Source organism: Netta rufina (genome assembly GCF_964035555.1).
Source record: "Netta rufina genome assembly, chromosome: 20".
In the NCBI taxonomy this organism is placed as follows: domain Eukaryota; kingdom Metazoa; phylum Chordata; class Aves; order Anseriformes; family Anatidae; genus Netta; species Netta rufina.
Genome location: NC_140144.1, coordinates 2,188,327 through 2,432,382, shown reverse-complemented (window position 1 = coordinate 2,432,382; position 244,056 = coordinate 2,188,327). Strand labels below are relative to the sequence as shown.

General features: G+C 51.0%; 13 protein-coding genes across 24 annotated transcripts; 5 read left to right on the top strand and 8 right to left on the bottom strand.

The window, feature by feature from the left end:
- Positions 1 to 2,945: 2,945 nt before the first annotated feature.
- Positions 2,946 to 12,733, bottom strand: ZMYND19 (zinc finger MYND-type containing 19). Its single transcript, XM_084298778.1, has 6 exons — positions 12,584 to 12,733; positions 12,287 to 12,346; positions 11,352 to 11,458; positions 6,456 to 6,596; positions 5,304 to 5,484; positions 2,946 to 4,504 (listed from the first exon to the last, which is right to left on the bottom strand). Exons 1-6 carry the CDS (start codon positions 12,632 to 12,634, stop codon positions 4,361 to 4,363), a joined length of 684 nt encoding a protein of 227 aa, XP_084154904.1. The 5' UTR covers positions 12,635 to 12,733; the 3' UTR covers positions 2,946 to 4,360.
- A 6,552-nt stretch (positions 12,734 to 19,285) lies between these two features.
- Positions 19,286 to 21,911, bottom strand: RPL12 (ribosomal protein L12; the record flags this gene model as incomplete). Of its 2 annotated transcripts, XM_084298977.1 has the most annotated exons (7): positions 21,754 to 21,911; positions 21,589 to 21,662; positions 21,371 to 21,469; positions 20,648 to 20,729; positions 20,113 to 20,199; positions 19,472 to 19,584; positions 19,286 to 19,382 (listed from the first exon to the last, which is right to left on the bottom strand). In XM_084298977.1, exons 1-7 carry the CDS (start codon positions 21,788 to 21,790, stop codon positions 19,377 to 19,379), a joined length of 498 nt encoding a protein of 165 aa, XP_084155103.1. In that variant the 5' UTR covers positions 21,791 to 21,911. The 2 variants fall into 2 exon arrangements, with proteins under 2 accessions (XP_084155103.1, XP_084155102.1); XM_084298976.1 differs by lacking the exon at positions 19,286 to 19,382 and having other exon boundaries at positions 19,454 to 19,584.
- Positions 21,912 to 21,978: 67 nt separating this feature from the next.
- Positions 21,979 to 50,451, top strand: LRSAM1 (leucine rich repeat and sterile alpha motif containing 1). The gene is made up of 25 exons (XM_084299190.1): positions 21,979 to 21,992; positions 25,452 to 25,634; positions 27,471 to 27,527; positions 29,144 to 29,188; positions 29,684 to 29,761; positions 30,681 to 30,749; positions 31,592 to 31,676; positions 32,820 to 32,941; positions 34,402 to 34,492; positions 35,578 to 35,708; positions 36,295 to 36,324; positions 36,883 to 37,005; positions 37,517 to 37,656; positions 38,507 to 38,551; positions 39,614 to 39,684; positions 40,468 to 40,567; positions 42,059 to 42,146; positions 42,897 to 42,971; positions 44,485 to 44,565; positions 46,849 to 46,944; positions 47,541 to 47,639; positions 48,208 to 48,339; positions 48,687 to 48,768; positions 49,054 to 49,199; positions 49,527 to 50,451. The coding sequence occupies exons 2-25, from the start codon at positions 25,563 to 25,565 to the stop codon at positions 49,650 to 49,652; spliced, it is 2,184 nt and encodes a 727-aa protein (XP_084155316.1). The 5' UTR covers positions 21,979 to 21,992; positions 25,452 to 25,562; the 3' UTR covers positions 49,653 to 50,451.
- A 4,043-nt stretch (positions 50,452 to 54,494) lies between these two features.
- Positions 54,495 to 80,966, bottom strand: FKBP15 (FKBP prolyl isomerase family member 15). 7 transcript variants are annotated; one of them, XM_084299141.1, is made up of 30 exons: positions 80,894 to 80,966; positions 80,339 to 80,448; positions 79,940 to 80,030; positions 79,252 to 79,321; positions 77,952 to 78,026; positions 76,763 to 76,861; positions 76,134 to 76,283; positions 75,075 to 75,143; positions 73,614 to 73,757; positions 73,026 to 73,171; positions 72,204 to 72,252; positions 71,365 to 71,484; positions 71,032 to 71,131; positions 70,171 to 70,274; positions 68,603 to 68,696; positions 67,983 to 68,092; positions 67,465 to 67,575; positions 66,637 to 66,731; positions 65,879 to 65,981; positions 63,769 to 63,801; positions 62,014 to 62,185; positions 61,381 to 61,517; positions 60,904 to 61,059; positions 60,059 to 60,211; positions 59,593 to 59,685; positions 59,007 to 59,117; positions 58,339 to 58,446; positions 57,386 to 58,146; positions 56,830 to 56,920; positions 54,495 to 56,399 (listed from the first exon to the last, which is right to left on the bottom strand). In XM_084299141.1, exons 1-30 carry the CDS (start codon positions 80,944 to 80,946, stop codon positions 56,325 to 56,327), a joined length of 3,783 nt encoding a protein of 1,260 aa, XP_084155267.1. In that variant the 5' UTR covers positions 80,947 to 80,966; the 3' UTR covers positions 54,495 to 56,324. The 7 variants fall into 7 exon arrangements, with proteins under 7 accessions (XP_084155267.1, XP_084155270.1, XP_084155269.1 ...); XM_084299144.1 differs by having other exon boundaries at positions 60,059 to 60,196; XM_084299143.1 differs by having other exon boundaries at positions 73,026 to 73,165.
- Positions 80,967 to 81,068: 102 nt separating this feature from the next.
- On the top strand, positions 81,069 to 107,904 carry SLC31A1 (solute carrier family 31 member 1). 2 transcript variants are annotated; one of them, XM_084298943.1, is made up of 6 exons: positions 81,069 to 81,126; positions 95,858 to 95,918; positions 100,440 to 100,555; positions 102,725 to 102,797; positions 103,189 to 103,357; positions 104,033 to 107,904. In XM_084298943.1, exons 3-6 carry the CDS (start codon positions 100,445 to 100,447, stop codon positions 104,232 to 104,234), a joined length of 555 nt encoding a protein of 184 aa, XP_084155069.1. In that variant the 5' UTR covers positions 81,069 to 81,126; positions 95,858 to 95,918; positions 100,440 to 100,444; the 3' UTR covers positions 104,235 to 107,904. The 2 variants fall into 2 exon arrangements, with proteins under 2 accessions (XP_084155069.1, XP_084155070.1); XM_084298944.1 differs by lacking the exon at positions 81,069 to 81,126 and adding an exon at positions 94,886 to 95,638.
- Positions 107,905 to 108,978: 1,074 nt separating this feature from the next.
- Positions 108,979 to 109,496, bottom strand: CDC26 (cell division cycle 26). Its single transcript, XM_084298995.1, has 2 exons — positions 109,361 to 109,496; positions 108,979 to 109,259 (listed from the first exon to the last, which is right to left on the bottom strand). Exons 1-2 carry the CDS (start codon positions 109,439 to 109,441, stop codon positions 109,068 to 109,070), a joined length of 273 nt encoding a protein of 90 aa, XP_084155121.1. The 5' UTR covers positions 109,442 to 109,496; the 3' UTR covers positions 108,979 to 109,067.
- Positions 109,497 to 109,526: 30 nt separating this feature from the next.
- PRPF4 (pre-mRNA splicing tri-snRNP complex factor PRPF4) lies at positions 109,527 to 117,041 on the top strand. The gene is made up of 14 exons (XM_084299072.1): positions 109,527 to 109,652; positions 109,903 to 110,080; positions 110,283 to 110,469; positions 110,696 to 110,783; positions 111,289 to 111,368; positions 111,616 to 111,709; positions 112,635 to 112,729; positions 113,038 to 113,096; positions 113,659 to 113,782; positions 114,944 to 115,033; positions 115,963 to 116,085; positions 116,236 to 116,343; positions 116,429 to 116,547; positions 116,725 to 117,041. The coding sequence occupies exons 1-14, from the start codon at positions 109,581 to 109,583 to the stop codon at positions 116,916 to 116,918; spliced, it is 1,611 nt and encodes a 536-aa protein (XP_084155198.1). The 5' UTR covers positions 109,527 to 109,580; the 3' UTR covers positions 116,919 to 117,041.
- A 2,080-nt stretch (positions 117,042 to 119,121) lies between these two features.
- WDR31 (WD repeat domain 31) lies at positions 119,122 to 127,515 on the bottom strand (the record flags this gene model as incomplete). The annotated part of the gene is made up of 9 exons (XM_084298798.1): positions 119,122 to 119,282; positions 120,713 to 120,875; positions 121,358 to 121,499; positions 121,963 to 122,030; positions 122,592 to 122,692; positions 122,780 to 122,924; positions 125,990 to 126,064; positions 126,542 to 126,668; positions 127,469 to 127,515. The coding sequence occupies 9 exons, from the start codon at positions 127,513 to 127,515 to the stop codon at positions 119,122 to 119,124; spliced, it is 1,029 nt and encodes a 342-aa protein (XP_084154924.1).
- A 1,987-nt stretch (positions 127,516 to 129,502) lies between these two features.
- BSPRY (B-box and SPRY domain containing) lies at positions 129,503 to 139,229 on the top strand. The gene is made up of 6 exons (XM_084299302.1): positions 129,503 to 129,579; positions 129,894 to 129,992; positions 130,888 to 131,118; positions 132,947 to 132,972; positions 133,970 to 134,094; positions 138,269 to 139,229. The coding sequence occupies exons 1-6, from the start codon at positions 129,529 to 129,531 to the stop codon at positions 138,793 to 138,795; spliced, it is 1,059 nt and encodes a 352-aa protein (XP_084155428.1). The 5' UTR covers positions 129,503 to 129,528; the 3' UTR covers positions 138,796 to 139,229.
- Positions 139,230 to 140,529: 1,300 nt separating this feature from the next.
- On the bottom strand, positions 140,530 to 141,396 carry HDHD3 (haloacid dehalogenase like hydrolase domain containing 3). The gene has a single exon (XM_084298942.1). It carries the CDS (start codon positions 141,389 to 141,391, stop codon positions 140,675 to 140,677), a length of 717 nt encoding a protein of 238 aa, XP_084155068.1. The 5' UTR covers positions 141,392 to 141,396; the 3' UTR covers positions 140,530 to 140,674.
- A 158-nt stretch (positions 141,397 to 141,554) lies between these two features.
- On the bottom strand, positions 141,555 to 151,541 carry ALAD (aminolevulinate dehydratase). The gene is made up of 12 exons (XM_084298941.1): positions 151,511 to 151,541; positions 147,575 to 147,720; positions 147,307 to 147,357; positions 145,397 to 145,493; positions 144,742 to 144,877; positions 144,161 to 144,244; positions 143,794 to 143,882; positions 143,435 to 143,490; positions 142,696 to 142,783; positions 142,111 to 142,197; positions 141,789 to 141,918; positions 141,555 to 141,691 (listed from the first exon to the last, which is right to left on the bottom strand). Exons 2-12 carry the CDS (start codon positions 147,685 to 147,687, stop codon positions 141,612 to 141,614), a joined length of 1,011 nt encoding a protein of 336 aa, XP_084155067.1. The 5' UTR covers positions 147,688 to 147,720; positions 151,511 to 151,541; the 3' UTR covers positions 141,555 to 141,611.
- A 172-nt stretch (positions 151,542 to 151,713) lies between these two features.
- Positions 151,714 to 155,479, bottom strand: POLE3 (DNA polymerase epsilon 3, accessory subunit). 2 transcript variants are annotated; one of them, XM_084299238.1, is made up of 5 exons: positions 155,461 to 155,479; positions 155,238 to 155,314; positions 154,693 to 154,778; positions 153,899 to 154,017; positions 151,714 to 153,419 (listed from the first exon to the last, which is right to left on the bottom strand). In XM_084299238.1, the coding sequence occupies exons 2-5, from the start codon at positions 155,301 to 155,303 to the stop codon at positions 153,259 to 153,261; spliced, it is 432 nt and encodes a 143-aa protein (XP_084155364.1). In that variant the 5' UTR covers positions 155,304 to 155,314; positions 155,461 to 155,479; the 3' UTR covers positions 151,714 to 153,258. The 2 variants fall into 2 exon arrangements, 1 of the variants encoding a protein (XP_084155364.1); XR_014619015.1 differs by lacking the exon at positions 155,461 to 155,479 and adding an exon at positions 153,544 to 153,785 and having other exon boundaries at positions 153,280 to 153,419; positions 155,238 to 155,449.
- An 11,828-nt stretch (positions 155,480 to 167,307) lies between these two features.
- On the top strand, positions 167,308 to 240,442 carry RGS3 (regulator of G protein signaling 3; the record flags this gene model as incomplete). Of its 3 annotated transcripts, XM_084298895.1 has the most annotated exons (23): positions 167,308 to 167,392; positions 173,273 to 173,323; positions 174,861 to 174,919; positions 175,581 to 175,675; positions 176,560 to 176,628; positions 177,236 to 177,296; positions 178,737 to 178,827; positions 179,141 to 179,208; positions 183,397 to 183,478; positions 184,349 to 184,454; positions 184,729 to 185,068; positions 185,507 to 185,546; positions 189,739 to 189,929; positions 191,449 to 191,532; positions 199,164 to 199,275; positions 205,087 to 205,127; positions 216,927 to 217,049; positions 230,666 to 231,298; positions 234,139 to 234,212; positions 237,459 to 237,560; positions 238,252 to 238,313; positions 238,926 to 239,092; positions 239,178 to 240,442. In XM_084298895.1, the coding sequence occupies 23 exons, from the start codon at positions 167,308 to 167,310 to the stop codon at positions 239,361 to 239,363; spliced, it is 2,922 nt and encodes a 973-aa protein (XP_084155021.1). In that variant the 3' UTR covers positions 239,364 to 240,442. The 3 variants fall into 3 exon arrangements, with proteins under 3 accessions (XP_084155021.1, XP_084155022.1, XP_084155023.1); XM_084298896.1 differs by lacking the exons at positions 167,308 to 167,392; positions 173,273 to 173,323; positions 174,861 to 174,919; ... (3 more) ...; positions 178,737 to 178,827; positions 179,141 to 179,208 and adding an exon at positions 180,860 to 180,972; XM_084298897.1 differs by lacking the exons at positions 167,308 to 167,392; positions 173,273 to 173,323; positions 174,861 to 174,919; ... (14 more) ...; positions 230,666 to 231,298; positions 234,139 to 234,212 and adding an exon at positions 237,202 to 237,356.
- Between the last annotated feature and the right edge of the window lie 3,614 nt (positions 240,443 to 244,056).

The window sequence follows — 244,056 nt, the reverse complement described above, 5'->3', positions numbered from 1 at the left end:
TCCCCTTTGCCCATCCCTGCTCGGCTGTCCCTCAGCTGCTGCAGGCCACGGCTGGATCCCCGTGTCCTCAGCCTCTCCCGTGTCCCTGTGGTCCTGAGACAATCGTGAGACCCCCACGGCCACACGCAGCCCCGCACACTGCCCCACACACGGTTTCTTTTCCCAACAGCCAGCCCCATGGGCCTGTTCCTGTTCTGAAGGACTCGCTCCCAAAGCACTCAGCACAGGGCTCATCCTGGGCTGCTTCCCAATAAGCAATGCTCATTTGTTGGTGCCAGGTTTTGTCTGTCTACCAGTTGGCCTCATAAGGTCTTTCCACAGTTGTTCACTCAGCCTCTATTATTGTTACCCTGAAGAACCTTGGGAGTAGATGTTATCACCTTCCTGACCCATTACTTTTTCATGATTATTTTTTAATATATTGGGCATACAACTATTGCCTTCAGAAAGGAAAAAAAAAAAAACCTTTAACTCTTTCTTTCCTGTCTTTTAACCTCATTTGCCCGCATGAGGATCCTCCCCCTTTCCCACAGCAGCTTTTCTTCCTTTAAGTGCGTTGAACAAGGCTGATGGTCAAGTGCAGCTGGGGAACCCAACCACGACAGCCAAATCCTCTTTATCCCCTTCTTGTTGATGTCATGAAAGTAACTCCAAGAGGCTTTTGGAGCAGGACTTGCCTGTACAAAGCTGTGCTCTTTCCTCCCCAATATTTAGCCATTGATGTGCTGCGTTGTAGCTAAGGGAAAGTGCTGCACTTACCCAGCTGTATGTTGCCTCACCTGCCCCAAAGCCCATTTCAGAAGCTGTTATCACACATGTGACTGGTACCACGGACAAGGCTGTACATACCAGCTTGTAGCTCAGCTTATTCATCCTTGAGTTCCCTTAGAGCTTGTAGGTGGCACCGTCTGGTCCTGGCAACTTGCTACTGCTCATTTCATCTGAACTTTAATCTCTCTGAAAAGCACTTCAGTTTTAAGCAGATTCTCTGATGAGCTCCCCATATGGAAGCATTCCTGTGTGAATTCCCTCAGCTCTTACACATGAACACACCTGTAAACAATTCACTTGTTTTTGTCCGCTGGATCTTCAGGCCAGGTTTTTCTTTTACTGTGCATCTTGACTCCTGCAGTCTCTCTGCTCTTGATGTTCAAATCATAAAACACACAATTTTGAAACATTCTTCAAATTCCATTTTCCTTTGCGCTGTTTTTTTCTCCACATTTAACCTACCAAATCTTATTCTTCCCATCTTCTGCACTTGGACACCAGTTTATAAAGGATTTCCTCTTGTTCTAAGAGCATCCCACACTCTGCTGTTTAATCACACCAGCCCCCTCTTGTCCTCTCTCAAGCCTGTTTTGATAGGTGGTAAACATTTGTTCCCAGCCCCAAGGCAATGTCTTACACCACTTGCATGCCACCTGTGAGTAGTTAATTCTTTGTGCTGCCCTTTTTCCTTCACCAGTTTCATTTAAAAATAGGTCATCACCACGGAGAAAACTTGAAAGTATAACCCCATGGGTGTATTAAAGGCTCAAATATCAGGAGGTGAATGCTGTGCCTGCAATATGTTATTTCAGACTCTGTTCTTTAAGCCAGCGTCATTTCTATCAATCTGAATTGTGACTTTTGAGTGTTTGGGATAGATAGGCAGTACCACCCTACCTAGATATGAAGAATACCTGGTGGGGGGAAAGTATCATTTCTTGGGTGTACTTACATGTGTGTACACTATTATGTTGCTGTTATCAGCAACTCTGCAGGCTCCTGACATGAGCTGGATTTGCCACTTTACAACTGTGACAAAAAAAAAATCTTTCTTTGGACTCTCTCAAAGGGCCCCAGAGCCCATGAGTCCTCCTGGAGCTGGCTGCCACCAGAGACACTCACCCTTCCCTGGGACTTGAGGGAGACCAGGGCGCCCCACCAGCAGACCTGCCAGCCATGGATGAGCTGCACGAGATGCCACGCGCATTCGCAAGGGCCTGACAGCTCTGGGGCAACACAGCTGGTGTCAAAGGACCACGTGCACCTGGACCACAGCCTTCTGTCTCCTGAAGACCACACCGATCATCAGATCCTCAAACAACTTGCCAGGCATCACAGCTTACAGATGTCAAAATCCCTGTAAGCCACTTCCATGCTCTGACACAAGGAGGGTTTGGAGTCCGTGGTTGCACTCAGGTTAGTACCTGTTACCTCATCCAGCCTTCCATGGTGCTCAGGCAGTACTTTCTCACCCAAGCGACTTGTTACCCGGTTGATGGTCTGACAGACCTAACCTGGTGACCACTCCCTCCCCCATTCACCAGGATCAGGATTGCCCCAAGCACCCACCCACCACCCAATTTTTGCGCTCTTTAGCACAAGTCTCACCCTTCCTTCATCTGCTGCTCAAGAGAAATTTACACTTTGCCTCATCTAGACTTCATCCACAGTCTTTGCCTTCCGTTTCTCCACACAGTAACATTATGACTAACCATGGCCATTTTCCCAGCTGCAGAAGTGTTTAAATGCTCCAAGACCGCACTTCATTTTGCTAATCATAATTACTGCCAGTACAATGAAAAACTGGCATGTCAAATACCAGCTCGTTAGAAAGGCAAGAGTCAACGCCCTTTTCATAGGATTACCCTGAATAAAAACAACCTATTCCTTTTGTCCCTTTTTATATTTAAAAACTGTACAGTTAATTTAACTAATTGAATGTTTCCTTAAAAAAAAAAAAATCATCTGCTATAGAAAAGTTTGCTTAGGTCCTGCTCCACTTCTTCATACTTTGGGGCATTTTAGGCTGCCTAAACAGAAAAGTTACGGTATAACCAGGAATCTAGAGTTGCAACCTTACAACGTATCTACCAAGTGAACTGCCAGCAAGGAACTTCAGAGGTTATTTACTAAGATGCTTAAAGGCAAAGTACAAAAACCCACCCAAATACTAATAATTAAGAGCTTCCTGTGCAGATATTAGAAACATAATAATGCAAGTCCACAGCAGTCTGGTTGTCTAACAAATGGCATACAAGCAAGACCAGCATTGCAACACGAAGTGGCAAAGTGAATCTCGATTGGAAAACAAATTTATCAGCTTTCACAAAAAAAAAAAAAATTGAACACTTATTTCAATAAGCATTCAGAGAAATGCTCTGCATTAAGAACTCAGCAGCTCACATTCTTCTAACTGCAAAGCAAGACTAACACCTGGCACTAACTTATCCACTTAGTTCTTCAGGAAAATCACTTGACACTCCTTAAAGAAAAATGAGAAAAAAAAAGATCAGTTTATACACAACAAAACATCTGGAAAGAAAACAGGCATGTACTCTGCAACTCAAATCCTCCTCCCATATTATTTTACTTATTACTTCATAAAAAAATCGAAGTGATTCTTGGTTTGATGGTATCTCTTTAAAAACAAATAAATAACTCAGATTACCAAATATTAGATCATTTAAGCATATCTGCACATCACTATTTGCTATGCTTACAGGGAAGCCACAAAGGCAACCACATCCACACACAGCTGATAACCTGAGCTCCCCTACAGCTACTTTATATACAAAGGTTTTGTAACAAGAAAGCTAATTCAGCTTTCTAAAAATTCCGGCCGCTTACAGCACGATCTGCAGCACCCTTCTCCGACGGGAGCGGCACACTACAGCTGGCCTGCACGCGGGATCCCAGATGGTCCCTACACCGTGTTCCAGTTTCTGGTGCGCTGGTTCCTACTGAGTAGGTATCTGCAACACCCAAGTGTGACTGTGCTCTGAAAGCAACTGGAAGGGAACAGGAGAAAACTAGAGAGTAGACAGTGATTCATTCCAACCTTTACTTTGTTTGCCTTTTTTTTTTTTTTTTTTAAATATAGCTTCCATGCAGAGTTCTCCAGAGCAAGTGCTGATGTTGGAGCCTGCCTCCTGGCCTTGGCACAGCCACAGATACTTCTAGCCACATGGGAGGAAAAGCTTTTGCTACATGACTTTTTTTTAAAACTTTTAGGCCAACAATGTGTTCTCATCTGCACATTACAGTTAATGAGTCCTATCAAGAATTTCTAACAAAAACTGTACATGAGTTTACAAACGTATTAACATATAAATAATGAGAAGCTTCCTGCCTGGAGCCTCCACAGTAGTCTTTTTGCTTGAGAATATAATACTGGAAGGGTAGACCCAATCCCTTTCCACAGCACCAGTCAGAGCCGGCTTAGTCCAGTCAGCTGTTCTGCTCAAGCATCACAGGGATTTTCTTCTTCAGTGCCTCTGGCTTCAATAAGCAGTCTGTCATTACTGTGCAAAAGCAAGAGTCCAATGCCTTTGAGAAGGAATCCTGCTGCTAAGAGGCCTGTGCCACCCGGTCATCGCTCTGGTCCGAGCTCTTGCTGGAAGGTCCGCTTCTTCTCCCGACAGTGTTTCTTGTGAGCAGGCCAGTCCTTCTGCTGGCATTGTGACCCACAGTACCTTGCTACCTGGCATCGGCCACAAATGTTGAATTCACGTAACTAGGAAAAACAACACAGTGTTAGTGAGCCTAACTGAGCACTTAACAAATGCTGCGCAGGCCGAAGTCGTTATCACAAAAGCAAAGCCCTTCTTATTCATAGATAGGGACGTGTCTGACAGAGGTACGGCTCTTGGACATCTCATTCTCTACCAGCCTTGATCAAGACCTTATGATGCTTCATCTCATCTACCTACAGGACAGTAGCAGAACTAGCTGTCTTCCCAGTTCTCCACTGAATAAATGCCATGCAACTTCATCCTCTTCTTAGGAAGGGCCAACCATGGGTGGTAGTTTTTTCCTTTCTCTCTCTCTTTTTTTTTGATTCTACTACTGCCCAAAGCCTTACAACGCTTTCTCCTCATAGGAGAAAGGAGCCTCATACAGCTCCTTCAAGTTCCAGGTCACTAGAGACCTGGAATGCTTCCACCTTTCTTTTCATACACATTGCAGCAATTACACTCCTCCCAGTAAACCGCTAGGTCATTTCTTGCTCCAGTTCCAAACAACGTTCTCTCAAACTGACAATTAAAGCCTCATGCTTCCCTCACGAAGCCTTGATAAAGTACTTCTTTATTGCATATTCATAAAGGACTATATTAAAGGGACTATATTAAAGAACTTCTAAGAACCTTAATCATACCAGAAAAGATTCATGCCAAAGAAAACCTGACCTAGAGAATTATTGCCTTTAGCAACTCAATGGACTACACAAAGCTTTATATTTTAAGGAACAAACCCCTGGATGCATGAGGTAGCCTGGGCCACTACACGCTTACTTCCAACATTTTTGCACACACCTGCTTTTCAATCATTGTGCACGGGGGGTAGTGACATTCATAGTATGTGCATGAGTTCTCTTCCTCCTCCACAACATCCCCATTAGCGTTGTAATATCGTGTTACATTCAGTACAGGAAATTGCTCTTCTATAGGATCTGTAGGAAGCTGTTGGATTGCCAGCCAATACAGACTTTGTTCCCTTTAAAAAAAAAATAAAATAAAAAAAAAGCCCACATTCAGTCCATACATTCATAATAAGCATATGAGGAAAATAATTCCAATTTCATTAACAGAGTAGGTAAGGTTAACACAAATCCTTTGAGGGTTACTCTAACCTAACAAAAATATTTGAAAGTATCTCATGAAACTTACACCAAGAAATTTATATTAAGCAACATTGTTTCTGGGTAAATGGCTCTAAGTCTGCTCCCTGCTCTTGGACACCCAGAACCACATGCAGATAGCACCACTGCTATTCAGTACCATCCACTACATATTATTGAAAGCATTGTAACAAGCTCTTGTGGGTGCTGCAGGTGTTTCAAGAGAAGCTTCTAGTACAGTACATAAGTTTCTAGTATGGTATGGGCCTCTCACCAAAAAAAGAACATAGCTGGGCTGTATCACCACAGGTGAAACAAACCCATCCTAACATTAGTTAGGCACACTGTGAGTAACATCAGTGCAACGCAACATGTAGGAAGTTCCCACAATCTACAGCGAAGTTTGACAGAAGCTGTTCCAAGGAACTCATTTTAGTTTCAACCTAACTAAACTATTCCAAGTATAAGCATTTTGCAGCTGCTGGTTTTTACAGGCTGCGTTAGAATGTCAATGCCTGAGGATGAGACACACAAGCCAGTAAAAACTGCAGACTGAATCCAGCATGCCCAAATGCCACCACTCAAGCAGAAGGGAATGCAGGTTTACTATTTTACTGCAGTGACATCTGGCAGAGCAGGACCTCCACAGAACACCATGGGGTTAGATCATCCCTTCATAGCTAGCGTGGTCAGCGTTAAATCTGGTCCCCAGTGAGAATGCTGAGACAGTGATGCATAAGCAGCCCAAGGTCAAACAAAGAGGCTCTGCCAAGATGAACACCGCTAAATGAAAGAGGCAAAATTATTTTTTTTTTTTATGGTATCCCTCTGCCAAATATTGACATACCTTTGTTTACTAGAGATATCTTCAGCTTTGGGTTTCCACCCCCAAGGAACTAGGCGCAGATTGTCTAGGCGGTTGTCCACGGTCACTGAATTCAGATGTACCACCTGAAATCCTGGAGCAATGCCTCCCCGGTGTCTCTCCCTGGATGAAACAAAACCAGCTTGAAGCTCAGTGATGAAAAAGACTCCACAACCAAAAGTGAAGAATGGCACCAATTCCAGAAGGCAGCTGCCTTCTAGTCTGCTGCCTGGTGTCACTGAAATAGGAACAGTAAAACTCAGGTTGTCAACAGACTGCAGTGGCTATTTCAAATCTATCAGCTCCCAGAAGAAAGAGATTTGTTCCAGGAGATTATTTCCATTACAAATGACTTGACTCTGTCAAGACAATTGTGGTATATTTTAATTGTAAGAATATTGCAATGCAAGTTCCAGAAACTACCATCCAAGTTTATGCAACAGCACCTACGTAATTATTTCAACAGTACAGACTTGAAAGGAGCTAATATTGTTTTATTATTTTAATAGGATTTTCTATCAGACATTTACATACGAGTTTGGCACTGGTGTGAGTCAGTTTTTCATTTACTAAGGATGTCTCTTAAGCAACAGGACAGGGGTTTCACCAGTGGGTAGGCAAACGTTCGTTCTTCAGACTAATTATTTATAACACACAGAAAGCCTGCAATGAATCCACAATTGACCAGGAGACTTCTACAGAAACCTGCCCAAGCCAAAGCAGGACAGCTGCAGATTAAGTCATACCAATTTTTCCCTATTGCCTTGTAACAGATCTCATTTCCCAATCCACCTACTTTTCAGCTCTCCTCTCCCTGTTTAAGTTTCAACTCCACTGTCAAATGCTCTTGTGCTTAGGCCAGCCTCTGTACGGCTTCTTGGGGGGATCCCCACCCCAAATACAATGTTTGGACAGGAATTGCACCCTGGTGTTTCTGCTATGCCACAACAAACTTTACAGCACAATGAGAACAGAACCAGTGGCAATCAGGAAGGGTGATGTCAAACTGACAGCGCTCTCTGAAGGTTACCCAGCATTTCCTTCGAGGAGACTGCTCCAACAGCCACTGACAACTTCACCCAAGCCTAATTTTGATGCTGCTTCCAGCTCAGTGCTGAACATTCCAGTTCAAAGGGCTTATTCAATTTTTAATAGATAAGGAATTTAACCTGGGCAAATTGTATATTTTTCCTCTACAAAGTTCTAGCATTAGACAGCAGAACAGGGAAAAACCACTCTAGCTTGTAGGCAAAACTGTTTTTCCTGTATTGGCAGCCCTGCATGAGGGCAGGGTGTGCAGCCTCCTGTCAGGGAGCATCTCAGGCCTCCATAAACAGGGAGGAGCTCTCCCATTTGAAGTTAAAAGGAATAAAATCCTTTATTTGGGAAAAAAAAGTGTGCACACTGTGGAAAGGAGTCCGCTGAAAGGCCCTAGAAGAGGGAGAGCTACTTTTGAGTTGCCGAATGCTACAGGAGGATCTGGCAAAGGAGATCAGAAGCCCCAAAAGCTCACAGTGAGAAGCACAAAAGCACACCAGCTCAGATGAAGGTAACCACTGATCAGACACAGAGATGGGGAAGGAGTTAACTTTCATTAGAACGAGACTAGGACAAGGTCCCGACAAGAGACGGGATAGATAGAAATGAGGAATCTGGGAAGAAGAGACAGGCACAGAGTGAGAGCAAACTGGAAGAGGGAAGACCAAGACCAAGTTCAGAAACTTTTTTGAAATGGAGTAGATAACCAGAGTTTAAGGAAGGTCCGAGTTGGGGAATGAGAGGATTACAAGATTGTCAGGGACACCAGTACACCACGTGCCTACCCCTGCTCCTCCAAAGCCTACATCTGAACCCATGACCCTTCCCACCCCCCAGGCAAATACCAGTAAGATCCACAAGCAGAGCCCATCTTCCTCTTTGTCCACATCTACACTGCTGTCAGTTCTTCTACTACCTCAAGTGGCAAAAGTCTCAAAGGGAAAGCAGAAATTGGCCTTGCTGATGACCAGGAGAAGTGTTAGCCCAACAGCACTTGACTGAGATGCCAGAATTAGCACCAGCAAACTCAGGACAGTCCCTGTTCTCTGTGCAGAACTGAGCAACCTCTGGACGCACAAGCATGTGTCATTCCACTCCCTCGAACTGTGCTTCACAAGCACGCAGCATGGGCTACCTCAGAAGGTAACCAGAAAAGTGCAGTGAAGGACAGGCCCATGGAAGAGCCCTGCCTTCTCCCTTGCGGATGGGAACAGAGAAGACAGGATCAGCAGGCAGCCACCTCTGCCAGGGCCACAGCTTCTGCCTCCCCCGCACACCCAAGTGCCTACGGGATATCAGAAAAGCCACTTAAAGCAAAACTTTTCAGAGAATTAACTGTACACTGCAGTTCTTCTTCCCCCATTAACTGGAGAGCTGAGGCCTGTAACAGAAGTGCCAAGCACAGGCAACAGCAACTCGAGTCAACGGGAGCCCTAACTGCGGAGGTTTCAGGCGCTATGACTGTAAGTACACTAAAAAAGTCTCTATATATATGGGCTTGGATTTTTTTGGACACGCAGCCAGCGATACGTCTGACTAATCTCCTAACACTTCATTCCCCAGGGAACATTACTACACCCAGCCAAAAGATGGCAAGCTAGGATCGCTAACCAGGGAGCAGGGCGAGAAGGCAACAGACTAACTCTGTGGGTACCCAGCCAGAGACATTCAAATCCTGCTTCAGAGGAGCTGAAAGCGCACCCTGAAAACAAAACAAGCACAAGAGAGGCTGCAGAAAGTTCTTCCTGAAAGAATATTTGTAGCAAGTATGGGTGTATTTCAGAGAGTGGCTCCCACTTCATACTGCAGGTCACTGCAGAGGTTGGCAGGAGAGCATTGAGGAAAGAGTGGGTAAAAGTCCACTCTCACCACTGCAGCTTTGGTAGCCACAAGCTTCCAAATGCGGAGGTCTTACTACATGAACAATATCAGCTGCTTAACTAAACTGAAATAAAGAAAACAGCTTTACTTGCAAAAGTATCCAACACATGCACACTCATTGTATCTTAAGCCAAAGGACAGAATCAGGTTTTCAGAGCAAGCACATTTTTTTGAGGGGGGGCAGGGAGGCAGTGAACACAGGAAACACAGGAAGGATTGGTGGGGGGGACAAGACACTTAAGTTACACATTTAAACTCCTCTACCTGCAGAAATTCAAGTTCTTTGTTTTTACTTTACCCAGAAAGCCAGGCTGGCACCAGCAGAGAGCTCCACTACTGCCCATCTCTCCTGCCTTTTGGAGGCCTCCGAAACCTTGATCACTGCTCCAGCTCACAAAGGGAAGGACCTTCTGCTAAAACACTTCAGGTTTGTTTTCAGAACAGCCCCCAGCACAGGTAAGTAAAACCAAACAGTGCATGTGTTCTGCTTAAGAGGGCTGGTAACTACACACAGCACCTGTAGCCAAAAGGCTTTCTAAGGGTACAAGGAACACTAAGCTGCCTTGTGTCAGCTTGTAATTAAAGATCACAGCAAAATGTACATCCTCAAAGGGATCAAACGGACTTTACAGAAACAGTTGAAATACTCGGTATTTCCCAGCGAATGAGTCTGACTTTGCAGCTTCAGACCTGCAGATCTGCTTGCATGACAGTTACACCCTGCCTCTGTGACTTACTAAAAATCCCTACTGCACAAAATCTGTTTTTTTTTTTTTTAAACACAAGTATATGCTGAAGCGTGCACATCATTTTAATTACCTAACCGAATATGTTAGGATTATTTCCTAATGTAAGTAAAACTAACCAGAAGAGGCAATGAGTAGGCTGTGTAATAAGCGAACTGCTGGACTGTCATCATCTACACAGCCTGCAACAGCCAGCTGGAATAATTTCCAGGTACTGTTAGTGCTACTTGCAGACTGCAATTATTACTGTATGAGGTTCACAGTTAGCAGAAGCAGGCTGTCTGATTTATCATGCATACTGTAGCCAACTTCCTAGTAATTTTCACCAAAGTTATGTGTACAACAAGATTAAACATTAACAGATACGGGTTAAAATCCTTATTTAATGAGCAGATTAAAAATAATAATAATAGTCCCCGACATTCTTCCCGACTTCCTCCCTCTTGTACAAGGACTAAGTCCGGGAAGAAGAAATAACCTGGAACAATGAAGAAAGCGCAGCAAGATCTTGGGCACTGTGACTTCTAGTTGTAGTTTACAGAACTTAATAGAAAAAATGCTTATTTTCTCATAAAAGACTTTTTAAGACAAATAACAGTTCTCTTCAGCATATCCCATCTTTCCTACAAACCCACGAAAAACACACTTAGGAAGTGCAACGTAACAGCTCATGGGATGAGCTGATCATTCTCTCACAACTGTGACAGTTGACCTCCAAATGTCAACCGCAGCTATGACGGATTTCAAGCAATGATTCCTGGAACATGGGAAACAAGACACAGCAGCTACCAGGAAATAGAAAAACTAACAAAAATCCCTAAAGTTTTAGTTTATCGGAGGTTCTCTCTCTCCAGTGGCCTGTCACTTCTCAAACTTACCTGCTTACCACAGGACAAAAGAAGCTCAGAAGACAGGTCTTGGTCTGTTAACTTAAATGAAGCCAGTCTCCTGCCCGCCTCCAAGTGAAGCATTTCTCAGGTCTAAACAAGGGTCTCTCTGAAAAATACTCACCTGTAATGGTTTTCCCTGGGAATACTGTTTTCACAGAGCCTCAACAACACTATATCAAGATCTAACGGCACCCACTGCACTTGGTTCTAACAGAGAGCAGCTGCAAGACTCCTGAGCAGACCTGAAATACCACAGAGAGACCCCACACACACGACGTGGGCAGCAAGCTGCACCCCTGATCGACTCTCCTCATGATACCCACCAAAGCAGCTCATGCAGCAGGCGGCCGGATCCCCTTCCACGGTTTTTGTCAAACGCATAAGCAAATATTTTAGCACCATTTCCATCAGCATCTACCTCCATGCGAGCCTAGAGAAAAGGAAAAGGCTGTGAGAACATCCAACACCGAGCAGAGGAGCACGGGCTCTTTGGGGACAGGGATAAGGGAAGGACCCAACATTTCACACTCATCTGCTACTTGACCACCATGGAATCCCAGCTGTTTGGGACCTCCGACAGGAACAAACCTCTGCTACTGTGGTTTGTGAAGATGCAAAGGGAAGGGGAGGATGGAGGCTCTGCACAGCAGGAGTCCCGCTTGGGAACTTAGTGGTGAGCCCGTGGGGCCATCATCTGCCCTCCACACCAGCAAACCACCACGGTGCTGCCCTGCACCAACCTAATTAGAGGGTGCTGGTGCAAGAAGTGGTCCTGCCCTTGTTCCTCACACTGGTGCCAATGCTCAAACCGAGCCGTGCTAAGGACCAGACCCCGCTAGCGCACTCGTGGTGGTGCACGCTGGCCGTTAATCACCCCCGGGGAGGACCAGGGGAGCTGGGTGGGTTCTGGCAGCACTCGGGCTGCTGAGCACCGGGCAGCGAGCACGGGGTGCGCCCTGCTCCCACAGGGCCGCGGCTTTGGGGGAGTTTCCAGCCGGGAGCCCTTTCCCTTGCTAAGTCCCGGCAGAGCGGCTCACCGATCTCCTACAGGGATCAGAAGCTCCCCGGTCCCACCGCGGCTCCCCCAGGAGTCCCCACGGCCGAGGGGAAACCTCCCGGCCCCAGGGAAGGGGCGCGGGGAGCGGGCTGGGGCCACAAAAGGCTGAGACCGGGCCCGGCCGGGAGGGCTCGGGGGGACACCGGGAGGGGGGGGGATACGGGTGGGGGTGTCCCGGGAGCCCCCCGTGCCGGCGCTCACCTCGAAGGAGTAGCTCTCCACCAGCGGGATGTCCTGCTCGTCGATCAGCGTGTACTTGGTCTGCAACACACAGCGCGCCCTCAGACAGGCGGCCGGGCCCGGCCTCCCCGCCCCTCCCGCCGCCACCACCGAGCCCGGGCCCTCCCGGTCCCTCCCCGGCCTCGCTCCCAGTGCTCGCCCCCCGCGGCCGGCCCCAGCCCCAGCCCCAGCCCCAGCCCCAGCCCCAGCCCCGCTCCCCGTCCCCGCGCCGCCCCCCCGCCCCCTCCCGGTGCCCTCAGGCCGCGGCCGTGCCCGCACCTTGCCGGCCACCCGGCCGAGCCGCACGATGCCCAGCTTGAAGTCGGTCATGGCCGGGCCGGGGCCGCCGCCGCCTCCCCCCAACCCCGCGCCCTCCGCCCGGAGCGGGCCCCGCCGCGCCGCTGCCACGCGCCGCCGCCTCGCGCACACCCGGGGGGGGCGGGGCGCGCGCGACCCCGCCCGCCGCCGCCGCGCGGCCAATAGGAGGCCGCGCCGCCGCCGCGTCGCTCTCGCGACGCCGTCGCCCCGGCCAATCGGCGGGCGGCGCGGCGCGGGATCGCGTGGGGAGGGGGAGGGAGGCGCGGGGAGCGCGCGGGAGAGGGAGAGGGGAGGGGGCGGGGGAAAGGGGACGCGGGCGCTGACGTCACGTTCGCGGGAAGCTTTGTGCCGCCAACGGTGGCGAGAGCGCCAGGCGGGGGGGGCCTTAAAGGGGCCGCGCGCTCCCGCCGGGGGGCCGGCGGCTGCTCCCCGCCGCTGACAGGCGGCGCCGGGCCCCTGGGGGCCGTTCCCTTATGTTAAAAAAAATATAACCCCGAAACACGCCCAAAATAAACCCAAACCGCCGTCACTCCGCGCTGCAGCGCGCTCACCGCCCGCGGGGCAGCTCCCAGGGACAGCTCCCCTCGGTCGGGGGCTCCCGGGGCCGCCTCCGCTCCCCGCGGGGCTCCTCGGCCGCCCCCGGCCGCCCCCGGCCGCCCCCGCCGCCACCCGCGGCCGGCAGCACGGGGCAGGGCCCAGAGCGGGTCCTGAGCTCACGGACCGGGGGAAGCCGCTGCGGGGCGCGTGCCCCAAAGATTCTGGGTCAAAATGCAAAAAAAACGCGAAAATCCACGCGGGGACGGGGACGGGGACGCGGGGCCGGGCCGGGCCGGGCCGTCTGCCACGCGGTCGCCGTAGGGCCGGGCAGGGCCGCACAGCCGCGCCCTGAGCACAGGAGCTGCAGGTGGGGACCCCGCCATCCCGAGGAGTCAAATGTTACATCTAAAGGCAAATCTGGGGGAAAAAAAACACGAATCCTTCATTCCTGTGGTGGAGCGGCCCCACAGATGCCTTAAGAGCGTAAGGATGGACCCAAGAGATCAGACAAACAGAGCTGTGAGGGGCAGTCCGGCATTAGACCCACAAGGTGCTGGGAGTACCCCAACCACCTTCATGGTGACAGCGAACCAGATGCACGAACCTTCAAAGTACAACGCACAAAAGTCTGTGTGGTTAATGAGAGAGCCAAGCAAGGCCTTGGGTTTGAAACCAAATGCATGGTGAAAATAACATTTTGCTTTTTAAAGAATCTGTAAGGGAGAAAAGTTAGTAACATCCATGATGAAGTACCCTGTTAGCTAGAAAGGGAAAGAACACACAGGTTGGTTTATCAGGGGGGTGACTTCACTATTGATGATTGTGAGTTTTGGTGATTGTGACCATGCTTCCGATGGCCACATGGGTTCTTATTCACCAGAAGGGGAGAAGAGATCGTGCCGGGAGATCAGAGTGGTGCTGCTGATGACAATTTCTCTGAGGTTTGCCAGGGGGTGGGTAATGAGATGAGGGCCCCTCACAGAACACGGCTGTGAGGTCGCCCACAGGCAAAGGGCTCCCCACGGGCAGCCTGGCGATGGAGAGCCACCAGCAAATGATCAGATACTTGGCCAGCTACCGCAGGGGTGAGTGGCAGCCGACGTTTCATGCCCAGCTCTGTGAGCAATTTTGGGTGCATGAGAGGGGGTCACAGCGGTTTGGGTTCATGACTTCAGCCTGGGGGTTGCTATGTGTCTTCCTCTCCCCCCAAAAAAAACACGGTGTTGGTAGGACTAGCTCCATTTTGGATGTTTGCTGTCAGTAGTGCTTGCATTTATCTTCTGTGTGGATGCCAGCCTGCCCGAGTCCTCAATGAAGCGCTGAGTGCTGCTGTGCTCAGAGGTGAGCTGTGGGCTCGAGCTGCCCAAGCCCCATTTCCATCCAGGGTTCTGTCTGCAGCTCCTTGAAAAGCAGGCTCCTCCTTTCCTTTGTGCTGGAAAAAGCTCCCTTTCTTTTTGTGGCTTTTTTTGCCCCTTTTGACACGTATACTTCCCACATCACCCCATTGGCAGTTCCTTGCCCTTGGGGACGTCGCAGAAGCACACGGTGTCCCCAAGGCCCCAGGAGGTGTGGCAGGAGGCAATGGATATAGACTACTCCTTGGTTTAGAAAAGGAAGAGCCACCAGGACACCGCTGTGCTGCTTGGATGGGACCTGCACACCCTGAGCACAGCACATGGCTCCTGTCCTCCCCACAGGTGATCCTGGATGTGGCCCTCCTCCGCCCCATGCCCACAGTAACGAGTTCTCACCTTCACCGTGCACACCAGTACAGCACATGCCATGGGCAGAAGCTGCCCCACAGGGCTTCAGCACCCCACACTGAGCCATAATGAAATTCAGATTTTCCGTCCTAACATTTTACGAAGCAGGAAGATGTGAATTCCCAAATTTGGCTCTTCTGGACCCATTTTGTCTCAGGGAAATAATACTCAATTCTCCTTAAAGTGCTCAAAGCTCTTGTGCCACCATAGTGAAGGTCTCCTGGGAAGGGCTCAGGGCTTCTCAACATCCCTCTCCCTCTTTTCTTGTGAAGGTGCAGATCGCTCCAGTGGGAAGAGACCCTGGCGTCAGAGCACAGATCCGGTTATTGGGAAAATGGATTTAAAATATGGAGCTAATGTAGGTTGTTACTATCTTTAACAAACCCTTTGCCTCCTTTCTAAGAAGCCTGGGTTGGGAAAAAATGAATTATTGGCAGGGTAGTGCCCTGCTTCCAAGTGCTGCGTGGCTTCTACCAGAGCACGTGCCCTAAGGTAGCATGGGAAAGGTTACACATCCTGCCCCCAAGAGAATTTCCCTTCAGCAAAAAAGTCCTTTTTCTAATCATTACCAGGACTGTCAAGTGGGGGAAAGCCAGTAGTGTGTGAGAGCTGGGACACTGGACAGGCCAGGGCACTCCTGAAGCTCTCAGGCTTCACACCAGTGGCAGCTCCACTAACACCAGGATCAGCAAATATTTCAAACCTGTTTAAACTAAAATTGCTCCTGAAAGGGGTGCTGCAGTCCTCTGCCAGGCTGTCCTCCTCTCCAGCAATGTGTTTGTGCAGCTTTGTCATGGAATTGCTACAAGCTGCAGCTGGAAAGGACCCAGCTGTCTGCTGAACGTGCAGCCAGCGCTGCAGCCAGCCTGCCCAGCACCGTGCCCAGCTGAGCTCCCCACATCGCCAAGGATGGAGACCCCACCACATCCCCGCTGCAGTCTGGGGCCACTCAGAGATCTTTTTCCTCATACCTAACTGGGATTTTTTGGAAGCTGTATCCCTAGAGAGGCGGGAAGCATGCTGGGTTACAGACTGTAAGGAAACACACCTCATTTCAGAGAGCACCAAGGCTTCTTGCTTGGAATCTCCAAGCCGAGAAATTAGATAGTGAGCGTCTGGGTTTTCAGCCTTGTTTCTGCTTTACTCCCTGGTTGCCTCAGAAAAAGGCCCCACAAACAGCTGGAGAAGGAGCAAAAGAAAGAGCAAAGGCAGAAGCTCTCCTGCTTTCTGCTTCTGTCAGCTAAAGAGGCTGCAAAAAATCCTGTACGCAGACAGCCATGGGTTGGGATGTACAGTCTAAGTTGATACCTGCCAGGAGTGTTTGACTTGACAGAAGTTATTTATTTATTTATTTATGTCGTGTCTTTCCCCATTTCACTACAGCGTGTCTGCAATATCTGCAGCCCCCAGCTCTCTGGAGCGATGTACCCACGTTTCATCAGGGAACAGCGGACAAAGCTGGATCTTCTCAGGAACCGTAAATACATCGGTCAGCCCAGATTCCTCACTTGCACATCCTCCCTCCAGCAACCACCTCCCCTCAGCTAAACTGCCAGCCCAGCCTTTCTCCAAAGGTCCTGCCACCTCCCTTGTTGCTGCTATCCACCCTACTTCTGCCCACAAGCATAATGTAAAATTACAGAGCTGTTGCTCCATTAAACGTTCCAGGCAGCAGAACTATGGTGGAAAATGGACATGATTAGCAGTTTCTTTTGGCTGGCCTTGATGCTGACCTGGCGTTCTAGACCTTGCAAGGATAGGCAGGCAGACTCCTCCTTTCCCAGGGTCCACTTGTGAAGCTTTACCTGCTTTGCTACCAGGTGCTCTAGCACAGAGGCAGAGCAGATAAGAAGTCTTGTCGAAGTAGCAGTTAATTTGTTGTTGAATGATGCACAAACGTGTGTTTTCTGAAGATCCCACTGCTAGCATTATGTTATGTATATACGCTATTATGTACATAAGCTAACATTTTATGCTGCACAAGCAGCACGAGATGCATTCCTAGGGCATGACTGCTGCATGCCAAGAGGCAGCGTGGCCAAGAAGCTGCATTTAAACCAGAGCAAACACAAAGGTTTAGTTTCTCCAAATCAGCTCACAGTTGCTCTGCACCCAAGTAACCTTAAACTACAGCTGCTTAGGAATTGTGCAATGCTTCCTACACTGGAAGGTAACACGTTGCTTGCACAGAGTTCAGAAACAAGCATTACAACAGCAGTAGCTTAGTGCACGCAGCACAGGAGTTTCCAAGAAGTCTCAGCTAGCTGCCACCACACACCTTCTCCCATCTGATTCAGGCTGGGATTTGTTTGGAAGCTTAAGTTTTCCTCCCTTTTTTTTTTTCAGAGGCTCCAGGTCTTTCAGCACCTGGTGCATGCTGTAGCTGCAGCCACTTCCCTGGTGCAGCTGATTTCTCTTTCCTGCAGCACTGGCTGTTCCCAAGGGTCCCGGACACCCCAAGAAGCCATCCCCTCCCACAGTTACAATAGCTTCATACAGCTCTGCTTGCCATAGCAGAGCTCCAGCCAGAAAGTTTTCTTCTTGTGCTTTAAGTGCTTTATAACTCAGAGTTATTTGCAGAAGTGAAGAGCCAGTGGCAGGAAAAAAGCTGATCAAGTATCAACACTGCTTTGTGGAGGAGAACGTACCTTCCAGAACACTTTCCTGCGAATGAGGCCTGCACCGTTCCAGCTCAGCACCCTGGGAAGAATTTGATTCCTTTTCTCTCCAGAAAAATGGATCTAAATTAACAGGACTCCCCTCCCCCCCAGTTCCCCAGGATGTTGTTAGGGCTGAAGTGAAGTGCAGTCATAACACCATTGTTAGCAGGGCTTTTAGCAATACCTCAGAGTCAGCTAAAGCATTATTACCAGGATGAATCCACTTCACTTCTAAAAGAGCCTTCTCCAGTCTGAAAGTTCATGCATCATCCCTTGTGCTGTGCCACTCCAAAGGAAAACCAGCCTTTGCTGGAAACAGAACAAGGATCTTCCCCGGGATCTTTGGAGAATTTTGGTTTCACCCACACCCTCCAGCAGTACCACAGTAACAGCACCACAGTTCTCAGGTGTGAGAGCCAAGTATCGAATTCTGCAAAGTACAATGACTTCTAGCATCAAGCCTGAAACACAGGAACCTCTCCAGAAAACCATGGTTAAATTACATTATAGCTGAGCTTGGAAGAGGTTCTTAACACCTCATCAGAAGGGGTGGTTTGGATTAGCCCCCCTTGGGGGTGTTTGCAGGGCCTTCCTCCATAGTTTTACCAAAAAGTACATCTCATTTTGAATATGCAAGGCTAAACCTTTCACTTTCCTCGTGTTTTATAGCATACCTCTCCCCCATCCCTGGTTTTCAGCCAGGTTTCAGGTTGTTCCTTGGCAGGCAGTAAACTGGATTTACAGAACACTCATACAAAGGGAAATACCAACGCACACTGCTTGTTTTTCTTTCAGAGACACCAGGACCTGGAGCATATGATGTAGACAGGGGCTATCGAGCTTGCTTACCCAGCTCCCCCAGCATCACCATTCAAGGAGTCAGGAGACCCAAGAGACATGAAACCGGTCCCTTTACAACTTTTTGAAATGGAGAGGACCACAGGATTCTACTCCTAATCAAAGGTCTTGCTCCTCTTCTTTAGTGAAGAATGCACAAAAGTTCATGTCGATCCTAGTGTGTACTTGTCCTGGTCACCAAAAAAATCCTGCCTCTGCTTCAAGGCACAATAAAAAGCTGAGCAAAGGACCCTATCTGTCTACAAGAGAAAAACTCACGAATTCACCTAAGCCAGATGTTCCTAGTGCTGGCTAATGCCAGGCCACGCTCCACACCATCAGGCACAAACACTGAGTGAAGAGCTATGGCCTTAACAAGGACAGGCCTGGACATACAGCCACACGTAGGGTTTTATTTCTAACAGGGACAGAATATTTTCATCCCACAAGCACACACAGCTACTCTTAACTCAGTTATGTAGATTGGCAACCTTAGGCACAGCAGCTCCAGCCGCTGAGGCACAGCAGCACACCGGGCTGTGCTGGCTCAGCAGAGGGGGACCTGTTACAATCCCACTCACCTGATGAAGGGCACTACCTGTAGCTGCTGGAGCTGTGCATCCAGCACTGCAAGGGCTCACACATCACACGGGACAAGTTAGCAGTGTTTGCCCTCTGCATCACATGGGAATATTTGCTCAAGGCAACTCTACTTTAAGTTCAAGGAAATGATCTCGGGGAAATGAGCATCCCACAGCTTCCAGTTTGTGTAAGAACCATCACCTTGATACCTCTGCACAGGGCAGGCAGACCCTGGGGAAGACCCACTACACACAGCATGGGACAAGAACAAATTAAGCCAGTCACACTGTTTACAGACAGCTTGGTGTTTTATTAAGCATTTAAGGTGTTACAAAAAACCTTAAGGAACCTTCATTTGGCAACTTTTCTGCACTCTTAGCTCTGTTGAGAAAAGCAAATACAGCTCATTAGTGAAGAGCCCTTTAGTAAGTAAATTAATACAGCAGTTTCAGCTAGAGATGGATACTTACAGCTGGGCACTCAATCACCCCATTATTGATGTCATCAATGATATCATGTGGGTGCCTGCCATCAATGCTACAGCCCACAGACTGGGCAGTTCCAAGAATCTCCTTAATTGTCCCTGTAGTTAGAAGAAAGCTCATCAGTGCTTTAACACAGGAAAAAAAAAGCCAGTAGAGAACTCTATTCTAACACCCTCAGCTGTCTCACACTCCATTCCCTTAGAGGTCTGCAGCTACAGGGTTCAGAATGGGACAGCAGGCAGTTGAAGCCAGTTCTGGTGTACTCATTTCCAGAAGCATCCAGAAAAGCCCTTTATGTCTGTTACAAGCAAGCTTGGCGCCCAGACGGTTGCTGCCTACTACTCAGCCTCACACAGTGATGAAAGCAGGTACTGTAGCCAGGTCAGGAATGCTGAGGTGAGTCCTGACACACACCCGTACCCTGCACTGCCTCCATCAGGAGGTAAGAGGCTGGCTGTGAGGTTGCTTGTGTACTAGAGCTGACAGTTCAGTGTCAGAGCAAACAATGTGTAGAAGGAGCTTCACCACCAGAGCCATGGGGCCACCCCAGGAATCAAACCAGAGCCTGAGACACTCAGATCAAGCAGCAGGAGGACTCAGCACAAACCCCTAAGACCAGTACTTACCTGACAGCTCTCGAGCCAGGGATCTGTGCCTCATCTGCCGAGCAATGTTCACTATCTCATCGAAGCTGACACTGCCATTGTGCTTTACTGTGAAGCAAAGCAATGACACAGTAAGCTCAATGAAGCACAGCACACTTCCAGCTCCCCACACTCTGGTAGAGAAGCACCATTCCAGCACTCAGACACACAGAGACCACAGGTTACGATCTACAGTGGCACCACCATAAAATCTCCTGTTCCCAGCCTTCGGCACAAAGTTACCCACAAGAATAACTCTGTTTCCTAGGTTGGCATTTACTGTCAGCTCACCTCTGGACTGTACTATCACTGCATTACAAGGCAGGTACAGTGGCGGGTGGCTATTCTAGTTGTCTTGAAGGTATACAAACTTGACTGTACGTGACAAGCATATCCTGCTGCCCAATATAGCCCCCTGGCACTGGTCTGCCAGTTTATGCCTAACAATCTAGAGGCAGGTATATGCTCCCTCTTAGCACCAAATGACATTCGGAACTAAAATGAGAAGAAAACTTACTGTTTTTCTGCTTCTTCCTGTCACGGGGAGGCTCCTTCAGAGCTTTGATAATCAAGGCAGAGGCAGAAGGAACAACTTCTATCTGAATGAAAAGAGATTAATTCTTTTTTCCCCTCATCTCGGCAGGTAAATAATGCAGATACTTGACCTAGCAGTCAGTGTCTGGGGAGCTGGCTGCCTAGAACACTGCATTTCAGTCAGCTCAGTGGTTAGCACGCAGCCAGGTGTACTGGGCAGCACGTGGCCTCCTCCCGTGAAGCAGAGGCTTGTTCCCAGCCTTTCGGCACAGGCCTCTCCACAACCAGAAGAGAACTGCTTCCTGGGCTGGGGCTTCCTCTCAGCTCACCACTGGAATATACCAGCCACTGAATTCAAGACAGGTATAGTGGCGGGTGGCTGCAGGATGAGTTTAGGATTATTTTTTTTTTAAATATTATTTTTGTGCTGCTTGACGCATTTTTCTAGGTCAAATGCTTTATGCACATACAGAATTACTGCGTCACTCATGCCAGGAGCACTCAGAAGGATCAGACAGCTTAGTTTTTGCCAAGGTCTTCCCTGAAGACCCCCACACGGCTCACTGTGTGGAACTCATTTTATCCACCTCGGAAGGATGAAGGGCTGAGTCGACCCTGCCGGGATTTACGCTTGTGGCTGGGGCAAGCAGAGCTCCTTCCTGCTCAGCGCTTGCACCACGAAGCCATCCCTCGTGGCATCGAGTACCTGAGCTTGCCTGTTCTGGATGGTGAGCTTCACCGTGATCCTCAGCCCCTTCCAGTCACCCGTGGCCTTGGCGATGTCATCGCCGACTTTTTTGGGGGACTGCGAAGAACGGAGACGTTAGAAACAAAAAAATAAAGCCCGGACAGCGGCGGGGGGCACCGCACCTCGCCCGGCCGCCATGCCCGCAGCTCCCCGCCCCTCACAGCCCCGTCACCTACCAGCCCGAGGGGTCCGATCTTGGGGGCCAGAGCGGAGGTGGCGCCGACCTCCCCGCCGGTGCAGCGCAGGTACACTGCGGGCACAGCAACATCTCGTCAGACCGGGACGCGCCTCCCCCCGCTCCCCCCTGCCCGCCCGCCGCCGCCCCCCGGCCCGGCACGTACCGACTTTCACCTCCGTGGGGTCGAATTTGGGCGGCATGGCGGCGGGGCGCGGATGGCGGCGGATGGAGCCTGGTCCTGACGGGGCGGAAAGGCAGCGGGCGGCGTGGCGGCGGTGGATATACCCGCCGGGATCTCGCGAGAGGCCCCGACCGCTCGCGACATGGCGGCGGGGGCGGTGTCATGGCGGGGAGGGGGCTGTCATGGCGGGGGGGCGGGGCGCGGCATGGCGGAGGGGAGCGGTGAGCGGGGCCGGGCCCGGGGCTGTGGGGAGGGGTGGGGATGTCGGGCCCCCGGGTGAGGGAGCCTCGGGGGTCTCAGGGCGGGTGCTTGAGGGGCTGCTGCTGCTGCTGCTGCTGCTGCCGCCCGCGGCTTGGGGCCGGCGCTGAGGAGCGAGGAGGAGGAGGATGAAGGGTGCGGGATGAAGGAGGCAGCGCAGCGGGGCCTGGCACTGGGGCGGGCGGCCCCACACAGCCCCGGCGGCTCTGCCCCCCAGGATGCCGTCTCCCTGCCTGCCCCCATCGCCGCCTCTGTGGGGCCCGGAGCGCTTTAAAAGTCGGGGTTCGGAGTGGAGCTTTTTGTAGGGCCGTGCTGCGATGTGATTACTTTTTTTTTTTTTTTTTTTTTTTTTTTTATAAATTACAGCTTTGTTGTCGTTTTGCTCTCGATGTCCAAGCAGCTGCGGGCTGTAAAACGCACGGGGGGCATTGCCCAGCCCGGTGTCCCCGCCCGTCCCCAGGCACCTGAGGGCTGCAGCTCGCGGGTGCTCGCACACGGCAGGGTGGGTGCCGGCCAGGCACCCGTGGGTAGTTCTCTCCGTGACTAAAATAAATAAAACTGCAGTGCATAAACTGTGGCCACATGCCAGCTTCTCTTCATTGACTGACGAGTGCTTGTCTCACCGCTCTGCAGAGCCAATGTCACAGGGAGGAACAGCTTTGCTGCCTGCAGATCTGGTGTGTCTTTCATTGAAGCAAGTTTTGACGTTTAATCTATCTAATAAGTCTCGGATCCTTCATCTTCTGCCCTAAAGCGGTTCTTTCCCTGTTCAACTGTCTATCCTTCAGCCTTCATATCTTTGTTTTCTTGGGTGAAAATTAAATGATGATTTTCTACTGCCCATATGATTAATAAACGGTGTCTAGCTGTAACAGAGAAAGGTAAGAAAGGACAAGGAGACGCATAAGTCCTCAGCAAAGTGTTCTTCAGCAATCTTATTGTTACCTTGCTGCATGTACCCTTGTCCTGGTTTCTCATGTTTAAATTTCCTTCTTTTGTTTCCATCTGTGATGTTGGACCTTTGTTTATGGCTCTTGATTGCATTCCTGGATTTCCTAACTGTATCTCCTGACAATTACCTTCCTTTCTTGCCTAATCTTCTGATTTTTTCCTCTTACCCATCCCTTCTGGCTTGCCTTGACTGGTGAGTCTGTTGACTTCATGGTGAGCAGAGACAGTGTGGGCGGTGAGGGGGCCGCAGTGAGCGCTCCACAGAATCGTAGCGTTGGAAGGGACCCACAAGGGTCATTGAGTCCAGCTCCTACTTTGGGCATTTCAGTAGTTTTAACTTATTGAAAAGGTAGCAAAGTGGGATGTCAGGGAAAGAATTGTGAAACTGCTGGATTCTGATTCTAGCACACTGAATTATTTTTTTTGTCACCTGCTGCTGCATCTCTTGGCTTGTTCTGGTAGATGAGTATGACAGCAGTACAGTGAAGCAGAGCAGATATTTGTCTCTGTTTCTGGAATGAAATAGTGGCCAGTTCCTTGAATCCATGTAGGCTAAAGTTGTATCTTGCTTTAACAGTAAGGATTTATCTACATAAAACTCTTCGTTTCTGGTAAGGCTCTCCTTGCATGAGGAACAGCTCTGACTCTCCTGTGGCTACATGCTTTTCAGTGTAGTTTGAGACCAATTTGTAGCTGCTGAGCTGGCAGAGAACAATCTTTTTTATGTGTAACACGAGCTTTAGTGAACACTAAACCAACTCCATTGTGAAGCTGTGCCATTTGCTGGTGACACATTTGTGGGACGTATTGGTGAAATATTGATTCTTTCGTATTGCTTTTTAAACGATGTTTGAAAAAGTTATTAAAAACAAACAAACAAAAAAACAAACAAATAAAACACCTTCCAGTGCAAGTTCCATAGAATGTGTCTCGACTTGGGCTTTTGGCAGCTGTAGCTGCTGCCTAGGCCATGCAGTGCTGATCCCCGCGTACCCCGGGGCTTCCTGCCCAGCCGGTAGCTCCCCCCTTCTGGGCTCACTGCTGCAGTTCTGCATTTCTCTGCTTTATCCCACTCTTACCCCCAAGCCGGATTCAGTCCCACCTGTGTCAGCTCTTTGTGAAGCCCTCATCCAGCAGCAATTCCAACTCTAACTTTCTGCATTGCTGGTTTCTGCCCAGTCTCCCCATTTTTTGTCCAGCCTTACTTTTCTGCCGTTCCTTCAGAATCTGCCAGCACACTCCCTATTTCTCCCCTGCTGAGTCAGAGCCTTCTTCCAGAATCAACTCTGGTTTCTGTTACCCCTTCATCCACCCCCAGGTGTGATTTCAGGAGGCATCTTAGCGCAATCTGTTCTTTCCTCTCCTGGTTCAATTTCTTTTTCCGTTACATTTGCATCAGCCCACATCTTTGCATACAGTCTGGTTGAATTGACAGAAAAACATTCTCCAGCTCTCAGTCCCACGGTGACCCATTTTGGGGAAGATCTGACTGCCCTGTAAGCCCTGGCTGGAGGCAGCAAACGTGTAGGGCTGCAAAGGGCAGGAGGAGCTCAGCTGGGTGCTGGAGACACACAGCCTGGGTGAAGCGCAGGAGTCCAGGGGAGGCAGATGGCTCACCCCAGCACATCTTGGGGACAGTGATAGGCTCTGGTTTGTAGTCAGTTTTTCTGAAGTTAGGTTATTTTGGCTTTGCAGGCAGCTATTAGACTATTGGAAATTAATTTTGCTTTATAGGCCTATTAAAAATGTGACTTGAAGTTATTGATATTTAAGCAGTGTCTCTTCATCTTGCTGGGTGACTTAAATAGAAAAACTATTGCTGCGCAACTGCTTCTGTGCAGAAAGCAAATGAACCAAGTGTTTTGTTAACTTGAGATAACCCCTGTCCTAAACTTTAAGGTCCTGGCCTCTTACAGTGGAGCTGAGAAGCAAAGCAAGCTTAGCTTGGGTGTCCCGACTCCTGCGTCTGTCCAGAGCCCCAGGGAACCAGTTGTTATGGGCTGTGATGTGCCAGAGGGGGCCCTGCTGTAGCCAGCAGTCATGAAGTCCCCTTCCAACAGCTGCCTGTATTCTGGTCTGCATTGGGGTCTTGCCTGGTCTTACCTGCACTGGAAGGTGTAGGCAGCGATGTTGCTCTCAGTTAGCAATTGTTCACGTTTCTAACCTAGCTTTATTCTATATTATTTTACAATTGCTTATTATTGTGCCAGAATTTGTCCTAGAGTGGACCCAGTGTTTTCCTGATCACTCAAACAGCCTTTGTCTGTATGCGTTTCATCTGGTCTTAGTTCATCTTGTGCAGGGATGACAAGACCCTCTGCCACTCTCAGAGGTACACCGGTGTTTTTGTGACTCACGTTAACACTTCTGCTGCAGAGGTGTGATGGCTCTGCCTGTTTGATCAGAACAAAGAAAGGCTTAAACAAAGATAACTGCTGAGATTTTTTTTTTTTTTTTTTCTCACTTCTTAGAGTGCAGTCCTGTAGTCCAGGTTCCCTGCAAACACGTGCTCCAGGAACCACCAGCCTTTATTTGTGCTGATAGTTTGTGCCATTGAGACGGAGCTATAATCACAGCTGAAGATGCCGCTCTTCTTCCGTAAGAAGAAACCCAGTGATGATGCTCGGAAGCGCCTTGAATACCAAATGTGCCTGGTAAGCAATGTTGACATCCCTTCTGTACCCTGCACCTAGTCCTGGACGCACAGTGACTCGGTAGGCCCCTTGCGTTCCCAGTAACTGTATTACTGATCCCACCAAGTCTGCAGGTTGTGTCCCTAGCATATGTCAGAGAATTCCTGCTTGCCTGGTCTGCCCTTTCCTTCCCCTCCACATGTCCCCACCGTGCTACTTCTTTCCCTCTCTGCCCCTGTGGTTCCATGTAATGTCCACCCCACCGCATGCCTCGTCCCCATCCAGGACCTCATCCATCCTTTCTCATCCACGCCACTTCACTATGACAGATCTCCCAGTTTGCCTTTCCTAGCAAGGATCCTGTGCCATCTGCTTTCCCACCATGCTTGGCTTTTCTCATGGCCCTCTTTTGCTTTTCATTATTATTTCTACGTGTCATTCAGAGGACTAACTTGTTAGACACAGCTGGGGCGAGGCTCAGCTCAAAGACAGTTTTGGTTATACAGACAGTTTTTGTTTGGTGTCATCAGTGAGTTCACTAACTGGAGGATTGTAGATGTACTTACTGATAAGGTACAAGTCTCTGTTCCCTGTTGCTCTTTCCTGCTTTTCTGGTGTCTCTGAATCCATAGAGATTTGTCCACCAATACATGAAATTTGGAGTGGTCCACATGTGGTCCACATCTAGTAAGAGAAGTTATGAATTCAATGTAAGGTTTCAAAGATAGACAAACACAAAGTTTTTTCCTGGACTAGCATTTGGCCAGGATTCTCTGGGGTGGAGCCTCAGCAGGTTGCTGTCATGCCAGTCAGGTCAGCAGAACTACCTGTCTGACAGCAGCCACGGATTTAAAGCAATCTTCTTTTGAATCATTTTACCTATTCTGCTGTAGGAACATTGCACAGACCAGTGCTGTGTTCTACCCCAGAGGCAGCTCTATTTTACGAACGACAGAATTATTCCTTGTTGGATGTCAGTAAGGCAGTTTGGAAAGGAAAGCTCTGTTACATACCAATAATTAAAACAGTTTTACTGTATTTATTCAGTTTGTAGGGTTTCTGTCCAGCTCCTGTGGGGATGGAGAGGCGTAACTTCATCAGTCTATTCTAGGATTCGTTCTGTATTGCATATACATAGTCTTGGGTCAGAATATCAAGTTCTGAAAACTTACTGGAGGCACTCCCACAAGCAGGTTTTGTTGCCTCATACAGCATCTTGTGAAATGACTCCAGAGACGTAATGCTGCTCACAGCTGTATTTGTCCAATTTCATCACTGTTAGCAGCTGCTTTGGGTCTGTCATGGAGAGCCACTTTTGTCCAGAAACAGTGAATCCTTGCTTCTTCTTGGACAGCAAAGTTGGCTCTGCAAGTTGACTGGAAGCAGAAAGGCAACAGCAGTTATTTTTGTTTCTCCATGCAGTGTGGAAGGTCCATCATCTGGGTGAGACACGCCAATGACACAAAAGGCTCTTCACAGGCTAGGAGGGCACTGCTGTGGCTCATAGCAAGTGCCTCACTGGTGCTTGAGAACCCATCGTTTCCATTCTGTATGCTTTCAGTTAAAATTGCAGAATTAGGATGTGATTTGTTTCTTCATGCACAAATTCATTCATAGCACCAAGATGCGTTTTTTTTTTTTTTTTCTGCAGTTTGGCTTCCTCGTTGCTTTTGATTACTGCAGTTATAGCAGCACCCCCGTTACTCCTGGTGGTTTCATCGAATTGCCTATTTGCAGCAGAGAACTGTAACTACATTTTGTAGAGAGGGGCCGGTTGAGTAGTTCTGTCAATATGCAGCAAGAAGCCATTTACGTCTGCGTGTTCTAACTCTCCGGATGCACATCTTCTCTTTTCAGGCAAAAGAGGCTGGTGCCGATGATGTTCTTGACATATCTAAATGTGAACTTTCAGAGGTATGTTCTCTACAACTTCTGATCTTAGCTGACAGGTCTGATTTCTCAGTCTACTCCTTGTTACCTTGTATTATGTCTACAAGATTCGAGACAGAAATGATCTTGGGCCTGCTTCACTTCTTACTATGTGTGTTGAGTTCTGTCTTTCAGGCATGGGCTTCCTTCTCTTTTTCATCCTGCCCTATTTGATGCTTCCACACTAATGCTGTATTGGGAATCCTTTTTCATTTGACAAAATGGGAAGGGCAGAGCAGTCTCAGACGCTCCCTGGTATGACAAATTATGGTAGTCACAAGGAACTTTTTTTGCAAAAAGCTAACTATTTCTAAGTTAGAGCTACAAAGTCTGCCACTTGCACTTATTTTCTCTGTAAGTGCAAATCCCTGGTTCCAGGTTGCTGGTTAAGGATCAAAATCTCACTTCCAGTTTGGCTTCTGGTATTGTAGCCAACTAAATTAGAAACGAGCTGGCTACTGGAGCGTGAGTGGTTAGTGACAGATTGTGAGGCCGTCAGTGGAGGTACAGGTTTGCATTCTGGCAGCTAGGCAACCCTGCTAAGCGGAAGCCCATTGCTATTTGACACCCAGTTTTATTTATTTATTTATTTATTTATTTATTTATTTATTTATTTATTGTTTCTAAAACATTTGTACCTGTGCAGCCTTTTGTCACAGGATGCCTTTACCAAGCAAGCTACTAGATATTGTATTGCTCTTTGAGGAGAGATTTGGGATCATCCAGGAGAGTATAGCTGTCTACTGTGCAGCATGAAATGGCTTTGCTGTCTTTGGGATGTTTTGTTCCAAGATCAGAAGCCAATGGCATCTTGTGTGTAGGTTTGTGAGCTGTGTGGGACAGTCTGTAAGCCAGTCTGGGTAAATGGGTGGCAGACAGAGGATGTGTACTGAATTAGTTCCGTTCATAGCTGCAGCTGGTCTTGGATTCCAAGCTGCTCCTTTTTGGATTGGTACCCTAAAACTCTGTCTTGCTGTTTCTTTTTAGCCTTAGTAGTTTAATAAATAATGCAAGCCATGAGTTTGGCCTTAAAATTAACTCTGAAATTAGAGACAAGGCAATGATTTAGCCAATAGCAGTTCATTCTGCAGAGCAGGTGACAATGCTCAGAGCTGGCATGGGCTGAATTTGCTGGAATATCTGATAATCATTTCTGATTGCCCCTCTCCTGCAGAGCCTAGCACACATGAAGAAACTCAGTCCTGATGTTGCTCACCTTTGTCACTTAGCCCACTGCAGCATTTGCCAAGGTTACAAAACCACAGAATACATTTATGTGATGACCAAGTGAAAATATGCCTGAACTCTTGAGTCATCGGTACATTGAATATTAAGTCACACAGGACCTGGACTCCTGCCTAAGCCTCAGTCTGTTCTGCGCTCTGCGCTGTGCTGTCATGTTGTGGAGAGCCACTACAAGATGCTTAAATGGAAGCTAACCAGAAAGTGCTGGCATCCTGGGCCAAAACAAGTGGCAAGAAATTTTGAGTATTATGTGCATTTTCATTAAAAATTATTCAGACTTTACCGGTGGATACCGTATGAGTGCTTAGAAATATAGTATCTTGTGAAGACTGATGGGACTATTTTTTAATTTTCAGGTTCCTTACGGGGCCTTTGCAACTTGCAAAGTCTTGCAAAAAAAGGTAATGTTACAACCCAGTATTGTTAGATAGTTCTGTTCTTATGCTTGAATATTACTGTTATATTTGAAATAACTACATTTGGTTATTTATGTGTTGTTTCAGAAGTTTGCTTGTGATGCATTTGGCCATTTGTACGATACGAAATTGAGAGCTATTTGGGCAGAACTAATCATTTGTGTGTGCTTTAGATATAATTTCTTTCATGAAAGATGAGATGATTAGTTCTATCTTAGCCTATCTAATGATTTAGATTTCTCATTAAAATAACTAAAACTTAAATAAAAATAACTAAAAATTAAACTCTTGTTTAGATCTCACATTAAATGTTTGACCTATGAAAATCCATTTGCTATTTTACTATTTTACTGTTTTGGGTGATACTGAATAAGATACTGAACTCTTACGCAACCTCTGCAATTAAGTCTTAACAAATGTGCTTGTTCTAGACTGTGGTGTCTCTTGTGCTCATGTGTCAATGGGATTTTTCCTCCTCAGGTGCTGATTATTCATACAAATAATCTTACATCTTTAGTTCCAAAGTCCTGTAGTCTTCTGAGTCTCATAACTGTGAAGGTAATTGTGACTCTTAACTGTTAATTTGCAACCTCATTTCCTTGCATTCTAGCTGCATTAACCCCCCAAAAAAAAGTAATCTTCCTGTCTGACTGTTGTTCCCAGAAATTGGTAACAAAATGTGAAACCTTCCATTCCTAGGATTACAGATCAGCCACCTCCAAAGTAAACAGACAGTGGTAGCTGAGTGCTTTGTCTAAAATCATAGGCAGTCCTAGGATTCAGTTATCCTCTGCACTACCTCACACTTCCCCCCTTAGCAGCCTCTCACAGCGATGGTCAGTCTCATTGGAAAAGCCAAGAGTGGAGCGTGTTGTGGGGTGGGTCCCTCTTTTTCTGTCACTGGTGGGTCACTTGAACGTGAACGAAACTGGTGAAGGGGGACAGTGTGTGACAGGGCAGTGTCGCTGTTCCTCTCATATAATTGGTGAGGGCTTTCAGCTCCACCACCCTTGTGCCGTGTTTCCACAAGAGCCAAGGTCATTCCAGCAGATCACTGCCCCCCAAGTACGATACCTCCAGGGGTAGTCCTGCTCTTTTGCTGTGCTGGTGCTGGTATTGGTCCTTCCATGGAGCAGTTCAGCTCACTGACCCTGCAGAAAACATTTTTTTTTCTGCCAGGCTGGTTTCTTGGGGATGATTTAGCCACTTGGCTCATCGAGTTTTGAGGAACGGTTCCCTTGGTGTCACTCCTGTCCCTAGTCATCTGTTTCTTTTTATCAGTGTATAGATGCTGGAGTTCTCATAAGATCTGCAAGAGTTAAGAGTTAAGTGCCTATGTCTCATTGAAAACTAAAGCCACTTTTTGAAGCTCTGTTGGAAGAAAATAATTTTAATTGCTTGATGATTCATGACCTATCATTCTAGCACCATAGCTTCTTTCCCCAACATTGTCTGGTGAAATCATCTTCTCTTCCAGGTTCTAGATCTGCATGATAACCAACTGGCATCACTTCCTATTGATATTGGTCAGCTAACATCTCTTCAGGTAAAAGATTTGCTCTATCCCAGGTGTCTGTAAAAGGCACATTAAGAGACAGCATGAATATGGGGTTCCACTGCTGTTTGTTTTATAGTTAGCTACAATTTAAATGGTGATCCTTAAAGCATCAGATCTGTGTCACTGGCTTTATTGTTGCTGTGTTGAACTGGCTTGTTGGAGAAGGAGACCAGGAGAAGAGCATGCTGAATTATATAGTCCCTGCTTAGTGCAAGGTCTGTTAGTCCAAATAGCTCACACTGTGCCAGGCAAGGGTTGTGAGCAAGTGGAGCTGGAGATTCCAATCCAGTTGGATTCCTAAAATATTCAGATTTTACCATTCTCCCTGGTGTGATTATGTTGATAACTCAGCGCAGTGTGTCACAGTGCACTTCTGAGGATCCCCTCTGTTTGGGGGCACACCTTTGGGTGCATGGCATTACTGTTCAGTCACTTGCTCTCCTGTGTGCACTGGGCTGGGGGAGTGTGGCCTGGGAGGAAGGGACACTCAGCCTTCCTGTTTCTGCATCTGCATTCAGCACCTACTTTGGCTGTTGGCTGTGAATACATGCAGTAGCTAGATGTATCAGTATCCAGGGTTCTAGAAAATGAACTCTCTGGGTTTTGAGCCTATGGATCTAAGCAGTATTAATAGGCATGCGTTTTTCCTTGTCAGATGATAAAGGGTTCATTCTAATAGCTTTTTCATTGTTATAACCTAGAAGGCAATATCTAAAATGACTTTCAAATTGGCCTTCTGGGCCTGAAGGTAGTCCCAACAGCATAGATGTATAGAAGACCTAGGAATTATATAAAGGATCTCTTGAATATCTTTTCTGTTAATACCTTAGGTCCTAAACCTTGAACGGAATCTCTTAAAATGTCTTCCACAATCTATAGGAGATCTTGCCCAGCTCCAGATCCTCAATGTGAAAGGTATGGCATGTTTCGTCATGGTGCTCTGGGCAAAGCACCATTTATTTTCTGGGTTGTATTGGGCTGCATTAGGAATTACACTTTTGAACCAAGGCAGGAACCAAATGGTTTACATTATGAATGTTAAAGAAGAACATGAGACAGATTTCAATTCAAAAATTTCTGTGAGTTATTGGTAATAACTATGGTTGTTTGACTGCTTCTTAACAAATAAACACACTATCTGCCTTGATCTCCTGGTGTATGGTTCAATCCATGGCTCTTGGGTCAGACAATTATCATCAGATGATAATTTCATTCATCCCACTTCCTTTTTTCAAAGGAGAGTTTGTTGGGTCATCATGCCTGATCTCAAGAGCCAAAAGCTTCTCTGTGTGCCTGCATGTTGCCAGCACTTTAATGCCCAAGCTGACTCATTTCTGCGATGAGGGCTGTGAAGAGGGCTCAAGGCACACATCTTCCTTCAGAAGCATGAGACCCATACAGAGCTGTGCACCCAGAGCTCAGTGCTGTCAGCCTGTGTAACCTTCCAGGTTTGCACAACCCTAAAACTAAGGTCACAATTGTATCTTTTTTTAAGACTCTTGGACATTTTCCCCATACACCATGCCATAAATCTGGGAGAAAAAGGAGCCTTTGTTACAGGGAGTTATTGCTGAAACAGGGAAGAAGGTGGAGGGCAAGGAACTCGGAGGTGTGGCTCAGCTTGTTGCTGTATCCATCTGCAACATCTGGCCTCTGACCTCTGGATTTGCAGTCTCAGATTCAGTTCCCTTTCTCTTGTCTCTGGGATTTACACTGAGGGAGGGAAGGCTCCATATTATGAATATTCTCCTAGTAAAGAGCACAGGTGGAGTCTGTCACAGTAACCTCAGCTGAGAAGGCTGTCTTGGCTTGTGGAAGCGCTGCTGGATCTGTGCAATTGGGCTGTGTACAAGTCAATCTTGATCCCCACTTGCCTTGGTTGGCAATAGCAGTATTTGGAGTCCTGGTGTGCCCCATGACAACCCCATCCCTGTACCAGAGTACAGAAAGTGGCTCACAGGTGTCTCTTACAAGTACAGTTTGATGTTCCAGTAGATGAACGTGCTGGGTGCAGCTTTGGCAAGGGTGCATGGCACTAAATGACTTTTCCCCCTGTAGGCAATAAGCTGAAGGAGCTGCCTGCCACTGTGAGTGGCTTGCGGAGTTTGCGCACTCTGGATATCAGCGAGAACCTCCTGCAAGAGCTGCCCCGGGTGCTGGCTCACATCCGCACACTGAAGGTATGCACCCAGCCAACTGTCTCTGTCTCTCCCCTGTTTGTTCTGCTGCAGGCTGCCTTCCTTCGTACTTGCTCTATACAACAATACATTTAGCATAGAGAATAAACTTTTAGTGCTTGGGCAGCACTTATTGTAGGGGATTGTAACTTGGTTATATGTGGTTCATGGTGTCCAAAGTTAGTCTTGCGTATTCTTCTTGCTTTGTTCTTTTCTGATCACTTTTTGCCATGGCTTAACTATGGCAAAAGTAATCCATAGGGACTAAGCCTCCAAGTATTTTCTACCACAGCTGCCTCCGAGAGCACAGACTGTGCCTGTGGACTCAGATTGACTCAGGCACTTTCCACTGAGGCTGATTCTGATTGAGCAGATTTTCTGAGATGTTTCTGATGAGGCTTTTGCCTCTGTTGCCATGATAGATCTCTGACTCACTGTCAGCCTCCGTAGGTTTCTGGATCCCTGGAGAGCACTTTCAAAATGATACAAGCATCAGGATTTTTATGGACATGTTGCCTTCTGGCTGCCAAACTTGTCAGCACTAAACTGTGCAAATGTCAGGCAACAGGGCTGACTCAGACACCAGCACCGAGGATAGGAATAAATGCTGTCCTGTCTTGAGCACACATTAGGCTTCACTTCTGCTGTAGGCAGTCTTTGAGATTAGGGATCTGTGCAGTTTGCTTCCCTGTGTTTCTTGATAAAGGATTTCTTTTTTGGGCCTTCTTGCTAAGCTCTGCTCGACAGGAGGCAACATTAGGGCCTTTTGTTAGCCATAGGAGAACAAAGCAGAAGGTGGTCCTTCCACTGGTTCTTAATGGTACCCCTCTTCTCCCAGTGCCCTTTGCATCACCATTCTTCCCGTGTGTCATGCTTAAAGGCTCCGGTGCACAGCAATGTAGTAGAAAATGCCTGTAATTGAGAAGTGCTGTGCTCTTTTGTGCTTAAAGACAAAATAGACATGTTTGCATGAGGGGGACGTTCCATTGAAGAACCAGCTGAGAATTTCCTAAATAAGGGACAGCAGAATTATCACTGCTCTGAGAGTTGTTAAACACCCAGCAAAAGTTCAATATAACCTTGCATTTATGTCAGATTTTAGGGTAATGTGAAATTATCACCTCATAAGTGAAATTCCATGGACCTGCAAGGCTAACTGGTTCTGCTACCAGCAGAAAATATGATCTGGCAGATTTCCTTTCCCTTTTAATAAATTTAGGAATTCATCCAGATATGACATTAAATATTCCATCCACCTCCCCACAGTCTTTGAGAAGTCTTAAAGCTTTGCGGAGGAAAACACTAGCACTGTTACCACCCTGAGACAAATGTTCTGTGGTTTGGTTGTTACTGGGTACAAGTCAAATCTTGCAGTTCACTTTCCTGGGTCCCCAGCCTTGAAGCAGTTGGATTCCGGCTGGGCTGTGAGAATAAACTGGAGCTCTGTGTGTTCTGTTTTGGAGATGCTGACCCTGGACGCTTCTTCCATGACCTACCCATCAGCTGATATTTGCAGTGCAGGTACAGAGTCCATTCAGCAGTTCCTCTGCAAAGGTAAGCAAGAAAAGTCTATGGATGCTGGTGAGAACTTGGGGGACTGTGCTGTGCTCTAATTAGGTGTTGTGGCACGTACAAAGATTGTATTTACAAAGGACAAATATCAGGTTAGCTCTGCCTCAGGTGTTTTCTGATGCTCTGCACATGGGGCAGGCAGGTCAAGGAGTTATGTGTAAGTTCTTGCTGGCAGACAGCAAAACAGGAGTCCTTCACTGAGGCTTACTTCTCACTTGCAAACTGAAATTTATGATGGTTTTGTTAAACATCAGAACAGTTGGGTCATGGACTTTCTGAGTGACCATAAGAAGTCATTGCCTCTCTGTGCTTTTGTTTTCTCATTTGTATTTTCTCCAGTGGGAGGGTTAGGCACTGTGCAGGCACAGCTGACCCTGCCTTGGGACTCAGCAGTCACTTGAGGTCCCTTGTAACCTTATTTTCTGTGAGAAAGGGTGTGAGGGCCTGTGAGGGCTGATGTGTTCCTAAAAGAAAGATGGAACCAGATGGAAAACTCTGAGGACAAAGACAATGTACTGTGAGTTTATAAAACACTGTATTTAATACAGACAGGAAGGTCTGGCAGAGATTCTGTGCAGGAGAAATGCTTTGTCAGACATTGTCCTAATCCTTGACATAAAAGGATGGTCAGAACTTATTTTAGTGTGGGCAGCAAACTCTTTTGCAGCACCACTAAAGTGAACATGCCTGTACCTGTGTAAAGGAAGCTTTTCTCTCTGAGTAGGTCAGCAGAGCACTGGCCCAGCTCCAAGTGCTCAGTCTGTTTCTGGAGGGAGTTCTGTCCTGTGATTTTAGAAGTGGGAACAGCACTCTCAGCTTCTGTGCTTCCCTTCTGCACAGCCTCCTGCCTGCTGTTGTTTAATTGCCTTCCCGGTGGGAATGGGATGGCACCATCTCCTCTCACAGCTTCTTGTTGCTAGACCCGAGCTGAAAGCTCTTGTAGCTACCCATCGATGCCTGGGGAGAGGGTAGCTGGAAGCTGTCTCACACACAGGCCAGCCCTCAGTTGTGCTGCCAAGGAGGTCTTTTGGCACCAAATGCCTTGTTTTGTGTCTGATCTCTTCCAGAGTGCGGAATTGCGTACTACCCTCCCTCACAGGATGCGCTCCCTGCGCTGGAGAGCGATGGAGGAGAAACGTCAGTGGATGGGGTGGACAGGACAGTGCAAAAGTACTTGGAGGAGGAGAACAAGTGGCAGGTGAGGCTCTCTGCAGAGAGCTGTCTCCATCCTTGGAGATATTCGTAACTTGTTAGGGCAAGGCCTGGAGCAATCTGCTCTGAGTTTAAATTCAATGCTGTTGTGAGCAGGTTGGAGTGCAGATCTCCGGAGATCTCTTCTGACCCATTTTTTTCTATGATTGTGCATATTTTCTGAGCTATGTCAGTTTTAATCATTATCTTGAAAATGATGCATCCAAGGGACAGTAATGACAGTGCGATACAGTGTGTGCAGCATGGTACCACGTTTTTAATAATGTCTTGGGGGACAGCAAACTGCAGAAGCACCTTGTGATTTGCAGCCAAGTGTTGGATATCGCCAGCCCTTCCTGGGAAAGATGAGGCTGGCCTGTAATTTTGACAAACTGTGTTAATTCCTGTGCTATTTGTCAACTACAGAGTAAATTTCTCTGCCCCTGAAGAAACATAAATGACTGGGCTTTGTGGATATGTTAATCTTCTTGTGCTTTTGGTTGATGTCTTTACTCAGGGGAAGATATAAAGTGGGCTAATAATGTCTACAAAAATTTGCTCCTGGGAGTAAATATTTGCTGTTTATTTTTCAGAACAAATTCTTGGACTATGAGAAGAGAAAGGTAAGGATGAACCCCTGCAAGCACTTTGTCTGCAGAGTAGGGCCACTTCTATTTCTTGTTTTCCATTTCTTTATTTGTTTTTTCAGCCAAAACAATGTTTTGAGAACTGAGATCTTGCAGAACTCCCCCCAGACCTGCTCATTCCTCACCGCAGAATGCAGGCAGTAGTGTGGGGAAATCTGTGACTGAGTTGTCTGACACATACAGCCCATGAGCTGCAGAGTCTCTCAGGAGTGAGCAGTTCCAGTTCTCTCCATTTTTGTTGTATGGGTTGGTGCCCTGGGATGTTGGCTTTGTGACTATCAAATGAGTTGTGGGGAGTTTGGAGACTGTCATAAAAAGAACAGCAGTCTCTGCTTCACAATTTTTGGGTTCCTGAGAACAGAATATTTCTATCACCTACTCAAGCCTCCTGTTTTGCCATTTGTCCTTCTCTCTTGTAGTTGAGAGGATTACTGTGTGTTGTTTTACATTGCCAGAATTTGCTCTTGTTTGAGAAGGAGCAGAGCCAGCAGTCTTCCAGTTTCTGGCATTCATTTTTCTTCTTATTCTTCTTAGGAAAAAAAAATGCAGGAGAAGCTGGAATTTGAGCGGCGCCTGAACATGGGGCAAAGAGAACATGCTCTGCTTGTTCAACAGATCAGCAGTCAAAAGGATGAGATACTGCAGACAGTGAGAGAGGTAGGTCTCTTCGGGGCAGGCACTCCGGCCCTGCCACTTGCTGAGGCAAGGCTGTGCTTGTTGCCATGGACAGACTCAAAGTGGAGTGGTGTTCCAAGTGTCAAAGTATGCAGAAACTTACCCTCTAGAGACAGCAGCTAATTCACTGCATTCAGTGTTTTTCTCCCACTTTCTCTCTCAGGTATTAGGGACGCTCTTACAGTTACTTGAGAGGTGGGAGCAGTGATGTTTGGCTGTACAGATTGGAGTACTTCCATTTTTCATCTTTCCCATCTATAGTTTTTTTGGCTTCACAGGTTCTCTGCATCTCCTTGAATAAACCTTGAAATGATTCCTCATTTCATTTGGGATTAGGCTGTCCCAGCTGATGAGAGTTTTCCTTTTCATAAGGTCTCCCAGGATCTGCCTGGGTCACTGCAACCAAGTTGTCCATTATCTGGCCTTGTACAAGACACTGCCTTTCCTAAACTGACCACATTCTCCTTTGCATTTTTTTTCTGCTTTGGCTTAGGATCAGATGAGGCTGGAGAAGGGTCTGACAAAGCACCAGCGCCATTTGGAGGAGGAGCGCCTGAAACTGCTGCAGCAGTTGAAACAAGCAGAGCAAGGCATTGCCAGCCGTATCCAGAAGCTGATAGAGGACAATCAGAGGTAAGGCGGCCCCAGGGTGTCCTGCAGTGAACTCTGTCCACTGGGGACTCATGTTATTTTGTCTCACTCAGAGCTGTTCATTTCAACCATTCTGAGTTTTAACAGAACTGATCGGTCCTGGTACTTGGGAGATCAGTGAAGTTTTGAGGGTAAATCCCTGATCCGGGATATGTGCTGCTTCTGCATTCACCATCCAGCCTGCAGCCTTTGGACAGACCTTCCCAAAGGGCCTGCAGGCTTGGCTACAGAGCCAGGCTGTCCCTGCAAGCCTGTGTCGGACAGACAAACCCAGTGAAGTTGTAGAGGCCTCTCTGGTGTCCTTGCTGTGGATACAGTTATGTTTCTTTCCTTTCTCAGATGGATTAGCTACACTGGTTTGGCTGTTTGCACTGGGGTCTGTACTCACAGGTTTGCAAATAAAAATACCAGGGTCCATATCTGTAGATGGTGTGTTGTTGAACTGACAAAATCCCATTTAAAGAAAGTGGAATTTGGTATCTCAAAAAAATGCGTCACACATACCTGACCTAGTGGGTGGCATCCCTGCCCATGGCAGGGGGGTTGGAGCTAGGTTATCTTTCAGGTTCTTTCCAACCTGAGCTGTTCCGTGCTTCTATGATATCTGTGCTGCTGAAGTTTTGCAGTGCTGTGGAAAAATTCCTCATGGAATGTACTTACTTGAATGCTGGTTCTTAGGTACCACTGACCTAGATACGCTGACACAAGGTTACCAGCCTGCTTAAGGCTGCTCTTCTGTGCAGGAGAAGCAAAGTTGTTCTCTGCCCCCTGGGGGAACAGGGTGTGCTGCTCACAGATGAAAATCTTTTGTTTTACCTTTTTTTTTTTTTAGGCAAAAACAAAGTTCAGACATTCTGAAATCATTGGAAAATGAGAGGTAAGTATCTCAAAATTTTCTAGAAAAGGGATGAGGAGCTAGGAAGAGGGTTGAGATTTAATTGCAGAGCCATCAGTATGAATTCACTTTAAGCTAGGGGAAGTTCATTTCAGACCTGCTATCTGAAAGGTTTCCTGCTGCTCTGGCTGAAGCAGCTGGGTCTGATCACTGTTGGAGGCAAGATATTGGACTAGATGTGCCTGGGTTTACCCAGTCTGGCAAACCCCATGGGATGGTGATTGCACCTTCTTTTCATCTCAGGTCCTAGCTAAGCAGTTTAGGAACAAACTCCTATATTGCACTATCACAGACCAACAGAAATCTTGTATCTGTTGGAAAGCAAAGCATCTACAAAGGTGGCACAATGATGTGTACAGGCTGGGAAGAATATACCAAAGCCAATGCTCCCATTCAGCCAACACCTTGAGCTAGCTTTGCCTCCAATACTGGTTTTCCCCAACTCTCCCCTGCCTATATGTTGTCCCCTCCCTTCAGCCAAGTGTTTGTGCTATGACACAGTGAACTGACCTGGCTGAAAAATAATCTCATTGTATGGCAGATAGTTTTTCAGTCAAACCAGTTCCTGATCTATTAAGTGGTGTTGTGTATAATTGTGCTGGAATAAGAATGAGGAGGTGGGGATGGAGGCCAGGCTTCTGCTTTCAGTGTCATTACTCAAGTCAGCTTTGAAGTGACCGTCAAGCCTCAAGGGAAAAGAAAGCCAAACAAGGGGCTGGCACTGTGCTTGGTGACGGTGTGTGCATGTCGCATTGATGTTCTTTTTCTTTTTGCTGACTTTCCAGACCCTTGCTAGGTCTTCTGGGATCAGTTTTCCAGCATAAAAAGCAATTGTTCCCATGGTTTTGAGCAAAATTTATGATTTCTCCCGTAGACTTAGAGGACCTTTACCAAGAACACTTTGAATCTCTGATGGGCATGTGGCTTTCCTGCACAGGTTTCTCAGTGAATCAGCCCAGCCTTTGGGCTCTGAGCTGGGTGGGCAGAGGAGTGAGATAGTGCTTGCTTGAAGGAGTGGCTGAATTGTTCTTGTTTATTTGCTAGAATAAGGATGGAGCAGCTGATGGCAATAACACAGGAGGAGACGGAGCAACTGCGCAGAAGGGAAGTGGCCTGTAAGTGTGGATAACTCCTTGGGGTGGTAAAGGGTACTAGAAAGACCCAGTTCCTTTGGAGGTGCACTGAACAGGTGGTAACCACAAGGGAAATGCTGACACACACACCCTTGCATGTTGCTTGGTGCAGTAGGGCAGAGTGGCAGGGGGCAGCACGTTTACCATAGCTGATCCAGTGCTTCCACCTGCAGCTCACTGCTGGGTCTCTGAGATGTGAGCTGTGCTCCTCGTGTAGCCAGAGCGTGTTGCACGAGTAGTCTGAGACTGAATGTAAGCCATCCTGTGTGCACACAAAACACTTGATATTTTAGAGCTACCAAACAGATGTTAACTGTTCAGGTTCATGAGGCAGGAGGTTTATTAGGAGGTAAGCAACAATGGAACAAGGAACCATTTCTGCTCTTTAGGAAGAAGAACAGATCTGGTGGGGTTACATGGGAAATGGTGTGTGTGTTTTCACCCCATGGGATGAATTGTTCACAGTGGGACAGGCAGGGCTGCAGCCCATCCAAGGGTCAGTGGCAGTGATTTGGCTCCTCCGAGCACTGAAGAGATGAAAGCACAGGCAGAGCGGAGTTCACTCATCTAATTTCCCAGTAAATAGCTACGATTCTTGTAGATGAATGAATCTGCTTGTAAATGAATGAAATGGAAAAAACTAGGACAGGTTGAAATGAGAGAGAAGGCACTGTTAATTGCAGGTTATTGTGGCAGCAGTGGCAGATTAGTGTCTGTTCTAGACACCAGCTCCTGTTTCAGACTGACAGCACTTCTGTCTCCCAGCTGCCATGCAACAAATGCTGGCCGAGAGCTACAAGAACAAGCTCATTCAAATGACCTACGAGTCTCGTCGGCAAGACCTTGTCAACCAGGCCTGCTCCAGGTACAGTGGCAGATCTCTGGGGCTGGAGGTAATGTTGTTGTAAAGTCCCTTTCTTGCCAACAGTCCCTGGTGTAATTCCCATATAAACAGCCAGGAATTCCTGCAGCTGCTGGAATGCAGCAGGACAGCTGTACACGAGCAGGTGACACTACAATTTAAAGAAACTGTCAAACTTGATTGAATGAACCACCTTTTAACCACAAGAAAATGCCTGTTAATCATACTTTGAATTAACTATCACATTTTTACACTGTTTATTTTACCTTATACATTCTGCTAAATATCAAGGTCTTTTTCCTGTTTTGTTAGCCATGTCAGTGTCAAACTGTGGTACAGAAATCCTTTTGTCACTTCCCAGGATTGTCTACAGGATAATGTTTCTGCTTTCATTGCATTTAATAACTTCTCATGGAGAAGATAAGAATTATGGTGCAGGACTTCTGTTAGCAGCAGCCAGAGCCTTTCATTTGTTGCACTTAGTGTGGCATTTTGATAGTTCTCCTGGACAAATTACAGAGAAAATTGGGATTGTCTTTTCTTCAGATCCAAGTCCAGTTCCTCTGAGACAAGAGAGCTAAGATTTTTCATGGTCAATTACACAGAGTCACCTTCTGTTTCTTAAAAACTAGACTCTGTTTTAAAATGTGGTGTTCCTTCCAGGGTCTTTGGGGAAGTGAAACAAATAAAGAATTGTTGGGGAAGAATTTTTGAACTAGTGGAGTTTATCACCCACAAAGCTATGAGACCTTGATCCACTGACACATGAAAGCTGAAACATGTAACTTCAGGAAATCACTGTATAAATGCCCTGATTTCCATTCCCATCAGCAGTGAGATGGCAGGTGGAATTGGGCAGTGTTACAACAGGATACCTAAAAATTTCACACTTTGCAATATGTGGAAAAGGCACAAAATATTAAAAAGTCCTCTTGACTTTAAGCATTACATGGAGTCTGTTTGTATATGTGTGGAAAACTTTTCATTGCTACAGATGCAGAGAGCATTCTGGCTCTTTTTGTTTGCAAGAATGTGAGAAATTTTTATCTGGCAGTTTCCAGCAAACACTGAACAGAAATAACCTCATACACACCAGCAGAGGGCAGTGGGCAGGCACAGTCCTGCATGCAAGTGCAGGAACACATGACCACATCGTCTGAGTCTCCCTCATCAGCACACCCTTCCCAGTGCAGAATGCTGATGTGCAAATTCACCATCTGAGCAGCTTGCTGGGGCAGCTACAGCCCCTGTTTGCACTTAGAGCTGTGCATATACAGGCAGTGGTGCTTCTGCTGTGGCTTAGGCTGTCGTGCAGATTTGCTCTGGTTGTAGAGAAGGTTTTATATCAGAGCATTCAGCCATGTCATGGCCGTTCACCCTTGTTCAGTAACAAATTTCTCCATTTCTATATTCTCTGTTACCCACTTTTCCTCTTGTTTGTACCAAGAGTCTCAGACCCGGCAGTAACTCCGTGACAAATACATCTTCTTGCAGCCTGGCTGAGATGGATCAGAAGTTCCAGCAAATCCTGGCTTGGCAACAGCTGGATCAGAACAAGGCTGTTAGTCAGATCTTGCAGCAGGTAGGTAAGAGAGCAAATTGTTTGCAGGGGGGCTCGAAGGAAAGCAACTGCACGCAAAAGCAGAATTGAGTGGCAGACATAGAAGCAATGGTGGCAGGACTGGGCTGCTTGCAGAAGTTGTTTTGTAGGACAGACACTATTTGCTAAACTTTGAGACTCTCTGGTATTCCAACAAACTGACTTTGTTGGTTGAGAGGAAAATGTATTTATTCTTAAACCACACAGCAACTTTCATAAAGGACAGCAGCACAAGTCATAGGAAACAAAGGTGGTCTGATGATTAATGCAGAGGATTTTGATACAGAAGTCCTGTCTTTATGGCAATTTCTTGTGTGACTTTGGACAAGCTTCCTATGCCTATTGAGGCATTTACAAAGCATTTGCTGCTTTTGAATACTTCCTTTTGAACATAAGACCTCTTCAGCTAATTTTTCAGAAGAGCTGGGAAGCCATGGCCTGTTACACAGACCTAGCAGCCTGGCTGCTGAGTGCTGCTGAAAATGAGAGGTGAGGTTCATGTGCAGCATTCAGCTTGTGCGTTTGAAGAACATGACTATGACTTCTTTGTCCAGCTGTAAAGAGGGTTTTACCTTTGGGGACTGTGAGGTCTGTCATGGTGTAATCTGGACCCTTAACGCAGAGTAAGTGCTATTTAGATGTATGTGAGCCACTGCAAGGTAGCAGAGTTTCTTAGCACATTTGCAACTGAATGAACAACCCTCACTAAGCAGGATGTTGTCTGTCCCTTAGAGTGAGATGCAGAAAGCTGCCTTTGAAGCTCTCCAACTGAAGAAGGATCTTATGCACAGACAGATCAGGAACCAGGTGAGTCGGCAACAGAAGGAAGAACAAACAACTACTCAGCTTATACCATCATTTGATGAAATCCTTCTGAGGAAGATCAAAGTGCTCTGAGCACAGAGAAGGGTCTGAAGGAAATGAGCTCTTGTATTTCTGAGAGCTCTGTAACAAAGCATTGGGCAGTGTTGGATAAACGACAGTCTCCCAGTTCCATAGGAGATAGTATAAAGGCAGATTTTACAGCTGGGGAGGTAGTGGAATCGCCATCGCTTCAATCATCTCAGCACTAATGCAGATGAAATGCTGGAGAGTGGTCACTAGAGGACAGACCTGTCTTGGCTCTGTAGGAATGGTCTGCAATTGCAATTACAATTTCCTTCAGGTTTCCTTAGCAGGGCTGCTGTCTCCACATGAGTCCACTGCATCTCCATCCAGCACATCGGAACTGCACCTTCAGCCATAAGTTCACCTTTTCTTTCCCATTCTCAGCCTGCCTTTCTGAGCTCCATTCTGCAGAAAGTGAAATGCAATAGACAGGGAGAAGAGCAAGAGCTGGTGGGGAAAGTAGCAGTGGTTGATGCATGGAGATGAGCAGCTGGTTTCTGACACAGTGCTCCAGGAGTCTTCCCTCTCTTGATCTGACACTAGGAGAAAAGTCTCAGGTCTGGAGTTGGTAGATAAGCTTAAGAACTTTGATATACTCAGTCACTCAGTGACTGATCTTTGCATTGTGCTAGAAGCCTGTGGACTGTGCACAGATGATCCAGGAAATGATTCTAACAACTCTCCATGGCTTGAGTTCCATAAGAGCCAGCAGTTTGCTTGCACTTGCTTGGAAACAAAGTGCATTTCTGCCTTGATATCACAGGGCAGGCCTTTTGCTATTGAAACACATCCCATCCCACCAACATCCTGCACAGCCGGGGAAAGGTTGGGAGCCTTGGGTGCTGCCTGCTGCAGAGCCCCAGTGTCAGCAGGAATTTTGTAGTAGGTGGTGCACATGAAGCAGCATGGCCTGGGGAGAGCAGATAGCCTGGCAGCTAGGTGAGCTGGGCTCTCTTCTTGGCTTTGCTGTGGGGTCTGGGGCAACTCACTTCACCTCTCTGTGTCTCAGTTGCCCTGACTGAAAGAGCAGGTATCATGATGGGATTTGCTGAAGCATCTAAAAACCAGGACCCTGCCCCCAGTCCATCTGCAGTTTGAACAGTAATGCTGTGAGGATTTTGATAACCAGTTGCTGCTTTCCAGAGTGGCTGCAAGGTTTGGCTGAACAAGCTGATTGCAGTGTGCTTCTAGACTTGAAGAGAAGGTGTTTTAGAGCAGAGAGGCAATTAGAGAATGGGGGACACAGCTCTTCAGGCACAGGATGAAGAGCAGCCCTAGAGCATGTGTCATGGAAGGGGACTAGCAGGTTTCCCAAACTTCTGGGCAGCTCTGCAGTGTTGTCCTTCCAAGGGCAGTAGTTAGACCTCATCTTGAAAGGGCATAAATTAAAGTCATTTCAAATGTCAGTAAAAATGTTTCATCTTCTGTTTAGATTAAATTAATAGAAACAGAGTTATTGCAGTTGACACAGCTGGAGTTAAAGAGGCAAGAACTGGACACAGAGACGCTGCAGGTATGTAGGGCTCTGGGGCTGCCCCACCACCCTCTCTCTCTGCTCTGGGATCGCAAAAGCTCCACTTGCTTCTCTTGCTCCTTGCAGTTTCCAGATGGTTTTATGCTTAGTCAGATGGGCACTTACCCACAGGATACCAAAAATCTCTCTTTGTCTTGGTAACATGGAAACATTGCTGCTGCTCTTAAACATCTTGGCAAATTTTCAGGGAACAGACAAATAACCTGCCCCGATAGAAGCAGACAGTTCTAGGTTTGCTGGGTGGGGAAGGATTTTGCGGTCCAGTTGTTGGCTTCCCCAGAAACACATGCCTGCTGAGCATCCCATGTCTTCTGACATAGCTGTGTTGTGTTTTGGTTTTAAATACCTGCCAATAATGGCTGTCAGCTCTTCCCCTTCATTTCTAAGCCATGCCTCTCAGGCTGTTCCACCTCACCATCCCACCGTTCAATGGGCTGACTTCATCAGCAGTCACACATGGAGAAATCTCAAGTTTGGCTTAAGAAGCTTGGCTTTAAATTTTGTTATTATGCCTTTGCATCAGTTTTTGTGTTGTGTGGACCTTTTGCCAGGTTAGGTCACCTTTTCGGTCAGCCCAAGAAAAGGAGGATCTGTCCCAGTACCCACATGCATGTCTGTTGGAAGGCAGCACAGTACTTTTGCAGCTTCAGCACCAGACACCAGGAAATTAGGCATGGGACAGCTTCATCTGTCTGCATCTCCTTTGCCATTTGGCAGTCTACAGCCCCAAAACTCCTGCTGTGATTGAACCCTTATTGCTCAGGCAGTGCCCACAAAGTGCTTCAGCAGCATTTCTGCAGTCACATTCGATACCTGCTGTGCAGCAGACTGTTGGTCCTCCTCTAAGATACAGGTGCTTTAGTAATGAGCTTGATAAATCATTGGAAAGCAGGAAGAACCAGAAACAACCTGAGAAAGGAAGGTGTTTGCACTGCTCTCTTGCAAGGTCAGTTTGGGGTGTCCACAGACGGGGTGGGAGGGAGAGTTATTATCAAGATTAGCTGAATCTGCCTGGGTTTTTCTTCTGGAGCAGCTCCCACTTGTCATTAGCCAGCTCCAGGGAAGAACATTTTGCTCCCTCCTCCTCCTGAGAAGTGAACTGCAGCGCTCAGCACGTGTCTGGGTTCCTGGGGAGGGCTGAGCAACTGCACTTGTCTCTGAAGGTGAAGCCCTGAAATAGTGCAGTGCTCTGCACTGCTGTATGTCTTACTGCTTTTGAAGCTAAACTACCACTTTGGGGTAAAAAAGTTGTTGCATCGAGAGCAGAGCTCTGGTGGGTTTCCACCAGTGCAGGTGAACTGGGCAGCTGCTGCTTCTGGCTGGGAGAGGTGAGCATGTGGTGAGCAGTGCTACCTGCTGCTGCTCCTGCTCCCAGCTCTGCAGAGGTCCTCACTCAGCAGAGCTTTCCTGCCTCTACCAGGGCAAAGCATCTCTGATCAGCTAACGGTGCCTTTTCCCATGAGAGGCAGGAGTCCGTGTCTCCTACTTAAACAGAGAGCCAGGCCCCTGTGGAGGGTATGGATAGAAATCTTATTTCAGTTGCCAATCAGCAAAGGTTTCCCCAGACCTCTCCTTCTGGAGGTCAGCCTTCTTAACAGCATCCTCGTCCCTTTGCCCATGGACTTCTGAAGTCCTTGTGGCTGATGACTTTTGGCCTCTGCTCAGTCAATGACCTTCAGAGCAGGTATGAGCTTACTTGGACTGAACCATGCGGAGATGCCCCATGGCCGTGAGGGTATGCCTGAGGTTCCTGAGGCAATTCCCCTCTCCTCGGGTCTCAGTAGCGTGGCGGCAGTGATGCCTTCCAGTGATGCCTTCCCCTTCCCTGGCACATGGAGAGGTTGCAGCCTCGCCTGTCCCGCTTACCTGCAGGCTCCTAGACCCAGTTTCAGGTGGTTCTTCTCAGTTGAGGAGGGGAACCACGAGCACTTGGGACGCCACTGAATGAACTTTTAGCGGAGCGATGAACTTCAGTGATGTGCTGCAGGCCAGCACGGTCCGGGGCTGCCCTGGGTGTGCTGAGGGTTGGCACCGCTGGCTGGTGGTCGGTGCAGGACCAGGAGAAATGTGTCTGCCACGCCAACCCCTAGCAGAGGATTGAGGCCATCTGCTCAGCTCTGCTGAGGGCCCACGGAGTGCAGGGCTTTAACATTTGCTGTGCCTGTTGTGGGCAGGGTGAGTGCTTTGCTGGCAGTCAGGGCCGGGAGGTTGCTCGCAGTGTTGTGGGCTGGAGGTGTGGATGCCAGAGTCCTTCTGTTGCAGGGGGTGATCATGGAGCAACGCCAAGCACTTGGTTACCTGCTGCAGCAGCTGCTCAAAGAAAAGAAGCAAAGGGAAGAAGAATTGCAACAAATACTGGTAACGAAGGCCCCTAATTATGTGCTGTAGGCAAGGAAGCACGTGGGCTGGCTGCAGGGAGAGAATCCTTGGGTCAGCATGGGGGAAAAGAAGATCAGGAGAGGGCTCCGAGGGGTCATGTTCAGATCCAGAGACCTCTTTTACTTCACAAAGTGATGATGTAGGCTCTTGGGGCACAGTTATCCCAGTCCCTGGTGCAGCATGAGGCACTGCCATCAGAAATCTACCCCATCTGGAAAGGAAATCACAGGGGAGGATGAGCACAATCCTACAAGGTCTTGCACATGGCCTTGTCATTCTGAGGACCTCCAGAGTCTCCTGAGCTTCAGGAGACCAGGACTAAGTTCTGCATCCCAAAGAGGGATGCAGAATGCTAGGCTGGATGTGGGATGTGGGGATCAAAGTGGGACCAGCCCGCAGAAGGCCCATCTGACCCTACTGGTGCCCATCTTACCCTACTGGTGCCCACAGCAGTGCTCCGAACCAGCTCTGCACAGCCCAGGCTGTTGCTTTCCCCACACACAGACAGGTCAGGCTGCTCTAAATCCTGCTTATTTCTTGTCTCAGGCTATTGAATGAACGAGTTTGTTTTTCAGCTGGAAATGGAGGCAAAGAGTGAGACCAAACAGGAGAACTACTGGCTGATCCAGTACCAGCGCCTGCTGAACCAGAAGCCACTCTCCCTGAAACTCCAGGTTGCTTTTGCATTTAATACTGCCACTGTAGCTGTGCACACCTAACGTGGTGCTCTGCTCAGCAGGGTGCAGAGCAAGTAAAGTTCTGTTTCAACTAAACCCCCAAATAGCTCCACTGGGCTCCCCAAACTCACATGCGAATCCATCTAAATGCAGCAGCTCCTTTTGGTTTCTGGTACTGAGCCGGGGACCTTGTGCTGTGGAAACAGCTGCAGGGGTGGCCCCAAAGGGGTCAATCTGAGCTCTGCCCATTGTGCAGATCACCTGGAGTAGGCAAAGCAGCTGCTGCTGCAGACGTCAGCTGGCGAAATGGTTGGTTCATTCTTCCTAAAACACAGTGTTTTGAGTTGTGCTCATAAAACATCTGGGGCCAGAGCTTCTCCAGCTGTTGGGTTTTTGAGCTTTAGAGTCTCTGGGGAAGCAAAATGCTTTGAGCAGGGCCTTGTTGCCGAGAGCAGGAACATGCACGTTGCCTGTCCTTGCTGCCAGCCTTGCGTGGTGACAGGCAGCAGTGTCCCCATGCCTTTTCTCCAGAGTGAAGTCTGGGAGCTTGCCTTGTGTTTTGCAGGAGGAGGGCTTGGAGAAGCAGCTGGTGAACCTTTTAATCGAGCTGTCAGCTGAACAGTACGTGCCTGTCTTTGCACACCATCGAATATCTTTGCAAGTGCTCAGCACCATGACTGCCAGTGACCTGGAAAAGGTACGAGACAGCAGATACACAGCACAGGGCAACACTGACTCTGCACTGGGACAGACCCTGCCTTTACTCCGAGCGTGGCTGTGCTCATGGCAGTGCCCACAGCAGGGAGTGTGAGCGCTCCTCGGGTGTCACGTCCGTGCAGGGGAGAGGTGCCAGTGCTGCCCTGTGCCCTGTTCAAGTAGGTGAAAGCTCTCCCAGAGCACTGGCAGGGTGAGCTGTGACTTAGCTTTGTCTTTTGATATATGTCCCTCAGAGTTTGCAGTGTCCTCTTGGGGACGTCTCCTTCCTTTCTCAGCCCGCTCCGTACTTTCCCGTCTGAGTGCTAACAGCCCTCCTCTTCCCTGCAGATGGGTGTTACAGAGGCTGGCCTGCAGCGTGCCATTCTCAGGCGAGCTCAGGAGATCCTGGCTGTGGCAAAGACAATCCCAGGTAACACCGGTTCTTTTCTGCCTGGTCCTGGGCGTGTTGTGTGGTAGCAGCAGGCACCTGAGCCTTGAACCTGGAGATGTGCAGGGCCAGGTGCCTGCCGTGGGGAGCAGAGCCCTGTGAGGCCTGCGTGCGAGCGGGAGAGGCAGGGAGCACAGCACCACCAAGCCCCTTGGCTCTCATACTCAGAGCCCTGAGCTCCCATCAGCTTGCAGCTGCCCCCTGAGTGCACAGTGGGTGGGAGGTGGAAGCGCTTCTGGTGCTCAGCCGTCCTGCTGGTGCTTGCAGAGCTGCTGAAGACGGTGGATGCCGAGGTGCCTGCAGCCCCAGAGCCCAGCGCCCCCGAGGAGGAGGCTCCAAGCACCGTGACCCCGACTGCTCCCCCGCTGTGCTGGGATGAGAAGTCCGAGTGCGTTGTCTGCATGGAGCGGGAGGTGAGAGCCCGGCACACGCGTGGTGCCAGAGCAGGGGTGGAGGGGGAGCTGGCCCAGATGTGGCTCTTGGTGGCATTCTTCCCTCTGGCCCATGTCACCGGAGCTTTCTCTGCACAGCGCAGGTGCTTGTGCACAAACTGTGCTGGGCTGTGCCCAGGGACGGAGCGCAGGGTGCTGGCTCTGGCTCCCACCGTGTAGCACCCGTGGGTGATGCCCAGCTCCTCCAGGACCATTTCCTCCTGTGCTTTGCTGGGGTGTGGTGGTACTGGGATGAGTGTTACAGGGCAGCAGCACTCTCTGTGTCCTTTCTGCTCTCTCTTCTCACAGGCCCAGACAGTTTTCCTACCTTGTGGCCATGTGTGCTGCTGCCAGACCTGCTGCGAGCAGCTGCGTGCTTGCCCCCTGTGCCGCAAGGACATCACACAGCACGTCCGCATCTTCTACAGCCGCTAGGCAGGACGGAGTAAGGCAAGGCTGCCCGGCACCACCTTCATCACCCCTTCTCAGGACCATGCTCCTCTGTATCAGTATTAAATACACTCGCACAGCATGGCCAGCACTGCCCTCTCCCTGCACGCAGCCCTGGGCTGGCTGTACCCAGGGCCTCAGCTGCTCTCCACATTCCCTGATGGTTCATCACCGGGTGATGAAACTGGGCAAAGCGGTGCCCCCTCTTCTCTGGCTCATACATTTGCCTTCAGAAACGCCTCTTGCTCGGCAGGGATGCAGTTAGTGCTGTCTCTGAAGCCACTGGGACTCTGCACTCTGCTGGGGCCATGGCACTGCTGTGCTCCTGCATCGAGCACTGTTGCCCAAAGGTGGGTGAATTCTCCTGCAGGAGGACTCGGCCAGGGGTCTGCAATGCTCTGGGATGCTGACAGTGCCTTGCACCTTTGTCATTGCCAAAGGCCTGGGGCTTCTGCACGGGCAACCTGTGGGAGTGTGTCTGGGGCAGCTGGTGGGCTGCAGCCACATGCAGCGGGTGACAGAGCAGCTCCCCATCCCCGGAGTCATGCTCCCATGGGAGGGGAGCCTGCAGCAGCCCCAGAACCAGGACTCAAGGGACCCACTCTGGCCAGAGGAGCCCAGTGGGATTCCCTGTTGAAAACACGCTGCGAGCAGGAAGCGTTCCTGCCACCTAAGAGCCAGCACAAGGCCGGGTGGGCTGGGGCTGGGCCTGGCAGAGCTCTGCCTCACGTCCGTGTTGGCATTCGGATAGTTCGCCATTGTCATTAATAAGTAACAGTCCCAGTAAGTCTTGTCTCTTGACCTTGAGGTATAAAATGCAGAGATAAGCCTGGTCCCACTGCAGCCCTTCCCCCAGAAGAAGCTATTAAAAGGCAGCTGGTTTCTGCTGGTTGTGTGTTCCCTTTTTCCCGTCACATGCCCGGCTGTCTCAGTGTCACCTCCTCCCATCCCACGTCAAATCGGGGAAGAATTTGAGGTTCTTGGAGCAGCTCTGGTGACTTCCAGGCAGCTGGAGACCTCGGTCACCTCTGCAGGGATCATGTTGTGTTTGCTGTGCTGGGGCAGACCGCCCGTGTGCAGCACCCACGGCATGTGTGTGGCCTGGCAGAGGGGCTGGGTGGCCACAGCCACGTGTGCCAGGATAGCTCAGCAGGGGCAGAGGTGTTGGGGCCGTGTGGCTCTCGCTGTCTGGGCACAGCCGTGTCCTTGCTGCAGCCTCCGTGCTCTTGTTGAGCTGTGGCCACACACCTGGCAGGTCCCTTTTAGGGGGAGCCCCTCTTTGGGCTTTTTGTAGCTGTGGTATTTGGGGCACAGTGAGCACAGAGGGACAGATGCAGGTGCTCAGCGTGTCCCAGGGGGAGTCAGGTGCCAGCCCACCTGGGTGAGGCTCAGCGAGGGAGCAGGAAGGCGGGCAGGTCCTGACTGTCCTCTCCAGCAGGCACAGCCCTACAGGGAGCCTCCCTCCTGCCCTGGTCCCTCAGGGTGGCCAGGACCACGCCAGGGCCCCGTGTTTGCCTGGAGAGGGGCGAGAGACCCAGCGCTGCATCCCGGCAGGGAGGGGAGGGCAGCAGCGATGCTGCATCCCCACCGTCCAGCTGGTCTCACAGAGGTGGACTCCCGTGTCCCCAAGGCAGCGGTAATCAGTGACAAGCTCTGGGGCAAGGTTCGCTGCCTGCCCATAAACAACCTGTGCTGGACGTGCCTGGGAAGCTGGGGGCAGGAGGAGCTGCCTGCCCTTGTGCCCTGATGCTGGCAGGATGCTGGGGCACCGTGGGGCTCAGCTGCCCTCCTCTGCCCACCTGCCTGGCCAATTCCCTGCTGGTGCTGCCAGAAAACCGCCTGGGCTCTGCTGGGCTGGGGCAGGGGCTGGGGCAGGCTGCAGCTGGAGGCGGTGGGCTTGGGCAGCACTGGAGCTCATGAGCTGGGTTCAGCCCCGTCCCCAGAACCAGCCCAGCCCTCCCCACCTACACCTTCATGGTGTGCCAGGCACGTGAGGCAGCGCAGGTCTGGGATCCGCTGACCTTTCTGGCTTTTATTTGCTGTGGGTCTTTCCCAGTGACTCCCAAGGCCACAAGAACCCCCCCAGGCTGCTTGTCCCTGGGGCACTGGCAGTGCCACGCTGCCCTTCGTCCCCAGGGCCACCCCACGCGGTGCAGCACCGACCCTGTTCAGCTGCATGCGGGGACACCGATGGCCGGGGCAGCCCCTGGCAAACGTGAGCAACTGCCCCAGGTGAGGCGTGAAACGAGGCTGAGCACAAACAGCTCCGGGCTGGGTGCGCAGGGGCTGCTTCCGCCTGGTGAGCTCAGCCTAAACCAAAACGATAGCAATAAAAAGACCAACACCTGGCGTTTAAGAAATAATTACAGAATTATGGCTCTGTAAAGGGAATTTAAAAACAGCGTTCTGTCTCATAAGTCTCAGGGTCATGGGCAGAGCATGCAGTCACCCCAAATGCTGCGTGGTCATGCGTTAGGGTTGGTAACCCACCCACTGCACGCAGCTGGTGGGACCTTCAGGGTCCAGCCCTGCTTTTGGAGCAGCCCCAGGCCCCGCCGATCCCCTTCCCCGGGGCAGCTGCTGGAGGAGGAGCGCGCCGCTCCAGTGCTGCCGGGCACCCCGGGGCCGGGCTGAAGTTCAGCCCCACTCAGCCCCCGCCTCGTGGGGCACGGCCCTCGCCCGCCTCCAGCCTTCAAAAGCAGGTGCGGCCGCGTCCACTGCCTGGGAGCGCCATGGCGGCGGGGACAGAGGCCAGCGGGGAGTGTGGGATCTGCTACGAGGCGTACCGGGGTGCCGGAGGGGCCCGGGCGCCCCAGCTGCTGTCCTGCCACCATTCCCTCTGCCAGAGCTGCCTGCGCAAGCTGGTGTGCCGCGCCGCCGCCGTCGCCTTCGTCAGCTGCCCCTTCTGCAGGATGGTGACGCTGGTGCCGGAGCTGGCCCTGGGTGGCTGTGGAGCGGCACCGGCCTTGGGGACCCCGCGTGGCGCCCAGCTGCTGCCCAGGGAGGAGGAGGAGGAGGAAGGCAGCAGTGCCCCTGCAGGTGCCCACCAGGCTCTGGGGCGCTCGGTGGCCGTGGAGGTGGCGTGCGCAGCCCACGCGCCCGTCTTCGCGGTGAGCAGCATGGTGTCCCCCTGCGGCTTCCGCCGCAGCCCCGAGGCACCGGGAGCCTTCGTGCTGGGGCTGCCGGGGCGGGGGCTGCTGCTGGACCCGCAGCCACCCCTGGCCTCCATGGAGAACCTGCGCCTTGGCTTCGCCGCCGGCATCCTCGTCCTCATCGTTGCCACTTTCTTCCTGCTTGTCTTCCTCAAGTAGGTCTGGAGGGGGAGGGGGGCTCTTGTCCAGCACCACAGCCCCTGCTGGGGTCCCACCTCGCCTCCAGGCAGCCAGGACAGACCCAGGTGGGTCAGGGGCTTCAGGCTCAGCCCCGTTGTGTGCTTTGGATCCCAGTGAGACAGGCAGGGAGAGGACAGAGGACGGGATCAGCTTCCCCCAGGATCCAGCCCAGCTGCCTGGGGGCTGCAGCGCACTCAGCCGTGGCCAGTAGCAGCACCAACGTGGGCCCCAAGGCATCGGCCTCTTTAAAAATTAACTTATTTCAGAGCTTGCCTTCACCCCCTGGGGTCTGGCCAAGCTTGCGTTGTGCTTATGACTCTCCTGGAGCCTCTGGACACACTGGTCACAGCTCGGCAGGAGTCGCCCCAGGACTGGAAAACGCCGGCTGCATCCACAGCGGGGACCTGAGGGAGGGCCCACGGCCCCGCTGCTGCCTGTGGGCAGGCGTCCCCATGGGGGGCTTCGTGTTTGTGCTCTGCCACGCGGTGAGGATGATCCATGGGCATCTGGTGGATACCTTGGTGTACTCCAGCTGTCAGAGCCAGCTGCCATCGATCCTGTCAGGACTTGAGGACACTATGCAAGGGGAGCGGAAAGGTCCTGCATTGTTTTCTGTTGGTAAAATGTTGTTAACAGCAACTTCCCACGGTGCACAGAGCGGAGCCACAAAGCCTGGTTGGTGCAGGTGCACGCAGAGAGAGGTGGCACCTGGGGAAGGGCACTGCCCAGGAGAGATGAGACATTAAAGATGTACCGAAGGTTGGTCCAGAGCGGTCTCCAGTCATTTTTCCACCTGTCTTTGCACTAAGGGTGTTCAGCCGCTGTCCCACTCCCAGAAGCAAGGACTGGGGGTGATGAGCAGAGCCCAGGCAGGGAGAGGGGTGTCCCTGCCTGCCCCCAGGGTCACCAAGGACTGGAGCCCATCCTGTCCCTCTGCTCTCATTCACCCTCCCTGGGACATGCACCTCTGGCCACAGGTCAGGTCAGGACCCAGAAGCCAAACCCAGCCCTTCCACGTCCCTCTTAAAGGTATCTGGCCCCAGCCTAGGACTGGGCAGGAGATCCAAGACCCTGCTGCCCCTACAGGGAGCCCAGAGGCTTCTCACATTTACTCCCCCAGCACCTCATGCTAGAGGAAGGCACAGAGGACAAATAAGAAGGTGCTAAGACTTCAGCAGAAAAAAAAATAATGGTAAAGTGATAGGCATAGGTAAAGGCATAGCAAATTGCCAACACAGAGAAACACTTGTACCTGCTTTAAGCCTTAGTTTCTGCACCCCAGTCCCTACAAGGTGACATGCTGAGGAGCTGCAGCCCCTGAGGAACTGAAGCCAGAGGATGAAGGAAACTCCTCTTGTCTCCCCTGAGAGGGGTTTAACAGTAAGAATGGTCCCAGAGGAAGAGGTTCTAGACCAAGTCTGAATCTAATGTAAGTCTGTATTCAAGTGCATACAGATAGACGCATGCTGAGTAAAGTCCATACAAACAGAAGATACAGGTTTAATTGCACTTTATTTTTCAAGAAGTGAAATGCAAACCCTTCAGGTTGTCTATCTGTATGTATCAGGAAACAAGAAGTGGAATGTGTTATTATTAGTCAGGACCTGCACTAGAACACAGCCCCAGAGAGTGTTTATGCTCAGATCTGCACATGGAAAGGGAGCCCCAGAAGGGGGAAGCCCCAGAATGGACAGAGCCCCAGGAGGTCAGGGTTTCACACCCTGTCACTGTTCAGCACTGAATAATTATTTGTTCTTTGATTATTGGAGCAGCTTTTAAGGAAACTCAAGCTAAGTTCACCCTGTGACACAAGTGGCCCCATGGCTGGCTGTCTCACAGGCTTTGGGCTCTGAGCTTGGCCATTTGCCATACACAGAGGGCAAAGTAGGGACGGGGACCTAACAGACTGCTACACTAACACACAAGAACACCCAGTACTTTTACTGTTTTTCCCCAAGAAAGTGGCATTTAAGAGGGCATAGATCAAACTCGCTTTGGAGAGGATGAGAAAATTGTGGAAGCTAAATGTTGGCAGAATTATTTTAAAAACTTCCGTTTTTGTTAATGGAAGAGGGTGGTGGTGCTATTCGTTTTAGAGACACTGTATGAACTGCTTCTACTAAGTTTCATCAAGTGCTAGTGAGCCTAGAAATAGAAGTGCTGTGAGAAATCCAACTTGGCTGCCCAGCTATCTGTCCTCACTGCTCTCCCCTCTAGCTTCACCTAGACAGAAGTTACAGGAATTTACACCCCAACCCCTGGCTGCACAGCAGAGCCCAGGTCAGGCTGGTTTATACACATCCAACCACCATCAGGTTAACTTGTGCTATGTCCATCACACCTGAAGCAGCGACAGAGAAAAAGGCACAGGAGAGGGGTTTGGCTGCCTAGAGTAGCTCTTTCTTCTCTGGAGAAGAGCACATTACACATCTGCATTGCTGCTTTCTCTGGCAGTGCTGAGAAAACCCAGCAGAGAAAACCTCACCTCTGCATGCAGAGAAGAGATGAGCTGTCCGCACAGGCTGCGCACTGAATCACTTTCATGAGGCTTTGCTGAGCCTCAAGCTCCTCTGTAAGCCACAGCTGGGGATTTGGCTCCTCACAACAGCAATTACCAGGTGCTACCTGTGGGCTTGGAGCATTGGCCCAACAGAGCCTGACCTCCAGTACCACTAAAGGGCGCCTCTACCCATGTGTGCTGCAGCTCTGAACATACAACAGCACTGACATGAACCTGGCAGCCCCTGGAGTTTCCAGAAGCTGCCTGTGCAGAGCCTTCAGCCTCCAGGAAGCATTTGCCTGCATCTCAGCTGGATCTCCCACTGCACTCTCCTAAGCCTAAGGAGATGAGGTGGTGCAGAGGCGTAGAGCCTAACACTGGGGGTTAACAGGAATATTACAAGATCATCACTGGGGAAGGAGAGATTTTAGTCTGACTTTTATGAAAATAGTTACCTACTGCAGGGTCCTGCCAAACTCGTTCTTCTGAAGCACTTTACATAGTTCATATTTGCATAACGTTTCAGATTAATGAATCAACGGTTCACAGAAGTAGGACAGCAATACAAACATGCAGCGAGACTGGTCAGCTCCTGCAGCTTGTCGCACGCTCTGCACATGTCTGTCAGGTCAAAACAAAGGGTCTGAGTGCCCAAGAGTGCAAACCAGAGACACCTGCTCTCAGGCCCTGTCAGCTTGCAGTACAAGAGCCTGGGAAGACCCTGGTTGTTCACAACTGTCCCACATCCGCAGCTTGTTAAGTGCTAAGTGCACAGGAAGAGGCCATGCCCAAAGGAGAGGGCACACAGGCTCACCAGCCAGTTCTTCATCCCAGCCAGTCCAGATCATCGTCGTCATCATCAGCAAAGAGCGGAGCAGGAGGGGGGCGCCCCTTCATGCTCTGGAAGTCAAAACAGGGAGAAATTTGTCAGTAACAGCTTCCCAGTAACTAGTAATTGCTATGCAACTCTGGCTATGAGATCTCAACTTTATGGCGCCTCATTATGTTTTTTTGTATTTCTCACATGATGGCTTAATCTTCCAGGAGATGCCTATAGCCTAAAGGGATAGGAGAGAGGAAGACTAAAAACCCTTCAGTTAACCTGTGAAAATGTCCTAATATCATGCCAGCAGGAGTTTGTTGTCACTGCCTCAGCCCATGCAACTCCTCCAAGCTCAACAAGAAACAAATCCAGACACTGAAAATGTATACAGAGAATGCATTGAAGCTCCAAGCTCAGCAGGCAGGAGCCAGTGAGCACCTGCTGCCACAGAAATTCATTTTCCATTAAAAATCCTTAGTTTAGTGGAGTGGAAAGACAAATACATACCACTTCCTCCTCATCCTCCTCTTCAGAGGGAACTTGAGGCTTCAGTGGTTTATGAGATGTTGTTTTAAAGAAGTTGTCATCCTCAAAGAGGCTAGAAGACAAAGAAAGAACAGTTTACTTGCAGACTATGGCATCTTAGCTTCCTTTTATATGTTCTATTAAGAATGACCTAAAAGCCTCGTCACCCAAACTGCTTAGTGTTTTGAGGCACGTGCTATTTGCCAGTGCAGGACAGTTCAGTAACGGGACCTGGCAGCCATCTGTAGCAGATCCCAGAGGAACAGCACACCCCCTGCACTCAGCTGGGAATCGTTCACAAGGAACGATGGCAACACCACTTCCACCCAGCTGCTTCTGCAACTGCCCCCACAGAGTGTGCCCCGGACAGCCTGTGCTCTGCCAGCAGCCGGTTGTGCCTCCCAGGACTAGCACCGTGATGGCACTCCGGCCCTGCACACATGCACTGGGGCTGAAGCCCTCCCTCGGTGCTGCCACACCAGTCCAAGCTGATCAGCAGGAAGACAGGACTGTGGTGACCCCTGCAGTCATACCTTACCTGGAATCTTTTTGCCCGGGGCTGGAGCCCAGTTCCTGCTCTCGTGGGATTTCTCTGACGACAGCTGAGCTTTTCTCTGCTGTGGATACTGAAGCAGGCTCCTGGTCAGAACTAGCTCCATCTGACAGGTCTGTGCAGTTTCCTCCTTCACTACTTAAGGGAGGGGGCTCTAAGCCTCCCACAGGCTCCTCTGCCTTCTGCTCTGCAGATGGCTCCTCTGGAAGCACAGCCACAGCCACTTCTCCAGACCTAGTTTCTAGAACAGAAGGCTCTGCAACTTCTGCCTGCAAAGATACTGTGGAGGGACTGAGTTCAGTCTCCGCTTTCTTGATGGGGCTGCTCTCCTGCCTCTGCCCAGATAGGACAAAGTCCTCATCCACCTTGGGAACAGGTTGTTCTGCAAGCTCAGGCTGCTTATCAGGATTTAAGTGGGACTCTGCTCTGGGAGAGAGAGACTCCTGAGGGACCTCCTCCTCTTCTGACACCCCGTTGCTCTGTGCTGTCTGCTCCTCTTCAAGCATCCTGGCCCTGGCAACCAGAGGTGCAGATTCACCTTTCTGGTCACACGCTGGGGAGCCTGTGCTCACTTCTCCAGGACGAGCTGGGCAAGCAGCACCCTGTGCAGGGCTGCGCTGTGCAGACTCTTCGTGGTCTTTCTTTGCTCCAAGAGATCCCTCCAGCCTCCCTGCTCCAGGTTCTTCTGTTTTACCGTCATGCTCTGATTTCTCCTGCTGTTTGTTGAGTAGCTGCAGTGTTACAGTCTAAGAAATCGAATAGGAAGAGTGTAGGTTATACACTAGACAAGCCATCACAGATCCCTGTATGTTCTACTGCTAGGCTGCTTTGCCACCCACAAACTTCTGCTTTAGCTATTTCAGATTCACAACACTTTGTTTTAGCCAAAGCCTTAATTTCTCACATTTACCACCTCATATCTCTTATTGCTGTTGTACCTTAATAGTGTTCATGACAACACCCAGAACTGTCCTGCCACTGTATGTCTCTTCCAGTTCAAATTCACCCCGAAGAGACTGAAATACCCCATTCATTATTTTCTTTACCTGGAAAAGAGAAAGAGGGAAAGAGATACAATTCACTAACATGTGAAGTACTGGATTCAAGAACAGATACTTCTCCAGGCAGAAGAGCAATAAATGCAAGCAAACACATGTTGTTTCAAACAATCCACTACTTTTCAAATCAGGAATTCCAGCAGCAAAACAGAATGCATCATGTCATTTAATTCAGAACCGTTACCTACACAGCAAACCCATTCCTCCAAAATGGAGGCAGGTTGTACAAACTCAAGGCAGACACTTCTCCCTTACTACTTCAAGTTATTACTTCAAATTTTCAATCTAAACTTAAGATTTAAGGTTTTAAACTAAAAAAGCAACAGTGGTCATCAGGAAGATAGCGTCCTTTGCTCCTCTATGGACCCTATTACCATAGCCAGGGTGCTTTTTTAATGGAGAAAAGAGTAAGGCTGTTTTTTTTTTTTTTTTTTTTTTACATCTGTTTTTATCTGTTTTTTCTTCTCATCTCTGCTCAAAGAGAAATAATTTGGGTGTAAATAGAATAGATTGTTCAGTAAAGAGAAATTTTATATAGTCAAACTCACTTCTTCTGTGAAGTCTGCAGGGGAAGATCTGTCCTGATCCTTCTCCAGCTCTTGGATGCGTTCTTCATAGCGAGCCTTCAGTACTGCTGCATCAGACTGCAAGGCTGAATACTGCCAAAGAGAAACAAAAGTCAGAACAGCTCCATAATGAAATTCAGTGGTAAACCTGGTAGACTTTTTTTTTTTTTTTTAAAGTGAGGGGCAAATTGCTGAGTGTAGACTCAAAAGCAGGGCTTTTATAGAGTTGCAGAAGACTATACTGAAAGTAACACCACCAAAATAAAGAAATCCAAATATAGCCATGCACAGACAGACACAGCCAAATCCTTGGAGACGCACAACCAGCCATGTAATTAACTCTTCCAGTTCACATAATACCAAGAACGGGCACAGCATTATTAAGATGCCAGTGAAAGAAGGGCTAGGTCTCATCACTTGGCCTGTTCTGATTTGCTAGAAGCAATGCAGAGATTTTCCTTCCCTCTCATATTCCTGAACTTATGTTCTTGTTATTTAGGACATGTGGCCTGAGGCTAATCATTACTGCACTACAATTTGCAGTCAGCTCCTATGTTATCCCCTTTACCTTCTCTTTGATAGGCTCCAGTTGTTCTAAGCGTTGCTGAAGGTCGGACAATTTTTGCTCCTCTGCTTTTTTCAAGTGTTTTAGAGCCCCAAGCTGAAAGACAAGAACTAGAGCCTATCAGTTTACAGCCCTTTTCAATATCACCAAATTCAAGACTATTTCAATAACTGTTTTTGAGCAGAAATATAACTGTATAGACAAGCAGAAGAGACTACAGGTGTTGCTTTAGTTTGTCAGCATTGACATCTCAGCCCTAGCTCACTCAAGGGTTGCAACAGCCAGCTCTCCCACCCACCCAGTGTAACCCAGTGTAACTGATGCAAGTCTGGACACATCCTGTGGATTAGATCAAATTCTGCAAGCAGTCAAAAAGTTAGAAGTCAAGCCACAATCAGGTGGCAGAGGACTTGGTTACAGTCACTGGTTATTCAGCATTGTATTCCAGCAGTAAAGAACAGCCCTTTACCTTCTCTTCCAGCTGGGACACCTGCTGCTGCAGGGAGTCTCTCTGCTCACACACCTCCTGGTACTGCCTGGTGTGCTGCTCCTTGGCTGAGGCCAACATACGTTCACATTTGGCTTCCCACTGGGATTCCAGCTCTGCCTGTACGAGCGATAGCTGCCCATCACATAACAGATCATTAGAAACAATCACACTTCATCAGTACTTGCATAACAACTGGCTGAAAGCTTAGGGCCCAAACAAGAGGTGGGAAAACAACATCTTCTGCTGTAGGCTTCAATGCCTACACAAAGGCAGCAGCCATCCACAGCTCCTGCCCAGACCTCTCAGAGTTCAATTCCAGCCACAATTCTGCAGGCTGGCCTAAAGGGCTGGCCCAGACTTCAGGTCTCTTGGCATATTTCTAAGCAGTCCTCCACTCATCAGCAGTCATGTGTTGATCTTTCTACTAGAGAATGAATTTGAGGTCTCTCCTTTCCTCAGATTGACATTCTCTTTAAGACAGTCTAAACATGGTGTGTGCCAGTCTGCATCACTGCTGCATCAAAACTTTACAGCAGAGTCAGGAGCCTGTGACTTGAGTCAGAGAATGACTGGGACCCAGCAGCCTACTCAAATCATGCATTTCCTTAGGGAGACAGTGTAAATCCTGGAGTAAGAAGTAGCGTCAAACACCAAGGACATTTCAGAAAGACAAAAAAAGTGAACCCCATGTTAAAGTTCACCTTTAAAAGCAAGTGGCTAATGTTTTCATTCTTTCACTACCCAAGCAGTTTTCATGACTGTTTTCTACCTATAGATTCCTTCAAGTTTTCTAGACACCCCCCAGAGAAGCTCCCACAACTCACCTGCTCTGCTGCCGCCTGGTCAGTTGAAGTCCTCGCCTTTTTCAGCAACTGTCGAAGCTTGTCCAGTTCCTGCTGATATGACCTGCGTATTTCTTCCATCTCTTCCTCTGCTTGAGCTCTCTCTGAAAGGGATTTCTTCTTCCTCTCAGCAAGATTCTGCAATATAGAAGAGGACTCGAGCATAGGCCAGACCACACAAAAGTAGCTTCTCTTCTTTTTGCATAAAGAGCTTGTTTGAGAACAGAATCAAAACAAAGCTGAAATGTATCTTATAGATAGGAAGGTTACCATACTATCAGGTAAGTAAACAAAAAGGTCACGTAAACACAACAGAGGATCCACCAGCACAGGGGATCCTTGCCTGCAGATGATTCACTTAACCTACACATTTACAAGCAAGATCAAGTTATGTGTTTTATTTTTCTAAGTATAAAGCTGAAATTGTGAGCCTCTCTGTGAGGCTGGCACAGGACATACCCTTTCAAGAGTCTCCTTTTCTACTTTTAGGTCTGCCAGCTCTTCTTCCAGTGCAGTAATCTTCATGTCCAGGTGTTTACGGCTCTGCTTCTCAGCTTTGAACCTAGTCTGAGTGTCCTCAGAGGCTTCTTGGAGCTCTGCAAAAAACATGCTTTACCGTGGGTTTCAGCACTACATGTTTCAGATTAAGGCTGACTGAAATGAACAGTGCTTCTCTTGCACAATGAGAAAATGTATGGATTCTATCTGCAGCAGGAACCTGAATTTATTAGGAGCTTCTTCTGTGAAATGGGACTGTTTATGCCTCAGCCTGCATCTGAACTTTTTAAACCAATAGAAAATTTAGCTCCTCTAAGACTAAGATGTTAAGACACCAAGGCCAAGAGCCTGCTTCTACAAAAGACACCCCTGCAACACACTGACTTCGTCATCAATTCAACTCACTGTCCTGTTAGCAGCAGCAACGATGCACCTACCCTTCAGACATTTCAGTGCATTTATATTCTTTGATACCCTTGTGACTGATCCTAGGGAATGCAGGAATAAACATCTCAGAAGAAAGAACCGTATAACTTACAGAAGTGGAAGAAGAATGACATTAAGGAGCTCTCACAGAACAAGCACAAGTCTTACCTGCTAACTGTGCTTGCAGTTTGTTGAGTTGCGTCTCATGTCGCTCTGCATCCTGCAGTGCAGCAGAGAGCTGTTTCCGCAGGTCCATTTCCTTCTTTTTGTGGGCAGTCAGCTCCAGTTGCAGTTGGGAAACCTGTGCTGTGGCAGCTGCTAACTCCTCCGCAACTTTGGCCTGTATCACAGAGCATAGAAAGAGGGGAAAGAAGGAAAATAACAGGGTACAAAAGCATGAGAAGGCACCAGAACTGTTCTCACAGGAAGAACTGTGAAGGTACAGAAGACCTTCTCAGGGCAAGCGATGGGATCCAGCACCTAGAAGATACTTCCCTGTTGAGGAGGCACTAACAACCTTTAACCGTGTTACCGAGAGTCATTCAGCTGTAACCTGTCCAGACTAACTAGAGAGTTACATTAGGCCACCATCAACCTCATCATATTACATCAGGGAGTTTTCCCAGGAAAGCTTAAGCATATTTTTAAGAGTAGTACCAGTGCTGGTGGCTCTGTTCAGAGCTGTCATTCTATGACAGTATCTACTCACGTAAAAGCCTGGACTGTAAGATCTAATTATTCTCAATAAGCTTACAAATCATTGAAAAGCCCCACAACATAGGCTTGTTCCAGCGAAATAAGCACCTTCTCTCCCAAGCACACAGCATGTAGTCACCTTGAGGTACCTGCATGTGTAATGCTGCCATTTTGGAGCATGGTTCTCACAGTAATTTGTTAACCTGTTTAAATTTAGTATTGCTCAAAGTCAGTGACTCATGGAAAACCAGGTAGTGATAGAGCTTGTTAGACTACTTGCAAGCAACATGTTAGGAGAGGCTCAAGTCATCAAGACAGACACAAAAGTTATGTTCCCGTTCTTGTTGTGTAGGACACAGAAGATTCAGAGGATGCTCTGCAGAGACAGAACTACATCTGTCAGAAAATCTCACTTGCTGCAGGGAACACCTGAACAGATTGTATATCTATGCTTACATTTGAGTTCCTAACAGGCTTTCATGGTTTTTAAAGCCAGTAAGTTCTTGTGAAATGGAGTTTCTCTCAGACATCTCCATGAGAGAACTAAAGACTATGACCACCACCTTCTGGCAGAGAAGAGCCATAAGCAAAATGTTTCCAAACATGGCAAAGATGAATACGTGCTGACTTCGAGAGCTGGGATTCTACACCATTAATTTTTAAGAAACACTTTGACAGAGACTGTCTAAAGACAGATCTGCTTTCTTCTTATGTTTCCATAAACTTCTCATCACAGTTCAGGATATTGACTTCTAGCATGCTAAAAACAATAAAACCCCACAGCATATCTAAAGGTTATTTTAACACTTGCTAATGTCTTTAAGGACACACAAAGAAAAGTAAAGAGGAAATTCTATGCCAGAAACTATTATTAGACCTACGTTTCTGCAGTGAACACTTCATGTCTATACTAGCTCAGCTCCAGCCTCCAACTTTCAAGTAGTGAAAATATTATGTGATCCATACCTGATCTGATATGATCACATCCTATTTCTCCCACGGGGGAGGTGAAATGAGCAGCAACGTGACAACATTCTTCAAAAGGGCTCCCCAAGAAAGAGGGGGCCAGTGGCTACGCTGCCAGCTATAAGGCCTTTCTCCAAGTGAAAGATCTGTGCTAATTTAAGATCTGAGGCAATTCTTCTAGCCAGTTCAAGAGGAAGCTGGGCTGGCACTAGCTAGGGCACAATTAGCTATCATCTACACAGTCAGCAGACACTGCCTCACCTGGTCCCAGCCCCGATCCACTGGCAGCATGTGCTAGGAAGAGAAAGCAGTGACAGGAAACAGGAAGAGTTAAGAACACAACTTGAAAGGCAGAGACATTCATCATCATCATCAGAAAAGCTAAATGCTTCATTACAGGAGCCTGATACATGCCAGAGAAGCACTTAATTTTTTCTAAGGACTGTAAAAACGTAGAAGAGGTAGAAAAGCCTGGCTTAAAAGAAGGAATCTAAAGAGATCCTTACAGATACATCACACACCACGTGGATTAGAGGAGCAGTCAGCAGACTGGCAGTCAGCAGGTCCTGCATGTGACTACCATTTTGTTGCAGTAGAGAGTGTGGAGCACTACCAATCGTTACAGAACATAAGCCTAAATTGAAAGCTGTGACATGCTCCGACAGGGTCAAAGAACTATATCCCCAAAGCAGCAAGTTCCCAGTACTTCTTCACAGAGACCCTGTCTACAGATGCCTGGCCTCTATTGTGAAATAAATGGCAAGTTCCAAATTTTTACATAAAGCACAGATAAAACAGTTTGAAATTCTCTTCCTTGTTTCTCTTACCAAAAAATACTTGTGGAACTGTCCATAGCAGCAGTCACAGAACACATTATGTTAGATAAAAGAAAGAGGAAGGAGCACCAGGCTTCAGATTTACAGTCAATCTTCCCTCAGAGCTAGGGAAGTTTCTCTAGTGCAAGTCATAGCTTGTCTAGTCTAGTCTGAAGTCTATTCATGTAATAGTATTGTCACCTAGACAGTGGACTGCTCAGTCACTGCAGGTGATGTCCAAAAGATTCCTGAAGATTTTATCTTATACTTCTAGAAGGCATTCTCTCCCCAAGTTACTTTTAATGCAAGCAGGATGTGATACTCATTTACAGAAAAGAATTTTATTTATTGTTTCAGTCTGACTTGGTTAGAATCTCTTACACTCCCAGTTATAGGTGTTCAACCTGGGCTCTCAGTAGAAAAATACAGTCAACCTTCACCTGCTCATATCAGCAGATGTGCATCAGCCATATATTACTTTATTTTTACCTTACAGACAGACTTGTTAGCACACTTTTGGAAACAGCTGTTCCCATCACACTTAGATGCACCAAGTCATGGTTCTCATGCAGAGCAAACATTTATTTATATTTGTACTGGAGAGATGCACAGCTCAGCCTAGTATAATTTTAAACTGCTAGAGAAAGCATAGAAGACACCATGCAATTACAGAAGTAAGAGGTGGAATACCAGGGTTAGGCTGTTATGAGTGCACTTCACAGAATAAAAAGTTGATTTAACTGGTTTAAGAAGCTCTCTCAGTAGCCTCTTACTCAAAAACAATACTTTATGCTAAAGACAGTATTTTTTGATTGCTATAGAATCATAGAATCTTGGAATCATGGACTATCAGAGTTGGAAGGGACCCATGAGGATCATCAAGTCCAACTCCTGGTCCCCAGAGGACCTCCCAAAGGACCACACTAGCATAAGAACACAAAAAATACCTTATTTAGTCAACTCTACAGAATTATTTGGAAAATGATCACATCCTAAGCCAGAACTTCACCTGAACAGAAGTAGGGTGCTCTTTTACATCTCCAAATATCACCATCTAGCATAAACAGGAATTTAGTTTTCTTGTCTCATTAGACTCATTCGAATCAGTGTATATAAAGAGGAAAGGTCCAGTGCTTGGACCAAAGCCCTAGTAGGAAATTTTTCTTATAGCTACGCTCAATCTTTATGCCAGTTAAATAGAAGAATAAACCCTTAGAAACTCAGCACAACTAAAAAAGTGATGTGCATTTTCAGCCAAAGCCCCACAGCACACACAATATCTCAACATGTTGGCCATCTACCTATGAAATTAAGAGACACTGTTCTTAAACTAAGAATACTTAAGCTGTAAAAGCACAAAGATCTAAGTGCTCTGTGCTGCTTTTATCATGAAAGCCATTAGAACATGACAATTTTTTTTCAAAAACATCATTTGAGAACTGCAGTGGCCTTGCAGAAGATATGACTTGACTAAAGAGATTTCAGCAGGTTTTACTGCCACAACAAGCCCCCTTCCTGGCTGCTGACAGAAATCTATGCTGTCACCATGGTTTTACCTTCTCTTGCTCTGCATGCAAGACTCTTGCCTGTGTGTTTTCATTTGTTGTTTGCAGTGAGTGGTTCCTCTGCTCCATTAGCAAGTTACTTTGTTCGACGTATCTGTGAACAGTTGTAGATGGAATGAGCATTTATGTAAATAAGTGACATGGAGCAAAAGGTGATCAGACAAAAGGCAGTACTTCAAATCAGCTTTCATTAATGAGAAGTCCCAGATGATTCTGCACGATGTCCTGCACCAAGAAGTTATCTTAAAGTGGAATGGGTGTGCCTGGCTTTCAGCCCAGATTGTATCTGTTCAGATATGTGCTCCACTTCTGATACTAGCCTAATGTTCCTACCATACAGTCAGGATTTTTGAAAATCTGGTAACCACTGGCTGCTGCTATTTCCTTGAAGAAGTTATTCCCCTTCTTAAACTTAATGGAATACAACACTGGAACTTAGAACACAGCTTCCTGTACGGCTCTTTCCGTTTTACTAAAAGGCTAGCAAAAGCAAAGTATCTCCTAGAAGCAGAGAAAGCACACTCATAGATGACGGCTCAAGATCTTTCCCTCTTACATATTCACATTTACTGTAAATCCTAACTTTGGAGATACACCCTGCAAGGACAGAGGGCTAAAAATAACATATCAGTACAAAAAAAACGGAACATCTCCATCCTAGAGAAAGGACACCCCCCAGTTATGCCTAAGTGCATGTAAGCTAGATACCCTTTGTAAATGCAGACACACCATATCCTTTCGCTCCTTACCTCTGATTTCGCTCAATCAGCTCGCTGATCTTCTCATTCTGCTCCTCAATCCGACTGCTCTTCTCAAATATCTCTTGCTTCAGTCTCTCATTCTCCTAAAGTACAGCTTAACATGAATATTCAACTTTCTTGAATATTCATACTTAACATGAATATTAAACTTCATTCAGACTTCCCTGCAACACTGCCTAAATCTTTATCCTGTACAAATGGAATACGGTGGTGAGGCTTATCACCTCCTGTGGCAATTGCAGGCCATCACAGAAAGACACCATGCAGGAATTCAGCAGGAATCCTGGAACAGGACAGTGATTGCCAAACCATGTACTTGGTAATATTGCATCTGGTTGACTTTTTCACCCTCAAGAAAAAAAAGTACTGTAAAGCTGCTGCCTAGAAACACTATGAAGCAGAGTAGCAAGGAATAGAAGTAGATGGTTCTTGCAACACTGTATTTCCTCTGTGAAATTCCCTTCTGCAAGACATGCTGGGTTAAATACATACCAGTTTAAAAAGAGACTGAGTTTCTTTCACTTGAACTCTCTGTCAAGGGCTATTAAATACAAACATATCAACTCTGGCTCCTGGAGTCCCCAAACAAACTGTTGGAAGGCCAGAGTAGCACATATGTTTGTGTGCACACATGTGCTGTGATGGAAATTGGTGTATAGCACATGCTTTTCCCTAACCAGTTGTTTTTGGACACACAAATAGAATACATGGATGGATGTACATTTGGGCCAAACCAGTACAGGTATCCTCATTAGGAATAATACTGTAGGCTCCAGTTCATAGAGTAAATAGTCAAGTAAGGCTGCCTACGCTTACCTGGATTATGCGTTGGATGTTGCTCATGATCATAGAGGCTTCCATAGTAACAGAGGAAATACCAGGCAGTAGTGAGGTGTTACCAGCATTTTGTTTCTTCAACTCCTCCACCTGTAGGGATGAATCAAGCCAGATGAAATGAATTTATGGATGCAGGTAAGAGTCAGACATCTGCCATTTCACCAAATCATTTCACCTTTCTGTCTGATGAGCTCTAGGGCACATGCTATGACATCAACTGTGACATCTCCTGAAGGGCATTGAAGCTCTCCAAACAAAGTGCATATGACATTTAAGGAAATAAGCAAAACACCTTCCCCAAAGCTAGCATTAACTTTGCATAGTAGCTGAATTGCTACCACTTCAAGGTTTGATAATACTGGATACTGGAATTTTCATTAAGTTAGGACATGCTTACAAGCTTAATGTAGGCATTTAAATAGAGTCAACTCCCCAGACTACATTTGGAGAGCAAATTGCAGCAACTTGTAAACAAGTCTGTCTATGTCACACACTACCTTTGCAGCCAGATGATCCATTTTATCTACGACTTTGCTAACAGCCATTCGGATTTCAGTGTTATGTTGCCGAGCTTCTGTCATCAAAAAGGAAGTAACATCCCCAGGTGCTTGAATGGAAAGGAGAGAGAGAACTGCAGTCACAAGGGCAGAGTGTCTGCATATATACATGTGTGTACCAAAAGCAATGTTTAGCAGTTTGCAGCCTATCAGATAGGGTGACCACTACTTTCCTCACTGCACAACAAAACTGCCCTCCCCACTACCTCTGTCAGCCTAGCTTTTCTAGATAGTTATTAGAAACTAAACAGTTGTTATTTTTACAATTATATTCACAACTGTAAGCATCAGCTATAAAACACCTTTAATAACATATAAGCTTGGGAATACACCTAGATATTGTCTCCCCTTTCACACTGCTCAAAGTTCCTTAAGCTAAGAAAGTGCATTTACTGGAAAGTATTTTTTGTACCAATGAAGGGGAAATAAGGACTTGTGAAACAGTACAGCATTACAGACAGAGTAGAAATGTATGTTACCATTGCTACCCAGATCACCATTATAAAGAGCTCACTGTTGGTATTAAAAACTTCTGTAAAACATGTGCTTTTTAAACATACCTTGGTAAGGTGCGGGATACAGCTGGCCTACAGGCTGGAGCTGAGAAGCAGATGTAGCAGTTTGGGGGTAAGCAAGTGGCATTCCTGGATATGGCTTGCAGAACAAATCAACAGATAAGAATATATTGTGATATTTTTCCCATTCATACTTAAGAGGTCTTCATGTCTTTTTAAACCCCAAAACAAGTGTGATATTTGGAAAGCAAAAAAAAGAGTATGGAGCAGAAAGTCAAATTACATAACTGTCTTAGTAAAGGAAAAAAAAACAAAAAAACAAAAGGCACTCTTCTTTAAAGGCTTAGGTATGTGTTCATATTACAGCTTAGTAAGTTACTGTCTTCGCTGCAGCTTAAGACAAAGCATGTTACCCTGTATTTGTGGCAGGCAAAGACCGGCACAGAGACAGCTCACTGGATGTGTGGTACTTTGAAGTTGTGCTAACTTGAACATGAGAGTACTTCTAGGTAAGGCTCACGAAGTGCAACACAATTTGACTGCAACTTCCCTTCTTAGTGCTCATCAGAAGCAGCTAAATAGATTGAAAAATGCTAGAAGTACTTCACTCATTAACACATTAAACACCTATCAGTTTACTCTCTCAGGAAAACAAAAAAAAGTATCTTGAAACTTGGAACAAGTTGTATTAAGATTCGAAAACAGGGTTAAACTTTCAAATAAAGTTTAAAAAAATACATGCAAATTACTGAAGCTTACATGCTTCACTTTAATGACTTGTTAATGACTTGTTTCTATCTACTCAGAAAAGTTCATTTTTTTCTTGTTACTTGCCACAGCTTCTGCAATTTCAACATGAGAAAAACAAAGCCGAAGCAACACACCAGTTTCTTTCTTTATGCACTGTTTTTATTCATTATCAAATGTTTTCTCAATCTGTGCCTTTTCAAAATTAGTAGTTCTTCTGCATGGTATAGACCACTGTTTGATTTCTAGAACCTCCTGAAAATAGGTTAAATAACTAAAAAGTGTATGCTAATAAGCCTGGATTTATACTTCATAGAACTGTTCGTATAATGGCTTTGTTCCAAGTCTTCACTACCTGCTGTGAAAAAACACACTTAGTGTGTGTTAAGCCCCTAAGAAGTTTCCTTGTTAGCAAGCAGGTCACATCACTTAGCAGCAGTGGCACCACAAGCCATTTAAAAGGATTATTCTTTTGCTGGATGAAAATTGACCTGCAAACATATTAAGTGTGCAAGTGAGCTCTCACAGGAAAACAGATCATGACTGAGGAAAACCTCAATACTGTAGTTTTCACCTGCCCTGCAAGTACTTGGAAGTTTTAGTCACTACAAAAGCTGATATTGAAAAAGGCTAGTTAATTCTTAGTTCAACTTTAAGAAGCCATCAGCGTACAAAAAGCCTTTCTAATCAAAATCTAAGAGGCACGTGACTGAAATCTGAGAATGCCAGATAGTCACAGGAAGCAGCCTGGGATTCTCAACCTTGCATGCTGCTACAGAATCCTTGCTCCTGGCAATGGAGAGGAGCACAAGGAATTCTAGGAAGAGACAGAAGCACTAATATTCTCCTCAATTTGATTTTGGTACCTGAAAGCCCTGTGCTCCTCCAGGCAGAACTGACTGGGGTTGGATTGTTGCAGGTATTAAAGCAGCAGAAGATACCGGAGGCATAGAACCAGATGCTTGAGGTACTGAAAGGGAACAAAGAAATCCAGGACATCAGGAAGTAGGTAGAAATAATTTACCTTCTCATGGTTAAAGTTACTGAGAAGACAAAAGTTTAACACAAGCCTGTCTGCAGTGTTGTGAAAAATCAAAATTCAGCCAAGAGAGTTGTCTTTCACAGAAACTTCACTCCTAACCACAAATTCCATTTAGACAAACTCTTTCCACTCAAAGGTGCTCTGAATCAACTGACACAAGATGTTACTCAGGCTGACTTTGAAGACTGCTCAGCTGACCAGTAGCTGACATTACTACCCTATCATGGAGAGGCAGGTCAAGTCCATACCAGGACTGCTAGCCTTTTAATGCTCTTTGCTATTATTTCCATCATTTTCAAACAAAATGATTTTTCTGTCTAATGGAAAGTGATTTATAACTGTTTCATTTACAATCCACAGAAGTCACAGATGTCCTAGAAATCTCAGTGCCACCCCAGTACACACAATGACAGGGTGACAAGGAAGCTCACACTTTGCAGCGTGGCTGCTCTTCCTCAAGCAGTGTACACAAGATGACAATGTAGATGCACTCCAAGGACTTCAGTACCATACTTTATGAATTAGTCTACCTATGGACCTTTGGATCAGCAACTCTTACTGGAAGCTATCTATCAGTTCCTCCTGCAGTTCCTGACAGCAATCCTCTACTCAAACAGCCTTGTATTTGAAGCCTGAAACAAAGATAAATTTCTCTATACAAAACCCAGCCTCACCAGCATATTACCTTGTGGTGACACTGTAGGCAGTACAGCATGAGCTGGCTGTGACGGTCTCATGGAAGATGAAGCCACTGGCTGCGGTGCCCCTCTCTGTGTATTTGGATCCTAAAAACATTTCTACATATTAAAATGAATGTTGAAGAACAAATCACTTGAGACTAGGTATTATCCAATGAACCCATTTGAACTAGACAGGAATACTGGAATTGTTAATTTTTTTTTTGCCACATAAATAGAATATGCTTTCCCTGTATAAATAGAAATTGCTATGGATTCTACTTTAAGGAAGTCACATAGGAAGCATTAAAAAAGAAGTCAAATTGAAGTCATTAATGTACCTCTATTTCTGAGTCACTGGAGTCAAGCTGACTACCTGCCGTCCCGGCAAGGAAAGGCAGCATGGGCTGTCCCATTTTAGCCATCCGAGAAATTAACTTCGCCTTTGCTACATTTGGATTCTGAAAGACAACGTTTAATGTTACTTTTCCTTTGCCTCTTAGCCCAGTATTTCCAAACAAAATAGAAGTCTAATCCTGCTACATACTTAAAGGCACTGACTTAACACTTAAAGCTCACCTATACAAGCCTGGTTCTTTCAACTTGAAAGTTTTTTTCCACCCAATCACTGACAAGCATGCAAGATAACACTACGGATTTGATAATCTGGCTTACTTTATATACTCCTTCTGGGCTGACATTACTGCCATTACATAGAAAATCCATCCCTGCAGAAAACACAGCAATAGTAAGAAAGTGATGTGGAAAAGTGTTTTCTGTCAAGAATGTTGAACATCTTCCTTAATTTAGAAAAATCAGTCCTTTCTACCTCTTTCACAATCTTATTTTCATATAGCTAAACAAACATATGCTGAGTGTCCCAATTACTCTTTACTAACAGTTTTAAATTTGTTCATTTATCTGATAAGACAACTAGCTTTGTGAATATCCACATGGGCAAAGTAACTGCATGCAGGAGTAGGAACTGGGACTCAGAACTGGGGCTGAGATTCATGTTCTGCTAACCCCTTCAAAAACAAGATATTAATCTGCTGCTAATAAGGCAAACATTTGAGAATATCTTGCATGACATTCACTTTATCTTCAACAATAAAGAATTCAAAATTAAAACTAACTAAGCTTTCCTACGTAGGACTTATTTAGGAAATAAAACACTTACTGCTAACTGTTCACTGATTGAGTTTGACTTGGCCCGAACAGCTGGCTCCCTGAAAAGACAAACAGATGTAATATTAGACATCAACCAAGATGCAATTTAGGATCTACTATTCTGCATTTATAAAGTCAAATACAGCTCCCCCTGCAAAACCGTTTCCTTACATTTCTCCTATCTTACTTTTGGAAGACACAGCAACATTACCTGTAGATTTCAGAATGTTATTATAAGGAAGTTGTTGTTATTATATGGAAGTTGTACAGCTCTGGAATATCTGATTGCAGAAAAAAGATTGTCAGTTCCAGTAAGGGCCACGTGCTTGTACAAGCAATTGTATCCAAGTCGGAGAACAAACTACTTATTTGTGTCAAGAAAACAACAAGCAGTTAAACTTGAAAACTATTGCCTAAAAAGGACAACTGGCCCATTTAATTAAAGAAACAAGCGTCAGTGTAAAATTCGCAGTTAAACAAGTTAGCCATGACCCAAGACTAACTTACAACTGTACTACTACCTGAGATGAGAAAGCTGTTGTAACAGTACCTATACAGCTTAATAATGCTATATCTCAGCTCTACTGTAGATCAATAACATCTTTCATGTGTGCCCATTTTGATTTCTCTAAGTCTGAAAGTCAGCATTCAAGCAGAAACCATCCTGCAATACTCATCAGCGAGCATTCCTCTGCCACACTGATGGCACTAAGTTTGCACATAGAGGATCCACGTTTGCCAAGAGATGCGTTAGTACAGCATTGTTGCTGATGTTTAAGAGCATTACCATCTTTTAATGCAGCAAGTTGTTTTTAACCATGCTCCTGCTTACCCAGGCTTTGGAGGTATCGTAGATGGAGGCAATAAAGCAGTGTCTGCAGAGAAGCCATCTGAATTGGGTACTGGAGAAGGTACAGGAGAATCCCTTGAACTAACACTCTGTCCGTCTGAACCAGAGCCTTCTTTTACCAGCTTCACCTTAAGAAGCACATAAATAAGACTTATTCTGGGCTCCCCAAAAGGGTTTTTCAGCAAGTTATTGACTTCTGATGACTACTCCTTTGTCAAGTCTATTCACTTCAAGTAAGAACATAAAACTGAGTTGAAGTGGAAGAGATGAGTCTTTAACTTCTCATTCCTCACAATTTTGAGATTTTTGAAAAAAATTGACCCACACATAAAACAACGAAGAGATCTCAAAACAGTTAGAACAGACATGTCTTAGTAAACAGCCTAGAGGGATTTCTGTGTTGATTTTTTTTAATTTTAATTTTAAGAAGATATGCATCTTCCTGAGGTTTATAACAGTTTCTGAGCTGTAGATCTCATGCCAACAGCAGGTTTCTACCTTGCAGACAGACGCCACCACCCAACAACCACAAAGTAGATGTAAAATAAATACTTGAGAGGAGACACTCACCCGCCTAACCTCCACCTCAAAAACTAGAGTAGAGTCTGGAGGGACACGGCCAGACACTCCCTGTGTCCCATAGGCCCAGGCTGGAGGAATAATGAGATACCGTCGCCCTCCTTTTTTCATCCCCACCATTCCTTCTTCCCAGCCCTTCAGTATTCAGAGACAAGAAAATAGAAAGCAAACAGCTTGATTAGTGACATTACAGTTTCTTTTAATTACACTGATTAAGACTACTCCTCCAGTTATAGGAGATTTCAGAACACATATAAATAGCTGCATGTAAAATCTTACTCGTTTTATAGTGCAGCATTAAAACTGTATCTTGTATTGGGTTGTAAAGGCCTATTACAAATTACAATATTAACTGAAGCATGAAGATGCAGCTTCTGACATGTTCATAATGAAATCAAACATACAACAACCTCTAACACAAAGGCTGTAGGCTTCTAGGTCCCCATGCAGTTCCAGAATCCTGGTTCAAGTTTTACATATCATAACTTAAGCAGCTATCACAGATCACACTATCTTGGAGAAAAGAACTAAACACTGCATGCAGAAATTCTGCAGTTGCATGTAGCTGGCAGGGCATACAGTGGCAATTTCTCTCAAAATTCAGGGAAAGAACAGGATTCTGAGCTATTGAAAGATCAATCCCTAATTGCTATGGTTAGAATTAGAAAGCACCCACAGAAAATAGTTACTGGCAAGGAGATTTAGAAGTCAGAGCAATGCAAATTATTAAATAGATGCCAGCATTTAACAGGGTGACTACTGCAGCCAGACAACATTAATAACAAGAGACATAGTAAAAAAAATAAATAGAAAAATAGTACACCTCTAAAGAACAACTTATTATAAGTCAAATATGAATTATTCAGGTGATGGAAGCAACCTGAACAGAAACATCTCCAATTCACAACCCGATTTTACTGAAAAACTAAGAGAGTACTGAAAAACTAAGAGAGTTGTTATTTGACCTTCTTAGTCACATGGTCTGAATTTTTGGGTAGATCTGTGTGGAACCAGAAGCTGAACTTGATGATCCTTATGGGTCCCTTCCAACTCAGGATATTCTATGATTCTGCTTCTGAGGCACAATAAGTGGGGAGAACTCTAAATCTTTCCCTCAAGCTTATTTTTCCTCTTTGGTCTCAGGGGACCTTGTCTCTAAGTAATTGATTAAGTTACCTCTAGAAAACAAACACACCCCACACAAAAACCTGCTCTTGAAAACGGGAAGCATCCTATTTTCAAAACAGGACAACTTCCCAGTATTGCCACTGAAAAGGAGACCTGGCTATCCTGTGCAAATTAAGAAAACACAACACTTTGAGTGAGTCACCACTAGTGTTTCCTACCAAATGAAACATGTAACAAAAAGAGCACATAAGAATCCTGATCAAGATCTTCAGTAATTCAAAGATTTGAGACAATTTTATTATAAAGAAATTCCAGAAGTTCTACCTTGATGACCTTTCCAGATCCCAGCTTAAGGCGCAACAACTTGTCCTTGTTAATGTTTGAGTCAAACACCTAGAGAGTTGAAGAACAAACAAAAATCACATGCATTTCCCAGCTCTTGAAAGATTCTGAACACTACTTCACACACTTCATAAACTCCTATGATTTCTTATGTACTATTTCCCTTCCTGCTACCTTCCAAAATTAACTCAAAACAGAAAACAGAGCATGGCTAGAGTTTCTAGTCTATTGCACAGTACAATTTCTTGAAGTGAATGACAGCTGGAGACTGACTTTAAAATTGCTTCCAGCTTGATGGTCAGTACAGGATTGGTCCAACTAAAACACTACACAAACAGAGCTGTCTAGACATTTCGTACATTGAACTCAGGCATGGGTAGCTGAACAACTCCTACAGGAGATTAGAAGTAAGCTCTGCCATGTGTACCATTGGGTTTATGGAGATAAGCATGCCAATCTCTACAAAGCAAGCCAAGAAACAAAAAAGTACCCCAAAGATGAAAAACAGAAAGCCTTTTTTTAATTGCTAAAGATACAACTGCAGGTGGATGCAAATGAAAAACCCTTTGCTACAAATCATAGTAACAGTTAAACCAGAAGTGTTGTTAAAAAAAGAGGTAGTGCTTTGGAATATATCTTTTGGAAGTATATCTTTTGCCTTTCTTAACAAAGGAACAGGATAGAACACAGTTGTAAAGGTCACAAAATCTATTTATCATTTGCAGATGTGCTTTATGACGTACAGTCCTCTTCTTATCCCTTCGTCAAGCTGTTTCTAAAGGAGCATAAGTAGCTTCACTAGCTCTTGTCAGTGCTTTGTTTAGTATTAATGTGAGAGTACCTATGAAGTTAAAAGCATTTCAATCACCTGAACAGTAACGGAATCCCTTATTACTCTACAGGTAATACACTTGACCTCAAAAAGGTGCCATAAATGACTAAAAAACCTTTAAAGCATCAGTACTATGACAGAGGTGGCAGGTTCCTTCCAGAGACAATCACACTCACTCACACGTTAGTAGGTGGCAGAAACATCCTTACCTGTCCAAGCCCATTGTTCTGGAACAGCCAACCTGTATAGGCTATCTCCAGAGAGTCCCCTCCTTCAACTCCCTGCCCTTCTCCAAGAAGGAGATCCTGGTAGAGGACTGAATCGAGCACTGGGGAGCTGTTGCACTTAGCAATGCACACCTGTGAAAGGAAGGCTTGTCAGCATCTTTGGCCATTAAAAGACAGGCACTTTCCACTATGACTCATTACAAATCTGATACATTTCTTACCAACACTGATCAAGCCCAGATTATAGCTGCATTCAAGAGGTGTTCCACGCTCCCTTGTGCTGAATTTTGCTGAGCTATGTAAGAAGGAAATACCCTCTGCTCTATAGATCTCTATAGAACTGTTGGTTTTAAAGCAAACTTGATCAGAAAACCTACCAGAAATAACTGGCTCCCTGTCTCCAGGAGGCCTGTAGCTAATGAAGAGCCTCAGCCAGGCTCTTCACAAACCTGCCTCAGTCACCATTATGCAAATACTCAAAGCTGAACTTCAACGGAAAAGTAAAACTTTTTCACCTTTCAGCAGTAACGTGCTCTTAGAGGTACGTCTTCATTTGCCTATAGTTCAAACAGCAGGCAGCAAGTCATACCTTGCACAGAGTAAGCAGTTACCTGTTTACTGAAATCCATCGCTGCCTTTTCTGACTCAAACATGATTGACCAGTTTTGTCTCTGATCATCATAGAAGGTACTGTAATTGTTGGGTTGAACCTGTGGGAAAGGAAATCAGTCCTACGTTATACATGAAAGATGTATTAAATTAAAATAGAACATCATTAAAAAAACTGCATCCAACAGAAGCTTAAAATAAAAGCTAATGAAATTAAGTAGAGGTAAAAGAATCCTGCCACATTACCACCCAAGTTCAGAATGCACAGTTTACCTTATTTCTTTGCTCGTTATAATAGAAGAATTGTTATAACTGAAATACTTCAGCAAATATTACGTTCTTCATAGTTGCTGCAGCTTTAATGCGATGGTTCTTTGAAGCTAGGCTCTACTACACTGACATTATCTGCAAGAAATCTCCTTTTCATAATTTTAATTACATTTAGACTTCCATATTTAACCAGAAGTCACTCAGTACTTAATCCTAAAAAATTCATTTTACCACTAGTTGACTACATAGCCCATTAATCTTTTAAAACACACATAGCACTAAAGAGCAAGATTGTAGAATTTCAGTCCAAATTTCTGAATCAGGATCCTATTTTGGAGCAGAATTTCCACCTATCAACCAGGAAATTCTGTATTACCTAATGACAAGCTAAGAGCAGCAACTCAAAACACCATTTTTATGTAAAACCAGAAGAAAACAGAACTTCAAGAAGTTACGTTTTAAGGCTTAGTGTTCTATTTCTGCTCTTATCATCGGGAAAATGCTGAGTATTAGGTTTCAGAGAGGAAGCACTTCCTCACCATCATTTCCATTTGCTTGCTCAGCTGTATTCTCTCAGCCACTTAACTATGAATTATTAGCAAGAGAAATTTTGTTCTGTTGTAGAACTACATAACTCAAAACATTTCAGTGATCTAGAGGTACTAATACAGCTCCTAGAGCACTTGTACTTCCCTTTGGAAATCCACTGATCCATAGAGCTCTGCAAAAGGCAGACGTAAGTCTCTTGTGCAACACATTAGGAGAGCAGTACTCCCTGCCACCATGACACCTCTTGCTATGTCAGTCAGGTGTTTGATCTCAAAGGCTATAATCTAAGATTTAAGAAAACATTTCACACCAAACAGAAATTGATTCTGAACACCACAAAGCACTGGATGCTTTTCTAATCCAGGATCTTACCGTGAGTACAAAGCCTGGATGGATCCTTGCAGATGCAATCTGTTGCTGCTGACTGATGTAAAGGAGAATCCTGTACTGGATTCCATAAAGAATTGTGCAGGAAAAAAAAAAAAAAAAGCAAAGTCAATGTTTTCAATCCTAGTGTGCTTTGTCATATTCTGAGCCTAGCACTACAGTATTGCCAAATACAGCTTGTAGCATCATTCTTCACAGCAAAAGTACTTAACACTGCACTTAACATAATGTGGTAAGACCTATTAAAGATGCTTGAAAACACACAAGCTTTATTCCTGCAGATAAACAAAGTGGTTCAAAAATAATTCTTGTGCATTATGCAAGATGCTTCAATTAACTCCACATTTTCTCCCTGTTGCAGTGTAAAAAGATGGTAAACTAACCCTTCAATAAAAAACACATGAAGTACAGGAATAATACAATATAAAAGATTGAGTAACAGTAAGTTGGAGTTTTCAAAGTGCTAAGGAATGCAGAGGTAACACTGCATTGACATGTTTGGCACTACTTCCCTTTCTGCACATGTAGCAAGGCTTCTTTACTCAACAGCACTGCTGTCAGTGACCTGCTCACAGCTGCACAGGTTGAAGTACCACAAGGCTGCCTTGCCCTCCTGCTGTCTCCACCTTTCCTAACTCCCCCATGAACACCACACCTGAAAGCTGCTCGGGTCAGCGTCCCAGGTAGTAGTGTACCAAAACATTTTTTTTTTTCCTCGTGCCAAAGCAGAGGAAACTTTGTGAGACAATGGGGACAGGAAATGCAGTATAAATACCAATGTCAAGGATGAATCAGAATATCCAATGTATCCTGTAAATACATCCTTTTCCTAGACATTCCAGTGTCATTCTCTTACAGGAATACTTGGGAAGAAAGGACTGGGGAAGAGAGATTTTTGCTACCAAAATAACAGGACTTCACCAAAGCATCTCTGTACTATCAAACAGTCTTGCTTCATATCAATTTCCATGTGCACAGATTTATGATCCCATTGTCAAAGAGGTTCCAAGTAAATATAAAAAAAATCACTTCCAAAAACACATGCAGTGCCCAAGTCACTGCAAAGCATTTCAGGTTTAAGCGGGAAGAATTGTAAAAAAGAAAGATGTCACCAAGGTAAATAACTGAGCCATAAATAATCCTAGGAGGGAAGAAAGGCATAAGCTGCAGTGGAACTAAAGACCTCCAACATCAAAAGCAAAGACATTCCAGTGGGCTCAGGGAAACACTGCCTTGTACCAGCGTACTCTTGGCATGAAAAATATTACTGCGAAGCGTTTCTCACCTCTTTAGTGGCATGGTTCCCCACTACAGCTGCTCCATACTTGCCTTGCTTCAAGTACTGCCCATTTGTACTGGAAGACAAGTGAGATATTCAGCTGCAGAACTGTCCCTGCCTCAGGTTTCTCTCTACTGTTGCCAAGCTTTTCTTCTTCAGAGTTCAAGTCCCTTTCCCCACATTCAAACATTAGGCAACCTTTCTTAGTTTAAAGAAACTACAGCTTCCTTGCTTGCCCACAGACTACAGGAACGCACATTGTGTAGTTTGAGTTGAAAAGTGCTCTTTGCATAGATCCAGGACAAGTAAGCCTTTCCACTCTCACATAGACAGAAGTTTACTGTTGTCATTCTATGCTCATGCCTCAGTTTTCCACAAGCAATGAGACAAGCATCTGACAGAGCTGGCCAGAAACAGTACAGATGCCAGGCCAGCACCCCAGGCTGCAGTTCTCTGTAAGGCAGAGACAGAGCACTTGCTGTTCATTTAACCACATAATCCTGAACTGCAGCACAATAACGGAACTTTTCTGAGCAGAAATTTTCATTGATTTGTGTGTCTGTGAGATGTAAACGCTACCTCTATGAGATGCCTCTGCCTGCTCATCAGAAAATATCTTCCCTTATGATTAGGTCCCGGGCCTCCAGAGAGACAGAGCCTAAGAGGCACCGCAGAAAGCCGGTGTTGCACTTACTATCGATAAGCGTGAACTGCAGTGGCCACAAAGACTGACGGCGCTCCTGAAGCTGCTGGGGCCACGGGCGCCTTCTGGGCCACCTGACCTGCTGAAGAGCAAGAAGGAACTTTTCTTGGTGACACAGAGCTGCCACATTTACTGGCCAGTGACAATGCCATTAAACATTCCTCCCCCCAGGGAAACATAACTCCAGAAGAGAATTAAAAAATAACGAACAAAGAAGGGTTTTCCAACATCACTGAAGGACACCGGTAATCCAGGTGTACATAGAGCACTGAAGGAAGATAGCGTCATGAACCAACAGCTCAGCGAGCTGTTTGCACTGCTGTTCCTCACAAGGACTCGCTCAGCCAGCAAGGCCCAGGCTGCACAGCTCCCTCCCCTCCCCTTACTCACCAGCTGCTGTTTGCCCCTTCTTGGGCTGCTTCGGCGCCGTGTACTGGAAGAATTCATTTCCCTGGCTTGAGACTGTCTGGTCCAGCCCAAAGAGAGAGGCCAACCTGGCACTAGAAGCAAAAAATGAACTAAATTCACCTGATTGACCGGGCTTTATAGGTAAGGACCACCACCAGTTGGGAGTTACATCACACACGAAGCGCTTGCCAACCCTCAGGCATAAGGAAGGTGCCACACGTCAGGCAGCTCCACTGCAACCGCTTCGTGTTGGGAAAAAGCAGAACTCTCACACAGAGAGGCTGCCTAAGCAGCCCCGCCGCGCTTCGCTTGCTGTAAAGCTAGCGTAAGGGACAAGTAAGGACCGAAAAAAAAACCACTAAAACCAATCAATTCCCCTCAAAGTAACGAATGGGACTGCCTTTACGTCAAGCAGGTCACCGTAACGTTACCGTGACGGCACCGGGCACGCTGCCGCCCGCCCCCAGCCCCCCGGTGCCGGTGGTCCCGGCAGTCCCGAGCCGCCTCAGGCCCCTCAGGCCGCCCCCCGCCACCCACCCGCCGCCGGGGGCCAGGAAATCGGCGTCGTCCTCCTCGGCGGCCCCGAACATGGCGATGGCGGCGGCGGCCCTGCCGGTGTCGTAAAGGCGGCAGCGCGGTGCTTTACGGCCGGCGCTGAGGCGGGGCCGGGCGCTCCGGTAGCGCGGGGCCGAGGGGGAAAGGGGCGGGGCTTAGCGGGCGCTGCGGGCAGGGGGCGGGGCGAGGCAGCCCGGCCTCGTGGCGGTCGCGCGGTGAGTGACGAGGCCGGGCCCCCCCTCAGCTCCCTCAGGGGGGCGGGCGGGCGGGGGGGGTGGAGGTGCCGCCGGGCGGGGGGGGCTCGGTCGGGGTCTGGGGGGCACCGGGAAGGTCCGGGGGGTCCCGGCGGAGGTGGTGGGGGCGGTACGGGTCCGGTACGGGTCCGGTATGGGTCCGGTATGGGTCGGGGGGGGCGGCCCCATGGGGCTCTTGGCACCCCCGCGGCGGGTGCCGGGTGTCGGAGCCGCCCGGACCGGGCCCTGCAGCGGGCACCGAGCCCCGGTGTGTGCCCGGGCGGTGCCCACAGGCCGGGCACGGCGGCCCCCGGGGGCCCTGCGGCTGCCGGAGCCGCTCGGGGGCGCCGGGGGCTGCGGGCGGGAGGGCGCCGGGACCCCGAAGGCAGAAACCCCAAACCCAGGTCTGCTGAGAGCAGAAACCCCAGGGCCGGGTGTCCCGGAGCCGGGTCCCAGCGGGGTTTGCTCGTTGGGGGAGCAGAGCCGCAGGCAGGGAACGGCCGCTGCGGGCAGGGCTCGGTGTTGTGCCGGTGACACCTGCACAGGGACAAACCCCGTGCTTCTGTTCGAAACACACACACACGCGTGATAGCTGCCTTATAAATAGTTGGGTGTTAATTGCTAATAGCAGATCGTGCCTACCGGAAAGTGGCCAGCGGACGTGAGCTTCGTGTGGGTGGGCGTCCCGAGCTGCTGATGTGAAGGGAGAATTTGGTGCTCGGCCTCCTTGGTTTCTGTCAAGTTTGCGGTATTCAGGATGTTTTTAAAGAGCGAAGACCTGCATGGATAAGGCGTAGTGATGCACTAGCATTTAATTTTCAAGTGACTTAAGAATACCAGTGTTATAAGTCCTGTTGAAAATATTCTTGTGTACCCAACCTTTGTTTTTGTTGTTGTGTTTTTTGTTTTTTTTTTTTTTGTTTTTTTTTTTTTTAAAGTACAAGGGTTAATTTAGATATCAGGAAGACAGTAAGAAAGTTCTGGTACGATCAAGGGTTGCTGTCCCACGAACAGCCCCTGCGCTGAGCTTTCCCAAACTGGGATTCGGCACAGTCTTAATTTCAGTGAAGTGGGGTAAAGTCTCTGGTGGAAATGCATACTGCAGCACTAAGGCAAGCCTCATTGCTAAGCCTATCCTTAACCACTTGTCATTTTTATTAATTTAAGCTTTGTTCATCGCCCTCTTCAGCAAATGAGCTTGCAGCGGGCTTGTGGTTGCACACGAGTTCACAATCATAGACCAAGTTTTCCTGTCCATGCTCAAATGCCAAGCTTCAGAATGCTTACTAGTGTGGTATTTTGTGCAAGGGTGGATTAAACTCTCTTCACAAGTATTTATTAGTTTCTTTTAATCTGTTTGATCTTCACTTGCCTCTGCTTGAGCCTGAAGTAAGTAAAGCTCCTGCAGTATTTTTTATGAGTAACAATATGGGATTGTGTAGGCTAAGTTAGGATTCAATTTAATTGCTCCGATTCTTACTACTTCTGATGTAACATTTTCTGAGACTTTCTGGAAGGTTTCGATTATGTGCTACTTTTCCTCAGCCTTCCTTAAAATGTGGGGCATTGAAAATGATGTGTAAATATTAGCGTTTAAATGTGTGTTGGCTTCAGAGCAGCATGAATACCTTGGTGAAGCCAGCTGCTGTATGATACAAAATTAAAGTGATGCTTTTTGCTATGTAGATTGAAATCTGCACTATGCATTTTTTACTTCATTCCCTGCTTCTCCCCCTCTCTTCCCCCCCCAAAAAAAAAAAAAAAAAAAAAGGATAGAAAAGAATAATATTTCCAGAGGGGCTGTACACTCCCACACAACTTTGTTGTACGAACTGCTAAATTTTATACAGCTGTTTTCTACTGAGATTTTGCCAATTGTTGGATGTTACAAAGAATTATTTGTATTTCCTGTTGGATTTTTAATCTAGAGCAGCTTTTGAGATAGGTGGATAATTACAATAATTTCTCCAGGCTACAGTAAAGATGAAGAATTAAGTCAGCTTTTCAGGTCACTTCTGCATGTGTGCTTTTTTGTTTTAAAGGTGTGGTCCCTGACAGGTATTCTGACTTGCAGTGGTGCAAGGACAAGAAGGCCCTTCCCCTTCCCTCTTTTCTCAAAAAAAGGTTTGGAAGGGTTCTTCTCTGATTCCCACTTCTACAGAGCAACTTCCAAGTTTTGGATGAGTGAGATACCCTATCCCTGGATGAGAGTTTTATTCTTGAGAAGGGAAGGCACTGAGAACACTAACCTTTAACAGTCTTCTAGTACAAACAGATGAGAAGACCTGCCGTATTCGCACAGTAAGTCTTTAGTCAGTGCCCTATGGAGCTTCCTTTCAGCGATCTTGTTTTTCAGTCAGATGTTCGGTCAGAGGGAAGACAAAATTTTTGTATTCTTTGAACTAAAGCATAATATTTTCTCCTTTCCTCTTTGGCTTCTGTATTTGCTATAAAGACTCCTCTGCCCAGCAGGAAAATTTCATGTCTCTGAGACCTGCCTTCTCCACACTTGACTGAAGGTCACGCTGAAAGTTAGCAGTAATCTGCCTCAGAATTTTGTGAGGTTGAGCTGAAGTAGACTGCCAGCATGAACTTCTCCAGGAATCTGCCAGGAAATTGCTGGGAGTCTTGGCACTTTTTTGTTAGGGAAGAATGAAAAAGATTCAGTTTAGTTAATGTTTTTTTGTTGTTGTTTGTGGTTTTTTTTCAAGAAAATTGAATCTTAGTTAATAGAGTACTATTGCCTTTTGTTTCAATTCTAGTTTCTGGAAATATTCCCAGGCAAGTCCCAGGGGACTTGAGACCAATGATTTTTTCATTAACCTTTTCTTCAGCTGAAAGCTGGAATCTGCTAATGCAGGGAATAATGGAACTAGTTATTGCAAGCAAATTAAACTCCTGTTTTGTTGCACTACAAATTAACTTTCTAAAACCTTTCATGTTTTGGTCCTGGAACTTGACTTTTCTGGTCTAGAAGCCAAGTCTAGATGGGGGAGGCTGTGATAAAATATCTTCTTATGCTTTTCCTTCTCTGTTGCCCCAATTGTGGTTGCCATCTGCTCAGCAAGGATTTCACAAGATGTCTTTTCCTCCCTCTCTCCCACCAGTTCATATCTGTAAGAGTCCTTTCCATTTGAGCAACTGATTGCTGGCTGGAACAATTGCTTATATGAAAAAATATTTTAAATTTAAATCTATTTTTTTTTTCTCTTTTACTGTGCACACATAAAATTACCAAATCCCACAGTCATTGTTTTACCACAGGTGTGGAAGCCATTTATAATCTGTTTAAAAAAGGTCTACGTGCATACAATCCGTTCGCTCTGATATTGGTGTAAATTAATACAGCAGAGCATGGTATTTCTGGATAATGGACCAAAACGTTGCAAGTGATTGAGCTTCTTCTGGAAGCTCATGTGCTGAGCATCCAGTTCTTAGTGGATGCTCAGCACATCCCGATATCAGGCCTGCGAAGCTGGGAGAACGCCGTGAAGAGGATACAGCTGCTGTACAGCCAACAGCGAGAACACCAAGTTCTCTCCTGTGACTTCAGGGAGCTGCTTCGCTTCACAAAGCTCTCCTTTCCCATGCATGCTCAGTAGGGATCAAAGATTCAAATCTCATTCCTGTGCTCAAGGAGCGTGAGCTTGGAAAATGAGCTTTTTGATATGTTGAGCTGATCTTTTGGCTAACTTGCCTAAGAGAAGGCTTGACAGTCTTAGCTTTTTTTTCTTTTTTTGAAGACTTAAGATGTCTCCTTGGTGGAAGGTGTGCGTACACTTAAACTTACAGGCTTTTCTTTGTTACAGGTAATTTAATTGGACTTGGATTTGTAGGATTAGGTACTTTCAGGCCACCTCCAAGATGCAGTGCACTTCCTCATCTTACAAGCTTACGCTCGGTAGCCTTCCAGGTAGCCTGCTGCTTTGTGAGCTTGGAGAAGCAGCTGTTTGAAAAGCAGAACCTCACAGCAAATGGCTCCAGGCTGCTGAAGGAGATGCTTGTCCCTGTGACCCGGCCTGCTTCTTTCAGATGCTGAACACGCTCTGTGTGGGATATCTGAGCAGCCCTTTGCGGGCTCGGTGTCTGAGTGCCCAGCCTCGGTGCACGGTGCAGCCCAACAGTTCCTCGCAGGTCCCGGCTGGGTTTCTCCATGTTGTGTCTGGACAGAGGCAATGCTGAGAGCCAGGGATCTGTTTAATCAGTTACTACCTCAGTTAACTTTTCCTGCTCTGAAGGGCTTTGTGCTATAGCGATTTGACAATGTATTGTCACAGCTTGCCTGCGTTTTCCAGCTTGCATCCTTTACTTGGGAAAGAAAAACACTAACAAATGGAGCAGGCTCAAAGGCAGTGCTCCCTGCAGGCAGGCGATCCCAGCTCATTCTCCTTCAGCCCTCAGGACGTGACAGCAGCAGCTGCTGTCAGGGCAGTGCTCCGTGGGAGGGCAGCAAGATACCCTGCGTGTTTCCGATATGGTAAGTCAACCTTTGGACATCAAAGTGATAAGGGAAGTAGCAGCTCAAGCTCCTGAGGAACACACCCAGCCATGGAATATTATGGAAGCGAAATACAACTTAGAGCATTGGTCTGGTTCTCTTGGTTGACTCTTTTATGGCTCCCATATTTATCTGAGCTCCTGGTCTGATGGAGATAATGAGAGACTGAGTCATGATTTCTGGGTTCTCTGCCAGGAGAGTTTTATACAAATCAGGTTTCCATTAGCTTTGGTGGCCGTCGTGAACTTGGGATAAGACATTATCTCACAAGGAAGTACTGAACCTTAATGTTTAAGGTGGTGTCAGTTGAGACTGAAGGAAGCCAGAGAAATAAGCTATAGAAACTGTCAAATTGAAGCCTAAATAATTCAAAGGAAAGAGTTTTTTGTGTTCCTGCTGTGTGTTTGGTTGTACTTGTAAAGCCATTTCTGTGCAGCCTTCTTCATACAGAGCATAAACACAAAATGGTGTCCTTAGTTATAAAATATCCTGCTCTGTGCATAATAAAGTCTAATACTACTTTTTAGTGGAGAAGCAAAACGGGCAGAATACAAAATAGCTTAAAAATACCTTTTGGCAATGATACGACTTTCCTTAGTTTGCTGAATTAAGTAAAACTTTCCAGTGCATCACGATTGTAGGATCATGTGCGCTGCTTGCCAGCTGATTCCTTTTCATGCAGCTCTTGAAACCACTGTGCTTACAATACAGGCATTTATATTGCACAGCCCAGTAGAGCTTCTTGAACTTTTTCTTGTTTGTCACATTTATTCTTCTATCGCTGATGCCAGCTACTAATCAGAGAGGTCAGAGAGTCAGTATTTGACTAGGATGTCATTGAAGACTTTCTGCACATTTTATCATGTGTCTGCTTCATTGTCATCTTTTGCCACCCCTCTAAAACCCTAAAAACTGACCTGTAACTCTGAAAGCTTCACGTTTCTTCTTTGTGGAAAAGCTACTAAATGAACCTCAGCTTGTTCTGTTAACGATATCCAAAAGCAAGCAAAGCACTAATTTCTCTGACAAATGAAGATCTGAAACATGTTTTTTGCAGTGTGTTTGAAAATCATCTCTACAACGCATTTAGTCAGTCATAGAATGGCAGAGTTCTAAAATCTCGGTGCATTTTTGAAAAGGTCTTGTGAGGAAAACTCGGGAGTTACTTTAGCTATCGTGGAGCTTTCTGTGAGCATCCCAGGCCTTCATCTGGTCCTGACATGATTGACTTCTGTCTTCTGTGGGCTGCATAGGTCGAGCGGCAAATATTTATCTTGGGTTATATGAAATCTTTGGCTGTAACAATAGGGATTGTCAATATTTTGTGAGATGGTTTCACCCAGAGTAGAATGTAGCCCAAATCCCTGCTGCTTCAGCCTTTATCCCTGGTTTTGCCTACCAAGGTGAAGCTGAATTCCCCACTGACCAGATTGCAGGTAATAGGTCTGGCTTGAAATTAGCTGTGGGTCAGGCAATAAACAGGTTTAAAGCGGAGTAAAAGTGATCAGAGTTAAATCCGAGCAGTAGTTAATGATTAGCCTTTTTATAGATAATGATATGCATTCTGCTTGTCAGCATTATCTGAAAGTTTAGAAACTTTGATCCGTCTCAGGATTGTAGCCCATTTGGAGAAGACTGCTCGCCTGGAGGCAGTAGATTGAAAATCTGTCCCTGGAATAGTAAGTACTCAGATTCTTTCTTTTTTTTTAAGCTCTGAATCATTTCTACTTTGGATTAGCAGCTCTGTGGCAGCCCAAGGATTTGAGAGTTAGATGAAAAAGGCAGTGTTAAGGCTTATTCCCAGGGTGGTTTATCGTCACTCAGAGCTAGAATCAAAACTCTGTTGATCGCTATTACTTCTAGCTTTCTACACCCTGGGGGTAATCCTGTCAGAAGAGTGTCATGAGACCAAGACTACTTGACTCTTCCAAATGCAAGTCCCTTCCCAGAGCATGGCTTGGTTTCATGGCTCTTTCCTGTTTCCTGGTATCGCAGATCTTCTCCCCTGCTGAGGTGACAAAGCTTCAAGGTGGGATTGTATTTTTGCATCTCCCAAAGTGAAAATGTAGAGGTGCTCTGTTCTATGGACTAGGGCAATGAATTTGTTTCCCTAACTCTTACAAGGATTGACATGACTGTTTGTGTGTCAAATGTTCCATCTTCTTGCTGTTATCTGAGATGAGAGAGCAAGAGTGGGAAAGTGCCTCTGGAGATGTATATTTTGGTCTTAACCATCTGCCGAGCCAGAGATCAACATCCTGGGCTTAATTAAAAGCACAGTAGCATGGATTTCGCTGATGGTGACATACATTCCACCTTGCATTTTGCTGAAAAACAGCTTCAGGCTTCTCAAAACAAACCAATGTTTTGGACAATTGAAGCCCCAAATACTTTGTTCCTCAGCTCTGGTAGAGCAAGATTTTGTTCGGAGGCAGAGTCGTAGATGGTGACAGAGAGTGAAACGAGCAGGCATACATTGCGCTTCTGTAAGCAGGGAACACTAAATATTTTTTTAAATAGTTTTGCAAACTATTAGTCGTTTAGTGAAAAGCCAACGTTTAAAAGGTGACCCTGACACGCCAGACCAGGACTTGGAAACCCAAGCGTGTTCCCGTGTGAGCTGACATCAACCACGCGTGGCTGTTGCGGCAAGGTCTGGCACGGGCTGCAGCATGACAGCTCCAGGGGAGGCGGACGGCTGAGTGGCCGCCTTAAAATGCTGTGTCTGCATACGGACATGCACCTGAGGAGCAACTGTAGGCAAACAGCCATTTAAGGATGAGAAGAAAGGGAGGAGAAATTAGAGCGAAATGTGCTCCTGGGATTTTTATTCAAGGAAGCTTTCACATGTGGTAGAAGCTAATGCTCAGTGAAGGTGTTGCCCTGCGATGAGTGTGTGGCAGTACTGGAGATGGAAAAACAAGTATGAATTGCTTACATGGGTATATCTCATATCATATGTGTTGAGTGGATTCCTAAAAGTGGATTAATGAGGCTTTCTGGAGGGTGCTTTTCTTCTCGTCCAGGTTCTCAAAACAGCCTGAAAGCCAATTTAGAACTTGTGTGGCTACTGGCTCTTTCTGGCCTAAGACTGGCTGTGATGGTGAAAAATACCCAAAGGGGAAAACCAAGCCTGTTTTCTGTGTGTGCAGGTTTGTGTCTATGGCTAAGTTGCTGTCAGCTGATCCATCCACTTAAAAGTGTCTTTGTTCCCACTGCAGTGCCTTAGACATGGCCTGAGTTGACTGGAGGGAAGACTTTTCTGCCAAAGGATTCCCAGGATGAAATGTTTAAGAACAGGAGCTTTTTAGTTAGGCTGCTGATCTGGATCCACGTCCATCAATCGGAGAACCTTTGCTCTCCAGAGCATGCAGCATCTCCTCCCCATCTCTGCGAGAACTGCTGAGTCCTTGGCACGTACAGGGCATTAAACTACACGCACAGCTGTAGTGCCCAGGTGGTGATGAGGTGCTGAGCAGGCAAGCTGCTCTAGCTGAGCTGGGAAGTTAGATGAGATGATCTCAGGAGGTCTCCTAGGCCTCAGCAGTTCTGTGACGAAAAAATTCAACCACAAGCACTCCTGATGTCTCATCAGGAACAGTAAGGTCAAGTAGAGGAAGATCTGTGAATCTTCTGAATTGTGTTGATGGACTTTTGGCTTCATTTTATGATGCTATTCATTTTATTACCTTGTGCATTAGTTCTGTCTGCATGAGACAAAGGTATTTATGATCTCACTAGATAACATCAGTAATGTTTCACCTGTATTAAAGGCCAGCTAGTGCACTTTTAGGGCACATTGAGTCACACGGCATTTTTGCAACTGCAGAAAATTTTGCTTGCTTACTTGAGAATGTGCTTGCTGGCTCCTAGTTTCATTGTGTATCTCCTGAGATTATTTTACAGTTTTACAGGATTTAAGACTAGAAGGCACCATTTTAGCTGGGGCTGGTCAGAGCTGCTAATAGTGTTTATACTGGTGTGTGTATTCCACTTCAGCAAACCATGTAGCAATGCTTTATCAGATACCAGCTTGCAAGCAGTACCTTGTCCGGCGTTCGTTATGGATTGATGGCATCCATGTGTGGCCACTGAATGGTCACAAACAATGATACAATTCCTTACCCTCTGGGCAGGGACACCCTTTTTGGGTGAGGCAAGCTCTCTCCTTTTCATACATACCAGTGCTGCAGGTGGCATGAACCTGCAAGAATCTGATTGCTAAATTAGTGAACACAATGAAGAAGGTTGTACACAAAAGTTTTTTTTTATGATTTATTTTTTCAGATGTGAATTTTGCCATCATTAAATCAAAACAAAAGTCTCTTGTAAATAGAAGAATCCATGCTGGAAGCTGTTCTTGATTAGGACATATAAAATAGGAAGAGGGGTTGAATGTCAACTCCTTCAGAGCTAGGTTCAGGAAGCAGAAGTTATCTAATATCTCTGTCAGAATAAGGTTTCAAATATAGATTGTGTTTTTTTAGATTAAAAAGTGTTTGAAGTGTATCGTGAGGCTCAGGCCCTGCTGCAGTCCCTCAGCATGGGGCGAAGCAGCAGGACGTGCCCGGCTCTCAAGCCGCATGGATCGCATCTCACTGCTCACCATTCCTGGGCTCGGTTGTGTAACATCTCTGCAGAAACCACTGCCGAGGATAAGGAAGTGTCTATTTATTCAAGAAGTTGTGTAATGTTGGAAAGTGCGGGTCATGTGGCAGCTCTCTTCTTTCTTCCTCCCTGCTGCTGTCCTGTTGCCCTCCTCTGGCAGCAGGGAGGGCTGGGCCGCTCGCTCCGGCTGACAGCAAGCACCGAGAAGTTTCTAGCAGAAGGGTCCTGCCTGAACATCAGGTACAGTGAGAATGCGCTCAGCTATGCTGGCATCCCACCAAGGCCTGTTAAACCACTGGGATTTAACCTCTCTGCCTTATCTCTGCTTAAATACAGCTCGGTCCCTGGGGCGAGGGGAGGCCTCCAGGTTTCTGTTCCCTGGGTGTTGGGCGTTTTGTGAGATGGGGACGCGTTACTGTGCTGCTGGTTCATACCCTTGATGATCTGAGGAGGAGAGATGGAGCTGTGATAAATTGCCCTGCCAGACTGCAGTCTCGGGATAATTGCTTCAGAAGCCTTTGGCATGCACAGGGAGTGCTGAAGAAGTTCTTCTGCAGATGCCTCCTGGGAACGGCCTTTGATGGAGACTTGTTGGTACTAGCTCTGCGTTGGTGCTGGCTACGAGGAATCCTGGTGGAGGAGCCCTTTAGCCTGGCAGTTTTAGGAAGAAATGGTAACGGAGCATCCTCTGTCAGTTTTTGGCGCTTGTGATCCCGTGGCACACCCAGATGAGCGGGACAGCCTTGGTGTGGCAGCTGCCTTGCTCCGGGAGCCGTGGGGCTGGCGCTGACTCCCCAGGCCCTGTGTCTGTGAGGTGCCTCGGTCTCAGGTACGTCTCTGCCCTTGGGGGGCAGAAAAGAGGGGTGACTGTGTGGCAAAAAGGAGAGGAATAAACAGCGCGGAGCAAATACAGAACGTGAAAGGTTGGTGATGGAAGAAATAGAGAAATGAAAGTGGGCGTGGGTCAGTGCTGCCTACGTACAGAAGGGAAGAAGCTGCTCGGGAGGGGCACAAAAGCTCTGCGCTGGCACCCGATGGCACCTGCACCTCCTCGCTTCGGGCTGGGTGGAGGTGCTGGGTGGAGGCTGTGCCAGGGCCGAAGTGGTACCGTGAGGGAATGGGAAGGCTCAGCGCCCTCAGAGGTGAGCAGGCAGACTTTGAACTGTTGAAGAGATTGTGGCTGCCTTTAGTTGGCACCGCCTTTGTCACCGGGTCGCCACCCACTGGTGCAGCATCTCCCCTTTCCTGAATGCCGACCGAGATGTTTGTTGCTGTGGGTTAGCAGTGAAAAAACAGCGCGCCGCTGACAGCTCTGTTCCTGGCCTCTGCTTCTGGTCAGTGGGTATGCCCACTGGGCCAAGGTGGCCGGGCTTTGTTTCCTGAGCTGCACTTTTGATTTGCTCAGCTCAGAACAGTCCCGCTGGCTGGGGTTGTCAAGGAAGGCCAAGGCTGGGTTGTGCTTGGATCCTTTAAACTGCCCCACCAGGGTCTCTGCGTTAATTTGGAATCACTCAGGTTTAAAGGACTCATGTTTTATCAGGATGGTAGAAGGTTATTGCTGGTGTACTGGAATGCTGCAGTTCATGCTGTTTCTAACATCTTTTTCTCCAAAACTTGTCACCGCCTCCTGCCCGGCTGTCCTTTGTGTGGATAAGAGCAGTGCATGCGTGTGTGCACAGGTCGCCAACCATCGGCAGCACCGTGATGGTTTCAGCATCTGTCCATCACCCAAAAAAAGCTCCCTCGAGCCAGCCTTTTGTGGCAGATGTGTGCTCAGCGGTGTCTGTGAAACCAGCACCTGTAGACAAGGCAAGTACCACGCCGTGTTTTGCAAGCCTGCATCCTGTGGTGCTCGCAGGAGCTGCCAAGTGCAATTCCAGCGGCTCTCCCGGTGTCGTGCCCTTCCTGAGCTTTTGCATTTCTCAGTGCCAGGGCGATGCTCTATTTTCAGCTGCATGACTGTGGTCTAGGCAGGAATACATGCTGCTGTCTCCTCAGTCCAAAAGCCTGTCGCACACCTTCAGCAATGTTTTCACGTGTAGCACGGCGCAGGGGACCGCAGGGAGCTGCTGTGCTGAAGAGGCGGCGATCCTCCCAGGGTGGTGGGGAGCAGGTGGGGGTGGTGACCCCCAGGTTGGGCCCAGCATGGAGAGTTCTCTCAGATTGCATTTCTGCATTCAAAACAAACCTTAATGCTTGTTAGTCCGTGTGAGAGTGTGTCCTGGCTTCTCCTGTAGGTGCGGGGAGTTCCTGCTGATCCCTGTGCTGATGCGCCCCCAGTGCATTGCTGACCTGGATTTGTGAGAGCAAGGCACAAAGCAAGGAATGACGGCATTAGTGCTGTTGCCTTGTGCTAAATGTGGCTGTGATCTCAGTGGAAGGAAGCTTACCTGCTCGCCTGATGGGGCTGAGAAGTGGCCAGCACAGCAGAACTTCAGCCTGGTGGGGTTTGGGGCCCGCTGTGAGGCACCGGAGGACCAGTGCTGGTCCTGATGGGAGGTGTGCGTGAACTGGGGCTGTAACTGGCAGACTGCAGTAGCAGGAGTGAGGCTGCAGCCAGGAGAACATTGGCAAGGACTCCTCAGCTCTGCTGTGCTGCCTGTGGTTGCCCACCATGTATTGCTTTTCCATCTCTTGCAGTTTCAGTGTGGCTGAGCACCACCAGAGGAGTCCCTCTGTTGCTCAGGCTGCCTAACTCAATGTTATTTTCTCCGTCTGTGCAGATCCCTTGCTAGCATTTCTTAGCCTTTCCTCCACTGTTTTGGGTTTTACAGTCAGTGTTTTTGCTATGCAGGGTTGTTTCTGCTGCCTTCCACTTCACTGGGCCCATTAGTAATGACATGGGTGGACTGATACTCTGCTTCGTGCAGTCTGGTGCATTGTCCTGTAAAGAACAGCTTGTCCTCGGATCATTTTTTTTTTTGTTTTGTGTTCAAAGATTTAGAGATTTCCTGGGGAGTCTGCATAAGCTGAGAGCTTAGGACTGACCTTCCCCTTGCAGGGGGGCAGATCAAGCAGGGTCTCTAACAGAAGGTGATCAGACAAGTTTGCTATGAAAATAAACTCCCCAAGAGGGACGTGGCTGGGGCCATGTTAAGAGGAAGAGCTCTGGCCCCTCCTTCGGTAACAGGGATCATGCTGGGGGAAGGCAGTCAGTTTTTACCTTAGCTGTACGTGTGGGTCTTGCTTTGGTTCAATACAGAGGACCAACGCTGATACTTCATCAGCTTCTGCTAATCTTAATTTTAATTAAAAGTTGACTGACGTATATAGCTGCTCGGAGCTGCCAACTGATTTGCAACTCCAGGAAGTCTGTGCGAGCCAGCATCCCAGCGGGAATCCATGCTCCAGTGTTGGACCACTCGTTTTTGTGATGTGCAGGACTATAACGTGACAGCTTCATCAGGAGGGTGCAGCCTCTGTCTCTTGGGGAAAGAGCAGCCCTAAAACGAGAGGAACAAATAGGTATTGGTACAAGTGTGGAATGTGGGAAAGAAACTTAAGAGTTGGAAAGAAAAAAACAAACGGTGGCAGCCAGGAGCCCTGAAGGATAGAGCTTTGCAGCTCAGATGAAGTGTGAGAAAAACAGCAAAACGACTATGCTTTTGGCGTGGCTCTTCAGGGGCTTTGCTAAGACCCCCCCCCGAGATCCCCCAGGCACTGAGGAAGGGGCATGTATTTGCAGAGCGTAATCATTGCCCCCAGCCGTGGGATCTGGCTGTTCTGCAGAGAGCCTGAGCTGAGTTCTGGATTAATTGTTCACCCTCGAAGCTCCCTGTGTGGGTGGCACAAGGCTTTGCTTCGCTCTCCCTGCATATCCTGCCTCAGTCAGTGAGTTTGTTGGGGTGGTCTGAGGAAGGTTCCCTCTCAGCCTGGGCAAGCCGTCTGTCTCAGGCATGGTTCGTGAGCAACGGAGTGATTTTGGGGTGCTGGGTGCCCTGCTGTGCCCTCCAGCATCCATGGCTGTGCTGTAGTGGTTCCAGCTGGGGTCCTTGGTGGAGGTGGTGGCGGAGGATCAGTTCTTCCACATGGCTTTCTCCCCTCCCTGCATTCTAACAGCCCCCTAGGGTATTTGTAAAAGTCCTTTCTTCCACTTGTGCTTGGTAGCTGCTGAAGAACCGCTCTCCACATGCTGCTGGTCTGCTGCATCTCCCTCCTCATGCCCTTGCTGACTGCTTCCAGCCTCTGTGTGTCGTGCTGCCCCGGCACTGTCTCCTCCTGAGGCTGCACGCTGCGTGCTGCTGGTAGAGCTTTTCTTCTGTCCATCCCATCCTGCACTCCACCCTCTGATTCGAGCTGGACATCCTCCAGACTGTCTGTCTTCTTCCTTCTGAGCCTTCTGAAACCCATCTGCACCAACAGGCAGCCACGGGCCTGGTGCTTACAGGTGGAAGGTGCGCTGTGTCACGCAGCGTGTCTTTCTGCTCGACTCCACTGATTCAGTCTGCAAGCTTCTCCTGTCCTGGACAGAACCCAGGAAATCCAAGCTAAGGCAGCCTGGCAAGCTAACCTTCATACGGAGCTTCCCTCCTGAAGCTGTTCCCTTCTCTTCCTTGCTCCTTGTCTTTACTCCTTCTACTGTGTCGAGCTTTTAGGAAGTTCTAAACTTCTGGTGAAGGCTCCTGGGTGGGACTCTGAGGTAGTGACACAGCTCCAGGCCAAGCCACACATTTTTGCTGTGACCTTGTGAACATAGCTGACATTCTTAATGTACAAGTAAGTGTTCATTCTTCTGGAGTTGTGCAAGGGGAAAGAGGCATGCAGTTGGGAGGTATGGGGGTCAAACTGTGTGTGTGTGGGGTCAGTCCCTCCTTGAGCATCCGAGTTCAGCCTGGGGTTGCTGAAACTGCAACGAGGAGAGCTCCGAGGGGAGTTTTGGCTTTGGAGAGCAGCGGTGCGTATTTGTAAAGCACATTGCAGTAAATTGCTGAAGAACAATCTGTTTGTTCCCCCTATCTTTAAAGTGTGCCTGTGCAGCTTGGCGCAGGAGGGCTCTGGCTGGCATTGCTGGGTGCTCTTGTAGTAGCAACAGGTGGAATTTGGCTGTCCCTTGGCTGTCCCCTTGTCCCTTTAAGCAGCTCTGAAGCTAAGCCTGGGATCCTGGAGGAAGTCCGCCAGTTTGGGAAAGAAGCAGTTAAAGTTGTCAAGTTTGCCAGGAAACTGACTGAAGTAGCAGCAGCGCGGGCCCTATGCTGACTAGCTCAGACCATTCGGTGCTGACCACGGCTGGAGCCAGGGAGTGGTGCTGGAGCGCGTGCAGACGCTCAGTGTCCCATCCCACCTCCATTTACAGCACTTGGGAGGAAAAAAAAAAAAAAGGAAAAGATTGGGCTTGAGGCCACGAGCTCAGAGCCAGAGTAACTCAAACAGCCTGCCAGCCGGACTGCCGTGAGTAGAACACTGAAATTTGGGTTGCCTTTTCCATGACTCATGTCTTTCGTACGTAGCGTTTCTTTGTCGTGCAGGACGGCGCTGTACGTGATGTGCAGGCAAGAGATCTTTGCCTTTTCAACTTGCTGTTTTTAATCTTTTTCCCTTGGCTTTCTCTTGGGTGCTTTCATTTAATTGTCAGTAAATCTTACCAGATGTTTTTCACTTCTTGTTTAGGAGGAGAGAAGGACCCCCTGACCCTGTTCTCGCTATCAGAAACGCTGTTGGAGACACTTAGGTAAGAACCACGCAGCTGTGCTCGGGCAGAAATCCGGGGGTGCTGTGCAGGAGCTATTCCTGTAGGCAGGGCTGGTGTGCTTGCTGCGCTGGGTCACAGCAGCCAGAGCAGCCTCTGTTGAACAAATAATTAGCGTAAAGAAAGCTGAAGAGGTGTATTTTAAGGCTTTTGGGCAAAGTCGGGGGAATTGGTTTTATTTCTTGCTTTTTCAGAACTGGCATGGGAAAGATGGGGGCACTGTTCTGAAGGGGAGAGTTTGCTGCTGGAAGGGGTGTTCATTTAGGGCTTCGTTATTAATCCTGTTAGACTTCTGATTTGGAAAGTGGCTTCATTCCTTCTGAATGTGACTGAGGTACTCTGTTCATGCTCCGTGTTTCAGACTGAGCTGACTTGTACAGCGCTTTCTGGGAGCTTGGCAGATCCTTTCTTCCCAGAGCCTGTCCTGTTTGTGTATCCTGTATGTTGCTGCGTGTCCTCTGTAGTAAAAGGTGTGTCTCCCTTGGGTGTCTGGAAGGCTGTTTGCCGCAGAAAACTGTGATTTCCTATGAATTGACGGGATTCTGGATTAACTGTTTCCAGAGCAGAGCCACAAGAGATTAAGAAACTACTGTAGAGGTTGTAACGGCAGTTGTCTTCTGGCTGAGATCTGCTTGAGAAGCCTGCTTTGTGTTTGGCTTCTCACCAGGCTCGGCTCCTTTTCCCACTCTTTCTGTTGTGCACTGGCACAAGATGCCCGTCTTCCTTCCCTTCTGCGTGCCCTGGAGCCACTGCCAAAGCTTTCCTCTGTGCGTGAGGTGAGGCAGCGCTGGTGAAACGTTGGCAGAGGGAGAAAGTAAATCCCAGTGCTGAACCTGAGCTAACAGTTCATTGTTGCCAGGTCCTGTTCCTGCCTGTAGGTTTCTGTGATTCCCCGGAACCAGCCTGGTTTGCTGAGCTGCCACAGTGGCACTGCAGCGGAGGGGCACAAAGCTCTGTGTGAACACAGCCTGCCTGTGTGCTCAGCTCCGTCCTGCTCTGAGGTGACAGCTTAAAGCAGGAGAGGTGCTGTGTGTAGCTCTGGGTCTTGCTGTTTTCCCTAAGAATTTAAGGGGTCGTGAAACAGAGGCTGTGGCTTCTCTGACCCGGGACAAGCGAAAGAATCAAGCCCCGGAAAGAACTTCCTCATTCCTCTGCCCCGTTCCACCCTATTTGTTTTTGTATGTGGTAGATTACTGTGGAGGGAACAAAAAATCCTTGTATGTGTGCATCCCTGGTAACAGAGCAGCGTGGAGACAGGTACACCGAGAGGTCTTTAGGTGTGCAAACACAGAGAAGTGCTGGAGCCTGGTGCAGCCGCTGGCTGTTCCTGGTCCCCTGCCCGGGGCGTGCTCAGGAACACGCCCCAGCGCCTCTTTCCCTCTGTGCAAACATGTGGAGCAGGCACCGGTTGGGAGATCAAGTCACCCATTCAGACAAAAATACCTGCTGCTGCAATGCTGGGTTTGTTCATGGCTAAAGTTATTTAGAGAGTTTGCTGTAACAGCAACCAGGGTGTGTTTGTTTTTTGCTAGGTATGGCACCAGGCTTGTTAAAAATGGTGACCTTCTTTTTGTGACAGGCACAGCTCGTGTCAGGCAGTTTGTTTCTTGGAGTCTGCAAAAGCAAAGCAGAGATTTGCAGCTTGAAATATTAGCATTAGTCTATTGCTCCCGCTGTCCAGATACTGCTTTTTACCCTGAGACAAGGGTAAACAGACCTGCTAAGATGTAAAACTCAGAGACTTACTGTACTGGGTTGTTCTGCTGGAAGTGATTTATTTTTAAACAGCGTTGTGTCCACACATTGGTTATCTTTAGTAACAGAAAGATGGCTGAAGGGTCGATCTTGGCTATTTTCTCTTGAGTAACTTAATCCCCCATGCTTTTCAGGATCTCACAGAACATTTTTCAGTGTTTGGTAACTGCAGTTGGGGGTGGGCTCGGTGTCAGAGCACTGAGGGGACTGGGGGCAAGGAGCCACGCAGGTGAGCAGCCAGCAGGCTCCGTACGCCGTACAAAGGCTGCCCGGCCACATGCAGCTGCTGTAAGTACTGGCCTTGTTGTTTGCAAGGGAAATACACTGTAAATACCTAGAGAAGACTTACATTATTTCAGTCTTTGTGAAGACCGGTGGCAGTAAATCAGTGAAAAATTGGACACAAACCAACCACGGAGGGAGTTTTGACCTAGTAAAGAGCCGGGGCTTCTGTGGAGTGCATTGGGACCTGCAGAGTCTGGTGGCAGCGTAATGCTCTGAACTGAATGAGTGGTGAGGTGGGGCTGCAGTCACTGCTGAGAGTGCCAGGGCAAAGGCTGTGGATCAGTCAACTAAAAGAAGAAGGAGAGACGAGATTTTGGCCAGGGGAGAGGGGCGGTTCTTACATTACTTCATTCCTCTTGTGGCACGCTTATCTTTGATCCCATGGTATAAACCACCTTGGCTGCTCTTCCTTCTCTGCTGCAAAAGATATTTTGAAGCTTGTGTGTCTTGACAGAGGCTTCCTTTCCAAGTGCTTGTATTTTGGGACTTCAGTTCTAGCTCTTGAACATTTACTCTCAGAAAGAGTGAGCTTTAAAGCTATACTATGTGAAAATCACGCTATTTGCTCTGCGGGCTTCCTTCAGCAGTGCCTGTCCGTGTCAGGTGAGCTGCTTCTTGCATTAGTCTCTGTCTTTTTTTTTTTTTTTTTTTCCTTGAACATTTTTCAGAGCTCTTTTTCTGGTCTCTGTATTTAAGCACAGATCGAAGGGGGAGGTAAGTGGAATAGCCATGAAATACTAGAACTATGGGCAGGGAATACATTCTGCTTTTAGCCAGTGCCAGTAGCTTATACTATGAGTTAATTTTCCAAGCAAGTTATTGTGGAGGAGTCTGATGCAGTAAGAGGTATGCTACAAACTTTCATTCATTAATTTCAGTGTTAATTGCTTTCCCCTTGCTTTCCTCCCCAGCACTGCTAACTTTGCTTCCTTATCTCCCACAAATCTTTAACTTCTCTTGTTGCTGTTCTGCTTTAACTCCAAAGCCTTCTGAGACCACCTCGTGTCACTGATGTCCACAAGGACACACTGACTGTCATGTCCCGGGCCCCCAGTGGTCCCTGCACAGCTCTGCCATAAGGTCTTTGTCACAAACTGGAGCAGCTCCACCATCAGCTGGTTGCCGTTTGGGTGTTTGCTTGCTAGTTCTGCTTTCAGCTTGGAGAGCTTTTCTAGAGTTTCACTTCTGATTTCCGGTCTAAATATATTCATACCTATCTGTTCAAACACCAAATGTACTTCAGTTTTCTAAACTAGTTAGTTTAGGTTTTTTGAGCTTTTTAATAGCTTAGATTTTTAGAGCTTTTAAAGCTCTTTTCTCTGTTATAAATGCTCCTGATGATTTACCTAGTAGGAAGTCCCCCCCCCTTATTTTTTTAATAATTTAATCAGATAAAGTGTCTGTATTTTGATTTGATTTCACTTTATTTTACTTGTGGACTGGACCAGAAGGCTACAGAGTGCTCCAGACAGGATCTAGTACAGCAGCAGCAGTGCTTATCTTCAGTGGTATCTCACCTGGACTATGCTGGGGTTGTCTTTGCCTGGATCATCACTCTGATGAATCCACTTGTTTCAGGACTGACTGGTATTCCCGGGTTGTTTTCTGTCCTGATGCCCTTTCCACCTGGTGAACTTTCAGTGCACACCAAGAATTGTTTCTGGTTCCATCCCAGGTTGTGCAGGGTGCAGAGTGCAGGGGCCTTGGGCACATCTAACCACTAGGTGCATTTTTATTTTTAACGTAGAATGTCCAGACATACCTGATTCGCAGTAACCTGATTAGGGATTTAGACTGGCAGCCTTCTCAATGTTTTTCTCATTGTGTGTAATGTGATTAGAGGGGAGATGTGACAAAGTAAAGCTCATGGAAATGAAATTGGATTGCCTGTGGCTATTGCAGACCTTTGCCTGGCGATAGGTCTTGTACCACCTAACGTCGTTTCTTGGTTAAACATGTTCCCAATAAAATGCATAACTGTCAATTAAGAGAAATACTGTAATCTGATCCTTTAGTATATGCAATTTATAAAGGGGCTTGAGACATTTTTGCCTCTTGCATGACTGCAATTGAGAAGAGACTTCTTCCTCTTACAGATAAGAAATGTTCCTTTATGCTGAGCACTTGTCTCCATGTGCTACCTCAATCACATTATGCTGCCCTTCTGGCAAGTATGTTTAGGATGGTGCAGCAACACAATGATGTAAAGCTGAGAGGGACACACCTCCTTTAAATGTTCCTGCTTGCTTTGCTGTATGTTCTTTGCAGTCAGAGTGCAGGACCATGAGGATGCTCCAGGAGTTTATCCAGAGACAGTTATTCTCAGGCGATATCTTGGTGGCTTAGAGTATTTTCTCTTGCAGCAGCAGTAGAGAAACTGTCCTCTGTTTAGAAAAGAGCTTCATATAATTTTCTCCTTTGTTTGTCTCATTTTTTCACATGCCTTTTTGATTATCTCTGTAGTGAAGATGTCTCACGATTCCCACATGAACAGCTCCATGTTGCCAACCATGCATCCTGATCATCACCACACTACAGCAGCCTCGGGACATGATCATGGATCTGGGATGATGATGATGGTAAGTAGCACGGTCAGCATGAAGTGGAGTGTTTTTCCTTGTCTGTGGTTCAGGGTAACTTGTCATCTTGAAGACTGTTGTCTTCAGAACTGGAAGTTTAGCTTAGCTTTAGAAGGCATGAATCAATCCAATTAAACCCAGGCCCTACTGTGCTCTCCTGTGGTGAGAGTGGTAGGAGGTGATAAGCAACATGAAATGTATTTCAGAGCTGGGGATTCTATGGTAAAACGGTCTTCCCTGCAAAAACCTTTCTAGCAGCCAGCCTGGCGTCAGCTCTCTGGCAAGCTAAAGGCAGAAATTCAAAGTGAGCATTTTCCTGCAAGAAAAAGAGGTAAATGCAGTTTGCCTGGGTTGTTAGCTAAAACAGTAACCGTCACTGAGAGGAATGCATGCTATTGCAGTGGGTTGTGCTGACCTGCAGGCAAGCAAACTCTGTGCCCTTTTTCTCCTGAACTTTAGGCACGCACTGGAATTGGGGAGCAAACTGCTACCAGGGCTCTTTGCCACACTGGCAGTAAGGGTGGGCTGCTCCTGAGTCCTGCTGCTCCAGCTGGCTTTGATTTAAGCAAGTTCAGGCTTGTGCACGCTGGCATCACTGAAGCTTTGTAGTTTCCATGATGACCGTAGGATCTGTGTCATTGTGTGTAGCCACTTCTAGGGCCTTTATCAGCTCTTCCTCCCTTGTCTAAATACTTTTGGGGTGAGTTTGAGATTATTAAAATAGAGTTTAAGCTTTTAAGGGAGGGAAGAGTGTGCATTTCAATCTAAAATAGGGATGTATTCAGAAATGCATTTTGTAAGCTTTCAGTTAAAGTTTGCCTGGCAGCCATACGCCCCAAATAGCAGCACTGCTGCTACTTCTATTGCACACAGTATCACAGCAGGAGAGCAGAGGATTAGAGAACCCTTCCCCTTCTGAACATGGCCCCGTACAGAGCCCAGTGGAGCTTACAGTCCTGCCTTATCACTGATGGCATATCTGGAAAAGAGTCTCAAGAGCTCCTCATGAAGCTCTTCATATGATCTTACAGCTAATTAGAGACATTCTCCAATCTATTACTTTTTGTATAATTACTGTTATTTTACAAGTGTCACTTGCTTATCTTAACGGATAATTACAGGACCATGCCAGCTGAAAAGTCTGATTAAGTGCACGACATTTTGAGTTGGCATTGCTCATACGATGGTCAGGGAAGGAAGTAAATAGGTAAAATATCTTGGATAATAAACTGGATACATGCCAATGAATGCATATTCCCATTCCTCACTTGTACCAAGTATCAATACCTGTTTCAGCTATGGTTTATGGAATTAGGCTGTAACACTCTTTGATTTGTGGGTTGTTTTTTTTTTTTGTTTTGTTTTTTTGGCATAAATGTAAAGATACCAAATTCATTTTAAAAACTGGTGTTTTATAGTCACTTTGCTCTGGGGCCGTGAATATCTGCTGTGCTCAAAACATGCTAAGCTGCAATGTATTTACCTGGATGGGAAGATGACACGAACTGCAGCTTAGCTGGGATCACTGGTGTCTCCCCTTCCCACAGCATTCACTGTCTAGGTCCAGAAGCCCTTGTTTTCACCCAGGGGAAGCTCTGGTCCCACTCTGTATAATAGTTGTTATTGTACATGCATTTAGGCCTCTCCTTCTCCCCTAGAGTATTAGGGGGTTCTGTAGGGAGACAATAATCAACTGGCACAGTGCAGGATTGGACCAGGGGATTCAGCTATACAAGCCCGTCTCTGTGTGAGCTCATATGAGGTCGGGGAGGAGAAGTAAGTGCCCTATACCCCAACCCATGAGTAGTCATGGGGAGACAAGGGTGAGCTCCATAGAGACATCCCCAGTCCCTGACTACTATTGATACTGATGCTGAGGAGAAAACAAACTGCAAAAGCAAAGAGAAGGCACTTTTCCTCTGCAGGGACCTTGAAGAATTATGCCTTTTGACAAGGGGCACTACCTAAAAGACCTAGAGTTGGAAACTGAAGCATCTTCAGCCATGGCTAGCTTGTGTCTGTTAAAGTAGAGAGGTTTTTTTGTCTATCTTGTGACCAACTGAAATGATCTAAATTCTTGGTGTAATACAACAGCCTTTGATAAATATTTTGTGAGCTCCATCTCAGCATGGACTATTCAGGCTCATTTCGATGTTATGTCTTGGACAGGCAATGACTTTCCACTTCAGCTATGAGAATGTGCCATTGCTGTTTTCTGGACTTACAATCAATACTCCTGGAGGTTAGTAATGCTGTCTCGACCATTCCAAATAAAGTGTTTGCGGTTGATGAATGTTGCTGGTATTACTTTTTATTATGCCAAAAATATCCAGACACACCACAGCAAATCTGTTTTAAATGGCATCTGTGGGGTAAAAAAGAGGAAGATGTTCATGTAGTTTCAGAATTTTACTAGTCTTACTAGCCAGAGTGATTGATGGTTTCATTTCATGTATGAAATTCCAGTTGGTGTGTGAGTTAAATTCACATTTACCACCTCTTTGTGTGTGCACAAGTGCCCTGTTGTAGGCCATGCAGTTTGACATTGTTGAATCGTATGGTGTCTCTTCTGACACGTTTTAAAGGAAACATCTTGTGTTCCACAGATAGAATAACATTTCCTCTTTTGTCAGAAATGGCTGGTGCCTTTGTGGCTGTCTTCTTCCTAGCCATGTTTTATGAAGGCCTTAAGATTGCCCGAGAATGTCTGCTTCGTAAATCCCAAGTCAGCATTCGCTACAACTCCATGCCAGTGCCAGGTCCCAATGGCACTATCTTGATGGAGACGCACAAAACTGTTGGGTAAGAATCTCGTTTCATTATAAGACAAATCTTTTTAACACCTGAGAAAGGCAAAAATTGTGACAGAATAAACTTTCTCCAGTCAGTATAACTCTTTGTAAAGTACATTAATTGCAGACTTGGACACTGCTAGACACTTGAATGACTTGGCCAGCCTTCAGGGTGGAGGACAAAAGAGGGAAAGCAGCAAGGATGCAGATGAGCTTTTATTAATATTATTTCTTTCCAAAGCCGAAAAGAACACATCTGGGGAGCTCCCAGAAACAGAATTTGGGTGTTATCGCCAGCCACCCTGACAAAAAATCCTTAGAATCATCCTGTTGACAGCTAGTCAAAGCCTCTTCTCAGAGGAAAAAAAAAAAAAAAAAGGAAAGAAAAAAGGCAATTCTGCTTTTTAATGGGGTTAAAATAAACTTCAGTTTTATTTCTCATCTAAAACTTTTGTCTTCCCAGCAAGTACTGTATTTCATTAACTGTCAGTTAACTCTGTGGGGAAAAGCAGGTCCAAATGACAAATGCATGCAAAAGTTTATGTCCAGCCTGCTTTATCTCCTCTGCCATTTCATGCCCACCTTGGCATCTCATCAGCCTGAGCTCTGTTTTCTTGTAAGGAATGTGCATTTTCCCATCTCCGTCTCACGGATACTGACTGTTCTTTGGGTTTTGTGTTGTCAGGCAGCAGATGCTGAGCTTCCCTCACCTCCTGCAGACAGTACTGCACATCATTCAAGTCGTGGTCAGTTACTTCCTTATGCTGATCTTCATGACGTACAACGGATACCTCTGCATAGCTGTGGCAGCAGGGGCAGGGATGGGCTATTTCTTCTTCAGCTGGAAAAAGGCAGTTGTTGTGGATATCACTGAGCACTGCCATTAACACTGGACGCTGCCCAGAAGCCCCTCCATCCCACTGCTCTCTTGAAATGCAGCCATCATGTAGACTGGATCATTCCTAAGCTGAAAGAAAAGATACAAAGAAAACCAACTGGAGTTCACCACAAGTTCCTAGCTGGGGTGCAGGGATGTGAGGAGCTGGAATATGCTGCTCCCCCATGCTGCAGGCTGGCAGCTGGGTTGACTCTTGAGGGTCCCGTGGTAGCCATTGGCTAGGATTTGCTTTAGTCTTAGATTATGCTGTGATTGAAATTAGTTGGCTGACAGAAATGTAGAGGTTATTCCTTTTTTTTTTTTTAAAAAAAAAAAAAAAATTGTTTTTAAATTGTAAATGTACATCTGTGAAGGTTTTATGAACAGTAGCTAAAGATCAGAGTTTCCAATGGAGCCTACATGTGTGAATGGATATTTTACTTTTTTTTTTTTTTTTTTTTTTTTTTTAATATGTACATAATACCAGGGGAGGAGATCTTCCTGGCATTGTGGCTTTGGGGCCAATGGCACCTTCTAAGGCAGAGCTCCATAGGACTCAGCCTCTGAGGAAGACTTGGTGCTGCACATCAGACACACTCAGGTCTGTCCTGGCAAGAGAGTACCTTGACCCCAGTGCTTCAGGGGGTCTAGGGGAGTCTGTCCTCCAAGCCCATCAGAGTATGACAAGTGTTGCTAGTCTTCTGACACATCCAGTGGTTTTACTCAGCTTCAAGTGATAACATTTCAGTTTGGCTGCTTTCACTTCCTAATCATGGAAATTTATGGAGTAGATGCAGAACAAGAATTGTGTATTCACAGGGCAAACAGATTTTAAATAGACCAATGAACCCATATTGATTTCACGTTGGATGGATCTAGAGCTAGACTTCTGGCTTACTAAAACTAATTCTGTAAATGAAGCAAGAGCTAAATGATTTATTGACGCTAAAGGATAACGTGTCTGAAAGGTTGTTCCTTCAGTGAAATGAAAACAACCTTGTTTCTGTAAAAGAGAGATTTAGGGAAGTGAAGAAAGAAAAGATAGGATTACAGCAGCCTTTAGTTAATTCTCAGGTGAAATTTGGAGCAGCTTGGGCTGATTTAAAAAATATTCCTAATGCAAATGACTCCTCTTTGTCTTAATCACGCTGTGACTTTGTTAGTTGGAAGTGCAGGAGTTGAAAGTGCCAGCAGTGGATACATGTAGCACAGTAAAGAACTTCCCATTTGGTGCTATGAGCTTTACACATTTCATGAGCAAAACAGGATAGCTTCCTGGATGGGTGATGTGCAGAAAACACTTTGGGTTTTCCAAGGAGCAGTTTTGGTTTAGCACTTTTATTACACTGCTCCTTGTTGTAGGGAATGTTGTGCAGTTAGAATGTGGTGCAGAGCTGGAGGTGTTCTGCCCAGGATGCTCTCTTTGTGCCTGTAACTGGCTGAAAGGGAAGACGGTGAGATTTCCAGAAGGCCACTGAAAAACAGACACCGCTTTCAGGCTGATGACTAGGATGTGCCACGTGAACAGGAAGTGCTTTTGAGATCAAAGTGTCTGAGCACACTCGGTAGCAGTTTGTTGTTTTTTTTTTCCCCTCCAAAGATGCTACTAGTTGTGCTGTTAAGAGTAGCTACGTAAGGAAAGCTGATCTTTGTGAAGAGGTTTCTCTGTCCTGTATGCCTTACGGAGCACAGCCCCTTCCTGTATGTACGGATTCCTCGCTGTGCTGCTGACGCTACCACCAGCAGAGCTCACCCTCTGAATGGCAGCAGGAAGCCTGTTACTGCCGCTACCTGGCGTCCTGCCGGGTCTTGAATTGCACCACCTAAAGTCAACCTTCCTGTGGATGACGCCAGGTATTTATTTGGTCATCTTGTTTTCTTTGGGCAGTGCAAATACAGAGCAGAAGGAGATGAATTAAAAGCAAGCTCAGGCTTCTGAATAGCTTCTTTCAGTAACAAATTTGCTTCTGGGTGAAAGAAGTAAAGCTATTTTCATGGAAAAAATTGTGGCAATCTCCTGATGAGAGACAGGCTAAGCTCTTCCCCAGTCAGGTCTTTGGAGAGAGTTGTGTCTGTAGCAGGCTGCAGAAGTCACAGGTAGCCTGGTGCCCTCTCTCTGCATCAGTCACGGAGTAAAGATCTTCTGTGCCCTTTGGGAGTCGTGTTCCTCTGTGAGAGGGGCAAACATACCCTTCCAATCCCTATGGGAGAGCTGTGTGGACATCTTAGTGCTTGTCAGAGAAACGTGAAGCAGTTACATGCTGGAGTTGGCTGTTTGTGTTTTGAAAGCTTTGTGCTGCAGAGACCTCATCCCTGAAGGGTTTCAACACCTCTACATTTGGTCTCGTGAACAAGCTGGGGCTGTTGCCGTTACAGGGATGTGTGATTATAGGGTACAGTGGCTTTGTGTGTTGACACTAGGTAATTCATATACCTCTTGCTATGTCTTTCTGTAAAATAAAGCCTTTGCTTGGCCAGATCTTGCTGTCACTGAAGCTTTTTAGCCACCTTTTGCATTCAAGTGACCAGACGTGAATTCTCTGATTGAAACGATCAGATAGGTGACTTGAGGGTCATGCAATTGCTGTGGCTTTTACGATACAAATTCAGTTCTGCATCACTGTACATGTCACCTCCCTAGCATTGTTTCTGCCTTGTGGATGAACACCTCTGTTTTTGAAGTCATCCCTGCCCACCCCGTACAGGAGAGTGCGCACGGCTTTCTCCGGCACGCAGAGCGAAGTGACGCTGACTTAGCAGGAAACTGGGCTGAAGTCTCCAAAGCAGGTGCCCCAGCTGCCTTCCAGCAGCTCATGAGCATCACGACGTGAACATCAGGGGCTTTGGGTGAGGTGCACAAGGGAAGGCCTGAAGAGGAGGTGTCAGGAGAGAAGATGGCACTCAGGCAACGTGCTGTCTGCGGTGGGGACTGTTGCCCGTAGCTCTGCTCCCTTGGCACCCTCTGTGCTGCTGAGCTAGCTGATGCAGAGAGGCACAACTGGGAGAGGGACATCTGTAATCCCAGCTCTGGCCATGCTTTCTTTGGTTAAATGTTGACAATCCAGACAAGCCACCTACCTCCCCGTGTCCCAGCCTCCCTCTGATCCTCCAGCCTCCACCGGCTGCCATGCTCTTGGCCCAGCCTGCTGTTTGCCCTCCCAGACTGAGCAAAACCCGGCCTCCCGGCGATGACTTGCGCTGAATGCTTTTGGTGCAGTCCCAGCCTTTATGCTGGCTGCATTTAAATTGTCTTGATGTTAACACTAAACTCGCATCGAGCAGTGCTTGGAGGGAGGTGAGGACTCTAATGATTATTAGACTCGAGTAAATTAAACTCATATGTCAACACATGTAGCATGCTTAGAATGTGATGTCCTGTGTCTGTCTTTGATCGCACCCTGATACTCAGTCTCCACACGCTGTGCCTCTGGATTATCATCTTGGAAGAAGTGCACAAAGTATCCAGGCTGCGTTCATCAGCTGGCTTCTGTTTTTCTTGGAGTGCCTTTTCAGTTGGGCTGGAGCCAGTGCCAACAGATCCAACAGGATGTATAGTTTTGTTTACAGCGGACTGTCACTTTTGATTTTACTCTTGCTTTTTGTGGAGGTAACTTGTCTAATGTTACTGTGCATATCAAGTCTCCTGTATATAATTAACCAATAAAATAGATTGCATTTTACTGTGGTGGATGTGTGCTTTAGAAACAATCTTCAATGCAGAGACTGCAGCTGAGGTGAAGGCCAGCAGCTTTACTGAAACATTCAGAACGCATCTCCAAGAGTAAGTGTCTGCTCTACCAGCGCCAGAAAACTGTGCCCTGGACTGCCCCAGCCCCTTTTCTCTGGCATGACTCTTCTGTGCCAGCTGAGACAGTGCAAGTGAGGAGCAGGGGACAAGTGCTCTTCTTACTGTACCTGGGGAGCCGAGTAAGGAGCAGCATCCCCTGAGCCTGCCTCTGCCATGATCAGTAAGCCCTGAAGCTGCTAGAACAGCAATGTGGGAAGCTACTGGTGTGAGAGTAATCCAGTTGTTTCAGTCCCGTTAAACTTAGCAGAGTGTGGGGAAAGCTGAGCTAGAAAGGGGGAATTGATGCCCCTTGTATCTGCTTTCTGGTGCAGAGGGAGTCAAAGGATGTGAACTTTGGGGAGCTGTAAAGATGAGCCTACCTGGGGCATAGCAGCTGTCTGTATACAGCAAGGAACAGCAGTCTCCCACCCACAGTATTATTGTTGACTGTTCTCATCCACTGATGAGAAATGAGGCTCTGGGTTGGTTTTACTTCCCCGTTGCAACCAAATGACGCCTGAATGGCAGAGTAATCCCTGGTCAATCTATGAGGTGTTAGGCCCGCTAGCCCAGATTGTGACTTCCCAGTCTGAGGAACAGTGTGAAAAGTTTTAGGCTCTGTATGTTTCCCCTGCCTGGCCTGAAATCTGGCACACCTACAGGAGAAGTGTGAAGTTAGTGCTGCCACCATCCCAGCAGGAGATGCAGGATGCTGCCCTCCCGAGGGTTTGGCCGTGGCACGGGGCAGTTTGGGCAGAGCGGCGTTTCACAGACCGGGGGCTGCCTCCCCGGCCTTTGTAGGAAAAATCAGAGCAGCTTTGCCTGGGGGGGGGGGGCAGATTCGCGACCCCCCGGGCTTTTACTCAAAGGCCGCGAGGCGCCAGGCGCTGCCCCGTGCCCACAGTGGTTTCGGGCACCCAGGACCGGCTCCCACCGGCCCAGCCTGCGCGAGTTATTGGCCCACTGATTAAAAAAACCCGCATTTATTTCACACGAAGCAGCCGAGGGGGGGCTGAGGGGAGCCCCGGGCAGCCCCCCCCGGCTCGGGGCCGGCCGCTAGAACTCGAAGGTGCCGAAGTGCGCGGCGCGGCCGCCGGCCTTGGGCTGTGGCTTGTAGCCGATGCGCTCGTTGACGAGCTGCTCGCGGCTCTTGTGCTCCGTGCCCAGCGCCAGCGCCGTGGCCGCCGCCGCCGCCGCCGCTTCCTCGCCGGCCGCCGCCTCCGCCTCCTCCCGCTGCTTCTTGCGGCCCTGCGGGGCGAGGGGGGGCCGCGTCAGGGCGGGATCGGGGACCCGGAGCCGGGATCAGGGATCGGGGACCCGGGCCCGTCCCGGCGCGGCCCCGCTCGCACCTCCAGGTCCTTCCGGACGCCCTCGAACTCCTCGATGTCGTCCAGCTTCAGCTCCAGGCGCGTCGGTTTCCGCCGCAGCATGGCCGCTCCCGCTCCCGCCCGGCCGCTCCCGCCCCGCCGCCGCCGCCGCCGCCACCGCCGCCACCGCCCCTCCCGGCCTGCCCCGCGCCGCCCGCCCCGCCCCGCCCGGAAGCCGCCGTGAGGCGCCGCCGCCGCCGCCATGGCCTCCGCGCGGGCACCGGCAGCGAGAGGCGGAGCGCGGCCCCCGGCGCGGCCCCCGGCACCGCCAGAGGTGGGGGCCGGGGCTCCTCGCGTGTCCCGGCCGCGCCCCCGGCCCCGTAACCGCGGCGCTGCCACGGCTCGGCCGGCACCGGGGCAGGGGGAGCGTCGCGGGTGAAGTGACCGAGACGGGGACGGAGCCTCAGGGGCTGGGTCCTGGGGGGAAAAAGGGGCCGCGGCGCCAGGGTCCCCCCACAGCCCCCACTGCCCCCCGCCTGCTGCTCGGCCTGAAAGGGCCCTAAAGCTCTGCCCTTCCCTTGCAGGCCACAAAGAGCAAACCCCCCGAGGAGAGCGATGCGCCGCCCGCCAAGAGAGCGCCCATCTTCTATGGCAGCTTGGAGGAGAAGGAGAGGGAGCGGCTGGCAAAGGGAGAATCGGGTCTGCTGGGGAAAGAAGGGATGAAAGCTGCGATCGAGGCTGGCAACATTAACATAAGTAGCGGTGAGAAGGCTTAAACGCTTTTTTTTCCCCTTGCTTTTGAACTTGATGTAGCCAGAAGTCTCTCTGATCAAGTTTGAGCATGATTTAGAGTTGTGAAGGTGAGACCCCAGCCTTGGCTGTCTTCTTGTTTGGGTCTGCCTGTTGAAGAGAGGTCTCTTGTCCGGCTGCTATTTTCAATCTGATGATGTTGTTTTTGGTTTAGGTGAGGTTTTTGATCTGGAAGATCATATGAGCGAGCGGCAGGCAGAAGTGTTGGCTGAGTTTGAGCGCAGGAAGAGAGCCCGGCAAATCAACGTGTCCACTGATGACTCTGAAGTGAAAGCCTGCTTGCGAGCACTTGGGGAACCCATCACGCTCTTCGGAGAAGGTCCTGCCGAAAGGAGGGAGAGGTGCTGTGACCACCCTTGTCTGTTGCAAATTGGGAGCACTCGGCTGTACCCAGTTTATCAAATTCCTCACGTTTTCCTTGTAGTCGGCATGCTCTGAGTGCTGCCAGTCAGTGATGTTACATTCCTACATGGCAAGAGTTGTGGGGAAAGGATGACACTCACTGAGTGTCTGTGAGATTAGATGAGAATTCGCTGAGTGAATGTGACATAATATCTTTCTTTTCAGATTAAGAAATATCCTTTCAGTGGTTGGCACTGATGCGTTAAAAAAGACTAGAAAAGATGACGACAGGTCAAAAAAATCCAAAGAAGAGGTAATGTTTTCTCAGTGCTGAGGGAGATGTGTATGTTAACCTTTTTGATACCTTATTCTCGTGGTCTCCAACATGTCCAAGGCTTTTGGGTTTGGTTGGTCTGTGGATTCTCACATCATCCCTTCTTGCTCCTTCTTCTGTGTCATCCATTCTAGCAAAACTGGCAATGTATTATCTGAATAGGGAACGTGAACTCTGGCTTGTACTCCAGACCAAACTGTGTTGTGTACAGCACATGAATCAGGAGATTAGATGTTTGGACTGTCACGTAGTATAGCAAGTCTGTTATTATTTGTCTTAGGACTTGGGAAGAAAAAACTGTTTCTGCTATACTGCATCTCTTTCTGCCTTTGACTTGTCTGTCTTTCTGCTTCTCCTTTCTTTTTTTCTGAGTCCATTTTTGCCTTACTGTTTTGGGGGGTTGATATAAGTGGAAGTCACATCAACTGAATGGAAGAGCAGGATCATGGTAGCTTTTTCTGTGGCTTTGTTCCTTGTCTTACAGTATCAGCAAACCTGGTACCATGAAGGACCACGCAGTCTGAAAACAGCAAGGCTGTGGCTTGCTAACTACTCACTTCCCAGGTAAAGAAAAACAATGTGAATGAAGGAGAGAGAGAACCTTTTGTAAGATCTAACTGCTAATCCTGCTGTGGGTAGTGCAGGAAATTTGAGATCAAAAGAGTGGGGAACAGACACTGGTAGACAAATCCAGTGAGATTAAATCTTAATAGTGACTGACTTTGTTAGCCCAGTATAGGGGAAGTGAAAGTTTCCAGCAGCAGGGCAGGGAAGACTTAGGGAGTTGTTACTCCATCTCTGCTCTTCACAGGGCAGTGAAGCGGCTAGAAGAAGCACGACTACTCAAAGAGATTCCAGAAGCAACCAGGACATCACAGAGACAGGAGCTGCACAAATCCCTGCGAGTAGGTTTGGCATCTGCTCTGCTGCCATTTTTAAGACTTTGTGCTGATCTCTAAAGAGGTCAGAGAAAGATCAGCTGCCTGGAGGTGCTGTCCACATGCATGTAGCTTGCTGTGCCTGTCTCCATTGTAGATCTCCACATTCACTCTTTTCTGATGATATGTGTGTTCTACCTCTGTTCCTTCAGCGATTCGGAGACCTGCTTCTGTTATTCCCCCGTGTTGCAGAGGGATGAGCAGATGTCCCTGCATTGCCTTGTCACTTGCCTGTGAAGCGAGAGAGATTGCTTCCTGGGTTTGTCACAGCTTTAGCTGGCAGGAAGGGACTGCTTGTTTTTTTCTTCCTGTGCCATGGTCACTATTCCATAAAAAAGTGGAAAATAATAACCATAACACAGTAATGGAAAACATCTTTTAGAATGATTCTGAGACTTCCTTTTCAAGCACGTTAAGTCAGATTCCTAACTTAGCAGAATGGTTCAAGCACACAGTGTGTTGCTGCTCTAATCCTGTTTATCCCCACATGCATTAGCTGCCAGAGGATTTGCCTCTCCCCTGTGAGCACCACACTGCCTGCCCTACTCTTTCTGGTTATGTTCCTTGGCTGAGATGTAGGAGGCCCAAACTGCAGTGAGGTCCCTGTCAAAGCTGTAGTCACAAAGCAGGCCTGCAGGGCTATCAGTGGCAAGTGGTGGTACAGTGAGCTCTAAGCTGTGCCACCCAGCAGTGTTAGCTTCCATCGGTCAGGCTTGCTTCATGGTCCTCCTGCTTGGAATGGCTCTGAGGTAGCTCCTCCTCTTGGAAGTGACTTTCCAAAGCGCCCTGTCTGTTCCTTTGTATGTCTGTTGTCTTTCCCTCAAGTTTTTGGCCAAGGCTTTCCCTAGGTCATTTGTAGTTTACTTATTGTTTCATTTGCATTTGGTTGCAGTCCTTGAATAACTTCTGCAGTCAGATTGGAGATGATCGCCCACTGTCCTACTGCCACTTCAGCCCTAATTCCAAATTCTTGGCTACTGCCTGTTGGTAAGATTTTTTTTTTTTTTTTTTAAAGTTACTTTAGGGGATGAAGCAGCCCAGCAGGAGTGAAGGAGAGGGATGTTATCGTAGGTCTGTAAATTGTGAGAGTTCGGAAATGGATTTTCTTCCTACTCAGAGCTCCATCTTCACTCCACTTTAGAGCTTTGCAGGGATTTGAATCTGAGTCCATTAGTCCCAAAGCATGCTGGTGTTTTACCCACTGCAGAACCTCTCATTGTGTTCTTGCAGCTCTGTGTTAGAAAATTTGTTTGATATTCCTGCCTACACTGACTTCTATTTCTTGTGTTCAACAGGAGTGGACTCTGTAAGCTCTGGTCTGTGCCTGACTGCAACCTTGTTCACACCTTGCGAGGTAGAGCGACTTTCATTGAAATTCTTTGCATAGTTCTGTTCCTTTCTGGGCCAAATTCCCATACCTGAATTGTTTTGTAACTCAAAAAGTTGTGTTCTTTGGGCATATCTTATTCTAACAAGATCATTACTCAGGCTTGCAGAGCATGGACACGTGTCAGATAATCCAGAGGAAGTCCTGACCTTTCTCTTAGAGAAAAGACCAGTTTGTTATTTCTCTTTCTGGATAATGTTTTTGTTTTACCTTGTTTAAAAACCTGGTCTGAATTATTTTGAGACAAGTACTAGCATTCTTGGCCAGACAATGTAGTAAGAGTGAGGTTCTTTGAACAGTGAACAGAGGTTTGAGTAAATAAAATCTCTTCGTTCAGATGTTGAATTTTCACCGCGTTTTGAGGGTTGCAGATCTTGGTGTCTGATACTCTTTAAGTGGGTGCTACTGGAATTGCAGTTTAGCTGTGTGACTTCACCCAAAATGGGAGGACACGGTGAAAGTATGCTCTGGTACCTGACTGACAAGATCCTGTGGCAGATTATGAATTTTGATTTTCCTTTCTTTTAAGGACATAACACCAATGTAGGAGCAATAGTCTTCCACCCCAAAGCCACTGTCTCCCTAGACAAGAAGGACGTTAACCTGGCCTCGTGTGCAGCTGATGGTTCTGTCAAACTCTGGAGCCTTGAAAGGTTAGAATGACACTGGGCATGCACAGTTGCAGCATTGTTGCTTTGGGGGTTGAGTTATTAAACAGTGGACATTTACCATCTTCCTGCAAATATAACCTTTTCTTGTAGTTATACCAGTGCAGTCCCTGGCCTTGGTATATGCCATCTTCTTTGGCAGGAAAAGAGATCACCCTGATAGGGGAATCAAGGTGAGGGGAAATTGTCTGGAAAGAATCAAGTCAGAATGGCTGTTGGGCATTAGCAAGTTGCTTTGGGTGATGGATGGAAGATCTGGAGTGTTTTTCATACTAACCTTTCATCTGGGAGGGAATTTCCCCTCTTTGATATTACATGAACTTCTGGGTTATTGGAAAGCACCAGTATGCAGAGAGTGACTAGCCAAATACATAACCATGCACAGAAGTTCATCCTGTAAGAAAAACCTTTGGCTCTGTGTCATTGCACGGTATAGTTCTAGAAAATGTGCAGCATCTATCTCAAGCCTGAAAAGTGTTGTGAGCCATGGCATCTGCTGTGTTTGAAAAGCGGAGCCCTGCAGTGCCTTAGGAAGAGGCAGGCAGCTCTGAGGTCCTTATTTCATTATCCTTACCTGAAAGCCACCGTTTCTAATTGCAGAAGCATGCTTGTGCCAAGCAACAGCTGTTTGTTAGTGCCATGTGACCACATCTCTATTTGGTCTGTTGGAAAGACACTCTTAATGCTCTTCAGATCTTCTGCTAAAGGCTGCCACACGTAATTCTGGGACAGTAAATGTTTGCTCTCTCCTGCCTGCCCTGGGTTTCATCAGAATAGCAGGGTTGGGATGAGGCGGTATGGGATGTGTTCTGTGTAGTCACAGTAAAGCGCCCTGCTGTGCACTCTGAGCTTAGTTTCTGCTGTTGAGGCTTTCAAACTGCTAATAACAAGGACCTTGATAATTTTTGAAACCAGTTATCCCAGGAGAACTTATAACTGAGGATATGAGTGTGTATAAAGGGGTTAGACTTAGAGCTTCAGCTGTGTGAACAAAAGGCAGAATTTAGAGTCACTATAGTCAAAACTCTTGACTTTCCTCTCTGGGCTGTGCTTAACAACCAGCTTTCTTGAGATCATAGCTACAAAGGCCTGGCTAGAGCCAGCCACCCTGACCAGCGTCTGATGACTTTTGTTTCTCTTTTCCAGTGATGAGCCAGTGGCAGATATTGAAGGTCACAGCATGAGAGTGGCACGTGTGATGTGGCACCCCTCTGGGAGGTTCCTGGGTACTACCTGGTATGGAGATTTGTTGTTTTTTTGTTTTTCACTTTAAGATATTACTATTTGCTGTCAGTGTGATTCTTGAAAGACCTCCTTTCTCACATGAGACCCAGCTGGTCTCCAGTTGGAAGTAAAGCATCCACAAAGTTAGTGAGGTATCCCGTTGTTCTCCTTGGAGACTTCCAGCTGCCAGAGAAGCAGCCCACTGGCTGCTGCTGACTCGTGAGTGTGGGATGGGAGATGTGGTGAGTGGGACAGTGGTGGCGGGCAGACATGAACACTGCTGAGGGAGAGGGAGAGTGTGCTGTCCTGAAGCTGAATGGTGCACAGGTTATCTGAAAATCTAATTCCAGAAGCAGAAATGGATTGTACTGCTAGGGGGATTTCAGTGAGATACCTGCATTCTGGCAGTCAGGATCCTTGTAAGCGACACTGTTCTGTTCTATTCTCTCTTCCTTCAAATACAGTTTTAAAGGCTTTACAAAGTTAACCAAACAGTCTCTGTTCTCGTAGTAATCATCCTGTGGCAGTTACTGTTTTTTTCCTCTTTTTGTGTGGCTTTCTGAGGCCATCTGGGCTCCACTCTATCAACTCAGAAAAGAACAGCATCTGAACAGGGAGTGTGGTTTTTGTACACTGCATCTCCTAACCTGCAAATGGATCAGCATCGCCCATTGTGTGATCCCTTTGGAGTTTTATGTGGACATTTATGTGGACCTAGGGAAGCTCCCTGCTCTCCCAGGGGTGTGCTGAGGATTTCTGAGGTTTTGCTGTGGACAGCCTCACTCCTGACATGCTTTCCTATGCACAAGAAACGGTTTTGAACCAGCCAGTGTGAATGTGCTGACAGCTGTTATGCGTGTGCCCAGGTCAAACAGGATTATCTGCTCAGATCGGGAATATGGAAAAATACATTTAGTTGGACAAATGCTTTGTTTTTGTAGCTATGATCACTCGTGGCGCTTGTGGGACTTGGAAGCTCAGGAAGAGATTCTCCATCAGGAGGGGCACAGCAAAGGGGTCTATGACATTGCCTTTCACACGGATGGGTCTCTTGCTGGGACTGGGTGAGTTTGCTTTGCATCAAGACTGTATGTGAAGCACTATCGAGGTTTTGGTGCTGGCTGATGCCGAATGTCCCAGTGTGGGTGAGGCTGAGTGTGTTCTGGCAGTTGCTGAATCTGAGGGGTGATGTTGGTCGGGTTCTCTCTTTTCAGTGGACTGGATGCTTTTGGCCGGGTGTGGGACTTGCGCACGGGACGCTGTATCATGTTTCTGGAAGGCCACTTGAAGGAGATCTATGGACTGAATTTCTCCCCAAATGGGTAAGAAAGGAGTTTGCATGGCTTACATGGGAGCTCTGAGCACAAGGCTGAGCTTTCAACACATTCCTACTTGGCCCCTTGGCAGATACCATGTCGCAACTGGCAGTGGTGACAATACTTGCAAGGTGTGGGACCTCCGCCAGAGGAAGTGCATCTACACCATTCCTGCCCATCAGAACCTGGTGACTGGGGTGAAATTTGAACGTGAGTACCTCCTGTCTGTTCTTCATCCCTACCGTTCCTGGGCTAAGGTGGCAGGGGATGGGGCAATTCCAAACCACATCCTCAGATCAGGAGGATCTGTACTGGTTAATGGTAGATGATCTGTCACAGTTTTCTTTGCAAATCTCACTTCTCCCTTTTTCTCATCCTTAACTGCAGCCAATCATGGCAACTTCCTGCTGACTGGCGCTTACGATAACACGGCGAAGATCTGGACTCACCCTGGCTGGTCCCCTTTGAAGACACTGGCGGGTCATGAGGGAAAGGTGATGGGACTGGATATCTCCCTTGATGGTCAGCTGATAGCGACGTGCTCCTATGACAGAACCTTCAAGTTGTGGACAGCAGAGTAGCTCAGGTGTTCATGGTCAGCTGGGACAGAGATGTTAATGGCTTTGAACTAAGACTTGTCTTTTTTATATTAAATTAAAAAAAAATGGCTTTTGTAATATGCATTACAATGGCTGTAATCACTGGCTGTGTCTCTGCTTCCTGGTTGAGGTGGTTTTGAAGCATCTGTTTGTCAGGGCTTGATTGGAGTCAAAGCTTGGAAGATGTTCTACTTTTTAGGACTCTTGTTTTATGCTGCAGACACTGTTTCTCTACCTCCCTTCCAAGCTAGGCTCACAAGTTTTCTCCAGTTTGTTTTACACATCTGTAGGTAGCCACACAGCACCTCATGGATGGTGTGCTGTACAGCCTCAATACCGTTCTTACCTTCTGTTTTCCAGGCTGCTTTGATAGGAGTCTGTGGCTTCAAAGCTCGTTTGCATTCAAAAAATAAAGAGTTGTCAGTTGTTGGAGGAAAAACGTTCTACCTCTGCAAGTTAGTTTGAACATAGAGGCCTGTATCTGCTTGCAGTAGATGTTAAAGGCCAAGGGTTTTTATTTTCCATGTACCATCTCAGGCTATCTCATGTCCTAGCTCCTTGAGCTGTCTCACAAATTGGGTCTTTCAAATCTATGGATGTTATCTCCTGCTGAAGTTTTTTCTGTGTCTCACTACGTGTGATACAAAGGCTACTTCAGTGCAGGATTTTCTTGTTCTAACTTACACTGTGAAGAAACGTCCTATTTGTTGTTTGTTCCTTAAACTGAAGTTTTGCAAATGTGGTCTGGAAAATCGAAACATAATTTGTATGTGCACCCTGACCTCTGTGCCTGACTAAGAAATGGAAAAAAGCTTCAAGGGAAAAGAGAAGACGTTCATCTCCCCTCTTGTCAGCTGGAGCTGTCCGTATTACCTAGGAAAGCAGACACAGCATTGTTTTCAACGTGTGCAGTGTACGTGGGACCATGCTGTTTCAACAACATCAAACTACTCATGGGTTACTTTTCCAGCAGAGCTGTGTGCCTGCTCCTCCTCCTAGCAATATGGTGGCACCTGCTACGTGCTGGATGCTCTCGTTTGCTCCCAGGAAACATGTTAACAGGCTGGAGGCCAGGAAATAGCACAGAAAAATATTTAATTGAAATCTCCTCTTGTGTAAGCCTAGATACCCAGCTATGTGTGCCCAAGTACCTCTTGAAGGGTCTGCTAAAGGGACTGCCCGAGCTCAGAAGCACAAGCTTCCAGCTGCAGAGCCAGGGATCTCCCTGTCCTTAAGGACAAGCTCCCCAAGGGCGTACCTCATCGGGTTGCCATTCATGGGGCAGCCTTTGCCCAGCACTTAGCCAGCTTGCTCCCCCTGGAGGCAGCAGCATGGTTCTAGCCGGCTTTAGATGAAATTTTGGACACCGATGAACATTCTGCATTTACACACACACATTGTCCCAGGGGTATAAGTGCCAGTGCAATATTTCTGTCACATGGTGTTTGGCTCCGCTAAACAGGACAATGAGCTGGAGCAAGGAGAAGGACGACACCTTCCCTGCTTGATGCCCTGGCACCCTGCAGTGCTGCCTGTTGGCTTAGCCAGAGACCAACCTGGCCAGATGTGAACCATCTGCTCCACAAATGAGAGCCAGATGTGTCCTGAGAGCCTGCTGCCTCACAGCAATGTAAATACGCCGATTATTCAGCTCCTGGAGCCCTCTGGAGGCACTGCCATGAGCTGGCTCAGGGAAACAGAACAGCGATGCTGATTTAAATCTTGTCCAGGGAAGGAGACGGAGATCCCTGATTTCTTCTCACACTGTCTGATAAAGTCCAAGGTGGTTGCTCTTTTTCCTCCCACTAAAACCAGCTTTCCTGCTGTAGGGCAGCAGTGATGTGATGAGACCTGAGAACCACCGCAGGGATGTACATGCTTTCTCATAGCTCCTTGGTCCTCTTCTGCTAGCCCCCTTCATGTCTGCATGGAGGTTTTGCAAATCAAACAGTGCTCTTACAGGAGTGAGAACTTGACCTGAATGCAGCTATGATTTGGCTTTTCTTCTAGACAGCTCTATAATTGCTTCCCACCACCTACAAGCTATAAGCAGTAAAGCCCCTCTGCTGCCCCTGAGCTGTGTCACCGCTCTGCAGGTGCGGCGTTGTCTTGTGCCTGCAGTCAGGGGCAGCTGACAGGGAACTGCCTGCCTGTGGGGCAGTCTCTGCTGGAAAGGTTCTTATGGTCAGAATACTGCCAGCTCCTCCAGCTCCAGGTCGGCACCGCTTCTCATCTGCAGTAAGTGGATCCCTGAGTTAAAAGTGGCGCAGAGCAGCGTGGAGCTGTCGCAGACGGCCAGTGAGGCCAGTGGTCCTGCTCCCTCGAGGCATGCAGTGGCCAGGCAGGCTGGGAAGGCAAGAGAGAAATCATTCAGGATGTGTGGTTTTCCAAGGTAAGGGACGACCACCCTGAGCTCCCACATCCTGGCTCTGCCCCTGTGTGTCCAGCTGCCCATCTGCTCACCCCTCGGTCTGCTGCAAGGGAGGTGAGCCATGCGGGGCCGTGCTGCCCCCTCCGCCCCCCGTTGTGCTGGGTGAGCCCCCCTGGGGTCCCTGCAGGCCAGAACAGGGATCCAGGCTGAGGCCAGGCACCTCCGCTGGAGAGAAAACCAAAACAGACAGACAGACAGAGCTGCAGGGCTCACGTGGAGGCATTACAACATGCCTTTTTCTCCCAAATAGTTTATGATCAAGAAAAATTCTTTCCAAGGGTTTTAATAAACCCCTCACACAGTTTTGATAAACCTCTGAAAGAGAAACAAAAGTAAGATTTAGAGTGTTCAGAGCCACATCAGCCTTTCTGTTTGTGTCTGTAATAAGAAATCCTGATGTATTTATGCAGGCACCGGCCCCACGCTGAGCTGGTCGCAGAGCCGTGTGACAAGGACATACAGGCAGCTGCCCTTCACAGCGACGTACGCCTGCCAGACAGCACCTGAACTAGAGCTGACAGCTGAAGGTCAAAAGAGTCAACGTGCAGAGCTGCTGCCGACCCCAAGGCTGTCTCAGCGTGCACAGGCACCAGGGTAAAAAGTGAGGTGAGTGAAAAGAGAAGGTGAGAGTTTTACTGTGGGACAACATCAGGTTTCTACTTTCATTCTATTTAAAATAATTGTGTGTGAAGAGGTTCTTAGTACAGTGAGTGTCTAATGCTAATGATTTTTGCTGGACCCAGCACACAGCATGTCTGTGAACCCAAACAGCTTCCCAGAAGGAACTGTCTCTGCCCTCTGCGCAAGGCATTAGATAACAAACCCGCTGCTGTGTCGGGGCTTGGCAGGTGATCAGCCTTTGTGTCCAGCTCACGTGAGGACTTAGCCCTCACCAAATCCTCCAGCAAGCAGGCTAACCCTGAAATGCCTGCAGTTCCCACTCAGAGGGTGATCACAGTCTGTGCTTTGCAGCTTTCCACCTGTATCTGAGGGAAGCCCTGGAGTTCCACTGCCCTTTTTCATTTTTATCATTTGCATTTCATTGCTGAACTTGGACACCTTTCAAAACCAGCTTGTCATTGCTTCCTTTTAGTTAAAGGACACCCACCACCTCCAACCTCATGCACGCAAACGCCCTCCTGTGCTGGAGGGCAGGCAGAAGCCCCTGGCACAACACCAGTTGCTCTGCTGCTTATCTCCACCCTGCCCCGTGGCTGCATTTGATTAAAATTCAGAGGTTACAGGCACACACAGGTGTGTTCTCATCACCCCAGGGAGACAGAAACCAAGGAAGCAGTTTTGCTTTCCCAGGGTAGCACAGTCAGTGGGCAGCACCCTCCCTTACCTGCAGTGTCTTGGTCCCAGACCTTCACTTTGCTGTCGTACGAGGATGTGGCAATGCTGGGGGCGAGAGCAGGGCCCCGTGGAAGGAAGACACAGGAGGTTGTGGTCTGGAAATGCCCTTTGTACTCACGTACTCGGCTCCTCGTCTGCCGCAGGTCCCACATCTGCAAGGCAACAGGCAGTGCTTAGAGCTCAGGCTCCGTTAGTGTCACTTGCCAACATGGAGCTGTTCTATGAAGAAAGGGAGGAGGCTAAAGAGCTCCTTGCCAATCCTGAGTGCAACATCTACCTCCATCAGTGCAACATCACCTCTAGCCCCTGCTTATGCTCAGAGTCCTAGAGCACTTCAGACCCCAAAGGATTTTCACCATTTGTTACCATTCAAACACGTCCCTGCAAACTGAAACAAAATCACGGTGCTTTAATGAGGAAAAAGACCTCTTACTGCAGCAGACTCACCAAAGAGACAGGCAGGAAGGAACTAAGCTCAAGCCTTACTGGTGACATCAGAGTAAGGCCAAAGCAGTGGGATCTGTGCTCTGCTGCAGGCAGACCCTTGGAGCACTGATCTGCTGCCCTCTGCTGTGTGCGGTGGAGGTTAGAGAGAAATCAGAAGAAAGCAGGACTTGCTGCCCAGCCAACTCACGGTTGCTTCGCAGCCCTCTCCAGCGAAGCCGCTGCTGCTGCTGAGGACATACCGCCCGTCCTGGCTCACGTCGCAGCACGTCTGGATGTGCTGCTTGCCTGGAAACGTGTGTGCCACCTGCAGCTCCCGGCTGTCCCACATCCTGGAAGCAACGAGAGGGGGGAAGGAGGACGGGGCATTACTGCCACGAAGGGCTTCCCTCGGTGCCCCCACCGTGCCCTCACTTTGCCTTCGATCTCTTCCATCATGGGACAGTCTCCCTCCTTCCTCTCAATGCTGTCACTGCATACTTGCATTTGTCTGTCCCACGCCCTGAGTCCTAAATCAGTATTTAGCCAGAACAGCTCTGTGGAGCTCCAAACCATTTTTCTTTTTACACATAGTTGATGCCCAGTGCTGCTTACAGCCTCGGGTGTCCCCATGCTGTCCTTCCCTGGCAAGAGACCACCCTCCAAGACCCAGGTGAGCTGGAAGGTGGCTTCTGGCTACACCAGGACTTTATGAATAGCAACCAACCAACCCCTTGTGTACCGACATTTTCCATAATCCATTGCCATGTACCCCAGGTTGTAACTCCCTTCTCCGTGGCCACCTGTAACACTTACTTGACAGTTTTATCCTCTGATGTCTGGATGACGTAGGGCTCCCCAGGAACCCAGCACAGATGTGTTACCTGCGGAGGGGAAGGGAAGAGCAACATGCTGCCCACCTCTGCGTGCAGCCCAGGCTGACATCTGCCTGTAGGTACACAACCACAAAGCTCCCCCGTCCTCGCTCTCCTGCTGGGTAGTGAGCAGGAAATGACAGATGAAGGTTTTTCTGTTTCCCACCAGTGCTGTTGGGACCAGTGCTGGTCTGATCCCAGAGAGGTGGCTGGGCTTTATTAGCAGGCAGAGAGGCACCAGCAGCTCAGCGGGGCACAGTGCCATGGGAATAAGGGCACCACAGGCACCAGAAGATACAACTCCACTGCCTAGCTGGTACAAGAGGGAATTAATAAATCACCACACGTCTCTTGGTATCTTTGTGCTATGAGAGGCGCTGTTTCCTGGAGGAGAGGGTAACTATCCCCAGGCTTTGATCTCCCCAAACATAAAGGCAATCTGTGCAGTGCCTCAAGGGCTTATTGCAGTGCCAAGTTCAAGGCAAATTTACTCTACGTGGCTTTACTCGTGAAGTACCCGAGTAGGCAGCGCGTTGCCATTACAGGATGCGAGCAACCAGCAGCTCCTACCAGGTTCCTGGAGACAGCAGCTCTGCCCAGGCACCCTCCGGTCTCTATGTCCCACTTGCAGACAGTGTTGTCTCGCGAGCCTGTGCACAGCTGAGTGGCATCTGCAACCACACGTTAACATACAAAAATTGTCAAGATAAACTGTGAAGAAATCATTGTTTGGGGAATAGGAGTGTGCTGGTCCTCACCTGGGCTCACAGCCAGTCCAGTAACAACCAGGTCATGTCCTGGGAAGTGCTGGCTTGGCCCTGAAGTCCTGTGAAGCTCCCACATCATTACTGTCTTGTCCCGGGATGCACTGAAGATTCTATTTGAGTCGAGGGCACAGGTGACCTGCCAAGGACCAGATGGGAGAAGTAGGTCAGCTCCTGCCCAGCCCAGCCGTGTGCAGGGAAAGCACAATGCTGCTCGGTCATGTCACAGTCTGAGACATGCAGAGATGTGATAGGGAGGAGCCTCACCTTCATGCTGTTTTTCAAACGCTGGGTTGCTCAGTGCTCACACGGAGGACCTGTGACTCCTGCTTGCTCCTGCTCTGCTAAACCCTGGCCACGGGCAAAGCCCAGTGCAGCGGGGCCTGGGGCTCTGCCTTGCCTTGCTCTGAGCCCCAGCCTGGAGAGGGCAGGCAGCAACTGTGGCTCCCAACAACATGCAGCAAAGGAATGAGGATTTTACCCCATGATGGACCTTGTTTTAGATTTCTGGTTCAAGAAGAACGTCAACAGCACTTGGCTATTTTTCATCTTTAGTTCTAGGCCAAGAGCAATAATGACACTGAAAGGCTGTGTCTCTCTTGCCCTGAACCCCAGGCTCAGAGAAGGTTTCCAGGGTGTTTTCCATCCCCCTCCCCTTCAAAAGGAATTTTGCAAGGAGAGGTTACCTCATTAACTTGATTCGTTATCTCCATTTCCACCCTGAAATGGCACCTTCACGAACACCAACAGACCTCTATAGAGCTATCACTACTTGCACTTTCTGCACAGACAGTAGTCACGACACACCAGGATTTAATAAGAGCTGTGAAAAGAAAAGCCCTCAACATCCCCCTTTGTCCCCAGGGATGCCCTGAACTGGAGAAATGGGCTGGAGAACGTCTTGGTACTTGCCTGTGACACTTAACAGGAAAAATGCTCGCCCGTTCTTAGCCCAGGAAGATGAATGCCAGATCCCAGCTCACTGCCGATCGCTTGTGTAGCACAGCTGGGCTGTCTTAGATGAGAAAGACTGAATACAATACTGGCTCTTGGGTTCACAAGTGGAAATTTCACTCCCAGGAGTTGCAGGGGAACTGTTTTTGTGATGGACCCCAGCTTCTCCCACTTGTGAGGGGATAAAGCTCCTGAGGTGCTCACTCTCCCCACCTGGTACTACACAACCCATGCACCTGAGTGGGCTTCATCTCCCAGACAGACCCACCAGAAGCAGACAAGGGTGCAGGACTGTCCCAGGAAGTCAGCCAAAATTTCAGAGGGGACAGAAGCAGTGAAGCAATGAGAATGGATTCTTAGGCCCCAAAGGTACAGCGGAGCCACAGAGGCAAACAGAGAGATGTTAACCTGAGCAACAGGAGCATCGCCAAGGAAAATCCACGGCTGATGGAGGAGCAAACCTCCCCTGTCCTCCCTCGAGGACAGTCTGTTTTCCTGACCCCTACAGCACAGTGACAACAGATGCTCCTAAAAAGAAGTGGTTGGTGCTGAGGTTGGTTAGAGATCACGGAGCTCAGCTGCACGCTGTCTGGAGGCACTTGTGCCATGACTGCTAAATGCCTCCTCTCCTCCTGCTACCTTCTCCAGCACAAGGGCAAGTCCTGGGGAACAGTGCAGGTTGTTGGCTCTGTAACGAACCCGGATGGTTTCCGATCACCTTCCCTGTGACCACAGCTACAGGCAACACAGCCATTAACCTGCTTTCCCCAGAGCAAGTGCAGAAGCTGACTGAACTCCCCAGCTCCTGCACAGCAGGAGGTCAGGGATGACATGGGGACAGCAAGCCCAGGCTGCAGACAGGCTTTGTGGCAGTGGCTGGCTGTGGCAGGTCAGCTTCCTTTTCAGGTTGTTACAGTAAGGAAAGAAACTGGAGGCTGAGCCAGGCATTTCTGTGCAGTGCCTTTGTGAGTAGGCAGGGTGGTAATAAAGGCTTATTTGTCATTTTCTTGGTTTCTTCTTCATCTTTCCACAATCAAACAGTGAGGGATGGTGAGATCTGCTGGGTTAACAGTCTCACACCCATTCTCCTCACCCTGAGTGGCAAAGGGGGTTCCCAGTCTCCACAGCCACTTGAGCTGGGCAATGAAGGAGCCTCCTGGTGAGCACAGGGAGAAAAGGAAATGCAGAAGACTGATTTTCTGACTTGGGTTCTGGCACCTGAAGGGAAGCTGCAATTACCAGGAAAGGCTGACTCCAACAGATCGTGTCAGCTCTGCTCTGTGGGAAGGGCACCTGAACAGATACCAACTGTAGGAGGGAGGAGGCATGCTATCACCATATACAAATTGTTGTTCTTAAAGGCGAAAAAATGCTCCAATTTTGGATGTATTCTCACAGGAGTAAGCAAAAGCACATTCCCAACACAAAGGCATCTCACTGCTAAATTTGAATTCCAGCTTTGAAGCTCACATGTGCTGAAGCTTCTGAAAGAAGACATTGGAATCAATGTAATGCTGCAAAGTAAGCCTTTCCCACCATCCTGTTTTCAGAAACAATTAATTTTATGGCAAAAGCTTCCTTAAAAAAAAAAAAAAAGCACAAAACACAAAAAAACAACAAAATGAGCCCAGTACACAGTCACTTTGAGCAGGGGAATGAATGAAATGTGAATTCTGAGCTCTTCCTAGGGCAGCACCACCGGCCCCCTTCATCCCTTCAACTTCCCAGAGCACAAGGGAATACCTGGCTACTCCCAGCTGGGAGGCACACCGGCCAAGCCAGGCACAGCACGTAAGCACCCTTGCATGTTTGTTCTCAGAGTAGCATATTTGGTTTTGTAATCAGGATGCTGGATGGAAAATTAAAGCCCCGTTGTTCCTGGACACAGCTGTTTTGTAGAATAACAAGTCTAGTGGGATGAGACCTGAAGAAAAGCAAAGAGCATCTCTGAATCAAACACTTGACCTAGTAATTAATCCTGAGTTTTTGTCACACAGTCTCTTGAAGGGAAGATAAGCAAATAGCCAAGTGTCCTGGTGCCCTGTTTCCTCTGGCTGCAACCAGTGCTTCTTTCCTGGACAGCAAAGTATCAGCTGGGAGCTTGGGAAAAGCCTAACACATTCTGACACCCACGTAACTCCGACAGAGCAAAGTGAGCCCTCTGTGGATGACAAACTGTGCTCTATCATTCCTGTTTTCCCAGTTTCTGGCGGGTGCAGAAGACCCCAACCACACTCAGCTGACACTCACCTTGGTGACTTCATGCTCATGGCCAACGAACTGCCTCAGCACAGCTCCAGATCTCCAGTTACAAACAGCCACGCTCTGCAGAGAACCAGGGGAAGGAAATCAGCAGCAGCAAAATGGGACAAAGAAGGCTCATGCACTATCTTGGTTTATTTTATACTCAGACCTGTGCACAGACCAAGATTGAAGAGTGAACAGATACTTTTGGTTTTGAGCTCCTACAGCCAATATAACTGCCTTTGGAGCCTGTCTTTTGTCAGATAACATCAGAGAAGGGTCAGCTCATTGGTTCTAAGCTTGGGTGAAAGCATTTGACATGACCTGACCTCTGGAGAACGTTATGAAATTTGACCCAGTGTGCTTCAGTGTGTGCCCTCATTCTAAGCTTACCTTTTCCTTCTCAATTCGGACAGATCACTGACAAAGTTGGTAGCAATCACAGAAACATGTAAAACTCACATTTAAGCCACATCCCCTTATTTTTCTAATGTCTCTGCCAATATATTTTCCTGCCTGTGACTGCGTTTTGTGCCCTGTGGTGGGCCAGTACCATACCTTATCCTTTCCTCCTGACACACACAGGTCTGCTTTGAGAGCAGCCACAGAAGTGACTGCATCGGCGTGCACAGGGTTGTGCTGAACACCTCTGCCAGGTCCTGTCTTTTCCACGGAGCCATCGGCCCTGCAACAGGCAGAGGGACAGTGGCAGGAGCTGCCGTGCATTTTAAGGCAAAGTCAGGGTGATGTCACCCACTTGGACTGAGGTTTAGGAGATTGCGCCACTGGCTGTACTGCAGAATGACAACGTCAGACTTTAAAAAGCTGAAGGGAAGCTGTCAAGAGACAAATGTGTCTCCGGGACTAGGTGAGATGGAGTATGTCTATTCTATACCTCGAGTTGCTAAATATTTGTCTGTTTACTCACTCCACGCCAGTGCAAAGAACAAAAGAACACCGCATTTCATTTTTTCCAGTCTCCACTTCCATGAATGCCTTTCAGGCTTTGCTGCTGTCCTGGCAGGCCCAGCACTTTGGCTCTTTGAAACCAGCCTTGCCAGGTGCTTCTAGTCCCCCACCAACCTGTGCTCTCAGCTGATCCTCCAGGCAAAGATCATCACTTTTGCTGCCAGATACTTAATTATTGCACCTTACCAATGAAAACTGATGGCAGTGTGAAGAGATGATGAAGCATTTTGAATATTTGGGCTAAACAGCCACTCCTAGACCTTTTAGCCTTCAGAGAGAGCACTGCCTTAGCAATCACAGAGCATAACCACTGGTCACATTTACATATTCAGCCACTCCTGTGAGCTGTATTTTGGATTTTAGTCCCCCAAATAAGCTAGGCAGAATTTAGAAGCAAGGGTCAAAAATAAATTCTAATTCATAAATCCAATAATGAAGCTATTGAACCACATGCTTGCTATATTCTCCATTCATATACATCGTTTATTAACACATGATCATCTGACGTTGCTTTACCTGTACTTGGTGGAGTGGAAGCTGATTTTACTCTGCAGTTTCCCCATCCCACTACTGAAAAGCACGGCTTCAACTACGGCCAGCAGCACTGAGCATCACTGCATCATCTGAGGTGCTTGCTGCTAGGACGTGACCTGAGGGTGAGGAGACACAGCATTACCAGGAATACAGAGATATTTTTGCTTCTTGCATACACAGGACAAAGTGCAGGCAACACAGTATCTACATCTTAACTTTGTTTAGAATAAGAGAAAAAAAATCTCAGTGTAAGGGATGTCTGGAGCTCCCCAGTCCAACCTTTTGCTTAGTGTAGGGCCAGCTGCTGAGATGTGGTTACTGGGGCCTTTCAGCTGAGCTTTACCAATACCCAAGCATGGTGAGGCCACAATAGAGATGGAGCTGCTGCCTGTACTTCTTCTTGTGCCTTACTCCTCCTCTTACTCCATTACTGGGACTTCCATATTCCTGGGAGATCCCAGTCTACACAACTTATCCTCAAGGGTCATGTTCTGGGAAATTGTGTGGCTTGGGTGTGACACAACCCCCACTGATTAAAGACACTGGCTACGGTCACAGATGAAGGGCAGTCACCAACAAACCTGTTCCAATGACAGTGAATTACCATGTACAGTAATTGGATTCTTCTTAGATCAAGACGTATTAATGGGATTTAGTCTGCTCTAGGTGTACGCTAACACTCCCATCTTCTGGACAAGTAGTATTTTGCTAATAAAATATGAGAAAAAAACACCCTTCCTACTTGATCTAGTGAAGAAAGTACATGCTTCAAGTCTCTCCCACAAAATCTTGAGAACCAAATACTAGAAGCACTAAGCAAGAGGGGTTGTTGTTTTTTTTTTTTACAATACATTCCCTTTCTAATTTTATCCTGGCAGCCTTTGAGATTAGCAATTAGTAATACCCAGTTAATCTCTGCCTGTTCTATCTGTGAGTTTGCATCAAAAGATGCAAAGAACAATGAATCTCACAGCTCAGGGGCAGTGTTAATTCAATCATTTTCTTCTGGTCAGACTGAGTTTCCAGAGTGTTACATTACGTTAGGAACAAATGTGATTTTTCTGTGACAAGAGAAGAACACTGGAATTTGTTTCTCCCACAAAATAAAAATCTCAGAGCTCACCTGGGGTCGGTTCTCCAGGGCTGGGCCCCTTCCCACCCTGACTTCAGCTCGACGCAGGCGGGATGGGAGCAGAGGCCGCGGGGGCTACAAGGGCAGCGGGAGCTGTGCGGTGCCTCCCTGCGTCCTGCCTGCTGCGGGAACGAGCAGATTTTCCTGACTGCTGAATGAACGAGCAGTAGTTCTTTGGCAGGATGGGCACGGCAGGTTTTATTCCTCGGCAGGCTTTCCTACGCATTTATTGTGAACTCGGTCGATCACCGAGCTCTTCACAGCACCGTGCCGCACTCAGGGACCCCGCAGCAAGGGGTTCACCCAACGCTTACACCTCAAAAGACCGAATCCTGCGTTGGCAAATCTCCTGCCCTCCCTTCCCTCTAAACGCACTGCTTAAAAGAAACCAAAAACATTTTCTACCGTATTTTTTTTTCTAAACAACCCATACCCGAGGCTGCTCCGACACCGCAGTGTGTTCACCCCCCGCTGCACCTCCAGCGGCGGGGCCATCGCCCCATCCCCACGGGGCGGCAGGCAGCCCCCGGGAGCAGCCTGACGGAGACCACAGCCCCGGGCAGCCGTAACAGCGGCAATTCGGGTGAAATCCCGGCCGGTTTGGTACAAACCCCGGGCTCCCCGTGCCCCCAGACCAGCTCCCGGCGCCGGCGGCTCCTTGGCGACGGCCGGGGCCGGGCGAGCTGCGGCTCCGCCTGCCAGGAGGGGCCGTGGGGCCGTGGGGCCGGGCCCGGGGGGGGCCGCGCCGGGGCCTCGGGGTCCCCCCCGGGGCTCGGGGCCGGGCCGGGGCGGGCCGGGAGGGGCCGGGCCGGGCGGGATCGGGATCGGCAGCGCCCGCCCCGGCCCGGCCCCGCGGCCTCCCGCCCGCCCCCCCCCTCCGCACCTGCCGCAGGTGCCGCAGCCGCGCAGCATGGCCCAGCGGGCCGGGGGGGCGCCGGCCGGGAGGGCGGCGGAGCTGCGGGTAAGCGCCGGGGGCTCGGCTCGGGCACGGCTCGGTACGGGCACGGCCCCGGCCCCGCCGCGCTGCAGTGCCGGGCCCCGCGGGCAGGCGGCGAGCGGGGCTCGGGGCGCCGCGGCTCCGGCCTGGGCTTGGGTGAGGCCCGCGGGGATCCGTCCGGTCCCCCCCCCCCCCTCCCTCAGCGCTGCCCGGGGCCGGCTGCGGGGGCTCCGTCGGGGTGCGGGGGGCCCGGGAGGGCTGCGGGGAGCCGGGCAGGGTGTGGGGGTGCCGGGGGGTGGTGGCCGGCCCGCAGCTCAGCCCGTGGCTCTGTGTTTCAGAACAAGCTCGTGGACCAGTGCGAGCGGCTGCAGCTGCAGAGCGCTGCCATCGCCAAGCACATGGCCGAGGTGCTGCCCGCCAAGAGCCAGAGCGTCCTGGTAAAGCCCTTCCCTTCCCTCGGCCCCGTGGTGGTCCCGGGGGGCTCCTCTGCTCCTGGGGCTTCTCCTCCTCCTCCTCCTGCTCCTCTTGCAGCTGCTTCGCTGCTGCACGTGGGGGCCGAGCGCTGCGGTGTGCGTGGAGCGGGCGGCAGGAGCGAGCTGGCTGTCGAGGCACAGAGGGGTGCTGTGGCTCTGTGCCTGCCCCGTGGCTCGGGCTCGCTTTTCTGGGGAGCTGCGCGGTGTCGCCGAGCACTTTCCATCGCAGTGCACCCTGCCGTGTCTGCTCCGTGATTGCCTTCCCTTGGGGCAGTGCTGAGATGGCACTGCTGAGTGTACCTCTGGTCTGCGCTACCTCCTGGGGTAATTTTGCAGGCTTCAAGGTCTGTTTCTGTTACTTGAAGTTTTTAAAAAGCCAGAATACACTGGTGATTCGTTCTTCGTTTGCTAAAAAAGTAAAATAAACTTATTTGTGCTGGTGTGCAGCCATCACACATTGCATTAGGACTGGTGTCTCAGAGCCCTGCTTTTGTTTGTGCCTCGCTGTCACTGAGGACAGACAGTTCCCGTGGTCAGCTCCTGCTTCTCGCTGGTAGTGAATCCTGGAAGTTGTGAGGAGGGATGACACTTTGGTCCCTGGCAGAGCAGCCGGTTGTCACTTACATGCCACAGTGATTAGTGGTTACTGCACATTTACTTTGGTGGCTGGTTGGGCCTGGAGGCAGTCAGCAAGTTTGGGCCTGGTTATCCCATTCACCTCTGTTTGCATCATGATGGTTACTGTGGCTTGGGCTCATTAACAGGGTAATCTTAAAAGCTGAGCCTACAGAAAGTTGGCGGAAGCTGTTGTTTGGGCTGAAGCAAGACTGATATTTCTCCTCTCTCCTTGCCCTGTCAGACTGCGGCCAATGGGGCACGAGAGTTGGTTATCCAGAGGCTGATGTTTGTAGGAAAGGTGTGTGAAAATGAAGAACAGCGGTTGCTGGAGAACGTGCACGCAGAGGAGGAGCGGGTGCACCAGAGCATCCTGACTCAGCAGGTGCACTGGACTGAGGCTTTGCAGAAGCTGGATGCCCTCCGCACCTACCTGGTGGACATGATCACCAACATGGATGACCAGGGCTTGGTGGTAAGTACCCCCCCCCCCCATACCAAGGGACAGGTCCGTCAGCCCAGAAACGACCTAGACAATGACCTGGATATTGGGAGACTTAAATATGGTGTTCAGTAGCTTGCTGCAGTGACAGCAGGAGATGGCATTGGGCAGGACCTACGTCTGCAGGTCTAGCTCAGAGAAGCTTTCTCAACTGTTCAAGAGAAGCCCCTTTGTTTTCTTGGTGGTTCCTGACCGTCTGCTCTGCCTGGTTTCACCTTTGCTTTGAGTTTTTTTTTTCCCACCTTTGCAGTGAGGTTTAGCTGTCAGGACCATTCAGGCTCGGATCTCCAAGCTTTTGGCTTGGTGCTGCCCACTCAGGTGCCTTCCAGGCTTGACAGCCAGGACAGCTCGAGCAGTTAGACTGGGCCATCAGCTTTCTAGTGTTCTGTCTAGTTTTAATAAAAATGTGATCCTTGGTTGCTCCTGCAGCTATTCTTCAAAGCCCGACCTGTTGTCTGGCATACCTCTGTGTGGGGTATTTATCATACAAAGCAGCCTGCGCTTGCCTTTGCTCGGTTTCTTTTCTGGCTATTAAATTGTAATGCTTTACTAGGTGACTCCTCTCAGTTTAGATGCAAGCAGGCAGGCATTTTACCTCCTCCTCCTTGCTCTTAGCTGCTGCTTTTCACATCTAACTTTGCGAAGAGTGTGGCAGAAGTTCTGCCTGGAAGACAGACCTGACCCAGGGACAGAAGGCAGATGACTGTCCCTTCAGTGGTAAACACGATGTCTGTCCTGCCCCAGCATCCTGGTGGCTGGGTTGTGGCCTCACTGTCTACAGTAGAGGCTGGAACGCAAGGTCTATCAGATGTCTATGGGAGAAAACAGCAAGGCCCTCTTATTTCTCCTTTTACCACATAAAGGAGCGGAAATAGAGTTAATAAATTCTCCACTGTGGGTTATTGGTGTTGGCAATTGTGTCCATCAGGAGTTGATACGTGTCATCTCACAGGAGAAGGCATGTAGCGTACCCTGCAGCTCTCTGTTTTAGCAGGGCTCAAAAATTCTTCTCCTCTGGTATTTGGGCTGAACCCGGGGAATGCACCATTGTCAGCAGGTGTAGAAACAAATGGGATTGCTCACAAGGTTACTTGTGTCTTGGCTTTGGTTCTCTATCCCTTGCTGAACCTTTGCCATTTACTGAAAGCTTTCAGGGTTGTTGGCTGCATGCATGGGATGTTCTTGCAGTACCCCAGCAGGATGGGGAGGAGGGAGGGATGCAGAAGAGAGCCTGACAGATGGATGCGGCTGGGGTTTTCACACCTGGGGCAGGGCACAGCAGTAAGAGTCTCCCAGATGCAGACAGCCTGGTGTATACCAAAGGGTATGGGGTCTGATCTGGTTCATTGTGGTTCCAGAGGCCTTCCACCTGTCATAGGTCTCCCCTGTGTTTCCCTTGCACCAGATGAACCAGCTGCGTTCAGTCTTCTGCTCACTACAGCTTGCACACTCAGCAGAGCCAGGGCAGGCTGTCTGGAAGCTCCCACACCCCACTGGAGCCTCTGTCACCTGCCCAGTCCCTGGCTCAGCAGAACAGATCTTTAGATACAGGGAAGGTGCATCACTGTCAGCCATTCCCACTCATTTTCTGAGTCAAGGAGTGAAAAGTGCTGCAGCCAAAGAAAATGGATATTGGACACTCCCTGAAGTCAGGGCTGGGGTGAAGGGGGTTTTTTGTGGGTCAGGAAGGAGAATGGTGCTCCCTGGGTCCCAGGTTTGCTATGTCCCAGCCTGTGTTTGGGATTAATCTGTGGGATTAATTAATTTCAGCTGTGTTGACTCTTTCTCTCCTTGTCCACAGCGTGCAGAAAAAGAGATCTTCGAGAGGTTAGTACCTGGCCACTCCTGGGTCTTTTCCTCACCCCTTCTCCAAGCTTGCCTGCACCTTCTGCATTCCTGGTGTGAGCAGCATGCCATAGCTCTGCCAGTGGTGACACCCGCTCTTTCCTCCTTTGTGCTGCTTTTGCTGAGGACAAGGACAGAGCACAGAGATGCCAGCGTGTCCTCTGGTCTTTGCTTCACACGCTGCACTGCACCAGAAACACTGGAGACCAGGATGTGCGATGTCTCTCCAGAGGCACCGGCAGATGCTCTGGCACTTGCTCACAGGAGACCTCCTCCAGCTCCTCAAAACACAACACGGGGCTCCTAGTGAGATGGAGCAAGCTGGTCCCTGGCCTGGTGGCAGGAGGTAGGATTGGATTGTCCACCTGAAGTGCTGGCATGCTCCGGGAGTATTTCTGCCTGGAGCGGGCCCATAGAGAACAGTAAACCTGCTGCAGCACATCACTGGCAGCCAGTGCCAGAGCCTCAGCCTCCGCTCGCAAACGTGAATTCATGTGGTGCTGGAAGCCACAAGAACCCAGCAAATCCTTAACCTCCTTGATATGGTGCGTGAATTCTGGAGTCCTGGCTCACTCTGCTCTAACAGTCAGGCTTTGTCCACAAAAAAACTCACAGGGAAACCTGATTCCCTCCCTACAGCCTGTTCATTATTTTCCTCTTGTATCTCGATGGCTGGTCTCAGACGCATTTAATGTGTGTGTGCTGAGTGAGGAAGCTGTTGACTCAGGCTAATGGTGCTGTGTTTTAAAACACTGAAGTCCTTTCAGAAGGGACTGTGATCAAAGCCAACCGAAAGTATCGCTCAGGAGGAGAGCTTGTCTAGAAACCCCCACTCACTGTAGTTTCTCTGCAGCAAGTGCCGCCCTTGCAACTGCTCCAGCTCATATTTCTGAACTGCTTCCTAGTGATCTCTATAAAGACCTCTCAGACTGTCAATTAATCACTAGACTTCAAAATAACTCCTGTGTTTCTTTGCTAGGACAGAGGTGGCGGAGGGAATCTTGGAGCCGCAGGAGTCTGTGAAGTTAAACTTTAATCAGCAGTGTGTTCAGAGTCCACTGCTGCACCGGCTGTGGGCCTCTGCTGTTCTCTCCTGCATCACAGGTCAGTGTCTTGCTCAGGTCTCATCCTCTCTGGAGATCTGGGTTTCTGCAAGCTCATTTGATTTTTGCCTGTAGAAACATCCTGATGCTGCGTCCTGTCCTGGCAGGTGGAGGACCTGGTGCCTCCTGCCCCCTCTGCTGACCCAGCCCCTGCAGGTTGCTTGGTGCTCCCCAGCCAGGTGGGCAGCAGCTGTCAGGGGTTCAGGAGAGAGGGTGGCTAAGAGGAGTACTGGAGTTTGAAAAGACCATGTATTTTATTGTCTCCATTGCATAACCTCACTTGGTTTTGTTTCCCATTTTCCTGGGTCACTTGGTGACACCAGTTAAACTCCTGCTGCCATAAGGAACTTGGCCTTTACTGCTTTCAGCATTGCCCTACTGGCAGTTTTAAAAGGGGTTGAAATCACCTGCGCAGTGTTTGTAAGGCACTCTGTAACGTGCAGGAGCGAGAAGAGAGCAAATGCAGTAGCTTTCTGATCATAAGCAGACCTTGTGGCTGTGCACGAGCTGGTGGTTTGGTAGAAACGTTTGGGGTCTGTGGTCTGGCTCAGCTCTCGCTGTACAGCCGACGTGGCGTCAGAGACGAGTGCCAGGCCAGTGATGTGCTCTGTGTACGGTTTTACCAAGGTGCTGCCAGCTCTGAGCAGTCAGAGACAGTCTTCTTCAACAGTGATCTGCTTGAATTGCTGATTGTGAAATGTTTGCTTCTAGTATTATTTGTAGGACATCATTACAGCGTTTCAAATGTGTTTTTTTTTTTTTTTGTTCTTCAAAGGAGGTGACATCCTTCAGGATTTGAACAGTTTTGTCCTGTGTGTCTCCTTATGAGCAATCCTTTGGGTGATCTTCCCAAAGCTTAAGTGATAACTTTTGATTTTTTGCTGACCTCGCCCTTGATGTCAATGAGTGGTTCCCAGTTTTTCCCTCTTTTCGGATTCCTTTAAATGTGTGTGCTTCTGACTGGTATTGCTCTAGGGCTTTTAAGTATTGGCTTGGGAATCTGAACACCAGACAATGCCAGCAGTTTTCTTTTACTGCAAACTCTGGTGTTGTTCTCCCTTTGCAGTTAATTCAGTTTGCTCTGTTTTGAGTCTTTGATTACTGGCATTCATGCAAAATCCTGCGGTTGTACATTGCCAAAGCTAAGCAGGTTCTCAGCAGATGTTCAGAGCTGTCAAGGGAAGCAGGGAAACTTTCCCTAATTACCTTTGTTGTGACATGCTTTTCCTTTCCCAGTAACGTCCTTGTCAGGTGTAGTGACCTTAAGTCATTAGGTCCTAGTAGTGGGTGCACTGGTGGTGCACTTATTACATGGAAGTTTTACTCTGATGTGTTTTTTTTTTTTTTTTTTGTGTGTGGTTAGATGTAACAAGTCACTGTTATATGTTGAGGGTGTCTGCCTTATTGTTGCTGTCTCGCTAGTCCAATGTCCTGGGTGGACATTTAAGGCTATGTCCACGCAGCACATAGCCTTAAAAAATTTAATATTAACTTCAGTGGTCCTAGCTGTCATGAAGACACCATAATGTTACGTTTTACTTAGTGCTCCCTCTTCCCAAAGACAGTTGAATTTGTGACTGTCTTGTTTATCTACTTTAAAAAAGGTTAATCCCAAACCTTGGTAGTTTGTCTCTGTAGGCTCTCAAAAGCTTGGTAGCCAGAAGGTACCAGAACCTCCATTCCACTTTTTCAGAAATAAAAGCGAGGCCTTTGATGCCTTCAGGTGGCAGCCAGGCCTTTATTGCTGATGTTTGGGCTTGGCAGCTTCTGCCTTCAACCTGGAGGTCACCTAAAGCCCCTGGCACTGTGTGAGGAGGGGTCCAAGCTCACAGGCATCAGCCCCGGTCCTTCTGGGGCAGGCACTGAACGGTGAGGCCGGCCGGCCACGAGCAGCGAGCCCTTCACGGAGGGGAGACATCTCGCCCCTCTCTGCCTTCAAAGCTCGCAGGCTGCAGCTGTCCTGCTGGCTGAGGTGCCAGGCTCTTGTGCAGCGAAGTTCTGCAGCCTGGGGGGTCTGCGCTCACCATGCTGCCTGCATCTGGGCACCAGGGTTTGGGTTCCAGGTGGGTGAGTTTGACAATAGAAATTTTGATTTTTAAACACAGTAAAATGTGCTGCAACTAACACATACCTAATTAAGAGACATGAACTTATCTGTTCAGCATCCATCGCTCCTCGGAAGTGGCAAAGCCACTCTGAGGGTAGCGTGCTGAGGGAGTGACACAAAGAAAGTAGATTGTGAGGTGAGATGACTTCCTGGGGGAGATGTTTGTCAGAATATACAGGAATATCCAGAGGGCAATTTTAATGGTGACAAAACGGAGGAGGAAAATTCACTGATCTGAATTATTCTGCTGCTAGGCCAGCACTTCCCCTCCCTCAGGTGCTCCTCTGGAACCACATTTCTGCAGCAAAGTTACGCAGTTGTGATCGGGGCAGCCCTGCCCTGGGTGGATGAGCACCAGAAAGCAACGCTGTACGAGGACGGGTGCGCGTTGCACAGCACCAGGGTTAGTGCCCTTCTCAGCGGGAGCTGAAGTTTCATGCTGCTCCCTTTTCTGTGAACTCGTAGCAGCACCTGGCTTCCTGGAACGTCAGCCTTTGAGCAGGCAGCGCGGGCACAGCCTGAGCTGCGGAAACCTTGAGCGCAGCGTGGCGGGCAGGCAGCAGGCTGCAGGGCGTTTGGCTGGCGCTCTGTGGAGCAAGCTGTGAGTGAGCGAGGCTGTGGGGGTGCTGCCTTAGATCCTCGTTCTGATTGCCATTACTTGTGATAGCTCCTGCCTAAGGTGCAGGCCTCACACTGTGGGTGCGTGGCACATCCCCGGTGTGCAGGTTGGGCTCTGGGATGGCCGTGTTCAGGGTGCAGCCCGGTGGTTTGGGTCTCTGAGGGCCTCATCCTGCCGGCTGCTGAGCGCCAGGCAGAGAGTGATGAGGAAACGGCAGGAACAGGCTTCGCGTGGTCGAGATCTTCCTGCAGCCCAGCCCAGCGGGACGGTTGGGAGAGCAAATGACTCACCGGCTCCAGCCCTGTTTCTGTGGCGGTTGAAGACATAAAATGAATGAGTGAGGGTGGGGAAGTCAGGGTGAGGAGGGGCACCTGCAGAGAAACTCCATCTCCCTGCGAGTGGGCAGGGGTGAGTCACCTGGGCATCAGCCTTTGCTTTGGGATTTTATGGGGTGAGGGGGGTATTTGAGCAGTTACTCAGTGCTCACATCCTGCTCGCACAGTGCTGCGTGTCCCATGGGGAAGGGTGGCGCAGGGGGAAGTGTGTGGCCCAGGCAGGGCGAGTGGTGCTGGGTGCTGACCCCGAGGGTGCAAATCGCTGGTTTTGTCCTGTGAATTAAGGACCTGTCCCTGTGTCACAGCAAAACTGAGTCAAGTCGCAACGCGGCTCATCTCTAATGCCTGGTGCCACTTCCTGAGGCTGCTCCGAATGCAGTTAGGGCCGATGGGCAGTGTTGGTCGAAGAACAGCTTGGGCTGAGTGTGCTTTGGAGGAGGGAAGGGATTTCTCCGCCCAGCCCTCCTTGTTCCTGTGGTACTGGCTTTGCAAGTTTTCCCAAGCAGCAGGCGGCTCTGACGCACCTGGCTCAGGGAGGAGCCGGCCCCCACTCAGCACCCGGGCAGGGGCACTGAGGGAACAGGGCTGAGGTTTGGGTTGCTCCTTGCCACGCATGGAAACTGCTCCCAGCCTCTGCTCGGATCACTGTTCTTTGTTGGGATGAACCAAACCATGGCTTGGCCACGCTGCTGCTTTGTCTTTTGTGACAGAATAAGATAAATGTGTGTGACTGTGAAACATCTAGTGCATGGACGGAGAGGCAGCTGGTGAAATCTGAAGGCTGCAGAGCCACAGAGGTGGCTTTTGGAGCCGGGCCGGCCGGATGGGGCAGGGCTCCCAGGCTGTTGCCTCTGGCATGTTTGTTCAGTTTAACGAGTGCTAATTCCTCTCTGGATTTCGTCCCTGGCTCCCAGCTGGCTCCTTCCATCCTTTCCCAGGCCATGAGAAGTGGCAGTGTGAGTGCTGTCCTTGTCACCGTGTCACCCTGCGGGGGCAGGCTGATCCACAGGGGTGTTGTGTGCTGAGGGTGGTGCTGATAGCTCTGGCTGTGACTGCCCTGGGGGGGTTGGGCAGGGGCAGCCTGATCTGTGCTCACTACTTGCTTCTCTCCCAGGCTCTCAAGAAATTCTCATTGATGAGAAAACTGTCAGCCCCCACCTGAGCCTGTCAGAAGACAAGAAAACCCTGACCTTCAGCCCCAAGAAAGCAAAGCTGGACTTGGACTGCCCCGACCGATTTGACCACTGGCCCAACGCTTTGGCTACTGCAGCTTTCCAGACAGGGCTCCACGCATGGAAGATCAGCGTGGAGAAGAGCTGCGCCTACAAGCTGGGGGTTTGCTACGGCTCGCTGCCACGGAAGGGGTCTGGCAACGAGGTCCGCCTGGGCTTCAACACTGCCTCCTGGGTCTTCTCGCGCTACGACAAGGAGTTCAGGTTCTTGCACGCAGGTCAGCCCCAGCCTGTGGAGCTGATCAAGTCCCCGGCCGAGATCGGCGTGCTGGTTGACTTTGCAGGAGGGGAGGTGCTCTTCTACGATCCCGACTCCTGTGCCATCCTCTTCTCCCACAGGGAGACCTTTGTGGCACCGCTCTATCCCGTCTTTGCAGTGGCACACCACAGCATCTCGCTCGTCCAGTGAGTGAAGCGTTGCGCTTGCTGGCGGGGCATGAATAGGTGATTGTATGTGCAGGGATTGTATATATACATACAACACACAGTGCCTTCAGGTGGGCAGAGGTGCCCAGGCTGTGCTACCAGCTCACGCACAGTGGTCAGAAAAGACCTGCCTTCAACCTGCCTGTTCTCTTGTTTTACAACAGCTTTCCTCTCCTCCTTCAGGCTACCCCATACCTGATGTGTGCCCTCTGGGACCCCACTATTACCCTGTAGCAGGGACTTTTGGGGGAAAACCAGCATCAGTTCCTCTGTTCCTCTCCACCCAGTGCCAGCCTTCCCGAGCACTGGGGGATGCCACGGGTGCGTGCAGGTGTGCAAGCCGATGGCCCTGCGCGTTGCAGCTCAGCCACAACCCCCTCTCTGCTGGGAGCAGACTGTGCTGCTGCTGTAACGTGCTGCTGCTGGCACTGCCTGGGCCAAAGGCTTTTGTGATCTCCCCTTAGCTTCAGTGCTGCTGGCTGGGCTGCAGGGCTGGACGAGGAGCTGGGTGGTGCAGAGCTCCTGCTCTGCAACTGGTTCCTGTGGAGCCCAGCTCAGTGGGTGGGGGGACCTTGGTCCCAACACTGCGTTTTGCTCAGTGTGGAGCTAGGAGTGCAAGTGGGAGGGAGCCAAATTGTGAAAGCAGCTGTGCTGCAGCATGGGGTCAGCGTAATGCCTGGCTCTGCCAGCCCTTTTCAGGTGAATCATTTAATTCCTCTGCAGAACAAGGGCTTCTTTCCAACCCTGGCAGGGGCAGGTGCACAGGCAGGGGGCAATTCATGTTGCAGGAATGAAAAACCTTTAGTAAAGGTTTACATTTGATGGTGGGGTTAAAAAAATAAAAATCAGGGTAATAAGTATGAAGAAACAACAGGGAGGAGGCGCATAGCAAGGGATGCTGTTGGGGACACACTTGAAGGAGACTCCATGCTGCAGGAAGGATGCCACCAGGTGGGGCTGTCACCCATGGGGGACCCGCATTGGAGCAGACACCCCAAAGGGACTGTGGCCCATGGAGGCTCCCATGCCAGAGCAGAGTAGAAAGTAACCCTTAGCACTGACCGAAACTGAGCTGCTTGTTGCTCACCACAGGGATGGGGAAGGCTGTGTGTAATGCAGTGAAAATGGGTGGTTGCTATTAGGAGGGGAGAGAGGTGTTGGACTGACGTTGCTGCTGGGTGAAGGGGAAGGAAGGTGTTTTCTTGGTGTTTAAAATTTGTCATCCATTTCTCAATACCCAAATTAATAATTAAAAGTTTGTTTTTTGCCAAAACGTTAAACTAAGGAGACATCCCCAACTCCTGACTGCTTTGCCTGCAGGAGGGCTGTGACTGCCTCCTGCCATGGCTCCAGGGGAGGGGAGGTGCTGGCAAGGTGGCAAACCTGAGGTCCACCGGGGTGTGGAGGGTCAATGCCTGCTGGGTGCTCTCTGCTGGCTGTCTGTCACCAGGACAGGAGTAGCCACAGCTCTGCGTGAGCAGGGAGTGACTGAGAAGGGACAAATCTTGCTGTCTGCCTCCATCCCTCTGGACACAATTGGCTTTCTGTAGTGCAGATATGAAGGGCTCTGGGTGAAATGCATCCTGTGCTGCCCCCAATCCAGTCCCCAGCTCCAGCAGGGGAAGACACCACCACTGACCCTCTCCCATACAGCATTTTGAAAGAACACAGCAGGAATGCTGAGCGTGCCAAGTTTACTTTATTGTATTAACGACACTATTGCTCTGCGGGCACTGCTTCTCCCTGCGCTCAGAAGTGTTTGTTTCTTTTCCTTGTCCCAAGCTGCAGCAAGAAATCACAGCGATGAGTGGCTCACTACTCAGCAGCGGCACTGGTCCTTCCCCAAAATGCAGCTGTTGCAGCTACCCCTTCTCGATGAGGGCCAGCAGGTGGCTCAGTGTGGGCAGGATGTGCCCTGGGGGCACCTCTGGGTGCCCACCCTGCCCGGCGGTACGGAGCAGAAAGCTGTGCATGCCCACCTCTCGGGCAGCCCTGTAATCCCTGGCGTAGTCGTCCCCGATGTGAGCCGCCTGCTCGGGCAGGACCCCACCGAGGCGCAGGGCTTCCTCAAAGATCCTCCTGTCCGGCTTGGCGAAGCCCGCGGCCTCCGAGGTGAGCACGAACTCAAAGTGTCGCCGCAGGTCGCACTGCGCCAGGATGTCCTCCAGCCGGTTGTCGAAGTTGGAGACCACCCCCATGCGCAGGCCGCGCTGGCAGCACCGGCTCAAGGTCTCAGCGGCTCCGGGCAGCAGCTCCCAGTTGCGTGCGCTGCAGAAGTCCCGGTAAAGGTTTTCGGCCATCAGTTTGAGGACGCCGTCTTCGCGCACACCCGCGAGCCTGAAGGTTTGCTGCACCACGTCCAGCCACCACTGCTTGGAGCTCAGGCCCTGGCCTTGGCCGTAGTTGGGGAAGCGCCTGCTCTGCGCGCCGTACGCCTCCCGGAACGCCTCGCTGAGCGCCTGCGGCTGCACCCGCAGCCCGTGAGCCTGGGCCTCGGCGCTGTAGCTCTGCCCCACGGGCTGCCGGAGCCGCAGCAGCGTGTCCTTCACGTCCCAGGTCAGCAGGCGCAGCCGGAGCATGGCCCCGCTGCCGGCCCGGGCTCAGGGCACCGCGCACACACACAGCGGGGGCGGGCGGGGAGCGGCTCCTGCCCGCATCGCCCGCCGAGGCGGTGGGGGGAGAGGCGCTGCCCCGGGGCAGCAGCGGCGGGGCCGAGCTGCGCTGCGGGGGGAGGCCGGGCCCGCACCGACCTCCTCCGGGAGCCCGGCCCCGGTCCCCCCCCGGCGCCGCCCGCCGCGCTCAGGCCCGCCCCGCCGCCGCCTCCTCCTTCATCCAGCGCAGCAGCTGCGGCGCGAAGTACGTGATGATGGCGTCGGCCCCTGAGGGAGGAGCAGCGGGGCTGGGGCTGGAGCCGGAGCCCGCCCAGTTCCCCCCCCTCTTCCCATCCCGGCCCCATCCCGGCCGCTTCTCACTCACCTGCGCGCCTGAAGGCGGCCATCGCCTCCATCACCGCCGCCTTGAGGCTGAAGGCTCCAGCCTGGGCGCCGTGCCACAGCATGGCGAACTCCCCCGAGACGTGGTACACCGCCAGCGGGTGGGCGGCGTGCTGCGGGCCGCGAGGTGAGCGGGGGGCACCCAGCGGGGTCCCCTCGGCCACCCCGAGCACCCCACTGTCACGCCAAGTCACAGCCCCTCTGGTTTTGAAGTGATGCTGCTGGACACCCCCCCCCCCACCCGCTCCCCTTCCTCGGGGGGTTCCCCGGGTCCCCCGTGCCTGCAGGGAGCCCGTGGGGCTTACTCGGTTCTTGACGTCCCGCACCAGGTCCAGGTAGGGCATCCCCGGCTTCACCATCAGCATGTCTGCCCCCTCACGCACGTCCCGGTCCTGTGAGGAGAGCACGCTCGCGATCCCTGCAGCTCACAGCACTTGTCCAGCAAGCGCCCCGTTGGTTTTCCCAGCAGTTTTGAGCCGGGGTTTGCTTTTCCCAGGGACGCAGAAGGGTTGGGTGAGCCCCCAAAGGCCACAGGAGCCCATGGACAGGCTGTGATGGAGGAGCTGGCACTGCCCTCGCCAGCTGCTTGGTGAAAGCCAGGGCTGCGTGTTCCTTGTCCAGGGACATGTCCTTGTCCCCCCAAGCCCCAGCAGGGAACAGCACACCCAGCTCCACAGCTCCGAACACGCAGTCCTCGGGCCCCTGCCATTCACCAGCTCTCACTTGTGGAGGGCAAAGACCCTCAGCCCTTTTTGGCTGGCGTGCCTCCCCCCTCCTGCCTCCAGCTTGTCCCAAGCCCCTCTGCAGTGCTGGGTGTAAGGTTTCTTGCCTGGGCGCTGTGTGAGGGGTTTCCAGTCCCCACAGCGACAGAACTGTGAGGTTTGACTCACCACAGCTCGCAGCCCCAGGCCCCTGGCGCCCGGTGGCAGCTGGTAGCATCGCCGGTCTCCGAAGGCAGGTTTGGATTGTGCAGCATCCCTGGGAACAAGGCAGAGGGCAGGGATTGGAACCAGCACGGCTCCTTCTGCCTCTCACCCTGCACCGCTTCGTGTGTGAGGACAGGCTGGGAAAACGGCCAGAGCAGCTGCCCCTTCTTCCCCATCCACAGCAGGATGTGGGAACAGCTCCAGCAAGTGCAGGAGCTGTGCTTCCACACCCAGAGGGCTGGGGTGAAGTTACTTCAGACATTTTCCTTTTGCTCTTTTCTGGGCCAGGTCCCTCAGGGACTCTCTTGGGGTCATGCCTTTCTTGGGATGTCTACTAGCTGGATGAGCTGAGGCTTGTCCTGAAATGCACCCTTTGGGGCAACACTGGCTCCTGTGACTCCCTGCTCCTGTGACTTGCTGCTCCTGGCAGCTGTAGGCAGCCCCCTCTGCCTGCCAGGATGGGCAGATGGAGGGGTGGGACAGGAGATCACCCAGGAATTCACCCAGCACTTTCCCACCAGCAGGCCTCTCCTGGGCAAGGTACGTTTGTTCCTTCTTTCACCAAGGAAATATGAAGAAGGTGCTCCAAAGCACACAGGTAAGCTCCAGCCCTGGCTCTGGCTGAGCCCCATTCCCAGGTGACGAGCTGGGACACACCTGGCCAGCCTGGTGCTGGCTGGGGACGTTCCCTGCAGAGCCTCACCTGAAGGGACCGTAGAAGCATGAAGCAAATTTGGCGCTGTAGCTCATCACCGAGACCTGCAGAGAACGGAACCATGAGGGCCAGAAGCTCTGTGCTGCACCCCAGCTCTGGGGCAGTAGCGATTCCCTCCTACAGCTGCTTTATACTCTGCCCCACATCCTCCTTCCCCTGCCACAGGCCTGGCACCTTGCTTGCCCGTGTGTCTGGCTGAGGACCTTCCCTTCCTGCATGCAGTGGGGCAGGAAAACGCCTGCAGCATGTCACGAGCAAGGTGGGGGTTCACTTCTTCCACCCTCTGCCCAGGTTACTTCGTGGTGCGGCCCCCTGTTGGTGCTGCTCCTGACAGGCCCCACGCTCACCTTGTTGCCCATGTCACTGGAGATCAGTGCCTGCTTTATGGCCGCGATGCGCCCATCCATCATGTCCGAGGGGGCAACGATGTGGCAGCCTGCGGGGAAAGGCCGGAGATACTGAGACCTGCCCAGGGCTCTGCCTGCCTGCAGGAGGCGACCCCAGGCATCTCCCTCTTGGGGCCAAAGGGAAGGGTCTGGGGTCCCCGCAACCTCCCGAGGGGAGCACGTGGAGGGCAGGTGGAGGCTTCTGCAGCCCAGAGTAAAAGCACTCCCACTGGAGCCAGGGCAGGGTTTGCTTTTGGGCCAGTGCTGAGTGAGATGGGGCAAGTTTGCAAGAGCCAAGTGTGGGTGCTGCTGCCAGGAGACTGCTCACCTGCTTTGGCGTAAGCCAGTGCCACTTCCGCTAGCCGCTGGCAACTGAGCTCGTTCTGGATGGTGCCATCTTCACGCAGGATGCCTAGGGGACAAACATGGAGTTGGCCAACGGGCAGGACAGCTGGGCGACTGCCTCGATCCCCGGGGTGGGAGCATGGCTCTCAGAACAAGCTCTAGAGATGCTCAGAGCAACCGTGGGGAATGCGTTAGGGAACTGGGTAAGGAAGGGCAGCGAGCAGGAGGCCAACAGCACAGCCCCCGTGAGCTGGACTCAACACGTGGGTGCTCCAGGGCAAGGAAGGCAGCGATGGGGAGACCTGGATGGGTGCTCAGACAGATTCAGGGACAGGGAGCCGGTTGTTTATCCACGTGTGCCTCCCACCCTGTCCAGCTGCTGGCAGAATCCAGGAGGTCTCCCAGGCTTAATGCAAGCACTGGGAAGTCTTGAGGCAGGAGCTGGCTTGGCCCCACCAGCGCCCAGAGCTCTTCAGCAAATCCCCAGAATCCCAGGCAGGGGAAGGTGCCGCTGTGGGATGGTGCCCGCACAGCAGCACCCCAGGACCCACGCCGTGCGCTCACCACAGTGCCCGTGGGAGGTGTAAGGGCACAAGCAGACATCGCAGGCAATGAGCAGCTCTGGGAAGGTGGAGCGGATCTTCTTGATGGCCTGGATGGCAGGTGTGTCCTCTGCATCAGCAGCAGAGCCTCTCTCATCCTGTGAGAAGAGAAATGCCTCGGTACAAAGAGCTGAGGGCCTCCCAGCAGCTCCTCCATGGCAGGAGATCTGCCCAAGAAACACGTTTTGAACCCTGTACCATAGAGCAGTGAGATCACCAGTGCTGGAAAAGGGCGATGGAGCAGTGACACCAAGCTGAGCGCAGGTCTTGGGGCCACCCTGCAACAGCTCCCAGTGCCGGGCAGGGCCAGGAGAGGGAGCACAGGGCACGGCCTTTCGAGCCACCCATCCTGCTGCCAGCAGTGCAGAGCTCTCTGCTCTCCTCCACCCTGCAGTGTCACAGCACGTCTTCACAGGGACAGGGCAGAGACACCCAGGGTTTCCAGGAGCATTTCGGGTGTTGCTATGGTTTCCCATCCCCATCCTGCTCTGCACAGTGTGCCACAGCCCCTGAGCTGCCCGTGTTTGATATGGAGATGCCCTCCAGTCCCACACTGCTCTCCCCCACCTCTGTGGCCACCCCAAGCTCCCTGCCACCACCTGCTCACACACACTGACCTTGGGGACCTTGCTGGGCACCCCGAAGATAAGCACACACTTCAGGCCATCCTCAACAAGGGGCTGCAGCATCCCCTCCAGCTTGTTGACTCCATACCTAGGAGCAAAGGGAAGTTCAACAAGGCCAAGTGCCTGCACCTAGGCTGGGCAATCCCAAACACAAATACAGGCTGGGTGGGGAATGGAATGAGAGCAGCTCTGAGGAGAAGGGTGTTGGTGGATGAGAAACTCAGTGTGACCCAGCACCGTGCTCTTGCAGCCCAGAAAGCCAACTGTGTCCTGGGCTGCACCAAAAGGAGCACAGCCAGCACGGCGAGGGAGGGGACTGTCCCCCTCTGCTCTCTACGAGGCCTGACCTGGAGCCGTGTTCAGCTCTGGGGCCCCCAGCACAAGGACATGGAATTATTAGAACAAGTCCAGAGGAGGCCATGAGGATGATCAAGGGGCTGGAGCACCTCTGCTATGGGAACAGGCTGAGGGAGTTGGGGTTGTTCAGCCTGGAGAAGAGAAGGCTCCAGGCTGACCTTACAGCAGCCTGACAGTGCCTAAAGGGGTTGCAGAAAGCTGGGGAGGGAAGTGTAGTGATAGGACAAGGGGTAATGGCTTTAAACTAAACAAAGGGAGGTTTAAATTGAATATGAGGAAGAAATTCTTTACTCTGAGTGGTGATGTCCTGTCCCAGGCTGCCCAGAGGAGCTGTGGATGCCCCATCCCTGGCTGTGCCCAAGGCCAGGCTGGATGGGGCTGGGGGCAGCCTGGGCTGGTGGGAGGGGTCCCTGCCCATGATGGGCTTGGAATTAGATGGGCTTTAAGGCCCCTTCCAACCCAAACCATTCTGTGATTCTCTGGTTCCATGAAGGGGGCTGCCAGGCACCAGCAGACACTGGTCATGCCCGCAGTGGCAGCACACAGCCCCCCGGCCTGACGGTGCTCAGCCACCCAGCCGGCCGTTCACAGGGCCCTGTCTGCAGGGCTGCTCCGATGGACCTGGGCTCATCACTGACCCGGGTGCAGGTCTGTAAGCAGCGCCGCACTGCAAGCAGCAGCGGGAGATATGGGGGAGCTGGTGCTGGGAGGAACAATGCAGGACCTTATCTGGGGCTAAGGACAGTTATCTGCCCAGCAGGGACATGGAGAGGGCTGAGCTCTGCTCTGTCTCTGCTCTGAAAGGACAAGCATGCCCTGCCCTTGACTCCCTTATCTCTGCTTTCCTGCTGCAGCCCTGAAAGCCGAGTTTGGGCTGGGCACGGTGAGCTGGGCAGCAGGCGCAGGTCCTGGCGTGGCACAGAACACAGACTGTGCTGCGCACGCTGCTCGCACAACCGTGGCCACGTGCCCAGGGCCAGCAGAGCAGAGCTGTGAGCAGCGAGGTGCTGTGTGCCACTTGGCCGAGGTGCCTGCTGCCCTTCCCACACCGACCCACCTCCTGCTGCCCTGCAGCAAGGACAGATGTGGAAATCCTGCCCTGCACAAGGGAGATCCTGCCCACCCCCCGACGGGAACATCCCCCTCTGGCCTCCAACCAAGCCTTGCCAACACAGCAGCGAGTGAGGAGGACAGGAGCTGATGGAGCAACAGGACCTAACGCAGGACAGGAGCCGTGTCCGGCGCTGCTGGGCTCCCCGTTCTCTCCCAACTTCTCTGTGTGCTCAGCCCACACCGTGCGAGTGCTCTGCAACGTTGCAGGGCCCTGGCACCCTCCCTGCCCATGTCGGTATTTTCCAAACATCCCGATCTGATTTCTTTCTCTCCTTAAGCAGAGGGATGCTCCCACCCTGCCAGCTGCTGGGGGGTCTCCAAGGCAGGGAATATGGGGGGCTGGGAGCGTCACCCCTGGCCTGTGCTCATCTCAGGCCCATGTCAGCCCTGCTCATGGCAGGGGGCACGCAGCTCAGGGTCTGTGCTCTTACCTGGCTTGTCCAGGGAGGCTGGCGATCGGCTCCACCGCATCAGGGCTGTCACTGCAGAAGTTGGATGGGACAGAGATGTGAGCACGTGGTGTGAGAAGGAAGATCGGAGGTGGGCAATGCCCAGAGAACCCAGCCCCCATCCCAGGCTCATCTACAGGGTATCTTTTGGGGGATCTAAACCCATCCGACTGCTCAGGGAGCACCTGAGCCTGTAGCTCTACGTGCAGCCAAACTGAGCTTGGTTTGTCCCTTGGTTTGGCTCACTCACGTGACAAAAATTGGGTAGATGAGGTTGGAGGCATCGAAGGTGCTTGCTGTGCACTGCCAAGAGCGTAGCACAGGGTGGAAGTAGCCACTGTGAAGGAGCGAGTCCGCCTGCATCTTGGGAATTCACGAGGAAGCCGAGAAAGGAGACTGAAACACCAAAAACATCAGGTTAGTGGCTGGGTGCTAGCAGGGCCCGGCTATCAGAGTGCACGGGGAGGGGGCTGAGGCCCAAGGGCCCTGTGCAGGGCTGTCCCTGTGCTGCCCCTGTGGGGAGTGGGAGCCGCAGCCATACACGGGGACGGTGCCAACTCCTCCCTGCTGCCCCTTCCCATTCCGTGCAGGAAACCACCGAGTTCGGGCCACCGGCAGCATCCTGCAGCACAGCCACACTCACACAGCTCAGTGCCACCACCCTGCAAGCTCCGCACAGCCCCACGGGCTCAGAGCCTGGCCAGAGGGCACATGGAGCACCCCACAGCTGGCCCTGGGCAGCTGCTGCTCCCTCACAGCAGCCACTCGCTGAGAAAAGCTCATTTATTGCCCCGTGCTTGCATCCAGCACCTCGTGCCTTGACAGGTACCAGCTGGAGAGCAGCCGGCCCCTCTGCTGTCGGCTGTAGGGGAGCTGCCCCGCTCCCTGCTAGCTGGGAATCCCAGCTGCAGGACTCAGCCGGTGACCGCAAGGTGAGTTACGAGAGCATGGCAGCCCAGCGTGCTGTTCTGGCCCGTATCTGGTGAGCTGCAGTGAGGCAGCAGCAGTGAATTCCCCAGGGCATCTGCTTCCCAGGCAGCGGGGGTGAAGCAGGAGCCTCTCGCCCTGTAACCCAGTAAATACCATAACACCTTGTTAGTGCCCAGCCACAGGCTCTGTACCACCTCTGCACGGCCTCAGGACTTGCCCAGCGCTGCCTGGAGCTTTGTTTCAGCTTGTGGAGCTGGAACAGCGATTTTCTATGATGAGATGGTCTTTGCTAAATTCATTCTGCTTTTGCTTAGCTCTGTGTGATACAGCTGTGTGACACAGACAGCAGTCGAAAATCGGGCTGTGTAGCACAAAGTAGTCGTGGCCACAGTGGCAAAGGGCAGATACCGAAATGTCTCGGTGCTGCGTGAAGAAGAGAAGCACGGGGTGGTGCTGAGCCAGGAGGCTGTGAACGCCGTGGTTACACAACACCAGTGGGTGCTTACCTATGGCCTGATAAAGAAATGCAAACTGGGAGTTGGGCAGAAGTGCTTACGGAATAACAAAGAGCAAGTATTCAGCATGCACAAAGCGAAAATAGCTGTGTTATTGTGGAAACTTCTTCCTTTAATGACTTCTTTTTTTCTCCCCTGCAATAATTAGATCTCACTAATAACAGTTGTGACTAGATAAGTCAGATTTAAGTTTTACAACAATAAATCCTTTGCTTTGCTTAAGCCACGCTGCCTTTTGCCCACAGAAAAACCTGGGGTGTACCACAGGGCTGGCACCAGCGCACCCAGAGCCGGGGGCAGGAGCTGGTGTTCCCTGGGGACGAGGCACTGGGGTGGCACAGGAGCAGCTGCTGCGGCCGGGACAGCCTGGGGAGCACAGCCCAGGGGCAGGCTGCTCCTTTGGGGCAGCTCTGAGCACTTCTGGCTGCACCCTTGGGCCTCATCCAGACAAGGTCCTGCAAACACCCCGAGTGGAGGAGCCTCGGGTAGAGGAGCCGGAGGAGCGGCAGTGCTGGCCCCGGGGCAGCAGTGCAGGATTTAGGGCCCCCGGAGTGAGGGCGTGGAGCCCAGCCAGCTCCCGGGCAGAGGTCACGGGCTCCCCCAGCTCCATGTCTGCCCAGGAGCCAAGGTTCAGCTTCAGGAAACAACCAAAGTGCACAGCATGGACTTTGTTTTGAGAGCTTGAGGGTGGAGAGCTGGGGACTGTACGGTGGGGACAGCCCAGACCTGACTGTGTGATCCATCCCAGAAGCAGCCCCCGTCCCCAGTCCCATCACAGCCCTCCTGCGCCCTCCTGTTTGCTGCCATAAATCCGGGACCTGGGAGGGATTTCCCCAGCAATAAGCCTCACTGATCCTCCTCTACCCATGCCCACCGTGCCCGGCTCTCTGCAGGACACAGAAACCTCTGGGTCTGCCCACCAGGACCATGGTCCAGGGAAAGACGGCTTACGTGGGCACTTGCTACAGCAGGCAGCGACAGAGCTGATCAGGAGATGGCTCTGTTCCTCTACAAAACCTTTAATTTGAGGTGTTCACCTGTGCCACACTGGGATAAGCTCAAGACCCTTCAAACACTCCCACACAGAGCCCAATTCCCAGTCAGCAGCAGAACACCCCACTTGCAACAGGGGCATCACGTTCAGGCCAGGCTTGAACCGAGTCCTTGTGTTCCTAGCTTGGGGATACAGAAAGGGCACCTCTCGATTACTTGCCAGCTCACATGTATAAAAGCACTATAAAAAATTACAGCGGTGTTTGCGTGGGATGCAGACGAGCTGACAGCACGCTGGCAGTGTCAGGGCACCACTTAGGAAATAGCTGAGAGACCGGGGCTGCTGCAGCCATCCCTGCTCGTGGAGAGCCCCCGGGCGCCGCTCGGGCAGGGCTCCAGGCAGGCTGGCAGCGGGCAGCCACCGGGAACAAAGGGTTCAGTGAGCAAAATGCACCTCGAGAATCCAGAAAATGCTCCGGCAGTTAATCCTGTGGGAGGCAGGGGAGGGGGACGGGGTGGGATGGGAGGCAGCCGGCCGCCACTGTGCTGTACGGGACAGATAGAGGCCACCACCCTCTGTGGGGAAGGTCCCAAGGGCCTGCGGAGCGGGGATAACAGCCACAGCTGGGGGTACCCCTGCCTGGGGGCCACTTTGGCAGAAGCTGAGCCGCTGCATGCCCCAAAACTGTCTGAAAGACGGGGCAGGGCTGCAGCGGGCAAGGGAAGGGCAGTGCGAGCGGCTGTGAGGTGCAGCCCAGCCGGGAGATGTGACCCCATGGGCCAACGGCCCCAGAGCCACGAAGGTCCCCACACAGCTCCCACCCTGCTGCAGCTCAATTAACAGCCACTAACAAAGGTCAAGGCGTGAGGAAAGATTTCATCTTCCATCTGGAAACCCATGCACTTGGAGATGCTGAGAGAGCATCCATGTGGGAATCGGCAGGGTGCCAGCACTCGCTGCTTTGCACCCTCCCCACGACCCCAAAACCCGGTACAGGTCCCTGCGGGGCACAGCCGGGCTCGGGCCCTCACAGTGCCTCAGTGCCGGGTCCTGGCACCAGCAGCGGGCGCAGCACCGTGTGCCAGCTGGGTGCCAGCCACCGGCTTCATCACGAGGCACAGCCCCAGAACGGCCCCGAGCGGGCAGGGACCCGCAGGGGGCACCGAGTCCACCTCCGGGCTCCACACGGGACCACCCCAAAGCAGCCCCTGTGTCGTGGAGCTTTGTCCAAACGCTCCTGGAGCTCCGGCAGCTCGGTGCCGTGCCCACGGCCCTGGGGTGCCTGTCCCAGCCCCCGACCACCTCTGGGTGCAGACCCTGTCCCCCACCCCCACCCTGCCCCTGCCCTGTCCCAGCTCCACGCCGTCCCCTCGGGTCCTGTCGCTGTCCCCAGAGCTCAGCGCCTGCTCCCCGCTCCCCCCGGGAGGGATCTGCAGGCCGCCGGGAGGCCTCCCCTCACCCCCTGTGCTCCGTGCCGGGCAAACCGAGCCCCCCCCGGCCGCAGCGCGCCCCCAGCCCCTCGGCCACCCCCGCAGCCCGGCTCGGGGCACGCTGCAGGGGGACGCGGACGGGAAAACCGCCAGGCGCCGAGCCGGGCCGGGCCGGGCCGGGCCATGAGGGTGCTTCTCGGCCGCGGGGCGCTGCAGCAGCCCCGGGCACAGCGGGGGGACGGGGACGGGGACACCGAGAGCGGTCCCGGCCCGGTGCCGCTGCCCGCGGGCCCCCCGCCGCCCCGGCCCGCGCTCACCTGCTGCCGCCGCTCCGGCCGCGCGAGATTTGCATAGCCCCGCCCCCCTCTTTCGCGTGGCCACGCCCCCTTTCCCGCCTCTCGGTAATTCGGCGGGAAGTCTCGCGCGGCCCCGTGCGCGCCCCCGGCCCGTCCCGCGAACCTCCCCCCCCCCCCCCCCCAGCCCCTGCCCTCCGCCCTGTGGAAATGAAGGAGGCGGCGGCTGCAAAGAGTCCGGCTTTTATTCAAGTATTGGTCCCGCCAGAGCGCGCGTCCCACATTGGTACGGGAAGATTAAAAAAAAAGCTGGAAGCACCACTTGTGGGTTGTTCAGATGGGGAAGGCGCCGTCAGTGCAGCCTGTGCTGTTACTGACTGAGCGCCAAGTGGAAACCAGACAGCAGATCGCTGGTGCTTGAGCTCCCTCCAGGAGCTGGGTCTCTGCACATTGTCACTGTGCCATACAACTGGCAGGGCTGGGCAGCTCTCAGGGGTGCTCTGCGTCAACTTTATAAAACACAGGAGGTGCTGCTCCTCCCACGTGCTCATGATTAAGCCACACATCAGCAAAACCGGGGGGTTTACTTAAATGTACCTAAAACGTTCTTCATTTCCTTCACTAGCTTCGCTGAAAGATTAGGTTTATTAGTCTTGAAAAAAGATCAGTCAAATAATAAAGCACTGTGTCCAAAAGAAGCTTATTCTAACAGGCAATTCTGCTGGTTTGGTCCCATTTTCTTGATGGGTACATGTAAAAAATTCACAGACTTGAGGCTGGCCTTCCTATGTAGGACTGCACTGCCCTCACTGCACTCCTGGAGGCAGGCTGCACACCCTGAATGTCTTCTGAAGTCATTAGTCCACTCCAATTCAGGAGGAAAAAAAACAACAAAAAAATCCACTGCTATTCTAACACTAAATTTAGACATGCAGAAAAGCCACCAACCTGCCTGCAGAAACTGCAGATCTGCAGAAGAGGGAGGTGAGACCACCAGATCCACTGCTGCCCTGCAAACATCCCACGTGAGCCAGCCTTCTTTTTACTATTCCTCATACACATTTTTCCAGTTAGTTTTGCTTCATATTTTTCATTAAAAAAAACCACTCTTCATCTCCAAGGGCTTTAAAGACACAAAACAAGCACTTTCGGTATTTAGTTTGCATTGTACACAGTGAGGTTTTTTGATTTAGATTCGTTTAGGGAGAAAACCAGTTCAGTTTGCTGGCCCTTGTACAGTTGTGCTGCATTGCTGCACACTGCTGGTAAGGCTGAAAGACAGCATCACTGCCAAAGAGCAAAAAATAGAAGGCACAGACAGAATGCAGGAAACCAAAGGAAAAAAAAGAAGTTACATAGATAAAAAGCTTAAATGGTCAGCTTCTAAGGCTCTTAACATCATTGCGTAGTCTTTAAACCCCAAGGGGTTAACAAAGATTCAGCCTCTGACTTGGTTTAAGGAGCTTATTCAACAGTTCTCTCAGGTTCTCCTGGCCAGCTTCTATTTTTTTTCCATTCTATTTCTGAGCCAACCCAGCTTTACTGCCAGCTCAGAACCTTGGGAGGCTGCCAAGTCCCCTGCGCACAGGGATGAGGTGGTCCACCCACTAGAAATGTTTTAGCCAAATCCTTTATATACAAGCTAAAGTCAGAGATGGACCCCAAAAGAACAGTACAATGCTCTACTGGAAACAAGAGGGGACACAGCAAGATTTCTTTACAGCATTTATATCCCTACAAAAACCCAACCCCTGCATGTCTCGTCAGCAAGCTCAGTTGTCCACCTCCTCCTCCTCGTTTTGTTCTTCTTCCTCCATCCTTTCATCATCATCATCATTCTCTTCCTCTCGGCTCTTATCTTGTTCCTCTGAGTCTGTCTTTTTGTCTTTATCTTTTCTTGCTTCTTTCTTTCCTTTCTGTTCACGTCTGTAAACTAAAAAGAAAACAGTGAAAAACTGCAAGCCAGCCACTGCATGAACATTACAGTAGCTGAAGTCCAACGTCCACTGGCTCTCCAGGCTTATAGCAGGAGCAGTGAACTCAGAGCAGCAACTCACCCTATTATTTGAGCTGTGCTGACCAGCTCCATAGGAAATCAGGTTAAGTTTCAGCAGAAAAATGCTGAAAAGGTCGCAGGAGTTCACATTTACAGGCAGCACCTAAGACTTTCCTTAGATAACATAATAGGGGATTGATACCAGATGAGACTTTCTCAATCCTCATCAGTTGTGAAATAATGTTATCCCAGTTCTGCTAAGGTGCACATTATTAATCCCCAGGCAACCTGCAGTGTAGGATGCTGGGCAAAGAAAAGAGAAACAAGACAGGCAAGTAAGTGTTGCTTGTCCAATGTTCAAGGAAAATAGGACTTGCTGCTACTTCATTTCCCTCGACATGAGCTGAGGACGATACCTTCCAGGGATTCTTTCAGAGGGGCTACAAATCGCTGAAACTCCATTTCCTCCATGGCAGAGAGAACATCGCCAGCATTCAGGGTTTTTCTCTTCCCCTTCATGGCAAAGTTATTTGCACTAGGCAAAAACAAGAAAGAGAAGACGGATAATTGATAACTGTCATCAATTTATTCTTGTTTATTAAAGTCATAACTTCAAGAAAGAAAATCTCCTAAATATTCAGGGCTCTTAAATCACTTACTGTAATAGTTTAACATGCTCTCATGCTTACACTGGCTGTTAGTGTTTTCACCTAGTTGCATTGCTTTCCCACAACGTTAAGTTTTCTGCTTGCATGAACATTTTCTATGAATAGCCAGGCGGAAAGAAGGAGAAAGTCTGAACATGGGCTACAAGGTGGTAATTCCATAAAGCCATGAGAGTACTCAACACCAGAAAAGCAACTGCTGGCAGAGCATATTCTTGGCAAGCACCCACCCCCATGCTCCCCACCCCCCAAAGACGTTGCTGTATCCATGTGGCCCGCTCCAAGGCTGACTCTGCTGGCTCACATCTGCCCAAATGCAGTCATATGGTGAGCTTGGAAAGTCAGCCAAGGGTTCTTGCCTTCATCAAGTTGTAAAAGGCAATCCAAACCAAACTGTGGCTATCTGGTGGCGTGGGTTATGCTAAAGATTATTTTATTTAGTCAGACAATACCAGCACGCACACTGAAACAGATCTCCAGGACAGCCAGCACAGAGGTGAGTTACAAATCAACTGCTCCCATTATGTGAGGTGGCATATTCTTACCACGACGTTGCATAGAGCACGAACACACTTGCTGCTCGAGATATCGCGCTCCGAGCTTCTTTGGAAATGTTCACCCCATCAGGAAGCTAGAAAGCAAATTCAAGTTTTATCAGCAGCTGCTGTAAGTGACTTAACTTGCCTAACGCACGTGTTGGGTTCTCTGACAGCATTCAGAGAGCTGAGCAGGACTGGAAACTCTACGCTGATCTCAGACACTACCGCAGGAGCTTTGATGCCAACCGATGGCCACCAGCAATTGGATTGTTTTCTCTCAAGCACAAGCTAGGAGGAGGCAATGACACCGCCTCACCCGGTGACCGCCACGCTGCCGATGCCCCGCAAGGCCCCGAGCTGCTCGCTGACGCCTGACGGCCCCAAACCCAACGCGGCGCTGAGCAGGGCCGGAGCCCCCCGGGGGTTTTGGGCGGCGAACCCGCGGGACAGGGAGCCCCGGGGGGGCTGTGTCCGTCTGTGTGTGTGTCTGTCCGTCTGTCCGTGTCCGTGTCCGTCTGTCCGCCCGCCCGCAGCCCCCGCTGGGCACCCACCGCCTCCTTGATGATGCGCGTGATGACGGCGTTGGGCAGGTTCAGGTCCTCCGGTCTCTCCGCCATCCTGGGACCCCCTGCAAGGCAAGGACGGCGTCACGGGGCGGGGAGCGGGGCGGGGCGGGGGGCGCGGCACGGGCCGGGCCGAGCCGACCCCAGCCCGGCCTGGTCCCGCTCCCGGTCCCGGCCCCGCTCCCGGCCCCGGCCCCGCGCTGCCGCTCACCTCCGCCCCGTCCCGGCGTGCCCCGCGCCCCGCCCTTCCCGTCCCGTCCTGCCCCGCGCCCGCCGTTGCCTGGCGACGAGGAGGCGCCGGAGGGGAGGGGCGGGAGGGAACTGAGGGGGCCGTGAGGGGCCTGGCCTCAGCTTCCATTCCGTTAATTTCACGAGTTTTTCTCTCTTTTGATAACCTTATGAGGTGATTACAGAATCACAGAATCACAGAATTTCTAGGTTGGAAGAGACCTCAAGATCACCCAGTCCAACCTCTGACCTAACACTAACAGTCCCCACTAAACCATATCCCTAAGCTCTACATCTAAACGTCTTTTGAAGACTTCCAGGGATGGTGACTCCACCACTTCCCTGGGCAGCCTGTTCCAACGTCTAACAACCCTTTCGGTAAAGAAGTTCTTCCTAATATCCAACCTTAAATGAACTCACAGTACAAGGGGGCAGTAGGTCAGTGGTAGCACTGTGCTGTGTTGGGGCGCTGCTTGGAGTTGGGAGCAGTAACTGGTGGTGCAGCCCTTTTTCCCCAGAAAGCCCACACGTTCCTGTGGCAGGTGCAGTATCGTGCTGGGGATGGTTTATGGGCGTTCGTGAGACAAGTTTATAGGTAAAGGTTATAGCTTGCGTTACATGTAATAGCACGCTGGGGACAGGGCCTGGCATTCGGAGCACACAGAGGTCAGACCTGAAGGAAGGCTTGTGTGCGTGACAGCTTGATTGCTTTTCCACTTATAGTGATTGAATTAATAAAAGGCTATCGCTGTACATTCAAATCACGTCTCTCGAGTCTCATTTCCAGCACGCTTTGTTCTGCTGTTAACTCTACAGTTACTTTGTGGCTCTCGGAGGTGAGATGCTGCAGCAGGTGGTACATTACTTTTTAATGAAATAACAACTGATTGAACCGCTCCGTTTGTAACTGTAACAGACGGGGCTAGTGCCGGCCTTGGACAGGCTGTCGACTTGCTGTTGTTAGAAGAGTCATCAGAAGCTTGGTTTGTTTTCTGTTTTGCCAGAGGGCGAGGTTGTTTCCTATATGCCTAATTTAAGAACAAAGCAAGGCAGAGTTGTGTTATTGTGTGGCGAAGGGGCCAGGCTGGAGTTAAAACGGAGATGATGCTGGCCCAAAGCCAGGGGCACAGCCCAAGGCTCCTCCACTCTCAGCAAGGCTGGTTATGATGGACCCTCTTTCTTGGATGCAATGGTCACTAAAAAAAAGAGTGTGTGTGCCTCACTGTAAGCTGTAAATGAAACTTAATACTGCAAGTCGTGGTTTATATGTTTTATACACGATGAGACCAGAAGAGGTATTTGAGTATAAAAGCTCTGGAGCTGTGGGATGTGATGCCAGCTTGTCAGCCTGTGATGGCCTAGGATGCGTATACCTGAGGAGAACCCACACTGATTCTCTGCAGTTTTGTGCTGTTAACTTTATTTTACACTGTATATATTCTATTTATTTACTTATTCATTTATATTTCCTGCTAAATTATTTTGCACAAATTTTCTGTTCTGCAGACTGTTGACACTGATAATACCATCTTCCTGCTCTCCCTACGGGGGTAGTTGCAAAGATGATGCCTGCAGATGTGAGCTCGTGGGATGAAGCTATTTGTGGCATGGTTACTTGAAAATATCCGCAGTGCTGGGATACACTAAAGAGAATTGGAGAGGAACGTGCTTAGATCTGTTTAGGAAACTGATTCAGGTTTTACAGCCTTAAAGCGAAAATAAAGTTATGGTTAAATTTTTAATTTCACTGAAGGAAGGAAAAGAGCTTTCTTATTCCTGGAAAAATTAGCTTGGAATCCTCATGAAGTGAAGGCAGTTCTTGTTTTTTTTTTTTTTACATGAGATAGTTGGTTGAGTTGAACACTTCTCACACATAATTTTAGTTTAATTTTTAAGATGGAAGTGATCATTAGGTTGCCCAGTCTGACCTATATAGCAGGTGTCTTCACCAGAATTTATCTCAATATCTTGTTCAAATAAAGAATCTCTTTGGTGAGGTAAACTTGACTCCTGATTTCAAGGAGAAGATCATTTATTGCTTTGCTTGGCAGGTGGTTTCAATGACTTGTGAAGTTTAGGTTCTCAATTTTCAACATGATTTTTTTTTCCTCATTTATATACGTAAAACCTCATGCATTAATGATATAATTCTATGTGAGAACCTCAGCAACTTGCTTTGGTTAGGTCTTCGTAAATGAGGTTTGTATATCAGACTACCAGGAACTTGCTTTACGAACTCATTGATCACCACTGTTCCAGTGATTGCCTGTAGGTGTGATCTCCCATTTAACCAAGTGATTCATCAGTATTAGACAAATCTTGTGGTTCTGTCCTTAAAGGGTTTTCTTCTGGCTGTCCTCAAGAATTGGATCACCACTGACAGATAGTCAAGAAGAAGGAATTGCTGTGCTTGCCTTGTATAATTTCTCAAGGTAGCACTGTGTGCAGGAGCCCGGCTGTTGTGGTTGCAGTAACCTTCATGCTCTTGGGAGGGCTGAGGGTCTGCAGGTCTCCTGCATGGCTCAGAAAACACCATGGGGTGGGAGATCGCAATTTCTTGCATTTTTATCACATAGGCCCTAGGAGTGTGGTCTGCATAAAGAAAAATTACAGTTGCTATCAGGTGAATTCCTGTTTGCTTAGCTGGAAATGCTGGCTGCTGTACAAATGGGGTCAGTACACCAACGGAGCTGCTGTGGCAGTACACTCCACAGTCTTTAACCATAGGGTCCTCAGTGCTCATCTTACATTTGCTTTACTTTTCTCAGATTAATTTCTATCACCAGAACTTGTGAACATCTCCCTGAGCCAGTCTTCAAGGAGATAGAGCAGATGTTTCAAATGTCACAGAGCTCTTTCCATCTCTGCTGCACCCTCTCTTCTAAAAAGCTCAGAAGAAAATACTAACGTTGGGTGGTGGTAGCCTGATTGTTTTTCTCAGAATTTCACAGAAATATTACATCTATGTTTCTGCTGCAGTGGACACAGCTTACTGAGTACCTTCTGTACTGTAAGGAACACACCATTAGTATAGATTTTTTTGAATCTTGCTTAACTTCTGTGAAAATGATACTTCAGTATCATCATGACCAAATAAATTATTATAAAAAAAGTACAGGTTATTCTCATGTGGAGTAGTTACTGTGGAACAAATACATCCTTTCCATTATTGTTGAAGCCCTGCTATGATAGATGTGATGCAAGAAATGCAGGTCCTGTAATATTGAGGCTGTCACTGACTCAAATTACGTCTAGTTTAACCTTTTCCCCTCCTCAAAACTGGGGAGGAAATATGCTGTAAAGTGGTTCACATACCCGCTGAAGCTCCCATCCATGCAACCTTCGCTCTGTGCGCTGAGCACAGCCCTGCTGGTTCTGCCAGGGTTGCTCTCAGGCTGCAAGATCGGTGTAAGTAAGGCTTTGTTAGTCCCTAAGCTTGAAAATTATCAAGTGTATTCCTACCCCTGTAGGCTTGTGAACCAATTCACACCCCTTCCCCCTCAATGACACAAACCCAAGGCTGCTATTCCAAGCAAGTTGTCATTGGACACAACTCAGAGGGGACTGTGAAGTGCTCAAGGCCAGAGCTGAGCCCATGTCCTACTGCCTCTATCAGTGCTTGTAACAAAGAGGACACCAAACGCTCACAAAGCTGAAGGAAGGCACAGAGCTCAGATCTGAGTGACTTCAGTGGTATGGGCTAATGGGATATTGTTACAAGTGTTTGTTTTTACTAGCTTCTAGTTTAAATTTGTCTTATCTTAGAGACTGTCCCTGGCTGCTCTTTTTTTTGGTTTGTTTGTTTGTTTTGTTTTTGTTTTTGAAGGCAAATAAGTTTATCATTATTACTTTATTTTTTATATCTTCCAAATTGTCAAGTATAACAGTCCTGAAATTTGATTCCAATGTCTGGAATCATTCCTTTTTCTCCATTTCCTACAGAAAAAACAGCCACCGCACAGGAGTCCAGTTCCCAGTGCAGTGTGCTAGCACGCAGGTGCCACTTGCACGCTTCTCTTCCAACCCCAGGTCTCTTAAGGGTAGACCACCTCTGTTTAAGGTTCTCAAATCCAGTTCTTTCAGCCCTGAGATATCATTCTGGGATCCTCTTTTACCATAAGCCAATTCAGTGGTTTTGACTTTGAAAAATGACCAGCCTGAAATTCTGCTGATTGAATAGATGTTCTTATCTGACCGAAGAAAGATATTTGGACAAATTATGTGTACAAGTTAAGGAGCTATTTTCAGCTGCATGTACCAATTATTACATTAATGGTAACTTTGTTAATTCACTTTGGAAAGTTAATTCACTTTCCTTTTGAAGAGGAAACCTGTAGGGTAACCTCTGATTTGCCTTTCATACTGTTTGCTTGCATTTGTTTCGCCATGAATCTTGCTTCTGTTTGTACTGCAGCTCAGAAAGACCTATTTTTCCAGGCCTGAACTCTGCAGCAGGGTCAGACATTATCTCACCTAGACAGATGAACCTCATGCTCTTTAATAGCATTGGAAAAGTGAATGTTTTCAGCTTCGGGGAAGGAAGAGCCCCTTGCTGACTACAGAGAACAGAGCTGTCACGAAGCGAGGTATGTAATAATGAGGCTATGCTCTGCTAATTGATCCAGAAGGCAAATGAATCTACAGAGGTTGCTTAAGGTGGCCATGTTAAGGCTGAACTAATGGTATGCCACCACCCAAATGGGATGGTTTTTGGTGACAGTAAGCTGTTGGACCTGCCTGGCAGTACTTCACACCTTCATTCTTAGGGTTTAGTTTCCAGGCCACGAAGAGGTCATTTTCTGCTGTATTAGCGAGCTAAGCTGGCTCACTGAGGGGTTGGGTAGTGCCAGGCCCTGGGTGAAGCAGCAGGAAGCAGAGCCCAGGTGCCTGGTGCCCAGCCGCTGGCAGAGGAGCTCAGCCACTGAATGTGAGCACAGCGTCGGGCTCTGCACACAGTTCAGCTCAGGAGATGGACAATAGCTTCTTGATTTGACAATAACTTAGTTGCTTTGGTCCATGTGACCACACTAAGGAAAAACCACAATTCTCAAGGAACTTTTACTAGATTAAAACTTATCTTTTATGAGAAATATTTTAAAGACGGGTCAATCATATCATTTTTACTGCATTAAACTGAATAAGCAACAACTTAGTACTTAGCATTTGTCCAAATCCAGTAATCCACAGCAACACTGCAGGCTCAGAATTGGCTCAGAAAAACACACCTGTAGAAGCATCTCATGCTGTAGCTGTATGCTAGCTTTGAGCATTAAGTTTAATCCCTAGCACGATGTTTGCATTCTGCTGGGAGGTGCAGTTTTGCAGGAGCATGGAGCCTCGAGTGCATCCTGCCTACAGTGTGAGCAGACAGGGCAGCAGTTTGGCAAATGCAGCAGCAAGGACCATGTGGGAATGCGGTGCTGGTGCTGCGGCTGGCTCACAGATTTGGGCTCCGGTGGGACACGCAGGCTCCAGGACATGAGCAGAGTGAGTGAGGAGTTTCTAAAGATACCCTTGCAGCAGGGGAAACCTGTCTCTTGGTCCCAGATTGGAAAATCAGCCAGTCTGTGGCTCTACTGGTTCCTCACTGGCATTTTTCAGGGAAAGACTGCTGTGCTTGCTGCAGAGATGGTGTCGGGGAACCCCTGCTACGCCCTGGACTTGAAGTGTGCTGCAGACCCCAGAGAAGAGAGGGTTGCAGCAGTTCCACTGCTGGGAAAGTGCTGAAGTTTTGTGTCTGCCCGGTATGGCAAACTTTGGCAACCCCAGCAGGATTACCCAGAAATAGCCTTTCTGTTCCTAAAAACCCTCTTGTTGTCTGGGAAGGCAGGTAATTTTCCCAGCCTGATTTAGTTTGTGTAGTTTCAAAGCCAGATTTAACCTTGTAAGTTTTCTGTGTGCGTGTGGCACCGTTTTGCCTGGCATAACTGTCTGAGCATGTTTGGATTTGAATATCCAGCCAAAGGCAGATCCCAGTGCCGACAAACTGAAGTTTGTGATGGAGAACTGTGTTAAATTTTAAAAGAAAGTCATTAACTCCCAAGCCAACCAGCTGAATGTGCAGTTTGCTTGGGACTGTAATAGAAATGCAGGTTAAGGTCAGTCTCCAGGGGTTTGAATGTTAAGAGGGAAGTTAGAAAGAGTCAGTAACTCGCTGTTGGGAGCCTGCAAAGAGCAGGGCACGTCTCTGCTGTCTCTTCCTGGCATACAACTTAATTTGTGACTTCTAAGTCACAAGTTCTTCTCCCTTTGGACATTTCTACGCTGTTTTTTCCCCCTCCTTTTCAGCAGTGCCAAGGTCAAAGGCTTGTGGCAGCTAAATCAGAGTGTGAGCACCGAGTGCTGGTGCGTGGACGTTGCTGGAGCGAGGGACCGTCCTGCGTGGGAGTGATGGAGCAGCTGGGAGCGCCGCTGCTGGCAAGTGAGTGCTCGGGAGGTTCCTCTGCTGAGTGCACAGTGCTGCTCTGCCCGCTGTGTGAAGTGTGCATTGCGTCTGTGCAGGTGCCTGGTTATCACCGCCGAACCAGATCCTGGTGCTTGGAGGAGATGAGGGACTGTATCTCCTGCAGGCCCTTGGCGGGGTGTCGGAGATGCCCAGCTCCCTGTGGGACTGCGTTTGCCAGCGGCAGACTGTGGGGCTTTCTGTTAGTGCCTTGTGCTGCAGGATGGAGCGGGCTTGAGCCTGCTGGGTTTGAGAATTAGGACTGACTTTTGCAGCTGATGAACCCCAATCCCTTTGGATTTGTGGGGCCCCTATGGCTTTGAACCCTCAGAGTCCCACAGGGACTCTTCACCTCTTCTGTTATTTTGTTTGGATGGGAAAAAAATCTCTGTAATGGGATTCTTTTACCCAAATCTGTGAGACTGGCTGCTTTAGAGAAACTGCATTTATTTTTTACTGTCCTGTTTGTCTTTCCTTTGGCCTTTTAACAGCATTATGCAATAAATACAGGGAGAGGGGAGACTTTGTGTGAGCCTGGGGAGCTCCTAGGAGACAGGATGGCCCCGTGAGACACCTCCAGCTGCGTATGGCCATGTGCCAGGGATTGCTGCAGGCTTGGCGGTGCTGGAGAGGAGCAAAGCAAACTGTGGTCTTAGTGCTGCCGTGGGGATGTGAAGTAGGCAAGGACAGGATGAAGCTGGGGCTAATGCACACTTTGCTTCTGTTAACAGAGATTCAGGGAGATTGCTGGGGCTGTGGAATGAATCCCTTGCTTGTTTCCCCACTGGGACTGCTTGGTGTTGTGTGTTCTGTGGGTTGAGGTGTGTTGTGCTGGTCACTGATAGCGAAACATGCAATCCCAGGTGTGTCTTTAATTTGTTTTTTTTCTTCAAAGGACTAGTGCATTTGTTGGGATAAATTCTTAATTTGGATGGTTGGCAGATGGAGATCACCAGGGATGTCAGCAAATGGGTTCAGCTGAACAAAACGAGGGGAAGAGTTTTTGATAAGCGTGAAGGGAGACATGTTCTGAAGTGCCTGTTTCCCTTAGAAATTGCTCTGTATCCCTGAGCAGTGCCCGTCCCACCTGCCTGCTGGTTCCTGATTGCCCAGGACAGAGCCTTGACACCATTTACCTATGAACTGGTGTGTGGTGCCCCAGCATCAACAAGGCTTCGGGGGGATGCGGTGAGGGATGGATGCTGGGGGTGGTGGCAGGGTCCTTCTTCAACCCTCCTGTCCCGGGGTTGACAGCAGCTCTGACTGTGACCCAATGCAATTGGGAGGCTGTCTTCTGGGGACCTCCATCTGCAACCTTGCTGTTAGAGCTGTAAGAAAGGGGCTTTGAGCCGTCGCGAGGTCTGTCTGCACCCCCTGGGGCTGGGATGATGAGGAGTCCCCAGACCCTCCCTGTGGGGAGGAAGGGAGAGCTCCTGTAATGCTCCGTAACATTGAGACATCTGACTTGGCTCCTTTCCCACGTAGTGCCTGTGAGGACTGAAGGGGTTCATCCCCCCAGCTTGTCTGTTTTAATCCCTGCCCATGCAAAGCAGCCATGCCAGATGTGGGAATCCAGGTACTTGTTAGGGCGGAGGTGCTTTTATCGCTGAGCCCCAAGAGCTGGGTCAGGTCTTTCTCCACCTGCATCCACCGCGCTTCACCAGACCTGGCCCAGGTCCGAGCTCGGTGCTTCGGGTGCCTGTAGGAGAGGCAGGAGCCAACAGTGCCAGCTCCACCATGTGTCCCCAGGTCACAGGGTCCTGAAGGACTGGGGAGCTCCAGAGGCTGCAGGTATCACAGGGAGCTGTGGGGCCTCCAGGTGGCCAAAGGAGTTAGGTTGGTGGCCCAGGCTGCATGGCCTGGACCAGTGTCACCGGGCTGCACCTCCTGCTCCCCTCACTTACATCTGACAGCATCAGCCTCACTGGGAAACAGGGATCTGGCTTTCCTCTGTGCTCACATCCTGCAGTGTCGTGGGACAGGACAGGTGTGTGGGAGCTGCAGAGAAACCATGGAGGATGTGGGAGCTCCTGGTGCTGTGGCTCCGCCTGTCCCACGGGGTTTCTGCTTGCTGAAATAACCTCTGCCACTTGTGCACCCTCTGCATTTTAAGTAGGGCAGCAACTAAAGAAGAAAACACATCTGTTTAGGGTCCTCCTCTTCATCCCACTCTAATATCTGGGTCCCTGTGGAGGGGACAGATCTGGAGCCTGCTGGGCTCCCAGGCATTGCTGTAGTGAGGCTGGGCAGCAGGAGGGCTGCTCAGGTGCCGTGGTGTGCTGTGCTGTGCTGTGCCATGCCAGCAGATCTGTGGATGGTGCCTGGTGCCTCTGCCTCTGTCAGAGGGGATGGATGTGGATCCCTGAGCAGGTCAGTGGCTCCCACGCAGCCCGTGGCTCATGCTGCTGCGTGCAGAAGGGATAAGGAGGCACCTGGCCCCCTCCTGCTGAGGGGCAGGAGCTCTGCATGGGAGCTGCCTGCAGAAAGTCCAGGACCTTGCAGGCTCTAAATATTTTAGGAGGCCAGTAAAGCAGTGGGTGGTGTTAACTGGCTGCTCGGCCAGGCGCCTTCTCAAGGCCCAAGTAGATTGCCAAGGTTTGGGCTGAGCGCTGCGGGGGGCAGGCAGCCCAAACGGGGCCGAGCTTTGTCTGAGGCCTTTGGAGACTCCGGGCAGTTATCTGTCTCCTCCTGATGCCCAAAGGGGCTGTGATTTATGGCAGTGGTACAATAGGTGTCTGTCGGCAATGATAAATTGGGCTGTCCAGAGAGCATCCCTCCCTTCTTTCCTCCTTTGCTCACTCTGTTCCTTCTGTTGCTTTTCCTGCAGTTTCAGACAGTTTTACTGGTGTAAATCCAGCTGGACCTGCCCAGAACCCCTGCCAGAGAATGCCAAACTTTGAGGGAAAAGCTTTCCTAGCAAGCAAGCAGCCTTTCCAATTCGACTACTTCCCCATGCCAGGATGCTGTGCCGAGCGCACATCTGTGAAGATGCAGCTGGGGGCGTTTGGGGGCCCAGAAGGCATCGTGCTGTGCACTAGGCGCTGTGTGTCCTGCTGTGCTCGCTGCTCCCAGCGCCTCCGCCTGCTTGCGGGGTGCCAGCAGTGCTGTGTGGCTCCCCGCGATGCTGCTCCTTGGCTGCCTGCCTCGGGTCCGCAGGGAGGGGTTTTGTGCGGTCAGTAAATTGGCTGATTTCCTTAGTGGGAAATCCAGTGAGTTTTGGAGAGCCGCTGTCCCAGCCAGGCCATGTCAGGGGGCTGAGCAGCACACCCTGGCTCCAGTGGGGTTTCGATTTTGTATTGAGATCACAGATCAGGATCTTCTTCTTTTATGGATGGTGTAGGGGGGCATGGCTCCATCATGAGACAAGGGGTGCTGCCGTGCCCCCTTGCCCTGGTGGGGGAATTAACCTGTGCCTCTGCAGCTCAGGACATCCCATGGGACGTTAGCACTGCCTCTGCGTAAGGGCAGTGTAAGATGGTTGTGCTGCACTAATCCCGTGCTGCTCAAATCTGTGGGAGACACATAGGTGGATATTTGTGACTTCGAGTAGTTAAACTGGGCTTGTGGTGGTTCCTCTGCTGTGAGCTGCGTTTGGGAGGTACCTCACTGTCAAGTCTCCCATTTCTGGGTCTTTGCCCTTCGGTGGTGTGATGGCTGTGACCAAGGAGGGGCAGGCTGGGGCTGCTGTGCCATCTGCAGGGTGCTGGCCACAAGCAAACCCCTCAATGCCTCCCTGCTGCTTGGAGCCTGAGCTCTTCAGCAGGTTGTGGGCTGGGTGCTGGGTCCAAGCTGGCACCTTGTAAAGCTGTCCTGAACACCAAGCGGTGTTGTGGCAGCATCTCTAGCATCCTGGAGAGTTGCCCGTGGGCTAATAAAGCCTGATGGGGCCAGTAGCCTGTTTTAAATACAATTGAAGGTAACAATTGACCAAATTGGCCAAAGAGGCTTTGGCGTTGACCAAATGTGTCAAATGACCACTTGGTGCATGGCATGGTGATGGCTGAGGCTGCAGCTGAGATGTGCACGATTCCCTCTGAGCACGGAGCTCTGCTCTGGTGCAGCACTGGCTGTGGCATATCGCTGTCTCTCCTCTCCATCCTTCCTGGGCAGGGGGTGATGGTGTGGGAGGGGGACAGCGCTGCCAGGGCAGGAGCTGGCCAGGGGAAGCTCGGCACTGACCTGGCAGCGTGGTGTCCTGGAGAAGGCTGGGGGCAAGGCGGGCACACCCTTGTGGCTGTTAAAACGAGGCGTACTGCAGAGCTCTGATGTCCCCTGTGTCCCTGCTCCGTGTCCTGGCCCTACCTGTTCCCATCTCCTCTTTTCTCTGGCAGGGACGGGGCAGAGCCCCTGGATGCTGGGGCCAGAGCACGTGGCAGCACTGCTGGAGGGGCGACGTGGGGCTGCACCATCCTCCCCACGGAGGCAGAGGGGGCCGTCAAGGGGCAGGAGGAAGATCAGCCACGCACGGGTGAAAGGGAAAGGTAAGTGATGGGGCTGTGAGTGCTGGCTGGGAGCATGGGGAGGAGGGCAGGGTGCGTGTGTCCAGTGTCCCGGACAGTGCAGGAGATGGTGTCTGGCCTGCTGGAGATTGCCCCCCACTGTGGGTCCTGCACTGTGGGAGCAGGGCTGCGTGGAGCTGTGGATGGGAAGCAGAGAGCTCTGGGCCAGCCCAGGCACCAGGGAGAGGTTTTGCTCAGAGAAACCACCTCCACCTTTTCTCCGCACACTGCAGAGCTTGTGCCCACCTCTGGGTGCCTCCCAGTAAGCTGTGGCACAGTGCCTGCAACTGGTGGGTGCATTGCCAGCCCGCAGGGGCTGGGAAGGGCTGCTCTGGGGTCTGCAGACCTGTCCCCTGCAGGGCTGTGTGCCTCTTTCCCTGTGACATGAGAGCCACGCACATAACCCCTGCCCTGCCACCCCTTCCCCCCTTGATTAACCCCCCAGAGCTGAATCCTCCTGCACCCCTTCCTTGCCTGCAGAAATTTCCCCGGGGAGCTGTGCATGCCGCTGCCCTGAGCTCACGCTCGCCAGCCCGATGGCAACCAGCAGAATTACAGCCCGGCACAGCGAGCGGGAGAAGAAACACTGCAAGGTTTTCCCTTTTCCCAGCAGTTTGTTCTCGGCGCGTTGGCCGTGGCTGGCCGGGGAGCGCAGAGGCTGCCCGCAGCCCAGCGCTGGGGCCGGGGCCTGTTTGCTCACCCAGGTGCGGTCTCCATTCAAATCCGCGGGGCCAATGGGAACCGCGCCGCTCAAACGCCCGGCGGTTGGACCGCGTCCTTTGGAAACCCGGCTGCACGCCCGCCTGGCCCTCCTGGCTGAAACGGCCGCACGGCTTTCCCAGGCGAGGCGGGGGGGCTCCAACCGCTGGCTAATTAGAGGTGTCCTGCCATGGAGCCCGGCAATGTCCGCAGGGTCTCGCTCTGCACCCGCCGGGCTGAACCGCTGGGAGCTTCCTTCTACCTCAGCACCTTTGGTAAGCGGGGAGCCCCCGGGGTGCTTGTGGTGCAGGGGGTGCGCACGGTGCCAGGGGGCTGTGGCTGTGACCCTGGGTGGCACGGCACGGGGAGCCGCAGCAGCCCATGGCCAAAGCCCCTGTGGCTGTAGGAATGGCAGGCGCTGCTCCCCGAAGGCGTTAACGCTGAGCAGCCCGCTCACTTCTGCCTCGCTGAGCTGCAATAATGCGTGGCTCGATCAAGCAGGCACGGCAGGCAGTGCCCTGAAGCCAGGCTGCAGCCGCCGAGCAGGTGCTGAATACCCGGGTCAGCTTTGCTAAGCTGGGATTGCTATGTGGGGCCGGCCAGAGCCGTCACAGAGCCCCTATTTCCTTCCTTGCTATGTGTGGATGTTTCTGTGGCCGTCCCGGTGCTGCTGCGTGGGCTTGAAGAAGCCCGTGAGCCCTGTACAGCCACCCTGAGCGGGTGACCGCGGCAGCAGGTGTCACGGCCTTTTCTCGTGGTGTGTGGCAGCTTGTCTGAGAAGGAATTTGGTTGCCCTACACCACCTTCTAAAGCAGAAGTTTTCTTTCAGAGCTTCTGCTTGTTTTTGTAGATGAGCGGTGCAGGCAGTCACGTGAAAGAGGCCGTGGGATCGTGGGGAAGATTATGCGAGAGGAGCAGGGCATCCCTTGGGCAGCCAGGGCTGCTGCTCCTTCCCCTTTTGGCTTTTATGCATCAAACGGCTCAGGACAGCATGGAAGCTGAAATCCTCTTGTTTGTGAGCCAAAGACTTTATCCATGCCCAATCTTGTGAGTTTTGTGGTGCCTTTTGCACCTGTAACTGAGCTGGGCCCAAGCATCGTCTTTGCAGCCACAGCTCCCTTTGCAGGCTGACCAGGTGTGGCGAGATGTGCTGCAAGCAGCAGCACCCAGGCACAGCAGGGCCAGCGCAGCCCCACTGTGTGGGTCACTGAGGTCACTTCAAAAGGGCTGGTGCCAGGCCCTGAGGCCTTGTGGTGCTCTGCCTTGTGCCCATGGGGACCTCCCGCACAGACACTGCTTTCCCCTGCTGAGAATGCCCCCTTTTGGGTAGGAGCACCCTGCACGTGTCCTGTGGTTCTCATCTGTCCTGGCCTAGGCAACAACTGCATTTTCCCTCAATGAAACCAGAAAACTACTTTAAGGAGCAGAAACCTCATTTTTCCATTCACCAGAGATGATCAGCAAGGACGAGATTTTCCCTCCTGCTGAATCTGCTCCAGACAGATGCCATTAGTGTGTGCCCTCCTTTAGCGCAGCAAACTTCTCTCACGGTTGGGAACTTGTTCAGTTACCAGCTCTGCTTGTTCCTACCTGCTTTATCCTTCTCCTTGTGCCAGCTTTGTTCTTCAGCTTGAATTGCCTCTTTCCCAGCTCCTGGGGGCCAGAAGGACGGATGCTGGGTGCCCTCTTAGCAGCGGTGCTGCGAGCCTGGCTGAGCCCCGCTCCCTGTGATGGGGCGTGCAGCCAGGAGCTGCAGGTGGGTCCTGATGTTGGCTGAGCTGCCTGCTCTTTCCCCTTCCTGTGGCTTTTCACTGCACCTATTTTTATTTATATTAACCTTATTGATCCAGGCGACTTGGGTGAGCTGTGCTGGGCCCCCTTGCTAAAACTGTTTCCCTTGGCTTATCTTCGGGGTGTACTGAAAAAGGTAAACCAGGGGAAAATCTTTTTCTGACCTTTTCCTTTTGGTGAGTGGTGGAAATGCAGTCTAAGAGCTTGCCTAGACAGGGGTTGTGTTTCTGCTTACCCAGTCCTGGAGGAAGGTTACTGCTCTGTGCATCCCAGAAAATGTGACTGCTGCCACGAGGCCGGTCTGTCCAAGTGCACGAGTTGGTGCAGCAAATCCCCTCCACCAGCTCAGGCTGGACTGGCTTCTTCAACAGCAGCTTTGCTTTCCCATCCTGGCCCCATAGAACCACCAGAATTGCTGCAAACCCAGGAGTGCTTCCCCTGCGTGAGTGGGCTGTGACACCCTTGGGGTAAGGCAGGCTGGCTGGGGCACGTGCGTAGAGTGTGTGATTTGCCCTTTGTGGCTTTAGAGATGCTTGGTAGCAAAAGCATTGAAAGAAATGTTTCCTGCCCCTCATGGGAAGGAGAGGACCTTTCCCGTTGATAGTCCCACATCCTGTCCTACTGCGGGCCAATTTTTGGCACTTCTGGTGAAGGCAAAACTGCTCATTTTCTCCCTGCTCTCTTCTATTTGGTGCTGGTGTCACCAGCAATAGAGGGGCCACAGGCACTGCCCCTGCACAGCTAAAACCAGCAGTAGCAGCAGCAGCACATGCGATGCCTGAGGCTGTGGTCCCATCGGACCCAATCCCTTGTTCCATGGCCCCGGGGACTGCCCCCAGAGCTGAGCAGCCCCAGCCACTCTCAGGCCAGGGCTGGGCATAGGAGCTTCCTCCCCCCGAATTACCCAGCACAAAAGCTTCCTTTCTCCTCCCCAGGGCTTATTCATTACTGGCCTGACTCCTTGTCATGCTTGGTTAGGCAGAGCGTTCTGCTTTTGCGCTGCAGTGGTTGTTAAATGCTAATAGAGGAACAGCGAGATGGTTCCCACCGCGCTGGAGATTTGGAGATAGCAGAAGAGTTAAAGTCTTAAAAGGCTGGGGTGGCTCAGGTGGCATGAAACTGGGGCAATATCCTCAGTGTCATAAATTGGTATTAGACAGAACTGCCTTGATTTACCCTACCTGGGAAGGTCTGTGTCCTGTCTTTACTTTCTCGCCTTGCTTTCACTTGCACATGTACACCGGCATACATTTCCACATGCACACATAGGTATGCACTCTCAAACACGTACACACACGTGATCTGGAGAGAGATTTGAAAATTTTCTGTTAACGTTCTTTTATTGTGTGAAAAATGAGGTACAAGTTCTGTTAATTGTTTCAGGTTAAACAATCGCATAAGATATCCCCACCCCAGTAAATGCACTCCTTCAGTGCGTCTTTTACAATTTTTTTTTTTTTTTAAGTTGAAATGATGTCTAGATGTGTGCAAATGATGTTTTCAAATTAGTTTTGTGTTTTTGTTTGTTTGTTTGTTTGGTATGCCAGGAAAAAGAAGTGTATCTGGGCTATTTTGCTTTGGACTAAATAAGATGTTGCACCAGAGATATTTTCCATCTGTTTGATTCTCCAGCAGTGTTTGAGAATGTTTAGTTTTGGGTTGGTCCAGAGCAATTACACAGATGTCAGACCCTGCATCACCCCCAAAATCTGCACCTTATACCCAGGCTGGTATGGTGGTGGGCAGCAGCTCCCTTGGAGCCCTTTCAGAAGCTGCTCGGGTTTCAGAGCCCGCTCCAACACCAGCAGTGTTTTGCCTAGAAAGCGCCGCCAGCTGAGCCTTTGTGCCAGTCTGGGTGCTGTGGGCAGGCTTCAGGGCTGATGCAGAGTTGATGGTGCATGGGAGTAAGGACGTGTAGGGGTGAGCTGGCAGAGCAGAGCTGCTGCCTGCAGACCCGAGCTCTTGCTCAGCCGGGGAGGGGGGGGGGTTGCGTGCGTGGCCCTCCCAGGCACTGGGGCTGTGACCGCTTGGCTGTTCAATGCTGGGAATCAGCTGCCTACGGACAGGTCCAGGCAGTGCCAAAAATCACAAATTGCAGCTCCAGATAAGAAGCGGGAGCTTGGGGATCTGGCATGGGTGTTGTGAAAGGCAGCAGGAACTGCAGGTTGGGTTTACAGCCGTGAAAGAGCTGGATTTTATTCTCAGCTCTGCTGAAGGGCCATCACCTGCATGCAGAGCAGGCTGTAGCAGTGTGTTCTCCAGGTATGGATGCTGTGCTTGCAGGTGGTGACTTTGTTGCCAGCCAAAGGTGTATCTGGGGTTCTCCTTTGTTGGTTTGTTCTTAAGAAACAATCCTCCTGTCTGGTCCTTGTGACTCTGCAGAAGGCTTTCTGGATTCAGAGGTCAGCCTGGGTCCTCCAGCCTTGGCAGTTAGGTTTCAGCTGTCCCTGTCCCTGGCAGACTTTGAGCTCTCTTCTGGTTTATTTCCCCACCTGCAGGGGGGCAGAAGTGCTCTCAGAAGTGCTCTCCCTCTGCCCTCACCAAGATCTGCACCCTTGGCCTGCTACCACCAAGGGCAGGCATGGCTGCCCTGGCCTCGGCCCTGCCAACCCCCTTTGCATTTTTATCCTGGGTTCCGACCTGCTGCTCCCCTCCAAGGGAGAAGGGAGGCAGTCCCACAGGAGGGAGGAGGGCCGCTGTGTGCTGTGTGTCTCACTTGGCCCTGTATCTTGCTGGTGGGTTGGAAGCACAATCTCCTCCCTGCTCTGGTCTCCAAGCCCTGCAGAAATGCAGTGTAAAACTTCCTTCTTTTTGTCATCCATGGCCAGAGGTGCTTGGTGGGTGTCTGATTTGGCCCCTGCTTGCTCTCCCCACCCCTCTGCACAGCGTCAGGCACTGCTGTGTGACTCCTGCCACAGACTCAGTCCCAGCTGTGGTGGCTTTAGCAGGTTGGGTAGGTCCCGATGGTCCAATGGGGGCCGTCTCCGTGGTTTGCTCCCTAACTTCCATCTTTTAGTCAGTCCGATTCTGCTCCTGGTGCAGACCCTCAGAGCCCAGGGTCAGCTTTTTAGAAACTGTGTTGGACCTGGAAAGCAAGCCCGTGGCTTTGGTGTTGTGGTGGTCACATCTCACCCCCAGGCTGCTGGAGCCGTCCTGCCTGTGGTCTCTTGGCTGATCCGCTCTGCTGACGGTGATGACAGGCACCGGGCCCACAACCTGGTGGGGGTTTGCGGCCGAGCCAGGGCACTGGGGCGAGGGGGATCTCCATCCAGTCCTGCTGCAAAGTCACGTTGTGTTCTTGTAGCTCCTCGAGGCTCTCCCCGACCCAAACTCCCTGATCAAAAGCCCTGGGCTGCAGGACGGTGCGGTGCTGCTTGGCCTGGGGTTGGCAGCTGCTGGCCTCGTTGGCCTCCTGACAACTATTCTGTGTCAAAACACGTCCGAAACCATTCTTGTTTAATCCTAGATTAAAGCAGGCATTGACTCCTGGTTTTAGGAGATTACCTGTCTGCTACCAGCCCCAGCTGGCTGGGATCCCCAGGGAATGCAGCCCCGTGGGGAGGCTGCGGGGTGGGTGCCCTCCCCATGCTTTGCTGCCTGGCGGCTGGGCTTGTGCTGCGAGCTGTGTTGTGCTGGCCCTTGTCACCACATCCTCTCTGCTCAACAGTACCCGTGATAATGAGCTGTTACTGGATGTGACAGCCACTGAAGGGCTTTTAAAGCTTCTCCATTTCCCCTGCACCAGCCGGGTGAGGCGTGCAGCAGGGCAAGTGGGGGGAGGTGTGTGAGGAGCGCGGTCCCGCAGCAGCGGAGGCATGAGACCGGGTTAGTGCCTTGGCTGACCCTGTGCAGGCATCTTCCTGCCACCAAAGGCACTGGTTGTCCTTGGCCTTCATCCAGGCCATCTGCAGCTTGGCCCACTGTCACCTCTGTGGAGGTGACAGCCCGGTGCCCGCACAGAAGCTCAGGACAGAGGCTCAGGGGAAGTTGAATGCAGGCGGGGGGAGAATTCGAGCACATGGCATCCATTGGCAAGGCTAAGCTCACCCTCTGCTAAATCAACTATTCACCTTGATGCTCTCCCTTCCTTTCTGCCATGGGCTTGTACCAGATGCTTGCAGTTTACTGTGTGCTGAGAAAAAGGTATTGAGTTTTTGTTAGAATGGTTTTTGCATCTGAAGGCATAAGTTTTTGGTAGCAGATGTTCTCACCTCTTTCCCCTGGCTCCCTGAGAAACGCCTTGTGCCCAGGGCAGAGCAGGATGGCTTTGGCCCTGCACAAGCCTTGGGGCTGTGAAGTCCCCATGCTGCTGAGCGCTGGTGTGAGCTCTGCCTCCCTCACTGTCTCCCCTCTTCTTCCTCCAGGCCAGCTGAAGCTGTCCATCGAGCTGCGGGGCCGGATCCTAGCACTGCACGGTGAGTGTCACCCTAGGGTGCATGGGGAGGTGGCCCCAGAGCCATGGGGGACTAGCGATGGGAGCAGCACTGCCATGCCTTGCCTTCAAGCTCTTTCAGACCTGGGGGATTTGTGGTGCCTGTTGGGAACAGCTCCACAGCACAGCAGTTCTTTGGTTTAGCGGCCAAACCAAAATTTCTGGAAATTTAATTTCCAGGTGACAACAGTGTGTTTTGTGTTCTGATTATATAAAGTTTTTATTTTGCTCTGTATGAAGAGATTAAAAGACAAAAAAAAAATAATTTGGAAGAGCAAATCTGAAATGTTTTGTCTCCTCTGAAGTGTCCTTTTTATTGGTCGAAAACATTGCCCAAAAATATTGGCAACAGCCCACCTTATGGGCAGCCTCACCCCTTCCTGCCTGTAATGAAATGGGGGCAGAGGATGGCTTGAGCCTGGTGGGGCCATGAGGACCAGCTGAGCCATGCTCAGCCCCTGTTCTTCTCCACTTGCTGCCCTTTTCCAGCTGTGCAGAGAAGCTTTGTAAAGCTTTCTTTGTAAAGAAACAACAGCAGGAAAATGTTTTTTGGCTCCCACAAACCCAGTTCTGGCACAGGCTTCACCCCAAATCCCTCCATCTGAGCAGCCTCAACATCGATGCAAGTCACTGTCTTATTTTGGATGTCATCCCCCAAAGTGGGGGACCAGAGCTGAGAAATGGTCGAGCAGAGGCAGAAGTGTGGCCCAAGGCCTGGGATCTGACATCCTGCCACATGCACTGGGTGCTCAGGGCAGTCAGTGTGTGCAGGAGGAGGTGGGTGACAGTGGAGTGATCCATCCTATTTCTTCATTCTCCACCCCAATGTATTTAACCCCAAAGCAGGTCTGTCTGGAGCAGAAGGCTCCTAGTGGAACCTGTCCTGGAGGAACCTTGCAAACTGCTTCAGAAGGCACCAGAGGGTCTTGCAGAGTCCTTTCCCCTTGTGCATGGGGCTTTCTGTCCGGATTACCATGTTTCTTAGGAACACATCTCTCTCCCTGACAAAGGCACTATTGCCTTGTTGGGGATATTAGGAGCGAGCTTACCTGGTAGCCTGTCCTGGGCTATCAGGGCTCTGCAGCTCAGATGTTGCCTCCAGCTGCATGCCTGGGAAGGGCAGGGCTCCCCACTGTTGGCAGCAGGATGGTGCTGACTCCCTGCTGGCATGGCTGCCTTGGGATGCAGCCCTTGGTATTTAACCTGATGGGGCGTTTGGCTCCAGGGCAGGGAGCACAGAGGTGTGTGAGGTCTGGCAAATGAAACACAACTTGCCACCTGGATGCTGAACTGAATCTGCTGCCATCCTCACCACAGATGCCAGTAGAGCACGGCTGTGTTAAAGAAAAAATACAGCACAATGCCTGCCTGTCTGTGGGTGCCTGGCGAGGCTGGGCTGTGGGGAGGTGTGCGGGGTCTGGCAGTGAGGGCAGGTTCAGCCCCGCAGAGCAGAGCGCTGCAGTGCAGGGAGATGCCTTCCCTGGTGCTTTGGGCCTTGACTGCCTCGTTTTCCTTTCCAGTCATGGAAGCAAAAGGTCTGCTGGGGAAGGAGTGTCGGCCGTGCAACTCCTATGTGAAGGTGGGTTCTGCTGGGGCTTTGTGCGGGGTGCTTCGTGCTCTCTTAGCGTTTTGGGGTTGGCTCCTCCCAGGCATGCTCTAAGCTGCCTTTCTCTTCTGTTTCCTACTTGGGCTTCTCTGTCCTGCTCTGGCTGAGCACCCGCTGTGTGCCAGGAGGTGGCTGGCCTCTCCCCAACCTCATGGGGTTTGTTGGCACAGCAGAGAAGGAAAGCAGAGTGCACCATGGTAAGGGCGGTGTTAGCCATTCGGTGCAAGAGCCTCGTGCTGGGTGACCGAGGGAGAAGTGCATAGCCAGCACTGCATGGCCCTGGGCTCTCCTGTGAGGGTGCTCCCACCACAGGGCACACAGTGCATGGAGCATCTGCCCTGCGTGGGGGCTGTGGGTCGGAGAGCAGCCAGCAGGATCCACTCACATCTGCCCCTGATTTTCTGCTATTCTCCTTCCCCTGCACTCTCAGGAGTTTTGTAGTGCAATAGCTTGGCATACATAGGGTAGAGTAATCTAAACCACCTGTTAGCATGGGCTCAGTTGGATCTGTGAGACTTAGCCACCCGTAGAAGTGGCTGTGCCATCTCCTGCCACCATAGGGGCAGGGCTGCCAGCTGCGTGCCGGGTGCCTGCTTTGAGATGGCTGATGTGCTGCTTGTTTCCTTACGTAAAGATGTCGATCGTGCCAGATGCTGACTGGAAATGCAGGCAGAAGACGAAGACTGTGCCAGACAGCAAAAATCCCATCTTCCACGAGCACTTTCTTTTGTGAGTATGACGGGGCAGCTGCAGCCCTGGGTCATTGCTCAGCTCTGTTCCCACTGAGCAGTGGGGGACCCGCGTGGCTGCTGTCCTGGGCACCCTCGCAATGCCAAGAAGCTGTGTTTGCTTTTGCATTATGATCTGTAATAAACATGCATCATGCATGAGCAGGTCTGCTGCAGAGATGAGGAGTGACAGATGTTATTCTGCTGTTTTTTATAGCTGAAATGCCTTGAGCTTTTGGGCAGAGCTTTGTGGAGGCTCATAAAGCTGTCAGCACACAGCATGGCAGTGGCACTCCTGCACGGTCGGACTTTTCTTGGTGGGCAGGATTTGGGCAAACACACTCCATTTCCTAGACTTTACACCTCTGCAATAGTATGGGCACTGGTACGAAGGAAGAAGGTAAAAGGATTTACTATAGCTAAAGCATGTTTCTGCATGGGAAAGGAGCTGTATGACACGTAACGTTTCGGTAGAGCTTGTTATTGCTAGTGGACCAGTCTGTCAGTCCTCTGTCCTAGTGCAACATTTAATCTGGGTCAGGACAGTTATTTCAGAGCATGAACTGTTCCTTGTACTTGCTTTTCAATGGTGGATGTGTGTCTTTCTGCATGACACATTTTTTCTCCTTAAACCACCTGAGCAATGTCCCCAGCACCTGCCCGGAGGAGGTCACACCCCTTTGTGGCTGTTTTTCCAGGAATGACTAAATCAGGGCAGCAGTGGCTCATGTGGGGAGATTGCCACCTGGGGGGATGCTGCAGTGCTCTGTGCAGGGAGCAGAGGAGAAGACCTGGCTCTGAGGGTGCCACGAACACGAGGGCAGCCCTTGCTGAGTGCTCTGGGGCGGAGCAGTGCTCACAGGCTGTCCCCTCTGCTTGTTACAGCCCAGTGCAAGAAGAGGATGAGCAGAAGCGTCTCCTGGTCACAGTCTGGAACCGAGAGAGAAATTCCAGGTATGGGGCTGCCAAGGTGCATTTTGCACTCTTTAAAACAGGGCTGGCACCATGGTGAACCCATCATCTGCTCTGGCCAAGCCACTTGAGCTCCTCTGGTGCCTCAGGCCTTGAGCACTGTCCCTGACGTCAGTGCAGCACGTGGAGAGAGGGAGTCCTGCCCTCAGCACTCTCTGTCCACATTGCAGCTGCTCGGTGGCCATCACCAGGTCCAGCATCAAGCTGGGTAAAGCCAAGTGGAGCTGGAGACTGGGCCAGGGACCTTCCCTCCCTCCTGGGGCAATGCAGGGAGGAGGAAAGTGCAGCAGCAAAGGGCCTGGCACCCTGCAGGCTGCCTCTGCCTCCTTGGCTGGGCTGCTGCCAGCAGCAGGGAGGCTGGAGGTGATCAGGATGCTGCTGCCCAGCTCCTCCCTGCCCCTGCTGCAGCCAAGCCGTGTGGTTACACCACGTTTGCTCAAAGCATGGGGAGGGGGGCACGTCCTGGGCACTGCCCAGCTGCTGGTGTGGGCAGGGATACCTGCGGGGTCCCTGCAGAGCTGTGCATGGGGGAGGTGGTCTGCGGGGAGGTTTCAACAAGCATGTGCTGATGGTCTCTGACTCTCTGCAGACAGAGTGAACTGATTGGGTGCATGAGCTTCGGTGTGAAGTCCCTCCTGGCCCTGGACAAGGTACCTCCGTGCTGGAGCTCTGCGTGTTGGGCTGGGGCTGACCCTTGCAGGCCAGTGGGTGGACATGGTGCACCTTTGGGGCAGGAGCAGGGAGGAGCTGACTTCTCACACTGTGGGGCAAAGGTGCTTGGATGGTGCCCAGGAGCTCCCAGTGTGGACGGCCGCTGGGAGACTGGTGTCGGTGTGATGGCTGGAGGCGGGGATGGGGAGGCTGCTGGAGGAGGGGTCCGAGGCAGGGAACAATTGCTCCTTTCTGCGGGGACACAGCAACCAGGGGCTTCACCAGCTGAGGTGGTGCTGGGGAGGGCGAACGTAGAGGTGGCCACATCTCGAGATGTTCCTGGAGGCAGCGGTGCTGCCAGGACCCCGTGCTGGTCTGTGTCCCTGATGCGGCAGGTTGGCCACTGCTGCTGCCCCAGCCTGGCTGCTGCCTGCTAATACAGCTTTCACACCGCCCGGGTTTGCCTTCCAGATGAAGCCGGCAAGGCTCCTGCTGTAAATGGCTCCTGCTGACCCCCTGAAACACTGAAATGTTTCGTCTTAACCACCGGTGGTTAGGGTTTTCATTCCTGGCCAGCCCAGGCGTGGTGTTGGCACATCCGAGGGGACCTAGGCAGGCTGCAAGGGCTTCGTGGAAGTGTTAATTCATCCCCCGAGGTCTGGAAATGTGCTCCCTAGCAAGAGGTTAAAAAGGAGCTATTTGTTGCAATTACCTGAGACAAGGATAAGAGGTAGCCTGAACAAATGAGATGCAGAGTGGTTTTCTTTTTCTTTTTTCTTTCTCTCCCAGCAGTGCAGATAATTAGACAGAACAGCTCTGAACTGCAGCTGTCCCCAGGAGCAGCCTCTGCTCCAGTCAGGTTTGTCCCCTGCAAGATGTCCCCTCCTTGTCAGACTTTTTAACCTCTGTTTTCTGCTGGCTGCCAGGGGGGCAGTGGGAGGCTGTGGTGGCTCCCTGGCAGAGATGTGAGGGGTCCCCAAGGTCAGCTCTGCACTCCCGCAGCACAAATGTGGGGCAGGGGCAGGGGGAGCTCTGCTGTGGAGCACCCAGCTCTGCTGCAGGTTGGTCTGGGCACCCAGCTCTGGTGATGAGGCTGGAGCCTTGTGCTCCCTGTGAGGCTGCCAGCAGCTGCAGACACGATGTGGATGTTTTTACTTGGGACTGTCTGTCTGCCTGCCCCCTGTCTCTCCATAACACCCTAGGAGCTCATTACTGTCATGATGGCTGGTCCCTCCTGCGCAGGCATGGGAGTTTAGTGGTCCACATCTCCTAAGAGAAGGGCTCCAGGCTGCACCTCCATGCACAAGCGTGTCTGGGTGGCCTCACAGCTCTGACCAGGGCAGCTCCAGCAGCAGGACCCCTCTGGAGCTTTGGGCAACCAGATTGAATTAAACAGGGCTGGAGTACCTGCATCAAGCAGTTTCTCTCCCCCCGCCCAGGAGATCAGCGGCTGGTATTATCTCCTCGGGGAGGACCTGGGCAGGACCAAGCACCTGAAGGTGGCTGTGCGGCGGCTGAAGCAGAGCAAAGGTGCGTCTCTCACGGGGACTTGGGGCTGGGCTCTGGCTCTTGGGGTCCATGCAGGCTTGTGGGGAGCTTTTTCTCCTGCCTTGGTCTCCTTGACATGCTGCCAGGGTGAGGGGGCAGCGCCTGTTCCACAAGTGCAGACCCCCCTGGGGCTTCCATGCAGGGCTGCCCTGGCCCAGAGATGTCCTCCTAGCACATAAAGATCTCATTTATAGTGTGTGGATGTGGCACGGGGGGAGAAAGGCTATCAGGAGCTGTGTGCTGTTGGGCTGATGTGGCTTTATTATTATTATTATTATTTATTTTTTTCCTTAAGAGCCAGTGCCGGGAAGTCAGGATGCAACATGTGAAAGCCAGGACACTGCCAACATGAAGCAGCTGAAGGTAGGTGTGGTGGGGCTCTGACCCACGAGGTGTGTGGGGATGTGGGGCTGGGAGCCGCCGGGAGCAGAGCCCATGTGTGGGGCTTTCGAATGAGCTGGAGGGTGGGAGTATTATTGAGGATGGTGCTGAGGTGGGAGCTGCGTCATCCTATCGACACCATGGTTTTTGCAGGCAATTAGTGTTCCCAATCAAGCACTGATAGGCAGAGGTGGGCAGTGGGGCTGGTAACCCCACACTTGCTCCCTGTTGCTATATAAGGACCTCCTTGTTTTCCAATGTGTCACCACAGAGACAAAGTACCAGCCGTGTACTGGGAGTGACGGGAACCAGGAGCGATGAGGACAGGGCTGGCTGGCTGCCGGCAGCACGGCATCGGCCCCTGGCCGGCTCCAGGGCTCCATGGACGGGTGCGTCTGCTCCCCTCCTCCTCTTGGGGCCGTTTGCTCTGGGAAGGGAAAGGCCCACGGTGGAGCCTCAGTGATTTATAGGAGAGGCAAGGGTGGGAAATGGGAACGCAAACACATGGCCTGCATCGGAAATCGGGCTCGGCCGGCCCCGTGATTTATCTGTGCTGAATTCCGCTTTGCTGCTTCCCTCAGCTGCGTTTTCAGTTATTTGTTTTAAAGCGTAGGATTGAGCAAGACAAACAAAGCCAGCGCCCCTCTCCTCCCTTCCTCTCCGGCAGTCGCCACGGACTTGAAAGATGGTGGCTGGGAAGGAAAGCTGATCCTCCTTCCAGCTCCAGCCCGGCAGCTGGGACAATGCACCCGGAGCGGTCCCGGGAGCGCCTCCGGCAGCTCCACCACACTGCTGGGTCTCCTGGGAGCACCGGAGCTCCTTGCACACCCACCCCAGCCGCCCTCGCTCTGCCACCCTGCCTGCTGGGCAAGGGAGCCCGGGGTTTGGGTTTCCTCGAGCCTTTCCTCTCCTTTTCCATCCCCACGTAGGGGTGTAGAAGGTCGTGCTGCAGCGCTGGCAGTCGGGGCTGCGCCGTGCAGACTCGGTGTGTCCTGCTTTGTGCCCTGCTGCTGGCTGGGCTTGGAGTTTCTCTTTGTCTTTAATTTTGAAATTACCCCATAGGTAAAATTCAGCTGACCTCTTTGCTTCCCCCTCTGTGACTTTGTGAGCAAAAAGCATTGGGATGTGCGTATCCTTTGGGTTTGTGCTTCCAAAACCAAACTTTTTCTTTTTTTTTTTTCTTTTTTAAAAAATTAACAAAACATCTTCTCTGTTGTCCTCTATGAGTGTAATGAGTGCAAGCTGTCTTTTTAATGAAGTGAAGCTCACACAGCCGGTGCCTGTGAAACGCCGCTTAAACATCCTCAGAGTGTTTGTGAGAACATTGCAATAACAAAGTGCTCCGTGCGGCTGAAGAATGCCGCGGGAACAAAAGCCACATCAACAGAGCGGGGACTAGGGAATACTAAATAGTTGACAGGAATTTTAATATAAAACTCTCTCTCTTCCTTGTCACTTAGGGTTTTCAGGAAGCCCTCTGGCTTATCGTAAAGCGGCATACAGCGCAGACAGGGGCTGGGGAGGTGAAAGGTGGCTTCCTGCCATTCTTCTCTGGAGCTGGGTTCCCATGGGCGGTCATGCCAGTTTGACTGTGGTTTGTTCCACACTGGTGCGACACGAGGAGATCGGGATCACGGCTGCTGCGGGGGACTGGATTTTCATGGGCTAGCGGCGAGTTTAGGGTTCCCAGCCATGAACCGCTTCAATGGACTCTGCAAGGTGTGCTCGGAGCGGAGATACAGACAGGTCTGTGTGGCCCCGCGCCCGCGGGGAGATCCGTGTGCCACGGCGTGCACACCGCTGCAGCTCTCGCTTGAGTTCAAGGCTGTCTGGGGGCTTTCTCCCCCTTAGGAGCCGTGTGTGTGTGCTGCTGCTACTTGTTGATTTGCTCTAGTATGTAAATGGTAATATTAGGAATAGAAGGAAAACGTCTTTGGCCAGGCAGTTCTCTGCAGTGTGCAATGGGGGTGGATGCAGGGAGCGTCTACCGTGTAACTTAAGGGTCTGACTTAGCACGCTGACTATGAAGGTGCTAACCTGAGAGGTGTTGCCTCAATTTAATGCTTATAGAGGACACGCAGGCACACACGCAGCCAAGTCTCTGCCAGGCTGCTGATCTCTCTTTTAAAAGGTGCTTTAGCATGAATGCATGTGGGAACGAAGCATTGCGTGAAGCTGGCTGCAGCCAGTGGTGACCTGCTGTGTGAGAAGCAGGTCTCTGTGCTCTGCAGAAGCTGCTGTGAGTTCTCTTGGACGCACTGCACAATGCTGGTGCTGATTTTGCTTGCACAGGTCCCAGTCTCTTATACTTTCAAAGTTTTTCCACTGTAGTCTGGGCCAGGGCTCCCAGCTCACAGTCAGCTTTTCTCTGTGGTCCTGTGTTAATCTTCCATGTCATGGTTTAGCTCAGTGGGGATTTCAGGAAAAATTAGCTTAATTAAAAATGACCACTTCTTATTGGGGCTATAGTGACTGCCTCATGCAGGAATGCAGCTCTGTTTTGTGTTAGTGACAACAGTAATTTGTGTCTTGGACCTTCTAATTTTTCTGTTCTGGCAATTTCTTCTGCGCCTTTTGATGAAGTTTTGGGCACAGTGAATCTGTGCCAGCCGTGGTCCTGGAGTCTGCACCATCCTGTTGTCCACCTTGCAGCTTGCACCAGGTGCTCATATTTCTTAGCTCTGTGCAGTGGCAACTGTGGATGTTCAGCTCGCTGTTACTGGGCATGGTGGTGGGAGCTGAGAAAAGTGAAGATCAGCAGTGAGAAGCTGCTGCGTAGGGAACACAGGGAAGGTGTCTCCGTTGGTGGTGGGCAGGAGCCAGCCAGCTCGTGGAGGGGTGGGAGAGCTCTCGGCATGCAGAAAGCTTTGGGCTGGGAGGTGGATGTGGAGGGGAGATGCTGGGCTGGCTCCCACGGTGCTGGTGGTAATGCTTCTGTAGAACTCGGATCCCCCAAGCTTTGCGTTTAAGGTGTGAGGTTGGTTTGAAGGCACAGGGCTAAAAGCAGTCTCTTTGCTATTTGAGAATCCACCAAACTCCAGAGAGAAAAAAACATTCAGCATAGCGGGACTGGACCTACTTTATGATCCTGTCAGAGAAAGACAGTTTCTCTTTTGAAGACTTCCCCCCACCTTTTATTTTATTTTATTTTATTTTATTTTATTTTATTTTATTTTATTTTATTTTATTTTATTTTATTTTATTTTATTTTATTTTATTTTATTTTTATTTTTTGTGTGTGTGTGTGCTGAGCAATTAGGCAGAAATGAAAGCTTGCTGGATTTGCCCTCCTGTGGTAAGGGAGTGTGGAAGCAGTTCTTGGCTGCTTCACTGGATTCCTTCTCATCTCTCTGACTGCTTGTTCTCTAAATAACACAGGTCATAGATGTTGAAATTTTTCTTTTCTCTGTCCGTAAAGCAAGAACCTTGACAAATGTCTTGGGGAGAATCAGGTATTTACAGGAACCATCATGCTGAGCTGCTGCTGGAAGCCAACATCAAAAAATAAATATAATTTTATTAATAAGCTCATTGTTTCTAGAGTCAGGAGGAGAAATGAGCCTAAATCAACACAGCATCCATCCTATTCAAACTCAGCAAGAGAAAACATACCCCAGCTAATGGGGTAGCACACGAGAGCCCGCTCTAGCACAGATGCCTTGCAGACAGGAGTGCACTGATCCTCACGGCTTCCTCTGGAGGAGTGCTGCTGTTTGTGTATTGCCCAGCTGGAAATGAAGTGTTTAAGTGACTTGCTTGGAAAAGCTGTGTTAGAAATCAGTGTCAGAGTCAGACTGCCAGGTTTTCCTTTCCAGCAGCTTGTCTGACCTTTCGTTACTCTTGCAAGAGCCATGAATGAAGACTTGCATATGCTCAGTAAACACTTGCTTTGTGTCGCTCATCTCCATTGGTCTTTGGACTTGATTTCACATCGATTTTTAGTGCTCTTTCCATCCCCTTGGCTGCAGCAGGGGAGAGACCCATTGTCTGGGGGGGTCACAGAGTGACAGCGTTCCTCACGGCTGTTCCTTTGGGCTCTGCAACTGCTTCTGGAAATGCTGTGTGTCTGTGTTTCTGAAAGCAGCATGTGGCTGGAGTGAGGGATGCTCGCTGATCACATACGGTGGGTGCTTTCCTATTTAAAAGGGTGACGCCGGTGTCTCTTTCCAGATTACAATTCCTCGAGGAAGCGATGGGTTTGGCTTCACAATCTGCTGTGACTCCCCAGTCCGTGTGCAGGCAGTGGACTCTGGTAAGAGATTGGCTCGTTTTCATCCTTCTTGATTTGAATGACTTTGCTCCTTTTTGCTTCCCAGAGCAGGCTATGGCTCAGAAGCTCCCATGCTTTGCAGGACTCTGGCTACCTTGAATAAACTTCACTTACTGAGTTCTCTGTTGCCTCTAATGAGGACAGAGGCCACTGGGTTACTACTTTGGCAGCGAGTTGCTGTAATGTGCAGAGATTTTGTTCCCTCTCCAACCTGAGATCTGTCTGGGTGGTTGGTAGACCTGCGGGAAGCATCTGTCAAGAGAAGCCAGATCAGCACAGAAGGAGCAGGACTGGAGGAGCCCTTGGTTGCCTAAATGGATCCTTCTGGTGTGAGTCTCCAGGACTCAGCCTCCTCCTGGTGTTCCCCACTGCACACCAGGAAATCCCCTGGCTTCCCGTGTCAGACTATTGGCAACACCCTCTCTGTGACGAAAAGCGTTTCTGGTCAGAAACTAGAATCAGAGACCCATCTGTTCACATCCTGGAGTTTCTACACAAAAACAACGCTTTCATATTATTTTCCTGATTCGTAATGTTAATATATAATGCATATTTAACACAGCAAACTGCTGAGGAGGTCGTTGTGCGCAAGCGCTGTGAAATTCATGGACTTCAACAGATTTCAATCAGTTCCTCAGTGATATATTTAACACTCAAAAAATACAACGCATAAAACTGAAAAACAACCTTAGCCCTGTTAGGGGAAGCAGATTAATTTTGTTGCAGTGTGTGGTGCAAGCTGTGAGGCTGTGCTACGTGGGTGTCCCCTCACCCCAGGGCATCCCCAGCCCCAGCACGTTCAGCTCCATGTCCAGCAGGTGACTGACACCCACACATCCCTTCCCTTCGCAGGTGGCCCAGCTGAAAAGGCCGGTCTGCAACAGCTCGACACAGTGCTGCAGTTGAACGAGCAGCCTGTGGAGCACTGGAAATGTGTGGATCTGGCACATGAAATCCGGTGAGCATCAGTGCAGGGCTATGGGAGAGAGAGCTTGAGGGAGCCCGGGGCAGGGGAGCAGGAGCTTTGGGTGGCTGCAGAAAGGGGAAGGCTTTGAGGCATGCAGGACTCTGGGAAAGGACTCCTTGGAGGGGAAGAAGAAAGGATGCAGGGGCTGGGGAGGGAAGGGTGGAGGCGTTGCGGGGAGGAAGGGCTCATGGCTGTCTGACCGTGCCTTGGGGTGCCTCACTCCCCGCTGCTCCATCTCTGACTCGCCCCGTGCTGTCTCTGTCAGGAACTGCCCCACAGAGATCATTCTGCTGGTCTGGAGGCTCGTCCCGCAGGTCAAATCAGGGCATGATGGCATGATCCGCAGATCCTCCTGCAAGTCTGCCTACGACCTGCAGTCACCGCCCAACAAGCGGGAGAAAAACAGCACCATGCCCCCGCGGGCCGAGCAGCGCCGGAGCTGCCACGTACTGTATGACGGGAGTGACGGGCTGGTGCTGAACGGCTGGGAGAGGTACACGGAGATTGGCAAGCCAAGCCCGAGCACCATGCCGCCCCTGTCCCGGGTGCCCTCTGCTGCTGACCAGAACTACATCATCTTAGCACCCTTGAACCCGGGCAGCCAGGTAGGGCGGCCTTCCAGCCCCACACTCGAGTTACTGCATGCAGCTGTTGGCTGTGCTTGCTGGGTTCTCGCTTGGCCCACGCTTATGGGGCATCTCCTCTACATGTCTGCTGGAGCACATGCCATGTTTCTAAGCCAGAGCTACCTTGGGAAACCTTCTGCTCTGTTCCTAAAGCATTTACCACTAGGACTGAGGCCAGTGACCTGCTGCCTCCTCTCAGGGCTCGCTCGGAGGACGGGGGTATGGGAAGTGCTTCCACCGTGCAGGCCACAGCACAGAACATCGCTCTCATTTTCTGGTGGGCATAAAAGATTTTCACCTCTCTGGAGTGCTTTGGCTTTGCTGGGTTGGGCATGCTGAAATTTGCTGTTTGTTGTTATGAAGTCTGCCTTGAGCCTGCTTCAGGTGACTGTCTCCTTTCCGGGTTGTGTCTTACAGCTGCTGAGGCCTGTCTACCAAGAGAACAATGCTACTGTGGGTAAGTTGCTGATCTGCTGGAAACACTGCTCAGAGCACCCAGCAGAGCTAGATCCAGTCTTTCCAGTGCTAGCTCTTGCTCTTAGCCCTGCATTGGAGTCCCTCACATTTTGAGGACAGTGGCAGGAGCCTCAGGCTCTTGGCTGTGGCATCTTCCCATTCTTTGGGTCAAACATAAAAGCAAGAACCCTTCCACCAAGCCCAGAGGAGAGCACAGCTGCTGATGTGACTGAATGAGCCTCATGGTGAGAAGGGCTCTGTGGGTGCTCACAGCACGGCTGAAGAAGGGAGGCTGGTGGTAGGGGCTTTCCACTGGGGGATGGTGAAAGCACGAAGTGTGAAAGTGCTAAATATTTATGCTATGGCACTTCCCCAGGTGTCTGTGGGTCTATCCGTGACGTGTTTCCTTTCTCAGTCACGATACTGTACCTGGGGTGCTAATAGTGTCTCCCTGCTTTGCAGTTCATTTTATCACTAGGGGAGTGAGGATGGCTGTGAGCTGGATTTCTGCAGACAGCAGTGCAGGCTGAAGGGCCAGGTTTGGGGAATATTAATTTCCTGGCTTGCTGCAAGGTTGCTGGCAGTCTCTGGACCAGCTTTCCTTGAAAATCTTTGAAGCATAAACTCTCTTTTTGCAACGGATCAGCTGGAGAACTGTGTGTGGCTGGGCTTGCAGGGAGAGTGGGGTAGGGTGTGTGGCAGAGCTGGGGGGACCACATCAATCCTGGGCTGCGAGAGAGGGAGCGGGGGCCAACAGGAGGTCTTCCTGAGCAGGACAGCAACAGGTGACTGTCACTTGGCATGGGAGACCAGGGTCACAAGCAACCCAGGAGTAGTGACTTCTGGGGATACTCCCCAGTGTGTTCACTGGGTGCTGTTGACCTTACTAACAAAATTGCAGTTTTCAGCACACTCACCTCCTTGCAAAAACACCTTTTGCCTGCTGCTTGATTCAGGAACTTTAGGAGGTAGCACTTGCACTCTGCTCTGTTTGGATGCCCAAGGGTTATCTGCATGTCTATAGCAAAGCCGACCTAATAGGTATGATCTTGCAGGAGTCTTTGACTCAGCTGTCCCTCCCTGACATGGGCACTATTTTCAGTGCAATTTCTAGCTAGAAAAGTTTGTGCTGCTTATAAAGATTGGGCAGTGCCCAAGGATGGTGAGGTGTGTGGCTGGTAAAGCCGTGATGGGGATGCTGGGGAGCAGGAGGGAGCCTTGGTGTTTGAATGCCCCTGTCCTTGGGGCTCTGCAGCTGGAAGAATATCCCGTGGCTGAGCTGCAGGGGCTGTTCTGCACCAGGGATAACTGCAGCTCTTCCCCGCTGTTTGTGGAGCCTGTGCGAAGATGAGCTGAACCATGGGGACTTGTTCTCACAGCAGAGAGGAATTTGACAGACTCAGGCTTCTTCCCACAGTAATTTTTAATGATTATTTTCAGTTTATTTAACACTAAGTCTTCAGAGAGAAGGACGCAGTAGTTAACCTGAGTGATGATTAAACGTGGCAGTGCGGAGGTGGCCACCAGTCACACTTATACAGGAGCTGATGCTTCAGGCAGGCTGGATGCGTTTCTGTGCCAGCATGTGAAAACGGGACTTGTGCAGGTGATGAATGTCTCAAATGAAATGAGGTGATTTAGGGATAAGTGGAAAAGCAAACCCTGAGTGGCTCAGACAGTTTACATCTGTCCTGTGTTGGGCTGTCTCTCGTGCTTTTATTTTTATCTGGCAGCACAACCATGAGAAAGGGAAGGAGAAAATGTCAGAATTATTGTACTCAGAGGTGGAAACAACCTCTGGGTCACGCGAACTGCCCCCCTGCAAAGGCAGGCTGTTAAAGCAAACAGTAAACAGCAGGTTTGGATTGCCAGCAGAGCGTGGTCTGGCTCTGCTGGCATTTATCTGAAAGTAAACACACTACTTCCTAATACTTAGTGGAATATATAATGTTGGGTAGGTTCATATGTTTGCTTTGGACCATACCCTATCTACTCTGAGCCATGTTCAGAAGTGTTTCAGCCCATTTCTGCTCAGGAAGGCTATGGGTGTTTGTTGCTGAAGCCACCATGCTGAAAGCTGCTGTGACGGGAGGAAGGGCACAGGGCTGCTTGGGGGTCTCTTCTGCGGCACCCTTCTAGTGGGGGTTGCAGGAGGGTTTGCTCCTCATAGTCCTGAGACATTGCCATGGATGAGGGTCCTGGGCTAATGCTCCAGCTTCTCGCCTGGTCTACCTGCTGGACCTGAGCTGCTTTGGTTCATCAGCTGCTGGAGAGAGGAGATGCTGTAAGTTTTCAGAGGGGCTTCTTCAGAAGAAACCTTGAAATCTTGGTTAGAGACCCATTCATTTCCCATGGGAGTTGTTGCCTGTGAGTTTTAGGATAGAGCAGGGTTGACCAGAGGGTGCTAAGGCTCTGGGACCTGATGGATCATGTGCTCTCAAGAGGAAACGTTGCAGAGCTGCTCCCTGCTGGCAGCCGTGCTGTCCTTGTGCACCAGAGAGCAGAGCAGCACAGAGGGCAGCTGGGCACCTCCCATCTGGTTCTGGTCCTGTCTGTTGGTCTCCCCTTGGCTCCATCTAATGGGTCTGGGGAGGAAGAGATATGTGAAGGCATCCTCAGCACTGGTGCCTCCAGTGCATCACCCACTGAACTGTTTTGGTGCTCATAGGTGCTTGTGAGTAGAGGCACCAGCTCCCAACAGTCTGTGATGCTCTCACCTCATCTCTGAGATAGTTTCTGCCCAGGGACAGCATCCTCAGGGCACTCTGTGTCCTGTGCCTGCACTCATGAGGCAAAATGCTGCTGGGAGCTGGCTGGATGTATTCAAACACTGGGAGGAAATGGTTTAGAAATCCTATACAGCAGCCGTTACCCAGCAATAGGGAGAGGAAGGGCTCACTCAAGCAGCAGGCAGTATGGGACAAGAATAATCCATAATACTTTTAATCAGAGAATTATCAATTATTTTAGAGATTCTGGGACTGGTCTGGCATATCACCTAATGTCTCCTGGCCTTGAGTGATGCAGGCTGCAGGCATGGAGTGGCCATGGGAGCTGGAGTTGGCTTGCTGGGAGAAGTCATAGCTGTGCTCGCCCAGCTGAGGCTGGGTTACACCACTTCTGTGTAATCCCTCTGTTGGGTGAGGATGATGGCTTTTTGTGGTAAAGTGGGACAGAGCGAAAAGCCAGTCAGGCTGCTCGGACTTCTTCCAGCACCAAAATGTGATGCTGAAAGACAGTGGATGATGTTGTGCTAGCTTCATGCAAACTGAGGTCATCCTTTCCAAAGTCACCCCCATGTCTGAGTAACCATCACATCCCGGAATGATTTGGAAAGATTGGAAAGGTTGATCCCTTGCGCATGAATGTGTTCATTGCTTATGTCCCTTTCTCTAATCTGAATGTCTTTTAAAAGCTGTGATTAAAAACATCAACCCCACCCCATGATGTGAAATTCCCGTACTTTTCTAACTCCCATACCCTGAATTCAGCACAGGCAGGACTTCTGTGGATAAAAATGTCCCAGGGCTTACATTTCCAGTGTTCTTTCCCCACCCAGAGTTAATCATTGATGATTTTCCCCCACTGGAAGGGGAATGGCTGTAGTTTGGTGGTGCAGGCAGCTATTTCCTGATGGGGGGAACGGGGAAGCTCCTTGATGCTTGTGTGATTCAGTTTGTGTTTAGGGTTGTTCTTTGTTTTTCATCTTGTGCTCTCGTTACTGCATAGGGAGGTGTATATAATCGCACCACATCACTTTCTCTGAAGCACTGTATTCATAAACTGTGCAGAAGACAGCATACACCCAAACACAAGGAGGTGTGCTGGCCTGCGGCTGGGGTGGCTGTGACTTTGGGTTCGTGTTTGTGTGCACACAGATGTGTTGGTGCTGTGGGGTAACCCAGTGGAGACCTGGTCCAGCAAGAACGTAGCTCTTGATTGTGCATAAACGTGACGAGGCATCTCATTTTGCATTAGGAAAAATGAAGTCAGTGCTGTTATTTCATGAAACCCCAAGAGACTTTGACAGCAGAGTGATGAATGTCCCTGCAGCTCCAGGCTACAGCTATTCCCATTAGATTTTGTGCCATCCTCCAGCCTGCGAGAGCAGGAGCCGCGCCAGCAATGTGCAGTAGCTCTGTGAGAGCTCTCTTCTGATTTTCTGTGTGCTTCTGCTTCCTCTCTTGGTCCAGGAAATGGATGCAAAGGGAAGTCACACACGGGCTCTGGGAGAAAATCCAGGCTGATGAAGACTGTGCAGACGATGAAGAGCTATGGGAACTACCAGAACTGTACCATAGTGAGGCCACACATCCCGCACTCCAGCTATGGCACGTACGTGACACTGGCTCCCAAAGTGCTGGTATTCCCCGTCTTCGTGCAGGTGAGTGTGGCTGGAAGTATATTAGAAGTACATACCAATGCGTGGATCCCCTGTCGGCCTCAACTCTCTTCCCTAGAGCTGGCTGTGCTCAGCATGGTGCCAGGTACTTTCTCTGAGGAAGCTGTGTCCTGCCCAAGCTGGACTTTCCCTTTTCAGCTTTCAAGTCAGGCCCTTGAGTACTTGCTTGGAACAGGAGAAGGTATACCAGTGTTCAGGCTTCAGCAACCAACTTGGTGCAACTGAAGATCAATATGGGTTCTTCATGCTGTTATTAGTGTGTGGACAGGGCTTTTGTAGTCCAGTTCATGGCCAGCACTAAAACAATTGACAAGGATCCAGAGCAGTAGTGTCTTGGCAGAGGATGCTCTCACTCCCCAGTTCCACAAATGACTTTCATAAAATCACACCTTAAATGTGGTGGTGGTAGCTGTAACTACTTCCGTGCCTTCCATTTTTGCCCTTCATATGGCCAAAACCCCAGAAGGTCTGTATGTTTGGGGACATTACTGATGGATACAGCATCTCTGAGGCTGTGGGAATCCATCATTCCTCCTGTTAGCAGCAATACTATCGTGTCAGCTCAGGCCATCTGCTTTGGGCTCAAACCCATGATCTCTGTTGTCTGTGACTCTGTCCTGAGACGGGGAACTCCTCAGGGGTAGACAGGGGCTGCTGTTGTGGGCTGGCCTTGTTCTCACCTCTGTCCTCCCCAGCAGCACCTGGGTGGCCACTGACATTAACACGCTGTTTGGTGTTGGGTAGGAACACAGTTAGCACTCCTGGCTATTTACTCATCTGGCCAAAATTTGTCTTAGGTTGAGTCTGGGCCGTTTCTGCCACTTCAGGAAGTGGTTTTTATGCTTTGCACGGTCTCGTCCTGCACGGCCCCTGAGCAGGGTTCCCTCGCCCCCGCCTGCTGGCCGTGTTGCTCCGGAGGATCCTCTGAGGGCTGTGCTGGGCTGTCTGGGCTGGGCAGCAGCTGGGACAGCCAAATCTCTCCTGCTCTGCTCTGGTGTGAGACTGAGATGAGCTGGAGGCACTGATCTGCGAGCTGGATGTGGCATGGGAAGGCCAGCCTTCTTAAAGTTGTTTAAACTTATGTGAGAGGCATCCATAAAATCATGTAGCAAACGTCTGAGGGAGGTGGGAACCTAACGTGCTGCTGCTGTGGTTGTGCTTCCTGCTGAAGAGCACCCGTAACCCAGCCTGCGTGGTTCAGAGCTGTTAAAGTACAAAGCAGAGAGCAGCTGATTATTGTCTTTTTATAGATGAGCCTGACGTAGGTGTTAGGTGTAAGGTTTTCTGTCACAGTGCTGGACTGCATGCTCTCTGTCCTTTTGAGGGCAGCGTGGGGCAGCTCTCCCTGAATGAGTTACAGCCTGAAGTGAAGACAAAGTGGGTTTGGTGGGTGGAAAGTTTTTCTGGCAAACCACACTTCCAGTGGAAGGTTTGACTGTTTCTTTTTTTTTCTTTTCTCTCTCTCTCTTTTTTTTTTTTTTCCTTTTCCTTTCAAATGTAGCCCTTAGATCTTTGCAACCCAGCCCGGACTCTGCTTCTGTCAGAGGAGCTGCTTCTTCATGAGAGCAGAAGCAGGACTATACAGGTAAGATACTTTCCATGCTGTCTGAGCTTTCTAAACTCACTTTTCTACACTCATATAGTATACTGAGAAGGGAAATGATCTACAGTGCAGTACTTCTATTACTATGATATCTAGAGAAATTTGTAGCCAGTTTGCCATGGGATAAACTTAATGTCAATATGTTCATTTTTGGTAGAAATCAGCTTTTTTGTCTTCCTTCACACTCATGAAGGAGAAATTGTGGAGGATAAATTCATGCCAGCCTCAGACAGGCCAAGGAAGAGGGAATTTAAGAATATTTTGTGCCAGTTTAGAGATCTAGCCATGGAACACATCACAGAGCTTTTTAGAAATGTAGTTCATGAAGCAGGTCTCGTGTCCTTTCCAAAATCCTTTGTGTTATTTCATCTCCTTTTCTGCAACATTATTAGAAAGCTATTAAAAATCTGGGGAAATGACTAAGTTTTGGTTGCATGCTGAACCCATGTATTCGACAGCTCTCAACATCCAAACTGGCAGAGATTGGAAATGTTGAGTACATTTTCTGTTGGCTTTGCTCGCCTCTAGCTGTAAAGTCCGCAAACTGTGCAACGTGGACAGAGAAGGTGTCTCAGTGAAGAGTGCAGCCAGGACAGCCCACTCGTGCACTGTTCACTAGTGCTGAAGGAAACTACAGTTTCTTTGGGGGCATTTTCAGTGAATCTCACTACTGTACAGGATACACTGTACAGAATATTTTGAATTTAGTTGGACTGAACAATGTGTCATCTTCACAGAACTGCAGAAGGTTACTTTTACTTGAGTAATCTTAGTTTCTGTGTAACACCTTTTGGGTGGCAGAATCCCAGAAATTATTTGCTTGAATGGTACAAAACCATTCAGGATTGCCTTGAGTGACTTCTCTCGCTGTCCCTCTGGTTTTCAACATGTAATTCATCCCTTATTTTGACTTGATTCTTTTTTTTTTTTTTTTTTCCTGCCAAGCTCTGTGAAAAATTGTATCACCCATTAGGAAACTTGTCACTCATTTATAAATAAAACTCTTCCCCTGTCTGTCCTGCTGTTCTTTGCTGTTCAGGGTCTTCTGGGCACCTGCCTGAATGAAAAGTCAGATAAATGCATGGATGTGCAGCACAGCTGTGCTGCGACGGCTTTGAAATGTGGTGGCTATCTTGAAGCCGGGATGCTTCTCCTGGATGGTTTGGAATTACTTGCCTTCAGGTCAGACTCAGAGGTCTGAAGAAGCAGCCAAATGTAAAATAATTGAGTAACTCACACCATTTTTTAGCCTGGGTGAAGCATGTTTACATGAGGATGTTCGTATTTAGATGATGGAGAGTCTCAGGACAAGCATGTTTGAAGGAGGTGTGCTGCTCTGCCACCAAATGGCCACCTTAGCTAGTTTGGAGACCCAGTTGTGGGCAGGATTAGGAGAAGGTTGTCTCAGGGAAATGACTCTGTTTGCTTATGATGCCCTAAGGATGAGCATGAGGCTGGAAAAGGATTTCCCAGTTGGAGCTGCTGCCAGGAAAGGGCAGGATGCTGTACAGTGGCCAGGAACATGAGACAGCCTTTGAGAATGATGGTGCCTTGAGGCTGTAGTATCTGTGAATGCCTGGCAGAGGGGCAAGGCAAGAAGCTGTGACTAAGCGCAAGGGAAAAAAAATAGAAGCAATGAATGGGAACAAGCATGGGGCAGCATCTGCTTTGGAAGGCAGGAGTCTTTTTCTCAGCATGAACTGGGATGTGGTGCTGAGCCTGGTATTGGCAGGAGCCAGAAGCTGTAGGTAGGACCCTGGGACATAAGCCACATCCCTGGGAATGTTTGCAGTGCGTCACTTACAGCATCACAGCAGGGCTTTGCAGAGCTTCAAGGAATTGGTGTGTGCTTTTCTGGAAGGCCAGAGACCTCCTTTCTCCAGTGGAGCAAGGCAAGGGTGTCTGCTTTAGTCCTGACAGGCTGTGAGAGAAACTTCTGAGGCCAGTAGGACCTAAAGTAGCCTGGCCATAACAGATTCCCATGTTCAGAAGGGCTCTGACTTCTCTTTTCGCTTGAGCTCACTCCTGTTCCAGACTTCTCTGCTGCCTCAACAGAGGCTGTCTTGTTTCTGACGGGTCCTTTCTACCTTGTTCCTTGAATCTTCCCACTTTTCCATTGCTTCTCCCATGCAGCCTCTCTCAAACTGGACCACTGCTCCTGTGATTTGCAGGACTGCTTGTTGTTCTGGTTTGCTCGAGTGGCTTGAGAGCCCAGGTGAAGGGGTTGGAAATGGAGATTGCGTCTCATTTTTATTTTTTAAACCGGAATATTTTCCCCTTGGCAGTTTCCATGCCTGGCAAGGTATTCTTGTCACTGAGCAAGCTCTCTGCCATCTCCTAAAGGAGTCAACCTATCTCTCTGGAGGCTTGCCAGAATCTGTCCTTTCCCTGACCTTACCTCTGGGGCAATCCTTATTCAGGCCTTAATCACATCCTGTCTAGACTTTGTTGCAATTCCCGCTTTTATGGTCTTCTGAAATCCCTCCAGCCTGCGGAATGCCAGAGGAACCTGCGTGATGCAGGCAACTGCGCTCAAGGTGTTGAACGTGGGTTTTGTCCTTCTTGGTGCCTTTCTAACATACCTGGAGGCAATTTTGCAACACCCTGTGGTACTTTCACACCATAGACCACACTCAACCCCTTCTCAGCTCTCTGCCATCCTGGCAGGGTCTGCAGGTCAGGACGGTCCTACCTTGAACCCCGAAAGCGCCAGCTCTGCCAGGAGCCTGGTGAATGGAGACCAGCACACCCAGGCTTTAGGCCCTTCTCAGCAAGGCAAGGGCCTTATGTTGTTTTTCCCAGGTGTTGAATGTGAGTTCTTGGCCCTCCTGGCCATTGATGGAGTTGCTAGTTCCCTGTTGGTGGCTGGGTTTGGCCAACACAATGGGTTGACTAAAACCCTACTTCCTGGCACAGATCCTATTTTCAGTCTTTTTTTAGACAGCTTCATTTGGCTGACAATATCAGAAGCTTATGTTCACCTCCTCCCTCCACCACATTAGTCCTACACACTCCATTCCTTCTTCTCCACTGCTTCTTTATGTCCTCATCTTCATCATTTCTGAATTGGGTGGCACCATTTCCCCATTTGCTCAGCCGCTGCTTATACTTGTGGTTGAACATAGGTGCACAACCCTTTGAAGTGCTTGCTCTCCCCAAATGCTCACAGTAGAAAAGGGTTTGATTCCAGTAAGCCAAGGTGAGGCTCAAGATTAACAGGTGAAATCATCACCATGGATCTGCTTTAGGCAAGTGTGGTGTTGTGTCTTCATCAAAGTCTAGCTGAGTGTATAAACTCCTTGCTGAGTATATAGCCCCCTTGCCAATAATCTTGACAGAAAAAATGTGTGAGGTTGTAAAAGGGTAAATGCATTGTGGGCTGAAAGGCTTGGGATGTCTTGGTAGGAGAACATCTATTTAGTATGGACCCATTTGGAAGTCAAAATCCGGGATGATGGTTAGAGGGCTAGGGCTGTAGCATGGCAAGCAGCGACTCAAAGGCTTTAGCATATACTGAACCTGATAAAATTTCCCTTACCTGGGAAGTTCATGCTGTCTCCAAAGCACTGTGCCCAGTTTGTGTGTACCTACCCTGCCTGCAAAGCTTAGACCGCTTCTGTACTTAGACTGGGGCTCAGCTGACTGATGCTGATGTACTAAGCTGTGGAAACTTGATTATTTTTGTTTGTGTGCTCCCATTCCTGTGGTCTCTGTGAAAACCAAGTGAATTACTGGCTGTGCAGAGCTGTAGTCCAGAAAGTTGTGACTTTGAAGCATGTGGTGGGGGAGCAGCAAATAGAAGTGTGTGGGTGTTAGCAGCCTGTATGTGGGGAGCAGCGTTATTCGTGGTCTGGTGAGTCCACCAGTCATGTCTGCTTCCTAGAGTATATGAGATTTGCATGGGCCCCCCAGACAGCCATGAGGATAACTCTAGATTTGGAAAACTTGAGGAAGGTTAAGAAAACTTCATTCATTTAGATCATCCCAGTGACTGGAGACACGTGAGCCTTGCAGATACAACCCTCATGCTGTTCTAACTGGACTTTGAGGTTGCACCCATTTCTTTTGGAGGAGAATCCGGTACTAGTAAATGGATACAAAATGTATGTGGATCAGTCCTAGGGAAAGATGTGTGATCAAGCTAGCTAGGCTTGCTCTAGCCAACTGCAGACAACAATCTCTGGCCAGTGATGCAGGCGATCACCACTGTGTGATCAGCATCTGAGAGCTCTGTCATGGAAGACCTCTTCTTCACTTTGCCTCTGCTTCACTTCGCTTCCTCAGCTCCCTCTGCTTTGCTGGGCATGGCTGTGAAACTGCTGCTGGAGAGGGGGAGCTGTGTCAGCAGGCAGGGTGGGCACTGACCTGTCCTGCGGGGCTGTGCTGATGCACCGCCGCGGTTACTGGATGCAGACCCCTCCCTGCCCTACCCCAAAGAGCAGCGGCAGTGTGTAGGTATGCAGAAGAGCACAGGCTTAGGAGGAAAGTTAACTATTCTTAAGCCTGACTGCCAAGGTGCTTTGGCTGCAAGGCTTAATTCCTGAGCACCTTTCTGTCATGTTGTTTTTGTTTTGTTTTGTTTTTTTTACCATGCTTTGTTTGAGGAGGCACAGCCATCACTTCCCCCTTCCTGCGGCAGGGCTCTGCGGCGCTGGTCCCCTGTTCTCCTCCTGGGGAAGTACATAACCCAGCACTTCCCACCTCCCCTCCTGGCTTTCATTTTCTCATGTTTTCTTTTATGAAACTCTTTAAATGTACCTCTTCCTTCTGTAACAATATTTTGCTAGTTACATTCTGTAGTTAGTCAAATCTATCCACAGAAGGGTCTTTGCTGCTTGCTGTGGAGCAAGCACACACTGATGAACAGTCTGAGACATCAGTGTCAGCCTCTCCAAACTTCTTTTTCCTGTACAATCTACTCCCTCCCACTGAAATGTCGGTGTGACAACTGCCATGTGGCCATGCTCCACTCTAGTAATAACACAGGTGTGCCTGTCTCCGCCTTCAGAGGAGTCCTTTCATCATCCCGTTCGTTTTCGTTCTCATTTTAGAGTGCGAAGTTAGTTCTGGAAAACAGACAAAGATACTCAAACTCTCTGAGGAGCAGCTCTGGTGGATTCTGTGCCATGCCTGGATGAGTGCAGGCACCGTGTTTATTTTTTGTTTGCTCTTTTGCTCTTGTGAGCCCTGTGACACATCACAGCAGGTACCAGACCTGTCTGCAAGGGGCTGTTAGGGGCACACTGCCCTGCGGCTGCGGTGTAGGGACAGCCCTGGCCGGCTGGCTCCATCCCTTGCCTCTTCTCCCACCTCCTGACTGCTGCCCAGGGGTCGCCAGGGCTCCAGGCTCTGTGCTCAGCCCTGTGTGGGGGTCTCGCTCCCACCTCTGCCAGCAGGACCAGCTCAAGCCCTGACTCACAGCACCGGGGTGCTGTCGGTGGGCTTTGGCTACGTGCCTGTGAGGGGCAACCTCGCATTGTGCGCCCCCCCCGACATCTGTAAACCTGCCTGCTGTGCAGAGCTGCTCTGAAATCAAACATCTTCCTGGAAGCAGCATCTAATAGAGATGCTCTTACTTAACCCACACCAACCGTGCTTTTATCTCCTCTGCATCCTGAATTCAGTCAGTCCCATCTTCCCGTAAAAGCCCAATGGTACCTGCAAACACTTGGCACGTGTTTGTGTTGCCATGTTTACCCATTTAAATCCATTTGGTTTCAAAGTAGCATTTTTTCCGTGCTAGTTCTTCTATCCCTTTTTCTTTTCCTTTAAAATTCCTTGTGTGTTAGGTGTGTGTTTTCTTTCCTCCATTTCTTCTCTTATCACTTGCTGGTCGTGCTTTTACTTCCTTGGCTTTGCTGAGCTGCTCTTCTCGAAATGCCTGAACATCTCATTGAGACTGAGGGTCCTGGGATGGCAATGGGGCATGTCCCTCAAAGTGTACCGCGTGGAGCAAGAGAGGCATGGGAGAAAGTATAGTGTGGTTTATACTTTGTTGTTCCTTGTATTAGTAATAATAATGTCAGAAGTAATGAAGAAGGGAAATGTGGGCACTAGGCCAATGCCATGTTGAGAGCAAGAGGAAGGGATTTTCCAAATAATACAGACAGAAACAGACACTCCCTGCTTTAATTGTCCATTAAAGCTATGCTGGTAGCTTTCTGCTTATTAAGAATCCCACAAAAACGAATTTGCACAGCAAGGAGAAATCATGTGGGAAGGGCCTGATTTTGGTTGCAAAGTCAGATGCGCTGTCCTGACACGCGACTCAGCGCCGTGTGATAAATTGCTGCCCAGCTCGTCCCCCTCCTGACATGTGCCCGTCAGCCGCCGGGCACGGAGACAAACTGTACCGGGAATGCGTCCCCATAAACAGTGACTCAGACCCTGTCCTGGGCAAAGTCACCTTTCAGAGTAGTGACTTGGTGGTGGCAGTGGTGCCAGCCCCTGGGATGCTGGGTTGTTTTCTGCTTTTGCAAATGAGTTGCTAAAAGGCCACAAAACCCTCCTTGCTGCTGCTCGGTGTTGTAAAGTGCTCTCCTTTTGTGCTGGGAGGCATCTGGGAGCATCCTGAGGAGTGGCTAAAAGCAGCTGTGTGCTCATGTGCAGTGTCCGGAGACCAGAGCAGAGCATGGTTCAGCATTATGCAGAGGGTCCAGCATCAGTGTGCCCCCTGGCATGTTGCAGCCCCTTCCTGGCATCTTCTAAGCTTTGCTGCATGCCCCCACCTTCTGCTGAAGAGCTGGACAGGCTCAAACCCCAGTTCCTGGCACAGCGATTGCACCAGGCCACTCACCCAACCAGGCTTCTGGGTCAAGGATCTCCAGTACAGCGGAGGAGCTGATTCTTCCATTTTAAAAAACACAATAATCTGTACTGATTGAACGAGCAACCTCAGGCAAGAGCCAGAAGCAGAACACAATCTGCCTTTTGAGTTGTGAGCACATACTACTGCTCTGGAGTAGCTCCCAGCTTCTAGGACACTTGAGTGGCTGCTCAAGCACAGAGCTGGGCAGACGTGCAGTTCAGTGTTTGCTTTCTACCTGTCAGTGGTGTTTAAAAGCTATCAAGTTTGCTCCCTGCAACTGCTCTTGTGGGTTCTGCTTTTGAAAAAAAATAATATATATATATTTTTTCCCCCTCAAACGGAACAAAACAGGGCATACAAAGAGTGAAAACGGGGAGAGGCTCCTCCATGGGTGTGTTCAGGGAGACCACATTTGCTTTTAGGCTGCAAATTCTGCAGTGTGCTGGGATTAGTTGGTAACTCATTCTCTCCTCCTGCTCCCCTGATTTATAACTTATGTAAATGGGAAGTGACACGAGAGAGCAGAGAGGGTGTGTTTGTGCGGTGCTGCACTGTCGGGCAGGTTTATCCCTTCTGTCACGGGACTCCACAAGCCTCGGTAGGTGGCTGCCAAGCTGGGGGAGCCTTGTCCGAGGCTTTCTGGCAGCTCTCTGAGGGGTGTCGCAGCAACCAGTCCCTTAAGGCAGGGGTGTCTGGGCCGCCTCTCATGGCTGGTGCGTCTTCTCGGGGTGGAGGAGTTTTCCAAGCCACTGAGTGCCGACAGATGAGTTCCTGATGCCTTCTTTGCTGCTCTTGTGCCATCCAGGTGACTCTCTTCGTGTACTCGGACCTGCTGCTCTTCACCAAGGAGGATGAGCCCGGGCGCTGCAATGTGCTGAGGAATCCTCTCTACCTGCAGAGCGTGAAACTCCAGGAGGGTGAGTGTCTGTGGCAGCAGCTGGAGGTGTTTGGGTCATTTTCTGGGCTGCTAGCTATAAAGTCACCTGGCCAGCAACAGGATAGCACCCCCCTGTCCCATTGCTTCCAGTATGCAGCAGTGCTGGCCAGCTCATGCTGCCAGATCATCCTTTGTTGGGGTGCAGGTACAGCAGCACCCTTCCCAGCCCTGCATTAACCCAGTCCCTGGGAGCTCCATCCCCTGGCGTGCCCTGGGGACACTTCAGTGGCACAGCTTTGGAGCCCTGCCTGAGCAATTAGGGATGGGGGCTCCCTGGGGTCTGGCTCTTCTGGGATGCTCCCCTCACCACTGTTACCCTGCCTACAGTAGGAGCTTGCTGGGAAGGGAAACAAAGTTTTGAGGTTTTTCCCCACGGTGCCTCGAGAGAGCTCAGAAGTTGTCTCCAGGAGAGGCTGGCTGAGCCCTCCTGACCTTTGCTTCACTACTTGCCCCTTTGGCTGCCCATGGTTTCCCTCCGCTAGCATTGCTCCCCCTGCACACCCCGTCAGGGAGGAAAGAGCAAACCCTGTCTTTGGTGGGAGGCTGTGGGCTGTGCCCTTGCTCACTTCACCTTGGTTGGGCTTTCACATCCTGCTGAGGGCTCAGGGAGGGCTTTTAGGGCAGGAACATGTCTTGAAATGAGTTATTTTGAGATGGAACTTTGAGGCTGTGTGGCTACGATGGCCATAGCTACTCGGGGTCAAAAGAGGAACGAGCAAATTGCTCTACCACATCCTATTTCCTACAGTGGAGCCACTTCTTGGCCACAGGCCCAGTCCTACCTTGTTCCTTCTTTGGTGTGGTCGCTCTTTGGCCACAGGCTCATCTTGTGCATGGCCGCCCGCCTCCGGCCACGCAGGGCTCTGGCAGCCCCAGGCAGCAGGTACTGCTGGACAGGGCTTGTGGAAAACTGGGGTTAGGTGTGAGGAACAGCTTTCCTGTGATGAGGATGCTCAAACGCCCAGAGAGGCTGTGGGACCTCCATCCTTGGAGGTGTTTGGGACTCGAATGGACACAGCACTGAGCACCCTTGTGCTGGGGATCTGCAATGGCACTGCGGGCTGCCCATCTCTTATTTCCCCTTTCCAACAACTTTTCTGCTCCCAGATTCATTCACTAACCTGTTAGTGAATGTGGGGCAGAAACAGTGAGAAGGAAGAGGGACACGGAGGGCACAAGCTGGTTAGAAAAGCCATTGAACTTCTCTGGGATTTGTTGAGTTTGTTCTCAGCAGCGTTTGTTACTAAGAAAAGGACAAAAGAAATTGTTCCTTGCTGAAGCACTTGTCGGTCAGCGTCTGCTTCATTGCACGTGCAGTTCCTGGCTGCTCTCAAAGGCTGCTGCACAGCCCTGCTCTTGTTCTCCTCCTTGAAGAAATCACCTTCATGCTGCACGTCCTGGCAGCGCAGCGGCGGCTCCGTGCACCAAGGTCTGTTGGCAGCTCGGCACAGGAACGTGCCTCCTAACCTCAGGCAGAGCAGTTGGATTTCGTGAGCAGTTTTCTGCCACTTATTTCCTTGTTACCGTAATAACTTGGCTAGATCACATCTGGAGTAGCTTAGGGAGCCTCTCCGAAGGGGATGTTTGTCTCTGCCGTGCCGGACCGCCCCCCGTACGCCCGGAATCCAGCACAGTCGGTTTTCAGGCAGCTCACCCTCCTGGTTTGGGTAGGGCTGCTTCAAAGGCGGGTGGAACAAGCGAAAAGATGCCTGTCCCTTTTGGCAGAGATTTTCTGTTGGTCTCCTAAATAACTGAATGGCACATTAATAGGAACAGGCGTATTGCTGAGTATAACAATTGAGACATCTCCGGTACACTGAAGACCATTGTGATGTTTCCTGTTTCTGCCGCTCGCTGCACTGTGCGAAAGCAAATCAGTATAATCTGCTTTACAATGCTCTGTCTTCCTGCTTTAGAAGCCAAACATGGCTGATGAGCACCACGCTGGCCAATGTTTCCAGTGCGACAGGGCTGGCTTCCTCACTAGATACTGTGGGAATTTCCATGCTATCACCGCTGCCTTGCTGGGATCCGGCCCCCTGGGGGTGTGTGCTTGGCTTGGGGACAGAAGAGCGATCCCATTTAGCAACCCGAGTGAGGACCCCCACCTGTGAGCCCCATCCCTAGGCCAGATCCCGTTGCTGTCCCCAGCATCCCAACACACTCTGTCTTGCAGCCAACAGCTTCGTGATATCCAGAGGACCAGACTCTGATTTTTGAGGTTTTTGCCATGCCCTATGGGCTCGCACCCAACCACACCTCCCTGAGGACACATGCCACGGAGGCTGACACACTTGTCCGCTCTCAAGTGCTTGGTTTGGATGTGTACAGCAGCCTTTCTCTCTCACCACACACCCAGGGCCCCCCAGCACCCTGTGAGCTCCTCTTAGAGTACTGGATGCAGCCCTGCCCTCGCTGGGCAGATACAATGGCTGGGGAGCTGGGTGCCCTTGTTGTGGCTGTGTCACTGTCCCCTGTGCCACACAAGGAGGCTGTGGAAAGGAGCAGGACCATTTGTTTTCCATTTTCTCCCTTCTTCTTGACCTGGTGTGCACCACCCGAATCCCACGACCGGCGCATTTTCCTTGGCTTGCACAGGGGAGGTGGGCAGAGGCAGGGCGGTGCTGGAGACTGCTGCTGTGCCAGGAGCTGCATAAATGCCTGCCCTGCATCAGCACAGGCACACGGGGCTTAGCCGGGGATGGGGACGTGTCCCTGCAAACCTCGTACGCTCCTCTTGCTTGTGTTGAGCCTGTGCAGCAGCCCAGCCCCGGGGCAGGGATGGGTCAAGTTACCCTGAAAGACAAGCCAGTCCCAGTCACAACGCGTCATGAAGAAACGGAAATATCTTAAAGTGAGTTTTTTTTCCTCCTGCTTATTTCCTTTTAGCATTTCAGGGTGTTTGGCTGAGGGTGTTCGCACTGTTCGGCTCCTGAAAAAAGGCACAGACACCATCGGGTGGGGACAGAGCCCTGCGCGGGGCTGCAGCTGCCCCTTTGTCCCTTGTGGCCTTGGTGGGCTGCAGGGCAGGGGATGAGCAGCATGAGCTGGGCAGCTCCAGCCTGGCCCTGCGGAGACTGGAAAATCCCCAGGGGAAGAATCCCAGCAAACGTGGTTTGTGTTGAAATCTGCGCTCGGGTCTGTCCTTCCTGTCACTGCCATTGCTCTCCTGCCTCCTGTCATGCCTTGCTGGGGATCGGCATCAGCTGGAGCCCAGCTGTGGGGCTGGGCAGCGTGAGGAGTCTGTTAGTTCCTAGTTTTTCCCAGCTGAAGGCAATTCTTCATGGAAGAATGGGACTGGGGCAGCTCCTTATTCTAGGCTGGCTCCCTCCTCTGCGTGTCCGATAGGCACTGTGAGGCCTGGCCATGTGGATTATGAGGCAGCGAGCTTTAGGGATGGGGACAAGACCTGCTGGCTGTGGAGATCACTAGCACTGAGATAGAACAGAACTTAATTTCGGTGGTTTTGGGCTTTGTTGGGTTCACTTCTTACTGTGAAAAGCCAGAAGGAATAAGTAGGGGCTCAAAGAGCGGGGTCTTACCTCAGGCTGTTGCACTCCAGCATCACCTTTCCCTGCCAAGGGTGCACATCTCTGGGGGTGGCCTCTTCCTCAGGTCAGACAGGGTTAAAGCTCCTGAGGACAAGTGGCTGGGCCATTGCTTCTCCTGCAAGCTGCTTTGCAAGATGGGCTGGAGAGCTCAGGAGCTGCTCTTTGCTTGCTGCCTGGAAGATGCCTCTTGGGCCTCTCCTCTCTGTGGTGAATTTGGTCACAGCTGATGCTGTGCATGAGCCCAGCTGAAAAGATGGGACTTCTGGTGCTGTTGACAACCATGGGGAAGCAGAAGCAGCAGAAAGGGTTGATGTGTGCCAGCAGGAGGCTCGGATCCTGTGTCCAAACCCTCCCTCCATGGGAAAAACTCTGGATGAGTGCCTCCCATCGAAGGCTGTGGCTTAGCAAGGAAAACACTCCCTGATGGTCCTGCTGGGCTTTGTGGAAGAGGGTGCTGGGAGAGCTTGGGCAGAGCTGTGGAGAGCGGTGAATGGGTTTTGCATGGTACAGAGGTGGGCATGTGCTCCGTCACCACTGCCCTCCTGGAGGTGAGGATGCAGCGGGGCGGCAGGGGGGGACCCCCATGGAAACACCTGGGAGCTCCTCATACAGGAGGCCCTTGGCACTGGTACTGTTGGGGCTGGGCTCCAGCAGCGTGTTATGGCACGGTGTCCCAGTGTCCCTTTAGTGACTTTCCAGCCTGTTTGCTGCAATGTGCCCTAAAAGCAAAGCTGGCAGTAGAGGCAAGCCTGCTGTCCCCCAAAAGGCAGCTGGAAGAGACATCCAGCAAACGGCTCCAAGCTGTCGCGCTTGTTCATGGGCTTCTTGTTGCCTGCAGAGGGACTCAAGTGACATCTGAGCTCTGCAGTGGGTCACAGCCCTTATCTTTACCTCTGGGCTGCTGCCTGTGGCAGGAGAATCGCTGCCCTCTGGGAGCGGGGCGTTTCCACTGCTGTGTGGAGCCTGTTCCATTGTGGGCACAGCACGGGCTGTTGAAATGAAGCAGAGCCTGCACTGATGCTGCTTTGGAAAGGATCTGCAGCCGTGCCCAGACTGTGGAGCTGATCTCACGGCAGAGATAACATCATTAAAAGGGTTATGAAAGCTGCTGCCCAGCCATGCCACACGCTAGTGAGGACAAAGCCTTGGCAGTGCACGCTGGTGGGAAGTGTGGTGACACAGCAGCTCCGGGAGGTGGGTGTCCTGTGGTGTGCCTTCATGTCCTCCTCCCATGTCCCATGTCCTCCATGTCCCGCGGTGGCTTGATGTCCTCCTGTGAGGCTGATGTGTGCCTAGGGCTGGGCAGACTTGTGTCCCACCAGTGGGGATCAAAGACCAGGGAAACCCTCAGCAAAGCCTTTATGCTGGGGACAGGGAAGGCTGGGCCTGCTGGTGGAGCCTGGTGGAGCAGCCAGAGCATGACACATCTGTCCCCAGGGACAGCTGGTGGGGAGGAGACCAGGCTGCTCTGTGATTTAGCACGACATGGGTTGCAGCATTGGCCATTGCATTGCCTCCAGCACCTCCTCCCTTCCCAAAGCTGTGGAAGGGGAGGTCCCTTGGACAGGTCTCCTGAGTGGCACCGTGCTGGCAGGACCTGGGGGAGCTGCCCTCAGCCTTGTGGAGTAAGGGTGGGCTCTTGCCACTGCCCTATCTCAGTTGCTTCCCCATGCCCTGGGGTTTGGCTCCAACTCCTTGGAGATGCACCAACCCCAGCTCCTTGCTCTGATGGAGGCTGGGACAGGCAGCACTAGGCAGAGCTGCCCTTTCTGAGGGTTCTTGAGGGGGGAGAAGCTGGGAATGAGTAAGGACATAGGAATGGGAGCTGCTCTGACGAGCCCTCCTGGGAGCAAAGCATGTGTGGAAATGTGGAGAGACCAGACCCTGGTGCCCAGGACAGGCACCCAAAATGAATCGAGCTGCATGTGCTGTGGCAGACCAGGCAGGAGAGTGCACACGTGGCCTCTGAATGAATCAACCCTTTTCCAAAAAGGACAAACCCAAAGAAGAATCTGTGATAGCACAGTGAGTTGATGCAAGAAACCATGCAGGCGCGGCCTGCCCGGTGCATGGCCCCGCAGATGCAGCATACATCACTCCCAGATCACAGCCTGGTACTGTAGGATGACAACAATAAATATTCATTAAACGCTGTCTCTTAGCCAATTCCTCTGTCAGTGTCCCCGCTTGCAGAAATGCAGTTGTAGCTTGATTGTGATCCTGTTTTCTTTTCTTTATAGGTTTGGAAGATCGGAAATTCTGCATCCTTTACCTTGCAGAGGTGAGTGTTGCTGGTTTCCAGATTAACTTTCCAGTGGGAGCTGAACACATACTAACAACGCTGCTTCTGTCTGCTGGGGCAAGAAGCACAGGACGGGTTGAATTTAACTTCCTTTTTAATTTGTTTGCCAGAGGTCTGGAAAGGAAACATAATAGCTGTAGCCAGAATATATTAGTAAGAAGCTGCTAAAAGGAATCTGAGAGCTGGGAGAGGCTGGGCGGCACTAAGACAGGCTTTCTTTCCCCCCCGTGCACTGCAGGTGGACATTCCTCGCTGCATCTCACCTTTGATTTCTCCTGGGGTTCTTTTACCCGGGGATTCCTTGCCAGCTGTTTTCACTTTACTTTTCAGGGACCTTGCTTTTCTCGTTTTCAAGTGCCCAGGTTTGAAGCCCTCTAATAAAATAAGGAAGCTCAGACAGACACAATCATAGCTCTAAAAATGTGCGTGGCTGGTCCACAGCTAAATGCTCTAAACAGATTTGAGATCGCTCAGACGTTGGCACAGTTACTTTTGTGTCATGAAGCAGCCAAGGAGACTGCAAAATTGGTTCACAGTGACTGGTCCTGCCTAATCACTAAATGCTGCAGCTGTTACTATTTTTTTTTCCTTTCAACTGACTTTAGTGTGTTCCTGGTTTCAAGGCCTTGTGTTTTCAGCGTGGAAGTTTGGGTCTGGGAAAGATCCCCAGGGCGCTGAGGAGAAAGGCAAACATTGCTCAGCAGCACCACAAAATAATAAGCTATTGTGAAAGTTGGATGAAAATGTCCAGGATGGAAGTTGTTCACCTTGAGCGGCTGGGACTTGGGCCAAAGCCTGACTTGCTGCGCAACCGTGGGCTGGCGAGCTCGCTCTCAGGTCCCCCTCTTGTTCCTTCTCCGTCTTTATTTCTTCTGGGGGTGGTTGGGCAGGACCTGCCTCCTCAGGGCCTTGCTCGGTATGGGTGATGTCTCTGTGCCCAGCTGTCCCCATGCTGTGACTCAAACACCGTGTCAGCTGCCTGCCGGTGCCGTCCCGGCTGGGCGATGGGGTGCTCCTGCCTTCTCTTGTGTGCTTGGAAAAATGCCTGTGGATCTTGGAGTTTAATTCAGAGCTCTAGGCCCCTAAGTAGGAGTAACTGAACAAGAGATGGCTGCGTTTCATGTGGCCCTCTGAGGCTCATCTTTGAGATGTAGCAAGGGTTTAGCTTTCACCTTCTGTTGGGGTTAGGTGGCCCTGGCTCTCTGGGCTCTGCTGAGCCCATTGCACTTGGAGCATTGCAGTTGCATAGCAAATGTGAAGCATTTGCCTTCCTCCAGGCATGCTCTTCTGTAGAGGATGGTACCTCTGGACAGGCCATGCTTATGGGTCTGTGCAAAACCCTTCTTGTTCCTCCTGTCCACTCTAGATATTTTGGAGTAGGCAGCCTTGTGCCTGTAGCCAGCAGTGGGTTCTTGTACCCTGCACTGTGCCAGCCCCAGCTTTCGGGTGTCTTCAGGGCAGCCCCTAGCGTGAAGGTGGCATCCTGCTGAGCAGGAGGTGCCCCGTGCCACCCCAAGGCCTCCTCCTGGACCCCTGGGGTTGCTTTGGGTCCCAGTGGTCTCACCAAGCTGGGGAGATTGGGTTTGATGTGCCCCAGCCTGCGGGGTACGTGGGGGGTTCCCCAGCCCCATGGCCTTGGTTGTGTCTTTCCTGCAACGACAGGAGAAAAAGGCTTTTCTTGTGGCTCAGTGAACTGTCCTCAGCAGAAGGGGACCTCAGGTGGATGGAGATGGTCTCTTGCTAAGTGATGAGGTGCTGCCTTGGGCACCATCCTGGGGGTGTTCAAGCATCTTCCTGCAGGAGAGCTAAGAAGAACGTCACAATCAGGTCACCCCTCTTTTTTTTCCCCCCCACATTTACTTCCCAGCAGTGAAGCTTTAGTTGCAGGGACCTGGGATTGTCACTGGGAGGCAGTTAGACTTGGTAGCCTCTGGGAGGGAAAGGTCCTTTTTAAAGGCATTCCTGTGGACTGGCTGTGCATGGAAGCATTGCATGGGCTTGGATGCTTTGCTGGGCTGGTGGGGGCATTGGTTTGTGCTGTTAAGGATATTTCTGTGGAGGGGTGTGTTTGAGACATGGCCTGCTGTTAAATAAAAGCAGCAGCTGGGACCCACCGTAGCATTCCTGTGTTGCAGTGGCACAAGGGGTCTGTGCTGGGGGTCTCCAGGCCAGCCCAGCCCTATTGCCTGACGGACGTGGGGTCCACTGGGTGCCAGGCTCCTGTGTGTGACCTCCTGTTGTGCTGGTGCAAAGCTCAGCATCCTTGTCTGGGTAACGAGATGGTTTCCATCTGCAAGGATGGCTGCCTGCAGAGAGCAGCTGGCTCTGCTTCAAGGCTGTGCTCGGGGCAGTGGGAGGCTCATGAGGGTGTCCCCAGTGTGGTGGTGGCCCTGGCACACTCCCGGCACCCTCAGGATCCCACCACTGCAGTGCAGCAGTGCTCTGAGCCTGCGTCCTGCTGGCAGAAGCTTCTGTCCTGTTGCCCACCCCCACAACAACCCCTGGCAGCTAGAAAGCTCTGAGGAAGGGTGCAGAAGGAAAGGACACTCGTGTGGATGTGGCTCTTCTGTCCCGTGTCACCCATGAGGGGTATTTCTCCCTCCTGACCTGCTCCCGGCCTGCCCTTTGCATCCCTGGACTGGTCAGCAGGGCCTTGTCCTGCTAGGAGCTGTCTGTGGGCTCTGCTTTGTGGGGGCCTGGCTGGGGCATTAGGGTTGGTCCCAGCTTCCCCATCACCGTGGCCTGAGCAGACAGGTCCCTGCACTGCCGTGACAGGGCCTGCGGGTGGGTGGAAGCACTCGTACTGCTGTTTCTTACCCACAAATCAGCCACAACGAGCTGTAATGTACTTAGTGCTGCTGTGAGTTGAAAGGGAGCCCACGGGGCCGGGCCAACTTAACATTTGCCACAGGAATATTGCTTTGCTGAGGCCTTGAGCAGCCTGTGTGCCTCCTGCTCCTTTGTCATCCAGAGAGGTGATGTTGTGGGTGATGTTTTGCCCCAAAAGGTGGTATTTGTGCATTTGGATCCAGTGCGATCAGAAATGAAAGTATGTTTCAAAATGTCATAATTAACTTTCAACAAGAAAGAAAACTCCAACCTTCAGGGAAACTGGTGTGTCATGGAAAAGCTGCTGTTAGTCATCCTGCCTAACCACGTGTAAATAAGACACTCACAGGGCTTAAATCCTGTGCATTATAGGCATTTGCAGGCAGATGGTAAACTGTGATCTTTACAGCCTGGTGTAGGTTACAGCAGGAGTGGTGTTTATTTCACAGGTTCTTCAGGGTGTGAATTGTGATATTTGGAGGTTCTTGTGCAAACGGCCCTGGTCCTGGTGGAGCACATGGCCTCCTGGGTGGGAAATGCTAAACGTAGGTTGGTGTTGGAAAGGGTGCAGGACCAGAGGAGGGTCTGCTCTTGGCTCCTTGTGGTGGTCATGGGGTAGCTGTGGTGGTCCCAGCAAGCCAGGATTTGGGTAGTGAGGATGGTACCTTTTGGTCAGGTAGACCTGGAAGCTTGTGTAACTTCTCTAATTGCCAGCTGTTATTTGAATGTGCTACCAACACATGCAAACCCAGTTCCGTGTTAGTATTTTAAATCCAAATGAAACGTTTTAACAGCAGTTGTGCAGCCCCTACTTGCAAAAGCTTCGGGCTGAGTCAGTGTGGGCCCCATTTCTCCACCCCATAGGACTCAGTGTGTGGGTGACCGGCCCCATCACCCCCTTCCTGCAGGGCACAAACAGCCCCTGTGATAACACGTGTAAAACCTGTCAGAGAAAGCAAACTACTGTGCGGTGGGAATGGATCGCCTCCTGGGGAGCTGGTCCAGAGACGTGAGCGTGGTCCAGGACCATATTCACACCCTTTCCCGCTCCGGAAATATCCCGCTGATAGGAAACCGCAGATCAGTGTTTTATTGCATTGTTAGAAATTTTTGATTCAAACCCAACATGTTCAGAACAAACTGACTTAAAATCAAATAGCTTGTTAAGTTTTTCATTGTATCAGTGCTAGCAAAATTGATCTTTTTCTCTGGAAGTTTTCATCTGCAGACACTGGTGTTTCTCTGGGGAAATTACTCTGACAGAAAATCTTTCCAGTAGCAGCTCCTTGGCCTGCTGCACTGAGCACGCTTACAGACCCAAGCAAATTAATGCTGTGGATCTGTGCTTGATCTTGTTCTGCCTCAGAGATGTGCATCATCGGGAGATCCTCTAGGCAAGCCTCAGAGAACTGACACCGTCCCCCCAGCCCTGGGTCTCTGCAGCCACGTCCCTGCTCCTGTGTGGTGCTGCTCCTGTGCGCATCCCCTGGTGGGGATGGAGCTGTGTCCCAGCTGCTGGCAAGGACACCCCTTGAACAAATGCTCCTTAACCTGATCCACTGCTGCACTGAGGGCCGATACTGTGCCTTGGGTAATGTGCACACCTCCATGGACTTCCTGGAGATATCCTGGCTTGCTCCGTAGAATTAATTTTCCCCATGGTGTCCTCTGTTCCTCCCAGGAACAGGGCATTGCTAAATTTAATTCCCTTTAGGGCCCAGTCTCCATGCAGGGAATCTGAACCTAGAAAAGCAGTTGACGTGTGGTACAGAGGCCTTAAAGGCTCAGGGACACACTGCAATGTGGTAGATACTGGAGCAGATGCCCTCAGAGGCACTTAGTTTGCCGTGACGCAACACGGCCTGGAAACCTAGAAAGACAGGAAATTGCTGTGGTACCTAATAAATAGTTAAAAACCCTGGTCTCAAGCCTCAACAGCATCATCTGTGAGCACTGCTCTGCCTGGGAGAGCTCAGGAAGCCTGGCTCTTGCTTTATTGCATCCAGAATAGTTGTTGACATAGTAGAAAACAGCAAATCATGCCTGATAACGTGTGTGTATGACTCAAAATTTGGGGAAGTAGGAGATGATAAAGAGAGTAGTTGAGTGACAGAGCAATGGGGGTTAGTCGTTAAGGTGGGTCAAAGCTAATGCTGCTTTCACAAATCAGGAGGGTGGGAGGACTGCAGGGGTAAGAAGTGACTGAGGAAGGTTTGTTGGGGAAAGAAAAGATCAGCAGCCACAAGCTCCTGCAGTGTAAAGATGGCATCAGTAATGATAAAAGTTTGGGATTCAGTTCGGGATTTCCCCCATTCATCTCTTCTCTGACCCAAAAGTGACAGCCAGAAGAATTGCATTTTGCAATGAATTTGTTACTACTCCAAACAGGATGTTTTTGGCAGTCAAAGCCAAGGAAATTATTTCCCTTTTCCTTTTTTCCTGGCATTTTAGAAGACCTGGTACCCTGGGTTGGGCTCTGCAGTGTGGTTGCCCCTCCTGGTTCCTCTGCTCCCTAACGAGGCTTGAGCAGCCTCCGTGGTGTCTTGGTCCCTCCTTCTGAAGTGCTCCATTTCTTCTTTTGGTGCTTAATACAAGAAAGCACCCACAAATGGCTTCAATTCAGCGCCAAAAAAGCCAGCTTAACTTCAAGGCTGTACCTGGCTCTGACCCCAAGGCAGCCGGAGGGCCCGGTCTGTGAGCCCCCAACACAACTCACTGCGTGAGGGCTTTAACTGCAGCTGCTGGAGAAAAAATAGCAGTGATTTAGGAGTCCCTCAGCCTCAGCTAAACACAAAATCCTGAGCTTTGTACTGTGATGGCCTGCCTGATGATGGAGCGACACGGGGTGGAGGTAGCTGGGGTGCCTGAAAAAAGAAAGTCAGGAGTCTGCTGGCACTGGGTGCTGCATGCAGGATGGGAGAAGGTGGGAGATGAGCGGTTATCTGTGGGGTGGATTATGTGCTCAGTTCAAGTTGTATCTCATTCCCTCAAATTTGTAATCGGAAAAGAGATTTTTGTCAGATTTGTGGGCAGTGTTATTTGTCAGATGAGCTCGTGGCTTGGGCTTGTTGTGCTACAGTGAGGTGGAAGATCCTCTGGGATTTCAAAGTTCATCTCTCCCAGGGGCTGCAATGGAGCAAACACCTCAGCCAAGGCTAGAAATGTTGGAATTGGTCACGCTTAAGGGCTTCAGTAACAAAAATCCAGGCACACTTCTTGCTGCCTGCTCCTGTCAGTTTTATTACGTTAATCTGAATCACATTTAGAGAAGATGCAGTGTGCTCCTCTGCCTCCCCCTTCTTGCTCCCAGTCCTGTTTGGCAAAAAGGATGATTCCCTCCCCTACCCGCTGAGTTGGTCCTGCTCAGGAGACGTTGCCAGATGAAAAATCCCTTCCTGCTCTTTGACATTTCCCTTGATTCCTGTGTGTCTTGCAAGAGGTGGCTCATTTCTGGCCTTCCAGAGCTGCACACCAAGCGGGGCTGTGGTGTGCATCACCTTGAGTCACCCAGCTCACGTGAAAGCTGGGTGCTCGATCTGCACACGCTGAATCTCTGCCGTGTCACGCCTGCAGCATCAGCTTAACTCTTTCCTGAATGGAAATTTCCATTTTCCTCCACCCAAAGGATGGCAGGTCTCAGTCACTGGATTTCTCTGTGCACAGTGCTGAGAAGTCCAAACTGCAGGCACGGGGATCTAACACCAGAGCAAGGCTGCCAATGTCTTGAAAAGTGCTTCTCAAGGATGTCATGATGTGAACCCATGCACAGATTACCCCAAACGCTGATGCATTGCTAAAATACAGCCCTACCCCGCATCCCCAGGATGCACCCCACATTTCAGTGCACCTGGAGTGCTTGCAGTTGTATCAGAGGGTCTCTCCTTCAAATAATGTTCATTTGGTTCAAGCCAGCACTCTCCTCACATTTACGCTGGGCCAGAGCATGCAAAGCCGTGGCTCTGGAGCTGGTGGCCAGGCTGCTCCTCTGTGCAGACAGAGCCCTGGGCTCTGTCTCTTCTGCCAGTCCGTGTTCACCCAGGTTAGATGATATGAGGTGACACCAGTGGCAGAAGCTCTGGGTTGGCATAGTCCATGGCCAGGTGTTACGACAGCTCTGAGTTCAGGGCAGAGCAGGGAGGGCTCATGTTCCTCTTGGAGAAACAGATAAGCAGGGGAACTTTGCCTCCTTGGTTCTGCGAATCTTTCTGCTGTTCAACATGAACCTGAGTTTTGAGATGACCACAAAATGTACTGTTTGGAGAAGTTCTTATTTTTTTTTATCCTGGTGTAAATTCTGTGGTCTAATTCCTAGCAGTTGGGAAAAAGAGCAGCTTATATGATGTGGTTAAAGTCTTGGAGAAATTTAAAAAAAGCTCAGGCACTAGCCCCCCTTCCTGCCTGAGAGGGAAGGGTGCTTGCAAAGCAGGAAGGTGCTGGACCTGATCTCTGTTTGCCCAAGCAGTGTTTGCATGGGAGCTCAGTATCTAGCTAGTCTCAGGGCTGGGGATTCCCGTGAAGGCTGTTGCCTTCACCATGAACCACTTAAGGGCAGCCTGCTGCTCTGCAAAAACAAATTGAGCCCTGTCTTCGTTGGCTGTTCTGAAAATGGGTGAAAAAAAAGGTTCTTTGTGTTATCTTATCCTCCTGGAGGCTCAGCACCCTCCAGGCTGTGCCCCCCTGCAGTGTCCCTGTGGCATCGTTCGTCCCCACAGCATCGCTGTGCCAGAGACGCAGGTGGGGGAGCTGGGGACACGGGTGGCTGTGAGGGGTGGCTCTGCAGCGTGCAGTGGCAGTGCTGCCTTAATGCTGCCACCGCTCCCTGTCCATGGGTGGCTGTAGGACAATGAAAACCCATTTCCAAGGAGCCAGCCCTTGGTGTTGCAAGCAAGGATAGGGTGCATCCATTCTTTACCTTCAGCTATAGAGCCAGAAAAACAAGCCACACGGCCACAAGCCACTCTTCTCTGCAGAGACCGCTGTGCTCCATGCACATCTTTTGCTCAAGCACCTGTGAACTCCTTTGGTTATCCTGGCTTTCAGCAGGACCTGTGCTGTTATCACCAGTGTTCGGTTTTTGGGCACCACCAGTGTGCCCAGCAGTCCAAAAACCACAGGAAGAGATTGGCCCCCATGTCCCCCCCAGCACAGGAGCAGACTGAACTTTCTCATCAGACCTAGCTCTGTGGGTCATGAAGTAACCAGCCAGCAGTTGCCCATGTTTTGTGCACAGGATATTCCCAGGGCTTGCTGTTTCGCCGGTGGAGGGTTTGCTCTGTGATTTGAAAGCTATTGTAGTCTGGAGCCCATTTCCGAGGTACTTCCCCTCTGGGATCTCTGCTGGCTTTGGCCGTGGACCAAGGCTCAGAACGATCGAGGCCGGGGGCTGGGCAGAGCTGAGCTGGGCTGTGAGCCGTGGCCCTGCAGCACCTTGCCATGAACCTTGCAGGGGGGTTATGGAGCTGGGGAGGGGAGCCGAGCACATCCCCTGATCTGCAGAGGGAAACAGGGACCTGGCTGCCCTGGGGTTGCATCTGCTGGTGTGAGGGGTGTTGGCAATGAATGGGCTCAGCCCCTGGGCTGGGCTGGTTGCTGAGCTCAAGACTTTGAAGGTGTTAGGCTGAGGCTGGCTCGTTATTATTACATCTCTGCTTTGCAGCGATGTGTAGAGCTGTGCTTGTGCACACAATGCTCTTGTGCTGGGTCTTGCACCCAGGGACGTGTCTGCAGCACAGGGACTTGGTGTGTAGGGTCTGGGAGCCCTTCCTGAGCTGTGGTGCTGCTCTCCAGGAGGCCTTCGGCTGTGGAGCCAGTGTCCACCGGGGCACCTTGGAGCTCTGCCTGCCCTGACCCCAATCCTGCCGTCTCCCCGCAGTGGGGCTGGGGCTCAGCCCAGGGACACCCACAGCAGGGAGCTTTTCCCATGTAGCAAATGGGAGTCATCCTTTGGGCAATCCCTGTCTGAAAGAGGGTGCATATGAGGCTTGTGTTGGCCAGTCTGGGTCCTCCTCTACTTACACGTGTTTTACTCCCTCTCTCCCATGGGCCCAGCCCTGGTGCGGGGTCCGGCGCTGCCCCAGAGCCGCGGGCTTGCCGGAGGCTCCCGTGTGGCACCTGCAATAACATGTTTTTCGAAACGCTGGGGTGAGCGCAGTCAGAAAGCAACTGGCAGCCACTTCAGTCGCTCACTTTATCTGGTCACAAACGCCCCCTTCACGCCATCTGCATCCTCCTTTCCCAGCACTGTGAGCTTAAACCCTGTTTTCTCTTTGTAAATATTGGCAGGCGAAGCGGCAGCCTCCCTGAATGAAAACAATAGCAGGGAGACCGGTTCCCAGAGCGGCTCCCGAGCGCGGCAGCTCGCGCTGCAGCCCCGCTTCCCTGCTCTGGGCTGTGCTGAGCTGCTCAGCTTGGTCCCTAGGCTGGGGCTGGCCTCTGGGGAGATGTGCCATTAGGTAGATCTCCGTCCCACGTAGCTGTTCTCCGTCTGGCTGGATCCCAAAGCACTTTGCAAGCAGGAGCCTGTGCCTTAGCAGCTGGGAGTGCTCAGCCCTGAGGTTTGGGCTGCGTCCTTCCCCAACGCAGGTGTACGTTATCTGGGGGAGCAGTTTGAGAGATGGTGAAACATGGTTCTTCTCTTTGAAAATGTGTTGGAGAGGTTTAAGATCACTGTAAAGGTGCTGAGACCTCACTGCTGTAGAGTAGAAATGACAGCAAAATGTGTACAGATTGGGCAAATGCAATTTCGGCCATTCGTGTCCCACCTCAGCCCTGCCCACGGTGCCCCAGGGATCAATCAGCCTGTGCTCCTGGGTTGGATAAAACTGAAATAGAGCTTGGAAAAAAAAAAGGGGGGGGAGCAGTTGGCTTCCCCATCTGACTTCTTGGACTGGACCAGAGGACGATCTCCACTCCTGGCCTTAATAGCACCGGGCTGGGGCCGGGCAGTCTCGCTGGCTCGCTGAGGCTGAGTGGGAGGCAGAGGGGCACTTTGCTCTCGGCAGCCGGCGGCGGCTGAGCATCACTTTATGCCAAATCCAATCAGGGAGATGGGGACTGTAATCAAATCAACGAGGGGCTGCACAACAGGGGTAGGTGAGCCGTGCATCTATCATGAGCAAGGGGAGATGAGACGCCCTTGGAATCACTTTAAACCTTGCGCCTGGGGAATTGCAAAAGCTTGGTAGGGAGCGGAGCGTACATTAGTTACAGCATCATTGTGGCACTGGGCTCTTCGCAGCAGGGCTGTTAGTTTTTAGGCTCCATTGAGTCCTTGCCATTGTTTGCTTCTGCCCCAAGCAGGGTGGGTAAGTGCCAGCCTGGATTTCCAGCACGGCAGATGTGCACCCATCCCCTCTGAAAGCTGAACCAGTTAAGCGCTTTTTGAGGGATCAGTGAGTGTCACAGGGGTACAGCCTGGTGGTCTGCCAGCACGGGACTGGGAGAAACCAAGACATCAGGTGTGGGAAAGAGCACTGTGCTGTGTCAGCGGGTGCACAAAGCATCAGAGCAGTCGGGAAATGGGGCAAGGGGAGGCACAGCACCTTGTGTCCCTGAATCACAAACCTCTGTTTGATTTTGATGGTTTATAAGCAAGCCTGAGTATGCATTTTCAGGATTTAAGCCCATTTCTGCTCTAGGAATAGATGTTGTGATGCACAGACATAAGAAAAATCAAATCTTGTCTCTCTGGAAGTCTCCTTGGTGGGGCAAAGAGCTGGACTAGAGATCTGTTTTTCTAGAGCTGACATAGGAGGCTGCTTTGTTTACCTCTTTAGAAGGAATTTTGAATTACACGTGAACGAGTTAGCATCCAATGCAAACAGAGTTTTAAATGCTGTGACTAAATGGCATTTCCCCTTTTGGTTGTGTTGTCTCTGGAGTCACAAAGTGCAAGTTCCTTAGTTCTGTCTGACCTTTCTGGGAAAAACAGGCTAGCAGAGTCCTGCCCCTTTGCAAGGAAATCCTAGGGGGAAATGAAAGGCCTTTTTTATACCCTCTCAGTTTGTGACTTTTTTCTTCCTTTTCAGTTCTGTCCCAAAGTTCCACTCTTTTTCACATCTGACCACACAAGGAGGTAACCCAGCCATGGGCATTTCTGGGCCCTTTTTAAAGCGAGACCTGCAAAATTCCAACAGGCATCAGTTGCTACTAAAGCCTAATTTATTTTTTTTTAGCACAAAAGATGAGCATTTTAAGCACTGGGAGACATTTGTGAGAGAATTTGGTAAGAAGCTTTCTTAAATGAGAGGGACCTGGCCCAAAGAAGCCATGTCAAAGAGGAACAGGTCCATATCACAACAGGGCTGTGTAGGGAAGGGGCTGGGGCAGTGGGCAGGCTCTGAGGCTTGCAATGGGCTCAGCTGGGGTGGGTTCCTGTCCTTTCTCTCCTCCCTTGCTGCACGTTGCTCACAGGCAGCGCGTGACCAGAGCTGGAGCATCCTCCTCCAAACGACCCCGACGCGTGCCTTAATGAAGGAGCAAGGGAGAGCCTGGCCTGCCCCTGCACCCCTCCCAGCCCTTCCAAGCGCAAAGGCAGTTGTTTTCATCAGTTCGCATTACAGCCCCTCACTGATGTTTGCATACAGCAAAGAGCAATTTCCATCATCTAATTTGGCTGAATAAGCAAGTTTGCACTGTGATGGCACAGGGTGCAGAACTGCTGGTGCTCTGCCCGCGCCGTACTGCTCTGCTCCCACTTATTATAGCAGAAATCTGCTGCTCTGCACCGCAGCAGCCTCTCTCCCTCTGTCTGGAGGAGATGCCACTGTGCAGCTGATTTCCCATCAGTTTTACTTTCTCATGCCCAGAGCGCCGGACGCTGGTGTGTGCTCTCCTGTTACACTCGCGTTCATCTGACAGTGCGTTGGAAGCGAGTAGTTTGCAAACAAAGCTGGGGCCTGCGACACACAGCTAATGACCTTCTCTCTGCCTGTGTTTCCTTTACGTCAGAAGTCGGAGTGCTTATTAAGTTTGGAGGCTTACTCCCAGGAGCAGAAGAAGAGGATCTGCTGGTGTCTGGCTGAGAACATCACCAAGCAGCAACATCCGGCATCGGCTCCTCCAGAGAACAAGGTAAGCGACCTGTGCGGACACAGCCCTGCTGCTTGAGATCCCTGCTGGGAGCATCACGGGGCTCTGCCTGCGGTGGGGGCTTTCCTCTGGTAATGCTCGTGCCAGGTGGCTCGCGCCAGGGGCTGTTTTTTGCCAGGTGAGGAGTGAGTCTGCATTCAGGCACTGCTGCATCTGCAGCTTCCCACCCTGCTTGGGGAAGCGGTGGCTGCGTCTGCATCCGCTGACCCAAGTCGAGGCAGACTTCAGCAAGCTGCCAGCTCCTGACGCCTCCTAGCATCTGTATTTGGACAGCTGAGACCGTGCAACCCAGTGTACAGCCTCTCCAGAGAGCCTGGCTGTAGGGCAGGACTCAGTCCAGAGGGAGAGGTTGAGGCCATGATCTCTGGGTCCTGATTAAAAGGCTCAGGTCATGGGAGCAGCGGTGCGGAGACACGTCCCTTCCGTGCACTCAGATGGACTCTGAGGCTTGGTCCATCCCCCACTGACAGCCTTAAAGCACAGAAAGGCCCTTTGAGTGCTGGTTTTCCTACATAGCACGGCTGCACCAGCACTTTCCCATACTGAAGAGGTTCAGCCTGGCCTGGGAGTGTGGTCTCGGCAGTGCTGGCAAGAGAAATGTGTGCGTGGATTGGGTTTGGAGCACTGTTGGGCATGTGTGCCCGGTGTGGATGTGGTTAACACCTCTGTCTGCTTGCTTCATGTCTGGGGATGCCTCTAAGGGGAGGTGTGTGACAGTGGCAGTTTGTGCCGGGCTCCTCTGGTCCCCCAGGTGTTGGGTTCGGATGGCTGGTGGGTGACCCACAGCCGTGGGACTAGGGAAACACGCTGTGCTGAGCAGTTAAAGTGCTTTAAGTGATGCAAATGTGAATCTTGGGGGCAAAACACCCAAATACCTCCTTGTGCCTGGTGATGAGCAGCTCCCGTGCCCAGCTGTCGTTTAGGTGCAGCCTTGGTGCTGAGTCTGGTCAGGCTCAAGGGCAGGTGGCTTTTGCTCTCGCCGTGTGAGCTGTGCTGCCACCAGACCCAGAGCAATGCGGCTTGTGCCCCACAGCATCCCACGCCGGGTCAGCACAAACATCAGCTCTGCAGGAGACGGAGCCTCCAGATTCCTTTTCCTGCCTGTTCCAGACCTACCAAAATAGCAACAACACAAAAAGCCTGAGAACGTGGTTAACAACCAAAGCTCTAGCAATGCGAAGAGCCCAGGGCAGCTCAGCCTGGTGACAAGGCTCTGCCACCTCTCTCACTTGCCCGTGCTGTGGCTTGCCGGCACAACGTGGTGCCGTGGCTCTGCCCCCGGCTGGGTGCAATCCAGGCTGGGCTGGGGGACCCTCTGAGACAAAGCCCCACAGGATCTCATTAAATCTGAGCTTCTCCAACGGGGGAGATGTTGTCAGCTCTCCATCATGATGTGAGTTCTCTCTCCCTTTCCACCCTAGAGTCTGCGTCCAAGGCAGGGTGTGGGGTTATGCCCTGGTTCTGGCACTCTGCTGGACCTACAAGCCCCGTGGCTCAGAGCAAAGCTCTGGGGGGTGCCTGCTTCCTGGGCTATTTCAGGGGCCTGACCACCAGACAGGTGCAAAAATGCTGTAAGAGAGGGCACAAATCTTTCTAAGGCTTTTCTGTGCCTCTGTGGAAGAGAGAAAGCTTTGGAGAGTGGAGGACAGCCAGGGTGAGCCCTCCAGGGCTGTGACAAGGGGACTTTGTCTAAACGTGCTGAAGTTGGTGGAAATCCCACTGGCAGCATATAGGAAGGGAGAAAAGAAGCAGTGGGAGCAACTCCCTGGTGCTTAACCGAGTCCATAGCACCATCTTCCATCCCAGCAAGGTAGAAACTGCCCTGTCTACAAGTTTAAAACAAACCTGGTCCTGAAGTGCAAGAGGAAACAGTGCGGGGAGCAGCTCCCGTGCAGCAGGATGAGGATGCTCAGTGGGGCATCAGAGTGCTCCAGGTGCCTGCGCACATGGCCAGGCTGCAGCCAGGGCTGCCACAAGTGGTCTGCATCAGGGTGGGCATCCCTGGGGACACCGGCACTGCGGGAGGTGTGCGGGGGGCAGGAGCTGGGAAAATGTTCCAGAAGACGTGGAGAACATGTTCTAGAGAACAAGTCTTATGCCTACTGCTACTGCAAAGGGGTTTGTGGCGGGGTGGGGGTCGGTCTCTTCTCCTGAGCAACAAGTGATAGGATGAGGAAATGGCCTCAAGTTGTGCCAGGGGAGGTGCAGGTTGGAAATTAGGAAACATTTCTTCATGGAAAGGGCTGGGAGGAATTGGAACAGGCTGCCCAGGGAAGTGGTTGAGTGACCATAACTGGAGGTATTCAGAAGGTGTGTAGATGTGGTGCTTGGGGACATGGCTTAGTGGTGGACTTGGCAGCGCTAGGTTAAGGGTTGGACTTGATGATCTTAGAAGTCTTTTCCAACCCAAATGACTCTGTGATTCTGTGATTCTAAAATCAGTTTCTTCTTGAAATGGAGAAGTGGTCCATTAGCTTTTGCTTGTTGCTTGCAAGCCATTTGATATTACGGCTATTTAGGGAAATCGGCTGGTGTCTGTGCTCTGTGAACAGGCAAATTAGGCTGGGAATATCAGCTTCTGCACGGCTGATTTTTACTCCAACTGGAAATCTGATTTTCAAAGCCTTCGAAACTGCTCCAGCTTGGCGAGAGGCAGCTTGTCTGGGGATGTGGGCTCTACCGGGCGTCGGGAGCCAGGAGGCAGCGTGGCCTCGGTGCCAGGCAGAGCCGTGCGCTGTGCCAGCTGCCTGCTGCAGCCAGAGGAGGGGACGCTGCTCGGGCAGGGAGCGGCTCCTCTGCAGCCCCCACGGAGGGAACAGCTTCTCCCCCCAGCACAGTAATGCTGCTGCTGGTTCTGCCACACGGTTTGTGGTGGGGCAAAGGTGCTCTGGCAGGATGGTCCGATCAGGAGAGCAGGGGCTGTACTGGCTGAGTAAAGCTGCATGGTGGTAACTTCTTGAAGCTGTGGGAATTCAGACAGATTTAGCACTTTGGGATGGCACTTCTTGGGTTTCAAGGCCCCTAGGGTCTTCTCACTCAGGGACATGGCTCTGCGCAGCCACTGTCACCACCTCTGGGAGCATCTTCTGGGAGGTGAAGCTGCTGGGGTCTGGGAGCCACCAGCACTTGGTGCATCCAGCTCTGGAGGTGTAGGGACAGCCCCAAGGGATAAACCAGCTCCAGCCGCGGTCCTGATGAGCTTTTCCTGCCAGTCATTGCAGGCTGAATGTGTGGTCCTGCTGGCCAGTCCCTTGGTGGCTCCTGCAGAGGTGCTGGGCAGGGATCTGTGAACCTGCACTGTAAAACACATCACAGGGGTTACCCTGTTCGGTGACAAACATCCCCAAACAGGGAGGTGTGGAGCCGGGAGGTGAGCCAGTGCTGGTGAGGAACCACAGCCATGGCAATGTGATTACAGCAAAAGCAGCTTTATGAATTAATTGAGTTAGCCAGGCTGCCTCCTTGGGCCAAATAATGGCCATCTGTGCAGAGCACGGTGCTTTTTTTAACCCTGCATTGCTGCACTGGTCCAGTTTCCACATTAGCAGGACTGACGAGAGGGCAATCTGCAGGGCAGGGGCGAGGATGAGGCACCAGGGCTGGAGCTGCTCCAGCTGCTTTGGCTGCCGGGGCAGAAATTAGTGGCACAACACCCTGATGATAACGAACCTGCTACGACCGTCTGATTCTCACTGCTTGTTTCTTTGTGTCTTCCACACTCAGAACGGCTGATTACTCTTCCTTCTGACTCCGTGACCTGAGATTACCTCGGAGATGATGGCTGGCTGTATCTGAAAGATGTAGATTATCCTTAAGCTAAATAATTACGGACACTTTGTGGTGTGGACTTTGGGCCGTGGGAGCCCAGGACAGGCGCTCCCCTTGTTTCCCGTGGGAGGTGGTGGATCCGCAGCACTTTTCAGATCCCGGCCGCCGCTCTCTGTCCCGTGGCTGCCGACGGTGCGAGCAGGCGAGGACCGATCCTGCACCCCGGCTCTGGGGCTGAGCTGCCCGCGGGAGGGCCGGGCCGGCCCCATCCTGGCCCTTCCTCTGATCAGGAAGGGCAGGGCTGATTCTCTCACTATTCACAGCGTGCTTGACAAGTGCAAGTAAATGTGCTGTCAACAAAAGCAAACAGTGTGTAACCGAGGGATGATTGAAACCAGGGCCGCAGCGGGTGCGGGAGGGCTCTGTGCCGAGGCGGCCGCGCTCCCCAGGCTCCTGCACTGCAGGGAGAGGCTCCTGGCGGTGGGGGCGACCCCTCCGCTGTCCCCCACGCCCTGCCTCCTCTTCCTCACCCCCGGGTTCCCCGCGTGCCCCTTGCTGTGTCCCTGCATCCCTTTGCCCTCCCTGTGCCTAGCAGCTCGCTGCCCCCAGCAGCCCGTTTCTCTTTCTTCCCCATCCCTTTGCAGGCTGGCTGTGCGCGCCCTTGAGCTGGCGTGGCCAAGGTGTTGGGGTGGCAGGGACAAGCACTTGGGTGGGGGACACTGGGGAGATGCTCCCCCTCACCCAGCACTCCTGGTGCTCTTTGCTCAGCGAGGGCATGGTCAGCACCATCCGCTGTTTGAGGGGGAAGGAGGGGAGGGACCTGCACCTTGCTTTGCTTTCGGACCAAGGTTTCAGCCCACATCACGCAGTACCCACAGGGCCAGCCTGGCCCCTGCCGCGTGCCCTCCCAGCCCCCTGCTCCTGCTGTCAGGCTGCTCACATGGAGGAGAAAACATCGGGGTTTATTCTGCCTCAGTAAGGGTTAAAGCCTCAGCTGGCAGTGCTTATGAGCCAGGTTACAAAAGTAAAGCAAATAATTATGTTGTTCCAAGCCAGCGAGCACAGCCCAGTCTCGCCCTGGGCCGGAAAAACTTGTTATTAAGGACAGCCAAAGGCTGCTCTGGTGAATTTGGGAGGCTGCAGGAATGGAGACCCTGTCCCCCTGCAAACCAGGGACCAGCTCAACTCCGACCACTGAGAAATCTGGAGGAGAACGTCTCCGTCGGAGGTCCCCATCCCACCAGAGCAAGTGGGACCCTGAATCCACACTGGTGACCTCGATGCACACTGATGTGGGGAGCTCGCCCTCGGCACCCAATGGGCCAGGAGGACAACGTTGACTCTAATTCAGCTGCGATAGGAGTTAGATAGATAGCAATGTGTGTGAATGTGAACGTAGAAGTAGCTGCAGCTTGAGCCACCCAGATGTGGCTCCCAAGTGTGGCTCCAGAGCCATCCCGAGTGTTTAGTGTGCTCCCTTTTGTGGTCAGCTGTCCCGGGAGGCTGGTAGCCCTCTTCCACAGGAGCAAGCCCCAAACACAACCTGGCCATTGAAGGCTACATGGGGGGATGCTACTGCTCCCTGTGGGGCTTCAAAGCATGTCCCAAACCTCTCTTTATGAACATAGGGGTGCTCTTTATGCAGGGTCTTGTCCTGACCTGGCTGTGAGCTCCCTGCAGTGCAGGCGAGCCCATGTGGGTGCTGAGGACTCCTGGGCCTCCTTCATCCCCCTGGCCCCTTCGTGCACAACAGTTGGCTTCTACTCCCAAGCACAAGGATGTGGTGAAAAGCGTGGGGTGGCAAGGGTTCACCTGGACAGACTTTTTGGCATTTTTCCCCGCACCAAGCCCTGGCTCCATCACGCTCAGTGCCCACCAGTTGATGGTGGCACAGAGATGTGATTGGGGCCACCAGCTTGGGACAGACGCTCGCAGGCTCCCAAGGCACGTGTGTACCAGGAGGGGTGGCAGAGCAGATGGGGCCAGCTGAAAGCCCTGGCTCCAGCTTTATTTGTTCGTTTGCTTAGCTGGACTCCAAAGCCATTAGGAGAGCAGACCTCTCCCCTCCAGCAAACACCAGCTCCTGTTTCTCTGGCGCCGTGCAGTGTGCTTCTGTGTGCAATGTGCTCCTGTGTGCAATGCCACGTCCCCCCCGATCAGGAGGACATGGTGGTGGAGTGTGGGCTGAAGCAGCCGCCGGCACCTCTATCACAGCCAGGGGCATTTTTAAACCCTTGAAGGTTGTTCCTCACGAATCCCCAGAAGGACTCGTAACAGCAAGCATGCTGGAGGGAGCCGTGCCAGCAGCCTGGGGGGGGGGGGGGGTTGAGCATCGTTGAGATCATTTCCACGGGTTTGTCAAAGGCACAGACTAAGTGGTTGAAGCCAGCGCTGATGTGATTTAATGAAGGCGCTGGAAGTGCTTTGGCGCAGCACTGCCTGTGGCGGGGGGATGCTGGCTGCGCGAGGCAGGGCTGGCACCGTCTGCTGGGCTGGTTCGGGAAGCTGCTCCTTCCTTCTAGCAGGGGGCTGCGAATGCACAGCCAGGCTGGCTCTGAAGCTGCTGGTGTCTGTGCCCCATGCTGCAGAGCTCCCTAAGGCATCACGTCCACACAGTGCCAAGATGTTGATGGGGGATATTGGCGTGGTTTTGCACCAGTGCCCTTGGGGACCCTCTAGTGCCCCAGGGAAATAAGGTGGCCCAGGGGAGAGGGGGAGGGGGAGGAGGGGGGGGGTCACCGATGCCATTGCCATTGCAATAGTTACTTGAACCCTGAAATTTTTGCACAGCTGAAGGATGTTATTTTTGAAGTACTGGGGGGCTCTGGGTGGTGATGCCCAGAGTGCTGCAGGAGTGGGAATGCTTCATCCTGCTCCCTCCAGGAGCCTCAGAATCCTGCCCCATAAAAGGCACCTCCTGATGCAGCTGCAGGGGAAGGCTTGGTGACCCAGGTGGGTTGCGTTTGGCTTTGCAGCCACCCTTGGTGTCTTTGGCACCATCAGGATACCTTCAGACACAGCCCTGGTGGTGCTGGTCACAGGCAGAGCTGCTCTGCCAGATCCCCCCTCTAAGGTGGTCGTTTCCTTGCCACCGTCCATGCCAGCAGCAGTGGCTTTCAGCACCGACCTTGTGGTCCTGTTGTGAGTGACCCTGGGATGAGTCCTTTGTGACAGCTCTGCGGTGGCTGAGTGCAACAGCTCAGGCTCCTGCCCTCACCTCCCTCATCCTGCACAGGGGGACAGTGCTCTGCCCCTGCTGATAACACCATGGAGAGGTTCCCCTCCAGCCAGCACTGCACCGTGTAATGTCTGCCTGCTGCCCCAGCAGGGGAAAGATGCTGAGGGGTCAGCCCTTGGGATGTGGGGACACATTTTGACAAACTGGGTTTCAGCCTGGCTGCGCTGAGTGCAGGAGATGGCTCTGCATGGCCGTCAGGTGGCTCACCTGTACCTGTGTTGGGGATGCCAGCCCCCACAGCCATCCCCATCGAGCTGTGGGGCTCTCCTGGGGACACGCTGGGGGTATCAGCAGTGGTTCTCTCCCTGGGCAAGCCGTGACCTCTGGGATCACATGGATAAGAGGAAGAGTTGGGATTTTGCTCAGGGCCGGGACAGGACTGAAGCTCAGATGCTGCTACAGGACCTGCTCAACTCTGTGTGCTGATTGTGCCCCTCCGAGCCCCACTGTGCTGCTGCTGCTGCTGCCAGGATCTGCTCCTTCTTTCCCCTTCCCCACCCTGCCGCTTTCTTACTGCCAGGGATATTTATGACCCAGACATCATCTCACTGCCTTCCTGCACTGGGTTACCTGGGTCGGAGAGGCTGCAGACCAAGGCTGCTGCCCAGCTTGGGCAGACTGGAGCCGTACCTCCAAGTACTGGGCTGGGGGTGCTCTGAATCCCGGGAGGCACCCCTGGCACGGTGACACCCTGGGCTGTGCACCCCTGAAGAAAAGGAGCTGAGCCCCCGCAGCCGTGGGCATCCATCAGTGAACGGTGGCGGTGGTGCAGATAACCCCTGGCACACCACGCCGCAGAGCATCCCCCACTTCAGAGCTGCCCCTTTTCCATAGAAAGTACTTTGGAAAAAACCCAACCGCCCACCTGCAGCAGGGTTTCATTTGCAGCACCGAAATTGGTCTGCGGCTCAGCGTCGCTCAGGGGCAGGACAGGGCAGGAGAAGGGGAGAGCTGCGGGAGCCGAGGCAGCGGGTTTCGCTGTGATGCATGGCGCTCCCTCCAGGCAGAGCGGACATCCAGTGCTACCAGCAGGTAATGGTGCCCCCAGGGATGGCTCGCAGAGCCGTAAATAGCACGCGGGGCACGAGGGAGCAGTGTCTGGGAGAGGCTGGGGCGGCTTCAGCTGCTGCCTGACACAGACATTAATAACGGCAGGGGCTGAGCTGCGCTGCGCCAGCGTCCGCCAGACCGCGGGCACACGTCGGGGCTGGAGGGAGATGCTGCTCCAGCTGGGATGCATCTGAGAGCCCGCGTTTGGTATGTTTTGCTTGCAAAGTTTGCAGCCTGAGGGCTGTAGCCTTGGTTGGGCGGGATCTGGCAGGTCAGGGAAGCCGTGCTGTGCCTTGGGAGTGCTGGTGGAATAACCTGTTTAAATAACAGGTCCCGGTCCCCGCGGGCTGGTCCTGGCAGTCTCCTGGGGAACTTGCTGCACCCACCCGGCTTTGTTTGTGGCAGCATTGGAAGGGCTGGTAAAGAGCAGTACTGGGGGGCACATGGGGGTGTTTGCAGTGATGGGGACTTTCTGAGGTTCCCTTGCAAATCTGGGCTGCGTGTGGCTGTGCCATCGGCTCCACATCGGCTGGCTCTCACTGCGGAGAGCGGCATTGCAGCGAGCCAACAACGCACCCTCTGCCCCAGGGCTTTTTGCAGCTTGGAAACTCTCCGTTTACCGGCACTGGGAACAAGAGAACAAACTCAGCCCTTGCCACTGAATTCAGAGCTGGATGCACGTTTGTAGCCTCAGGGAGAGAGGGCACTGGACTAGGGTCAGGTTGGGGGCCAGGGCTGGGGTGGCCGAGGCTGTTTGGGACCAAGGGCTTGGTGCTGTGCTGGCATTAAACCTACATTAACTGGAGCATGTGGCACGGGGAGGTTTTGTCCCATGTTGTTTGCTGACACCTTCAGCCATTCGATCCCAAAATGCAGAGTGCAGGAGCCACCCAACCTGGCTCCATCCTGTGTGCAGCGGGACCTGACCCCTGCAATGTAAAACCCAGGTCCTGCCACGCACCAGGCTGCTGCCCTTGGCACGGCAGCGGCTCCTGTCCCCTGCTGTGTGGCAGGGAGCGGGCGGCTCCGGGAGAGGTGCAGAGTGCAGCCACAGGGCTGGGCAATGCCCCAGTCAGGGCCCATTTCCAGAGCCATCAATTGGGGATGGCGGTAATGGGGTAATGGGATTAGTGCAGGCTGCTGGCATGGGATCATTTCCTCCCACGGAGGGCAGCTTCTCCTTCCAGGGCTCCGAGACGTTTCAAGCCCAGTTTTCTTTGGGCAGTACGGGCACTCACACCCCCGTGGGTGTCTCACTGGAGGCATACATCCACCCTCGCCACCCTGCCACGGCACGCTGTCGGATCCTGCTGTTTGGGATTATACATCCCTGCTTGCTTCTGCTGTTGCGTTAATTGCTCTGTATTAATTATTCATCGATGCAGTAATGAAGCAGGGAATGGGTAGAGAGCCCTGCTGTGCGATGTGCCCTTGGCCTCTGGCCACACTGCGCCGAACCTCTGCAGCTCGGGAATGAGGAGCGGCGCTGCTGGGGGGTGATGCTCAGGAGCACTTTCAGAATGACCAATGAAAATTTTCTCAAGTTTTGGTAGTTCTGCTTTGACTTTCTGGCTTCATTTTGTTCCTGTCAGTCCCGTGCTGTGTCTTTAGATGCTGCTTCCCATAGCTACGTGTTTGATTGGTCTTTAATGGCCACTTTTTAAGTTTTGAGGGGCTCATCATCAATGATTTTGGTAGCATTGCAGAGGGCCAGTTAGAAGTTTCTAATCTGATGGATCTGCACACAGTCTGTCCTATGCTAAGACCCCTGAAATTATTATTATTATTTTTCCCCTACCACTTTGGGAAAAATGTATTTTAGAAACATTGGTGTTTCCCTGGGGGGATGTAGGTGCTGCTCCCACATCCCATCTGCCCGGGGGAGAGGTGTTCCACTGCACAGGGAATGCTCTGTGTCCTCCCCAAAATCTCCCTGGAGAGAGATGTGGTCTCATTGCCATGGGGTTAAATGCTTTTATGGATGGGTGAGCTGGGGGCACCTTTGAACAAGGGTAGGATTAAGGGGAGCAGGAATCAGAGCAGTTCTTCCATGGGACTGAAGGAGGACAGGGATGCTGCAGTCCAGAGGCAGCCCATGGGAGCAGCTCCTCCAGCAGTACCCTGGGAGCTCCAGCGCAGTTGGAGCAGCATGTTCTGTGCTCTCATGCTCTGCTCAGTGTCCAACAGTGTAGTACCTGCAGGGACCTCCCTATTTTCCCATCCTGATTTTTGTTGAGGAGCCGCCTGGGCACAGGGCACTGCAGTTATCGCAAGAGGAAGATGCACATTGTAAATACAAATCTGAGCATCCACATCATGAGCCAGGAAAGGCTGAATTCAGTTTTCTTGTGTCCAGGCTTTGCTTGAGCCACAGCATCTCCATCGTCATGAGGAGCACAAGGTTTTGAAATAAGAAGCTGAGGCCCTCAAAAAAATCCCCTGACCTCCCGTAGCCATGGATTTAGGGCTGTCAGATATCACAGCACTTCTGGTAATGTGTGAGAACTGGCAGCACAAGGGGAAGGCCAGCACAGGCTTCATCTCACAGCTGTGCTGTCACTGTGGCCGGTGTTTTCCCAGCTGGAAGTCCCAGCCATGGGCCACCACAAAGGGCATGTTATTTAAAGAAGTGCTGGAGAAGTCGAGGCCGCGCTGACAAACCCACATCTGCTGGCTGAAGGTCGCTCTGCTGGCGTCAGAGCAGCAGCAACCAGGAAAACTGGATCAAATTGCAGACCAAAGAGCAGAGGTTTGCAGTCATTCTCCTTCATCTCGGCATCAGGAAAACCTCCGTGGCAGTGACCGAAGAGTTGCTCAAAGGCAGAGGGAGTCCAGGCAGCGGGTAGAGGTGAAGATGCTGGAATAGGCAGGACGAAATCTGGCTTTTTTGAGGTGTGTTGAGTTTTGGTCAACGGGGTAATCAATATTAGGGACTCGGTAGATCTCAGAGCAAGCCTTCTTCCCTAACACTACCCCAGAAAGCTGTGCTGGGGCTTGGAGGCAGTTCTTTCTTCTACTTTCTCTTCCCCTTCTTGGGACATGCTGCCTTGGCAATGAAGTCTGAAGCAGAAACTGAAAGAGTGATGTGTGAGACCCCCTGGGGAGGAGGCAGGGAAACTCCTCAGCCTCCCTGGCTCAGGACAGGGAGACCCAGATATGGTGGACAGGAGGATGCAGACTTCAAGGATGGAAGACCCAGATGTTGAGGGCAGTGAGACCAAGTTGCTGAGGATAGGAGAACACAGATGTTGTGGATGGGGAGACCCAGGTTTTGGCTGCTGGCCCCTGAGCTACTGATGCTGGCCAAGGGAGAGGGACCCTTGCTGCAGGAATACCTTGGGGTGCTTCAGCAGAGTCCTTAAGTTGTAAGGACAGATGTCCCCTTCCCTTCCCTGCTGAGACAGCAGCAACACTGCCTCCATCTCCTGCCTCCTCCTGGACCCCTTGTCTATGATGACGGTGAGAAGGAAGCCTGGTAGTAGCTCTGTCCGCAATGTCCCAAACCGGCCTTGCCCAGCAAGGTGTCCCTTGGCTCTGTGCTGATGAAGTCCCTGGTGCCTCCAGCCCTGGTTGAGCTCATTGACCAACCACGACCACGTGCCTGTCCCATCCTTCCCTGCCTTTCCCCACCACCAGGTGACATTCAGCAGAGCTCATCCATGGCTCTTCTGCAAGGACAGGATTTCACAGCCCTGGTGATGCTTTCAACCCAAGATGAAACCTTCACTCGGTGGCAAGTCTCCTGCTCACATCCTCTGTGCCGCTGAAGAGCTGCAGATTCTCTGATTGAATTAGTGCAGGGATTTAATTTAATTCCCAAATGTCTCTCATTTTAAAGGAGCCTGTTCGTTTCCTTCTAGGGCCTTATCAGATGTGGGCAACCAGAAACGTTCAGCAGAAGGACAGAACAGATAGGGAGCTGTCAGGGACAGGGAGGGCTTTGCAGGGCTGCGTGGGTTTCTCCTCTAATTATTTCATGAAATAATGATGACAGTGATTGCAATACAAATAAGGCATAAACAGCATCAGTAAAACACACACTGGTACAAATAGCGTCCTTGCACGGCAGGTCTGGAAACATCCCCTTTTGCAAGAAATTACACTGGGGGAGTGAAAGAGCCCCAAGGATGGGGTGAATCCAGTGTTTGCTTTGTGCCTCCCCCCAAACCCAGCTGTTCTGGGGCAGTTCAGATGATGCTAAATTGCTGGCTGCTGCAAGTCAGGGCTGGAGGGGATGAAGCTGGTCACAGGTGTAAGGGGACAGCTCTGGGGATGACAAAGGCATGGGCAGCCGTGGGCGAGCTGCCCTGTGTGCTACCCAGGTGGCAGCTGGCTGTGGACAGCTGAGCCTCAACAGTTTTTGGAAAACTGGCTCACTTTTGGGGCCCTTTAGGAGGTCCCTATGGGTGCTGTTGGGTGCTGTGTGGTCTTTGCACCCTCACCTCTCTTTGTACAGGGATGTTTGGCTGGATGGGCTAATTCCCAACTCCTTTTGGAGTAAACCTGATTTATATGATGGTGGTGGCTTTGTTAACTCTGACTTTCTGCTTTCCACTGGGATCTTGAAAACACCCAGATTGTATCTGGGGTACGGTAATGGCTTTTGCTGTGCGACTTGTTACCTGGGGTCCTGTATAACCGTGTCTGTCCCAGCACACCAGCATGGGCTGTGCTTCCCGGGGTGGGGGCTTTCTCTCTGCTTCACCCCTGCTGAGCTGGTGCTGCCCGTTTGGCTCACCCAGCATCCGTGCCGAGGGAAATTCCGGGGGACAGGATCAGCTGTGGCAGGGAAGCTTGTCACAGGCTCCTACGGCTCACAAAAAGTCCTTGGAGGTTTTTTCCCTTGGGCTACCCCAGGCTTTTGCCTTTGAAAGGGCAACGCTTGCTGGAAAAAGACGGCCCCGAAGGCTTAAAAAACTGACCAGAGCTGGTAGGAGCGGCTGTGGTTTTGCAAGGCCACAGCGCGTGGCCATGGGGAGCCCTGTGGCCATGGCACCCGGCCGGGGGGGCCGAACTGCTCAGGGCTGTGGCCGGGCTGAGCCTTGGGCAATCGGCCGATGAGCAGAGCCCGGCACTTCCCTCCTGCCCTTAATAATGCAGGGCAGGAGAGGCTGGAGCTGTTGGGTGAGTGTTTCTGGGTTTCCCTGCCTCTGCTGAGCCCCTCAGCTGCTCCCAAAGGGACGAGGGAGCTGTTGGGGTAACGATGCTGCTCTGAGCTCTGCCTCTGTGGTGGAGCCACCCACCATGACCTCCGGTTTCCTTCAAACGCGCTCGCCCACGGTGCTGCTGGAGCACGGAGCTGGGTGGCCCCATCCCACTGCCACCCCATAGCCACAGGGGGCCGTGGTGCTCTGGGGAGCGGGACTGGGACAGGATACTGGGGGGGACAAGGGGACAACGCCATCCCACCCCACTGTTAGGGCTGTAGGGTTTGGGGCCAGCCTCGTGGTTGGGATGTTAGGAGTGGAGAGGCTACATGGGAGGGTGGCCAGCGAGAGATCTGGGATGCTCCTGCCTTCATCCTTCTTTATCTCCTGGGCAGATGCTGGAGACGGACGCTGAGAAGCCGGGGCAGATGCACTCAGAGGATGGGAAGGCGGCTGCAGGCGAAGCTCCTCCGGCCGCAGAGGCCCCAGCTCCGGCCGAGGCACCGGCAGCTGCCCAGGGGCCTCTCCCGGCAGAGAAGCAGCCGGAGCGGGGAGAGGAGCGGCACGGCGCCCTGCCGGCCTTCGTCATCCCCGAGGTGCGGCTCGACAGCACCTTCAGCCAGAGCGCGGCGGGCACGGCCGGCGGCACCACAGACGGCGAGGACGAGGAAGACGAGGAGGAGGATGAGGAGGAGGACGACGAGGAGGAGGAGGATGACGACAGCGATGAGAACTACCTGGAGAGGAGCGAGGCGAAGCGCAGCAGCATGATCGAGACGTCAGGCTGCCAGCCTGTCTACACGCTGAGCGTGCAGAACTCCCTGCGGCGCCGGACCCACAGCGAGGGCAGCCTGCTGCAGGAGGCCAAGAGCCACTGCTTCACCTCCGACACCACCCTCAACTGCTCGGACAGCCAGGGCACCAAGGGCCACTGGGCCCTGCCCTCCCCCAGGACCCTCAAGAAGGAGCTCACCAAGAACGGTGGCTCCATCCACCAGCTCACCCTGCTGTTCTCGGGTCACAGGAAGGTACGTGGAAGGTGCTGGCTTTGCGGGGCAGCCGGGTCCTGCTTGGCCCTGGGGCTGAGTGATGTCCCCAGAGTGGAGGTGCCCCCATGTGGGGGCCCCCTCTCCATGACCATGGCAAAGTTGGTGTCCAACAGGCCAGGAAGGTCCCCAGTGCCAGCTCTGGGGGACACTCAGCACCCTGGGGGTGTCACCATGTGCTGGTGTGGGGGTGGGAATCCCCATGGTGCCACCTGAGCCCACAGGGCCCCACAAGAGCCACCACCTGCCAAGATCCACAAAGAGAGGCACACATGGGTGTTTGCATGTGTGAAATGCTGCTCACAGTAGCAGGGACAGGGAGAAGCCAGGCCCTAGGGAGCCTTCTGTGACAGGGAATCCCCGCTGTGCTCAGGGACACTGGGAGCTGGGTGTCTTTCTGCCCTGACCAGCCTCTTGCAGGGCTTTGATCCTGGCAGGGCATCCAAGTCTTAAACAGGCTGAGGAGGAGCCGTGCATCAGGCACCAGGAGAGCAGTGCTGGCACACGAGAGCCCACACGGGAGCTGGCCCCATGTCCCCGGTGCACAGCTTGCCAGCTTTAGCATAACAAATATTTATGGAACCAACCTGCCATTGCAAAGATGGGGTTTGTGGAGGGCTGCTTGCCCCAATCCCCCTGGGTGAAGGCACTGAGAGTGGCTGCGTGCTGTCCTGCCTGCCTGAGCCCCTGCCAGCTTCTCTCTGCCAGTGGCTGTGGGTAGGGCTCTGCTCGGGGCTGGATCGCGTGGTTTGGGATCACGTTGTGCTGTCTGGGACTGCACTGAATGGCTTAAGGCCATGTTGCATGGCTTGGGACCTTGTTGTGCAGCTTGGGATCTCATTGAATAGCTCAGGACCATGTTGCATGGCTTGGGACCTTGCTGCACAGCTCAGGACCACGTCACTCTGCTTGAGAGCACCATGCAGAGCTCAGGACCACATTGCATGCTGCACCCTGGCTGGCTGGTGAGAGCTCTTATAGGGCTGACAGGCCAGCCAGGTGGGGCTGCTGTGCAAAAGGGAAGCCCAAACCCTCTTGGAGGCTGGTGCCAGCAATTATGGGGCTGGGGGGGCTCCCAGATCCTATACAGAAGTATGCCCTTGTGGCAGGGACACCTGTGCTGCTCGGTGCAGAGGCAGTGGTGGTGGTGGTGATGGTGGCGAGGCTCCTGAGGTGCCGGCATGGCACGAGGCAGGTTTCACAATGCTGCTGTGCATGAAGCCTGGGAGCACACAGCTTGGCAGCAAGGGGCTGCTGCAGCACCGGCTGCCACCAGGCTGCAAGTTGAGCTCCTCCAAACGAAACAGCCCCGGTGCCTATAAGACTGGACTTTTTCAGAGCAGAGAAGGGGACAGAGTGCTGGCAAGGGAACCTCTGGGTGTCCCTGTTCTTACAGCGGCTCCGTCCAGCTCTGCATGGCTGCTGCTTCAACTCACCTCCCCCAGGGTCCCCCAGCTTGCTCCCACCACACTGCCTCTCTGTGCACAGGGCTTCGGCCACGGCCATTCCCCCACCTACCCCTGGGAGGGACTTTTGGAGCTCTGTGCATTTTGAGGAGTCCAATGAAACTCTCCGAGCTTCCCAGACCAGGACACTGCGTACAATGTACAGTTCCCCTTTGCATCCCCTCCCACGGCAGCACCGAGCCCCAGCAATGCCTGCAGGACTACGGCACCCAGTGGCCTTGCTATGTCCACCAGGCTGCGTTTTATTCCCCGGCAGCACTGCAGAGGGGCTCGCGTTGTTGTCCCTTTTAACACCATCATGCCCACGGATCCCTGCTCCCCTCCTTCCCGTGGTCGGGGCCCTGTTGTTCTAGGAGCACATTGTGGCCGTGAGTGCTGGGACCCCTCGGGCCGAGGTTTGCCACTGCTGCCTTTTGTCCCTGAGCGCAGCGGGGCCTCTCCGGACAATGGCAGGAAGCGTGCCCCGGCTGCGCGTCGCCCTGGCCGGCCCGCCCGCCGGGCCCTATCTGCAGGGGGAAGGCGCTTTGCAGGGGCCGCATTGTTTGGGGCCGATAAACTCCGGAAACCCGGGCGCAGAATGGAAGGAAGTGTCAAAAGTCTCGAGCCCAGGGCCGCTGGGCTGCGCAGCTGGTTCCCACGGCACGGCTGCGGGACAGCGATCCTGGAAAGCGCCCTGAGCAAGCGGCGTGGGGCTGGGCTGGGTGTGGGGCTGGGCTGGGTGTGGGGCTGGCCGTGAGCCCCTTCCAGCCATGCTCAGTAATGGGTGAAGTAGCAAAGCCCCTGAACGAAGGTGGTCCAAGGGGTCCCTATACCTGGCCCTGGGCTTCACAGCTCAGAGGCTGCGCTGGTGCCACCCCAACCTTGCAGCCCCTCCGAGGTCCCCTTGGTTTGCCCAGGCCACCCCAGGGTGGTGGTCAGGGAGAGAAACCCCTGGGTGCTCCCCAAAGCTGTCATGATGTGGTTCAGTTCTGGCTGAGGCTCTCTGGGGGACCCTGAGTTTCTTTTGGGTGCCCAGCCCAGCTGGGATAGGAGCTTTGGGAAGGGGGATGTGGGTGTCCTTGCAGGAGGTGCTGCTGTCAGTACTAGAGGGGAAAGTGGGCCACCACCTGTGAGGTGTCCATTGTGGGCTGGGGGTGTGATGGGCAGGGGGATGCAGGTTCCCATGGTGGAGGGGAGAGGAGCTTGGCTCCCCTCACTTTGCTACAGCCAGATGTGGCCGCGGGAAGGAGCCACGTGGCTGCTGTGTGGGCACGGGGACTCATAGGAGATGCTGGCAGGGCTTTTTGGTGGCACTTGGCACCTACACGGTCATGCACCAGTATGGTGATGCAGACGCTGTTTTTCTCTTCCCTACAGCTGAGCGGAGGAGACGCCGAATGCAGCTGTGATGAAGGGGATGAGACCTCCCGCAAGAAAAGGAGCAGGAGCCTGTAAGTGTCACGCTGTGGTGGCATCGGACTATGCCATGGCTGCTTCCCATGGTCAAACACCCAGGCTGAGCCCTGCTCATGTGGGAAAGCTTTGGGTCTCCCCTGTCTCATTCACCCAAGCTTTGCGAGGAGGAAAGCAGCAAAGATGGGCATGAGCTATGGTTTCACATAGCTGTGATATTCGGGGAGGAGGTGGGATGCGCTCCGGGGACATTGCCTAGCCTGGCTGGGAGCATCCGTGGCTTGGTGTTATTTTGATGGATGGGACGAATGAGCTGGGGGGACAGGGATGCAGCTCCTCGGGGCCAGCAAAGCTCCTCTCTGGCCATGCCGGGTTTGGTCAGAGGATGTGTGAGTTGTGAAACATGATCTGGGGGCCTCCTTCCTGCTGGCCCCATGCCGGGAAGAGGTTTCGCCCTACAGGGACAGGCTGTGGGGCTTGTGCATCGCAGCACACTGGCAGCATGGTGGGAGCAGCCCCAAGCATGGGGGCCAGCAAGGGACACCCACAGCCCTGCCACTGTCGGTAAGGATTTGGGGTGTCCCAGAGCTGATCCAGGCAAGGACAAGGGAGCCGTGGCCTTTGCTTCCCACGATCACAACTGCAGCTTGCTGGAGGCTGGCGTGCCGGCAGGGCTGTTTTGGAACGAGCTGCCTCCGGTTTCGCAAGGCAGGATGCATTGGGGCATCGTGGCCGCAGGGTGCTGGGGCCCGGGGCCATCCCCGCTGCACGTGGCCGGGGCAGGTGGAGCAGCCACACGTGTTTGCAGCTGCCCCGGCTGCCCCGGTGGGTGGCTGCACGCGCCGGCTCGACGGCCTCACGGCCACGCAGCTGCCAGCGAGCGGCACTGTTGTCCCGCGCGCTCCCACGCACTGCTGCAGCTGGCTATTTATAGCTCTTTTCATTATCCCCCCCCCCCCCCCTTACTCCAGACACTTGAAATTAAAATAAATCCCTTGCCATCTGCAGCAGGGACATCCCCCATGTGAGCTGGGGGAATCAGGGCGGCGGGGGGCCGGGGGCGGGTGCAGGGAGGGTTTTGTGCTCACCTTGAGGCAGCCGGCGGCGCATCGCACCAGCCGGCTATTGGCTGCACGGCTGGGTGGCCAGCTGGCCACCAGGAGTATTTATGGTGCAAGTGGCCGGGGTTCGGCACTCGCCTCTCTGGCACCGTCTCTGCTCGCGCGCGGGGGCTCCCCGATGTACCACACCATGGTGGACTTTTCCGAGAAATACCTGGAAAGGTAGGAGCGGAGCTCCCTGCGGGGACAGGAGATGCGCTTTGCAGGGACAGGGCTGGATGTGGCATGGGGAAACGGGGCTGGACGGGGCCTCGCAGCTGTGCTGAGGGCAGATCACTGTATAGGGGCGACTCCAGACATAAAGCAGCAATTTCTTATGAAATGTTATTTTTGCTGTGGCAGCTTATGCTGCAGATTGGCTGCACCTGGGGGCTGTGCATGCCCACAGCTGATGCTACCAGGTTTTGAGCTGTTTGTTACTTATTTACAAGCATCTGCAAAGGGAGCAGTGAGAGAGCGGTGTCTTGCAGGTTTCAAATGTGGGAACTCCTCTGGGTGTTGCCTTCTGGCGTATTGCAGCTGGCAGATCTGCCGGTGAGCACCTGCAGCCCGGCGCTGCGGAGCTGCCCGCTGCGGGTGGCCGGTGCCTTGCAGAGGGCTGTGCAGGGCGGGCAGCCCACGTGTGCTGCTCCCTCGCATGGATGTGCACACACAAGGGCTCCTCAGTGCTTTGCAGCCCCGCCAGGCTCCCAGCTGCAGTGGCCGTGTTGCTAAACTGGGAACAGTGCTGAAATTGTTGCTCAGAACTGTGTGGGGTGGCTTGTCCTGTGCAGTGGCTTACTGGTGGGGCGGTGATGGGATGCAGATGGGGTTTGGAGTGTGAGGCTCCTCGCCTGCATCCATTTGTCCCGTGTTAGTGCTGTGATGGTGCCTGGCAGCAGCTGGGGACAGCTGTGGGTTCAGACAGCATCGGTCAGAGTGGGGCAACTTGAACCCTCCCATGTCCTGTGTGTCCCCAGCCAGCCCTGGGCACACTGTGGGGCTCAGGCCATGTTCAGGGGTGGCTCCTCCAGGCACCCAGCGGTGTGGGACCTGTGGGAGGTGGCTGGGGTTGTCCGGCCGTGCCACCCTGAGGCTCCATCCACCCTGCTGGCCTCACTGTCCTCTGTGCAGGACAAGCACCCTGTATCACCCTGCATGTCTCCTGTGCGTCCCCTGTGCACCGTGGTGTCATGCAGGAGCTGTGCCACGAGGGGACAGCATCGTCCGTGTGTGTCCTTGCCCCGTCACCTCTGCCACCTTCCGCTGCCCGCTGAGAGCCTTGGCAGGGCTGGGCCCTTTCCCATGGCAGCTGCCAAAACTTTCTGCTTTGTGCTGGTGGCAGCTTCCTGGGGAAACGGGGAGCCCCGTGCCCATGTGCACGTGTGTCCGTCTGTCCAGAGATAGCGGTGTGGGGACGCATGCAGGGTGGCGATGCCAGTGCTGTGGGTCACCAGCATGTCCCAGGCACCCCGTTACGGAGATGTCCCTATAGCCATGCCCACTCCAGGCTGGCACCAGACAAGTGTGAGCACCAGCGGGTCCCAGTCCCGCAGAGGGGACACAGCGAAGCGCTGCCGTCCCCGCTCAGCTCCGAACCCTCCTCAGCCCCGCCGCCGGCCCCGCTGCATTCCCCAGGACGCCCGCGCTCTATAAATAGCGCTCGTAAATCCCCGCCGTGATTATTTTCCCCGCCATCCCTTGAAAGGCCCCAACTCTCCGCCCTCGGCGCTGCTTTTTCCACCTTTCCTTGAGTTTCCCCAGCAACGGCGGGGCCGCCCAAAGCAGTGGCGGGGCTGACACAGCCCTTGCTCACCCACGCCTCGTCCACGCCACGCAGCACCCGTGCTGAGCCCTCCCACTTCCGCACCCGCTGCCCAGGGCAGGAGCACGGCCCCGAGCCGGCGTCAGAGCGCCCGAGCGCTTGGCCGGGCCGGTCACGCCGGGAGCCGCCGTCCCGACAGCCATGCCCTTTTTCCGTGACCTTTCCAAGCCGCAGCCGTTGGAGTTTCACGCCGAGATGCTGCTGGGCGTGCAGCGGCCGCACAACGGCAGCCTGCAGCGCCGGCACACCATGAAGGAGTAGGTGGTGGGCGAGACGAGGCTGCTGGCGGGTCCTGGCACCCTTGGGTGCCCTGTGCGCCCCACCTTGCCCGCCTCCTAACGCTCGCTCTTCTTCTCTAGAGCCAAGGACATGAAGAACCGGCTGGGGATTTTCCGGCGGAGAAATGAGTCCCCAGGAGCCAACCCCTCCGGCAAGCTGGACAAAGTGCTCAAGTCGCTCAAGTAGGTGCCGCGGGCAGGGGGCGTGGGGCACGGCACTGGGGAGCACCCAGGTGCACGGGGGGCTGGGGACAAGCCCCGGCTGGGCTGAGTGTCACCCCCGGGGTGGTCACCCTGGCTGGGGGGAGGCTGTGGGAAACAGCTCGTGTAGCCAGAGCTGTGTTAAAAACATTTTTTGGCTGAATAACCCCCTCAGGCAGCGGGGAGGTCCCTGCCCTGTGCCAGTAGCACAGCAGCAGCTCGGGCTGGAAATTTCCGTGCTTTTGCCCAGTACGTGAAACTTTCAACTGGCTGGAGGATGCTTTGGGAAACCGCTTGGCTCTGGAGGTGCTCCAGCAGCCGGAGACGAGCCCTGCCCAGCCTTGTGCGCAGCGTCTTGAATGGGGAGTCTGAAATCCCTGCTGTCACGCAGCTCCTGGGCATTGTTCCGAGCTTTTCCAGTGCTTGCCCAGCCACAGCTGCCCAGCCAGCCCTCGGTATATCAGATTTTCTTCCTGCCACTCGAAAGGCAGAGGTTTCCTTCCAGCAGAGCCACTGCCTGTGGCTGCCTGTGTGCTGTGGGTGCCGATGCTGGCTGTAGCAGGGCGTGCGGCGATACTGCTGCTGCTGGAAAGGATTTTGCCCCCGGGCAGTGGGGGCAGCGTGTGGCAGGCAGCGGCCACAGCTTTGCCAACACACAGCCCTTCTCCTGCAGGCCTGCACCAGAGGAAGCTCTCAAGTGGGGGGAGTCCCTGGAGAAGCTGCTGCTGCACAAATGTGAGTGTTTGCCCCTCTCGTTTGCCTTTGCCACCAGGGAATGTCCAGGCATGTGCATGGGGAAAGCTGGGATTTCCTCTGTTAATCCCTCCTGTGCCTAGGGGAGAGCAGGGGGCTGGCAATGAGCTGTCCTTTTCCTGTACCCATTTTTCTCCTCCCAGGCTGGGGAGGACTTTGCTATAGGAGTTGAGGGGGGGAGCTCCTGGCGAGGGAAAGGCTCCGATTTGTGTGCAAGGCTCTGTGGAGCAGGAGCTGCTTTAGACCCTTTCCCCTTTTTGCCCTACCATGCATCACAGCTGGGGCACCCCACATCATGCTGACATCCCTGTGGGGATGGCAGGGGGGTCCTGTCCCCATCACTGTCCCCGCTCCCCACCGAGCCTCTGCTTCTCTGCTCCATGTGCATGACGCTGGGCTGAGACCTGAGCATTCAGCACACGTGTGACTCACGTTGGCGCTGCCAGGCCAGGCAGAGCTGCCTGCACCCTCTGCTTTGCACAGGAATTTGGGAGGGATATTTTAGGGGGTGATGCAGGGAGGGATTTTAGGTTGCACCTCTGTGAGTAGAGCCGTGTGTCTGTCCGGGAGTAGAGCCGTGTGTCTGTCCCGCAGATGGGCTCGCAGCCTTCAGGGCCTTCCTGCGCACCGAGTTCAGCGAGGAGAACCTGGAGTTCTGGCTGGCGTGCGAGGAGTACAAGAAGATCAAATCCCAGTCCAAGATGGTCTCCAAGGCCAAGAAAATCTTTGCGGAGTACATCGCCATCCAGTCCTGCAAGGAGGTGAGGCTGGCTCCTGCCCTGGCGCGTGGCTCTGTGCCTCGTGGCCATGCAGAGCTGCTCACGGTGCTGCTCTCCCTTCCCACAGGTGAACCTGGACTCGTACACGCGGGAGCACACCAAGGAGAACCTGCAGAACATCACCCGCAGCTGCTTTGACCTGGCGCAGAAGAGGATTTACGGACTGATGGAGAAGGACTCGTACCCCCGCTTCCTGCGCTCTGACTTGTACTTAGACATAATTAACCAGAAGAAAGCCAGCTCCCCGCTGTAGACCCAAGGACTCTCTCGGGGCAGACTGGGAGCTGTGTGTTTACATGGAACCGGCGGTGGTGGCCTCGCCGGGGGGACGGTGGGTGCGTGCCTTCCTGCTGCTGGTCGTGCCCCCACGCCGTACCCCTGCGGCCGATGGGCGTGGGGCAGCCGAAGCCACCGAGCACGAGGCTGAGGGGACCAACAAGCCAAGCAGTCTGGTACTGCTCCATCACCCACCCCATCTCACCATCGCTGGTACGACGCCTTCAGGGTGGCTCCGGCATGGATTTTAGCCAGGAGGGAAGCTCCCACAAGACTACTGTGAAGCCTGAGCTGTGAGCATCGCTGGAAGGCGATGAGTGATCCCAACTCGGCGAGGAGGAGGGAGGAGGAAGACTTTTGTGCAGGGCTCCGGCAAGGGGAAGACATCACCGAAGTGAGCACCATCCCTGGACAAAAGACTTCTGAACTGGAGCATCCCCGTGGTGCTGCTGCGCTTCCCTTGCTGGAGGTGCCTCCTGGCTCCCCCAGAGTAGCCAACTTGCAGGAGCCCGGCGCTTTCTTCGCTCGTGGTGGGTCCTTGCCCTGCACTGCAGGGGTGCAGCCGACCCTCCTGCTCCCACCCCTTGCCTCCTGGTTTATTTATTGACCTCCTGTAGCTGGACGCATTGCTGTATAATAGGAAATCCTTTTGTCCTTTCCCGTTCTGAAATTACAAGTGCAATATTTGTGCGTGTCGCGGCGGCGTTCTCCCATGGAGCGGAAGCCTTCTCTTTTATGAGTGCGTGCAACATTTTCTAAGTTTGCAGGTTTTATCTGAAAAAAAAAAAAAAAAGAAAAACAAAAAGAAAAAAAGCGTTCCCTAGCAGCGGGCCGCTGGGGGAGCCTGGGTGTACATATCCTGCCCTGACGACAGAGGGTTTGCTGATGGAGATAAGCAGCTCTGTGAATCAGATGCTCTCCCTACTCTGGATAAAAATATTGCGTTTTGAGACGCAGGGGTTGTTGCTGAACCTGGCGGAGCTGGATGGACTGCATGCGTCCGGATGCCCAGTTTACAGTGCGAAGCATCTCTGCAGCTAGCAAAAATACATTGTCATGGTCATAGGTAAATAAAAGGAGAATATAATTTCTTGTAGCCTTTTCTTCATGGCATGTTTCTCAGTGCTGGTGGAGCCAGGCTCCTCCCGTTTCACCAAGGAGCATAAAATCCTGTTATTGCATAGCTAAAGATGGGAAAAGGCTAGTTCCATGAATTTCTGAGCTGTTTTTTATGATGCAGCAGCTGCCAGATGCTCTTGGGTTAAAGGCTGAGGCCAGTAACAGAAAGTTTTGCCCAAAATGAGTCTGTTCCCAGGGACAGCATTTGCTGTGTATACACAGTGGGGCACGAGCCTCTGAATGAGGAAATGCCCAGAAATTTACGTGACCTCATGTAGTGCCAGGTCCCTCTGGGGACACACCAAAAGAAGCAACAAAAAGCTTGGCATCATCTGCAGGGGCCGGTCACGGCGTGTCCCATAGTTAAAATTTCTTATGCCCATCGCTGCAGCTGCTTGTAGTCAGACTCAGGAAGCTCGATGTGCCCGTGGCATTGTGGGGCTGTGGCTCAGGGAGCCGTACTTTTCGTGGAGTGGAGGGGCTGCTGACGATGCCTGGGGATGGAGGTGACATGGTGCCCGTGTCCTGTGGGCACAGCTCCCCCAGCATGTGCAGTCCCTTCTTGGGATCCATCTGCACCTCCCTCCTTATCCAGCCAGTGGGTGACGCCCAGGTGGGGAAACTGAGGCAGGGCTGAGGGACCCTCTGGAGTTGGCTGGAAGCAAATCGCCTCCAGAATGCCTCCAGGCTGCAGAATGCCTGCAGGGCTCTCCTGGGACTTTTGGCACCCGTGCCATGGACCCCAGCTGTGACCTGGCCACCATCACTGGTGCAGCCTCATTGCAAGCGCTGCTGGCCCTGGCTGGTGTAGGGATGTCGAGATGTCCTCTGGTCCCCATCGCCCAGGCAGAGCTCTCCTCTCCAGGGCAACAGTGCCAAGGGTCCTGGCATCCCAGCTCTTTTGAGCCCCAACACCTGGCCCAGGACATCCGTGTTGCTCCAGGATGTCCCCATAGCCCCATGAACCACCCTGTGTCCATGTCTCTTGTGGGGCAGTGCTGACCTGTCTGGCTTCTCCAAACTCTCTCACTGTTCCCATCTCTGAGTCTTCAGCTCCTCTCCTTCCCCTGGGGCTGCTCTGCTTGGGGGGGCTGCGTGGGGACAGTGTGCGCAGCTCAGTGCCTTGTGCTGCCTCTGGCTGCCATGTGCCCCCTCCTGAGGCTGGGTGATGCCCTCACAACCACGCCTGCTTGGGTGAATTGTCTCAACCTGTCTGTCAGGGTGGGCAGCAAGGGCTGGAGCTGCTCTGCGACACATGGGGCAGGAATCTGGTGCCCAACTTTGCATCACCACCACCAAGCTCCTTGCAGACAGTCCCAACGGGGACAGAGGCACCGGCGTGTGAATGATGGAGATAGGGGCACTCGGGGTCGCTCCCTGGAGAAGACGGAAATAGCCCCGCATTAGCGATGGAGGTTCGGTTATTGCTGTAACAGAATTTATTACCAGCAGCTCAGGTTAGCGTGAGTCATTCTGCAAACACCATCCCCACGTGCTTCGGAGATGCTCTGATCTGTCGGAGAGGTGGGGCTGGGGTGGGAGGTGGAGATATCAGGTGTGTGACCCTTGTTTGGGGACTGGCACTGCCCTTTGCTGGCCCACGGTGGCAGGATGTGTCTCATCACACACCCTGCAGTGACGCTGGAGCTCCGGCGTTGTCCCCTCTGTGTCACGAAGAAGATGAGCTGCCCCATCTTCTCCGAGACTTCATGTTCTGGCGTGAAGGGCATAAGAAACTTGTAACACCTGGGTGGGAAATGGATGTGGGACATTGGGTTATGAATGGGGTTGTTCTTGTGGGGTCACCTGGCTGGGGGTAGAGCTGGGGTGGAAAGAATGGCCTTTCACACAGAAAAAGCCATTACCTTTGCCCAAGATGTGTGGCAGCACCCTGGGCGCTGTAAAAAACCGCTGCCACAGGCAAATCCCCAGTGGGAAATCTCTGCCTCCCAAAAAGGAGAGATGCTGGAGCGGGCCTTATCTCGGCAGATAGCAGGGATTTATCCTGGGGCTAAAACTCTGTGGTTGCGCAGCTGCTGGTAGTCACAGCTCGGCTCTGTTTGCTGTGTGCACACAGGGTAAAGTCCGCCAGGCACGGGAGCCCTCGGCGTGCTCACAGGATGAAGCTCACCAAGGGGACGGCAGCCAGGGGGCAAAGGGCCCCGAGGAAATACTTCAAAGGGGAAAATGGGAAAAATGATCCGGAAGTGCTGAAGGGCTGGTTCAAAAAAATGCAATGACACTAAAGGTGATAAAGGTGAAGACTGCTGGTAAAAATGTCCTGAAGCCGTGGGTTTGGCACCATGGTTTTCCCACACTCTAAGTGGTGAGGAGGCTGGGGTGAACCAAAAGGGCTTGGGAGGCTGATCAGTCAGGTTTACCAGGTCTTCACGTGTCCCTCAGATCAGAGCTTCATCAGCTGAAGCAGCTGGAGAAGGGTGTTGGCGTCATCTGTGATTTACAGAATCAAATGAAGCTCTGAAAATAGAAAATTGAAATATTTGAAGTGGCTGAGCATGTTGTGGATGAAGGTTTGTTGGGAGAAGGTAATAAGCAGCGTGGCCACCCCACAACAGCGGGGCCAGCTGTGGTCATCTCCTCGTCTGCGTGCAAAGGAGCAGCCGCAGCACGTGGGGACGTGCAGTGCTATGTGCACTCAGGTTCAGCATGTCAGCATCACGTCAGAGCTGCCAGCAGTGATGAGCATAAAGCCTTTCTCTCATTTCTGCACAATTAGTGAAGAATTTGCCTTTTTTTTACAGGTGTGCACCGTGTCCCAAGACACTCCAGCACCACACAGACTTTCTTGGGCTTCTCCAAGGCACCCATCCTGGAGCATAAACTTATCCAAACAAACATAGCTTTCTACTGAGCAAAATAATTCCTTGGACCCCTGATTAGACAAATATTCTCAGAATAGAAACAAGGCTACTTTATAGCCATAGACTAAACACAACTCAACAGCTAGATACTGAAACTGCAGACACAAGAATTCCCCTGCCCCGGTGAAACAGCTGGCTTTCTGTGTGAGCCACTTAGCCATGCTCAGCAAGTTATTTAGGTGGTCAGGAGCACACCGAAGTCTTTTCTGGGTGGCTGAGCTCCCCGGAAGGTGTCTGGTGACCTGCTGCAGGAGCACCCAGCCTAAGATTGCCTGCACGGTGGGGCTGGAAACTGGGGGTCTCTGGGTTTATCTGGGGACTTTTGCTTCCCCTGGGAGGGCTGGGGCATGCAGGGGAGTTTGTGCCCTTCCCAGCTGTGACCTTGGGAGGCTCAGCGTTGTCCTGCCTGGGGCTTCATCCTGCCCAGGGGAGCAGCAAAGAGCAACACACCTCCAGGCGCATGCTTGGATTTGGGGCTGGAAGGACAAATGTCACCAAGCTCTGGGGCTGGTGCTCACAGTGCTGCTCCTGAAAAAAATCCGGGGGAGCAAATAAAGGAGAAAATATCACACTCCTGAAGTAAAAATAAAAACAGACTCAGATGCTGTCTGTCAAGGAAATAAAGTAAGCCCAGCTGGACCGCTGCCAGGACAGGAAATCCAGCGGCGG

Excerpts from the sequence above, each read along its gene's own strand:
- ZMYND19 (XM_084298778.1), bottom strand. The coding sequence starts at position 12,634 with ATGACCGACTTCAAGCTGGGCATCGTGCGGCTCGGCCGGGTGGCCGGC. Across the intron at positions 11,459-12,286 it reads TGGAGAGCTACTCCTTCGAG|GCTCGCATGGAGGTAGATGC; the intron begins GTGAGCGCCGGC and ends CCTTTTCTCTAG. Across the intron at positions 4,505-5,303 it reads GCACAATGATTGAAAAGCAG|TTACGTGAATTCAACATTTG; the intron begins GTGTGTGCAAAA and ends TGTTTTTCCTAG.
- LRSAM1 (XM_084299190.1), top strand. The coding sequence starts at position 25,563 with ATGCCGCTCTTCTTCCGTAAGAAGAAACCCAGTGATGATGCTCGGAAG. Across the intron at positions 32,942-34,401 it reads CTCACATCCGCACACTGAAG|ATGCTGACCCTGGACGCTTC; the intron begins GTATGCACCCAG and ends TCTGTTTTGGAG. Across the intron at positions 35,709-36,294 it reads AGGAGGAGAACAAGTGGCAG|AACAAATTCTTGGACTATGA; the intron begins GTGAGGCTCTCT and ends TTTATTTTTCAG.
- FKBP15 (XM_084299141.1), bottom strand. The coding sequence starts at position 80,946 with ATGTTCGGGGCCGCCGAGGAGGACGACGCCGATTTCCTGGCCCCCGGC. Across the intron at positions 78,027-79,251 it reads GGAACCATGCCACTAAAGAG|TACAGGATTCTCCTTTACAT; the intron begins GTGAGAAACGCT and ends TATGGAATCCAG. Across the intron at positions 76,284-76,762 it reads CGATGGATTTCAGTAAACAG|GTGTGCATTGCTAAGTGCAA; the intron begins GTAACTGCTTAC and ends TTCCTTTCACAG.
- SLC31A1 (XM_084298943.1), top strand. The coding sequence starts at position 100,445 with ATGTCTCACGATTCCCACATGAACAGCTCCATGTTGCCAACCATGCAT. Across the intron at positions 100,556-102,724 it reads GATCTGGGATGATGATGATG|GCAATGACTTTCCACTTCAG; the intron begins GTAAGTAGCACG and ends TGTCTTGGACAG. Across the intron at positions 103,358-104,032 it reads GAGACGCACAAAACTGTTGG|GCAGCAGATGCTGAGCTTCC; the intron begins GTAAGAATCTCG and ends TTGTGTTGTCAG.
- CDC26 (XM_084298995.1), bottom strand. The coding sequence starts at position 109,441 with ATGCTGCGGCGGAAACCGACGCGCCTGGAGCTGAAGCTGGACGACATC. Across the intron at positions 109,260-109,360 it reads GCGTCCGGAAGGACCTGGAG|GGCCGCAAGAAGCAGCGGGA; the intron begins GTGCGAGCGGGG and ends CTCGCCCCGCAG.
- PRPF4 (XM_084299072.1), top strand. The coding sequence starts at position 109,581 with ATGGCCTCCGCGCGGGCACCGGCAGCGAGAGGCGGAGCGCGGCCCCCG. Across the intron at positions 110,470-110,695 it reads CCTGCCGAAAGGAGGGAGAG|ATTAAGAAATATCCTTTCAG; the intron begins GTGCTGTGACCA and ends CTTTCTTTTCAG. Across the intron at positions 110,784-111,288 it reads CAAAAAAATCCAAAGAAGAG|TATCAGCAAACCTGGTACCA; the intron begins GTAATGTTTTCT and ends CTTGTCTTACAG.
- BSPRY (XM_084299302.1), top strand. The coding sequence starts at position 129,529 with ATGGCCCAGCGGGCCGGGGGGGCGCCGGCCGGGAGGGCGGCGGAGCTG. Across the intron at positions 131,119-132,946 it reads TGGATGACCAGGGCTTGGTG|CGTGCAGAAAAAGAGATCTT; the intron begins GTAAGTACCCCC and ends CCTTGTCCACAG. Across the intron at positions 134,095-138,268 it reads TGTTCTCTCCTGCATCACAG|GCTCTCAAGAAATTCTCATT; the intron begins GTCAGTGTCTTG and ends CTTCTCTCCCAG.
- HDHD3 (XM_084298942.1), bottom strand. The coding sequence starts at position 141,391 with ATGCTCCGGCTGCGCCTGCTGACCTGGGACGTGAAGGACACGCTGCTG.
- ALAD (XM_084298941.1), bottom strand. The coding sequence starts at position 147,687 with ATGCAGGCGGACTCGCTCCTTCACAGTGGCTACTTCCACCCTGTGCTA. Across the intron at positions 143,491-143,793 it reads CCAGTGACATGGGCAACAAG|GTCTCGGTGATGAGCTACAG; the intron begins GTGAGCGTGGGG and ends CGTTCTCTGCAG. Across the intron at positions 142,784-143,434 it reads TGCTTCTACGGTCCCTTCAG|GGATGCTGCACAATCCAAAC; the intron begins GTGAGGCTCTGC and ends CCTTGTTCCCAG.
- POLE3 (XM_084299238.1), bottom strand. The coding sequence starts at position 155,303 with ATGGCGGAGAGACCGGAGGACCTGAACCTGCCCAACGCCGTCATCACG. Across the intron at positions 154,779-155,237 it reads CGCGCATCATCAAGGAGGCG|CTTCCTGATGGGGTGAACAT; the intron begins GTGGGTGCCCAG and ends TTTGCTTTCTAG. Across the intron at positions 154,018-154,692 it reads GTGCTCTATGCAACGTCGTG|TGCAAATAACTTTGCCATGA; the intron begins GTAAGAATATGC and ends GTTTTTGCCTAG.